Raw genomic sequence first — 288,358 nt, forward strand, 5'->3', positions numbered from 1 at the left:
GAGTGAAATAGGTGAAGGGGATTAAGAGGTACAAAATTCAAGTTACAAAATATGTTATAGGTCTGTATTATGCAGCATAAGGTCAACAATACTGTAATAACTCTGTACGGTGACAGATGGCTACTAGACTTATTGTGGTGATCATTTCATAATGTATTTAAATGTTGAACCACTATGTTATACACCTGAAAGTAATATAATATTGTACATCAACTATACTTCAATAATAAAAAAGAATTACTTGTAATTGTGATTGTAAATGAATAAACTGACTTTTCAATTAGAAAAGTAAAATTTACTAGATCAAAGATATACAGTAAATATAGTCTCATTACCTTTCTACTTGCTATATATATATATATAGATAGATAGATAGAGACAGAGAGAGAGAGAGAGAGAGAATTAGATGATAGATAGATCACTATAGCTATGTTGTCTAGTGAAATGCCCTTGTCGAATGAGCACAATTCCTCAAGGAGGAATTTCATTACTGTCTCCTACTGGCACTGGACAAACTCCAAGACTTAAGTCAGACCAAAGTCAGGATTTATATCGACCTTCCAATGTTAATTGGTCTAAAGTTCTCTCAGTCATGGTGCCTATGAAATTGAGTTTCTGAACATTTAATTTTAATCAAAATTTAATTTAAATTAAATTTAGTAAGCAAGCAATTTTTGAGTACATTCCATATGCAAAGCATGATGTCAGGCATTGCCAGAAATACAGATATAAAAATTCTCTAAGTTAGGTCTTAAAAAATACCAAAAATGTATGGTTAAAATATCAAAGCCATATTAATACAAAACACTAGTAATATTTTTTTCTATAATATTTATTATTCTTTTTCTATAATATTTATTAATTGCAATATAACAAAAGATTATTTATCTTAAAATCTAGTATAGCTATAGGAAATGTCATTAGTTACATAATCTTCATTCGAAATAAAATACTGTAATTTTTGTGGCCTCCTTTTTGATATTTCTTGACTCATTTTCCTTTCACAGTATTTGGGTGACACCAGAATGATCTATTTAAACTTTCAACAAATACTTATTCACTACTGAAGTCAGAAAGTTGTGAAAGATTCCATTTGTTCATTAATTGATCCATTCCTTCCACAATATTTTACTAAGGAAATATGAGAGGGCATTATGCTACACATCAGGATGCAAGGGTGAATAAGACAGAGTCTTGTCTTTATAGATCTTATTGGAGTATGGAAATATAAACAATCTGCCACATTAAAATATGATAAATACTATTCAAAATTTTATGGCATTTATGGAAATCTTTTAGCCCAGGATTCTGTGTTTTATGGAGGCTTGGCAATAAAAATTGCACCTACCTTGAGACCCAAGAAGAAATTAGCCAAGCAAAGAAGATGTATAAAAAATGGTCCAGGAATGGGCCATTACTAGAATGTTGGGTAGGGTGATTCTTCTTGGTATGCACCCATAGTCCCTGACTACTTAAATTCAAAACTTCCTTTAATTATGTTAATGATTAAAATATAAAAACAAACAAATCTTCCCCTCACATTTCCAAATGTTCTCTAGAGGGAATGAACTACACCATAGTAACCAGCAACAGCAAATGCTCAAAGATGTGTGAACACGACTTACTGGGGAAACAAAAAAGAATCTGTACACAATTTGTGTGCCCTCAGTAATCGTCAAAATCTTAAAAAATGCTACAATGTTATATTACTCTACTGTTATTGTAGCAGTCCTCTTGTCTTTAAAGTATTTTAAAAAATCTCAGCTTTCCTCCACTACAGAACACTTCATACACAATCACTTCATTTACATTCACTCCTGGCAGTTAATAAACACAAAAAGCATGCAATTATCCATTCAGGAGCTTTGAAATATTATGCATATATGAGGGAAAATGTTTTAGAGAACAGTTTGTCTACATAGTATTAGTTTTGATATACAATATTTATTAACAGCATTTATAAAGGCTAACGTAAGTTAAGTTGAAACAACCTGAGAAAAGGCTGTAACTCTACAATGAGATGTTTTTGTAAATCTGCAAGATGGAAGGTTCTCTAGGAACTTACCAATGTTTCAGCAAGAACCAGGGACACAGAGACAGCAGCACCTACCAGGCAAGAGTGTGAAGACCTCGACAAGTGTTTTGAGAATTCAGAAGAGGAAAACATTACTTTGTGCTTTCAGAAAAGAAAGCGCCATGCCTGAGGTGTAATGGGCTGGACATTTAATGATTTGTGGAGACAGACAGAAAGATCATTCCAGATAAGAGCAATTCCTTTCACAGTAGTAAGAATACCATGATTTCTTTGACCACAATGAGGCTAAATAGTTAGCTGGAACAGGTTCTTTATATAGGGGGAACATGTATCAACTAAGGAGTTCTGTGCTAGAATGAGGAGATGATGACTCCTTCTGTAAAAACATATGTATGAAAGTAGCAGTATGTACTGAAAATGATAGCATGTACTGTTTTTAATTGTAGGTAAGTAAAAGAAAGCTGAGTGTTATCACATCTGAAACTCGTTAACATACAGGTAACATCATACAAAAACCAAATGCTCAAGAAAATAAGAATTCAAAAGTAGAGAATCATATGTGGTATCCATGTTGGTGAGAGTTCAGAGAGGATTTTATATGTATAGCATGGAATGGTTGCAATGATGACAAGATAGCTTCCCATGATATACTCAAGAGTGGCAAACTTAATAAAAGCAACCCCAGTTTCAAATCAATATGGCTTTTATCTCAAACTTATAATGAAGTAAATATAGAGTGCTTGTTTGTATATGCAAGAATAAAAAGATTCTAATCAGTCGCTACTATAACTACAAAAATAAATGAAGTGACTCCAATATTTTAATTTCAAACATCAAGTTATTTTTGAGATGCCTGCAGAATGCCATTGTCACTGATTAAATGGAGTGAGGCTGGCACATGGCACCTAACTGGCATTCCATATGTATGTGTAAGTTTAATTAAAAACAAAGTGATAACTAATCTGACCAACAATATAAAAATATCATAGAAGGGAAACTCTATAAAGTATACTTTTTCTAAATCATTTACTATGATGATTCATGTTAAATTTTAGAGGAAATATCAACTTCAAGTACTTGGAAACTACTTTTCAGTTTTCCATCTCTAACTTGTTAGACATTTTTTTTTTTCAAATCATCACCACGTATATGCTGTGATGGTTATATAGATGTCATTTGGGGCAGACAAATGACTTCTTTTGGTATTGACTTTGGTGTCAATGTCATTTCTGAGTTTTCCATAAGAAGTAAGAACTAATGTTTTTGATTTTCCCGTGCCAAAAACATTGACTATGTGGCTGCTTTTTCAGTGAGTATGCTTGAAAGGTGCCAAATCTTATTAAGAATAAAAAATAGATGGAATGGAGGTAATATTTAAATAGACTTTAAAGTGATGTATTCTATGATCAAAGTTAGTCAAAATTAGTGACACCTGTTATATATAGGCATACATATATATATATATATATATATATATATATATATATATATATATATATATATACGGGATATTCTTACAATGAGTTGTGACTTAGCAATAGTTAGGTAACTCACCATTGAGCCTTTACTTTCAATCATTGTTTACAGCAGTTCTGGTTTACCTCAAGTTTACCTTAAAATTTACCTGAAATTTTAAATCCCATGATAAAATTTTTTGTCTGCATCGTTACAACTTAAACATGGGAAACTGCTGTCAAAACTTCTAACATCTTTCTTCTGTTGCAAAGTTTAAGTGCAAAGGGGAGAGTATCTTCTCTCTGTCTCCTTTCTGAGAATACAAATCAAAGCCATCATACTTCCTTCCCCAAACTGCCTGCATTTTATAGTTTAGAATACCTGCCTTCATTTTCCCTCCACAGCCAGAATAAAAAAGACAAACCTCTTTGTTAATCCCTCCAATCCCTTGTGATGCTAGCTTGCTTAATCAGCATGGTGAGTTTTTTCTTCCCACCTAATTAACACATTTGGCTATAGAATTCCCTCTTGGAAATCACAGAAAAATTAGTGGAATAGAAATTTAACAAACATCAATAAAATAGGATTAGAAACGATTTTTTTCTTTTACTACAGCCCTCTACACTGAGACTTAGAAAAATATGTAACTTTCAAAATTTATATGGAAATAAATATAATGGTTTTTAAAAGAGAAGCTTACAGTCATTTATCTGAAAGGGGCTATAAAAAGTCAGTATAATATTTCAGATCCATATGTATTCAAACTGAGATCATGGCTTTGCATGTACTTATATTCCTTCAATGGTTATCAAAACTGACAAATAACAACAGTATATATTAGATGATAGGTATTTCCCAGTACTTGAAATTTCATCTTTTTGCCCATTACCTGGATCTTTAGCTCAGGATTAAATCTGATATTGTGCAGAATTCTGAGGACAATCAAACTATCATGTAAAAAAATGACCTTTTATTCTCTATTTTTTAAGGTCAATCAAGCTTTTAATTAATTTAGAGTTATAGCTATGCTATCCAGAAGATTTGCATTACTTAAGCCATGATACAATGAGAAAATTAGACCTCAAAAGAATTCTTGCCCTTGGCTTCTCAGAATTCATCTTAAAGAGACACTGTTTATGGAAGATGATTTTTTTTTGCTTTTATTTAAGCTTATTCTCTTTGTCCTTGGTTTTTAAAGAAATGTTTTCTTTCTACAAGGGGCAGAAGTGTTATGTATGCTTTTTGACTTATAGTATCTGAATCATGTTCTGTTTTTGATTGCCAGAGAATCTCCCAATTTTAGCTTTGATTACTCAGAGAAGAAGGTGTGTAATATTTCTGCATGACCTTTTAGTAATTAATATTTTGATTTTATTTTATTTTGATGTTTTTTCAACTAAACTTTTCTACAGGCTCATGATTACAAATTAAGTCAAGACGTAAAGATTTTACTCTTGTTCTTAAGGAGGCGATAACTTCATTAATGAATTCTTCAAATAAGATTTGAAATAACACTGAAAAATATAGGTCCTGTTTAAAAATGGGTTAAATATTTCAAATATGTTAATCATCAAAAATAGAGGCTTCAGATTAGTAAGCAGGACAAAATGCAGTATTAATGTTTTGTTTGATAGAATATAAATAGGAGAAGCTTCAAAGCAATAAAGTATTTGGTTCTTGGCCTAAAATTATTTGCCTATTTATTAAAACAAAGCTAAGTATATAGTCATATTTTAAAAGAACAAAATTTCTCAATGGTAAGCAAGGTTTTAAGTGTTTAAATTTAAATGGTGAGGAGGCACCACTGGTAAGAACATTTGGTTCATATGTGAACAATTGTGTCAGAGCTTTAAAGCATTTCTTGTCTATTAACCTCATAGTAACTTTTCCTTCTTTTAAAAAAAAAATAGATTGGAAGTACTATCACCAATTGTACCCCAGGCTTGGGATGCTACATTACCAAAGCAAATTTTATTTGTTATAACAAAGAGAGGGAAGCTTTTACTGTTCTACAACCATCTTAACTTGCTGTACGTCATAAAGATGTTACTTTCTACATCGTATCGCCTCTATATAAGAATAGAGGAGAACTAATGATATCTTTCAAATTCTACCTTATTAAGATAAATTATTCATTAATCTGTCATCTAGAAAAGATAAGAGGTTCCCCTGATGTTTATCTTTAAAACAAGGATCATTTTGGTTTGCATAAAGTTTTCTAGGCAAAATAGCTTACTATTGCTATATGTTTCAAGTATTCCATGAAAACAATTGTAGAGAACTAGGCATTCCTTATGTTTACTTTAGATCTTTACATTGAGCTTTCCTTGGTCAGTAGAACTTGGTGTACCTTGTACTAACCATTTTTTAGTACTATTAACCAATATGATTTTCATTTTACATATACTCTGAGCTACTATTGTATAACCTACTATGCTACATACCTATTATTGTAGCTATGGGCAGAGGTTTCCAAGATGAAGTAAACATAAAACCTGTCTTTAAAACTAGTTTATAGGATGTACTTGGATTTGAAACACATAAGTAACCATCACAGAAGGGAGAAAGATTAGTCATAATACACAGATAAATTGCCCTGGGAATTCAAAAGACAAAGATCAGTGCTGGGAATTATGCATTTGAAACACAACTTCGTATAGCAAAAGCATTAAAGGAACATGCTTAACTTTCCATGGATTTATTTTTCACTATTTTTGATAAAGGCTCAAAGGCTGAAATACAAATATCAAAAAAGGAACTGATTTATAACAATGAGGTCTTGCACACATGTAACTTATACATATACTTTATGTAGCTAATAATTTTAAAATAAAAAGTCCTCCAAACCTAATCATGTCTTCACTAGTGAAATGTTTACATATTTTTTATTTGCTGTCTTTTAAGATTTTGTTAACAGACACTGATATTATGACAAAATTATTGACTTATGAAGTATATTTATACATTCTACTTTTTATGTTAAAGTTTTACTTAGGAAAAACCAATAATATTAATGATCAGGATAATTAAAAGCTAAACCAGAATATCTTAAAAATCAACAGAACAAAAATTACAACTATTTTCGAAAAGGATCCAAAGAAAATCTGTAACCATTTGTTTTTAGAACAAATAAACCTATGAATTAATCAACTGAACCATTCTGGACAACATTTTAAATGATTAAATGAACGTACCAATGAAAGAATAACATTCCATAAACTTGACCAAATGAGGCAGGACCACAAAGTAAATTTTCAACTGATGTTAATCTATCTTATCTCTATCTATTGCCCATCTATCATCTACTTATCTGTGCCTTTGGGCTGGGGTCCTAATTTCTTATGAAGAGAATCAAAAGCCTAGCACAGTATTTACAGTGGACTTTGTGATCCACCCTTCCAGGCTGTCTCCCTTGTACGACTTATAATGTTGCTGTTAAGCTTCTTGTTAAACACAATACTGTGCATTAGGAGACTTCCATAGTTGTATTAGGGATGACTTTTTTCCTAACTTCATCCTTCTTAGATGGATTGGTTTTGGTCTTTTCTACAGAACCCTTGATGTGACCCTTACTGTTTTCTGAAACCTGTTTCTTATATTCAGTTTCCTTTTCCTGTTACTTGATTTTTGTTTCTAGACGAAATATGCATTAAATACAATATATTGAATGTTATAAAAATGTGCCCTCTCACCTACATTTCTCTAGCTTTCTTAAGCCTTTCAGGATATTTATTCCAATAACAGATGAATAATCTTGTTCATAAAACTGCATCATTTTTGGTCTCTGCCTGGTAACATGAACTATGGAGGCTGTACTTGTCTCCCTAGTGAATTATTCACTGCTCAGAGCAGCTGGAAGTATTAAGCACAAGAGAATCATAAGTCCCCCCACCTTTGTCTATCTTTCTGTATTTTCCTCTCTTCCTTTGTCAGTCTTTCCCTGCCTCTCTCCTCAATCTGCTTGAAAATGCGCACAGAAAAAAATTAATTGCTTATCTGTCCTATATTGCACTCATAAAAAATTTTAACTTATTTTTCCATGGTCCTAACCAATTGTTTTCACATTCTGGAAAGAGAGTCACTTCGATCTGTTTTTTAAAAACAAAATTTTAATGAACATCAGTGTGCCAGGTACATGTATCGTATATGAGAAGAAGGGACAATATCAATGTGTTTTTCGTTTTTAAGTGTTTTTTTTTTACTGTGGTAAAAGTCACATAATATAAATCATACTATTTTAATCATATTTAACTGTACAGTTCAGTTTATCAGGAAAACAAATCTTCGTTTGCTGATTGGACTTTTTTTGCTCTCTTCAGATTAAGTACCTACCTTTTCTCTATAAATTCAACTGTGAAGAATCATTTGCTTGGTACCTTAATGTCTAAGACCTTTGGTAATTACAAATGCTTTCTTCAATGTGATTATTCTCCTGATGTCCCCTTATCAATGTACTAACAATCCAGAGGTCTAGAACCAAGTGTAAGAAAATAATTATTTTAAAAGTAAAAAAGAAAAGGTGAATAAAAAGGTGAATATGTGTGAAAAAGCATGAAGAAACTTACTGATTCAATTTGGTAAATAGGTAGGCATTTATTTCATATTTTGTAAACTCTTGTTAAATAATAACTTTTTTAGTACATAGACATTTGTGAAGTACAGTATACAATTCATTTAACCCTATCAAAAATACTACTTGAGGGCTTCCCCGGTGGCTCAGTGGTTGAGAGTCCACCTGCTGATGCAGGGGACACGGGTTCATGCCCCGGTCCGGGAGGATCCCACATGTCGCGGAGCGGCTGGGCTCGTGAGCCATGGCCGCTGAGTCTGCGCGTCCAGAGCCTGTGCTCCTCAACGGGAGAGGCCACAACAGTGAGAGGCCCGCATACCGAAAAAAAAAAAAAAAAACCCAAAAAACAAAAAACAAACAAAAAAATACTACTTGACATATGAGCAAACTGAGACAGAGAGAAGTAATTTACCCAAGGCTGTACAGCTAAGTGTTGGAGCTAATTTTCAAATTGAGGCAGACTGGCTCCAGAACCTACACCCTTCAATACTTTATCTACCTGTACATAGCTCTTTACTGTTTAAAATCAGGGTGTGTGGCTCTGATTTACTGAAAAGCCAGTCCACATGTGTAAAGGTCTTCAATGTACATTAGCGCTACTTTGAGTTTAGTATAGAAAAAAATGGGACCATGACAGTAGAAAACATAGCCCTAACTTTGTCTCCTTTGGCTGCTGAACATCAGATTTCCCAAATTGTTTCTACCAGAGAAGTCAGTCATTCTAGAAGTGCTAAGGGTATTAGACAACAAAGAGAAATAAAGCAATAATTATATAAGAATAAAGCACTCTAAATGTAGGCCAAGGAACCAACAAAAGCCAATAACTTACTGTCAAAAGAGAAAGATTTTTAAAAAGTGAGAGAGGCAAGTACAAACTTTTAGAGAAAAATGTCTATGATCAGAGCTTATCCTTACATGAGAAAAATAAATGCAAGTCCATTACCCTAAATTTATAAACTTCTCATGAAATGACAGGTATGGTATGGAAGCAGGAAGAATTATAGAGAAAGTAACTGGCAATACAGGTATCCAAAGAACATTCAGTGCCAATAATAGATAAAAATAACACTAAAAAGCCTTAAGGGGAAAATTAAGAAATATGTAAACAAATTAGTTTTAGGATACAGTTTGAAGACTTTAAGAATTATCTGAGGGCCTCCCTGGTGGCGCAAGTGGTTGAGAGTCCGCCTGCCGATGCAGGGGATACGGGTTCGTGCCCCGGTCTGGGAGGATCCCATATGCCGCGGAGCGGCTGGGCCCGTGAGCCATGGCCGCTGAGCCTGCGCGTCCGGAGCCTGCGCGTCCGGAGCCTGTGCTCCGCAACGGGAGAGGCCACAACAGTGAGAGGCCCGCATACCGCAAAAAAAAAAAAAAAAAAGAATTATCTGATACTATAAACCAGATGATGAATGATAAAGGAGGTACTTATGATAGAGTATTTTCTGTGGGTCTCTCCAGTTTCTATACATCTTGTGAGCAAAGGCAGTGACAGCTATCGTTCTGGACTTCTTTTCAAGAATGGTGGTATTGCAAACAGCTTTGGAGAGGAGATGGCACTGCTCTTGGGGTGAAAAGTCAAAAAAAAAAAGGGGGGGGGGAAATGAAGCTTCTCTTCTCCTTCAGCCACTTGCCAGAAACTAGCTCAGCACCATGATATGCCTTATTTTTTCTACTGTTCCAAACTCCCCTACTGTGGTAGGAAGAATAATGGTTCCCAAAGATGCCCACATCCTAATCCCTGGAACCTGCAAATGTGTTATGTTACATGAAGAAAGAGAATTAAGGGCTGCTAATCAGCTGACCTTAAAATAGGGAGATTGTTCTTATGGGCCCATTGTAATTTCAGGAGCCATAAAAAGTATAAGAAGAGGTCAGAGAAGAGGTCAGAGTTTTGCAATGTGAGAAGGACTTAACTCACCATTGCTGGCTTTGAAAATGAAGGAAGGAAAGACAAATTACGGAATGGGAAAAGACAGGGATATGGATTCTTGGCTAGTCTCTCCAGAAAGGTACACAGCCCAGCTGACATCTTGGTTTTAGCCCAGTGGGACTTACATTGGATTCTTTCTCATAAATCTGTTGTTTAAGTTGCTAAGTTTCTAGAAATTTGTAGAACACTAATGCACCTACCTAATTTCGGTCTTAGTGGCCATGAATCTCTTTAAAGGAGCTTCATCTTAGCACTGTTAATAACACTCATTATGGAATGACAGTTCCATGGCACAATGACTTAGGTTTGTTTCGGAGGAAAAGATGAGCTCCTTTGTAGCTGTTCATACTTTGTCTTTGGGCTCTGAAGTAGCTGATTAAATCTTCATTCTCTCAATGATGCTTACAGACACATTCGTTTTGACACCCATCTCTGGTTCACCTGAACTACTTCTTATCCTTTGTAAACACACTTGATTGGCTGAAGGGAACTAGAGCCCATGCTATTCCCTCTGAAGGTCTAGAAAATCTATCTCTTATATCTGGAGAAACCAGTTATTTGTGTTGATAGAGAACTATAGAGCGAATATGCCTAAATTATCATACAAAAGCATATACAAAAATATGTCATTAGGTTTTAACCACATGAAATAATAGCAAACGTAATACTTAGAATATACCTATTATGCAAAAAAGCATATTACAGTACAGAGGTCATTCGCATAACTTGCACAATTCAATAAATTGCATAGCTAAAATTATCTTAATAGTATCAAATAATAATTCAAATAATAATCCACTGACTTGTTCATATTCCCTGCAACTAAGTGCATCTGGAAGGGAATTCCATGCCAGTCTCAGACTATTTGTGTTATTTACCAAAAAGAAAATACCTGAGAATCCTTCCAGAATATTCTTTGTGAGTTGCAGGAAGATTTAGAGGAGATCTGAAACTTTTTTCAGCTAAATCCCACAAATTAAAACTTGGATACATAAGATCCCATACTACCAGTGTATAATTTGATAAATTAATGTTTGTGTTTCACTTTTCTTTAATTATTTTTATTTTTTAAATTAAATTTCAAAGGAAGTTTATGAAATATTCAACATGGGACTATCTCAAACAAAAACACTCCTAATTTGTGTTTGATAAGAAGAAATGAAATCTTAAATACCAACATTCTGATGGAGAAATGAAATGTCATAAACACTAATAAAATTGACTTGACTCATTTTTTTTTTTTTTTTTTTTTTTTTTTTTTTTTTTTTTTTTTTTTTGCGGTATGCGGGCCTCTCACTGTTGTGGCCTCCCCCGTTGCGGAGCACAGGCTCCGGACGCGCAGGCTCCGGACGCGCAGGCTCAGCGGCCATGGCTCACGGGCCCAGCCGCTCCGCGGCATATGGGATCCTCCCAGACCGGGGCACGAACCCGTATCCCCTGCATCGGCAGGCGGACTCTCAACCACTTGCGCCACCAGGGAGGCCCTGACTTGACTCATTTTTCTTTGGTAGTATGTAAAAAGAAAAATTCTTCCCCTCTTTTCTTTCCTTGATCCTTTCTTTTCTGTCTGTTTAACTGACCAAGCTGTTTAAGAAACTATTATTCCGATCTTTAAGAGTAAAAATATTTGTGATATTATGTTAAAAGATAAATGGAATTAAGATTTAGAACAGAGCAGAGCTAGCTGGAAATTCCCTATTCAGTTGGTAATTCAGTATACCAACTGTGGATCAAATACATTTGTAAAGGATACACATTCATAGATTTAATAAACAACTATCTTAAATCTTGAGTAAAAATAATCTTTATTGTAGGAAATTTGCAACACTTGCTATTATGATAAATTTCAAATGAGCCAAAGAATTTCATGATAGGAAAAATTCTATGCATTTAAGTAAAGCAAATATATGTGTTTAGTCAATTCAATGTCATATGTGTAAAACACAGATACTTGAAAGGTTGTATGTTATAATCTTGAGATAAGCATTTTTTATAGCGTTACACTTTCTTAAACCCAAAGGGCCTTATTTTTTAAAGATAATTATTTTCCACTCAATTATTTAAAGTTCCATATTTACAATTTTGTAATAATTTAAATTCAAAATGATTTCTTGAATTATGGTGTCTACCAGTCATTCCCCATTATGTCTATAACTTTAAGCCTTAAAAATCCTTCAGATTAATTTTATTGACAGCTCTTAACAAATATCTTATTTCTACTTTATTGTCAGAGAATTAAGGTGTTGATATCATAATTAGATTATAAATCCAGAATAACTGAAATGATATATTTAACCATTTAATAGAACAAAGAGAGTTAATGGAAAAGAAAATGTTCCTATCTTCTTGCCAAACAACTAGATCCTATACTTTAGAAGTAAAGAGTCTTCAATCTCTGTGCTAATTCAATCTACAGGCACACAAAATGGAACTATGGGTGCTCTATTTTATCTGTCTTTAACAGAGTTTGAACTAATTAACTGGAGCTGAGATGGACACTTATTCACAAATCCAGTCTATTTCTAATTCTTGCCCATATCAGTTCTCAGAAAGATGATTTTTTTTTAAATTATCTTAGCCCCCATATATATGACAAAGGTATTTTGGCTTGTGAAGAATGAATATAGCTTCCGTTCTGGTAAGACTTTTAAAAAGATGAAAATCAGCATCATCCTTACAGGAAATAATTCCTAATATTCTCTGTCCTATTTGAAGAACAGTCGCAAATCATTTTAAAGTCATTGTTCCCAGTGGTGAATTCTTGCACTGTCCTAGGCTTTTCACCTTACAGGATTTGAGAAATCAATCAGGTAATTCAATTCAGAATAAAAATGTGAGCACCTTGAACTTGGGAAGGAACAAAGGACACTATTGCACATTGATATTTAATATTTGGTAGCAGTTTGCATAGTGGTTAAAAAAAATGGGGGGAGAGAGACAGATGGAGATTGGGATTTATATATAGACAGTACATAAGCAACTCTAAACATGCTCAGTCCTTTAATCTTACTGCAATAATAGTTTTAGTAAACTGCTAGAAGTACTAGAAATGAGTGTCCACATAACATACTGAGAAAGGTTAAAAAGTAGGAAGGAAAGATAATTTATCATAGATGCAGACAAACTTGGCTTTAATTGTCCATTCTTAAAGCCTTTTAACTTTAATTTTACCACCTGAAAAATGAGGCTAATAACGTTTACTTTACAGAGTTTTTGTGAAGATTTTATGAAGTCACAAGTTATGAGTGTCAACCTATAGAGGTTGATGTTATGGGGAAAGAACGAATGGATTATAAGTCAGAACACCCAGATTCCAATTTTAGTTCAGCGACATACTAGCAGCATGACTTGTATATGTGATGTAAATTCTCTGAATATCATCAATTCTATCTGAAAAATGCAGGTAATTATATCTGTTTACCTTCCCACAGCTCTTTTCTTTTTTTTTTTTTTTAACATCTTTTTGGAGTATAATTGCTTTACAATGGTGTGTTAGTTTCTGCTGTATGACAAAGTGAATCAGCTATACATATACATATATCCCCATATCTCGTCCCTCCTGCATCTCCCTCCACCCCACCCTCCCTATCCCACCCCTCTAGGTGGTCACAAAGCACCAAGCTGATCTCCCTGTGTTATGTGGCTGCTTCCCACTAGCTATCTATTTTACATTCGGTAGTGTATATATGTCCATGCCACTCTCTCACTTCATCCCAGCTTACCCTTCCCCTCCCCATGTCCTCAAGTCCATTCTCTACATCTGCGTCTTTATTCCTGTCTTGCCCCTGGGTTCTTCATATCAAGTGAGATAAATATTTATAAATTGGAAAAAAAGAAAAGACTATCTTTACTACAATATTAATCATGGCAGAAAAGTAGTCTTCAGAAAAACCCTTTACTTTCCAAGGACCTACCAGATTCCCTAGGAAAAAAAGGGGCATAGAAAAAAAATCACCTCATATTTACATTCTGTTCTTTTAAAATGCTTAAATTTGTGTTTACTGAGATGAATTATCTTTTCTTGTATCATCTAGCTTTATAAAAGAGATTAGAAGGTGCTTCCATAGTATGTCTTGAAGTCATATTCTATGTTAAGTCATTTTATCCTATGTAAAGAGAAGGATTTTAGTAATAATAGTTTTTCCACTGAGAAGGAAATAATTGTTTTAAAATAATCATCTTATTGCCCAATAACTTATCATGTCATTGTGACACTTCACACATTTACACTTTGGATTTCAAGCAAAGTAATCCACTTTGTTTTCCATATTAACTGCAATACACAAATACAGCACTTTATTATGAGGTATCAGAATTCAGAGATGTTTTTCACCAATTTATTCTAAATCTGACTCTTTAAACTAATCTGTAAAGAGAAAATAGTCATTATTCCACAGCATTACAGGAAAACTTCAGAGGTTATATTAGGATTGGTGGGGTTCTTAAACATAATACAAGTTCCTTGACATTGGGCCAGGAGGTAAATATTGATACTATTTTTAAAAAAGTTATCTTAGGTTATGATGCATTTTGACTTATTTCAGGAATGTTTAAAATTTACAAAGAGGAATGATGTGTTGTCTGGTAGATATTCTTTTTTTGAGAGTGGGGAGGGGATGCTCTCTTTGAAATATATTTCAGCAAAAGAAAACCAAATATTCAAAAAGCTACTGAGGTTAAACCAGTTTTGCTAATTTAGCTTTACAAGAAAATCAATGTGATTAGTGTTCCACTGCTTGTGCTGCTCTTTGTTGATGTGGAATAGGGCTTTGAAACAGGTAGAATAATCATTCATTCATGCACCCCTTCATACTACATATATTGAACACCTATCATGTATCAGTTGGTTTCTAGTCCCTGGTGTCACAGGAGGAAAGAAAACAAAGTTACTACTCCCATAAAGATTATATTCTAGAAGTAAGGAAGAATAAATGAAATATATTTATGTTAAGTGGTGATATACACTATAGGGAAAAATAAAAAGGAGTAGAGGAGATGGTGGAAGCTAGGGGTGGGATTAGAGGAGGTGGTAATCCAAAATTAAATTGCTTTTAACTTTGAAGCAGAATTTGAAACAAAACAAACCAGAGCCACTGTCTGGAGAAAAAAAGAATATAAAACTGTGTATCATATAACTTGATTACAAACTCAGTTTGTCAATACTCATTGTTGAGAAGTCCTCAGAAGTAACAATTAGTGTGCCAAAGACTGTTAAAGTTTTTTGTTGGAAATTGAAAATCCAGGGACTAAATTAAATAATTTATGTATTTGTTTCTGTTACAAGACATCTTTCAGTTTATGTTTTCTATTTTAGAGATTGTGGTCGATTAAATACTGCTATATGTTATTTGCAGCTCCTGCCATCAAAAAGTGGAGCCTATTTAACCTCACCTCGCATCTGCTCCAGCCTTGTGAGTTGCTTCTATCAGTAGAAGGAGGCAGAAGTAATATCCTATGAGTTCCAGAGTTTGGACCTCAATGGAACTGCAGTTTCTGCCTTTGCAACTTTGGGGGCATTGCTATGAGATTGCCACATAGTAAGGAATTTTGCCATGAAAGACCACTTGAGGAAAGGTTTCAGACAATTCAGCTGCCCCAACTGAGCTTAGGCTCAGGCAAACAAGCATTTCCTGAGTAAATTCAAGATTGGCAGAAAAACATACCAGGCAACCTGCATAGTCCATAGATAGAATAAATCTCTGCTGGTTGGAGACTGTAAGTTTTGGGGCAGTTTGTTATGCTGCAATAGATAGACAACTATGACATAGATGGAGAAACTGAAAGAGACAGTGTTTAGAGGTTCCACAGTAGGAAAAGATATTTAAAGGACTGCCATTCAGGTCTATCTGATTACAGCTACTATCTATACTCTGTAGCATAAGTTTTCTGAAAATTCACTTCTCTATCACAAAAAAAATGATGTGAAGAAAGAATCCCTACAATATTTCCAAGTTCAAAATTTCTAAGATTTTGTGAATCTACGAGCATTTAGGTACATTCTCAGCTGAGTTCCCTACTCTAGATAATCACACCATCCTAGCAATGCCCAGGATAAAAAGTTCTTAGGTCACTAGATTCAAATTCAACTTGTATTACCAGTGTTTAGCAATCTAACCTAAAATAAATTACTCTGTGTCTATTTCCAAATATGTGAAAAAGAGACATAATAATATCCACCTGGTAGAGTTGTGAGGAAGAGATGAAGGAGAATAAAACACTTTAGTACAGTGAGTAGTACGTGTACAGGATTATATACACTAGAGGACAAAATGCATATGCCTGTATGATATGTATGTATAATATGCATATATATTCATAAGTAACTTATCCAAGTTATTTATGAATATATAAATAACTCTTATTACATGACACCTGAGATTAAAGATGGTCACAAATTCTTTGATGATTCCCCCATTGAGAATCAAGATCTACATTTCCTCTCCTTGAATCTCTTGGAGTTCTGAATCACCATGTAAGAAATCAAATTTTTCTGAGACTGTCAGGTTATGAGGGAGGCCAAGTTAACCACATGAAGAGGTTCACATAGAGAGAGGGAGAGATGACCACTTTCCCCCTTAGTTCAGCCATCTCAGTTTAATTGAAAGAGGACAAAAGAAGCTACCTGATGACTCCAGGCTCTACTGCCATCTAACTGAAACTCTATGAGGGACCCCAAATGACAAGAACCTAGTTCAGCCCATCAGTCCTGAATATCATAAAAGATAATGTATGTTTTAAGTCATTAAGCTTTGTGGAAGTTTATTATGTAGAAATAGAAAACCAGAATATACGTGGCTCCAATTGCAAAAAAGAGAATTTTGGAAATTTCTTGTCTAGGTTAATAAATTTATGGCCACGTGGAACAGATTGTCTCTTTTTACAAATACACATCCCTATATACATATCTAAATTAACACACACATATCTACACTTACACACGCATAAAAATATTGTTTGCAGATTGCCCAATAAAATATAGATGTAAAGTGAAAACCAGATTGCAAAATGGAGGATAAAGTATACTAAAAATGACAGCAAATACAAATTTGATTTACTATCAAACCTGACTGTGAACTTTCCAGTAAGCATGAATCAAAAAGGAAAAATAAAAGACTATATATTTCCCATAATTGAAATGGAGCACACTGACTACTCAATATATGTATCATTTTACAAGAAATGAAGGGAAATTCTGTTTTAATGTTGTATTTTATACACACCACTAAAGAATATCAAAAAGAAGATTCTCTGACCCTAATAACTACTCACAATTAGATTTTACATCAAATCCAGAAGCCGTAAAAGAAAATAACATTAAATGTAATTCATAGGTAAAATTTAAAAATAGAAAAATTTGACTTTTTTTCTGGAAACATATGAAAAGATGTAGTTTCCTTAATATTAGAAGGGTTCTTTTTTTTAACAACTTCATTGGTGTATAATTGATTTACAATGGTGTGTTAGTTTCTGCTTTATAACAAAGTGAATCAGCTATATGTATACATACACTCCCATATCTCCTCCCTCTTGCATCTCCCTCCCACCCTCCCTGTCCCAACCCTCTAGGTGGACTGAAAGCACTGAGCTGATCTCACTGTGCTATGCGGCTGCTTCCCACTAGCTATCTATTTTATATTTGGTAGTGCAACCTAAATGTCCATTGACAGATGAATGGATAAAGAAGATGTGGCACGTATATACAATGGAATATTACTCAGCCATAAAAATAGAAGGGTTCTTATAAATTAGAAAATGATATAAACAGTTTATAGAAAAATAAATGAAATGGCTTTGAACAATATGAAAACATGCCCAACCTACTAGCTAGTAAAGAAACAAATTAAAATTTAAAATGACAGTGTTTTCAAATCTCTAGCAAAGATAAAGTAGATTTCATGACATATCACGTGGTGGAGGAAGTAAACATATCTTTCATATCATTGCTGACATGAGTCTCCATGGCTCACTGGAGAGCTATTTTGCAGTGACTCTCTATCATTTTCACCTCTAAGGCTCCATCCTACATAAATGTTTGCATATATTTGCAAATATTTTTATATAAAAATGGTCATTAAATAACTAATTAATAAAACACTTTAGTCTAAAATTGGTAGTCTATTAATAATAATTGGTAAAATACTGGCTTAGACAAACACTGAAATTCTATGCAGCATTTAATAATATATAAGTATACAAATATGGAGAGAAGGCTAATATTTCTTAAGTGCATATATCAGAGCACAAAACAGTGACCTTTTTATTTTCCCGTGTGTATAAAAAAGGAACATGTTGAGGGCTGCATATGTACATACATGTGTAGGCACAGGCATGTGCATGGGCTAGTTTTGGAAGGATTCATAAGAAACTATTAACAAAAGTATTCCTGGAAAATACAATAGGGGAATAAGAATTGGAAGCTGATTTTTTAAAATTTCTTATTTATTTAAAAAAAAATATTTTTTGGCCACCTTTCACAGCACGTGGGATCTTACCCCAAGACCAGGGATCAAACCTGTGCCCCCTACTGTAGAAGTGTGGAGTCTTAACCACTGGACCACCAGGGAAGTCTCACTGATTCACTTTTATATAACTATTTTTTCATTATTTAAATTTATTTTTACCATGTGCCATTATTTTCTCACTAAAATTAGCAGGGTTGGGGGAAGCAAGATGATTTCTCAATGGCCTACCAATGATTTGCAAGAAGCTAACTAATGTGATCCAAGAGTATTACATTTTAGTCACTGAACTTCATGTGGTTGAGAGCTGTAGTTTTAAACTACATTCCAGGGAGCCCTAGAATTCCCTAGAGATACCTGGTGCCACTGTGAAGACTGATGGGGAGACAAAGTGGCCAAAATTATACTGGATACCCTTCACCCTCACCATACCCCTCACCCTCACCAGCTGTGTCCAAATCATTCTTTTCTTATACATTGAGGCTACACAAAATACTTTGTTTGAATGGAAAATCGTACTGTTAGAAAAGCTTGAAAATTCCTGATATATGGGGATCCATTAATAACACATCCACTAGCTGTCAACTGCGATACATGAGACAGCTGGAGAGTTCGATTTTAACATACAACATTCCATAATAGTTGAAAGACATTTTGTGTTATGTGGCAGTTGAATATGTAAGTAAAGCCTCCCAAACCTTTTTTTTTTTTTTGCGGTACACGGGCCTCTCACTGTTGTGGCCTCTCCCATTGCAGAGCACAGGCTCCGGACGCGCAGGCTCAGGGCCATGGCTCACGGGCCCAGCCGCTCCGCGGCATGTGGGGTCTTCCCGCACCAGGGCACGAACCCGCGTCCCCTGCATCGGCAGGCCAACTCTCAGCCACTGCGCCACCAGGGAAGCCCCCCAAACCTTTCTTATTGGAATGTATTCAGACTATGGGACAATATCTAGGAAAATCATTGGCAATTTATGAGCGAAATTTCCAAACTGAAAAAACAAAAACAACCTAATATTTTCTATTTAATGCTGTAAGTTTACTTGGATTTTATACAACAGGAGTAATTAAACATCAGCCTTCAGAACTTTGTCACATTTATTGAAGAACCAATTGTCAGCATGTATAACTTCATAGAACACAACTTGATATTTTCTTTAAAAAGGAGGGGTTTCAGATTTCAAGTTTTGCCTTCGTTTCTATTGGTTGTGCTTAGATTACTAAATTCCTTTTCTAACTGCAACTAAATATGTCTTCTACCTTACTTCAGTTCTGGCTATTATTTAAAATGCATTTGGCTCTGATATTTTATGGCAGAATGAACAATCTGCTTATATGTGTCAGAGACTATGTTTTCTTTCCATCATCAGAAAAAGAATGCAGTGTGCAGTAGAGAGCATTACTGACACTTGGACAGGAGTTTTTTCTCCTGATGCTCTTATTAGATACAACTTAAACATGTCTCTCCTGCCAGGCATAATTCCTATAAATTGTGACTGCTTCCCCATATGTTTAATCTCTATTTTTATCTAGGTCTCTCTACTGGATTGTCCACTGGATTCCACCCAGATCTCTAATAACTCATAGGAAATGACCCTTTTCAAATGACTCATCTTCATTTCTGGACTTAATTTTCATCAATGTTACTCTCTCCCTGATCCCTTCCACTTTACCGCCCCCCTTCATGCCATTTCCTTGGACATTCCTATCTCTAAGCTAACTGTTGACTTCCTTTGTTCTATGCTCCACTGAGATCCCAGATAGCACTCGACCCTTCATCTACATAGGATTTTCAAACAAAATTAAAGAGATTTTGAGGCTCTGTCAAGCTTAACAATAGGAAATGTTTTAAATCCAGAATGCTATTCTATATGGACAATCACAGAGACTCTATTAGAAAGTGAATAGATATGAATAAGGAACTTAACATTGGTTATCCAAAACCCATACCCAGAGAAACCAACTTTCACTGAAAAACAAAAATAAAGAAATGGGAAGAAGTTTTCTCCACCATCAACTATGGCACACCAGAGTTTTACTGTAATATTGACCTGTTCCTAAACTTAACCAATATATTGGGTAGAGCAATGACAAGTAGTTTGTAGGAATGTATTAAATTTTAATGTCTCCCCCCATCACTGGAAAATGAGCCACTGGAAATTTGTAAGCCATACTGGTTTACAGGATATTTTTGGAAAAGAAAAAAAGATCACCAGAAATAATCAGTTCCCTTTCTGAATGGTCATTGTGAGAGATCACTTAACTGGATTATGAAAGAAGGCAACTTAAGAATGATTTCATTCCTTTCCTATGATTGTTTTAATATAATTGTATATGTACATCCAAACAATATAGCGAAGAATGGAATGAAGGCAAAAAGAACTTCCGACGATGAATCAATCTTTTTCAGAGACAAAAGCTGACATTTCAGTTTTCCTGAGGGAGAGTTTAGAGAAAGTGAATGGGGTGAGGAGAGACTCAGGCATGTCAGCATGCTGTCTGAGAAGAGGGAAGGTGAAGCACAGAGCTGTCAACTGAGATGGGAAAAGAGAGGGGACACTGAAAATATTCTGGCAAACCAACTGTGTTCCTACTATTTTAGATAAGCCAGAAAACTGAGTATTTTTTCCTCTTAAGAGATAGCTCATCCTCAGAATCCAGTGGTTTTACTTAATTCTCCATCTTTGTTACAGTCAGTTTTACCATCTAATCTTTGCAGTTGTTAATTTGCAACAATGTCACTCCTCTGAGGCAAAAAAAAAAAAAAAAAAGGTTAATGAAATAAAATCCAGATGGAATGATAAGGAAGACAGTTATAAGTGAAGTTAACAATACAAGTCTGTGATGTCCTTACACAAAGTCTACAAAATCCATATGTATCTCTTATTAAACCAGATTTTCCCAATGTCTCTGCAACCCTAGAGGGACAACCCTGTCACTTATTTTTCTTATCTTCCTGAGAGGAAGATCAAGACACCTACAAAAGCCTCTTGAATACTGAACTCTAATTTTCAGCCACTCCTATTCATATCATCAAGCTAACATATGAAACATTAAGTTCTATTTTGAAGTCTAGGAAGAAAACTTAAAAACCAAAAATTATTGTCTTCTGGGAAAATTTAAAAAATAAACATCCAATAAATCTTTGATACTATCTTGCAAAATGCTAAATAAGTTATAAATTCTGATTTAGAAGCCAAATTTAAAATATTAAATTATTTTAATAAAACTTTACTTTTAGAATATTTTTAGATTCACAGAAAACCTGAGGACAGATTACAGGGAGTTTTCATATACCCTGTACCCAGTTTCCCCTATTATTAATATCCTACATTATTATGGTGCATTTTTCACAATTAATGAGCCAATATTGACATACTATTTTTGACATCACTTTGTTCAAATTGTCTTAGTTGATACTTAGTGTCCTTCTTCTCTTTTACCATTTCAGCATGCCATCCAGAGCACCTTATTGATGATGTTGACCTTGATCACTGGCTGAGATAGTGTTTTTCAGGTTTAGTGACTGTACCTTTATTACCCACTCCCCTTTCCACAGAGTGCTCTTTGGAAGCAAGTATACAACCCACACTTAAGGAGTGGGGAATTACTTTCCCTCTTGAGGATTGAGTATCTAAATATATTATTTGTAATTCTTCTAGTAATGTTTGTCTCTTCTCTGCCAATTAGTTACTCAATCATTTATTTATATCAGCATGGGTTCAAATGTATCTATTTTATACTCTGTGTTATAATCCAATATTACTTTATTTTGTTGCTCAAATTGTTCTATCTTTGGCCATCAGGGGTTCTTTCAGGTAGCTCTAGGGCCCCTTTAACCTAACTGCATGACTGTAGGTCTTGTTTGTTTTTAGAACTTCCTTACTTTCTGACCAAATAAGATGTTCCAGGCTCATCTTGTATGTTCCCTGCCCGAGTTCTAGAACTGACCAATTCTCCAAGGGAACTTATTGCTTTTATTGGAGAGTGGTATGAGAAACTAAGATCTGGTCACCAGATGTGTTCACTGCTACTAGAGTTTTGTTGTTTCTAGGCCCTTTTAGCTGACTGAACAAATTAATATATATGCATACCAATATATATATACATATATTTGTAAGTATTTCTCTATGTATCTGTCTCTATATCAAGCTAAACGTGTGTTCATACAAACATCATTCTAGACTTCTCTCTGTATCTGAAACCTCCTACTCCAGTGATGAGAAACTTGGTTCCCTTAAATTACCATCCACTGTCTAATTTTTATAAATATGATATTTTGTAACTTACTCTGAAAGTCTATTTCCTAGGTAGAGATACATATAGTTACACACAGACACACAGACCACAATCTCTCTCTCTCTCCACTCCCCCCACCACACACAGAGTCTAAAAAGATATCAGATCATGTAGACAATCTTTTTAAAAATTAATTAATTAATCAATCTTTTTAAAACATCTTTATTGGGGTATAATTGTTTTACATTGCTGTGTTAGTTTCTGCTGCATAACAAAGTGAATCAGCTATACATATACATATATCCCCATATCCCTTCCCTCTTGCATCTCCCTCCCACCCTCCCTATCCCAGCCCTCTAGGTGGTCACAAAGCACCAAGCTGATCTCCCTGTGCTAGGCAGCTGCTTCCCACTAGCTATCTATTTTACATTTGGTAGTGTATATATGTCCATGCCACTCTCTCACTTCATCCCGGCTTACCCTTCCCCCTCCCCATGTCCTCAAGTCCATTCTCTACATCTGCGTCTTTATTCCTGTCCTGCCCCTCATCCTCTCTTTTATATATGTGGGAATTGAGACATCAGATTAAATGACTTATCCAAGGGAATAAAACAAGTAATTGACATGTTTAGAACAAAAGCCTAGGTGTCTTCTCTATTATAATTGATTTTAGAATAACTCATCCAAACCCTCACATTACAGATAAAGAAACTTACATCCATAGAGTTTAACATTTTATAGCTGGTTAATGACAGAACTAGAAGACCACCTAAAATAAGACAATCTAAAATTAGAAATAACAACAAATCCCTATATTTTACCTGCAAAAATAATCAAAACTTTATAAAAATGTAGTCTTCGGCTAAACTATAAGTTCATATAACTTTATGTTAAAGACATGATTTAAATAAATTTGCAGATTATAGGTGAAATATTTTGGAATAGATAATGGTCCTTGCACTCAGTACTAAAGAAATTTGGGTCCATTTAGACCATTACAGAATTGTTCATTGAGACAATGAAGTTTGCTTATATTCTGCTCTTTTCTACCCGGCAGCAAACAATGTTCCAATGGTCTTGACACTCTTCCCAATCAATTATGTAGGAAATAAATGTTGATTTATGTTAGCCAAAATAATTTGATCAAAGAAATATTGCTATTTGATTTATGTAGGAGTTAATACTCATGACAAATACTAACATTTCACTACAGGTAAAAAATTTTTTTGGTTATTGATATAATATGAAAGAAAACATATTAGAGAATATGTAAAATAAAATTTTTAAAAAGTCATTTTTACAGTTTTTTCATGGGAAAATATGCACTACCAAACGTAAGGTAGATAGATAGTGGGAAGCAGCCGCAGAGCACAGGGAGATCAGCTCGGTGCTTTGTGACCGCCTGGAGGGGTGGGATGGGGAGGGTGGGAGGGAGGGAGATGCATGAGGGAAGGGATGTGGGAACAGATGTATATGTATGACTGATTCACTTTGTTATAAAGCAGAAACTAATAAAAAAAGAATATATAGGTCAGGAAAGAGGCACAAAGAGTTTAAATAACTTGCTAAAGGTCACAAAGTAAATGGAGTATCTGGAATCCCAACCAAGGCTGTCTGACTTCAGAGTTAAGGGTACTATTACAACACTAATATTAATATCAAAAGTCTGGGAGAAATTAAATGTTCATCAATAGGGGACTTAGATAAGTCAAAGTGTATCAGTATAAAGGATATTCTTGAGAAAGAGGCAGATCTATAGGATATGAAAAGATGCCTATAATTTATGCCGACAGAACAAACATATTGCATTGCATATGATCTCATTTTTGTTGAACAATAACCATATATGTGTGGTCACAGCTGTTTGTGAAGATACATATATGTGTATATATATATATATATATATATATGTTGTACAAAGTTGTACATACATACATATATACCATCCTTTTTGTAACATAGTTTTGTATTGTTTCAATCTGTTACAAGCATGCATCACTTCTATAATAAACAAGATTTTTTTAAAAAGTCATTTTTACAGTTTTTTCATGGGAAAATATGTAAAGACATTTTCAGAGTAATATATATGACCAACAGAAACTAAAACAACAAAAATTGAAATAATATTTAGCTCTTCTTATATGTCAGGTACTATTTTAATGTTTTATATGTTTTAGCTTATTTAAACTTCTCAACAATAAAGGGTATTATTTTAGTTTTTTAAGGAACCTTCATACCCTTCTCCATAATGGTTGTAGCAATTTACATTCTCATCAACAGTTTAAGAGGGTTCCCTTTGATCCAGCAATCCCACTCTTGGGCATATATACTCAGAGAAAACCATAATTCAAAAAGATACATGCACCCCAATGTTTATTGAAGCACTGTTTACAATAGCCAGGACATGGAAGCAACATATATATATATATGTATATATATATATATATATATATATATATATGTATATATACACACAAATATTACATGATATCACTTATATGTGGAATCTAAAAAATGGTACAAATGAACTTATTTACAAAACAGAAAGAGAGTCACAGATGTAGAAAACAAACTTATGGTTACCAAGGTAGAAAGCGGGGTGAGGGGTAAAATGGGAAACGGGGATTGACACATACACACTACTATATATAAAATGGATAACTAATAAGAACCTACTGTATAGCACAGGGAACTCTGTTCAGTACTCTGTAATGACCTATATGGGAAAAGAATCTAAAAAAGAGTGGATATATGTATAACTGTTTCACTTTGCTGTACAGCAAAAAGTAACACAACACTGTAAATCAACTGTATTCCAATAAAAATTAATTAAAAAAAAGATGAAGGGACAGAGTGATAAATTGCTTCACAATAACCTTCATTTTAGAACCAAAAAGAAACAACTGCACTGTTTAGTATCTTGTGACTTGTGAATTTTCAATCAATAAGTTACAACTCTGTTTAAATTGGAGGACTCAGTTTTCAAAATTAATGATGACTTTTTACACAGATGTGTAAAAAATTGTGTAAAAATAAAATCTTTGACTTTCATTTTATATTTTTAAAAAAAAGAGTATTACTTTACTTATTTTTATTTAAGGAATCTGTACCACATAGCAAAACAAATCCAGAAGGTAAAGTGTATGTGTGTTCTTGGTTTTTTTTTTTTTTTTTTTTTAATTTGAGCTTTTTTTAAAAAATAAAACTTTAGAGGATTTCATGAGCTCAGAGATCATTTTATCCAGTGGTTCTTAGTGTTACCTCATATTAGAATAACGTAGAGAACTAAATATAGCATAAATATACAACCTCGCTCAGGCATGCTTATTATTATTTTTTAATAAAAAATCACAGGGATTTCTTTTAAGAACACTGATTACTGACCTGTACCCTCAGAATTTCTGATTTAGTAGTTCACGGGTGGATCTCAATAATCTGTATTTTAAACAAATGCCCAGGTAATGACATTGTTCTGGGCACTGCACTCTGGGAACCACTGATTCACAGAATTAAATTAGAATCTTTAGAACTGGCAGAACTAGAACCTGAGCAAAAACTTTTGGTTGTTTTTTTTTTTTTTTTTTTTGGTTGTTGTTTGTTTTCATAAAATTTTGCAACCACACAGAAGTGAAGGGAGAATGAAGCCCTTTGCATCAACCAACCAACCTCAACAATTATAGACCATCTTGTTTCACCTATTACCCAGTTTCATTTTCTTTTTCTTTTTTCTTCCATTTTTCCTATATTCCCTTTCCTTTTCTTTCCCCTTCCACTTTCCTTCATTGTTGTTTGTTTCTTTCCGTTCTTTTTTCTTTCTGAAATCTATTTGAAAGCAAATTCCACATGTAATTTCCCTTATAAAGAATTAACATGCACTTCTAAGTGATAAAACTTTTAAACAATAACAACCATGCCATTATTACACAGGTAGCTTTTAAAGTGCCCTCTGCCCCAGATTTCAATACATAGCCAGGATTAGACTCCTCTAATTCCTTGCTTTTGAGGTCATTAGGAATATAGCTTGGAGGGTTGGAATTAGATGTCTTATCTCTTAACCCTCAATCTTTTCAATATATTTTTTTGGGTAATAAACACAAACACTTTAGGGTTTCCCTGGTGGCACAGTGGTTGAGGGTCCACCTGCCGATGCAGGGGACATGGGTCCGTGCCCCAGTCCGGGAAGATCCCACATGCCGCGCAGCGGCTAGGCCCGTGAGCCATGGCCGCTGAGCCTGAGCGTCTTGAGCCCGTGCTCTGCAATGGGAGAGGCCACAACAGAGAGAGGCCCGCGTACCGCAAAAAATAAATAAATAAATAAATAAAATTACCAGTTACTAGATAGTTAAATCTGATCTTCATACCTCCATGTAATTTTCTAACATTTGTTTCTTCCTCATTTATAAATCATTAAATATTGTATGAAAATCAGATAATCCCCTTCCTAGTTTGCTGAAAAGTATTGATTATAGTTATGAAATTCCATATTAAAAATGAAAAAGAGCTGTATTAATGGCCCCTCAAATGATGAATGGAATAAATTTAATGTGTTTGATCTTAATTTTCTTAAATTTGCCAGAGTTATGTTTTTAATGTATACTCCTTGAATATTCTCTAGCTTGTAAAAATTTATAGGAGAAGTTTCAAATAAATAAGCAAGCCTGAAAAAATTTCAGTTTAAACTTAACCTAAGAAATCCAAATTCCTTGTATTATTGAATATTGTTTAATAAAAGCAAGTATGAATCTGTACCAGCTCAAAATATGTAGAAATTATCCTTTCTCAGGTTTTTTTTACACTTCAAACTAAAGTTTAACATCCTGTTATAACACAAAAAAACTCCACAATGCATTGCAACAGATAATTGTAAAATTTGAGAAATGTTTAAATTTAATATAAATTCTATCAGAACAACACATGCCTGCCACAACTAATCTTACAAATACTCCATTAGCTAGCATGGTGAATTCATGAGATTTAAAAAATATTCTCTGAGGAAATCCATATCCATTTCTTTGGTACTTAGGATTATTGATTTACTTCTTTCTGGAAATCTGCTTTCTCAGGTGAAATATGTCACATCATCAGTAGAATTAAATGCATTATCAAAGTATCTCCCTAACCTCATTCAAACACTTTAAAGACACTTCCCCATTGCCTGATTAACCTTGTCCAGGAGAGATAAATGTTGGCTTAGGTTATTCTGGGGAAATAAATCATCGAATGGCATTTTGCTGTTGGAAGTCTATTATCTGCATAAACCAAATTTTATTCCAGTTTGTCAATACACCAGCCAAAATATATCTGGATGGATTTTCATCAATTGTCAAAGTTATGTTGTAATAAGTTCACTGTAATAAGTTCATTGACCTCAAATATAGCATAAGTGGTGTCTTCAAGATTTATATTAAGGTGGTATCCTTCAGAGGTGCTGAAATTGAAGTCTAATCTGAGACTTGTAGGATTACTGGAAGAAGAGACATGCCAGAAATAATAGAATGACACAGGCAGACAAATCAGACTTTGGTTTCAAATGTAAGCTGCTTTTCAAAATCACAAGGGCATACACTGATTTACAGGTTCAGATTTCTAATGAAGATGCATTTTAGTTGAGCAGCTCTGCACCCAGGATGAAAATCATCAGGGATTTATTTGTCTAATGATGGTAAATCAAAGAGGAATATTACAATAACCTTTTTTTAACATGTTTATTAGAGTATAATTGCTTTACAATGGTGTGCTAGTTTCTGTTATACGACAAAGTGAATCAGTTATATGTAGGCATATATCCCCATATCCCCTCCCTCTTGCACCTCCCTCCCACTCTTCCTATCCCACTCCTCTAGGTGGTCACAAAGCACCAAGCTGATCTCCCTGTGCTATGCGGCTGCTTCCCACTAGCTACCTATTTTACATTTGGTAGTGTTATGTATGTCAATGCTACTCTCTCACTTTGTCCCAGCTTACCCTTCCCCCTCCCCATGTCCTCAAGTCCATTCTCTACATCTGTGTCTTTATTCCTGTCTTGCCCCTAGGTTCATCAAAACAATATTATTTTTAGATTATATATACATATATATATATATATATATATATGTATGTGTGTGTGTGTGTGTGTGTGTGCTAGCATATGGTATTTGTTTTTCTCTTTCTGACTTACTTCACTCTGTATGACAGACTCCAGGTCCATCCACCTCACTACAAATAACTCAATTTCATTTCTTTTTATGACTGAGTAATATTCCATTGTATATATGTACCACATCTTCTATATCCATTCATCTGTCAATGGACAGTTAGGTTGCTTCCATGTCTTGGCTATTATAAATAGTGCTGCAGTGAACACTGTGGTACATAACTCTTTTTGAGTTATAGTTTTCTCAGGGTATATGCCCAGTAGTGAGATTGCTGAATCATGTGGAAGTTCTATTTTTAGTTTTTTTTTTAAGTAACCTCCATACTGTTCTCCATAGTGGCTGTATAAATTTACATTCCCACCAACAGTGCAAGAGAGTTCCCTTTTCTCCACACCCTCTCTAGCATTTATTGTTTGTAGTTTTTTGTTTGTTTGTTTGTTTGTTTGTTTTGTGTTACATGGGCCTCTCACCACTGCGGCCTCTCCTGCTGTGGAGCACAGGCTCCGCATGCGCAGGCCCAGCGGCCATGGCCCATGGGCCCAGCCACTCCGCAGCATGTGGGATCTTCCCGGACTGGGGCATGAACCCACATCCTCCGCATCGGCAGGCGGACTCTCAACCACTGCGCCACCAGGATAGCCCTGTAGATTTTTTGATGATGGTCATTCTGACCAGTGTGAGGTGATACCTCATTGTGGTTTTGATTTGTATTTCTCTAATGATTAGTGGTGTTGAGCATACTTTCATGTATTTGTTGGCAATCTGTATATCTTCTTTTGACAAACGTCTGTTTAGGTCTTCTACCCATTTTTGGATTGGGTGGTTTGTTTTTTCAATACTGAGTTGCATGAGCTGCTTGTATATTTTGGAGATTAATCCTTTGTCAGTTGCTTCATTTGCAAATATTTTCTCCCATTCTGAGGGTCATCTTTTTGTCTTGTTTATGGTTTCCTTTGCTGTGCAAAAGCTTTTAAGTTTCATTAGGTCCCATTTGTTTATTTTTGTTTTTACTTTCATTTTTCTAGGAGGTACCATGTCCTTAGATTGGAAGAATCAACATTGTGAAAATGACTATACTACCCAAAGCAATCTACAGATTCAATGCAATCTCTATCAAACTACCAATAGCATTTTTCACAGAACTATAACAAAAAATTTCACAATTTGTATGGAAACACAAAAGACCCCGAATAGCCAAAACAATCTTGAGAAAGAAAAATGGAGCTGGAGGAAGCAGGCACTCTGTCTTTAGACTATACTGCAAAGCTACAATAATCAAGACAGTATGGTACTGGCACAGAAACAGAAATATAGATCAATGGAACAAGACAGAAAGCCCAAAGATAAACCCATGCACATATGGTCACCTTATCTTTGGCAAAGGAGGCAAGAATATACAATGAAGAAAAGACACCCTCTTCAGTAAGTGGTGCTGGGAAAACTGGACAGCTACATGTAAAAGAATGAAATTAGAACGCTTCCTAACACCATACACAAACAAACTCAAAATGGATTCAAGACCTAAATGTAAGGCCAGACACTATAAAACTCTTAGAAGAAAGCATAGGCAGAACACTCTATGACATAAATCACAACAATAACGTTCTTGAAGGCTACAAAACCCTTTGTAAGACCACTTTTGACTAGTAAACAACGGAACTTTGCATAACGTTTTATTATAAAGAGATTCTGGTAGGTCAGTCTCCCAGAGGAAAACAAAATGAAAAGAATGAAATGAAAAGAAATGAAAAATTATTTTCTTGTAAATAACTGAATTCATACAGAAGCATTCTGGCTCTGACAATATAATGGGTATCCTTAGAACACGAACGTCCCAGTATTAGTGGGATTAAGTTCAGCCCACATGAGACTATTTCATACTTTGAACCAGTTATTTTCAAAATGAGACTGATATGTATACATAAATTGCTTAACAATGACTGTGGGAGAACTAGGCTTATTAGCAAAAACAATTTTGTACAAATGATCAAACATCAGTTTTTGACACATGTGCTTGGTTATCATTCATAGTGTTCATTCATTCATTCATAATATTCAAGCTTGAGGACAATTGAATTACTGTTAAAATTTAGTAAACAAAATAATTAACATGTATATTCCCACATTTATTCTACACTGAGAACTGTCTTCATTTTTATCATTTTAGTTAAGAATCTGAAATTCACTTGTGTTTAATTGGACATGCTGAAAAATAATTTCACCTCTTAACATGGAATTGCTCTCACTTTTCAAATATAATTATTTAGTCAATGGATGTTACTCTTCTGTGAAGCACTTTAGTAGTAAGTACAAGCCATTCCTTTATTGTTATGTATCATACTGTATGTGGTTTTCATTTTTTTTTTGCTTCTTCTGCAGCAATCTACCTCCTTTATCATAGAAAGTTATTTAAGAAATAAAGACAACTATTTATTCTCTTCATTTTATTATTTTGTGCCTCAGTGTTTCATTGTGACTGGCTCTCCTTTACACTGCCTTTCAAATTTGTATAGGCCCAGTGATGGCAGTGAGGGTAGATTCTAATGAGGTAACTAATCTCTCAAAAGGATTGAAAAGAAGGACTGATTTTTATTTCTATTTCTAATGTTCCCAATAGTAAATTTATTTTTATTTGTTGATATATAATGTAGTAAGTCTATATGATAGAAGAAACACACTATGAAATGGTCCTCTAATTCACACCCTAATCCAAGTGATCATTTTATTATTTTGGATGCCAAGAATTTCATCTGTTTTAAATCTATTCAGTTACAAATGAAAAAAATTCTCTACAAGTTTCACTTTTTTGTTGTAACACTTGAAAAATGAGTGATTGGAGCTCAGCACAGAAACCCTTTAGCCTGCTAGATGAACCCGAGAGAGACGAGAAAACAAATAGAAGTGAGAAAGATTTAAAGTATTCAATTTTATCACTTCTCTAGAGAAGTGGCCCACAGATGCTGGATTAGGTCAACAAAGAAGTGCTTTGGTGCTTTCTGGCCAGTTATATATGATAAATGCTCTACAAAAAAATGTTAAGTTCTACGTGGATGAGGCATTTGTTGTATCATGTTGTTAAGTGTAAGGTCTCTTTCTTGAAAATTCTCTCTTCTGTGCTTCCCTCTCAATCTGTTTTAAACAATAGAATTATTCTAAACAAGTTTACAATTTTGTAAGTATAATTTACCAATACAAATATACAGACTGAGTCATAAAATTGGGAATGGGAATGGTCCTGTTATTTCCCTTCATTACCCTCCTCACCATCTGGTATATTACATATATGCTTGCCTCATTTAATTGTTTACTGTCTGTCTCACCACACTAAAATGAACCCTCGCTGAGTTTAGGGTTTTTATATGTCTCATATATGGCAGTTACATAGCTGGTACTTAATAAACATTTGTTCAATGACTAAACAAAGAGATAAATTAATCAGATAAAAGAAACAATGTTACTGAATGAGAAGGAAGGAAAATACACTCATGTTCTATGTGGCACAATTATTCATTCTGTACATTATACATCTGGTTGATGCAATAAAACAATTTTACATTTTAATGTATATGGAATCGAGTATTTTTAGAAATATTTGATTTTCAAAATACCATTTATACATAATAGTAAAAAGGTAAATCCAATACCGTGTATATTTTATTGATTGATGGATTTTTGTCTTTACCTACTGTTAAATCCTTGGGATTTTAAACTGACCATCAACAAATACAAAAAAAAGATTTGAAATGATTTGAAACCAAATTTTAACTATTTATTTTTATTTCAATGTTAGGAAAAGTGTCCTCTAATTGAATATTAAAATTTACACTGAGAAATATAAATTCAGCACATTGAATTTTTCAAGTAAAAATTTATGAGCATTTTCCACACACTAAATTGAAATATTTTCTTTTAAAATGAACAGAAAATACAACTTTTTGGAAAAAGATCAGAAGTTAAATTATGTCACTAATAAGCATCTGTTTTGTATGATGAATTTTACTTCAAGCCCTAGAATGTATAAGAATCAGAGGAATAGGAGATTTTGAACCCACTGACTATAATAAATCTCAGGTTACTCACTTCTCAATGCATGCTTGATTTAGTGGAATAAGGGAAATGAATTGAGGGTGCCTGAAGAAGATCTGATATATGCAAGTGGGTTCCTTGTGTTATTCAAGGAAAAAAGCAAAATCACAAAATTAATCCTCCATAATATTGGCAGGAGTAGAAGACATCAAGTAAAATCATTCAGTTCAAGTATATTTTTTGTATGAGAAAAATCCATTGTTTCTATGAAATCTGTAAATATTATTTTATAATGAGGTGAAAATAGCCTATAAAAACACATTCAGAATCAAACTTCAATAATTGCTATTTATGCATTTGAGTTTCCAATCCTTGCTTAGTATCATTCTTCTAGCACTAATCTTACCTGAGATCTTCAAAATTGATAGTAGGAATTTGCAAGATGATTAATTAATACTGCTTGAATATAGCTTGTTAATCTATGTGTGGCCATCTTAAATTTTCAACAAATGTTTCTGTTTTTTTCCTACACATGCACCTCACCCTGCTTCCAGATACCTTGTAAAATTGTACCCCCACATCCTCTTGTGTTTGGGTGAACATATGTGATTATTCTGGCTAATGAGTTAAGATACAGGCCACTTCCATGCCTTAATTGTTGAAATGGTATCCTCCTGAGGTTCTTTTCTTATTTTGCATGATGAAAAAGTATCGTGATGTTGGCTGTGCTGTTGCCAAGGGTTTCTGGGTGACTACAGTGACCCCAAACTTAAACCCCAGCCACCAAAATGTGACGGATATGTAATATGAGTGAGAAATAAAACTGTTATTTTAAGCCATTAAAGTTTGGGTGGTTGTCTGTTATGTAACATATCTTAGATTTTCCTAAGTATAAAATTTTCCAGAATCAATACTTGGGTGCTCCCGTGGTCCTTCCCAGGCATTTGTAGAGTAGCTAACAATTTGAATCACCTGATGCACACTTCGAACTGAGGTCAAGCAAAGGGTTTCATATCATAACAAATGTCCTTTACACAGTCTATTTAGTACTGTGTTTTTTGTTTTGTTTTTTATTTCTCTGTTTTTTGTTGGCGATCCTGCACAAGTCTCTCTCTAAGCTTCCATATTTAGAGTTTCCTAACTCTGCATCCCCCCAACATCTCACCCCAGATGAAGCCCAGACTAACTAGTTCAGTGAGACAACAACCAGATGCGCTGAGATGGCCAATTTCTTCACTCTCAAAATCCAGGTATTGAGAAATTGGGACATGCCTCCATCTGTACATGGATGTTGGGGTGGGAGATAAGGAGGTAGAACTCCAACTTTGGTAAAAATATATTCCTGTTGAAACTAACAAATCAAATCCATTTTATACAGCTTGGTTAGGTTCTAGAATTAATGTTTATTGCCAATTAATTAGGCATGATAGAGGTTGTCCTAACCTATCATTTTTAATATTGTCTCTATGGGAAAATGTATTTCAAATTCCAAACCGTTGATTCACAACTTAACTTCTGGAGCACTGCTAGCTTTTAAAATGTGGCTCCCTGTATGGCAAAATGAGTAAGTCATAGAAACAAAGAGATAATACCCAGGTTTCCTATCTTCTGTGTACAAGGATTGTAGCTTAATAGTGATAAGACTATCTGCCTGAGCAGCCTATAAAATATGTATTTACTGAGCATTCACTATTGAGGTTAAAATTTCTGTCAATTTCTGCTACATAATTCACAACGATGTGGGAGGAATTTAGCCCTAGAAATGAAGAAAAAGTGACAGAATACATGGTGTCACGATCCTGTCCACAGTACATCAACGTATTTGTAATCCAAAGGTCTGTGCCCTGACAATTATTTCCAGTAGATTGGTACTGTAGCTGATGGGGAATCACTGATAGACTGAACTCACTACCTCTTTAGTGTACTTTTTTCTCACACTGACATTTGATTGTTATGTTATAGTGAATATCCATTATTTTGCATAAATCTGACTGATTATGCTACTGGGTCAACATGATAATCCTAAATTACAAAAAGGGAAGAATACTAAGGGTGAGGTTGGGATTTCTATTAAAAGACCAAGTGTACATTTGATATGCACTATATATTTAGGCAAAAGAGTTTAATATTTGGCTGTTCATCTTCCTCGGTATGAAATTTCTGCCACTGTGCAGGACTTCCAGAAATGAGAGGAATTAGAAGCTACAGTTCTCATTAAAATATACTTAGTTTAAGCCTGGAAATACTGGCATATTTACAGAATAGAAGTAACCCTGAAAGATAATTGTGTCTATTACAGGTTGTAAAGAAAAGCCAGGATTCCACTGTCCACTGAACATGCTAATTGAATCCAACTTTACAAAAAGATGAAGCAAATAATGTTTTCTCTAACTGCAAAGGTCTCTGGCTGGGTACATATTCCTATTTATCACTTCACACTTCGATAATTCATGGTGTTTCATACAGATCCTCCTTCTTAGGAAAAGATTCTTAATTTGCAAAATAAGCCCATTGCTTTTTTTTTTTTTTTTTTTTTATTGATGCCTCAGAGCGTTTTGGCATGAACCCTTAGGGAACAAAGTTTCAATTTATTTCAAGGGGATTCTTAAAACTTCTAGGTTATGGATAACCTCCTCAAATAAGTTTCAGAGCCAGTGATTACTACACAAGTACTTTCCCAGGTTAAACACCCGTTGGAAGAAGTATACCCCTTTTATGCTGACAGTCACTTTCTATGAGTTGTCTCTGGTAACAGAAGTTTAGATGAATAAATTCCTACTATTAAGAGTTAAAGTTGGAGGATGGGCATCCCACACTAGAAGTTATACAGGCTGTAAGCAAACAATTACTAAGTTATGAATACAGCCAAAATGTACTGTATTTTTTATTAGACCAATAAAAATATTCTCAATTTCCATTTTGGTGTATTGGAGTATCTAGGAAGAAATATAGGAGTTCTGAGTCACTGGGAGGGGCAGAGCTTAGAGAAAATACCAGTAAGCACACTGCAGAAGACTTATGAGCAAAACCAGTGAAGTAGTCCATGTTGATGAAGATCAATAACATCCTACATCAAGAGAGTGACCACAGTTATTGGGACTCATGAGGCAGACATGCTCGATTAATTCCATGACTGGCTCCCTGGGACAGCAAGTGATGTAGTACAGTGGTGCTTCTGGAGATTTTGAGAGTGTGAATATCATTCTGGAAATTTTACTTATCATTAGCTGATGATTAAAAGACATGTTATCAGTTACCTTTCTTTTTTCTCAATTAAACTTCCATCTAAAAAGCCATGATCAGAAAATGAGTGAAGAGGCATGGCTCTAATATAACATGAATTTCTTAGATATATGAATGAGAGTATGAGCCAAAAGAGTATAATACATCTCCAAAGAAGATAACTGGGTATCTTGTTTGTATCCTATTTCTAATAGTAAACATCTGGGAAATGTTATAATTAGGTCTTTATTAGGGATGTATAAGGATTAATACATTTAAAAATTGAGATTAAAAAGATAATGAGCCCTTCTGTTTTGCATATTTTAGCCCTGGAAGATAATTTTATACCAGTGGCATCTAAAACATAAAATAATATCAGACTTACATAGATTTAAAAGCCTGGAAGTAGTTTACATGCTTATATTCAGGAAGCATGTTGGTGTACCCAGGCATATAAGTGAAGTTAACTATATAGCATGTAACTTAAACTTATAACACAGATATAAGCAAGTAATATAAAATTTCTCTAGAGTCATATGAAGTCAGTTATAAGCTACAACATTTTTTCCAGCTAATCAACTTGCTGGTTGACCTTTAGAAAGTTGTGGTATGTTCAGACCTTGAGTTTAGCATACATGAAAAAACAACCAAATAAGCTTTATATTGTTACACTATTTTGTTATCCAGGACCTACAATATAAATCATAAGGGTAGGAAAATGATGTTTGGGAAGTACTGAGTAAATTCTGTGGATGAATCAATAGTTTCCTTTAGATTCGTATCTCAGTTATATGTAAACACATATCTATACAACAGAAACACATTCTGATATGTACATACAGGTACAAATATTTCATGCCTTGTACTATAATTCTAAATGGCATATAATTAAAGATGATGTGTCATGTTCTATCATAATATGGTAGAAGAATCATTATCCAGAAAAGACCCTGCTTTGGTTTAGATACCTCTCTTTTGTCAACATTGTTATACGCATCGCCTTCGGAGCCTTAGCTTTTTCTAACTTACAACACTTACCAGTTTTCCTCTAGTTTAAATAGGTTTCCTTTGTGTCATTTTCTGCAGTTACTCAAAGATCACTAAAATATAGTGACTTCAGGGATTAACATGCAACAAATTAAGGAAAAAATCATTTTTAAATGGAATTTATATTTTTATTCCAATACAGGCAAAGCGAGAGTGCCACTTCAGAATGTAGAAACTTCAATAAAATGCCTTAAGTCTTTAATAGATATTTATTGTGCACCTACTATAAGCCAAGCACTGTTCTACACTATTGGGATATATTGGTGGAAACAACAAACACAATACATGCCTTTACAGAGTTTATGATCCTAGCAACGGGACCTAGACAATACAAATACATATAATAAGTAAAATATTTAGTATGTTAGAAGCTTACAAATGTTATGAGAAAAACTTACCCAGGTAAGTGGAATAGGGAATATAAGTGGTAGAAGGAGGATGTGATTTTAAATAGGGAGATTAGTGTCAGCCTGAATAAGAAAGTAACATCTAAGCCTAAACATGAAGAAATTGATGGTGTTAGCTACATGGCCATCCACAAGAGGCACATTCCAGTGCAAAGCTCTACAGTATTAGAGTGTTAATGTGTTCAACTAATGGAAAGGAGGTCAGTGCACCTCTTAAGACCTGGGCCAGAGAAAAAGTTGGAGATGATGTCAGAAAAAGTAACAGGGGCCTAAATTACATAAAATCCTATAGGGATGAGAGGACTTTAGCCTGTGCTAATAGTGAAATGGAGACACAAACTGGATTTTGAACAGACAAGCAATAACATGAATACTCACTTCTATAAAGGATAACTCTGGTTATTGTGTTGAGGAGAGTAAAATGAGGGAAACCACTTGAAAGCCTATTGCAATAATCCAACTGAAAGGTGATTATTATTTGGACCTTGCTGATAACAACGAAAATAGTAAAAATTGATCAGAATCTAGATATATTTTCAGAAACATTATGATGGGTTAATCACGAAATGAGAGAGAATGACAGGAGTTAAATATGACCCCAAGGTTTGGAGACTGAGCATACAAAAGGATGGAACTGTCATCAAATGAAATAGAGACAACTGTACATGTAGCAGGTTTGGTGGGAATACTGAGACTGCAGGTTAGGCATGTTAAGTTTGAGGCACTTATTAGATATAAACATAGACATGCTGAGTACTCAGTTGTTCAAGAGTGGAGGTCAGGAAAGAGGTATGAGCTGGAGATAGAAATTTTGGAGTCACCTGAAGTAGATGATAACACCAGGAGCATGAGACGTTTTAAATAACTCAGGAGTACAAAGACTGACAATCCTGGGGCACTTTAACATTAAGAAGTGTTAGAAAACAAGAGGCATCAGAAAACCAGTGACAAGTGAAATAGTATATACACATAAATGCCAAGTAAAGAAAAATTTTTAAGTTGTGATTAATTCTGCCAAATGTTTCTTGTAGAGCTGAAACTTGACCACGGATGTTTGAAAAACAAGATGGACTTAGTTGAGTGATAGGGATGAAAGCCTGATTGTTCAGGGTGTAAAAGAGAACAAAAGGTGAAAACTATGAACAGTTGATTGGTTTTGCAGAAAATGTGAACAGAGACATGGGAAGGCAATTGATGGGCAAAGTTTGGTCAAGAGAAGATTTTACAGTTGACTTGTGAACAACACAGAGGTTAGTGGGCACTGACCCCCATGCAGTCGAAAATCCATGTATAACTTTACAGTCATCCCTCTGTATCCAATGTTCCACATTCCTGGATTCAAATAAATGTGGATCATGTGGTATTGTAGTATGTGTTAATTGAAAAACATCTGCAAGTAATTGGACCCACAGAGTTAAAACCCATGTTGTCCAAGTGTCAACTATACTTTCTATTTTTTTATTTAGGAAAAATAACTGTATATTTGTACACTGTTCAGATGATTTTATGGCAGGGAAATATTGACGACATACAAGAGACTTTGTAAAGAATGTCTGGAAAAATATTTTATTGGTGGTCAGAGGAAAAAATTCTAGAGTAAAAATGGAAAGATATTGCCTAATATCCTATAAATAAGGTGTTGGAGAAGTATTAAAGACTCTCCTCTTTTTACCCAAAGAAAAGTAATCTCCACAGAATTTTTGCTTGAAAAGCTCTCTTCCAACTTATTTCACCTATCAGGCATCTTGTCTATCATTCTTAAACCTAAGACTCTATCAACAAAGGTTAATGTGAATCTTGGGAGAATATTAAGCTATGATCCAGAAAGGCCAAAACTAAGGCAGCAAGAAGTGAGTAGGATTTACAGAGTAGCTGTGGTCAGTGAACCTCACTAATCAACTTCCATAATTGACTCCTATACCCACAAACACAGGCAGAAACACACACACGTGCACTGGCACTGGGGTTAACTGAAAGAGACATTTCTTAGAAGGGTGACAGCTGTAAACAAATTTCTAGAAAAATAAAAATCTTAAAGTTGATACTTGAATAAATAAGTCTCTGAGTAGACTTAAGTGTTATCTTAAGATAAGACGTAAAGAAGGTTTCCTGGCCAAAGGCAACCATTTTGCAGTCTCAGTTCCAAGCAGTTAGTAACAGTTAATACAGCAGTGAGTGGGATGGGTACAGAGGTTGGCAAAAGGGATCCAAGCAGATCTCAAAGTGGCACAAAAAGTATGTTCTATAAAAACTAACTATTGGGCCTCCCTGGTGGCGCAGTGGTTGAGAGTCCGCCTGCCGATGCAGGGAATACGGGTTCGTGCCCCGGTCTGGGAGGATCCCATATGCCGCGGAGCGGCTGGGCCCGTGAGCCATGGCCGCTGGGCCTGCGCATCCGGAGCCTGTGCTCCACAACGGGAGAGGCCACAACAGTGAGAGGCCCGCATACCGCAAAAAGAAAAAAAAAAAAAAAAAAAAAAACTAACTATTAAGGATTCCGAAATGGGTGTACATGTATGTGTGTACACAAAGTCATTGAAAATAATCTTATTGCCAATAAAACAAAGATTTGAAAATTCAAAAGAAAAGCCTAATATTAACTAACCTAATTCAATAAAATATTCAAATGGAATTCATTCTAGATATAAAGATGATATTCAGTATATCTGTTAAAATAATTCATATTAATGAAAACATTGAAATATTGGCATTAATTTATCAACAGAGGCAGAACAGAATTTGATGAAATTAACTTTCCAGTATAATACAAATTCTCAGTAAACTAGATATAGAAAAGGCCAATCTCAATTTCAGAATCAACAGTAAAATTAATTCTACATATGTTTTAGAGGAATTTCCTTTATGTTAGATATGCAAGACATTGATAAAGGCTCTTTATCAATGCTATCATGCAACATGGTTCTGGTGATCATATAAATGAAAGATAAACAGGTAAATATGTATAAAGGAAAGATAAGACTTTTTTTGTTGTTGCATGTGATATGGACTCTCACATAAAATGCAACAGAATCAAGTAACAAAATTAATAAAGTCTAGCATATTTGCCATGTAAAATATTAACTTTGAAAAAAATCAAAATTATTCCCCCTTATTGCTAACACAACTACTGAACTAGAATACATAATAAGGGGTTGGCAGGGGGAACGAGACAAAAAACCAATATTGTGTCTCAGAATCAGATTAACAAATAAGGCACAGGACCATTCATTACTTTTTGTTTTGTTTCTTAAATACTCATGCAGGTATATAAACATGATGTGCACAAAACAGATCCATGCATCTAGAAACTTGTCATATGATTAATATGCCAATAAAAATCTATTAATAAGGAAGTGATGAACTTATAAGTTTCATGCTTAGTCTCCTTGGTTTTGCCAGTCCACAGCATACCCCATGCTATCACCCTGCCAGCATTCACATCTCTGAGAGCTTTCTGTGAGAGCCAGACTTCACTCTGTCTGTCTGTAGGGTAATCCTGAAGTGGCCAAGAATCCAACTCTCCGTCAGTGGGAAATAACCACTAGGGTCGTGTTTCACACTAGCTCCCATGTTTCCACAACGGTATTAAGCTCCAGTTACACACCTTGGTAGCTTGCTGGAAAATCCATCTTTCATTGGCGTTCTTCCCTTCCTTTTCTTGCTTAACCAACGCCCTGATTTTTTCTGGGAGAGTATCTCAGATCACTTGTACTATCTGGAATCCTTGGCTCAGGATTCTTGTCTGCTTTGGGAGGAACCGAAAGCAAGGTAGTATCCTATTTCTTTCTTCAAAGATGAAATTCAGTTGGATTTATACCCAAATGTTAAAATTAAAATATAATGTGGAAGAAATTCATGGAGGAGAATATCCCTGCAGCCCTGGGACAAGCAAAAAATGGTTATATAAAACCTCAAAAAGTTCAACTTGACTACAACAAAATTAAAGATTACTATTTACAATGGACACAATAAGTTTGTGATGGTAACTGACCAAGAGAAAATATGTACAATGTCTAAAATTGAAAACTGATCGATATCTAAATGTAAAAAGAATTTCTAAAAAATAAGAACGTTTAGTAGAAAAATGGCCAAACAGGGTGACTAGGCAGTTCAGAGAAAAGTAAAACCAAATAGCTAAAAAAAAAAAAAAAAAAAAAAAAGAGATGCTCTTCCACACTGCTTATCAGATAAATAGAAATGAAAAACAGCGAGATTTTGTCTCTATAATCGTGATCATAGTTCAAAAATTATAGATATTTATAATACTCTTTGAGAGGTTTCAGGAAACTGTGGTCCTCAAACACTACTCACTTGAGAAAACACAATTATAATCATTTGGGTAACTAATTGACAGGACTTATGAAACTAATTTTGTGTGACCTATGGCCCTTCAAACAAAATTCTGCATATATAGTAGTTTCTTACAAAGCCAAACATACTCTTACCATATGATCCAGCAAGTACACTATTTGGTATTTACTCAAAGGATTTGAAAACTATTTCTACACAAAAACCTGCATGGAGATGTTGATATCAGGCTTTATTCCTAATTGACAAAACTTGGAAGCAACCAAGATGTCCTTTAGTAGGCGAATGGTTAAACTGTGATATATCTAGACAATGGATTAGTGCTATAAATAAATTAGCTATAAAGCCATGAAAAGACATGGAGGAAACAATGCATACTACTAAGTAAAAGAAGCCAGTCTGAAAGGTTAATTACTGTATGATTCCAAATATATAACGTTCTGAAAAAGGCAAAACCATAGAGAGAGTAAAAAGATCACTGGTTGATATGAGATGGGGGTAGACAGGGATGAATAGGCAGAACAAAAAGGGTTTGTTTTTGTTTTTGTTTTTTTAGGTCAGTGAAACTAATATGTAAGATACTATAATGGTAGATACAAGTCATCATAAATTTGCCCAAACCCACAGAATGTATAACATCAAGAGTGATCCCTAATGTAAATTATGGATTCTGGGTGATCATGATATATCTATGTAGATTTATCAATTGTAACAAACATACTACTCTGGTGAGTAATGTTGATAATGGGGGAGGTTATGCATGTATGGAGTGGGAGATACATGGGTTATCTCTGTATCTTCCCCTTAATTTTCCTTTTTTTTTTTTTTTTTTTTGGTACGTGGACCTCTCACTGTTGTGGGCTCTCCCGTTGCGGAGCACAGGCTCTGGACGCGCAGGCTCAGCGGACATGGCTCACGGGCCTAGCCGCTCCGCGGCATGTGGGATCTCCCCGGACCGGGGCACGAACCTGCGTCCCCTGCATCGGTAGGCAGACTCTCAACCACTGCAGCACTAGGGAAGCCCTCCCCTTAATTTTGATGTACACCTAAAACTGCTCTAAAAATAGTCTTTTAAGAAGTCTGCATAGGGACTTCCCTGGTGGCACAGTGGTTGAGAGTCTGCCTGCCGATGCAGGGGACACGGGTTCGTGCCCCAGTCCGGGAAGATCCCACATGCCGTGGAGCAGCTAGGCCCGTGAGCTATGGCCGCTGAGCCTGCGCATCCAGAGCCTGTGCTCCGCAACGGGAGAGCCCACAACCGTGAGAGGTCCGCACACTGCAAAAAAAAAAAAAAAAAAAAAAAAAAAAGAATCACCTGCCAATGCAGGGGACACAGGTTTGATCCTTGGTCTGGGAAGATCCCACATGCCGCGGAGCAACTAAGCCCATGCGCCACAGCTACTGAGCCTGTGCACCACAAGTACTGAATCCTGCGCACCTAAAGTCCGTGTTCCGCGACAAGAGAAGCCACCGCAATGAGAAGCACGTGCACCGCAATGAAGAGTAGCCTCCGCTCTCCTCAACTAAAGCCCGCGCACAGCAAGAAGCCCCAACGCAGCCATAAATAAATAAAATAAATTTATTTTTTAAAAGTCTGCATATATGATCTAGAGAATATCTTGCTCAGTTATAAAAAAATTATCCTAATTTAAATAACATCAAACTGCAAATATTTGACCTAAAAATGGTGATTGCCCAGAATGTTCACCACTCTGAAGATTTGATAATGGAGAGTATAATAACACACATATCACCAGGGGAATGGTTTGGTAAAAGGTTGTAGATAACAGTATTGTTTAGTGGTTAAAAACAACAAAGTAGATATACATTCAACACCAGAGGTAGAACTTTAAAACATAGTGCTGAACGAATATGTAAAAGAATGAGCTATAACACAATAACAGTTATATAAATTAAAAACATACACAGCTCTGTACTCATCAAAGATACATAAATACATCCTTATCCAGGGGCAATATTAACCTGGTAAAGTGTTAACTGGCCTGTGAGGGAGGAAGAGAATGGGCATGGAGACTAGTAATAAAGGAAGAAAGTATTAGAAAATTCATGCCTAGTAAAATGGGAAATTTGTGGACATAGGCCATCAGGATAGTGTGCCAGGAACTGAAGATTCTCAGTAAGGCAGATCTCTGAATCTAGGGTCAAAATAAAAATAGAAAAGATATTTCTTATCTATTATTCTGTGAAGATTAATTTAGAAAATGTTTAAAGATCTTAGTATGTAGTGAATATTAAATAAGTGATAACTATTATAAGTATTGTCATTATTAATATAGCTGGTGTGCTTTTTTACTCTTTAATGGGCATTTTCATCAATGCTGTTTTTCTCCACAAGTCCCTCTAAAATTAAGTACCACACAAAATAGTTAATATAAAGCTCTGATTTACTTTTAGGTACATGATATGCAACTTACCTTATTTTAAAATTATTCTGGCTTCCCTAGGACTGAGAGGGAGGGAGGTTGGAATAAATTCACTTTTTAGAATGAAATAGGAGTTAATCTTCATTACTGGTTTTTTTGTTTGCTTGTTTGTGTTAAATATCTTCAGACGCATTTGAAAGCTGGAAGGTAGACAATGTGGCACAATCATATTGGATTTCACTCTGGAGTTTGAGTCTAGGTAATAAGATGAGGAATGAACAGCTTTGTAAATTCAATCCATAATCAAAGCTGATTTGCTGCAGGTTGATTTCCAGAAAAGCAAAACCTACAGTCTTACCACAGACAGTCAAAAATAACATGATGAGGTAATTCTGTCTGATGGGATCCATGCTGGATGAAATCCCAGATAATACAATGCATTTGTATTATCCCAGATAACACAATATATTCCCCAAAGCAGAAAGCTTGCCTCATTGTGCAAAACAATTGCTGGATCGGTGGCTCTTGTTCAGAAGCAGCCCTGCCAGCTCTGATTTTCGGAGGCTGTCTGCTGAGGACAGAAAACAAACTCCTCCCAAACGTCAGAAAAGGCAGCAGCAACAGTGACCTCTTCTGCCACTCCCAGTCTCATTTCCCGTGTGCAAGCCTGTGTTTGCTTTTTCTAGGACAATTACTATCTATGTACACTTTATCCCTCCTCATCCCGTAGGTTCTTCCATAGGCATTTCCCAGTGTTCAGTGATTACTTTGGATGTACCTCACACCTTTACTGAATAGAACACCAAGCACTGAACAGGGTGCATACTTATATTTTATAAACGACTTCAATAAAATCAGTCATGAAGAAGGTGGAGTTGAAGAAAGGGTAATATTAAAGAAATGAAGAATAAAAATGATTTAGCATCTTTAGAGTGGCAATTCTATGTTGTAAAGCACACAGGATTTCATTTTAGAGACACAAATTGGAATCTTGCCTTTACTGCTTTCTTCCTAGTTGACCTTACATAATTAACTTAAAATCTCTACATCGCAGTTTAATCAGCTGTAAAAGTGTGCCCAAGGCTGCTAAAATAATAAAAGTAAATGACATTACCTATGCAAACTGAGTATCATAACACCTAGCACATAAGAGAATCAAATAATTATGAACTAAAATGAACAAATATCATTAATTATATGTAATATACTATTTTGTTTAGTAATAAATAGTAAAACAACAATGACAACATCATGACTACCTCTTAGTTACTGTAATTTAGCTACACTTTCTCCCAAGGCATAGTTAACAATTCTTCCCCCAATATATTATCTGGCTTTTTGGCCCAGTATTGGTCAAGGAGTATCTTTAAGTGGCTAGGAATTCATTAAGATGCCATTAATATGGAATTTATTCTCAATTCCATGACCCACTGTTGGTCTGTTTGCCCTCAGTTTTCAATAATTCTAGGCAAATTAACTAGGAAGAAAGAAATATTCTCTGGTTCTCCACTGAGTCAGTCCTGGTCATGGCTTAGTCAAAGAAATAGTAAACAGCCTTTGATTCCTTCTACAAATTATTAATGGATCTACTATATTAGGCACACCTTGCAGCCCTTCCTAAATAACCTCACACTCATGTGGGTCAAGAGTATGGCAAATTAATAATTACAGGATAACAAAATTAAAATATGTATAAAGAGCTATGGAATCCTAAAGGGAATGGCAGGCTATTTGGGGAACATAGAGAACGTTTCATAACCTATGACATTCAAGATTAGAGAAGGTGGAAATTTTTACAAAGATGACAAAAAATGAAAAGAATTATGGTCAGAGAGGGAAATATGAGATCATTAGAGCAGCATGAATAAAGAATAAAGAATAAAACAGACATGAACATTATGAAGTACTCTAGACTAAGTTCTCTTATTTTCCAAGTCTCATCCCCCATCAAGTAGCCATTAAATTGCATCCACTTCCCTCACTGAATTTATATATTACTGTAAGAGATTTGAGTTGCAGTTTATAAGTTGGCATAGTAATACATTTTGTGGACATTTATGTAAATAAGTATTGATTTTCATTTTCATATTTCTTATCTCCATAGTCAATAGTTAGACATCTCAGAATTTTTCTAGTTCTGGACAACTCAGTAGTCCTTTAATATTGTACTTAGATTGACTAGTAGACTAAAGTATCCCTGCACATCTGAAATAATGAGTAGTGCGGAGTGATTGTTAGGAGTTGTGGAAGGAAATGTAAACAGAAACCTTAAAAAGGAGGTTGGGTTAAAAAATGAATGGCATAATAAAGTATTAAAGAAATAAGGCAAATGGTAAATGTTTTTAGGGCCATGAAATACATAAAGAATGGCTTTGGATATAAGGTAGATGGATTGATAACATGGAAGAATGACTGGAGTATAAAAGAGCACTTGAGAGATAAATATAAGAATCTAAGAAATATTTCATGATTGCTCAACTACTTCAATATCTATAAGGATAAAAAAAATCATTATATCCAGAGTAATGTGAGACTTTAAATTTTCACTATCGCTTGAGCAAATTTCAACTCTATCTACTTTGGGAATAAATGTTGTTATACACATGTGTTTAAATTTTCTTTCCTCAGGTAAAACTGGATTCCCGCTGAAAGATTTAGTCAATAATAATAAAACACACACACACAACAGATTTAACTGGGCTAGTGAAGCCCATAATTAAAATGCAAAAACCTAGTTACCCTGAAGCTGCAGGAGATGGATCCATACATTATAAATGATGACCATCAGGTAGCATGTGTATCATTAATGGATAACTAAACCTTTATGAAAAAAAGAAGTTTAGGTTGTTAAACACATTCAGTATATGTTTTTTAACACCCTTATAGTTATAATTCTAACACCTCACAAGTTTTAAAATATTTACTAATTTGATCAATGCTATTGTCTGAATGCTTTTGTCCCCTCAGATTCTTATGTTGAAATCCTAACCCCAGGTGATGGTATTAGAAGGTAGGGCCTTGGGAAGGTGATTAGCTCATGAGGCTGGAGCCCTCATGAATGGGATTACTGCTCTTATAAAAAAGATCCCACAGAGCTCTATAGTTCCTTCCACCATGTATGGATTCAAGAAGTCTGCAACCTAGAGAAGGACCCTCGTTTAATCACACTGGCACCCTGGTCTCTGACTTCCAGACTCCAGAATTGTGAGAAATAAGTTTCCATTGTTTATAAGCCACCCCTCTGTGATATTTTGTTATAGCAGCCTGAACAGACTAAGACAAATGCTTTCTATATTTACCAATCTGCTAGGAATCAAAATTAATTTACATTCATTCATTTTTTCAACATATATTTGTTGGCTACTTACCATTTATCTTACATCATTGCTGGTTCCAGCAATACAGCAGTGAACACAAAAGATAAATGTCCCTATCTTCATGGACCTTATGTTTTAAATGGGAATTATGTATCTAGTATACATGAAAATGAAGTAACATTTAAGTGTATTTTAAAAGGATGCCTACATGTTAAGAGTTTAGATTTTTTTTTTAAGTACTATGATATTCAAACTTTACATTTCAAGTGAATAGATGAAGTCTGCTCCAAAGTGGAAAAGGAGGAGTTTTCAAGTGTTTCTAGGACCATTGAGCTTTTGAGATGGAGTCAAAGCCTTTTGTAAGCATATTATCTCCACACCATCCATAAATCCATGAGCTCTGAGCACCTCTTCTTCAGCCTTTATATTTAACATATTGGTTTAGCTATTATAACAGAAAGCTTACTGCATCGGTGTGACTTTGAGTACAAGTCTAGTCTTTAACAGGCCCCTAAAACTACATTATTATTGCACAATTTTCTAATTTCAGCTGAAATAGAGTTAATAATGAAATACAAGGTTTTAACTCTACCTTCAAATACATTGCCTACAGGTAATTGCAAAGAGACTGTATAAAAGACATTCCAATTACATAGGCTGTCTGGGATTTTTCACATAGGTGATACTGCCTAGTATCATTATTCAGGTACAAAATGAAGTTTAAGTAGGAGAGTGGGGAGTTAATTCAAAGTTGTCACTTTGGTCTTGTATCGATTCGTATTTACACAGATTTTTAAGAGTTTGCCTAAACTATTCTTTGACCTCCTAATTTTACACTTTTTACGAAGTGATTTGAAAGTAAACTTTAGCATATGTGACATCAAAAAGTATAATTTTTGTATATCTATATTTACGTATATCTATTTATATCTATTTTCGGGTAAAAATAACCACTTTCTTAAACAGTACATTTTTACAGTATGTCCTATTCCTCACAAGCAGTGGTCTAGTCCAATTTTGATACTAAATGATTTATGAAGCATTTTTTTAAGTTATAAGCTCTCTATAAGAAGTGTTGGAATTATATTGTAAACAGACTTAAATGAGACTAAGGTGTTAATTTCTTAATGAAAGTTAGGCCTGAAAAATTTTCCTATTAGATTAGAGCAAATGGAATGAATTAAGTTCAGAGAAAAGTAGTCAAATTTCTATCCAGCTTGAAGTTAACTCACATTATAAAAGAGAAGTTAATAAAAACCATGTTTATGTAGTCATTTGTTGAAGAAATGTAATAGTGAGATGTTGCATAAATTTCAGAGTAAGGAAATATAACAACTCTCAAGGGACAGATAGATACTACAGGACTGGCAGCATATGGGATTTCTCAGAAAGTATGGCACTCAGACAGTATGACCTAATGGAATAAAATAATTCTTTCGATCTCCTGAAAAACATAATTACGACAAAATACTGCAACTGACAAGTACTGGGGGTGTAGCCAATTTTTAAAACATGTTTATGCTTTTCTTAACAGAATTTTCTTGCTTCTTTAATAAGAATGTCTATGTATTTAAGCATGATTTGTCATTAAGAGGATAGAAATAGATTAAACTAAAAGACCCAGCTCATTGCTGGTAGGAATGCAAAATGGTATAGCTACTTTGGAAGACAGTTTGGTCATTTCTTTCTGGTGTTTTTTTTTTTTTTTTTTTTTTTTTTTGACCAAAACTAAACATACTTTCACTATATGATCCAACAATCATGTTCCTTGGTATTTACCCAAAGCAACTGAAAACACGTCCACACAATTCCTCTGTATGTTATGACAGTAGATACATGTCATTATAAATTTCTCTAAACCCATAGGATATAAAACACCAACAGTAAATGGTAATGTAAACTATGGACTTTGAAGGATAATGATGTGTCACTGTATGTTCATGAGTTGTGCTAGATGATGCTGGGGGATGTTGATAATGGGGGAGGTTATGCATTTGTCAGGAGGAGGGATATATGGGAAATCTCTGTAACTTCTACTCAATATTGCTGTGAACCTAAAACTGTTCTAAAAAATAAAGTCATTAAAAAAACTAACAGCAAGAAAATAGATCAGAATATAGCAATGAAAAGCACACCTATAATCCCTATTCTTTAGGCTCTCTTCTATATGAAACAAACAGCAAGTGAAGAAAGCTCATATCTTTTTTGATCCATCTGTAAAGGCAAATTTTTAAGAATGTAAGTAATTAGCAAATAAAGAGAGACATCTATAAAATCAGGGATACAATTATTTTCAGTATCCGTGTGAGTGATAAGAATTCTAAAGTTTAATAAAGGTAATGAAAATAATTGCTCAACCAGAAAAAAAAATTGTTTACAGAAATCTAGCTTGCACTCACTTCAGTGTTAAACTAAGCATATTAATAGAGAAAAATAGTGTTTGTGTACACTCGTATATCTCTGTTTGGATGTAAGAGTCTCTTTTCACATCCTACCAATCCTTAAGCAGTGGTGGACATGGCTGGTAGTGGGAAGGGAGGAGAGTATAGACTCTTATAAAAGAGCTTTAGTGTACTATAAACTCACTTAATTGTCTAGATTGAAAAGCTGAGTTCTAGGCCAGCTCTGCTGTATTCTGGTTGTGTGATTTGGGACAAGTCATTTCACAGTTGTGATCTGGAAAGAAATCTGAGCTTCAGGCCACAGCCATTGCTGCTTTGATCTATGGTAAACCAGGTTCAAGGTCAGGGAGACAGTCATTATCTCTACTTATTTCCCCACTCCAACACCCAGCAGAGATAATGGAGAAGTCCCTAAATGACACGAAAACAGAGTTCCTTCAGCGATCTCTAGCAGCAAATTGAATCAGCAATATTCTGACCAAAAACTGCTTGACTGAAGTGGATTTCCAGAGGAAACGTCAGGTCACAGACAGGTCACCCAAAAATGCCTAGCAATCACTTGACAACACATTAATAAGGGGACCAAGGCCTTGTAGTTATACAGGTGAGGGCTGTAATGCAGGGTTTCCTTTTCAATTATTTTTACCTCTAGGTTGGACAGGCCTAGTGATATTTTTTATAGATGAATTTTATTTCTAATCTTTATTTTAAACCCTGAAAAATTAATCACATTTCCAATTACACATGTATTCAGCACCTTTAAGCATTTTTTCAAGGTCACACAGGTTGGAAGGGGTAGCTTCATGATTTAATCCTGTTGGATTCAAAAATCAAGGATAGAACCCTTGAGGGTTGAAACTTATATATATATATGTGTGATTACCCTTTCTAGGTATCAAAGTAATAATTCCACAACATTTTAGAGGAAGAGGTACCTTGAATACACAATAAAATGGTTAGATATCCAGAGATCATTTAATTTTCCCTTTCATCAAGAATTAGGCCATCTGACATTGGAGCCGATGTATAACAATGATGCTCTAAACTAAGGAAGAGAGGGAAAGCAATTGTTTGCAGGATCCGCAGACTTCAGAAGAATTGTGGTGAGTGACATAGAGGGTACTTTATCTCCTGAGAGTTTCCCACTGCAAGAGTTAATTCTTAGATGTCTGTGTCTCCACAGAAGCAGCTTGAAAGGATTGAACAAAATAATTCCATAGAGTATCCCTTCTGCTGTGGTGCACAAGTTCTAAAAAGGAAGAAAAATCACTGTGGGGCACTGACAGTACTAAGCTATTCAGTGTATTTCTTTTAAGCAGGATTTTACTCTGTGCCTGTCAGTAGTACATAATACAATTAACTAACATTTATTGAGCATTCACAGCTAAATTTATTTTAGAGATAAAGTAGCACAGGATAAACAGGACCCAGCAACATGATTGGGTAACACAGTAAGCTGCAGAGCTCAGATTCAAACCAGTCTGATACAAATTCAGATCATTCTGATGCGTGATGATCAATATTGTCTCTCTTTATCTGTGTCTCTCTTTGTGCTGTCTTCACAAGTATTGTTATTCCCTCACAGGAATACTTACTTATAAAATGTATCCTTTCTTTCAGTAACCACTTACAGTTGGAAAACCGATTCTTTTCTGTTTGAAAGCAATTCCTGTTTCTGCATTAAAAGGACACTTTACGGCAAGTTACCTCACTACTCTGCAGTTTTACAAGTATAATTCAGAGAAACCTCCTCCTTACATTTTCTGAGTGAATCAAAGCATCAAGAAAGATTAAAATAATCACCACATGTGCATGCTTGCTGAACCTCCAAGAGCCTCACAGAATTAGCTTTCTGTCAACAAAATGTATCCTCAAGCATTATATTTCACTTTTTACAGACAGGGTAAGTAAAGAGTCCTAAGATGTCTGTGTCAGTGCCAGAGAAACCATCTTCTATCTTATCTTAGATTAAGAATTGTATCTGTCACTAAATCTATTTTTAAACATGAACATATGAACTATTAAACCAAATCACTGCTGACATTTAGCAGAAATGAATGAAAATTCTCTGTAGTATGTGAGCATAACTATACCCTTAATAAATATATAAAATAAACAACATAGCAATGATTTATCCATCTTTCTGGGATGGATCAGTGTTCAAAGAAATGGGAATTATTGACTAATTCCTTCTAGTCTTTTACAGGTAGCAAGTGACTTAGGTCTATGTTTGCTTGTTTGTATGTTTTTCTTAATTTCAAAGATTTCAGCTACAATAATATAATTCAGCTGTGATATTCTTTATATTCCAGAGAAGGAATCCCACAAACTACTGCCTTGTAATGTATCAAATTATGCTAATATACTCCTCTTTATTTCTCTCTTTGATCATATAAGACTAAACAACCTTCTCATTATTCCCTTCTATTTTGGGATTCATTTAAAATATACATATTTTATACTTCATATATCAGGATTTAAAACTAGAGAAGATAAAATCAAGTTCTGGGATTGACCATTATTCTCAATTCCAGATTATGACTTAAAAAATAGAAATTTAAGAAATGAGATTAAGTATAATAAACAAGAGCCATCAATTGTATCCGATAAGTAAAGGTAGTTAACTACTCATTGACATATATCAAGCCAGGGGATGGGAAGACTGGGTGAAATATAAGTAATATTTCTATCAAAGTGAGTTATATTAAAGGCCAAGTATAATTGGAACTGTAACTTCAAGATTTTTTAGTTATTATATATACTCTCAAAAATCACACTGAAGTAAATAGAAATGACTTACTGTTAGAACCTTGATTTAATATCTCAATGGGAAGATTGATTTTCGCATTCATGAATGCACTGCTAATTATAGAAACTGAATAATAAAGGGCATCAGGGCACTTTGAGGTGGTTCTACAAAGAGGTTGTTTTAGCGATATTTGTAAAAAGGCATCTATATTTCCTCGTACCAATAGAAGAACTCAAGTATCAAAAAAGGGTCCAACATTCCACAGTAGGTAGAATCCACAGTTAAATGTTTTAAAGATGACATGATGATCTTAGACCCTAAAGAGATATAAATAACATACAAATAAAAACACTAAAAAGTGGGCTTCCCTGGTGGCGCAGTGGTTGAGTCCGCCTGCCAATGCAGGCGATACGGGTTCGTGCCCCGGTCCGGGAGGATCCCACATGCCGCGGAGCGGCTAGGCCCGTGAGCCATGGCCACTGAGCCCGCACGTCCAGAGCCTGCACTCCGCAACAGGAGAGGCCACAACAGTGAGAGGCCCGCGTACCGAAAAAAAAAAAAAAAAAAAAAAAAACCAAACAAACAAAAAAACTAAAACGTAATTGTCAATAGTTTTCCATTATAATCAGTAAAATAAATCTCATGCAAAATTTTCTATCCTTGTTTTTCCCTCTGGTAACAACCTCCCCACCACCAACAAAACAAAGCAATAAAATACTCAGATGTGTTATTGGAACTTGAGCCACTATCATACTAGTTTCACTCAGATGAATAAACAATTATAACCACTTTAAGTAAGCTTGATATCACATTATCATGTAAGGATAAATCTAATTTAACTGTAAATTTGTTGATTTTTTTAAATTCAAGGTGACTATAGTTACATATGTGCCTTCTATCTATAACGCAGCTGAAGTAAAATTCTGAGAGCACAAAAAGGAACAAATCAACAGTGAAGAGAAAAAAATAGTGTTCTGTTATCAGCAGAATAGAAATTCAACAAATTGAGAAAGATAAAAAATGCATGGAGCAAGCTGGTGTATCAAGTCTAAGAAAAAACTAAACTCAGAGATTAATAAGAAGGTCCAGTGAATATGGGCCTCAGGCCCCTCCTGAGGGTTTTGCTGCTGAGTTAAAATGGACACTTGCTACAGAGAGTGAAAGTGAAATCTTCATTTTAATTCAAAGTCTGATACTTAGTTTTGAAGGTAAGATATCTGTGTCAGGGTCCCTCAATTGTCATGTCACCACAAAACAAACAAAGTGTTCTGCATTTTTACAGGTCTTAACCTGTGGGTTTAATAGTATCTTTTGGGATCAACAAGAGGCGGCAGTGGAGGGACATATTGACTCAATATTGTGAAATTTACTAAGGATGGCCATTAAAAAAAAGATATAAAAAGCTTCAAAATAAAGGTCTGTAAACTATTTCAGATGAGTCAAATCCATTTCCTATGCTGGAGTTTTATATGGCCTAACAGCTAAGAACTTTTAAAAAAATTATTAAAAATGAAAAAAATATCCAAGAAACTTAAATATTACATGAAATTCAAATTAATTCTCTATTAATAGTTTTATTGGAACACAGTCACACCAACTGTTTATTTAGTATCAGCAGCCATGTTAGCACTACAACAACAGAGAGAGAGAGAGACCCTATAGCCTGCAAAGCTTAAAATATTTACTTACAGAAAACATTTGCTCATGGCTGTCCTACAATAAACGAACAAAACAAGGCATAATGAGAAAAAAATGTTTTGTTTTAGCAGCAATATTGGATGCTAAAAGAAAATAGAGAATTGCCTTCAAACTTTTGAGAAATAAGATAATTCTTAAACTAGAATTCTATAGCTAGAGAAATAACACTCAAATACAGGGGACTCTTAAGTCCTGGAGTATTCCAAATAATTCATTTTTCCCCTCTCCCTGCGGAACACAGGAGATTTTTCACCAATATTTTCTGTGAGCTCCTGGAGGTAAGTCTCACAATATTGTTGGGGTCTGCATATGTTGGGATCTTCTTAGAGAGTTTTTAACTCTCAGATTTGTTCTGACTCAGCCTCCAGCAATTTGTCAATTACAGTTCAAGTTTTCCTACCCTGGCACTGGTTTCTTTATGGTTTCTGCTCTTGGGTCTGCTCTGGTAAGCCATCACACTCTCTGTAATCTTGGAGACAGTGGTTTGCCTTGTGTTCTCCCCTTTCTTAAGGATCCAAGAAGAGCTGTTGATTTTTCAATCTGTTTCTCTCATACACGTTTTTAGAGGGATAAGGGTCTTCCATGCTCCTTACATGTGGAATGGGAAAGGCTATTCCATTGATTGTCCAATCTTATGCCAGTACCATGATGGCTCTCACAACTACCATGGTTTTGAGGCTACGATTTTTCAAGGCTACCACAGAGTTAAATATATGGATGGGGATAGGGCAAGTTAAAATACTGCAAAGCCAACTATCCTTATCAGGATTCAGCTGGATTTTTGTTGTTGTTATTTGTTTTGGTTTGATTTATGTTTTTTGAATAAACTTTCCTCAGATTGTTTTTTTTTCTTTTTTTTTTTAAGGATGAAATATTTGTGTATTTCTTATTGCCTATTCTTTTTGTTTGTTTGTTTGTTTGTTTTGTGGTATGCAGGCCTCTCACTTTTGTGGCCTCTCCCGTTGCAGAGCATAGGCTCTGGACGCGCAGACTCAGCAGCCATGGCTCACGGGCCCAGCCGCTCTGCGGCATATGGGGTTCTCCCGGACCGGGGCACGAACCCATGTCCCCTGCACCGGCAGGCGGACTCCCAACCACTGCGCTACCAGGGAAGCCCCAGATTGTTTTAAGCCTTTGGTTAATTTCAGAATTCTGGAAAACCTGGTTCTGATGGTTTTGATTTTCTAAAACAATGCTTTCTTAGAAGATTTTTGGAGGTCCCTAGTGCACCATTTCAGAAGTGCTTCTTCATTGATAGATATTTAGTCTATAAGTACTCCTGTCTCTATCCCTTCTACTGAGAGTGAATCAATATTTATTTTTTAGTGGAAATGTCTTAAGATTGTTATTCAGACATGTTTACAGATCTCACCACTTTTTAATAGCATTTATTCCTAAAACATTTTTGTATTTCCCAGTAGTAAAAATTAACATTTTTTCTTTAACATAGAAAAACACTCTAATAAAAAAGTCATTCTAAAATTAAAATAACCAATTCTTCATCTCCAGCTGTCTCAATTTTTTTTTTACTTCTAACATAAGGTAGCAAATAATCTTCACATTGAATAACATGTATTTATTTGGCTCTTACTAAGTACAAACTACAAAATAAATTATAAGATATGGTACTAGTACTCAAGATCATGTTAATTCATTTAGAATTACATGATTTGTCTACCAAACATAGGCGCTAACTTTAAAATAATAAATGAAATTTAAACATTAAAATTTAAAATAACAGGTATTAGCAAAGACTGAAATAGAGTATATAACTGGGAGATGAGGTATAGTTCCCAAGGTCACTTCGAAATTTACCATTTATTGAAAAAAAAACTTTTCTTCTCCTAATACAAAGTGATGCCACCTTTTCATGAATATGGTAACCTGCCAAATGTAGAGCCATTTATTTACTATATTCTGTTCCATGGTCTTTTGCTAACAACATACTGTCTTAATTACTAGACTTCTAACAGTTATCAAAACATAAGGTATAAGAATTCTGTTTTGTTCCTCTTTTAAAAGATAAAAAATGCCAAAAATATCCAAGGTTATTTTCATATAAATTATCAATCCCTCCCATGCATTTGTGCTGACACATATGAACACATATACACAGATGCTGGGATTTTAATCAGATTGCTTGAATCTACTGTAGATCAACTGGATTTATCTGGATCAATTAGATGCCCATATGGGAAAAATGAATCATGACCCCCTACTTTCCACCATATACAATGATGCGCCCCAGATGATTATTGATTTAAATGAAGAAAAACTATAAAGTATTTAAAGATTTTTAAAAAGGGGGAATAACTATGACTTTGGTGTCAAAGATTTTGTTAAACGAGACACAAAAAGTTCAACTAATTAGCTCTAGAAACAGTGTGTACTTGCCTTGTGGTGCCTTGATGTGTATGTGTTTTTCAGATTTCCCTCCACCATGTATCTCATTCTAGTCTTGAAAAGCATATATGTATACTACATAGTTTACCCTGTTTCCTATCAGGCAAAATTACCAATTGGCATGTTATTTTATTCAAATGACAAGATTCATATGTTCCATAGGGAAAGCAGTTAACACCATTGGCTGTTAATCAGAGTTGTTCCTTTTGGCAAAAGTAACAACTCTGATTAACAGCCAATGGTGTTACCTGCTTTCCCTATGGAAGCTTTTTAATGGAGGGCCTATTCAAAGTTAGAAGCCTTACCACCTACTGGATTAGAGAGGCTAGAATTTTTCTGATCTTACAGGAACTTGAATAAATGTGCAACTTATACCTTGATGTGCATTGGGCAGACAAAGTTGGACAGATACTAAGGTTTTAATTAAGCAAGAGATCACATGTAAGGGATTTTCTAATCTAAAAACTAGTAGCTCTGTATTTTAAGGATAAAATTAGCTTTGTTTTAGACAGTTTGGGGAAGAGAATGTATTTTAAAATGTGGTTTTTAAATAGAAAAGGAAGGAGCTTTACCAGCTTATGAGCAACATCAGCTTGTACTTTAGTCCTCTTTTTCAAAAGCCTTTTATGACCCATGATAATTTCTGGTAGTCACACAACAGAGTTGTTAAGATATAACTACATGTGGAAAAACTAATCTTTTAAACTTTTTTGTCCAGATCTATTTTGCATGGGGTTATTTTCTTATGGGGCTTACTGAGAGATGTTATGTGTTCTAAAACAAACAAACAAACGTCCACAGCAAAGGTATGAGAAGACAATGGAATTCCCCAGAGGAACACTGAAAGTGAAAAACAGCTGCCCCTTTTTAAGACAGATAAGTTTATTATGTGATGTGGTTGTTATGGGCATGTTTGGGGTAAATTTGAACACGCTTTGATGTGAATTTGAGGCATTGTACTGTCTACTCTCATGATGTTAGTGGGTATCCTGAGACCCAACCTGGTTTGTCTTTTTCCCAACTTTATTGAAGTATCATTGACAAATAAAATGTTAAGATACTTAAAGTATACAGCACGATGATTTGATTTACATATACCCTGTGAAAGGATTCTCCCCATTGAGTTAACGCATCCATCACCTCACATATTTACTTTTTATGTATGTATTTGAGAACATTTGAGTTGTATTCTGAGTAATTTTCAGTGTTATCAATTATACAGTTATTAACTGTTGTCACCATGTTACATGTTAGATTCTCAGATCTTATTCATCTCATAACTGAAGGTGTGTACCCTTTTTAATACCTTTCCCTATTTCCCCTGCCCCAATCAAGATTAGAAGTTGGAAGTTGGCCAATGGCTGGTACAGCTCTTACACCTTGCAAAAGTGGCTTTTGTGCAATGAAAGATCTCTGGTATTACAAACCTACTAAAACACAAATTAAACAGCTCAGGGTGTCTCTGTCTGATTCTCACTGCTGACACAATGCAACCCCTAACTCCAAGCATCCACTCTGTTGACTAACTTTCAGGCTGCAAAGAAATGCTATCTGTCACTTGCCACATGTCCTCAAAACACAAGACAACTGCATCTCAATACTGTGAAGGCCTGTGAGTGGTGTTACTGCTACTGTTGGGCCCTGTTTTATTATAGAATAGAGGAAAGAGTTAAGTGGTGAAAATGCTTATGTAGGAGAAAATAAATTAGATTGCCAAATCTTACTCTTAGATAAAATGAATGCTATATATTCTTCTGTAATAATGTACCAATAATCAATTATTGTACTTTTCTTGTGTTTTAATTATGGTTTCATGGATATACATGAATAAACACAATAATTGCAGTAGTAAACAGGGAAATTCAAAAGATTGTGACATTAGAGAAAAAGAAATACATAACAGTTTTCAACTGGCGAAAAATGAGTACTAAAATTGCAAATAGTTTTAAAAGTACAGGTGAAACTGTAGAAAGTATTAAAGTGATCTGAGCAAATGTCTTAAAAACTCATATCTCAAGGTAGAAAAAAGCTTAGAAAGACAAGATTAAGAAATTGTGAAAAAGACTTAATATTGTTTTAAGAGAAAAATGTATGTGACATTGATTTATGTAATAAGAATGACCTTCTTCTGTAATATTTCTGTGGTAACTTATGTGACTCTATTATCACTTATACATGTATAAAATATGTATTTTTGAATCTAGGTATTATTTTTAAAACCTTATTGACAATTCCACTTCTGAATACAGAAGAGAAAAATTTCTTCAAATTGAAATTAAATTAAAACACTAAAACTGCAATGACACAAAAAATTTATCTAGCATTACTGGTACTACCAGAAAAAAAATGCAAAAATCTTGATTAGGTAAACATAATTAGTGATTTGCTGCAATGATGCGTATTAGTTACACTCATACCTTTTGTACATTGTTCTAGATTAATAAAAGGTATATTATAAATAGTAATTTATGTAAACATCCATTTCACATTGATTTATTAACTCCTCTAAGCAGCACCTCATAATAGTGTTTAGAATACAATAAAACTGAAAACTAAATCATTGGAAAAAAAGTAAAAATGGTCATGATTTATTTGAAAGATTAATGGACTTCTGGGGCAGGATTCGTGATTTACATAAGAAGACTGTCTAGTTTTGAATATAATTTTCTGCTCAGTGTTTTATATTTGGTCTATGAAAGAAAAATCCAATAACTATTGTGCATAACTTTATGTAACCACCCACCCATCCAAACTTATATTAAAAGTTGATCACATACTTGAACTTACCAAGGTAGTAACTCATTCTGTTTTATGCTCCTCTTATATAAGATGGATTTTTTTATCATCATTTAAGATAAAGATAGATATGCAGGTATGTATGAATAGACAAATATAGATATGTCTATACTATCTTGAATATATATTCAGTTTCATGCTTTGTTTTGGTTTTTGGTATTTGTCTACTTTTTAAAATATAGTAGTTGAAAGTTATGTCAAACTGCCTTTTAATCAAGTCAAACTAATTTAAAAAGATTACTTTAGAAAACTCAATCAACTTCACTGATTTTGTTAATCATACCACACTGAAAATGACCAAAATATTCAAATTATTTCTTATTTAACTTCTGTCAAGGGCTTCCTTAAGTAAGTAGGTATGAAGGATATTTAATGAGACATTTGTACAATCTCCAAATAAGGAAACAAAGTGAATGTAGCCTTTGGAAAATGTGGTTTGTGGGTTTTGTTTGTTTGTTTGTTCTTGGTTTTCATTTGTGTGTGTTTTTGTCAAGGAATCTTTCTCTTTTAGTGTAGGTGTTTAGTGTGATTGATTTCCCCCTAAATATTGTTTTAGTGGCTCCCTATTATATTTTTACGCTGTGTTTTAGTTTTTCCAGTTTAAAATATCTCTAAATTAACTTTTGATTTCTTCTTTGACCACAGAATTACTCAGAAATTTTGTCATTACATAGAGAACAGACTTGTGTTTGCCAAGGGGAAAGGATGGAGTGGGAGGCTGGGGTTAGCAGATGTAAGCTATTATATATACAGTCTATAAACAACAAGGTCCTACTGTATAGCACAGAGATGTACATTCAATATCCTATGATACATCATAATGGAAAAGATATAAAAAAGTATATAAATATATATATGCATAACTGAATCACTTTGCTGTGCAGCAGAAGTTAACACAACATTGTAAATCAACTATACTTTAATAAAAAGTAAATTTAAAACAGAAGGTTTGTCATTAGTTTCTAAATATTTGGGGATATTCTAGTGTTCTGTTATTAGTTTTTTATTTAATTCAGTTTTAGTCAAAAGATAAAAGACAAACCTTTAGCTAGATTTACCTGAGTGGACTCAAATTAATAAAATTGTAAATTCAAGAGGAGACATTATAACTGAAACCACATGAATACAAAGGATTTTAAGAGACTACTATGAACAATTATATGCCAAGAAATTGGATAACCTGAAAGAGATAAATTCCTAGAATCGTACAAACAGCCAAGACTGAATCAAAGAACTAGAAATCTGAACAAACCAACTTTCATTAAGAAGATTGAATCAGCAATCAAGAACTTCCTGACAAAGAAAAGTCCAGGAACAGATGACTTCATGGTTGAATTCTAACAACCATTAAAAATAAATTAATATCAAACCTTCTCAAACATGTCCAAGAAACAGAATAGGAGGGAACAGTTCCAAACTCATTTTACAAAGCCAATATCATCCTGATGCCAAAGACAGATAAGGACACTACAGGAAAAGAACAGGTCAACATCTCTGATAAACAGATGCAAAAATATTCAATAAAATATTAGGAAACCAAATTCAATAGTACATCCAAAAAAAGCATACACCATGACAAAGTGGGCTTTATTCCAGGGATGCAAGGATGGTTCAATATCTGCAGATCAATCAGTTGATATACCACATTAACAGAATGAAGAATAGAAGTCATTATCTTACTAAATGTGGGAAAAGATTTGACAAAATTCAATATGCTTTCATGATAAAAACTGTAAACCAACTGGATATAGAGGAAATATGTCTCAACATAAGACCATATATGACAATCCCACAGCTAACATCATTCTCAAAGGTAAAATGGTGAAAGCTTTTCCTCTAGGATCATGAACAAGACAAGGATGCCCACTCTCACCAGTCTAATTTAACATAGTACTGTAAGTCTTAGCCAGAGCAATTGGGCAAGAATAAGTAAAAGGCATCTAAATCAGAAAGAAATAAGTAAAGGTCTCTTTACTTGCAGATGACAATTATATATAGGAAACTTTAAAGACTTCACACACACAAAAAATGTTTGAACTAATAAATTAAGCAAAGAAGCATGATGCAAAAAAAAAAAATATCCAAAATGAGTTGTGGATTTACGTACGAAAATGAACTATCAGAAATACAAAGAAAACAATTCTGTTTACAACTGCATTAAAAAGAATAAAATACTTAGAAATAAGCTTAAACAAGGAGGTGCAAGATCTGTAAACTGATAATCATGAGACATTGATGAAAAAGTCGGAGACACAAATATATGCAAAGATATTCTGTGTTCATGGATTGGAAGAATATTGTGAAAATGTCCATACTACCCAGAGTGATCTACAGATTCAATGTTATCTCCTATCAGAATTCTAACAGCATTCCTATTTCATAGAAATAGAAAAAAATATCATAAAATTTGTATGGAACCACAAAAGACTGCAAAAGAGCCAGAGCAATCTTAAGAAAGAAGAACAAAGCTGAAGGCATCACACTCTGATTTAAAACTGTATTACAAAACATTAGTGATCAAAACAGTATGGTAGTGGCATAAATACATAGATCACACAGATCATAAAACCATGGACAAAAAGATTAATGGAATGGAATAGAAAGCCCAGAAATAAATCCATGCATAATGGTCAGTTAATTCATAACAAAGGAACCAAAAATATACAATGGGGGAAAATAGTTTCTTCAATAAACTGTGTTGAGGAAACTGGTAAACACATGAAAGAATAAAACTGGACCCTGGCTTATATGATACACAAAAATCAACCCCAAATGGACCAAACACTTGAGCATAAGACCTGAAATTGTAAAACTTGTAGAAAGAAACAGTAAGGGTAAGCCTCTTGACATCAGTCTTGGCACTGATTTTTTTGGATTCCACACTGAATGCAAAGGCAACAAAGGTAAAATAAATGGTACTATATCAGACTAAGAAGTTTCTGTGAAGCAAAGGAAACCAACAACAAAATGAAAAGGTAATGTACCAAATGGAAGAAAATATTTGCAAATCATATCTGATAAGGGGTTGATATCTTAAATACATAAAGAACTCATACAACTCAATAGCAAAAAATCCAACTAAAAAATGAGCAGGGGAGCTGAATAAACATTTTTCTGAAGAAGACACACAGATGGCCAACAGGTACATGAAAAGATGTTCAACATCACTAATTATCAGGGAAATGCAAATCAAAACCACAATGAAATATCAACCAACACCTATTAGAAGGGCTATTATCAAAAACATCAGAAAGATTAAAGAGATAATACGTGTTGGGGAGGATGTTTCTGGAGAAAAGGGAACCCTTGTGCATTATTACTGGGAATATAAATTGGTGTAGCCACTATGAAAAACAGTATGGAGGTTCTTAGAAATGGAACTATCATAGATCCCGCAATTCCACTTCTGGGTATTTATCTGAATGAAATCACTGTCTTGAAAATGTATCTACATCCCTGTATTCACTGCAGCACTATTCACAATAGCCAAGATACAGAAACAACCTAAATGTTTATTGACCAATGAATGGATAGAGAAAATGTGATATATATATATATATTTATAAATATTGTCCAACCATAGAAAAGGGACTCTTGCCATTTTCAACAACATGGCTGGACCTTGAGGGCATTATGCTAAGTGAAATAAGACAGAGGGAGACAAATACTTTTTGATTCCACTTATATGTAGAATCTAAAAATCCAAACATGTAGAAACAGAGACTAGAATGGTGGTTACTGGTGCTGAGGGTGGGGTAAAAGGGGAGGTGATGGTCAAAGAATACAAACATCCAGCTATAAGATAAATAAGTTTTGGGGATATATTGTACAGCATAAGTATTATATTTAATAATACTGTACTATATACTTGAAAGTTGTTAAGAGAATAGATCTTTGTTCTCAGAATGAAAAAAAAGTGGAAATTATGTGATGTGTTACAGGTGTTAAGTAATTCTATGGTGGTAATCATTTTGCAATATATGTGTATCAAATCATGTTAAAATACAAATGTTAAACATGTAAGCCATGTTTAAAATCTTAAAACTTCACAATGTTATACATTGATTAAATCTCAATAAAGATGGAAAAAGATAATTAAATGAAATTTAAAATAGTATGAAACAAAAACATTAATTTTTTTTAAATTTAAAAATTAAATAAGGGACCTCACTGGCAGTCCAGTGATTAAGACTCCACATTTCCACTGCAGGGAGCATGGTTCGATCCCTGGTTGGGGAACTAAATTAGACCCTGCATGCCACATGGCATGATCTATCAATCAATCAAGTAAATAAAACGGATATGAAACAAAGAAGATTAAAAAATTGGTAGAGTTACTGTTCTGCTCTATTTAAGTCAATATTTAAAAAATTTAAACTGTCATACTATTTTGAATTAATTAATCCAGCAATTGATAATTCAACTGCCTATTAAGCTGGTTTCAATTAATAATTATATTAGAAATTCACCACTACCTAGTTTATATATAGAAAAGTAAATATTAGTAACACATAGGAGTCAAAATTATTTCAAACTTTGAATATGCAAAACTCCACACCCAGCTGAATTCAAATGTGTTTCTGAAGATTAGGTATCACTGGCTAGAACTTATTTACTTGCCATTATTTATAAAGACTATTTAGTATGGAATAAATAATTGTCATCTCTTCTTTAAAAGAAAAAAATATAAATAATTTCAGGCCCAAACAATCCATTTTGTGAGAATTTTAGAATTTTAAGTAACGTTTAGATATCAATCCTAAACAGATTAGAAAAAAAGAATGTATATATGCAACAATTAAAGTAAAAATTACTTTTTGTTGAAACATTTGATGTCCAGAATATTAATTCTCTGAATAAAATTTCATTGTTCTTTTTCATTTGCTTTTGTATGGTGTATGGAAATGCAATTACAATGAAACAAAAATCAAATAGCTTATTTCCTACCTAATACAAAATCTCCTTGTCATGACTACAGCTTCATCCTTCAGCTTCCAGAAGATTTTGCCAATGGATACTAGGTATGACTGTTTCTTATAAATTGCATCTGTGTTAAAGCTAATTATTACAGTTCATAATAAGTTTAACTAATTGTATAATGATAATTACTTTAAAAATCCATAGAAAGAACTAAAATGTTAAAATATATTTTCAAAACTGCAATAAGTGTTTAATGCACAAAGCAAAATCTAACACTAAATTTTCGTTGTTAGTGTTGTTATTTTGTTCTTCTACTAAGTAAAAGATTTAATAAATGAGCCATTTATGTCTGTTTTCCAAAACTGTATTTTTCTTTTAATGGAATATCCCATGTAAATGAGGAGAATGATAAAATATTCGATACTCAAATACTATCCTCAGTTAAAAAAAAAGCCCATATAGATTATTAAAACCTCTTATATAACTCCAAAATTCCATTTCCTTCCTCCTCATCCCAGAGGTAACCACTATCCTAAGTCTGAAGATTCTTATGCATATTATTCCCAACAAACACTCCTCTAAACTCTAGGGAGATTATAGTGAACAATACTGTAAAAGTTTTATGCATATATGATTTGTCAGATTGTGATAGGTGGAAAAAAAGAAAAAGAAAACGAGTAATTGGGATAGGAAGAGCTATCGAATGAGTGACCTCATTGGTCAGTTACTATTTGAGCAGAGACTCTAAAACGTTAAAGCCATGTGGTTACTTGGGGAAGAGCATTACAGGCAAAAGCAAGGTCAAAGGTCTAAACCAGAACATTCTTCTTTTGTTTGAAAAATAAGGAGGCTAGTGTGACTGAGTGAAGTGAGTGACATATGAAGTTATAGAAACATTTGGGGTTTACAGATCAACATGTCTTCTAAATTTACCAATTTTATCCTGAATGGAAGGCATTGCATGGTTCTAAGTGGAGGACTGACATCATTCAATTTACACTTCATGTAACCACTCTGGCAGCTGTTGAAAACGGACTATAGAGAGGGAGAAATGGACATCTGGTGAGCTGTTTGGAGACTATTGCAAATATGCAAGCAAGAGATGACTGATGATGACTTGGATCAACTGGTAAAGTTGGAAGAACATGAAGGATATGAATCAGATAGATTCTGGGTATAATATGAGGGAATAGTTCACAGGCTTTGTGGTATATGAGACATCTTTAAAAGATACACTTTTCTGGGCTTGCATGGTGGCGCAGTGGTTGAGAGTCCGCCTGCCGATGCAGGGGACACGGGTTCGTGCCCCGATCCCAGAAGATCCCACATGCCGCGGAGCGGCTGGGCCCGCGAGCCATGGCCGCGGAGCCTGTGTGTCCGGAGCCTGTGCTCCGCAACGGGAGAGGCCACAGCAGTGAGAGGCCCGCGTACAGCAAAAAGATACACTTTTCTGTGTTTTATGGAGTCATTTGATGGACAAATGTTAATTTTTATTATATTAAAAATGCATCATTTTTTATGATTTGTAATTTTTGTATCTTCTTCTAAGAAAAAAATGACATTTCCCTAAACATTCATATAAAAATGTAAAGGTTTTATTAGTTAAGACTTTAATTCAATTTGGGTTGAGCTTTGTGCCTGGTTTAAGGCAGAGATCTGACTTCATTTTGCTCATATGTACAACCACTTATCCCTGAACCATTTACTGATCAATCCACATTTTTCTCATTAAGAAGCAATGCCTTCTCTGTCATATATGAAGCTTATATATATGTGAGTAATTTATTTCTGGGCTCTATAATTTCTTCCAATGGTCATTACCTATACTTTATCATATTACTCAATTATTTACTGTAGCTTGATAAGTATGAATATAGAGAGAAATCTTTTCTCCCTTCTTTTTCAAAGTGGTATTGTTTTTGTTCTTGGAAATTTATATTTCCACATTCAGGTTCAAACAGGATTCATAATTTGCCAAGTATCATTAATGTAATTTTTAATTAAAATTCCAGTGAGTTTATAGGTTAAAATACAGAGATTACTGACATAATGATGTAAGATTTACCATCCACTGGAATAGTATTGCTATTTGTTTATTAATGTCTTCCAAAAGCATGTTTTAATTTTTCAATTATCTTTATAAAGTCATGATATTTTTATAATATTTAAATCCAACACTTTTAAAAGTTAAGGTTCCTATTTAAGATATATCTCATAAAAACCAATAATCATATACTTTTAGAACAGCAACACATTAAGTTGGTGTATTATTATGTAGAGAGATGTGGTGAAGCCAAGTTTTGGTCAGAAAGGGCAGGTGAATATGTATCATGTTAAGAAATTTAAAAAAAAAATCAGTAAGTAAAAGGATCCAGTTAAAAAAAAGGAATAAACTCAGTGTGATGCTTTTGTGGGGAAAATAAATAATATACAAGTGTTCCTAATTACAAATACTATATAGGTATAAACTTTTTTGATATAAACTTAGATAAATATGTGAGAATACTGTTACAAATGATCAATAGTTGTTACTTGAGAGTGTGACATTACTAAGGTATTGGGAAAGAAGTGGAGATCATTATTTTTAATATAATAGTATTATAATCTGCATTTTTATCATATATTGTTATTTAGAAAATTAGCAAATAAATTAAGTAAATTAATCATGAGCACATCTGGTAGCAGCTGGCCATTAGCTAACAAGGCTGTTGCTTATAATTTTGGAATCATCACCATGATTTCATCTACTTCATCTAATTTATATATCCCCTAATACAAAAAAACACAGATTAAGGATGCTGAGGTTCACTGTTTTACCCCCTATATCCTCCTACTCTGGGAAAGAACACCTTGATTAAATTCAAAAGTAAAATATGAAGGATGGGAGGAAAATGGAAAACCATTTAACCAGGGTCTACTAAAATGATACAGAAGTAGAGAAAAAAGGGTGGGAAATAGAAAGCTTGTAAAGCTTAGAATTGAAAAACTAGAAAGAGTACATTAGCAGAGAATGTATATATTTATATTAATAAGGAGAAAAATTAATAAAGGAAAGAACTTTGCAAACATTTCCTGTAATTGAGAAACATGTTTCCTAACTTGGCATGAAATAGTTGAGTGTATGGCAAACATAGTTCTTATCAAATTTTTCAATCAAGTTATGTGTAATTAATGTATTAAAACATCCCATAACACAATTATTTGTTCTTGATCCAAAGGTGAAAATTCCTAATTATTAAAGTTAATGAATCAAATTAACTTACATTCAACCAAGTTAAGGAGTTCAGTGATGTTGCTGCAAGGAGAGGACTGAGCCTCTCACCTCAAGCACACATATTTTGTTTGCAAGAGTTTAGATTTTTAATACCTTATTTTAAAATTCCTTTAGACAAGTCTTTAAAGTATACATTGCAGAAGATAAACACAAGAATAAACTTTAAACATACATGAAAAATAAAATGGTAAGAGTCAGTGCTTTTAAAATAGACTTAAAATTGATTTAGTTTGGCCATATTTAAAAAATAGAAAATAGAAAAAAATTAAAAACCTATTTTAATTTTAATAAAACAGCAATCTCAATGCTGCATATAAACATTTTTGGCGTTACAGATATATAACTTATTTATTATCTTGTATAGAGTCTAGTAGGCTGTAGGTTTATTTTTGCTTTTGTTTTGCTTAGTTTTGTTTTCTCATAGTCTGCAGGTCATTTTCAGAGAATTCTCTATTATGTAGGAAGATGAAAGGAAGTTAGCCTAGGCAATCCTAACTACCATCAATGAGAAATCTTAAGTTCAGTTCACAAAGACCCCATGCTACTTAATAATAATGTAAGTGTGTAAAAGAAAGTAAATCTCCAGACACTTATTGTCTGAATTTGCATATAGAATATGTATTTATTATGCAATTATGGAAAGTTCAACATATTTGAAGAACTGGCAGTTCTGTTCAGATAAGTAAATTTTGGAATTGGTAACTCTGGGGATAGGTGATTATAAGTGGGGCTACCTGCTGTGCCAGGAAAATTCCATTGTATCCTTTAGAAAGAAAGGGAACTTTGTCTTTCTTGTAGTAAACACTATGAAGGATCTTCTAATGTTAAAAACAGTTGTTTAATTTCCATCAAATCTTAGTTTCTGAATTATATTACATTATGTTATATTATACATTTTATTTTAGACCAGAACGATTACTTTGCTAGAATAATTTGTTACTTGTTGATTTGTACATGTGATTTTGTCCAAGTTTGGGATTTACAGTAATATTAAAAAGTTAATGAGGATAATGGTGGCCATCTTGAATATTCCCACCTCCTTTTTAAAAATGATACATGTCAATAAGGAAATCAAATTCTATCACTCATATCTCAAGTTTACATAGTGAATAAGAGAAAATAGTACTGCAAGCTTCAATATACCTGTGCCTGAAGGAAAAGAAAAGACTAGCTGAGTCAGCTCCATAGCAGAGTATCAGGCAAAGCCTACACAGAAGAGAGTGGTGGATCTCTACTAGCAGTTAAACCCTGAAAATATACCTAGGGTTTAACACTAGAAGGTTATCCAGCACATCTAGGTGGGAAATACTAAGAGCACATTTGAGTTCTGGAGATTCAGAATTATCATCACTAGGAAGCTATAAGGAAGGGGCTTGGAAAGTGTGTAGGCTCGAAATGAGAATTTGTGTAGGACAGTTTTGGATGGTGATGTCCCTAGTTTGCATGATAAATGGTAACAAAGAAATAAAGAGCTCTACTGTTACAAGTATTAAATATTTCAAAGATGACATACAGAAAGCACCATTTATTAGAGAACCTGCACTTCTCCCTTGGAACATAAGCAGTAGAAAGTAGACCCAATATAATTTTCATCTCTAAGCAATTATATTAAGAAAAAAGTAAATTGCACACACACACACACAAATACTCAAGTAATTATTAAATACAATTTTGCTATGCCAGCTAAGCATGTTACAACTATTAACATTATATGTAGGATACAAAATATCTTTCTACTAGTTTAAAAAGCATTAGAAGCATATAAAAGCAAACTTTAATAAAAAATTAAAGTACAAACATCAATAATCAGTTTAGTATCTATATTGTTTTATATCTTTGTTATAAAAATATCTACTAATTAGTCTAAAGTGTAATTACTGTAATAATATGTTTCTGCCTTCATGCCATTGGTCACAATGTCCTGAGAAAACTGCTGCAATTGTATTTCCAACAAGTGGGCCAACAATAAGAAGAGATAAAATGTAGGTGATTCAACACAGGAAAAACATTGCAAGATGCCTAAGCAGAAATAGATAAAACTAAGAGTACAGTAAGGGACATTGAGTATAGAAATAGAAAGGACCAAGAAATAGAAACAATGGTACAGGTTTTAAGTTGTCACAAAAAGGATGATGAATATTGAAGACTGGTATTGAACAAAATTATTATTAAAACCATTAACTCAAGAACACCTTCATGGAGTGGGGTGAGGGCTTAAATTTACATAATGAAAGTTTCCACCTCAGGCCAGGGAAAATTTGCCTTGAGCAGTGAAAATATATGGACCTCCAAACAAAAAATACCAAGTCACATACAAAGTAAAGAAAAATAACATATGTATCAGTATTTTGGACAGTAACATACAGGGTATGACAGTAGTGGAGTAACAAGAAACCCAATGAAAGGAATATCAGACAAGCATATATTCACCCAAGTGGCTTTAAGATCAAAGCTACAGAAATACCATTTTAATATGTCACCATTCAATGAATGCTATGCCCAAGAGCCATCCCGAAGATTCTGCTAGAGAATCATTCCATAAAAGATGCTTAAGGAAGCACAGACAAAAATCAATTTGAATACATGTAGCTGAAGATTCAAGATTAAAACAAAGGTGAGGGCTAGAGTCAGTATGTATAATGATAAGCTAGAAAAATATAACTTAAACATGAATGAAGGAAAAATTTAAAATAGCTCACTGACTACTTGATAGGTAATAGGTAGAAGACTAGAATCTCATTTAAAGCTGAAAAGCAGGGTAGCAGAATGAAAAAAAGGGAAAGGAAATACGGCACTATATCAAGGTTTTAGTATAAATGTAATCAGAATAAAGCAGAACTTATTAAGAAGGAGTACAAAACTAAAATTTTAAATTGTAATGTAGACAACAGTTGATACAGAACATATAGAATGCAACATGCAGAGTAACAAAATAGTTATTGAAGAACAGACTAAAGTTTAGTTGTATAGATAAATGGTAACAGGCTCAGCTCACCTATTAAAAGAAAAATGTTTTCTATTGGCATAAAGAAAACTCAATCTACTCTCTATAAAAGAGATGTATTTTATTTACAATCAGAATGGTTAAAAGAAATGAAAAGCTAACATGTAAAACAAATGCAGACAAAAAGAAATTAGGGTGGTGATATGGATATCTGATGAATTAGAATTCACAGAAAATAAAGTAAAGCAAAGCAGGATACCAAATTAAACAGCAATGAGCAACACTTCATAAAGTGACACAATTATAATGGATAAAAGGAGATACCAAAAGAGATGCAGTAATTGTAGGCAACCTTCATACACCTCTGTGTAAAACAAAGCCTGTGGATAAAAAATACATAAAGATATAGAGGAGCCAAACAATAATTAATTAGGTAGCTCTAGTGGATATTTATTGACCACTTATCTCAAAATTTAGAGAGGCAACAATAAAGTAAACCAATAAAATGAGGAAGAAATTAAGATGTGAGCAGAAATAATGCATTTTAATAGAAAAAATAAAGCTACTAAGTAGATAAATATGCTGCTTCTTTGAAAGATCTATTTTTTAAAGAGGAGAAAGCAGAAAAACAAAAACGAGAGTAAATAAATATTGATACATTCAAAATTTAAAGAGACAAATTTAGAAATACCAAAAGGAAGAAAGGAAAGGAGGGGGGAAGAAAAACAAAGAAAAGGGAAGGGAAAGGAAGCAGTAGAGGAAGGGGAAGGACAGGAAGAAGGGAGGGGCTTAAATAAACTGACTACTTTTCTAAGAAAATATAATTCACCAAAACTGAATCCAGTAGAGGTATACAAGTTTAAATTCCAATTTTCTTAGAAGAAGTGGTAGAACTTATCTAAGAACAACTATACCCTACCCACACTCAAAAAAGACAGTGTCATATTTTCACAGGGGAATTCCACCATACCTTCAAAAACTAGATAATTCTAATGCTACTTTAAGAAACACAGCAATAGTGAAAACAATGGTGGTACCTGTAGTAGGCTGAATGGTGATTCAAAAAAGATATGTCCATGTCTTAATCCTAGAACCTATAAATGTGACCTTATTTGGAAAAGGGGCCTTTGCAGAAGTAATTAAATTAAAAAATTTGAGATGAGATTTTAATGAATTTCAAGGCAGATCCTAAATGCCATCACAAGTGTTCAGGTAAGAGACAGACAGAGGGAACTTAGACATATATGCAGGAGAAAGCAATGAAGATGGAGAGACATGAAGCCTCAAAGCAAAGAATGCTGACAGTCAGCAGGAAGGGCAAGAGGCAAGGACTAGCTTTTCTCCTCCTGTAACCTCTGGGGGAATGTGTCTGTGCAAACAGCTTGATCTTGGAATTCTGGCCTTCAGACCTGTGAGTAAGTGCGTGCCTGTTGTCACCAAGTTAGTGGTAGTTTGTTATATCAGGCACAGGATACTAACAGAGTACCCAACCGTAATAAAGATGGTAAGAAAAAGAGAGAGTTACAGAACAGTATCAATGTAAAAACTTGAGTACTTTAAAAAGAACAGTGTATCAACAGATTAAAAATAAGCATACCATGATTAAGTGAGATTTATTCTAGGATTGTATGAAAGGTTCACATTAGAAAATCCATTAATATGTTTATGAGATATAGAAAAAATATCCTATCTAGCCTTATGTTCCTTTCCTTGAGTTGCCAAAAATATATAAAAATTTCTGGATTAACAAACTCAATAGAATAGAAACAGATGTTTTCATACTTGAAAACATTTCAACCCCCAAATCAGTATGACATCTAAAGTCAGGTCAAAGGCAAGGATTAACTTGCAATCTCTACTATTTTTACTTATTTTGGGGTATTATTCAATTCAGTCTGAAAAGAGAAAACTGAGTGATGGATAAGAAGAGGTAAAGGTAATATTCTTTACAATGATTTGATAAATTTGGAAAAACAAATCAAGTGAAAAACTAATTTGAAAAATACTTCAGTATAGCAGCATGATGATTAGTTGATATATGAAAGTCAAAGTTAACACATATTAAAAAACCTCAAAGAGATAATATAAAGGAAGAAGTGATCAAATTTATAATTGCAAAAAATTCTAAGAAAAATACCCTTAGTATATGAGAATTTTAATCAATGGTTTTTAGAAACTTGATTATACTTCATAGGAAGACAAAATTTTATTTATTCTTTATATTATACACAGAATAAACCCCAAATGGATCCAAGATATAAACACAAAAGCACAGCTACTAGAAAGTCATAAGTGAATTTGTGATGAATTCATTTATATTATATTTATAATCTGTAAATGGGGAAAGTCTTTGTAACTATGACTCAAAATGAATTTTCTGTAACTTTTAATTAAATCAGAGGAAATATAAATCCATGTATTTATTCATCTAGATGATGATGCAAATGTGGCAAATGTTAATAGTTAAAACTAGATTGTGAATATACAGACACTCATTGTACTATTCTTTCCACTTTTACATATGTGTTAAAAAATACTAAATTAAAAAGTATAATTTGAGATTTTGGTATCATTAAAAGTATAATGATAATATTATAACAAAATTTAACCCAATATTAAGAAGCAGAAGTATGGAATTAACTTTCCACAGCAGGGAGAAAAAAAAAAGGCATTGCTATTGTAATATGAAATCCACCATAAGGAGAGAAAACCCAGGATAAATAGAGAAATCAACATTTTAGAATTTACTAGTTATTTTGGTGAAAATGATGGGACAGTGGTAGTATTTTTTTAATTTTTAAAGCTTTTTCTATTTTTTATAAGCATATACACATGGCTACTAATAAAAGTCACCTGTTTTCTAAAAACTGATTAATTTTGATGGCCTGTTAATTTAAAATCAGTTATATTTTATGTGGAATATAAATCTAGAATCAGCCATTCACATATAGTCAACATACTGAAAGATAAATAAAAAATCATTAATTGGTATTTAATTCAAGTAAAATTAAAAAAAAATAAAACATTTCCTTTGGGTTGGTTAAAGTAAAACACAGAAATTGCCAAAGTTTATTGAAATTAGATTCTCTTCCCAAAACAGAAAGAGGGAATCTAAAATCCAGCACTGCTATCATGAATAAAATGGAAATGTTCTGAACATTTTCCATGATTTGTCTCTCATTTGGCTGGAGATTTGAACATTAAATGGGGCAGTCCTCTTCTATCAATTTGTTTAAAATTGACAAACTGTTGAATAACATATCAGTTGGAAATTTAGTTGAAAATACTCAAGAACATTCATATCTATACCAAATGATGTTTAAACACATGTCCATCCTATGGCTGATGAAGAGGAAAAATAGTTAAGCTGGAGAGGTTTAAAATTTCAATATTCTATAGTTGTATCATAGGCAAGAATGCATAGCATTTAATGGAGACAGAAAAGTGAGTAAAAAAATGAAAGATTAATTTTTCCCTCTTCTTTTTTGACAGCTTCATTCATATTTAAAGTCCCAATCACACCTATTGGAATGTCTGAGTTGGAAAATATGTCGAAATTATGAACATAGAAATGTTGGTGTCAATGGCTTGTTTTTTCTTCAATGTTTGCTTAATGAGGCAGAGAAGTCTGTTTAAGCTTCTAGACTGGTGTCTGAACACCTTGATTTTCTTGCTTCTTTCCTGCCTCCCTGGAGAATTGCTTAAATTACAGTGAGTAAAAGGGATGGAGTTCCCAACCAGAGGAAAAAAACAAAAAAACAAAAAAACATTCAATCCCTTTCTATCACCAGAAAATGAAATGTGAATCAGGTCTCAGTTTCATCTTTGCTCGAGACACAGGGCAAGTTATGCAACCTTTCTGAATCTCTGTTCATTCATCTTTAAAATAGAGATATTAATAGTACCTACTTATATACCAAAGTCACAATCACATAAAATAGAAAAATAAATCTACAGAACAGCTGAAATAAGACTGTATTCTTGTGATAAGTACTAAAAATACATTAAAATGCCAAGGACTTCACAAATGAAAACGTGATATGCTCCAAATTACAGGATGTGGAGCTGGGCCTGAAAACAGGAAAGTCCAGTGCAACTTTGTATTTGGGACTTCATAATTATTTGATCTACTCTAAGCTGTTATAAAACTAACCCTCTTTCACCTTAAGAGAAGATCTGAGTAGTTATTTTTTGGAACAACAACTGAATCAGAGAATACTTGAACTTGAGACCTGCCAGACTCAACAGAGGGGACATATTAGAAGTAAGAAGTTTAACTGAAATTTTTATGTTGAAAAATGGGTTGCCAAACACTCCTTCCATTCCATACCACCTAGAATGCTGGTAGTCAACTTTTACCTGAAAACAGCAAATTAGAGGATTCATCTCTGCCAGACATGCACCAGTAGGCAACCATATCTATATGTAGGGTGTACATTAACATTTTTTCTTTCAATCTTAAATGCAAATGAATTAATGACCATCACAAGATACTTATGTCCTCTAACATGAAAGACAGGTAGCATCCACACCAACAGAAACAGAAACCCTGAAGAAATAGTCATGTTCAAGAGCAAGAGTAACACAAAAATATATATATATTACACACACATACCTCAAAATATATATGTATAGACACACAATTAACATTTTCAGGGACAAAAATATTTCATAAAAAAACAAGATTCCACAAAAATAAAATGTTCACAGAAGAAAGCATTCTTGAGAATTTTTTTTAAATGATAGGAAAACTCAATTGAAGGGTTAAAAGAGAAAAGCAAAAGGAATCTCCCAACATGTAGCATAATGGAAAAAAGGTGGAGCAGTAAACAATCAAGAAGGAGATACAAGATCCAATGTATATGATTTCCAAAGTATGGTGGGTGACATTATTGACCCTGATTCTTTAGTCCTCCACATGCACAGATTTGCTATGGTCTCATCATGAGCAAAGTACAATTCTCTTCCACTGTTATAAGATGGAAATTACAGTGTGCTGGTTCTACGCCTGCTTGTTTATCTGCCATTGCCATGTGAGGAACACACCTAGCTAGCCCACTACTCAGAGACACAGGAAACAGTCACAGTAGCTAACTCACAGACCTGTTAAGTATAAAGCAGAGCCATTCAGCTAAGCCATATCAAGTCAGTCAAGCCACAGTAGGAAAGCAGAGAGGTGAGAAAAGATAAATGAGCATTGCTTTAAGATGCTGTTTGGGGGTGGTCTGCTACATAGCAACTGCTAACTAAAATAGAAGATAAATGGAAGTCTTAAAATTAAAAAAATAATAAAGGAAACTTCCTAAACTGCAGATGTAATATTTCAGTTCAAAAGACAACAACTAAGTGTCAAATGCAATAAATAATATGAACCAATGACATAATTATGATATTAAACAAAATGGCTAAGAAATTATGCCATATCTTCTTAGAGCACTGTTAAGGGTAAAATTGGTAAGGATTTTCACACAAAGTATAAAAGCCAGAACTCATTAAGAATTAAATTTGTGAATCACAACAAGTGCTTATGAGACAACAAAATGACTTCAAAATTTGAGGGGAAAATTATTTTCACCTCAGAATTTTATTACAGGCAATCTACCCTCAAGGGTGAAAGTAGCATCAAGATATGTTAGATAAGTAATACCTCAGAATGCCTAATTCGTAAACCTGCTTCCTTGGTCAACTCCTTAAGGAGGACATCCAACAAAGGAGAGGAGTTATTTTTTTAAAAAGACAATGGTTTAACAGGAAATATAGCCAATATTTTATAATAACTGTAAATGGAGTATAACCTTTAAAAATTATATAATTTTTTTTTTTGAGGTATGCGGGCCTCTCACTGTTGTGGCCTCTCCCGTTGCGGAGCACAGGCTCCGGAGACGCAGACTCAGCGGCCATGGCTCACGGGCCCAGCCGCTCCGTGGCATGTGGGATCTTCCTGGACTGGGGCATGAACCCACATCCCCTGCATCAGCAGGTGGACTCTCAACCACTGTGCCACCAGGAAAGCCCCACCTTGTTCTTTATTAAATCAGCCTTAGAGCACGTTTGATTTTTTTTTTTTTAATCACAGTCCTGACACTGACAAGTCAAACAGAGCTGGCAACCAACCAAGTCTCCAAGTGTTTTCCCTATGTTCTGTTTTTAACTCACAAGGTCTCCAAATTGTAATGGCTTGGAATTTTACATGTATTTACATATTTAGATGGTGTTGTTCAACTGATTTTTTTTTTTTTTTTGACTGATGCTGACTTTCTCTCGTTATGACTGGGCTTGTTATTTTAACTCAAGTGCTGGTTTCAATATTTTTCATTACACTTTGCTAGATTTTATCCATCAGTTGTCAAGGTATTTATGGAAAATGAGTCACAACTTCTTAGCTGTGTCTCTCAGATCTTTCTCTTCAGAATTTGGTTGTCTTTATAACATGTACCAAGTTGATAACTTCATCATAGTTGAGACTTTGCCCAGTTTGCCAGTGTTTACCAAATATGTTAACACTTGTCAGTATTAATACAGTGAGAGAAGAAATATTTGGCTTTAGGAATCTTTCTTTCCCAGCCTAAAATGGATTCTATTCACACATGTGTAAAATTAAGAATTAAATCTAATAATTGCAAAAAACACAGCCATGGCAATATATATGGAGCTAACTTACATGGCACTAACTAATATTCATTCCTTTTGAATTTCAGTTTTCTACAGTTTCAGTAATGGGCATAATTTTAAATATCCAACCATAATTTTAAATATCCATAATTTTAAATATCCAGCATAACACTCCTACGCTCACTGTTAAAGCATCCCAGGGTCAAATATTTGAATCAAATGCTATGGTCCTTGTCTAGTTTATCTGCCCCGTGTAACCTAGCTGATGGTACAGTAAATTTGGGTTATAAACTTAACACTGAATATTCAATATTTCATAGGCAAAGAGGCCAGCCAGTAAGTTACATTATTTTATAAAGCCAAAACATTTTTCTTTCAAGGTAGTAAGGGGGCAGAAGCAAAATTCTGTATTTACCTTGTGATTATATTCTGCATTCAATTAACATAAGCTTGCTTGATTTGGAGCCACTGAAATCCCTGCACTAGACTGACACTGTCAAGTCATGGGAAAACTGAAAGTTGCAAAACAGAGGAACCAAAGGTTAAATAGCAATTTGTAATAGATTGGTCTTGCATTGCACTGTGTTTAACAGAAACCCAACTATACTGGCTTACCCAAATGAACATTTATTTATTCACTTAATAAAAAGCCTGGAGAGAAACAGTATAGGTGTAGTGGCTCACTGATGTTCCTTATCCCTATGTCTTTGCTTAGTATGAGATTTTCAATCTCATAGTTGTCTCCTTGTAAGAAAACAACTGTTTTATCTACTGCCTCCTACTGCTGGGCAAGAATAAGAAACAAGACAGAAGTTGATTTTTCATTTTGATTACCCAGGATCCACAGAAAACTTCCCTTGGGTTTTGAGCTCAACTTTTGTTACTTATCTATCTGTAATAGCAATGAGGGCAGAATGTAGATTTAACAAAAGTTATTTCATTCCCAAACAAAATCCATGTTCTGTTAGTAAGACGGGAGGAAGAGCTATTATGCAGCTAAATAGCAATCTTTGCCACACAATTCATATACACAATCAGGGGTAAATTCAGGTTTGGAGATGCTAAAGGATCCTCAGTTTTGGGGGAGTGTGTAAAAGACTATAAACTTGCGAAAACAAATTTGGGTATGAAAGTGATTATTTAAATGAGAAAAGACATAGTATTATGTTACAAATTTAAAATAAGAAATACGAGCATGTGCTTATGTGAAGGCATTGCTGGGGCATCTCTCAGGACTTGGAAGGGACCCATGGGTATACTACAGAAGTGTCTAACTACTTTAGAGTCCTTAAATATGAACAGTGTTCATTATTCTATTTGCCAGCTACTTTCATTAAGATAATCTCAGTTGTACCTATTCAGTTATAGAAAAAGAGAAAAACAAAGTAACTTTTGAGTGCTAGGCCATCCTAGTTATTAAGTTGCCACAAAGGTGGTCTTCGTGATTTGCTGCTATCATTATTTTGATACAATGATAATTTTGATACACTGAAGAACATCATTCAACTACTTTGAAGTTAATCTCTTAGTCATTGAAATTATTTCCCATAAATCATAATCAAAGGAAAATTACATTTGGAGTCTATGCATCAAATGTCACTATATATGTCTCTATATTAATCACCTAAAAACTACTTTCTTAGATAATTATTTAAGAGGCAGAAATCTCTTATGCTTTTTAGATACTAAAAAACAAGTTTACTAGATTACTAGTGATCTAATAACCAAATTGAGTTTTCCATCTGTATTTTCCAACATTAACTTGTTTTAAAGGAATTATATATAAGGTAAGCTTTTGTGTGGCTTGATCACAAATCCCAAGTGTATTATCATTAATCTCTGAATATCTTCAGTTTCAAATATAACATACCTAGAACTCAATAAAATCTTATTGAATCCATGCTCCTATGTTCTGCTCATGAATTAAATACAAGAACATATAATAATCGCACAATGAAAGGGTTTACCTAAGCTTGTTTATTCTGTGAACAAGTCACTGGATTTTGAAAAAGACAATTAACTTTCCTTATCTATAAAATGTTTATAAATAATCTTATGATCCCACTTGATAACATTTAAATTTGTTTTAGAGGAAAATATGAACTTATGGCATGGTCTTAAAAATAGGCTAAGTCCTCATTCAATATAATTAGTGTCCTATTGGGAGCAGATAATTCAGAAATCCTAGTGTCTGTAACATCTCAGGATTCAGATCCTAAACTATAAAGATGGTATTTCTAGGGAAGAATAAGGTAAATAATAAGACTAAGATCCCTAAAGAGTACAATCAATAAGCCAAGAATCAGAAATAATCAAAAGATAAGGAAAAAAATGAACAGGAAGAAAAAAGTTCCTTTGCAGGAAACATCATTCATTAATCAAATATTTAGTAAAATGCTAATTGCTAAATCACAGACAATGCTATCTACAATTGCTAGGTAGATAGTATGATAAAAGACTAGTAAGACTAGAAGATGAAAAAAGTAAAAGACTAAAAGTATAGTATGTAAAATAGCTGCCTTCAAAATGTTTATAACTATAAAAACATGCAATACAATACTGCGGGCAATGTGGACTGTAACTTTGGATGCAGACATGTTTTTGAAGAATAGCTACACAGTGATTCTGCTTTCTTTTGCAGGATAAGGATGCAGAATTGTTGGTGCCAAGTTTGGTTTAAGAACCAGATAAGTAGAAGTACAAGAGATCATTATTTTAAGCTCTTATGGAATGATGATGCAAACCTAAGTAAAACAGAGTGATGTTAAGGCAATAATTGTTTTTCATTCTTAATTCAAGTGGACCCCACATGAATAGAAAGGGCAGTTAGTAGCTGAGTACCCTATCAGAATTTGGAAACAAGGAAAAACCTTGTAAAATCTCCACTATATGTGGACCCCAATTTATGTAGCTATTCCATTTCTATAAAGGTCTCAATCCTTGGCTAAATATGAGTATGGTTTCCTCCTGCTTACGTGAAATCATTTACAATCATGATGTGATAGGAAAGAGATGGGACTGGAAAGTTAAGCACAGGCCAGCCACTGACTTCCTAAACTTTGTATGTAGTTTGAATTTTCTCTGGAGAAAAATGAGGACCATTTGAATAGTTTTAACTAGAAAAGTGTCATTATCTCATCTGTGATTTGTGAGCAAGGTTGAAATGAGGAGACTGGAGCAAAGCAAGACTGGAAATATGGGAGCAATTTAAAATAAACCATTTCAATATTTTCAGGACTTGACATTAAAATTACATAGATAGGTCCCATGCCATGCTTGTCTAGGTTTAATTATTTCCCACAGCTGAGGCAAGAGCCTTCCGTATAAGGTTGCTGCTCTAGTGGATATGAAAAGTCACCATCCTCAGCACGGTGTGAGCACCAGGCACTATTATCTCTAATCTTTTGGGTCGTTTGTTCTCAGCTTCAGATAGTTTCCTCAGATATACACATGGATCAATACTCAGGTGGATACTTGAGGTGGCTCTCTCAAGATCCCTGGAGTTCTCTGTGTAGCTGTCTTTTCTTCAGTACTCTGCCCTATGAAATCTCTCTACCTTAGCTTCCTCAGGCTCTCCTCCTCCCCTCAGCATCAACTTCCTCAACCCAGGGAGTCTGCTCAGCTTTGCCTGGGTTGCTCTTCCCCATACCACTATAGTAACTCTCAGAGCAATAACCTAACCGTTTCAGGCGGGAAGGTAAATCTAGTTCCCATTACTCTATTTTAGCCAAGAAAGCTTCCACATCAAAGTATTTTAATACTATAATCCTTTATGGTGAGATCCAGGGACTTGATTAAATTTAATTCTTTTAGAAAGACTATTTTATAGGTTGTACTGTATATTTCCTAATATATGTCATCAGGAAGCACATAATGTTGGTTTTATTCTTTCTTTTATTCTTCTGGGGCTTATTTTAAAGTCATATATAATTAACATTCATACAGAGGTATCTCTGATGAAATACCCCAATTATAAAATTTTCAGTTTCTTATTTACTTTACAGGACATTCGAGGTAACTATAACCAAGTTTTTAAGATTTCTAATATAACAGAGTACTCATAGTTTCAAAGACTCCTAGGACTTATTTTTCAGTATAATTTAATTCTCACTTCTGCACATAACAAAACAGACTTTGCCAAAAATACCATATTCTGAATACATCATCTCAGGTGAAATTGCTGTGTCTAATGAAGTAGTCATCCTCTTACCATGGAAACATCACTATGCCACTGCCAAGTTTAGAAAATTCAATCACACTCATTAATGGCCAAGATGACCATTGTTATGTCTGTAAAGAAGACATTGCTCTTTTTATTGAATCTCTGAGACAGAGATAAATATATATTGATCTCAACATAGATTCACTACCACGAGTAGAACCACTTTACTAATTAAAGACTTGATGAATATAATGAATTTTCATGAATGTAAAATATGTTGTATTACAGTTATACTTCCAAAAGTAACTGACATATAGAATTTTTGATATATGCATTCATATCCTTAGGATGTGCTCATTTTTTTGCCAGAACTAGGATATAACTCACACTCAGCTCTTACTTCAAGGAGGTCAATAGCTCACAAACCACAGGTCCTTTGGTATTTTTCCTATGACACATCACACACATGCAATGGGCAAGTAAAAATGGAAATGTCACTCATTCATTCCAGAAAGTAACAATTTAAATGTAGAGTAAAATAATTTTTACTGGCTAGGAACGTTAAGAAGTTCTTCCACATATGGCACGGAGTGTCAGTATTCCCATTGCTGCTTTAAAGCATTCATAACTGGTTTCAATCAGTCATATTTTCTTCTCAGGTTGGTAACCAGTATGCAACCAAAGGAAATGTACCTCACACCATGAGGTTAAAACTGCTTGCGAAAACCGGGCTGCTAAATGTATTACACCTGTTCAATCTTAACTCCAGCATTACTTTTTTTCATTAGGTGAGGCTCAATTACATTTGCAATCTTCTGTGATCACTACAAAGTCTAGTTTCATCAATATATTTGTTCTTTTCCTTAGGCTTCGACAAATTCAATAAGCCTTGAAGGTTGCCAAGTTTGCCAACTGTAGTAAATGCAAGGAATACAGAATATACTAAATCCATAATATTTCTAGAATCACAAGTGATACAACATCTGTATTTCTTTTCAAGATGAGTTGGTTTAAATTAAGAGAAATATACAGATGACTATTCTTTTCTGGTTGTGTATGGATGTTTTATGGAGTATGTGTTGATCTGAGGCAAAATCCTCACTGTGCACAGTTGCTACCTTCATCTGTCTGCATGTGAGCAAACATGAGCAAACGAGTGGGTAAATACAGTTGAAAATCAAATAGAAGGGTCAGGACCCAGCAGCAAAAAACCAAAAACCAGAAAACTGGCAATGACATCAACTACAATTCAATCATTTTAGACTGAATGAGATCAGCCCAATTTTCTAGAACAAACGTGAACAACGCAAGTTACTCAGACTTAACTTCATGTACTAGAGTGAGTAGAGTTACACTGATAGGAAATCCACCATAATGTTTATCATCCTGTAGATATTTTATTCCCCAATAATGTGTATTCTGGCCTATTTGGGGAGGGGAAGAGTAGGAGAACTGGGACATAAATAGAAGATTCTCTGTTGAAGACTGGATCGATCAATGTTGCATTGTTTAAACATCATTGTTCCCAGAAGAAATACATAGAAAAATGTGAGAGCTATTGCTTAAGTATACAAATATATTTTCAACTCATTCAAAAATCCATAATGAGTCAAAGACCAGAATATAAATATTGTAATCCTGATGTCACCCCTCACTTCATCAACTCATTTTTAATAGAGGCAGCAATTTTTTTTTTAAGTTTTAAAGATAGGAACTGGGAATGAGCTTGCAGTCAATAGCTTCAACCAGGAGACTCTCATAGCTTTATAATTAACTACAAAGCAAGTATGCATTTATAAACAAACACCAAAACAATGATGCTGAGGAACCTCATAAGGATGAATAAAGATTGTACAATACTGTTATGATTAAGCATTTTTTCCTCTGAGGGGCTGTTTAGGTTTTTATTGTTATTTTGCAGTTTAATAAAAATGTAAATGCCATTCTGAATGAGAACAATGGGGAAAATATTGAGGAAAAAAAAAAGAGAGATAAGTGCCCCAGAGCACCTGAGTAACAGATGGCAAAAAAGATAGCCTGGGTCCACCTGGAGGATTTTAGGGCTCACCCGCGCATAGTATAGGTATGTGAATGAGGTAATTAACACCTCTACTCCACAAGGCAGCTAAACACAAGGCTACTTCATGTTGGTTCAAAAGCTGTAAAAATGGCCTAACACAGCAAGTTGGGGCAAAAGTCATATAATCAAGCATATATTGAGAGAAACTGTGTTTGTGTAAACCCCATTAGTTCCGAGGTAGTCCTTTCTACTTAAGCGTTTTGTTTTATTTTAATCCTTATTATCCCAACCCTTGGGTTTTTCACAGTTTAAAAGACGGAAATAGTGGTAATGAATGTGTTGTCATTAAAATAAAGACATTGCAGTGTTTTCTATCAAGAAGAAGGATACATTGAAGGGTCAGTTCCTCTAAACAAGTCGCTGGGGTAAATTCAAACTGTGGTGGGAGTGAGCACTGGAGAGCACAACACCTTTAATCATCTCTTCAAAACACTACAAGTCTATTTCATTTTAATTTGTACCATATCACACAATGTTTCCCAAATGTTCTCACTGGCCATAAAGGGCTATGAACAAAACTCTGTCTCCAGACAGTTTAGACAACTCACAGTCTTTCATTAGTTGAGAGATCTGGACAAGGTATTTAATCTTTCCAGGCTTTAGTTTGCCCACCTGTAAATTGGGCACTAAGGTTTAAAGATAAAGCCTGTGTCAGACTAAAGCTTAGTCAGCTTCTCTAGAGAAACAGAACCAATATGATATATGAGAGAGAGAGAGAAATTTATTTTAAATAACTGACTCACGCTATCGTAGGGCTGATAAGTCTGAAATCTGCAAAGCAGGCCAGCAGTCTGGAGACCCAGTGAGGAATCGCAGTTGCAGCCTCGAATCGACGGGCAAAATGGAGGAAAACCGCCTTCTTCTTGGAATTTATTTCCTGTGGGGCCTATTTAAGCACTCCGTGGAGTTCCCAAGGCAACTATATTCTACACAGGTGTGTTGTATTGGGGGTTAAGAGGAGAGGATACAGGTGTGTAGTGCAGTGATGCTCAGACCTGACTGAAACTAGGATCACCTACAGAGCTTTTAAAACCTACTAATACCAACCCCTTCCCCCAGTCTTACTTAATTTGAAAGCTCCCCAGGTGATTCTAATGTGCACCCAGCTTTGGAAACCACTTTTTCAGGAAAAAGAGATTATTCTAGAAATAATTAGGGAAAGTATGTTATCCCTATATATCAGAGATATAAACTCAAGCACTGCTCTAGCTCACGAATTGACTATACAGCATCACATTACCTTCAGTGTTGGCCCAGGGCTACCAGAGCATTCCTAGGTATAGGTGGTAAATCACCCAAAGTAATTCCTTTCTGACATTGATATGTTACCTTATACACAAAACAGTTTGCTGAAACATTTTGCTAAATGCAAGAAAATTAAAACAATGTAAAATCCATGATATTCATTTCTTTACATTTCTTTAAATATTTATAGTAATGTAGTCCAAGGAAATCATAAACATGAATAAAATGCTGAAAAGCAACACGAAAAATGTCAGGTAGTGAAAATGAAACTAATAAGCTTAATTAACATAAATTAAAGCTACCAATCATTCATCAAATCTCTATTTTGGCCTAGTTTTTATATTAAAACCTGTGAATGATATAGATATAATCCATGCATTGAAAGAGGTTACTACCATATTAGAGATGAGTGAAATATCATATGATGATGCTTGATAAATAATAACAACAGCTATCATTTGTTTAACACCACATATTAAACTCTGTTTAAGCACTTACATCTATGAACTCAATTCTCATAACATGTATGAGTGGTAATTACCATTTTTCAGACAAGGAAACCAAGGTATATATTTTTAACTAAATTGTCTCTTATACAGCTAATTACTGTCAGAATTAGAATGAAAATAGGAAACAGGGAAAACTGGAACTGAGAACAAGAGGTCAAGAAGTGTCTGACATGGAAATGCTGATCATTCACATAAAGATGAACCTGGAAGGTATAGGGAGGAGTTGAAATTACCTAGAAAAGAATATATACGGGCCTCCCTGGTGGCGCAGTGGTTGAGAGTCCGCCTGCCGATGCAGGGGACACGGGTTCGTGCCCCGATCCCGGAGGATCCCACATGCCGCGGAGCGGCTGGGCCCGCGAGCCATGGCCGCGGGGCCTGTGTGTCCGGAGCCTGTGCTCCGCAACGGGAGAGGCCACAGCAGTGAGAGGCCCGTGTACAGCAAAAAAAAAAAAAAAAAAAAAAAAAGAATATATACAAAATGCTTCCCACTCTCCCAAGATTCTCCACTCTTATTTTCCTCTACTTTTCTCTAGTATCTTATACTGAAAGCAATCTTCATCAAGTGTATTATCCAAGCAAAGCACACCTTTCTTTTTTTTTTTTTTTTTTGGCTCTGTTGGGTCTTAGTTGTGGCATGTGGGATCTTTTGTTGCAGCACGCAGGCTCTCTAGTGGAGGAGCTCAGGCCCAGTAATTTTGGCGCACGGGCTTAGTTGCCCCACTACATGTGGGATCTTATTTCCCCGACCAGGGTTCAAACCCACGTCCCCTGCATTGGACGGCAGATTCTTAACCACTGGACCACCAGGGAAGTCCCAAGCACACCTATTTATAACTGCCTAGTGTTTCACCCATGATCCCTAGAGGGAAAATAGCCTGTTTTCCCAGCTGTACTCTTTCCCCTTTCTTTCCCGTGCTGAATGTGTCTTTATCTCTCCCCTGGGAGGCTTCTTCAGGCTCTCTGCCAGAGCCTATCTGCTGACTCTCATAACATTTTTCACGTGTCACTCCTGTGTCACTGGAGTTTAATTATTTATTAGCAAACCTGTCTCCTCTCAGGGACTTAGTGTACCCTCATAGTTCCAGTCTTACAGAGATTTATGTCCCAAGTTGCTCAATAAAAGAATGAATCTCCAATGAGGACAATGTCCAAAGTTTAAAAAACAAAAACACTAAACAAAATAAACAAAACAGAAAAAGAGGGGAAAAGACGGAGTGGGGCTAGTGAAGTAGGATTTCCAGAGTGGGCCGCAGGATTGGAACAGAGAGAAGGTAGACTGACCAGTAGCTATCATGGAAAGAGGCTGGAAGGAAAGGAGGAGGGAAAGAAACCCAGTTAAACCTGGGAAGTCAGGCATCCTGACTCTTCACAAAGTAGCAGAGGCTCCCAACACTGAGAATTCTAAGAGAAATATAAATCTTGCCTGAACTATAAAATCCTTCACAAATCTAGAGCATGATGAAATTTGAAATGTGAAAATATGACTGAATTCCAAAATTTGTTTTAAAGCTATGAGAAAACCCTCATCTATATTTTCCACCTTTTTCTAAGCAAATATTTTAGAAATGTACATATATATACATATTTACTGATATAAACTCACATTAAACAAAAAATAAATTCATAAATGTATTCTGTAAAGAAATATATTCACTTTCTAATCCTCCTTGTTCTAATCCTGCTGCCAGTCCCAGACGGGCTGTTTTATTAGTACCAGTCTGCCTTTTACCTTTTTTCCTTTGAAAACAAAAACAAACAAATATATATATATATATATATATATATATGGTTTAAATATATATTTTAGTGTTATGAATTCATTTTCAGTCATAGTCTATTGCTGTCAAATAAACAGTATTTAAATTCCTGTAAAAAATCTTAGAAATTAGCAGAAAATTTTAATCCTAATTCTGTTCAGGAGTAAACAAAATAATCAGAAAAAAAGCAACATGTTTCACCAAAAATTAAAAATAAATGAGTTTTTTAGACCCTTTCCATCCACCCAATGGTACTTTTTTAACTGAGAAATTTTGCCCTAAAAACTATAATTGAAGAATTTTGTTGATTGTCAGAAATCACTTATTAAAGAAGCAGTTTTTCAAGTGTTAAAAAAAAATCAGTGATAGAATATGTGTAAATTGTTTGATTCTTAAGGATGAGCTTCTCAAGCAAACACTGAGATCAACTGCTGAAGGTTCCAAACATAGAATCCAGATGGGTCTGCTGAATGAATGTTTTAAAAAAGAAATCAGGCCACAAGAAGGGAAGAGGGAAATGGAATTTAGGATATCTTGATTTTTTTTTCCAGCATAATCTAAACTTTGACTGGAATTTTATGCTAAAAGGTAATTCCTGAGCAGTGCTTAAGCTGCTTAAGCTTAAGCTTCCACCAGGAAAAGGTCACTATATGTTTAAATTTTGTCTTGTGTACCGGAAATTGAAAAGTGAAAATTGCTTCAAGGCACATTCCCTGCTATGGAACATAGGTTGTGGAATTTATCTTAATATTAAAATGAAAATACATGTTATTGACCTAATAAAATGTAGTTAAAGCAAATATTTATATAAAGAATGTAACTGAAGCACTTTTCATAATTTGTTAATTGCTGTCATCTGCTACACATTTTATCTAGGGTTTAGTCTTCAGTGACAAAATAATAAAATGCCTACTTTTAAAAATATTTGGATATCATTCAAGATTTTATAGATGGGAAATAAACCAATGAATGTACCTAACACATTTAAAGGGCCTTTTTACCTACCAAAATTTAAGCAAAAAAACACTAACCTACATTATCTCCAGCTTTGAAGCATGAGAAAGAGCATAACAATTATTCGTTTTTATTTTCACATACTGTCACCTAATTAATTTCTTCAAAAACTTGGGGAATTGTGCTTTGATTCTCTTCCTAAATCATCAAAATTAGCTTTCCATTCACCAACTACAAGCGGCTAAAATATCAACTGTCACTGTGAATCAAAGAAAACAGTTTTGGGGCCTCCCTGGTGGCGCAAGTGGTTGAGAGTCCGCCTGCCGATGCAGGGGATACGGGTTCGTGCCCCGGTCTGGGAGGATCCCATATGCCGCGGAGCGGCTGGGCCCGTGAGCCATGGCCGCTGAGCCTGCGCGTCCGGAGCCTGCGCGTCTGGAGCCTGTGCTCCGCGACGGGGGAGGCCACAACAGTGAGAGGCCCGCATACCGCAAAAAAAAAAAAAAAAAAAAAAAAAAAAAGAAAACAGTTTTGGATTAAAAAAACACTGATAATTGGAATCTGATTAATTTTTCACACTGTCATCTTAGGAACCAAAGAAAAAGAAACAATGAAAGAGATATATAGAATGAATACTGTTATATGTTTATAAAGATTAAAATGCAAAGGCAGAAGGAGCATGGATTGTGAATGATACCACTGGAGGAAAGGAAACACAATATGGAGGCCACAAATGGCTTAAAGGAAAAAATGTTCATGAAAACATGTATATGGAAAATTTTCATTTTCCTGGTTTTGCCACATTTAGGCATTACAATATATTTTTTTATCTTCTAGCTCATTAACTTGCAACAATTTGCTCCATGGTTATTTTTACACATTATGTCTAAGTAAATTGTTTAGGAATATACACGTATGTACATATATGCTTATATACTTACATGAGTACATAAACTCACAATTTTTTATGAAAATATTCTGCTTTATCCCTTGCCAGTATGTTAGAATCTTCTTCATTACAACCCACATATATATTTTTTATTATTTTATATTGATACTGAATATGTGTTAACATTGCTATGTTATATATAATTATTACCCATTGATGAATATTTAACTTGTGTCTTAATTTTTCCCCTAACAATTACTGCTGTGAATTTTATCATCTTTGTACAGATTTCTTTGTGAAGTTAAAAGTTTTCAAGGTTTCTGTTTTTACATGTAAGGTTATCTTTTTACTGTTTAATTTGCAGGAATAATATACTTATTATGAATATTAGGTCTTTGTCACAGTGAAACGACTATTTTCCTCCAAGTTGTTTTCATTTGCTCAAACTTTTAATAATTTTATTCATGCCTTTGGGCAATTATGCCACACTTTAAAAAGCCATGATATAAAATAAAATATTAAACTCGAGATATTATGATATTAAAGCAGTTTTATGCATCTTTTCCTCTAGGGTTTTACAGTTTTAATTTCTCCACCTTTTAAGAACATTAAATTGTTGAACTATCTAGAATATATTTTGGCTTAAGACAGCAGATGCCAATCCAATTTCTCCCCTTTTCTTCAAATAGTTAAATATTTGTACCCACCCCATTTCTTAAACAATTCATTGTTAGCTTGATAAATGAATAGGAACCTGTATATTCTTTTTTTTTTTTTTTTTTTTTTTTTTTGCGGTACGAGGGCCTCTCACTGTTGTGGCCTCTCCCGTTGCGGAGCACAGACTCCGGACGCGCAAGCTCAGAGGCCATGGCTCACGGGCCCAGCCACTCCACGGAATGTGGGAATCTTCCCGGATCAGGGCACGAACCCGTGTCCCCTGCATCGGCAAGCGGACTCTCAACCACTGCGCCACCAGGGAATCCCAGAAACCTGTATATTCTTAAATTCTTCAAGCTATTTATTTTGTTCAAGTAGCCTGTCTATCAATATGCTATTCTGATTACTATACTTTAACAATAGTTTCAATAGCTCATAATCATAGTCTTATTTCACTACTCTTTTTCCCCACAAAATTTTATATCTGAGTTTATATGTTCATATATTCAAACTACTTTTCATTCCATTTTAATTATTATAAAGGTATTGTTAATTTGTTAGGGTGTGATTGAACACAATTTATTAGGTACTAACATTTTCAAATGAAGAGACTATATCATGTAGAATTTGGTAGAATCATATAATTTATGAATAATTTATATATATCGTTATATTAGGCTGACCAAAAATCTCGTTCGGTTTTTTTTTTTTTTTCTTTTTTTTTTTTTTTTTTTTTTGCGGTACGCGGGCCTCTCCCTGTTGTGGCCTCTCCCGTTGCGGAGCACAGGCTCTGGACGTGCAGGCTCAGCGGCCATGACTCATGGGCCCAGCCGCTCTGCAGCATGTGGGATCTTCCCGGATCAAGGCACGAACCCGTGTCCCCTGCATCGGCAGGGGGACTCTCAACCACTGCGCCACCAGGGAAGCCCCTTGTTCGGTTTTAAGGAACAATAAAAAACACATTTTTCATTTTCACCAAGAACTTTACTGAACAACATATTCACTAACCGAACAAACTTCTTTGCCAACCCAATATATCGTAGCAAACATGGCTGATTACATTTACTCAGAGATAGTTTATGTTAGTATTAATATTTTTAAAGTTTTTATTATCGTATTTCTAATGGATTATACTTTGTAGATAAAAGTTATTCATTTATGTGTAAATGATGTTGGCAATGAAATTATTAATACTAAACTAAGTTTAAAGACATTTTAATTGTTTACTATATTTAAGTTAATCATGCTATATTCATATGAAAAGAATGTCTTCTCCTTTTAAAAATATGTATTCTTTTTAATGTGCTGTTTTATTTACTTTAACCAGAAGAAATGTGAAATAAAAGTTGAGATAAAGGCATCTTTCTTTTCCCTTGAAAAGCTTATGTTTCTCTGTGAAAAATTTTAGCAGTTTTCTGAAATATGTATTATTTGGCAGGAGGGCAACATATTAAATTTTTAGATGGGTTTTTCTCTTATTCAGAGATAGGAATCTATCCTTATCCCTGACTTTGTATGTCTCAGCACAGCTTTAATTATTACAACATTCTCAAAATAAAAGTTATAATTCACTTAATTTAAATAATAGCATGGCTTTATACAATTTAAAGGAATGTTAAGTAAAAAAACACAAACAGTAATCAAATGTCACCCTCTCAAATAGGCTGGGGAATGTTGACTCTAAAAATTTGTTGCCTCTAAACTTTGGTTGTTAGGTTCAAGTCAGGGCCAGAAGTCATAAGTTCAAAAAGGAATTTTGAAATATGGAATTTATTTTTTATTTGAAGTGTATTAATGACATAGTTTAATACTGGCAATCATACTATTGGCCATAATTAATTGATGCTTAAAACTATCCTTCTAACAGATTCTGAAATATAAAACAGTAGTTTAAGTTTAAAAAAGACCCTTAGTATTATTCTTAATTCTTTTCTTTTTTTCATAATGGACCTCATTTCCATTAGGAAATCCTGTTGATTCTACCTTCAAAATACTCTTTCCCCATGCTTGCTTCCTTGGGTTTTTAGCTGTCTGTTCAAATGTTACCTTTTTAAAGGGGTCATTCCTGGCCATCCTATTAAAATTAGTAACCCCTTAACAATAGTTTCTAACCTCTGGCCTGCTTTTCACTCAGCAATATTCTCTAACTCACATTAGTTAGTAAAACCTTGTAATAATAATAAATAACATCCAAAATTATTAAGGAATCACATTATTGTGAGGCTACTGAAAAACATTTTTAGATGTGGTTTGTATTGGCAGAAATTGTATACTGCAATAAGAAAGTCTGAGTCACAAAGCAATCCTAGCTTACATTCATCCATTTCCCACCCCTTAGAAGATCAGAATTTTTGCCAGCCCATATTGGAGAACAGAACTGGGCAGACTGACAATTAACTGTCAGTCACATTATATTTGATACAAGTTATCTCAGGTGCATTGTCTCAGGGTTTTACTTCATTTCACAATTACATATTCATTTGTTTGTTGACTTTATGACCACACTACAATGTAGGCTCTATAAGGACAAGAACTTCGCTTAGTTCACTACTTATTATCCAGAGCAATAATACCAGGACCTCAATATTTATATGCAAAAACAATTATTGAATGGATTTGATTGCCACAGAATATGCCAGGGTGTGAATTATGTTTCTAAGAAGGCTTCAAAGGGATCCATTTCCTGGTCATTTAAATCTTCCACTACTCAAATGATACTTGAAGGTTTCAGTGGCTGCCTGTGAGAATGGAACAAAAGAATTCATTTCAGTCATGAGCAGAATTTAAAAGAGAATCATCTGAAGCATAAGATAAAGCAGCAAATGAGTCATTTCCAGAAATTCAGTCTCTCATTTCATCATCACATAGCCAACTCCAAAACTAGTTGGTAGTTCAGGATCTTCTGAAAATTTGATATTTTAGTTAACAAAAGTTGGTAATGTTCCAAGAATATTGTCTTATGCCTTAGGAAGTTAAAATGAAATGAGAGAATGCTCCAAACTTTGCCCTTCATATAAAATACAATACAGCTATGGAAAGAATGATAGAATGACTTTCCATTAGTATATACTTGGAAAATCTAGTTTCAAAAGGAACAGTAAAGAAACATGCAGAAAAAAAATTGCAGGTTGCTTGCTGTATTATCTGGCTCTCAAAAAATTTAAACATAAAGAAAATTAATCCCATTTTATTTAATCTGATTAATGCTTACTTATTATGACAATTTAAAGCTCTACAATTTTTCTTCTAAGCTATCTTGTATTAAAAATATAAGAGAATGGCAATTGTACTTACTCATGGCAATAAATATTCTGTAGATTGCCCCCCAATTATCTTTTTTCCTTAATTACTGAACTGCCTAACAATCTTTCCCTTCATAAACTAAGAAAAACAAATTCATTCCTACATTCCTTTCATGAAATTTTAACCCTAGAATAAAATCCTTCCTTTGTAAAACAGCATGCAAACCATCAGCTTATATTTTAATGTAGTCGAATGTGAAACAATAAATTATCTCTGTATATTGTATATCCTTGACTGATAAAGAACCCAGATTCACTGAGAAGAGATACCCCTTCCTTTTTTTCCCCACAGATCCAAATATTAGAATATAGTTATCATTCTTTTTGTTGGGCTTGGGTATCTATTTTACTCCTAGACAGGAGAAAAGCATTTGGTTGCAGCAGAGGAATAGAGCACAGAAGTGAAGCCTTAAATGTATTGTGTAGCTTCTCTTTAGTATAGCTCCTTGGACTGGGTTTGAACATCTGTGTTTAAATGGAAGAGGGCCAGAACTCAAACACAATGTCTGTATAGGAGAAAGTATGAGATTAAGGACAAGGGTTTGAGAACCAAGTCAAAAAACTGTTCAAAAGAGAATTATTAGATTCTGTTCATAAGTACGGTTGCTTCAGTGCTTAGAGGATGTAGTCTGGCAGAGTGGAAAATGGTCATTTTCTCTATGCCAGTCCAGAACTCATCAATGTTCTGAAATGCTGTGGAGTATAGATTGGGGAGCATGGCAGAAACAAAGTGCTTGGTACTAACACATGGTATCACAAGAGATGACATTAGCATGCCATCATTTAGGGTTTCCAAGTGGCTTTTTTGGGCATAGATGTTGATTAGAATGCAATAATCTGTGAGGGCCAAGGCTGTGCTGAGTTCAATGCTCTAGTCAGATGCCTAGAAAAATACTTTGTACAAAGTAGGTACCCAATAAATACAGATTGAATGGATGAATGAAGTGCAAGCTTTAACAGAGGAGAAGGAATATGGAACATATTACATGAGGACCCTTCCTAGTCAGATGGGTGCTATTAACTATGGATATAACCAAGAAACTCTTTGTTGATTCCCATGTTGAAGCAAATCTTCCTTTAGCCAAATCAAGACTGAGTCCATGTAATTTGTGCATGAAAATAAATATTGTATCATTATTTATGCATAAACTAGTGAGATCAGGTGTCATTTGGATTTCACACACACAAAAGGTAAGGCACAAAGGTTAACTTGACCAAGAATATGATAAAATGTAAGTTAGGGAGACTTCCTATTTGTTTTTCATTTACATTTTCCCAAACACACAGTAAAGATAACTATAAAAGGATTTTTAAAACTCAGAAAATGTCTATATTTTAATAACATAGATCATGACTTCCATTCTTGGTAATGATAAGTAATACTCTACTCTTTTGACAACTACCCCCCAAAACACACATATAAAACCTGGGCACAACATTAACCCCACACTGATCTATAGATTCAATGCATTCCCAGTAAAATTCACAAGAGAATTTTAGAATAAAATGAAAAACTGATTCTAAAATTTAAATGGAAAAACAAATAAACTAGAATAGCCAAAACAGTTTCATAAAGAAAAAGTTTAGAGCACTTACACTACCTGATTTCAAGATTTACTCTAAAGCTGCAGTAATCAGTGGAGTCCCTTGTTTGCATAAGCAGAGAGGTACAGATCAATAGAATAGAGTCAAGATATAGATCTTGACTTATATAGTCAGTTGACTTTTGACAAAAGTGTCTGGGTAAATCAGTGGAATAAACATACTAGTTTTAATAAATGATGCTGGAGAAACTAGACACCTGTTTGCAAAAAAGAATGAACCTTGACTTTTACTTCATAATGCATTAAACCCACAGACACACATGATGGATTTAAGACCTAAGATAGGCACCAAAACTATTAAACTACTAAAATAAAATAGAAAAAAAAACCTTTGTGACGTTGGTTAAAGCAAAGATTTTTTTTAAAAAAATTGTACAATTCATAAAAGAAAAAACAATGATAAACTGTACTTTAAAATTAAAAACATTTGTTCTTTGGAAGATGTAATAGGAAAAAAAATTTTAAAGTTCAGCCACAGACTGGGAGAAAATATCCATAAACCTATATTTGACAATGGAGTTGTACATGTAAAAAAAATTTTTAAATTTCTTATAAATAAACAAATAATGTTAACATAATGGGAAAATACTCTTTATAAAGAAGATATATTAGTGGATAAAAAGTAATGGAAAAAATGAAAATTCAAACAACAATAAGAAACCACTAAACACACAATGCCAGAATGGCAAAAGTTAAAGAGATTAACATTATCAGTGTCAACAAGAATGTTGAAAAAATTTAACTCGTGTGTTGCCGGTAAGAATGCAAAGTGGCACAGCTGTTTTGACAAACAATTTGGCAGTTCCTCAAAATGTTAAACATAGGACCTTAGTCTTGGTTCATACATGGTCCCCAGGAGAAAAAAATGACAATTGATTCCTTTCCTGTCATCCCAGGATACCATTAAGATGAAACTCCCAGGCCTATATATGTTTTCATACATAGAATCTGACATTTGTATTAGTCTCTGCCTCCTCTCTGAGGCATCTCCCCACTGTTGATTTTCCTTTTAGGTAGTTTCACTGTATATTTTGAACTAATATTTTACTGGGTAAAAAACCTCTCCTACTACCTAAAACCTCAACATTTTCACAAAATAGCTGTCCTTCATGCTTGACTTCAATGAAACATGCATTTTCCCTTTCATCAGTAAATAAAAGCACTCTCCTTAATGCTTATTTTATAAGACCATATAAAGTATGAAGACTACAAGCAAATATAACCTTCTCTACCTTGCCTACAGTAATTTCAATCATTTATATTCTATTCATAATCCCAAATCCTGCCTACCATTAGGGTCATGTTGTCTGATCAATTATTCAGGTATATATGGGTGCTCTTCATGGCTTCAGTGAAATGCTGGTGTACTCACTGACAGTAGAACAGAGCACTGAAACTTAGATCTGAGCCCTTATCTATTCAGCTTTAATATCTTCCACCTTCACCCACGTTCAGAGACACAATTGACACAATTCCATAACCACACCAGAGCTTTGTCATTATCAGATGCTTTCCACCTTATTTGCATTCAACACTTGCTTTCTTGAACCTTCCCCTTGAATTTTATTTTATTTTATTTTTTATTAATTTTCATTGGAGTATAGTTGCTTTACAATATTGTGTTAGTTTCTGCTGTACAGGGAAGTGAATCAGTAATACATGTACATATATCCACTTTTTGTTAGATTCCCTTCCACAGAGCATTGAGTAGAGTTCCTTGTGCTATACAGTAGGTTCTCATTAGTTTTCTATTTTATATACAGTAGTGTATATATGTCAATCCCAGTCTCCCTGTTCATCTCACCCCTCCCTCCCCTCCTTGGTAACCATAAGTTTATTTCTACATCTGTGACTCTATTTCTGCTTTGCAAAGAAATTCATCTGTACCATTTTTCTAGATTCCACATGTAAGTGATATCATATATTTGTCTTTCTCTTTCTAACTTATTTCACTCTGTATGACAATCTCCAGGTCCATCCATGTCACTGAAAATGGCATTATTTTATTCGTTTTTATGGTTGAGTAATATTTCACTGTGTCTATGTACCACATCTTCTTTATCCATTCCTCTGTTGATGGACATTTAGGTTGTTTACATGTCTTGGCTATTGTAAATAATGTTGCAATGAATATTAGGGTGCACACAAACAAAGCAACTGACAAGGTATTAATCTTCAATATATATCAACAGCTCATGCAGTTCAATATCAATAAAACAGATAACCCAATCAAAAATGGGCAGAAGATCTGAATAGACATTTCTTCAAAGAAGACATACAGGGCCTCCCTGGTGGCGCAGTGGTTGAGAGTCCGCCTGCCGATGCAGGGGATACGGGTTCGTGCCCCGATCTGGGAGGATCCCATATGCCGCGGAGCGGCTGGGCCCGTGAGCCATGGCCGCTGGGCCTGCGCATCCGGAGCCTGTGCTCCGCAACGGGAGAGGCCACAACAGTGAGAGGCCCGCATACCGCAAAAAGAAAAAAAAAAAAAAAAAGAAGACATACAGATGGCCAAAAACGGATGAAAAGATGCTCAACATCACTAATTATTAGAGAAATGCAAATCAAAACTGCAATGAGATATCACCACACACTGGTCAGAATGTCCATCATCAAAAAATCTACAAACAAGAAATGCTAGAGAGGGTGTGGAGAAAAGGAAACCCTCCCACACTGTTGGTGGGAATGTAAATTGGTACAACCACTATGAAGAACAGTATGGAGGTTACTTTAAAAACTAAAAATAGAACTACCATATGATCCTGCAATCCTACTCCTGGGCATATATCTAGAGAAAACCCCTTGAATTTTAAAACGTGCACACCCATTAGTCAAGTATACAAAAAAAAATGAGATATCCCATCCAGTTACTTTTTATGTTACTTTTTCCCTTCATTTATTTATTTCCCTCCTCTCAGAGCATCTCCCTGAGGCATATCTAACCACTCTATAACCAGAGCTCATAACATTCTTGCTATTTTGTCCTTTTATTGAATGCTCTCTGATAAACTGGTTAAGTCCAGCTGTCATATTTACCATTTTTGAGGGCTGTTATGAAATTTGACACCACAATCATGTATAACATTTAATTTCAGGTGCCTATTTATTATTTGATTTTCCTACATATCATCAACAGCATGTATTTGAGCATTAAAAACTTACATGTTTTTAGGGTCCACTTCTAGAGTCTAAAAGTCTTTTAGAGTCTGTTCTGTAAGACTGACTTCAACCAACACATATAATTTTAATTTATGATACTTGTTTTCACAACTCTGTATAGTTAAACTTGTGTTCGAGTCAAAAAGAAGCAAACGTAATGTTTCAATAAATTCAAAGTCACAATCAAGGATTAGAAATTTAATTTTAGATAAAAAAAATAGTATCAATAATTATTTCAAATGTAAGTAGGTTCAGTCCAGCAGGATTGATCAAATCAAATGTGTCATTTATTTTATAAGTGCTTAATATGAAAGTAAAGGTAGAATTTCCAAATAGATCACTGACAATTCATGTTGAGATGAATAAATACATAATAATTTTCTCCAAGTCACAAGTATCCCACCCACCGTATTTTAACTGAAAGTATAATTTTTAAAAATTAAAAACATTTCAAAATTTGAAATGTGGCTTTATACTTTCTTAACATAATGTGATTATTTGGCTGAGATTAATTTAAGATATTATTATAGGTGAGGTTTATAGTTTCTCAATAAACAATTGATCCCTACATATGAGATTGTCTACATTGCAATGTAGTTATCTAAACAGAACAGCAGTTAAACACATCAGAAGAACGTATCCTACTATCAGTCTGTGTATGGCAACTTAGGCAGTCACATTGATTCTCTGGGGCAGAAGAACTGAACTGAACTTTTTCATTAAAAGCAGAAGAAAAGGTTATTTTTAATTTTAGACATTTCAAATAAAAATATTAGTCCATTTCTCTTGATGAAACTATTTTTGAGATCATTATTATGAGTTAAATATTGCATTTCATATGTAGGCCAATTTGTATAGTATTACCAGAACATTCAGACCCAATTAGGAAAAAAAAAACTGGAAAAGAAACTTAGTTTAATCTGCTATTGAAATAATTTTTAAATAAAGATCAGTTGAATCATCATCATCAAATTAAAATTTATCATGAGAAGTATAAAACGATTCAATTTTAGATATTCTAATTTACCAATAGAGAAAATTTGCATATGATATTGAACACTCAGAGCACACATAAAAAAAGTTTTTTGTAAGCTGAAATGTTTTTCATTTCAGAATGAGTTAAGAAATACACTAGAGTAAGATTCAGAAAGTAATGCATTAAAAGGTATAATTTTTTAAAGAGATATTTCAAATAGTTTAAGAATCACAGAAGCATCAATGGTGTTTAATAAGACATTGGCACTAATACATTCAAATCAAATTGAATTTTATTATTTAATTATAAAATAATTGATATATTCCATATACTTAAGAATATACTTATATTCTGTGATTTATACTAACAATAAATTAATTATGCAAAACTGAGAGGCAGAAATATATAAGAAAAATTTAAAAATAAGAAAAGGGTAATAATGGATAGCACTAGAAATACTTTAACCACCATAATTTTTATTTTCTTTTAAAAGAAGGATAATTACCTACTGAAACAATTATATGGGTTATAAAAAGTTAATGCATTTCTTATCATTCAACATCATCTAAAATTTGTCACCTAAATAGTGATTGCAGAATTTTATTTCTGCCAGTGATAAATGTGGCAGAAAGAGAACAGTTTAGCTTTACCATTCCAGCAGTTAGAAAACTATCGCTGTCTTGATATACCATAACATTTTATTTAAAAGCTATTGAGGCGCAGTGGTTGAGAGTCTGCCTGCCGATGCAGGGGACAAGGGTTCGTGCCCCGGTCCGGGAAGATCCCACATGCTGTGGAGCGGCTGGGCCTGTGAGCCATGGCTGCTGAGCCTGTGCATCAGGAGCCTGTGCTCCACAACGGAAGAGGCCACAAGGCACGCGTACCGCAAAAAAAAAAAAAAAAAAAAAAAAAAAAAAAAAAAAAAAAGCTATTGAGAAGAAATAAATATGGAATCCCATAATGTCATTTTTGTATTCACTTTTTCGGAGAATATCTTCCCTTTAAAATATTTGTTCTTACACTTTACAGGCAGTACTAGCTTCCTAATGCAGAATCCACTTCCCACTTTTACCCCATGAATAATTCTGGTGTGGGAAGTTATCTCAGTAAATCTCTCACACATGCCAAGTAAGAAACACTTCCGTTTATATCTTCTTATCAAAGAGAAATAAGTAATTAACATCAAATGTTCCTTTCAAAATTCTTAAAGTTCATATTTAACAACAGACTAAGCAAAAACATGGTCTTTTATTTTTTTTCTGCCATCTCTAGAGCACTGAAATATTATATTGGCTTGGGCAGCAAATATTATTCAATGTATAATTGATATCAATTTAAAGCTATAGAAATACAGACTCAAATAACTAAACTTCTTTTTAGATGTTACCTAAAATATGAGAAATTAATGACTTATAAGTGTAAAAGAAATGGAACTAGATGAACTTAGGAAGCAGTGTCTAAGATTAAAAATAAAATAAAATAAACTTTGCTAACAATTTCAAAAGTTGTTTTTCTGCTTAAAAACATGTTTTTATCGGGCTTCCCTGGTGGTGCAGTGGTTGAGAGTCTGCCTGCCGATGCAGGGGACACGGGTTCTTGCCCCGGTCCAAGAAGATCCCACATGCTGCGGAGTGGCTGGGCCCGTGAGCCATGGCCGCTGAGCCTGCGCGTCCGGAGCCTGTACTCCGCAACGGGAGAGGCCACAGCAGTGAGAGGCCCGCGTACCGAAAAAAAAAACAAAAAACAAAAAACAAAAAACATGTTTTTATCAATGAAACTATTGTAAAACCACTCTTCCCAAAATAAACAAAAAGAAACTTGGGGGAAAATATATGAAACAGCTCTTTTCATACATTAGGCCACAGACAGCAGAAGATCCATGTAAGACGGGAAATACACTAGGTAAATCGGCCAAGTTCCTATTATTCTGCCAGGAGGCAATTGAACAACTACAGGGGAGAAAGAGAACACACACAGAATCAGAGATTTTGCCACATTGAGGAGACACAGATCAGACTTCAGAGATATAAGGTTCCTAGAATTTGTAAGAGAACTGTAGAAGAAGGAGCTGTAAAGAGAAAGAGCTCCAGAAAGAGCTTCAGACCAGTGGCTAACCTTGAATCTGTGGTTGAATAACAATCTTCATATTAAATTCCATGAGACTATGCAAATAACAAGTGCTAAGGAAAGAAACATTACAGTGGACTTATAAGCTAAACAATTTCCAGATCTCACAAAGTGATAGAAATCTTTTGAGCACCCACTAGCCAGGGTGAAGTGACATCATTGAGTATAGGGGGATTTGCCTAGAGACCCAAGAAGGGCTACACATTGGGAGCAGAGCTAATTAGCCCTAGAGAAGGGAAACTCAGACTTTTCCTACAAAAGGTAAGAACTACACACACACAAATCAAGTTGACTTAGGTATAAGTCTACTGTATGCATAACGGTGTTAGCCAGAGGTGAATGGGTAAAAGGCAGAAAAAATATTTTAAGAACTCACATTCAATAAAAAAATATAAACTTGTGATCCAAGAAGCTCAATAAAGCCCAAGGAGGATAAACATAAAGAAAATTACATAAAGACATGTCAAAATGAAGTTTCTATAAACTAAGATTAAAAAACATTTGAAAAAACTTCTATAATAAGCATTCCATTCAGGGGAAGAAAGATAAAACCAATCATAGAAAGGCTGGAATTGCAGGTAAAAGCTCAGTGGACCCTCTCCCCAGTAAAATAACAACTGGTGAAGATTATTCTTAAGAATTATTTAAACCTTTGGAAAATTTCTGAAGGCCAAACAGAAAATGGAGAAACATTTCTTTAAAAGTCTACCATATTTCAGTAAGAATAGTGAGAATCTGTGGTATTTGAGCCACAGTCTGCTCCCCTACCACAACCTCCAGATCTGTGTTTTGGAAGATCTAACCTGGAGGCTCTACCTCTGGCAGGTGTGGCCAAGAAGACCAAGGCCTCCTCTACCCCCGCCCCTCAGTCTGTGTCTGATTTCCCCAGGGAGGAGCAGACTGCCAGTATTTTTCATTCTGCCTCTAGCCTCATTTGAAGAAGTTGAATTCTAGGCAGTTGTGGCTGAGAATACTGGGTCTCACTTCTCCCATCCAATTATTCTACACAGGCTCTACGCTAGGTGCAGCGTGCTAAGAATATTGGTCCTGGCTTTTGCCCCTGGCCCCACTTGCTCATAAGGTGAGGTGGGTGGGGAAAGAATACAGGGGCTGTCACCTTCGCCCAGTCTCCTGCAATGGTGCAGGGGTTCAGTCAAGGAGAGAGACAGGCCAGAAGAATGAAAGAATCTGCAGCTCAATCGGAAGGGGCTGCTTTTATTTGAAACAGAATATGGAAAGTTCTATTTTTAGGACCATTGTTAAAAACAGTGGAAATCTTGGTGGAGAGATTGAATCTTGAATTAGGAGGAGATGTTAGCTCCACAACACAAATAAAAATGGCAGAGTGGCCAGTTTAGTGAAGAGAATGAGGAAGAGAGCTAAGAATAGGTCTCCCGGAATCAAATTCAACTCTGGTAAAGAAGGCTGTGCATGTGTGCTGAGCTGCACCCACTTAGGGACAGTGACAGCAGGACATGTTAACTTACATAAAATCATTCTCCCAGCTGCACACAAAACCATCAGTACAGTGCAAAAGCCTCATTGGTTTAAGGAACTTAAACACTACCTCTGATCACACACTGACTGAACAATAACTCTGACCTAGGGATGACACCTAGGGAAACAAGCTTGAATATAAAATAAAAATAGTCATTCCTGGCCATCTGGAAGAATGTGTGAATGACCCAAACTGCAAATGCTCAGAAATGATCAGAGAGGGAATATACCGTCTTCTAGTCCCAGGGACTAGAAGGACATGGGACAAAAACATAAATCTTCAGATTGTGAAAGCAGCCCCTCTGCCCAAATCACCCACATATGTAATGGTAAATGTACACTTCTAACTGGCTATGGGGACTTAGGTGCAGTCTTTGACCAATAAATGGTTTACATCAATCCAGGGGCTATTTCTAGTTAACCGTTATAAAAGATAATGATAAGGGAAAACAATATGAACAAGGATATCAAGGCTGTACACTACAGGGGAAATAGACTTCACTGAATTAGTTCCACCACGTCACTAAACAAATAAGTAAATGGCTGAGTGAGCAACAATAGCAACCCTCCAGAAGTGTGGGTAGAGATGGTGTCTGTATCAAGAATTCCAATATGTAACCTATTTTTTTTTGGTTTTCAACAACAACAAAAACAAACAAAAACAAGAACGTTTGACCAATGCACAGGGGAAAATATGTGAGATATAACTCAACAGTTTCTATAATTATTTCTTCATTTAATCTTACATTTGTGCATATAAAATTTGAAAAAGAACAAAGTTGGAGAACTTCCTAATTTCAAGACTAATGCAATGCTACAGTAATTGATGAAGTAACGTACCATCATAAATATACACATATAAGAATGTAATAGAATAGAGAATTCACAAATAAATCTTTGCATTTATGGTCAATTGATTTTTTACATGAGTGCCAAGAATAGCTTTTCAACAAATGGTGCTAGTTATAACAGAATATCCACATGCAAAAAAAATGATATTAGACCCCTACTCAAATCATACACAAAAGTTAGCACAAAAGGGACCACACGAAATTATAGTTTAGCTAACAGCTAAAACTATAAAATTCTCACAGGAAAGCAGAGATGTATGTCTTTATGCCCTTGGGTTAGCCAGTGGTTTTTTAGATACAACACCAAAATTATGACCAACAAAAGATAAAATTCATAAATTGTATCTTGTAAAAATTAAACACTTTTCTGCCATAAATATTACCAATAAGTAGAAAGACAACCAGGGAACAGGAGAAAATCTTGAAAGTCCTATCTCTAATAAGAGACTTCTATCCAGAATTTATAAAGAATGCTTTCAACTTAATATAAAAGACATAACCCAATTAAAAATGGGGAGAACATTTGAATAGACATTTTTCCAAAGAAGATATACAAATGGCCAAAAGCACATGTAAGGATGCTCAATATCATTAGTCATTAGGGAAATGAAACTCAAGACCACAATGAAACATAGCTTCACATTCACTAGTATGACTGTATTTAAAAACACATAACAACTCATATTGGTGAATGTGGAGAAATTAGAATACTCATACAATTTGGTGGGAATTTAAAAGTTGCAAATGCTTTAGAAAAATGATTTTCATTTTCTCAAGTTGTTAAACATATGGACTAACAATTCCACCCCTTCTTATACACCCCCCAAAAATGAAAATGTACCTACACAAAAACTTGTACAAGAATGTTCATACCAGCATTATGAGTAACAGCCAAAAAGTGGAAATAATTCATTAGCTGATTTATGAAAAACTAAAATGTTGAATATCCATATAATGAAATCTTATTCATTAGTAAAAACAAATGAATTAGATACATGCTACAACATGGATGAGTGTTAAAAATGTGCTAAGTGGAAGAAGCTAATGACAAAAGACCATATTGTAGGATTTCATTTTTATGAAATATCTAGAATGAGCAAATCTACAGGACAGAAAGTAGATTACTAAATCCCTGCAGGTGGGGGTGGGTGGATGTGAGAAATGGGCAGTGGCTGCTAGAGTTGGGTGGTTTTTTGGGGAAGGAATGAAAATTTTGAAATGCGATTATGGTGACTGTGCAACAATTGTGTGAACTGTTCAATACTAAAACCTTCTAATTGGGCACTTTAAATGGGTGAAGTGTATTATGAGCAAATTAAATCTCAAAAAACTTATATAAAAAAGAAATCACAGACTGATCGTCAGAAACTCCATAAACCAAACATAATGGAACAATATCTTTAAAGGACTGCAGGCCAAAAAATAAAATAAAACCCCTATATTTTTATATTTACATACACACACACACACACACCCTAGGGTTATATAATTAAGTAAATAAGCTGTAGATAAAGAAAGCCAAGTTTTAACTGTCAGAGAAAACATAACAAATAAGCAAGAGGGGAGCATAAAATAAATCCTGTATTGTTGAATTTAAGTCTGAGATATTAGTTTGAACACATTTTAATGTTAATATATTCAGAAAACTATGGAAATATTTATAGATATGTGTATGCATATGGGTTAGTATATATAGATACACTAGTTATATATGTGTATATATATTATATATGTGTACACACTATACATTCATATTCATATATAAGTTAATCACACTATAGAAAATGAGAAGAAAAAGCCAAATGTACAAGATCAATAACACCTATATATTTTTTAAATTAATGTTTCAATTGTTGTTGACAGATGTAATATAGGAAATATATCTGATTTCATTGATTAATTTTTGAAAAGGTCAAGTTAATAAATTAACAATTTCTGCATGATTTCTCATTGACTTTAATAAGCTAATATGTTTTATATATCTCCAAATTTTCACAAAATATACAGTTTACTGGGATTCATTTGACCCCAGAATACTTTTCTGAGAGATTTTTCATGGGAAAAATTTGATAGGCTAAAATTAATTAATCCAGATAGATGAAATAAAAACCTAAAGGAGGTAACAAAATACCAACTCACATTTATCTACATAGAAAGATGTATTTTTTTTAAACCATTTTTTAAAATTTGGGTTGGCTGTATCTTTTTCAAGTAATAGTAACACAGCTTTGAAGAATTGATCACATCAATAATATGATTTCATAAAATTCCATCCAATTAAATGTTTCCTTGGACAAACATTTTTATATTAAACATGCTGTTAAAAATAACAACATTTAGGGATTTCCCTGGTGGCACAGTGGTTAAGAATCCACCTGCCAGTACAGGGGACTTGGGTTTGAGCCCTGGTCTGGGAAGATCCCACATGCCGCGGAGGAACTAGGCCCGTGAGCCACAGCTACTGTAGCCCGCATGCCTAGAGCCCACGCTCTGCAACAAGAGAAGCCACCACAACGAGAAGCCCACACACCCCAAAAAAGAGTAGCCCCTGCTTGCCACAACGAGACAAAGCCCGTGCCCAGCAATGAAGACCCAACACAGCCAAAAATAAAAAAAATATTTTTTAAAAAGTAACAACATTTAAATCAAAGAAAGCAAATCAAAATAAAATAAAACCAGTGTTTCTAAATGCCTTACTAAAATTATTTCTGGAAAAATAAAGACTTTAAGTTTTCTTAGACCATATATAAGAATCTTGCTCTCTGAATGCTGCTTCACCTCCCACTATTTGAATTCAGTTTTCACATAAGCTTACACCAAATATCTGGCAGGATGATTCTATCTACATGTAGATAAATGTAAGTGGAAAGATGTTAAATGAACAGAGTCAACTCTTGAAATTCTATCAAGTTCAAAATGTACAAGATTAACTGGAAATTGCTAGAGTTCTTTGATTTAAATTCTCTTTTATCTGTGGTTAAGTATAAATCTGTTGGGTTTAGCCTATACGCAGCTTCATTAATGTTTATACTTTTGAAGAAATGGGTTCCAAAGATTCCATGTTTCTTATTCAACTGTAAAATGACTAAGTGCAGAATGCAATTATCTCCACCTACATGTTTCTAAACAGATTCAAGCAGGTGGAGTGATTATATTTTACAGTCAAGATTACACTTGAGGTTCCTTCTGGGTCTCATTGACTCATTGGAGATTTGGAAATGATGAAAATTTCTAAAAAAGCACAGGCTATTTAATTTGCCATGGAGATATATAAGAATAGACAGCTTCTTATGAACTAAAGAGACTTCTGAAGAATTGGCAACTAGGGTGCTTTGAAAATGGCATGAAGTTCTGCAGTGTAGCTGTGCCCAGCAAAAGCAGATCAAAACACCAATTTTATAATGCCTGTCCATTTATCTCAAAGGCAAAAAATAAAACCAAAGAACCTCTTAGAAGTTCAACATTTACTTTTCATCAAGGCACTTCCAAACGAGAACTGAAGTATATAATCATGGTGCCAAGTGTCTAATATACCCTGAAATGACAAATGAATTTTGGCTATACATAGTGTCACTGATGAATACTGCATTCTGTATCCTAGCACAATGAAAACTGAGTTATATTACACTAAATCTGCAATACGAAGTGCCATATAAATAGTTGCTACTATAGATGGTTGCAATCCTTGGAATGAACTTACACTTGAACCTTTTTGGATCTTAGGGCAGAAGCTGACATGGACCTTTGTGGTAGACAAAATTCCAAGATGGCTCCCCAAATTCCTACTCCCTGGTGTGCATGTCCCATCTCCCCTTGAATATTAATCTGATAAGCCCTTTTAAAAAAGAATTTGTATGTCAGAAGTAGAATTGAGATATTCAAAGAAGTAATAGATGGCTCTCCTATTGGCCTTGAAGGAGCAAACTGCCATAATGTAGACAAAGCAACATGGCAGGGAATGGTGGGCATTCTCCAGGAGTTGAAAATGGTCTCCATTTGACAGCCAGCAAAAAAAAAAAAAGGCCTTGATCCTACAAGCACAAGAAACCCAACTCTGCCAACAATCAATGAGTTTGGAAGAGGCCTGGAGCCTTATATGAGATCACAGCCTTGGCTGATATCTTAATTTCCTTTTGGTAAGACCCTGAACACAAGATTCAGTACCCATACTCAGACACCTGACCCAGCGAAATGAAGAGATAATGAATGGATCTTGTTTTAAACTTCTAAATTTGTGGTAATCTGTTTTGCAGCAATATAAAACTAATGCAATTTTAATACGATTTTCAAATGACCTGGAGAAAAAAATACATTTGAATGCAAGAACAAAGTGCTATCAGTCTTCCTGAAATGATCACAAAAGAGAAATTTAAACTGTCTTCTTTGTTTAGTGTTGCTCCACATATATAAATAATATTGCATTTTTCATCACGTCTCATTATTCCATGTTTATCAATCTTCATTCTCAAAAAACATTCTTAATCATTTTGTTTATACTTTATACTACGTTCTCTTTCGGTTTAATTCTCCAAGTCAATTGTCCAAGTATAGATGAAAGATTATCCAATTAAAAATTAATTCCCGGGCTTCCCTGGTGGTGCAGTGGTTGAGAGTCTGCCTGCCGATGCAGGGGACACGAGTTCGTGCCCCGGTCCGGGAAGATCCCACATGCCGCAGAGCGGCTGCGCCCGTGAGCCATGGCCGCTGAGCCTGCGCGTCCGGAGCTTGTGCTCCACAAAGGGAGAGGCCACAACAGTGAGAGGCCCGTGTACTGCAAAAAAATAATAATAATAATAATAATAAGTCCCTAGGATTTCTAGGCAAGTAGCCAAGAATATTCTGTGTGGAAATATAGTTTGAAATTGAGCTTAATTTGTAATGTTTTAGAACAGCAAGTTAAAATATAAACCCTCCAAAATTTGCTTTTGAGCAATATCAAAATGAATAGTCCAAATTAATAAAATTACATTTGTTTAGTGATAGTTTCTTTTAGAATAAAAGATTTCAATTATCTTGTAGCTTAGACTAAGTAAATATGAAAGAGGTTTTAAAAATCCACATAATACATTGAAATAACTGTGTGATTTTACTACATGAGAATAAAAAGGCACACAGTTTTGCAAATTATGAGACATTTGTGCTCTATTAAATGAGAAAAGGTATTAGAAAATATAATATCTATTATAAATATGTTAACCACTGTGAGTCATAGTGTAATATGACTATTTTAATAGTCATAAAAGCAATTGTTAATGATAATTATGGGAACGGTTTCTTAAAATTGTATATAGGTTAATAAATCAAATAAGAAGAACAACAGAATAGTAGAATTTTGGAAAATGACTGGGGAGAAGAATATTTGTACTAGGATGTATGATGTTTTAAAATTTCCTATGGTTACAACAATTACTTTAGAATAAATTTGACCAAAGTATGTTCAACAGAAGATTGGAATATGTGGGGAAATTAAGCTATTGAAGCACTTACATAAAACTATAATTATCTTTTTTTTGTATTTACATTGATTAGCCTATTATTATATCTTTTATATTAAGTAGTGAGCAAAACAGATTATCAGGCAACAAGAATTTTTATAACATCATAATTAGTTAAAAGACAATACAATTCTCTAGAAAAGCACTTCCTTATATTTTATATGAGTATGAATTTCCTAGGACTCATTAAAATGAAGATACTAATTCAGTAGGACAGGAGCAGGAACCTAGTTTCTTCATTCCTAATAATCTTCCAGGTGATGTAAATGCTGCTGGTCTAGTGGCTCCACTTATGATAGGGAGCCTCAGATCATTCCTACGGAATCATGGTCAGAGATGCTGTGTCTGCACTACCTCAATCCTCTGAATCTTTGGGCAACCTGTGTGAATTATCAATCAGCTGTACAAGAGGTAAAATCTTTAAATGTATATAAATTCAGAATTCTGTATCTATTATTGCTTCTATGGCTATTTAAAAAAATATTTAACAAATATATATTGATTATTTGACTCTATATGAGAAATGTTTCAATGTATTTCAAAGTGAGGTTGATCTTACAATCAAAATGAATGAATTGGTCATTGTTATGGGTTGAATTGTATCCCCACCAAAAGATACATTGAAGTGCTAACCTTTCATACCTGTGAATATGACCTTATTTTAAAATAGGGTCTGCAGATGTCATTAATCTAAGATGAGGTCATTAGAGTGGGCCCTAATCAAATATGACTTGTTTCCTTCTAAGAAGAGAAGACAGAGATAGGGAAAAGACTGCCACGTGACACCAGAAGTAGGAATTGGAGCTATACATCTATACGCCAAAGAACACCTGGGGCTATGCAAAGTTAGAAGAAACAAGGAAGGATCCTTCCCTAGAGGCTTTGGAGGGAGCATGGCCCTGCCAACACCTTGATTTCAGACCTTCTGAACAGTGAGATAGTAATTATCTGTTGTTTTAAGAAACCCAGCTTGTGTTACTTTGTTATAGAACCCCTAGGAAACTAATGCAATTATTAATCATATGGGGAGAGGGGTACTTAAAGGCTTATTTGCATGAGAATACTGAATAGATCACCACATGCAATAGTAATATAGTGCATAAAAGACATGGAATATTTGTTAAATTAAATTAGTATGTGTATAATATCACTTATATGTAAAATCTAAAAAAAAAAAATTAAAAAAACTAGTGACTATAACAAAAAAGAAGCAGACTCACAGATACAGAGAACAAACTAGTGGTCACCAGTGGGGAGAGGGAAGGGGGGAAGGGCAACATAGGAATTGGGAATAAAAAGTACAAACTTATGTATAAAATAAGCTATAAGGATATATTGTACTACATAGGGAATATAGCCGATATCTTATAACAAATATAAATAGAATATAACCTTTACTTCTCACAAAAAATAATAGTTTTCATTGAAATCATAAAATATGTGACTACCTTTTTAATGTTATAATGCATAATATTTCTTGAGAGGTAAACAGCTATCATCCACGTCCATGTGCTAGTGTGTGCACACATGTACACATGAGCTAAGTCCAGATATTGGAAACAACTGACTTAGATATCCTTCCTCAAAATATTAAAATGTAAACTAGAAAACCAAAGTAACAAAAATTTTCAAAAGAATAAAGAAATGCAAGTATTAATAATTTGAACTTTCCATTTGTACATGAACACTGTTATATGTTACAGCTGGAAAAACTGATCCAGCTGGCCTTGGGTTTTTATTGATTCAAGTTATTTATAAAATGACTAGACATTTTAATAACTCAATGTCAACAAACACTTAAATACTAAAACCTAGTCATAGAAAAGGTAATGGTTACTCATATGGAATACTTCAGATTTAGACATGAGCAATAGCTAAGGTATATTTCTTAATCATGATGAAGGTAAAGTATCCAAATTAAAATTCTTCTATCTACTTAAAAATTAGTGTGGCCATTGAACCATTTAAAAAATTTAAAATATCCTAAATGACATACACAATGTATACAAACTGAGGTAGAATATCAGAGCTTTGTAATTTTAATGATTTTGATAATCAAACAGAACAAATACACCTCTACTCTTTTTAGCAGATAATCACGGAATCTTAATTTTTAAGGTTTTATTCTTATAAGTTTGTAAAAATTAGATGTTATTATGACTTAGTGGGGAAGAGCACAATTAAAGCGGGCTATATATTTACATGTTATGGCTGCACCATAGTAGACATGACTTAGAAAATAATATAAATGTATGGTTGTATTATGTAAGGACTGTGATATTGTTTGATTCAATGAAATTAGCATAGGCAGATAATTATTCTTTATTTAAACAATCTTTCACATATTCTACCATTAGTTATTGCTTCCCAACCAAGAAATTAACACAAGGCTTCTATGTGACAATCAATTGAAATTACAGCAGATTTCACTTCTGTAAATTTGGGAAGCACTGACACGTTTTTACATAGCAGTGAAATTCAAACCAAAAACTATTCAGATGAGGTATTTCTAAGTAAAGTCAGATCATGTCAGCTTGTTTAATTCAAAGTTTTATCCGGCCTTCAATTAGAACTAGAATGTATAAAACGGCAGAGGAGAGGAATCATGTTCATAGCTTTGAACCACTTTTCTATGACATTTCTCTGTACATAACCAGATTTTATGAGTCGACATGAACATTTCCAAAGCCACAGGCTTTCTAAAATGGTTGGGGAAATTGTATTATTTGGTCTTTCCTCAAAATTCTCTGTACTGAATTCCTTACTTTATTCCCAAAGGGTATTACAGCCTCATTATACTGTATGCAATGTAATAAAATAAACTTAATAATTATAATAAACAAGCCAGATAAACAAGAGGTCAAATTGTAAAGAAAGGCCAGGAACAAAACTATTAAGCAAAATGCATGTCAAATTATCCTACATAATTAAACACTGAAATTTCATATGTGAGGTCCAAATAACCAAACCAAAGTAAAGCAAAACAAAACAAAACATTATTTATACCCATAAAGTAAAAGCTTAAAATACATAAAGCACAAATACATTTAATATACTATTTGGGGAGTAATGTTGATACAAGTACTTGACAGAGAAAATCATATAAACTGATAATTTAAGAAACTGGAGTAAGCTACGGAGAGGCAAGTCAAAGCAATATGTCAAAGTATGCACATACTTAAAGGTCTCACTTAATCCAGAAATAAAATCAAGCATCAAGATCTGAAACTCAAATGCTTTCAGGATCCAGGCAATCGTCGACGTGTTAAACTTCCTGATGCAACACAGTATTGAAAGGTGAAGAGGGTGATCAACTGTAAGAGTACATGCTTCCACATTAAAAATAATAAGGGTGCCCAAAACCTAAACCTAAGCCAAATTTCAAAACAAATCCAAAAACAACAAGCAGATCTGGAAGCCAAATGAGGCACTCTGATTTACAATATCACCTACTTTAGAGGAATATCTCGAGCATAACACAAAAAAGACTTCAAAGTTATAGTAACTAATAAAATTCTAGTTTACATACATTCTGCCCTTCAGTTAGGAGAGAATCCACCATTTAGAAATGTAAATGTGATTTTTATGGCTGCCCCATTAAAATAATCACACCAATGAGAACAGTTTATATAGATGTTTGCTTTCTAGAATTATCATCAATATTAGTATGGTAGGGTGTATATTAATTTTTCTTTTTTTATCATGATTTCTCAATTTCTCCACATTTGATTTGATAAGGCAGCAAAGTTAATTTTAAGCTTGTAGAAAATTGGGCTTTAAGTAAGTAAGCCATAAGGTAGCAACAAAGCATGATTTATGGTTCATGAGAAACAACTGTGTATACCTCTGAGTCACAAATCATAGAACTACTGAAATTCCCAACTGGAAGATACCTTGGAGATACTATAATAACTTTACAGATGAGGAAATAGCTACCTAGAGACATGAGGAAATTGGCAGATGGCCTTGCAGTTTAACAGTGCTGGCAGGATTGGAACTTAAGTCTTGGGACTCCTCTTAGGAGTTGTTACTACCTTCTACTATGACTTATTGCTTCCCGTGATGTATAACGGTTTAACATCAGACAATTTATTGTATTATGATCTGTTAGATAGGCATCAAAAGATTCTACTGAACTAACTATCTTAACTTTAAGAAATGTAATTTTTAAGGGCAAATATATATTTGATTTTCTCTGATAATAAATTATAGCAATGTCATTTGTGTTTATAGATAGTGATTAAATAACTACAGTATATTTTTGAAAATATGGAAGAGAAAAAGTCAAATATTTTCTGCATATAGTAGAATCATATATTAATTTGAGATAATATACTCCTGAGGCCAAAACTAAATAATTGGTGGTTCCCCCCAACCCCAAACTCAGCTTCTTTGAGTCACAATGTTTACATGTTTATAATTCAGGTAGAAGTATCAAATGTGGAAGTATGGAATTGATAGAAAAAATGCCAGAAAAGCAACGGTTTAGAATCAGTAGTTAAATGTATTTTTCTCCCTTTAATCTTTAAAAAAGTTCCTAAACTATATACGTTTCAATACTCATCATTCCTATTCTTAAAAGTCTAACTTCTTATTAGAAGACTTGATGAGCTAATTTCTGATGAATCTAGATTTGGGGCATTTGCTTATTTGTTTTAATCATATAGTTTTTTAAAAGTGCTTATTCTTGTAAGAAAATTCTTCAAAATTCAAAAGCAAAACAAGGCAGAATATTAGAAAATAAGTTTTCCTTCAATTCAACCCCAAATTATTTAATTCTCCTTCTTGAGTCAAACAGTTTTAGTTTCTTGATTCTCTTTTTAAAAATAATTTAAGCATCTATAAGCATATATATTCATTTATTTTACACATTAATGACAACATAAATCGTTCTTTTTTCCCCTTAATATTTATTGTATCAAAATTTGTTTTGGAGAGAAAAATCATCTGATATTTTTAAAATAAATAAATATTTATTTTAAAATAAATATTTAAGTTAAACTCTATCTTTTGTGTATTTGGTATACATCAACACTTATGCAAATAAAGGATCAGAAAGAAACGGGATTAGCCATCTCCGTATTTCCCTTTGCACAGTACATACAGTGGTTGGCATTAGTATGCACTAGCTACAGTGTTATAGCACCTTATGAAGTAAGTAGCGTTTATTATAATAAAAAAAAGGTTAAGCTGCATCTCTGTAGAACATTTACTTTGCAGAGTGTAAAGCTGTCATATCTTTTTCCAGCGGGATTTAACTCCTTCACTCTTAATTTTTTTGAAAAAGAAAATCTTAAGTAATTTAACATTCCTTTATATCCTCTTAACAGTGGCAAATCTGGGGTAGAAGGGATTTTTTTCCCCCAAAGGGCTCCATCTTTGTTATGTTTTGGTCACTCTTTGAAATCCAGTTATGATTAATAGATTTTTAACAGTTTATAGCTTCCCATATCAGCACTGGAGTGGCTGGTTGTGAATATTAAAACCTACTACTATTTTCCCTCAATAACATGTAATTGCTATGTTTTTTATTAGGAGGTATGGTTAGAAAAAATGTGAACGATCACTTAAACCAAAGCCAGTTATAAGGAGTATTCTCTCCTGTTGGTTTACCTTCACCACAGAACTACAAGAATATTACAGTACATAGTGAACAGTTGTCTATAACATTTCTACCAGTTGTTTCAATAGCACATTTGGTCTTGGCATTTCTTGGCACTATGATTCTCTGTTCTTGGTGATGTCTTAATATTTTGTGATTTTTTTTAATAACTAAGTGGGACTAGAAATGTAGATGTGTATCAGTACCAAGAAGTTCTTTTCTTAAATCCCTATATTTCTGATTTCTATTCAAGTCTTTTAAACCTGTTTTTTCTTGCTGAGTAGCAAAGAATTTTTATTTTCCACTTTCCTATATACCTAAAAAGTATGGACACTGTGTTTCAATTAATTGTACTGCATATAGTTTTTTGCTGAAAACTTTATCTGTAAACACAACTGCCTTGTTCAGTTTTGTTGTAAACTGACTTACCATAAGATTCACTGTTGATACACTTTCTGATGTGTGTTTGTCTGATAAGGGTGATAAAGTAAAGCTTAAAAATAAAAAAAAAAAAACTCTTTTATGGAAACAGGTGCTAAGTTTCTTTCTCAGACTTTAACCAAGTCTGTATGTATGTGTGCATTGAATGTCTTGTATGTGCAAGATCAAATAGTATTTACAGACACAAATCAGACATGGTGTCCACCATACAGAAGAACACTAATATAATGTCATGTCTAACTTTTGTCCTCTTTAGTTCAAAAAAATTATCAAAACACTAGTTTGATACTTAGAGACCTTCTGTCCTCAGACATATTCTTTAGACATTAACGTAAAATCTGCCATTTGGAATGTATTCATTACATTTTTAGGGGTTTAGCTACATTTTCCAAAAAAATGTTTTTACAATAGGTGAAGATTTGGTGTGGACTTACAAGATAACTTTGATCATCTTTAAATAGCTAATAATCAGCTTTGGTATTTATATTTCTGTCCACTTCAGTGCAAAGTTATCCTTATAAAGCCATCTCTTTTACCAGGTCTAAATCCAAACTTTACATACTTCAGAGTTGTATATTTGCCACTTTTCTGTACATGAGGATAATATAGGACATTTAAAATACTGCTATTATTAGCATCTACAGGAGACTGACTATAAATATTAGTTCAGTTAATCAAGGTAAATAAATACCAGGCCAAATAAATACCACCCACACTGAAACAGTGGCCAGTCTTATAAAAATTTGGATAGAGCTTACAATACACTAATTCATGGATAGTATGCTTATTATAATCTCATCTCAGAATCCTGAGGGGAAAACATTTTGATGAGGGATGAAATATGTTACCATTAATGTACTGAAGAATCTTCAAGAAGATGCAATAAAAGGGGGTCCTGAAAATGAAGGGGATTGACTTTACTTAGGACAGGTCCATTTCCTTAGATCAAAAAGTAAAAGTTTTCCCAAGTGGTATTTATCAGAACACTGACGAGTGGAACTTTAAACGGTTCTTTAATTATAAAGTCAAAAGTTTGAGAACTACTAGTTAAACAATGATAAACTGTTTTTTTATTTAAATATGTCTAAGATAATTTAATAAATTATTGATCTTCTGTGATATGAACATAATACTTAGAATCTTCTAAATTCATTTATGTGAAGAATTCTTTTGTTATTCCAGGATATCTTGTGGGATTAATGCTCCTAGAATGCACTTCATAAAATGTGGCTGTAGACAGCGTTTGGAACTTGGATTGTAGCTATAGAATCCTTCCACAGGCAACTAATGCATCTTGACCTAAGTGCTTCCACTTTGATTTGCGTGGACCATCTATCTCTCTACCTAGGTCAATGACTAACAGGTATTTGAGAATTCTTCCAGTGAATTGATGGAGGGGAAAATCACTAGTTTATTCTTGTTCAGTTACTGCAGAGAATCTTTTAGTTCAAGTACCCTGACACCTTTTGTAAATACAATTGGCCGTTGGAAGAATGAAGAGTATTAAATTTAATTTTTTTTTCTAACCACAGGGGTCCAGGCCAAGCCACTGGAAGAATTAGTGTATCCTACTTCTTCAGACTTTTGGTTCAGTGTTTTGTCATCCTCAGTCACTTGCTTTCCCAAAGCAGAAAGAACAGAGGGAGAAGTAATTAAATAAAATGTTTTCCTCCTCTACAGGAAACCAAGATGACAATGGCTATTTGTTAACTTATGGAAATAAGGGAGCAATTAAGGGAGAAATAAATCTTAGAGGATATTCCTAAATCTTGAACTCCCTTTACAGCAGCCTATTACCAAGTGCCAGTGTGTATACTTGGCTTCATTTGGAACAATATCTTATACATATTTGTTACCTAATAAATTTGTGACTAATAGAGTGATTAGATAATCATTGGCAAAGAGTAATAAGGAGTAAAAATTAATAGTTGAGAAGATTTCAACACAACATGATTAATAGTGTTTTTTGTGGAAACTTAGAGAAGCCAACAGTCCACCTCCATTAAAATATTTGGGAAACAAATTGAATAAATAAATAGAGAAGAAAGGGCGTATGTTTGCTGTAGGTAGTCTCTGACTCAGTTACATAAATATATAGATTGTGCCTCTGTCTTACTGGTGAAATCAAAACTCCATCCTTGTACTCAGTTCTGGTAACAGAAGTTAAACATTCTCCTCTGTTTTAAATTCAATCTTGGTCATCTATCTAGTGTCCTCTAGTATTACTCATGTCTTATATTTGCTTATACAACTCTGATTTTAATTAAAACTCATGATTTGAACATTATATCATATTAAATATAATAAAAATAAAAGAAACAAACATTAGAAGTACTTGGGAATAAACACACTCAATTATATCTCAGTTTATAAAACAGAAGAATAAAGTTGAAAAAAGTAAATAGGTTGTTTAATATTGCATCTTTGCATTTGATGGAATTTAATGGGATAATTCTATATTACTAATTATATATGCTTTTATTAGAAGAGTATTTTAAAATTTATATACAGATGGATAAAGAACAGTAGCTTAGAAACGAATTATATGAGGACTTCCTTGATGACACAGTGGTTAAGAATCTGCCTGCCAATGCAGGGGACCATGGGTTCGATCACTGGTTTGGAAAGATCCCACATGCTGCAGAGCAACTAAGCCCGTGCACTACAACTACTGAGCTTGTGTTCTAGAGCTTGCAAGCCACAACTACTGAGCCCATGTGCCACAACTAGTGAAGCCCGTGTGCCTAGAGCCCGTGCTCCACAACAAAGGGAAGCCACCACAATGAGAAGCCCGTGCACCGCAACAAAAAGTAGCCCCCCTCACTGCAACTAGAGCAAGCCCACATGCAGCAACGAAGACCCAACACAACCCAAAATTAACTAATTAATTAATTAATTAATTTTTAAAAAGAAACTAATTATTATAAACTCTATCTTAGCCCAAGACACTATTATTTTTGAGAATATATTATGTGTAAGGACTCCCACTGAAAATCTGTCTTTTGCAGCCTGGACCCAATCTTCTATCCCCAACTCCACTTTAAAAAAAAGTGTGTCAAATCATTGAAATATTCACAGTTCCCACCTCAGATGCAAAATATTTCTTTATTTCTTTTTTTTCTTTTTTTTTTCTTATTTCTTTTAAATCAATTATTCTCGAAAGGTAGTCTGAATACCCCTTGGATTCCTTGTCACCTTTTTGAGGGGTCTTTAAGGGCAAAATAATTCCATAATATTAATAAATGATATTTACTTTTCCCACTCCCATTTGTCCAAGAGTGTATAGTGACAATTTCCTGAGGATCCATGGCATGATGATTTTGTATAATGACATATTTCAACATATGAAATAACACAGTGACTAATATTTTCCAAATGACCAATACACAGTTATAAGATGCCTTCAAATTACAAGACTGACAAGTGCATTTCAGCAAAACATAATGTAAAATGTTGTTTTATATGGTTTCAGATTCTCCATTACAACTACCTTTAAGAAATTACCACTTGACGAGTTTTGGTGAAGTGTCTAAAAATAATATTCTCTATTATCTAAAAATGCTACTAAACACCCCTTTCTTTTCCAGCTACAGATCTATGGGAAGCTAAATTTATTTCACGTATTTCAAGAAGAAGTACATATTGCAAAAGATTGAATTCAGAAGCAGATAGGAGAATCTGGCTGTCTTCCACTACTATTTTGAAAATAATCATATTTTTCATTGAAATATTTATATTAATAAATAATAGGTTTAGTATTATTTTATTTAAATTAAATATTTACTGTAAAATTTCACAATTAAAAACTTTAATCTGGTTAGAATTAATAGGAATAGCCCACATAAACAAAAGTTATATGAAGGTCCCCAATAACTTTTAGGAATTAAAAAGAGGTCCTGAGATTTAAAAGTTTGAGAACTGCTACTAAAAAAAAAAAAAAAAACCCAAAAACGGCTGTCATGCAAAGCAAGGAAACTCACATATGCATATCAGCACAATAATGTGGCTATTTCTGTTATATTTAACACACACAACTGATTATGCCCCAAAGTTTGTGAATTACTCTTCCTTATATGCATTTGTATAACTTTTAAAAAGATCTTCAAAAGTATACCTATAGCTCTTTTTTGCTTGTATTGAAGAAATTCAAGTTTGTAAAACACTGAGCAATCTTCAGTTTCAATCTCAAGCTCCACACATTTTTATCTCCCTGAAAAGTATGCATTTTGATTTCATTCATTGGTATAATTATATATTGTTCATACTAATTGGCTTCTGCAGGTCTTACTTTATGCATGTGTCTTTAACCACTCACCAATCAAGAACTAAAGGACACAATTTCAGGTGGAAAGATGAGGAACACAACTCAGGCCACTGCCTTTTTACACAGCTAAATCTCCCTATGTTCCCTAATTTACTGCAAAGGAAAGTGAAAAGCTTTTTTAAATTTTTCTGCTAGATTCACAGCATCGGCAAATCATACAGTTGTTAACTGTTTTACCACTCAACTCTTCTCTATAAATTTTAGAATCTGTTGGAGAGAAGAAGTATCAGAGGTAATAAGTTATTTGATAGGAATATTTGACTAGATGTCTAGGGGTTTATAATATTTGATATTTAGTGCTTTGCACTGCAAGTTAAGCCAAAATTTAATATAATCAGCTAGATCATCCATTCTGGGAAATAATGACTTTAGAATTTTTGTGTGTGTGAATTTGATCACATAGACTGTGTATTTCAGTAACTGCTCACCTGCAATATTATATCAGCTAATGAAGACTTTATGTAAACTACCAACTATAAATACTCAAGTTTAAAATGACACTAAAAACTTGATGATTGTCACTCAATGAATACAGAAGTACAAATCTTGTGAAGGCAAATTAAACTTCTACAGGAAATATTAGAAAAATAAAGCAAAAATTAACTAGTTCAAGAAATAAGATTATTTGAAGTATACTGAGTATTCAAAGTATTCATAAATAAAGAGGTTGAATAAAATGAGTTTAACATGATTTTAGAGGTAAGAAAGAGGTGTAAAATTCATGAAAATTGGAAAGTCAAATTTAATAGTCAACTACCAGCAAGCTCCTTCAAATAACATTTTACTTGCAAATTGACCAACATCAATCCTGTTGTTATCCTTTGTTTTACCTCTGGAAGAAAGTGGGATATGAATTAATTAAATATTACACAGTTTGAGCATTTGAGTCCTGGTATTTCTCATTACCTTAGGATTCAAAACAATTTTAGTATATTTCACTGGAAAGCTCTATAACTCTCTTTTAGATAGCTGAAGCACATGAGACCAGTGTACTCCAAAGTCAAGATTTGGGCACCTGGTTTTCACTTTCAGGCATGGTTCATTCTTCTAGGTCTTATTAAAATTATATCCACCCAGATAAAGTTTTAATAATTGGATAATAGAATGGTAGAAATGAATAGACCAAAAAAATGGCCAAATAAACAAAACAGAAACAATCATTATTCAACAGTATATTGATATTTTACCAGTTTTCATGGTTATGGCAATCTGTATCAAATTGATGAAGATTTATTTGTGGAATTTATTTACTCACAAAAACCCCGTTCTCACTATTTTAGCATTAAAGTAAACAGTAAACTTAATAAATCTTAGAAGATTTCTTATGATAACCTTTTGTATAAATCTATTATATCCAGAATATATAAAGAACTCTCAAAACTCAACAGTAAAAACCAAACAATGTAATTTTAAAATGAGCCCAAACGTGAGTAGGCATTTCATCATAGAGGATATACAGATGGCAGATAAGCACATGGAAAGATGTCAATGTTGTTAGCTGTTAGGGAAATGAGAATTAAATCTATAATGAGATATCACTATACATTTACCAGAATGGTTAAATTAAAAAAAAAAAAAGAAAACCAATGACAAAATCAAATGCTGGTAAGAATGCAGAGAAACTCTATCACTTATACATTATTGGGGGTAATGTTAAATAATACAGCTACTCTGGAATACAATTTGACAATTTTTTTTACAAGACTAGACATGCAACTATGTGACCCAGTAATAATATTCCTGGAATTTATTCCATAGATTGAAAACTTAGATTCACAGAAAACCCTACACACAGGTATTCAGTGTAGCTTTATTACTAATATCCAGAACTGGTGATAGCCTAGATGCCCTTCAACAGGCAAATGGTTACACAAGCTGTGCTAATCCACATCAGGGAATATTCAATAATAAAAAGAAATAAACTACTGATACTGAAAAAGATTCTCTCTTTGAGCAAATTCTAGCAAGGCTCCTCTGAGTCCTCTTCTGGACTAAGCCTTAGCTTAGTCTATAAAGACTTGAACAAACACTAATATAGTTTCCAACAGCTTAAGACCACATCCCTTGGATGACCCTAGGCCCCGTTAAAGTGCCTGAGAAAACTAAAGGCCACCAAATGAGTTTAATGAGTTAAGCCTGTTCTTACCTGAAGATAGGGCCCTGTCTCCCAGTCTCTGTGGTAGGGTCAGAGCTTAACTTATAGATAAGTGTCAGTGAGCAAAACCAAATGGTTTTCCCATGGACTAACACCCCCTTTCAGCTTTTTGTAATTTTTCACTTCTCTGACTCTATTGATGTCCACTCACCCCACTCCCTATTCCTTCATTCTCCCTTAAAACTACCAGTCACTTCTGTACAAAGAGAAGTTCAGTTCTCACTGGACTCTATTTCTATTGCTATAGTATATTACTGATTAAAATTTGTCCTTAACACTTTAACTAATGTCTAGGTTTATCTATTTTTGACAGTACACATAAAAGCCTGGATCAATCTCCAGAGAATTATGCTGAGTGAAAAAAAAAAAAAGCCAATCCCAATTTTACTGTAAAATTTCATTTGTATAACATTCTTGAAATAGCGACATTAGAAATGGAGAACAGATTAGGGGTTCCAGGGATTGAGTAGAGGATGAGCAGGGTTTGTGTGAGAGGGAAGTGGGTGTGGTTATAAAAGAGTAACATAAGAGACCCTTGTGGTGATTGGACTGTCATGTGTATTGCCTATGTCAGTGTCAATATCCTGGCTCTGATACTGTATTACAGTTTTGTAAGATGTTACCATTGCTAAAAACTGGGCAAAGTGTACGTCAGATATTTGTAATATTTCTTATAACTTTAAATCAATTTGCAATTAACTCAAATCTTAAAAACATTAATTAAAAGACACTTATGGTAATTAAAAATCTTATAGGGCTATATGTTTAAAAATTGCAATAGGTCTTCTCCGAAAGTTAAAATATCCTTGACATTTAAGGGTATTTATATAAAACCCAAAGAGATGATTTCATTACATATATATTTGTTTTACAGTTTCCCAATTTTCAGGTGTGAAATTATTTTAAAAGAGCTGTTGTTATACTCAAAACCTTTTACTGTAAATGTCAAGGAGCCTGTTTTTTTGTCATATAAGACCTAATAATATGATGTATATCAGGTGTGTGGTATTGAGTATGTTACTTGCATTCTCTGAGCATCCTTAACTAAATCAGTATATGTGAGATATATGAACTTAGATTATAAGGTAGTTCTTTGAGGATAAAATGACAAGTTTGTAAGGCCACACACTGCCACATGGTAAAATAAAAATTAGGGGTTATAAGTATTATTTATAAATGAGTTTTATTCATTTTAAAATGGAAATCAGACTAGGATACAATTAATTAACCATATTATGTCAAAATCCATTAGCTATTAAAAATAAATACTTCTTATTCTTGAAAGAGATCATAACATTACCAATCTACTGAAAGAATTCTCTATAGCATGTTGTAAACTACTTTATCAGGGAGCAATTCAAATGATTGCAAATGATATTTTGCTCTAAAAGCTATTACAGTCAGTTTCAACCTAGAAGTGGTCTACTGTGAATTGGCTCTATAACTGAGTAAGAAATATACCTAACTTTTCTCTTATTCTTAAATCTACTCAGTGAAGAAACTTGGAGTGTTGTAGTGGTACAACACTTAAGACTATTATTTCTCAATTACAACTTTTAATTATTCTTAAATAAATTAAAATCTTATTACCAACATTACTGGATTCAAATGCAAACTGTCCAATTAGGAACCTTACACACGGAAACTTGAATGGGCAAAAATTCAGAGTTGTGAGGACAGGTTCTAAAATTATATTTTTCCAATTAAGTTGGATTTGGACCTTCTTAGAAATGCATTAAGACTCTTGATGACATAAATCATCTGATAAAATGATGTTATCAATATAACATAACAATTTTAATTAGAGACACAAATATACCAAATATATGTTTTATCTTTAAATCTCACATTAATAGTTTATTAAAAAACAGTCAAATCTCCATTTTCTTTAGACTTTGACTGTCTTGTTTGGCCTCAGAATGTTTTACCAATCTGCTTTTCACCCCACATTTATTTATCCTAAACATAATTTCTGAGCTTATGATGTTTTATATATATTTTATTTACTCTTTGATAGAAATAATTAAGAATTGATCTCAGACCTGGAGAATCTATAAAGCTATATCCTGTTCTCAATAATGTTCTTCCACTAAGAAAGATAATTTATCAAAAAAAATACTCCTTTAAAATGTAACAGATTTGAATTTACTGTAAAATGCTTGAACTTATGGGCATAAATCTTCAAATCCAAGAGTTCAAGTCAATCTTAAAATGTTGACTATATTCTTTATTTCATGACCTTCATTTGACTGAAAATTAATTCTGACAATTTAATTTAAAAGTTTTAATTTTTGAAGAAACTATCCTTTCCCCATTGTGTATTTGGGCACCCTTGTCAAAGGCCAGTTGACTATATATGCATGAAATTTTTTCTGTGATCTTTATTTTCTTCCTTTGCTCTATATGTCTGTCCTTATGCCAGTACCATAATGTTTTGATTACTGAATATTTGTAATATATTCTGAAATCAGGAATTGTGATGTCTCCAGCTTTGTTCTTCTTTCTCAAGATTGCTTTGGCTATTCTTGGGATTTTGTGATCCATATGAACACAACATCACTAATCATCAGGGAAATTCAAATCAAAACCACAATGAAATATCACCTCACACCTGTCAGGATGGTTATCATCATCAAAAGATAAGAAATAACAAGTGTTGGCGAGAATGTGGAGAAAAGGGAATGCTAGTACACTGATGGTGGGACTGTAAATTGGTACAGCCACTATGGAAAACAATATGGCAGTTCCTAAAAAATGAAAAACAGAACTACCATAGGATCCAGCATTTCCACTCCTGGGCATGTATCTGAAGGAAACTAAAACACTAAATCAAAAAGATATATGCACCCCAATGTTCATAGCATTATTATTTTCAATAACCAAGATATGGAACTAAACTAAGTGTCCATCCACAGATGAATGGATAAAGAAGATGTGAAATATATCTATATCTATACCTATATCTATAATGGAATATTGCTCAGCCATAAAAAAGAATAAAATTTTGCCATTTACAACAACATGGATGGACATGGATGGTATTATGCTTAATGAAATAAGTCAGACAGAGAAAGACAGATATTATGTTTTCACTTATAAGTGGAATCTAAAATATAAAACAAAGGAATAAAACAAAACAGAAACAGACACAGGAACAGAGAACAAACTAGTGGTAATCAATGGGAAGAGAGCTGGGGGAAGGGACAAAATACGTGAAGGGGATTAAGAGGTTAAAACTACTTACAAAAGTATGTAAGGTACAACACAGGGAATATAGCTAATATTTTATAAAACTTTATATGGAGTATAAGCTATAAAAATACCTAATCATTATATCGTACACTTGAAAAAATATAATATTGTAAATCAACTATACTTCAATTTAAAAATATGAGACTTTTTGTCTATTCCTGCAAAATATGCTATTGGGATTTTGATGGGGATAGCATTGAATCTATAGATGCTTTGAGCAGTTTGGACACTTTAACAATATTTAGTCTTCCAATTAAAAACGTGGTATAGGGGCTTCCCTGGTGGCGCAGTGGTTGAGAGTCCGCCTGCTGATGCAGGGGACACGGGTTCATGCCCCGGTCTGGGAGGATCCCACATGCCACAGAGCGGCTGGGCCCGTGAGCCATGGCCGCTGAGCCTGCGCGTCCGGAGCCTGTGCTCCGCAATGGGAGAGGCCACAACAGTGAGAGGCCCGGGTACCGCAAAAAAAAAAAAAAAAAAACTTGGTATATCTCTTTATTCGTGTATGCTTTAATTTCTTTCATTAGTGTTTTCTAGTTTTTATTGTACAAATTTTCACCTCCTTGGTTAACTATACGACATATTTTATTCTTCTTGATGCTATCATAAATGAGATTATTTTCATAAATTTCTTTTCACATGGTTCATCATTAGTATATACAGATGGAACTGATTTTTGTATGTTGATTTTGTATTCTGAAAGTTTACTGAATTTATTAGCTCTAATACATTTTGGTTGGAGTCTTTATGATTTTCTATGTATAGGATCATGTCATCTGCAATAAGAGGTAATTTTACCACTTCCTTTCCAATTTGGCTTCATTTTATTTCTTTTTCCTGCCTAACTGTACTGGACTTTCAGTACTATATTGAATAGAAGTAATCAGAATGGGCATCCTTGTCTTGTTCCTAATCCTAGAGAAAAAGATTTAAAATTTTCAGCACTAAGTACAATGCTAACTGTGAACTTGTCATATATAACCTTTATTATTTTGAGGTACATTCCTTCTATACCTAGTATGTAGTGTTTTTCTATCATAAGAGGATATTGCATTTTGTCCAATGAATTTTCTGCCTGTGGAGATGATCACGTGGTTTTTATCCATCATCCTGTTAATGTGGTGTATCACATTGTTTGATTTGTGGATGTTGAACCATTCTTTCTTCCCAAGGATAAATCCCACTTGTTCATGTTGAATGATCCCTTTAATGTACTGTTGGATTTGGTTTGCTAGTATTTTGTTGAGGTTTTTACATGTATGCTTATCAAGGATGTTGGCCTGTAATTTTCTTTTCTTATAGTGTCTTTGTCTAGTTTTGGTATCAGGGTGATGCTGGCTTCATACAATGATTTTGGCAAGGCTCCCTTCTCTTCAATTTTTGAAAGTGTTTGTGAGAAAACTGAATATCCATATGCAAAAGAAATAAAATTGCATCCCTACCTTACACTAAACACAAAAATCAACTCGAAATGGATTAAAGACTTAAATGTAAGACATAAAACTATAAAACTCCTAAAAGAAAACACAGGGGAAAAGCCTCTTGATATTGATCTTGGCAATGATTTCTTGGATATGACACCAGAAGCATAGGCAACAAAAGCAAAAATAGACAAGTGGGACTATATCCAAAAAAGCTTCTTCATAGCAAAGGAAACAAGCAACACAATGAAAAGTCAACTTATGAAATGAAAGAAAATATTTTCAAACCATATATCTAATAAGGGGTTAATTTCCAAAATATATAAGGAACTCCTATAACTCAATAATAAAAACAACAACACCAAAAAAAAGAAAACCAACCCAAAACCCACAAATAACTTGATTTAAATTGGGCAAAGGACTTAAATAGACATTACTCTAAGTAAAACATGCAGTGCTCAACAAGTATATTAAAAGATACTCAACATCATTAATTATCAGAAAAATACAAATCAAAACTGCAATGAAACATAACCTCACACCTGTTAAGATAGCTATTATAAAAAAAAGTAAGAAGTGTTACTGAGGATGGAGAGTTACTGGAACAATATGGTGCAGTGGCTATTGGAAACAGTATGGAAGTTCCTCAAATAATTAAAAACAGGGGCTTCCCTGGTGGCGCAGTGGTTGAGGGTCCGCCTGCCGATGCAGGGGACATGGGTTCGTGCCCCGGTCTGGGAAGATCCCACATGCCGCGGAGCGGCTAGGCCTGTGAGCCATGGCTGTTGGGCCTGCGCGTCCAGAGCCTGTGCTCCACAATGGGAGAGGCCACAGCAGTGAGAAGCCCACGTAATGCAAAAAAAAAAAAAAAAAAAAAAAAATTAAAAACAGAACTTCTATATGATCAAGCAATTCCACTTCTGGGTATATATCCAAAAGAATTGAAATTAGGATGTCAAAGAAATATTTGCATTCCCATGTTCATTGCAGCATTATTTACAATACCCAAGCTATGGAGACAAACCAAGTGTCCATTGACAGATACATGGGTAAAGAAAATGTTTAATTTAAATACAATTAAATGTTATTCAGCCTTAAAAAGAAGGAAATTCTGTGATTTGTGACAACATAGATGAACCTGGAGGACATTATGTTAAGTGAAATAAGGCAGTCACAGAAGGCCGATTCTGCATGACTCTACTTATATGAGGTATAGAGAGCATATACTAGTGGTTGGCAGGATCTGGGGAGTGGGGCCTTTATTGTTAAATGAGTAAAATTTCAGTTATGAATTCAGCTAGATGAATAAGTTCTATAGATCTGCTATACAATATGGTGCTATAGGTAACAATATGGTAATTAGTACTTCAAAATTTGTGAAAAGGTACATCTCATGTTAGCTATTCTTCCCACAAAAAACAAACACCAAAAACAAAGGGATACATTGAAACTTTGGGAAGTGTTGTCTATTATCTTAACTGCAGTGATGGTATTACTGGTGTTTTCATAAACCCAAACTCATCAAACTGTACTCATTAAATATGAGCAATTATTTGCATATTGATTATATGCCAATAAAACTGCTTAAAAACTTAATTTAAAGCTAAAACCAGAAAAATTATTTGAAAGGTATTGTCACATACAAACAACCATTATCATCTCATTTTTAATCATTACAAATCCCAGAATTTACAGTGTAGGAACACTGCATTCCTTTATCAACTACATCCTAATTAATATTCAACATATAAAATATTTATTATCCTTCCCATGGTAACTTTTTTATCCCTCTTGGTATGTTTATTTCAAATAATATATGAATAATAATGTGATGGCAATAAATGTATGAATTTGGAAAATTTGAGTTTAAATTAATATTCTTTTCTTGAAAAAAAGTTACAATTAATTTTGTCTTAGTTGTATATAATAAGTTGACCCAAGGCATTACTGACTCCCCAAGATTAATTTTGTTGCCAAATAAGATGGTGCATTTAAATAATTAAGGCTACAAGTTAGTCAGTTACAGCATCACCTTAAGAACTTTTTCAAATCTTAAATCTTAATAGAAATTTATGCAAATGGCAATTTAAGTTAAAAGCATTTTTGTTCTCAAAATTACCCCTTTGCTACTTTTTTATCTGCTCTTCTAGGAATAAGTCTACAGTTAAAAAAATCTTGTTTGTGTATGTGTTACCTTTACAGTTGTCACATTAAATAAAAATAGAAAATAGGTCTTGTTGACATGACTTGATGGCCCCAAATCTGAAAATAATTTAACAAAATAATTGGAAACATCTGTTTGATGTTTCAGCTTTTGCACCCTTCAACTCACTTTCCATAGTAAGCGCAGTTGACTTGGTTTTATTTTGAAGTTCAGCCTTCTAATTTTTTTTTCTATTGTCAAAATAATTTGCTAATAGTATTCCTAGACTTTAAGAAATACTGATAACAATGTTAATAAAGTAAGAGAACAAGAAAGATCATTAACATTTATTAAAGCCAGTATCAGGAGACCAGTCTGTATTCTAGTGACACATGATCAATCTCATTTCATTCTTACAATAATATTTCAAGGATAGTAGTATCTCTCATTACAAAATAGAAATTACACCTGGATCTAGAATCAAAGCCCATGCTCGTTTCACTAACCTATAAAATCATCCCAATTCTACAATCTCAGGCCAAAATGCTCCTGCCATGAGGACATTTACCAAAAACACTGCTGAAAGCCAGCATATTTGTCAAAAAATGTTCCTTGGAAAAAAACTACCTTGGAACTAAAGGTTACTTTCCTATATTTTTAGTACCAAGGGGTTTGGTCTGCTTCAAGGACATCCCAACTAAATATTCACTGTTGAAATCACCCTGTATAGAGCTTTAAGTTGGAAGTACTGGTTTTCTTGTGGGTACTGTTCTCCTGGCCCACGGTTTTTGAGTGTAGTAGGGAATTGTTACATTTCTGTACAATATATTTAACTAATTTCAAAATAATATTACTCTCTGCATGTGTTGCACCAAGTTCTGATTTGCTTTCAGTATTTGTTTAAATTTGGCCTATTTTTAAAAGAGATGGACAACAAAGTTTGGTAATATGAATGGAAAACAAAAGGACAGGCAAGACACAGTTATGTCTAAGTAAACTGCTCCTTCCTCTACAATTCCATAATGCTGACCTCTCCTTTACAGTAGCCACCAGTCACATATGGCTACTGAGCACTTGAAATGTGGCTGTAAGTGTATTACACACACCAGAAACTGAAGTCTTAGTATGAAAAAGAAGGTAAAATATATTTCTTAAATGTTTATAATAACTATGTTAGATATTTGAATTACATAAATCAATTCCTAGAATTTATCTTAAATATGTATTTTACATTTTTAATGAAACCATTAGAAAATTTTAAATTATATGCATGTCTTGCAAACCATTTCTATTGAGGAGTGTTGCCATAGTGTTTTATCCATATCCCTTGTAAATATTCATCCTACTGTAGGATGGTGAATTGTATGTGTGTCTTCTAATACCTCATCAAGCAATGAACTCTTTGGAGTCACTGATCATAGCTGATTTATTATTCTCAAAGGATAGCCATATGCCTGGCACTCAGTGGACACTCGATAAGGGCTGTGTAAGTAGTTTCTGATTATCTTCACTTTTAAAATGACAAAATTAGTCCAAACACCCAGTAAAGCAATGAGTTAAGTTCTGTAAAACAACTTTTAACATGTCTTTAAACAATATCTTTTAACAAATTAAACTCAGATTATTAAATTTAATTACAGACTTCAATTAAGAAGTTATTTCTTGTCAAATGATTCTACTTTTGTGGGACTGTGCATATTAACTTCCACCACCACCCTAAAACACCTCATGGCCTTAACATTTAAAAAAAATTTGGCCTAGATTGGAGTAACTGTCACCCAGAAAGAGAAGAGAAACACAATGTAGGACTCTGAAATGTACAGTAAATTGATTTTAGAGAAATATTTAGAATGAAACAGAGAGATACAAGCAACAGTAAAACACATTCAGATTTTGGCATTGTGAGTTTATGCAAGGGAAATTAAATTTTAATTCATATGGAATATTGTAAATATCTCAGAATTCTGATAGACAAGTGTCTTATGCAAAATGTTTTTATTAGAAACCTTGTAACTGACTACCTTATCTATGAACAATATGTGGAGATATATTTCACTTCTTAGATAAGTTATTCTCATCATAATTTTTATATCAGGAAAAAAGTAACTAGGTAGATAAATGATTTGAGTACAAGCACTTATTCAAAATGAGGCTTACATATATTAAAACACTAAATTGTTCACTTCTCATAATAAACTCATTTATTACCAAGATATACATTGTAATATTTCTCAATTTAAAATATATTTTGCCTCATAAGGAAGTCTACCTTTAGTTTACATATATTTCTTTTTGTAAATTGAAATACTTTCTTATTTAAGGGATATTAAACAATGTCAAAACTTATCTAAACTGCCCAAACCCCCAAAAACACAATTTTGTAATTTGATAGACAATATAATTTTTCTTGAAGTGAAATGCATTTAAAAATATAGCAGGCTCTTTTGAAGTACTTTCATATTATGGAATCAAAGTAACTCCTAAATCTGTCTTCATAAATTCACTACTTCACTACTCATCATTGTAGAAATAAGGTGAAATCAATAATGTGGTGGTAGAAAACAGCACAGGAAATCAGAGAGAAGCAAACAGAAGCTGAGACCTTCAGGATTTATGTAATTGACAGCATCTTGCAAAATAGTTAATCATCCTGACAAGACACTATTTCATGAAAATGAGTTGCTAGATTGAGAGCTGTCAGGATCGATAAATGTGCATTTTAAATTTATAATCAATGTGCAATTTGTTTAAAATTATTTCCTCCTTATATATTCAGTGTCCTTCATTTAACAGCATTACTGGGTTATAATAAATGGTCCTGGGTTGGAATATGTTTGTGCTACTAATAGACAAGATTATGGTTGTACTCAACTAATAAATTAGCTATTTAATCTTCTAAGCATTGACTTCTAAGAGATAATCAATATGCTTCTAATTTATTCATTTAGTGTTATCAAAATCAGCATTATCTTTATGAAAATTAAGACACATTTATCCGTGTATGTCCAATGACTAGAAAACAGGATATGCTCAATAAATCTTTGTGAATTTAAATGATAACAAACCTCAAAATAGTTATTAGCATCTTTAATGAAATACTTACACAGTAATTTATTTTTCACCTGTTGTTTAAGGTGTAACTGGCCCTGGAATATGATAGCTAATATTTACCTCTGCTTTCTTCATATCTGTCAAACTCCCATATTAATATGTTTCCTTACCACAGCATCTTATTGTGGGACACTCCTTAAAATACAAAATCACTGTTATACATGAGCACTTTCCATTCAGCAATGTTTTTTCATCTTCTACTGAAGTGTATCTTTCCACAACTCTGTTATTATTGATTTGGAGTCTTTGACAGCCTTACACACTCAAACAGCATAATCAGGTTTATAAACTATACTCATGATTGTGTGATTAAGACCTGTCACTAAATTTTCTCAAACTTACAATTTCCTAATTAAAGAGAGGAAAACTTGCAGAATTCAAAGGAAAGGACTTCAAGACACTCTTTTGAGCGCGTAACACTCAGGAATTAACAGCATTTTTTAAAGATGGAGGAGAGAGAAAACTACATTGATATTGGTCTCAACTAGCTGCTAACTGGAGTGCTTTAGCTATTTTTAAATCCATTATATTACAATTTACTAACAAATCCATGGAAGAAATATGACACATTTTATTTCAATAGTTGCACTCGGTTTTTATCATTTTATTTTTAGGATCACATATATTAAGATTTACCTTTTAAATTTTCCTGATGTTCTTTACTAATATTGACACATGTTCTCCCCCATGTGACTACTGGGTCCTCAGCAGCAAGGTATGTATTATCTACCTGAAATATCTTTACATTTTTTTTGATAATCACAGATCCTAAAACTCTGCTGGAAATAGTAAAATTAAGAGATTTGAAATTTCATTTGCTTATCCAGAGTATCCCAAAGTATATCTTCCTTTTGAAGCAGGTTCCTCAACATAATTTCCTCAAGATTAAAAAAAAACTTAACTGGACACCTCCCTCTGACTTCAATAGGAGTATGAGCAGGTGAAGTCATCTTTCTTAAAATGAGCATGCCTCATGACTTTTCATCTCTTTCAGTCTAATTCATCTTATTCCATTTACCAGGTTTGGAGTCCTCTTATTCTCTCCCAAGAATAATAAATATTTTCATACCCTCTTTGTGTGTATGTGTGTGGCATCATTAGTACAAACACCTAAACCAAATCTTGAGTGGGGACCCGTCCTTATTCTGCAGCTACAATGACTTTTTTTATTTGTATGGCTACAATAAACATCCACAGGAGAGCAACTATGCATTTTTGCCTTTAAAATATTTGTTAATATCTTTATTATATCATGGTGTGCTAGCTAATAAAAATAATCTACATAGGGCCTTGAGTTAATAGAGCAAAATATGGGGAATGAGAGACTTCCGTATGATAAGTATACATGTCATATGTTTTCTTTGGTTTATTTTTAGACTTTACCTCCAAAGTCTGAATACCATCCAAATTTCCTTTTATAGCTATTCTCTGGAAAAGTAATTATTTTAAGCTAGCCGAATACACTTAATTCAATTCTAAGCAAGGAAGAAGTAAACATCATGTTTCTTTGAGCAAACAACTTTGTAAGTGATGTGCCAGAGCTGCTGGCCCTTAAGTTTCCAACAGTTTGTGTAGTTATTCCCAACTATATGTTCAGTAATGTCATATTGGTAGTAATAGCTTGTTTTCAGCTGCAGTGGGAGTATTTACTCCATGAAAATGGGAAAATTCTACAAATCAGGACTCTTTTTTTTGAGAACATGGTCAGATTTTTAAAAGGGAAACAGACAAATGATTAGATACTGGTCTCAATAGCAATGAGCATCTACTAGTTGCTAACTGCAGTGCTTCAGCTATTTTTGAATCAATTAAATTAAAACTTGCTAACAAATCAAAGTAAGATAAGAGATATACTGACTTTTTTTTTCAATGGACGCATTTGATTTTTATCCTTGTAATGAAACATTAAACTCCATTGCTAGTAGATGGAAGGAATAGACTGAATATACATTAGAATCAAATGTTATCTTCCTTACATCAGCTTGAGTTTACTGGCTAGAGAATGGTTTTCTTCAAACATGTTTTTTCAATATAAAAATATGGATAAACTTTTAAGTAAATAGCTCTTACTTAAGACTATATATTAAAATAGCCTAAAGAGCTATTTACCATTGTGCAAGTCCCCCGTTAGAAAAAAAAATCATAATGTCTAGGAGTTGAACTCCAAGAGATTCTACTTCTATTCTAACAATAGAAACTAATTCTGACAACTATAGATTTTTCTACTAGCAATATGAGTACCCTTCCATTCTTACATCTCAACTTGACCTTCTGAATATCTCTCTTTAAGAAGATCTTCATCTGATAAGAAAGAACATCCATACCTGGGGCACTGACTAAAGACACTGCAATCTGCAGAATTATTTCTGGCTAGCAATTGAGCAACAGATGTTAAACCCAGATTGCCAGCTCATTCTCTCACATTCATGTAAATAAGAAACTACTAAACACAAAGCACTATTTTGTAAACTATGACATCATTTGGTTAATCTTATGTATGTTAATTAATAGAGCAAGTGATAGCAGTTTAAGTGTTTATATAGAGATCTGTAGAAGAGATCCCTTAAAACAACTAGCATTTTGAGAGCAAATAATTATATATAGAAAGGAAAACTAGCAGAAAATTTATTGAAGACCCTTGGTGAATATGAAGATGTAAATAAACACATACTTTTTTGATAAAATTAAAGATCTGTGCTATTGCAGTTTTGTTTTGGACCTTTACCAAAATGAATATACAATAAAATTTAATGATGACTAAAATATCTAGAAGATTATGAACAACAGTTATGTGTGGCTATTTTTAATTTTTTAATTTATTGTTTATCATAAAGCAGTTTAATGAAAGGGAATTAATAGAGGAACTGCTATATGTCTCAAAGACTATCTAATGCACACAACATATCTTAATGGTATACAATAAATCTTTAACTGCCTCATATTAGGAAATGATCTCAGCGGAGTTAATACAGCTGCTCATGTTGACCCAGCTAGTAAGAGGCATAACTAGATTTGAACTTAAATTGTTAATTGTAAAATGTATGGTTTTTCCTCTAAAGCTTAGTATTTGATGAAACTAGCATCACAGTCCTTTCTGCTTTTTTTTTTACATAACAAGGAATAGCTATACTCAATGGCCTCATTAATTTCAACTTCATGCAGAGTTTTTGCACATTTATTTATTCACCAAATAGTTTCTGAGTGACTTCTATGTACTGTAATAGATGCTGCAGATTCAAAAGTAAATAAAACAAATTTTTTTAAAGTTGCTGTCCTAATTCAAGTGGGAGACTAGTTATTTATTGAAGCTATTTTTCTAGTAATTTAAGGCTCCCTAAATTCAAATGTAATTAAGAAGAGTTTAAACCTATACAGGTTTAATGAAGCAGCTTTATTCTTGTTTGTTCCTCCTTCCCATCAGCCAGTGGGCAATTCTGGTAGGTGAGGAGGGAATGGCTGGATGGTGTAGTTGGTTTTTTTTTTTTTTTTTTTTTTTTTTTGCGGTATGCGGGCCTCTCACTGCTGTGTCCTCTCCCGTTGCGGAGCACAGGCTCCGGACGCGCAGGCTCAGCGGCCATGGCTCACGGGCCCAGCCACTCCGCGGCATGTGGGATCCTCCCAGACCAGGGCATGAACCTGCGTCCCCTGCATCGGCAGGCAGACTCTCAACCACTGCGCCACCAGGGAAGTCCCTTGGATGGTGTAGCTTTTGATGATTGATGTCAGAATGTGAAGAGTTATTTGACTGGAGAATTCCTATGCAGGCATACCTCAAAGATATCGTGGGTTCAGTTTCAGACCACTACAATAAGTGAATATCACAATAAAGCAAGTCACACGAATTTGTTGGTTTCCCAGTGCATATGAAAGTTGTGCTTACAGTATACTACAGTCTATTAAGTGTGCATTATGTCTAAAAACAATGTACATACCTTAATTTAAAAAAGCTTTAATCTCATTGTACATCTCCATCAGAGCTCTTGGGTGAATAGGTACATTGTCAATGAGCAGTATTCTTTTGAAAGGAATCTTTTCTTCTCAGCAGTAGGTTTCAACAGTGGGCTTCAAATATTCAGTAAACCATGTTGTTAAAAAAAAATACACTGTCATCCAGGCTTTGTTGTTCCATTTATGGAGCACAGAGTAGATTTAGTACAACTCTTAAGGGGTCCTAGAATTTTCAGAATGGTAAACGAGCACTGGCTTCAATTTAAACTCACCAGCTGCACTAACAAGAGAGTCAGCCTGAGCTTTGAAGCTTTGAAGCCAGGTGTTGACTTCTCTCTAGCTGTGAAAGTCCTAGATGGCATCTTCTTCCAACTCAAGGCTGTTTTGTCTACATTGAAAATCGGTTGTTTAGTGTAGCCACCTTCATTAATTATCTTAGCAAGACCTTCTGGATAACTTGCTGCAGCTTCCACATCAGTACTTTCTGCTTTACCTTGCACATTTATCTTATGGAGATGGCTTATTTCCTTAAACCTCGTGAAACAACCTCAGCTGGCTTCAAATTTTCTTCTGCGTCTTCCTCACCTCTCTCAGTCCTCACAGAACTGAAGAGAGTTAGGGCCTTGCTCTGGATTAGGCTTTGGCTTAAGAGAATGTTGTGGCTGGTTTGATCTATGTAGACCACTAACACTTTCTCCATATCAGCAATAAGACTGTCTTGATTTCTTATCATTCATGTGTTCACTGGAGTGGTACTTTTAATTTCCTTCAAGAACTTTTCCTTTGCGTTGACAACTTGGCTAACTGTTTGACACAAGAGGCCTAGCTTTTGGTCTATCTGGGCTTTTGACATGCCTTCCAAGCTTAATCATTTCTAGCTTTAATTTAAAGTGAGAGAGGTGCAACTCTTTCTTTTACTTGAACATTTAGAAGCCATGGTAGGGCTATCAACTGGCCTAATTTCAATACTGTTGTGTCTCAAGGAATAGGGAGGCCTGCAGACAGAGGGAGAGGTGGATGGAGCAGTCAAAACACAAAAAAATATTTATCAATTAAGTTCATCCTCTTATATGACACCCCAAAACAATTATAATAGCAACATCAAAGATCCCAGATCACAGACCACCATAACAAATATAATAATACTGAAAAAGTTTAAAATACTTTGAGAATTACTAGAATGTGACACAGACATAAAGTGAGCAAATGCTGTTGGAAAAAATGGCACCAATAGACTTGCTGGACACAGGGTTGCCACACACCTTCAACTTCTAAAAAGCACAATATCTGTGAAGTGCAATAAAGCAATGTCAATAAAATGAGGTATGCCTATACATATGGCTTTCTACAGCTCTGCCAACAGGGTAAAACATCCTTACTTAAAAATCTCCTCCATAACAGCAATCATCACAGATGTTGCCTTCATCAGAATTCCAGTTCATAGTCTTCCTGCCATTACTCGATTTGATTAACCATGATTAATCATGATGCTTCAAGAAGACTGAACTAACCACCATTTTGGAATCTTAACATTTCTTTATGGTTTCTTAGGACATTTATCAATTTCTAAAAATCTTCTTTCTCTGTTACAAACCCAATAAATTATATCAAAGTGGATTTTCAAAAAGTAAAAACATGATTCACATATACATATAGAAAACACATGAAATATTTATAATATAATTAATGATATTAATGAGAAAACAAACAGTAAGGTGGTAAAGATGTCACCTTTTCCTTTAGATAAATTGGAACCTGCACAATATTTTAAGTTAGGCTAACAGAGACTAGAAATCATTGTTAAAACAAATACCTTTGTTTATCTGCACTGAAGCCACACTGAAAGATAAAACTAGGAAGGAGAAGGATAGCAATATACCCCCAAGGAATAATAGATGGAGAGAGAAACCCCTAATATGTTTTCACATTAAGTACAGGTTTTTTAAAAATAATAATTTTATCATTAACTTCACTCTGTGCTACCATATTTTCTCTTGCTTAAATTATGTGCATAGTTGTCTCTTTATTGCATTTAATCCTACACTGGCACAGCCACTAGTGAACACCTGTCACTTATAACCATTATGTGTTTTCATTATTATTAGAGCTCTTCTGACCCTGTAATAAATTGATGTTTATTAAAACACATCTTTCAGAGTTCCTATACTTGTGACATAGAGCCCTGCAGCAGACCTGAAGACAGGACATATTTGTGTTTTATTTTTCTATTTGTTCTACCTTTAAAAGATATGGCTCTAGTTTTAAATATACACTGAAGCTCTGGGGTTTTTGAGAAAACCAAGGTCTGAAGGCCTCATAATGATAAAATTATATTTGAATCAACTATCACAATTGAATTCAAAATTAGAAAACATTACATAAAATGATAACATGAGAAAAAGTTGATATCCAGGATCAGATCGTCTTTCTCTATCAAGAACTGCACAGCTCAAGCCCTAAGATAACAGTCCACAGGATCACAGGTGACTTTCACCTCACCTTCTACCTCAGGATTAAACTCCATGATCAAAACCTCCTAGGTTAAGTCCCAATACAGTTCTCAGATTTATTTGAATATTTAATGATGGAACAATTATCCCCTAATAGTATTCACTATAAATAAATATTCACCATATAGTAGACATTTAACTAAATCCAACCCCCCTTCCAGGCTACATAAAGACTTTTTTTGGGGTAAGAATTCTCACATGATTAGAAAGGTTTTCCCTCTTCCCCTACTTCTTTCTTTCCTTCCTGCCTTCTTGCCTTCCATCCTCCCTTACTTCATTTAATTTGCATACTATTGTTTCCCTTTATATTTATTTTGATACATTTCCTTCAAATACTAAACCTAATGAGCATTAACCAAGTGTTTCCGAAGTAATAGATAGTTTTTATCACTGCCACTCAGTCACTTAACTAGAAACCTGGCATCAGTTTCTTCTTCTCAATAAAAATGGGAGTAATCATGGTATTTACATAGATACCATTATCATTTCTTGAACATCTATTATGTAATTATTTGAAGAGTATCGTAATGTCTTAAAATTTTAGTCCAAAATATATTTTAAGTTGATTAAGTTTTTCAAAAGCATATACAAACACCTTAGGCAGTACCTTAAAAAGAAATAAAATGGTTTAATAAGATTCCCCCAAATAAATTGGAATTTATATTGCAATTACATATAACTTCAAGCACTATATGAAAATTGATATTCAATAATGTTTCTGGATAGTGGTCACTGAATAATATTCTTTTTTCCAAAGTGCATTTTCACCTGCCTCTCTCACTTTTCAGAATTAATTTGACCTTTAAAGAACTGAAATAAGGATATTTAGAGCTTCCATACTGTATCTCTTAACTTTTAAATATTTAATGACATATATATATATATATATATATATATATATTTTTTTTTTTTTTTTTTTTTTTTTTTGCTGTACGCGGGCCTCTCACTGCTGTGGCCTCTCCCGTTGCGGAGCACAGGCTCCGGACACACAGGCTCCGCAGCCATGGCTCGCGGGCCCAGCCGCTCCGCGGCATGTGGGATCTTCCGGGATCGGGGCACGAACCCGTGTCCCCTGCATCGGCAGGCGGACTCTCAACCACTGCGCCACCAGGGAAGCCCATGACATATATTTTAATGTTTAATTTTTCAAACCATATCTCCAGTTACTTGGGATGCTTTTTCTTCATATGCTTCACAATAACAGCAAACATGAATTGAGTGCCATTTATGGCCCAGGTACTATAGTATATGCTTTACAGATACTAACATTCAATTCTCACAATTCTATGTGTTAGGTACTACCATTAGACTCATTATGCAGAACAGGAAACTGAGGCATGAAGAGGTTAAATAGTTACCCAACATTACATAAGGGTAGGTCTCAGATTTAATTCCAGGCAGTCAAATTGCAGACCTTATGTTCTTAACTAAGTTTCTAAACATGCATGAATTAAAGTAAAAAGTGATCACGGACTGATACAGATTAGAGCATGACTTAGCTTAACTCTTCAAATGTATGGCCAATTTGTGAGTTGGAGTAGATTATCTTCTGTGAGTTTACTTTTTAAAAATTGTATTATTATTTATTTTATTATTTATTCTTGGCTGTATCGGGTCTTACTTGTGGCACGAGACATATTTGTTGAGGTATGCAGGATCTTCGTTGTGGCGAGAGGGTTTCTCTCTAGTTGTGTTGTGCGGGTTTTCTCTTCTCTAGTTGTGGCACGCAGACTCCTGGGCACATGGGCTCTCTAGTTGTGGTGCGTGAGTTCCAGAGTGCACGTCGGCTCTATAGTTTGCAGCACGCAGGCTCTCTTGTTGAGGCGCGCAAGCGGAGTAGTTGTGGTGCGCAGGCTTAGTTGCCCCAAGGCATGTAGGATCTTAGTTTCCTAACCAGGGATCGAACCTACGTCCCCTGCATTGTAAGGCGGATTCTTAACCACTGTGCCACCAGGGAAGTCCTGAGTTTACTTTTTAAAAATAAATGCATATTCATTTTTAATTTTAGGCAAATTTTTGATGGACTGACTTTTGATGACTAAAAATATAATGAAGTGAGGCCATCAAAAGTTTTAAGAAGAAAGCTGCAGAGTGAATGGATTGTATTCCCTACTTCAAAAAATACGATGCCTTTGTCTTATCCAACAAATTAAAATGAGATAAGAATGAAGCATACTGAGGAATAGAATGAAACAAGTGATAAATGGAGAGATCCCAGGGTTGAGCTTGCAGTAGAGAATGACAGAGAGAAGGAAAAGTTTGCATCTTTGTATTTCATAAAATCCAAATGACCGTGTTACATGAGAAAATGTCCTTTAGGTTGCAATTCACTGTGGGCTCTCAGGATACATGGGCCCAGGCTGAGAATAAAGGAATATGCAAGAGAAATAATTCTAGATTTATTCAAAAAAATTTTAAATGCAGCTATCAAAGTTTCCTAAGGAAATATGATAGAGTTTTGTTCAAAAGGCAGGCATTCCTGGATCAACTTGTCACCATTTTATTTAACATACCAGAATTCTAATGTTTCCCCAAATATTTCTGAATGAGATAGCATGATATTTGAACCAAATTATTTGCTTACTACAGCTCATGAATTAACATATCATGCTTAAACTGATGGAGAAGGCAAAGAAATAAACTACAAGGTTTTACGCATGCAATTTTTTTTTCCTTCCAGTTGTACTGAGATATAATGACAGACAGCACTGTATAAGTTTAAGGGGTACATCATAATGATTTGACTTACAGCATGACATGATTATCACTATAAGTTTAGTGAAGATACATCATCTCATGCAGATACAGAATAAAAGGAAAAGAATTATTTTTTTCCTTGGGATGAACCCTCTGGATTTACTCTCTTAACTTTCATAAATAACATACACAGAGTCAATTATATTAACACCAACAGTAGTTTGTATTGTATTTAAAGTACTAAATATGATGTCTGTGGAATTGCTGCTCTTGTTAGATAAAGCTTGAGTTATTAAACTTTTCTTGTGATCACATGTTAATATCTGTCTGTATTAGACCAAAAAAATTCATTAAAGGGAATTTACCTTATTTATTCATTTCTTTTGTATGTCTACCTAGGATTTGGCATAGGGACTTACAGAGAATGGATGCCTGATAAATATTTGTTAATTGAGAAGCAGTGAAAGGTTTAAAAATAGGTAACTTAGTAACTAAAGACTAAGAAGAATATATTCATTACTTCATTTTTTATAGTCATCTAAATGTAGAATATCATTTACACTAATAAATTTTCAAACATTCTTCATGGGAACCCCTGCTGTTTTAATCAAGAAAGCCAACATTAAGAAAGAAAAAAAGATCAAAGATCTAGGTATACTGACTCTGGTGTAAATTTTATCCCTAGGGATTTCTCCTGTCATTTAACCTAAACATACCCAGTAGTCTTATGATCATATTAAAAGTTCCCCTAATGAAGAGAGGAAAGTAATCTACATCTTCTTACTATTTTTTCAAAAAAAAATAGGAATGAGAAATAGGTTAAGCCAAGCTAAGCCATCACTACGATATCTGATCAAGGTGTTACATGGTTCTCATTTGACAACCGTCCAATCATTGCATACATTTTGATATGTTATATATTTTAAATTTTCACTTCATTTACATTTTTCTACATAAAAAAGAATATGTGATATATTAATAAAATTACTTACCATAGCTTTACTTTGACTCAATGTTCTTTACATTTTCTGAAACTATCAACAGGTTTTCCAATAAAGCAAGACTGAAATCAAACGTTCTTTAAAGCAGCAAAGTGACAGGATTCTTTTTCATTCATGCATTCATTCATTCACTTTAATTAAATTTTTCTTTTTGCCAAAAGGCGCTCAGAAGGGATTTAAAGTCATAATACCAAGATCTAAGATATGACTACAATGACCTCCCTCAAAAGCTAAAGAAGTGATTTGTCCAAACCACAGGCAGAGGAAAGTTTCCACTGTAGGATCTCAAGTATCTTAAATGCATTAATTTACCTTTACTAGGCTACAATAAATGAGTCACAAAAATACAATAATTTGAGATGGAACAATGAGACAAACTTTGTGAAGAGTTACTAAAATTTTCCCATGTTAATCTAGTAGCATGGAGAGATATCAAAAAACTGTTATGCCATTTAAGACTGAACAAAATATTGGATTTCTTCACAAATCAGATTTATATTAAAATGGTGATAGTGAAGGATATACAACAGTAAAATGGTTGATATGTTTTTATCTGAAAAACTGAACTATTCACATTTTTAACTGTCTTTCCTCCAAAATCTTCTCTAACATTAAATCAAAATGAAGGCATAAAGATAATTAATTGTTTTATCTTCTGGATTTAGAAAAATTACATTCTATTAGTCTGTTTTTTCCTTATTACTAGGAAGGTTTTCTTCATAATAATAAATTTGTTCCTCTTCTTTTTACAACTTATACTCAATCTTCACCGTAAAGAAAAGAAGAGGAAAATTTTCCAACACACCCTGTTAAAGAGTATTGCAGAGTATTACAGGTGTTTTAATTTTAATCTAGTGTATCTTTTCTCATCAAAATACACACACACACACACACACACACAGACTAAACTGTTGGAGCAGGGGAGGAAATGGAAACTTCATATGTAAATCAGAGTAGAGGTCCCTTTCTTGCAGGGAACGATCAAGTCTTAAACATCTTTAAGTATAAGATGTATCTCATAGCCCATGACTCAACCAATCTTGAAACCACAAAACTCACAGGGAAAAAAAAGTTTTCTATAAAACACTGTAAACATACTACAATTAGAAAAAAAAAAGTATTGTCTTCAAAGAAATGGCAGTTAGATTTCTCTAAATATGAGCTTTTTTTTACATTTTTACAAGAGTTGGTCAACAGAGGTATATTGTCATTTTTCCTTTGTTGATCAAATTTAATTGGCGGTTTTCTCTTAAGAATTCTAGATGCTAATCAATAGCTGATGGCACAACTAACTTTGGCTATTTTGAAAACTACAAGGACTAATGGCAAACCTAAATGAAAAATAACATCATAGAAAAAAATAAGGGAGAAAAAAACTAAAAATAAAGAATGTTGTGGTCAAATTAGGAATACAAATTTAATATTTTAAACCACTGACCATTGACCCTGTTGACAACTCAGTGTATCCAATTATCTTCTTTTTCTCAAAATAAATTTTAATTCACATTAATTTAAAGCAAAGATCCATGAGTGGGAAGATGTGGTAGAGAAAATGGAGAATTGGAATGAGGGACACAATGGTCCATGGAATCAAATGAACCATTAAAGAAGACTACAATGACATAAGTAGCATAGAATCAACATAAAATTAATCAGTTCAGTCACTTTAAATTTGGGTCACTCTAAGTCACTACAGTTGGTTCATGCAGAAAGAGAACTGGGAGGAAGATAAGAATTCCCACTAATGCGGAAAAATAAGCAGGATGCTCATTTCTTAAGATCTAAGTTTAACTATCAGGAAAATCAGAATAAATATAAAGGGGATTAAAAACTACTGTGAATATTATGTAAGATTTTTATCAATATCCCTCATCCCTTATTTTCCCCTATCACTTTCTCTCAACATTTAATATTTTATACCAGAAGGGGATGGAAGTGATGCAATGAACCTATTAAAGTTTGAAAAATTTTTAAATTTAAGTAATAAAATAAGTGTCTGCAAAGAGAAAACTCCATGAACATTATCTCTTCAGGCAAAGTATGTTCATAAGGTACTGAGTGACCATTTGTAACTTTCAGTGTAAACCTATATAGATGTAAATATCACTGACCTCACAAGCAAAATGATGAACCTGTGAGTTTTCTTATTAGATCATATTTAGGACAAAATTGGTTTTGACATGGGACAGAAATGTACATAGAGGGACGAAAAGTGTACAACTGACCTTAAAAAATAATAAACATTATTTTTTCACAACCTGATATTTCTGTCTGCCAGTGGTAGTAATTTTTCCTGATACAAGTTAGTAAAAGAATATATTGTTACTTATACAGATACCATTTCTTATTGTCACTATTTGATGAATAATTACACATCTATATAAATAAAATGGAAGATGCACTTAGCTTTTTTTAAGATAATATGTGATGCCTACCTAGAAATAGACATAAATTATTATAAATTATAAACTATCAGTAAGAACATCACTTATCATTTTATTAGCTTAATTACAGAGAAAGGTTTGCAGGAGGGAAATGTAAATTCAAAATAATTTTAAATATACATTGTATAATTCACTAGAGGCTTTGTTTACAAATACAACATATGGATAAAAAGGTAATCTGAGGTTGTTATCAGTGCCAACTTCACTGGTTTAGAATAGCAGAATATTTTCTCTGACTAGACTTTATGCAGATGATAGAGGGGAGACATAGTTTTACCCATTTATATATTCATTCCTTTAATTATTTTTACTGATATCATGAATTGAACCCTCATATTGTCCTACAAATAGTGCAAGGCACTGGGATGCAGTGATATATCAGTTCTGGTCCTCTAAATATCAGATAGAAAGAGGAATTATAAGGGCAAGAAATTTATTGGGAAAAAAGCACCAGGGAAAGATGAATGAGAAAGGATACAGAAGGCAGGGGAATTTTTCCATGTGTGATGCAGGTCTGATATCTGTGAAAGAAGAAAGAAAAAGGAGGAAAACTGAAGGAAAAAAAGGATCAGAATACAGTGCAGTTCAGGTTAAAAAAATAATCTTAAGAAGACGATAACCACAGAACAAAGACTACCCAGAGGAACCCTGCTCAGGCAGAAATGGCCTGGCTGTGGTACATACTGCCATCAGTCATGGACAAGGAGCAGCTCAGGGAGAAAATGGCTTTAACATGGATGCTATAGTGGATCCCAGAGTTACAGCAGCTGGAAGCTGTATATTCACTACACAGCAGGTTCTCCTTTGAAGGCATATAAGAGAGAGGAGCCCCTCCATGGTTATCACAAATGTCAACAATACAATCTCTACTCACAAGTTCACAGTATGGTAAGGGTAGCAGATAAATAATTAGATCATAAACATATGTATAATAAGCATCAGAGTAGGATACTATCGGGACACATGGAAAGGATGCCTAAACCAGGTGAAAGAGGAGGGGAACATTTTGAAAAGTCTTCTTCTAAAAGAAAGGAAAAGTCTTTGACAAGCAACACCAATGGTATATACAAAAGTTGAAGCACCATAAAAAAGAATGAAATAATGCCATTTGCAGTTACAAGGATGGACTTGGAGATTATCATACTAAGCGAAATAAGTCCGAAGGAGAAAGACAAATACCATATGATCTAACTTATAAGTAACATCTAAAATATGACACAAATAAACTTACCTACAAAACAGAAACAGATTCATAGACATAGACAACAGACTTGTGGTTGCACAAGGAGGATGAGTTGGGGGAGGGTTGGATTGGGAGTCTGGGATTAAGAGATGCAAACTATTATATATAGAATGAATAAACAACAAGGTCTTACTGTATACCACAGGGAACTATATTCAATACTCTGTACTAAACCATAATGGAAAAGAATATGAAGCTAACACAACCTTGTAAATCAATTATACTTCAATTAAAAAGAAAACGTAAAAAAAAAAGGCTGAAGCATAAAAGAGTGAGGTGAAATCTAATGACACATAATTTTTCAATTCTGGATGACTGAAATTTAAAAACATTAAAGATCAAAGATGGACATAGGTATATTTTTATTATTTCCACTGAGAGGTGGAACCTAATTTCCTCCCTTTGAAGGTGGACTGGCCTTACTGTTTTTTTTTGACCAATAGAATGCAAATTTTGTGACATTCCAGAATTTTTGAGGCTAGGGCTTAAAAATCATTGCAGGTTCATCCAGTCCTCTTGAAATATTCACTGTCAGGACAGCCAGACACCTTGTGAATGATCCTGCTACCAAGATATCATCATGAAGTGAGGAAGCACAAGGTAACACGTAAGGATAACTGGGGTGCGAGTGGAGAGAGAGAGAGAGACCTGACGAACCCTAGCTGTTCAGCCATCCTAGTTGAGGTCACATGTGAGATGGGAAGGGATTCCAGCTCCAGGATCATAACATGAAGAAAAATAAGAAATCCAGATGAAAGCCAGACTGAGACTATGGCCTCAGTTGAATCATTTCATCTATCTCTAGCTCTTTGAGGTACCTTAGCTGAGACTCCAGTTAACATGGAGCAGAAACAAACTGTCCCTGCTAAGCCCTCCCCAAATTCCTGACACAAAAAAATTGTGAACATAATGAAACAGTGGTTGTTTTATGCCACAAAGCTTTGGGGTGATTTGTTACACAACAATAGATAGCTGAGACAGACATGATGACAAGAAGAAAATGTCTGAAACATCAACTAGGGCTACATTGTTTAGGCCTTGTTTCAATCCCAAGGTGCTTGAATTCTATTCTGAAAGCAATGAAGAATGATTAAAGGACGAACTTAAGTATGACTGAGTCTGATAAAAAAATTTGAAAGGTCACTCTAGGTAATTTATAGATAGTGAATTAGAAGGCGGTGAATCTTGAAAGGGAGACTACTCAGGAGGTTGCCTTGTCATTCATGTCTGTTGTATGAAAGGCATTAAGCTGGGTGCCAGGGTGGGAAACATAATGATAAAAGTCTCTGCATTCAAAAAGTTTATACTTTAGTAAGAGTTCACAGCAAGTCTTCTCCATGAGTACTTCCTGCACAGTATGGAAAGTTTTAAGGGTCAGGAGAAGTAGATAAATAGAACTTTGGGAATTGAAAGGAAGTAGAGAAAGTAGGAGACACCTTTGGAGAAGGTGGAATCCGTGTGTAGGGCTTGAAGAATGGGTAGGATAATGACAGCTGGAATTAGAGAAGCAGTAAAAAGAGAAGGAAGATTTCAGTAAAAGAAGAGATAAAGTGTTAAAATCAAAGAGGCCTTGGAAGAAGAATGTTTAGAATACAAAAAAAGATTACTTAATCATATTTAATCTATTTAATACATTGATTACATGGATTGGAACCAGAAAAGCTAAAATATGAAAAAAACATTTCATATTAAATTAACATTGGATGACACACATTTCAATCATCTCATTTTAACTTTAAGCCTAAATGAATACAACTACAATTCATTTTGCTGAAGAAGAACTACCATATCAAATTAAGGTAGAATAAGTTTTTTTTTTCCAGAACACATTCAAATTATTCATATTACTGATTTTCAGTGCTTGAATTACCAAAACATATCCTCTAATAAGATTGGCAAAAATATAAGTCCAATGCATTCTCAGATATCAGGTGGTTTAAGGCAACTTTACTTGTTTATAACCCTTTAAATATACTTGAAAAAAACAAAAAAAAATAACATAATTTTGGCTAAAAGAAAATAAATACAAAAATGTAAAAAATCATGTATTTTTAAGATGAGGATACATCAAGTAAACATCACAGTATATCTTCTTTCTAATTCCTGTAGTTCAGACCCTGTGTAAGAGCTGTGCACTCAAAAGAGAGTTGTAGGTTTGAAGTAGAGTTTGGAAACTACAAACTATAGCAGAGGGGAGAGGGAGACAGAGAAAAAGACAGGGAGGGAGGGAGAGAGAGAGAGATGAGTCTGATTGAATGAATAAAGGTACATCTTTTTATCTAATGTATTCTCCCAATCACAGTGCCATATTTCTATCTTCTATCCATCTGATTTTAGTGTCGTGAAAATGATGTGTGGTACAACTGATTGTCATTTCTCATTAAAGGATAGGCTAGTGAAACATTAAAAAAAAGCTAGAGGGAATCTTTTCTATTCATAAAGTCACCCACAATTACGATTTGACCCTGGGGAAATAAGAAATTTGTGGTTTCATTGAAAAGGCTCCACCATCTAGGGGTGCAAGTCAGAATATGTCCTCAGTACTGTAAGCATTTCCTTGAGCACAAAGGTCTCAACTTGGAACACTGGACACAAGTATTGATTATATTGCCAAATATCTAAATTTAAACACATTAATGTTATACAGACTTACTATTATTTAACATTTTTAAAGACAAAATCTTTGGCTCTTCTATCATTTAAATAGCATAAAGAATTTTAACCATCACACTAATTCTGTTCTCAATAAAAGAAGAAATATACATCTACTGTATACTCACTTCAAGAAAAAAACAAAACAACTAAAAAATAACACTTTTCATAATTCCATGGAAATATTTACCATCTTTATGACCTTATCTTCTTTTGTTTTATAAGTTTCAGTAATGATTGCCTCTCCTAAGACATACACCTTGATGTTCAAATTTATAAACATAATAAACCTGACAGTTGATCTTCTTTGCAATACTAGAGACAAAGATTTTATAATAAATACTGGGTTCCCTAGAAGACTGGGTTATATTATAAAGTCCTGACTCATTTTTAGGCAAGGAAAATCCTGGCAAATTTCTCATTTCTGAAAGAGAGAGGTACAAAATAACAGACACCTTATTAATATTTGAAACACAACAGTTCACAACCCACCACTGATTGCTAACATGCAATAGCATAACACTAACTTTAGTGTCATTATAAATGCAAAATATCGAAATTTCTCCTTTTGTCTTTCATAGCCATTATGAAAATAGAAACTATAGCAAGTTTTTATGACAACAGATTTAACCACAGGATCTTTAATTTGTAAGAAGGAATCACATTAACAAATTCAATGCAGCTGGTCATTCTTTATCTTTCAATGACTGTTGATAATAGCACCTTTATTGTTACCTAATGTAGTTTACAATTATATGCATTCTATGTGAAGACATGCTTTTAGGAAAGGCTTTATAGAATCCATTGTAATGTTTTATAACAGCTAAATGTATAAATAATATTTAAGTCTGATAATAAGAGATTTACTTTTTCTATAAATATTAATTTTACCATTTGAGGGAAAACTATATCACCTTTAAAGTCAGCTTGTAAAAGAATATTTAGTGATATGTTCCCAGAACAAGTTGACAATACTGAAAGTGAGAAAAGCAGATTACAAAACAGTGTAATCTCAATCTGTGGAGAAAACAAAAAGGTACATAAATAAATAACAGACAGAAAAACTAAACATTACAATGTAACTGTAGTAATTTCTGAGAGGTATTATAGTGGTTAATTTTAATGATTATTTTTAATTTTCAAGTTTTCTAATTTTCTATAATGGTATGTATTTATTGTTAAATTAAAGAGGAATAATGTTATTTTTAAAAGGTATGATGAATTTGAGTTAAACCTGTCCTTTAAATGTAAAAATACTGTGAAGTAATAAGATCACTTTTCCTTTACTTATCTAAATGTATAATTTAGCACTCCTTTGTCCTTATTTCTTCTTCTAATATCTACATGGTTATCCACATTTTAATAACTTTATATCTAAAAGCCTCACTAGAGAGTCAAGAAAAATAATAAAAATAAAAAGTAGTTACCCAAATGTGTAAAACACAGGATTTCACAGCAAATTTCTTTCTTTTTTTTATATACTTAGTCCACATACTTTGTAATCAGATTTATTCAAAAAAGCCTAAAACACTTAAAGTAACCAACAATTATTTCTTAATTTATTGGAGATTTGCTAGATTTCAGTTTTAAGATTTATGTGAATAAGAAAAATGTTTACATATCCTTTATTATTAGGAACCTATTTCCAGATTTTTAAAAATAGAAACTCATTTAAAGATCCAAAAGGTACTGCAAAGATATGTGCAATAATAAAATATTTAATGCTCTTGTGGGTAAAAATAAAGCCATGTTATTAAGTACAAGCTGTGCTATGCAGGGTAAAATAAAAGCTGTATTATAAATATTAATATTTACTGTAATTGTGAGCTTAATTTCTATCTTTGTGTTTCTAATCATAGGCTAAGTAATCTTTCAAATATAAGCAGGAACCGGTACTTCATAATTTTAAAAAGGTATTTAATATGATTGTTGCAATCAACAGTCTATTGGTGGGAAAAATATGTTCTTGTTTTTGAATGCATTCTTTGAAAACTAGTCGGTGAATCCCAATTCCACATATGCTTTGAAAATATTAATGAATGCATGACATACATAAGCTATAAAATGTAATGATTTTTATTTTAAACTATTAGAAATACATGAACTAAAAGAGGAAAAACAGGGCCTCCCTGGTGGCACAAGTGGTTGAGAGTCCGCCTGCCGATGCAGGGGATACGGGTTCGTGCCCCGGTCTGGGAGGATCCCATATGCCGCGGAGCAGCTGGGCCCGTGAGCCATGGCTGCTGAGCCTGCGCGTCCGGAGCCTGCGCGTCCGGAGCCTGCGCGTCCGGAGCCTGTGCTCCGCAACGGGGGAGGCCACAACAGTGAGAGGCCCGCATACCGCAAAAAAAAAAGAAAAAAAAAGAGGAAAAACAACCAAATTATATTTTTTAGCCATAAAAGTTTTTTTCCTTAATGTCTATGTAATACTGAACAATATTTATATCTTTATGAATGATTTTTTTTTAATACTTTTTTTTAAAATTTTATTTATTTATTTATGGCTGTGTTGTGTCTTCGTTTCTGTGCGAGGGCTTTCTCTAGTTGCGGCAAGTGGGGGCCACTCCTTATCGCGGTGCGCGGGCCTCTCACAATCGCGGCCTCTCTTGTTGCGGAGCACAGGCTCCAGACATGCAGGCTCAGTAATTGTGGCTCATGGTGCTAGCTGCTCCGCGGCATGTGGGATCTTCCCAGACCAGGGCTCGAACCCGTGTCCCCTGCATTGGCAGGCAGACTCTCAACCACTGCACCACCCGGGAAGTCCTTTATGAATGATTTAAACTTAAATTTGTTCATCAAAGTAATCTTGTGCAGAATTATCAAATAACTTGTTATTTAATTAAAAGTCAAGTAAGCAGAGAAATGAAAAAGATAAAAAAGATAAATAGCATAGGTACATTTTTTATTTATACATAATGCACATGAAAGTTATAAAGATTTGAATTATACAAATATGTCCCAAATATTCCCTTAAACTGTCCATAAAGTAGAGATAACCTTTGATCACAATATAAGTTATGGATTAGATTCTTAGCCTAGCTTTATTTACTCTTTTCTTATTTACCACTAGGGTAATAATAAAACATTAAATCCAAATTCATATTAATTTGTGTGGCTCACCCTATGTATCTGATCTCAGAATTATACCCAACACAAATGAGGCATTTCATACATGGTTGCTGAATTATTGAATAAATGTAAAAAGTAAAAACTTTACATATAGTCCAGTAATTTAAATAAATCATTATGACTCACTGAAAGCTTAGAAATAGTTTGCTATTACTGTATAAAATATTTTCAACCATTCTTTTAACAATGATTTATTTTATCATAAATATATTAAAATTCTATGTTTTAATGAATATTAACTGTCATTTTAGCATGTTTCTTTCCAGATTTCTCTCCTGGGTGATATATAACACTAGGCTCTAGTCTATTTCAAACCAATCTCTGAACTTGTTTGCTTCCTGGGCTTGGGTTTGGGGCCTGTCAATTATTAGTTATGAGAACAAGGATAAGTGACATAACTCTTTGTATCTCAAACTTTTTCATCTCTAAAATGAAGATGAAACTTTTATCTACATCACAGAACTATTATAAGATTAAATTAGTTAACACATATAATGAGTATGCAGTTGAGTGTCTATTAAAAACTAAGTTATCAATAAATGTCAGGTATAGTTATGCTGATTATGGTGATGATGATGATTTTGATACCCATATCGCCTTAAAGATACTGACCACACAAGACATTGGAAAAGAGAGTTACTTAGGAAAAGTTCAATGCATGTTTTTAGATTTGCCTTTGAAGAGTCAGAACCAAGTTTAATAGCTAGTCCATAAAAATAACTATCTAAAATCTTTGGGGGATCAGAAGGAAGAATATGGACTCTGTGTGCAGGAAAATGCATGTTTATATACATACAAAATGATATGCAAAACTTGTGCTGGTTCCCACTCCCTCAAACAACCCCAAGAACTCTAAACTCTGGGTTCAAAATGAGTGATTTAATAAATATGAAGCAATTTTCAAGAACACTGGGATATATTCTCCAGTGTCAACTCTGCATTGATGAGTTGTTAATTTATTTCTATGTCAGTTTCTCAGACTTTAAAATAGGCATAACTATATTTTTCTTCCTTTTTACAATACAACTATGAAATAATACATGATAGGACATGTAAGAATACTCTAGAAAGTTGTAGAAGTTTTTTTTTTTCTATCTGTTAACTTTATTTTTGGAACCTTTTTAGGTTTACAGAAAAATTGAGAAGATAGTATGGAGTTCACACATACCCTCTTGCACAGTTTCCCCTACTATTAACATATTACCCTGTTATGGTACATTTGTTATGATTAGTGAGCCAATAATGATACATTATTATTAACTAAAGTCCATATGTAATTCAAGTTCCCTTAGTTTTTACCTAATACCCATTTTCTGTTCCAGGATCCCATCCAGGATACCACACAACATTTAGTTATTTTGCTTCTTTAAACTCCTCTTGGCTGTGACAGTTTCTTAGACTTTCCTTGTTTATGATGAACTTGGTAGTTTTAAGCAGTACTGGTCGGGTATATTGTATGATGTTACTTAAGTAAACTGTGTCTGATTTTTCTTCATGATAAGTCTTGAGTTATGGGTTTGGGGGTCTAGAAAAGTTTTTAATTAACTCTTTCCTCAATACACGATATCAATTACTCCTCCCCTGCCATTTTTAATAATCAGTATTTCCATGATTGATACTTGTTTTCTACTTTTAAGATATTTTTAAATTACTTACAGTTATCTATCTAAATTTATTATGTATCTAAATTCTATAAAATTATTTAATAATATTTAAAAATTACTTATTAATTAACTACCTTTGGGGCATATTAGATATTTATAAACTGAATTGAAGTTAATACTAATAGCTACTAATTTTAAGAACTATGTGCTAAATTTTTCTAATACATTTAATCCTCACAATGACCAAAAAAACAGATCAGTTTACCCCTGTTTTCAGAATGATGTGTAAATGGGCCCTTCAGTTAAGTAATTTGCTCTTGGTCGCATAGTTTATATTCAACAGAACTGAGACATAAATTTACTTACTTCTATTTTCAATCACTACACTACATAGCACTTGAAATATAAGCAAATTTTTCTTTTTTATTTCATATTTCTTCTTTTCTTCAATATTTAAAACTGATTCAATTCTAAATTTAATAATGGGCAGTGGTCATGTGGTATAGTTTTTCCCCCTAACTAGGTGTTTTATTACCCCTAGAGAATACCTGCTCTCAATTTTTGACTTAAAGGAAGCAGAGCAAGTGATTGAAGATCATTTATTTGACATGGGCTGTATTTGAAATTAAATATTAAGGAGATATGGAAATACTGTAGTAGAAAATATCCTACCCTCTAGTTTCTGAAAACTTTGAATGACAGGTTGGAAGTAGTGAGAGTGTTTGATGGATTTTTTTTTCCATTTGGATGATTTCAAAGAATGTAGTCTAAAATTTGCAGATGCATATAGAAGGTATAAAATTTATATAATTTAAAGAATACCAGAATATCCACCATGTAGTTGAAGAAAAAATTATTAATTAAAAAAACTATTATGTAGTTCTATAACTCTCCATAGTTGTATTACTCTCCTTCCCTACACTTTGCCTTACTCTCACCTAATCACTTCCTTTATTCTTAGTTATCATTCAGATATCTTTCTTAATAATTTTTCCTTATGTTTATATGTCTTAAAACATTTACTTTTGCATGTGTTAGCCTTTATATACCTTTGAACTTCTTTTAATACTCTAATACATCTTGTCCTCCCCCAGCCCCCAGCCCGCATGTGTGTGTATGTAGCTCTGGTTCATAAATGTTCATTCTTTTTTATGATTATACCACAAAATATTCATTGTCTCACTGGTGAACATTTAGGCTTTCCAAAATTTTTCATATTAAAGCATCTTATAATGAAAAGTATTACACATATCACCTTGTTTCCATAGAAGAAAGTTCTTGTTGGCCCAAGGAGTTACAGTGAAGAATGGAATTACTGAGATAAAATATTGCAGCACATATCTGCATATCTTTGACTCTATTAAATATTGTACCCCTGCCTTCAAAAATGCTTATGCCAATTCACATTGCATGTGTTTTTATTTTCTAAATCTGATAAGCCTAGAATAGTATCTGGTTCATAGATAAACAAGCCAAAAATATACTTATTAAATTGTCTCTAGTCATTTGAAGATGAGGACTTGAAGAGTTAATATATTAAGAAAATCTATAGGCAACAGTTATGCCAGATGGTGATTTCAATAATGAAATATGAGGAGAAAAAGTCATTGATGTATATTTCACAAATTATCTAAAATCACATTTTAAATTGAATGCAGATATCAGATTTTAGTTGTTTAAATATAATTGGCATTAATAAATCCATGAAATATTATTAGGCATTTAAAATTCTCTCTAGTAAGTTATTATGAAGTAACTGACATAAATTGTCAGATCACAAATACATTCTCCATAAATTTTGCTACTCTTATCATAATATCAAAATATATTTACATTTTTCCTATAACCATTGTTTACTTCATTATGAAAAGAGGTACACTTCTAATGAAAAATTATGAATCTCCATGAATGATTAAAATGAAATTATAAAAATTTAACATTCACTCATTATTTTGCACATTAATCACAGTGAAAACATAACGAGTATAACGCATAAAAACCAATCACACATTTACAGTAAAATTGAAATATTAAGTCCAGTGATTAAAGTTTTCACAGGATAAATTATGCAAATATAAAGACTTTGCATCTTTAGCATTTCATTAACTTAAATGGCTTCAGTAGAATCCATTCTGACCCATAATGCTTCTAATAAGCTCTCATTTTTGAAATTTGTGAAGTGAATGATCTGTTTGATCATTACCCTATTGACAAATTTCATATCAATTTCATAAACCCAATCTTCTTAACCTTTTCAGAAAAAATTACCATAATATAACAAATTTCTGAAACCATTTTATAAGCATCTTTTGAAAAACAATGTTATATATGCTTATATATGTTTTCTAAAAATAAATGCCATTTTCATTATTTTTATGGAGTGAGTTTGTCTGATTTTGCAACTGCTAGCTATCTTGAAAATCAGACCTAGTCAAAGGAGTGTGAGAAAGTCAGATTAAAGTAAACGGTATGCTTCCCTAGTGGTGCAGTGGTTAAGAATCCTCCTACCAATGCAGAGGACATGGGTTCGAGCCCGGTCCGGGAAGATCCCACATGCTGTGGAGCAGCTAAGCCCGTAAGCCACTACTACTGAGTCTGCGCTCTAGAGCTCGCGAGCCACAACTACTGAGGCCCGCGCACCTAGACCCCGAGCTCTGCAACAAGAGAAGCCACTGCAATGAGAAGCCCGCACACGGTGACGAAGAGTAGCCCCCGCTCGCTGCAACTACAGAAAGCTGCATGCGGCAACAAAGACCCAATGCAGCCAAAAATAAATAATAAATAAATTAATTAATTTTAAAAATAAAATAAATAAATAAAGTAGACGATAAATGATGTAAAAAGTGGCAGAGTTGGAATTTTAATTCTGGCAACTTCCTAAGAAAAATCAACTAATATCCCAGTACTTTAGTTTTCTCATTTGTAAATATATATAGATATAAATGTCATATACTTATAATAAGGATTTTGTTGAAGACCAGAATTGGATCTATTCGAAATTTTATAAAACGTTAGGCTACAAATATATAGGTGATTATATTTGCACATATATTATATGTAAGTAAATTTTTAGGTACTTGATAGTAATCGTTTGATTCATAAGTAGTTCTGTGACTATCCCTGGAAAGTTCTGACATCAATTTGTTAAACCCTTATTGCTAAGCAAGATAAATTTTATCACAGTACATTCAGATGATGGATAATTGCAAATTAGTCTATACTATTAAGACTAACTATAAACTAACTTCTGTGTTCTATTTCTATGGAACGTTGACAGTTATTTTTCCTCCTTCTTATGACCAGTCAATTAGTAATATGAGTAACTCTTCAGGAACAACTGAAAAGTGGTAATCCCACAGCCTCAAAGAATTACTGGAATGGTTTTGTACACTTTTCCTAGGGTAGTTATTTAGAGCACAGAAACCAAATGTCCTTAATAAAAATTCATGTTTTCTCAGATTCTCAGGAACCAGATTCTCAGCTTTGTCTTACTTTACAGGCACAGAATACTATAAAACCACCTTTTCACCAGATACCAGAATCTCTATCCAGGTCTCTCTTATGTGCCTGATGACAGCCTCATCTGTCTGGTCATCATCATCATCAAAATAATATTATTCAACTTTATCAAATGCTTGCTATGTTCCAAGTCTTGTGCAAAAAGCGTCATTTGATTCAATCAGTACCAAAATCCCATGACATAGGTACTATGATTACCCTTATTAATAGATGTGAAAACCTAGACTCAAAAAGTAACTCACACAATATTATATAACTACAAAGTGGCAAAGCTGGTGCTTGAACTCTTATCTAAATGACTGAAAACCCCAGAGTTCAAACATTACTCTGTACTGCATTTTAAATGATTTGATTAGAGCTCACACACCTTGCCTTTTCTTTCTATGATGAATGTAAGCCACCAGTTCCTGGCACTACCCTGGGCCAGTCTTCTAACTGAAACCCTGTGGATTCAAAATCTCTTCCAAGTACTTGAATCTTTTCTGCAAATTCTCTCATTATAAAATTGAGGATGATAATAATTGCAGAGATGCCAGGGAAGTTTATAATCTGTAATAAGCTAAGCCTTTGAAAATATAAGGTAGCATTAAATGTTACTAATCTTCTTAATTAAAGAAAGTGGCTAATGTGTCCAAAAAGTCTGTAACTAACTTCATTACTCTTTCATTTACATAGCAAAGTTTAAGTCCTTCAAAATGTGTTTTAAGTTGATTAAACATATGGTTGGCTGCATTTATAAATGTCCATTACTAATAATCTACACTATGGGGAATATTTTTTTGCCATTATGACTAGAGATTGTGCACAAAATTTTCAAAAAATTTACAGCTCAAGAATTATATGCTCTCCTTCTATGTTTATTTTCTTTGCAATAAACATGCATTTATTCATGTATTTATATTCATAATGTATAAAGGGTTTGAAAGAATTTAGTGTGGACAATACAGGTATCAGAGGAAATCAGAATCTAAACTACAGAAACAGGTTAAAGTGGGACAGAAGTACCATGATAACAAAGGCCAATGTTTTGCCAGCGTTAAAACTAAAATTTGTTTTTAAGCTTCCTGGCTGTTAAATTAAAGACAAGACTTAATTAGGTACATACCTCTTTGTTGTATTGTTAATAGGGAACGTACTAATATGAAAGGCATTCCATACATTATACATTTTATATATCAGAAAAAGATTATATATTGGAAATAGACATTGTTATAATCACAATTCTTCAATATAAATATGGTCATATAGTAAAGATGTAGGTTATATAATTTATCCAGAAACTCTCAATTACTTACATTGTATTCTATTTAAAATCAATGTAAATGATAACAATATTTATATTAAAGGCCCTTTAATTGTTATTTAAATGGGTTTGAATTCACCATATTCAGTATTGACAATGAAGAGTCTATATTTTATATTAAATATAAATTGGCTTTTATCACTTGATCTTGATTACACAGTGAGAAGGCATCCAAAAATGTCTGTCATGCAAGGTACTTTCACACATAGTTCCTCACCTAATGGTTACAGAGATATGGGGTACATAGTTTATTTGTTGTTTTAATACAATCAGAGGAAACAGTGTGATGAGATCTACAACCTTTCTTCGACAAAATTGAGATATTATTTAGTATACTCCCTGAGCTTGTTCTTGCAACACCATAAAAGATTTGGATTTTGTATTAGAGACCTGCACTTTATATTTAAGAACACTGATTCTTTTATTTTAAAATTAAATTTGCAGTCACACAGAGCTGAATAACCAGTTATGTTATTTATCAACTATTTGAGAGAATTACTTGTGAAGTCATTGGGTAGCAAATTACATTTATTTCAATGATGGTTAAAGTTGTGGAATCTACAGCCTGACTGTATAGGTACAAAGTCTGGCTCTGCTACCTGTGTAATCGGGATCAAGTTATCTAAACTTTGTTTTATCAATTTCCTTGTCTCTAAACAGGAATAGTCATGGCACTTACTTCAAAAAGTTGTTGTGTGAATTAAATGAGTTACTACCCATGGATGCATTGCACAGTGACTGACATATATTAAATGCTAAGTAAATGATTGTTATTAGCATTAGTAGTAGTTGGTCCTAGTACTGCGAAGATGTCAGTTAGCTCCCTTCTTTCAGCGGTTCCACTAAATGCCATGGACTCAGGGTTATACATGCCTCTCCCGAATCCACTGTCCTTGGTGTCCATAATATTTCATTAGTTTATCCTTCAGAAATAATTGTAGTCATCAAAATCTTACAGAATTAATAGAAGAAGAAATATTTGTAAAGATTAAAAGTAAAAAGAGACCTCTCAGTTTTAACAACTTTAAAGAGTGCATTTCACACCAGTGGTTTTGATAAAAAGACAATTTAGATATATTTACTTTGAAAAAAGGCTTATTGAGATTTGAAGATTTTTATTCTATTGTGTCTTCCTCAAGATTTTCTTGTTAAGGGGTAAGCTAGTAGCTTTCTAGTTCCTTGAGGCCTGCAGCTGGCAGAGCACCTGAAAAGTAGATGCTCAGTACATGTTTGTTAAATTGAACTGAAGTAATGTGTCACATCAAAAAAAAAAGGATAACGAAGAGAAATAAAGCAAACCAAAAGAACAGCTCCAATTCTGACACTCTCACAAGTTCTGAATCTACAGTATATGCCTAAGGTATAAGCAATTACATAAGTGGGAAAGAGATTAATCTAGGCTGACCTTTTCTAATGGACAGAACAATTTCAATCCCTGATTTTAAAGCACGTAACACTTTATATGTGGAGGTGTTATGTTACTTGGTCTTGCCTTGTCATTGGTCTCTGACACCTAATTAACAAATACAAAACTGGGCTATTTATTTTTCATTCTTTTTTTTTTTTTTTGACCAACTGGTAAATATTTAAGTAAGAACTCCAGAATATGAGTTGCTAACATCTATTTCACTTACCTGAATGGTACAAAACCTACAAACACTCAGATTTGTAAATTAATTGCTACCAGATATTTCTATTGTAGAAAGCCCATATTAATTCAAAATCACTCAGTATTATAGCTGGCCTACCTAAATACTCAAGGAGTGTTGTTTTCTATATTTAAAAAATATTTTTTTTAAAGAAGAAAGCCTGCACAAATGCCAGAAGCCCATGAGACTATGTTTTTTAGTTCTGGTAATAAAACAAGTTAGTTAAATTTCAATTTATAACTTCATTAGGATGAGAGTCATAATGATCATGTGCTGCCAGGTAAGAACATTTGAGGATGCTCAAAGAAAAGAGACAAGAAAAGAACCCTAATATTACCAAACTTTGCCATGTTATAATTTCTGGGAAAAAAAAAAAGATTTCTTTAGATCTAGGGGAAATAGGGACATTAAAACAAAACAGGAAAAGTGGAATATCATAAATTTTGCTCTAATAATACTATGAAATACTATTAGTAATAAAGGAATAAAATAACAAAAATTGAGGAAGTAATGGAATCTTTGTAAAGTTACCTGGTAGCTAAATAGTAACACTTAATTTCCCACTAAAACACAGGAGACAGTTTTCTTTTTAGAGATTTCCTTGGCACTCTCCATGCATGACATCATAAAATCTTTAAAGTTATGATAGGCATTGCCATCACTCACATTCTTCAGTAAAGAAAAAAGTAATAATTATGGTAAATAAATTTTTAAACAACAATTAAAATTTAACCACTTGTAATGATTAAAATAAACCAAGATCTAAAGAAATACCCTATTTTACAAACTTTTTTTTTTTTTTTCCGGTATGCGGGCCTCTCACCGCTGTGGCCTCTCCCGTTGTGGAGCACAGGCTCCGGACGCGCATGGGCCCAGCCGCTCCGTGGCAGGCGGGATCCTCCCAGACCGGGGCACGAGCCCGTGTCCCCTGCATCGGCAGGCCGACTCCCAACCACTGCGCCACCAGGGAAGCCCTACAAACTTTTGCTTTCCTTTTCTGAAAAATTTCACCTGAAAACATGTTTGAGTTTTCAGGGAGGAGTAAGTAAGTGATGAATAGGTCTGTAAAGTTGGCTAGAGGAGTTGATGTTAAAATCTAATTTCATTTATTTTATAAATAATAAACTTATAATAATCTATTAGAGTAAGGTGTTTAGGCTTTATCATCTAAAATATTGCCAAACTGAGCTGCACGTATTTTTCCATTGCAAATAGTAATACAATTTTTAAAAAAAAGGAATATGTGTATATTCTAAGTTTATATGTTGATTGAGGTTGCATATTATTATTAATATTTAGATTATATAATGTATTAAATATAATACAAATATATTATATTTATACATATATATACATACATATGGTAAATTGTGTTTTATAGACATTGAATTCTAACCATGTAAATTAAAATGATTAGGATTTTCCAGATCTCACTGAAAATTACCATGAGAGTGAAAATAATATACATATATAGATAAAATCATATACAAATATAGATGAAATATTTCAAGTAGGAAAATTCTTTTGTCAGTCTAGAAGTAGTCATGAGAAAAAAAAGGAGGAATATGTCTACTGTAGGAAGACTTCCTATTGCGCTAGATATCTTTCATCTCTTCCTCCAAACTCAATCACTATTCCTCTCAAACCTACTTTGTGCACCCAGGAGGCTGTACATATAATAAACTATTTCTCAGCCTCCCATGTGGTCTGACTTCAATTGGGTTCAGCCAATGGGAAACACTAGCAGGAAGCTGGGTGGAGAAAAGAGAGTAAGGTTGGGTAATTATGCTCCTGGATCCCTCCTCCTTCAGGGACTGCTAACACTAAAGAGCTTAATCAAAAGTCACAGATCCTGTCACGCAGCCTTTTTCTCACAATCTTCTGTCTATGAGTTCTGGTAACTTCTTTATCTCTACCTTATAGGACTAGAGATGCTACTAGTTACTAATCCAGGGCTATTAGACTATCCCTATGTGGTTCCCCTATAGAATGCCACATCTTTATTATATGCTTCTCAAATTACCACATTTGATTATACCAACAGTTTTTCACTGGAAACCTGAGTGTGCATCCACAGTATTTGGAAATTTGAATACTTTGTTTGTTATTTTTTTTAAGAACTTCTTCAGAAACTGACTTGACGGGGATTTACCATAGTATTTTGGGAAAAATACCCTTAAAACTATGTCAATATGTTATATAATAATTAGGTATTATATCTGTTGCTTTATCTAATTACATTTGCATTTCTAGTGTATTACATGCATATCAAACCATATTTGATGCAATTTATGATACAAGACATACAAAAAATTGTCCAATTAAAAGAACAGACAAGGGGCTTCTCTGGTGGCGCAGTGGTTAAGAGTCCGCCTGCCAATGCAGGGGACACGGGTTCGTGCCCCGGTCCCAGAAGATCCCACATGCCGCGGAGCAGCTAGGCCCGTGAGCCATGGCTTCTAAGCCTGCGCGTCCGGAGCCTGTGCTCCCCAACGGGAGAGGCCACAACAGTGAGAGGCCCGCATACCATACAAAAAAAAAAAAAAAAAAAAAGAACAGACATTTTCTACAGGGGATTCTAAAAGCATAAGTCTAATGACTTAACATTTTTTATACCCTTTCAGTCAAGAAATAATACCACTTCTGAAAATGTATTCTAAAGAAATAATCTTGGATGAGTCGTTATGTTACATATCCTTATAGCTAAATCTAACCGTTCTTTAGAAGTGAAATGAAATAAATCTATATGTCTAAATTTAATTGCCAGTTATACAACACTAAGGAAGAAACCTATGCTTTTAAAATAACACTAAGTGCCCCAAATATTTGCTCAAAATAAATGAAAAGGAAACAGAGGTATGTTCTGAAAGGAGACAGAATAGGATTTTTTTGGAAAGTGTATACTAATAGGAGATTTATGACATTTAGGAAACAGATACTTTTAGGTAATAATTTTATTAAAATAGAATTTCACTTTCCTAAAATTGTGAGTTTTTTCCTTTTTCCTATTATTTATATTATATGCACTGAAAATATAAAATGTATGTATCAAGATAAAAATCAATAAGTTGAACTTTTAAAATGAAAATGGAGTCACATAACAGAGGAGAGAAGATAAGAATGAGTTTCACTTTTCTCCTTATCTGATGAGAGAGACTCCATGGTTTATGGAGAGAAATAATTTTTCCTCTGGTCCCAGCTATAAAAGAAATTTATTGTGTAGATCTGGAAATAAAAGGCACTGAATACCTAACACATATTAAGATAAATCACTGTTTTAGCTTTTTTGACAAAATAATTGTATCAATGATTGGGAAAGAAAATTTCAAAAGATTACTTAAAATTGAAGAGTTCTGTGAAGATTTTTCACCAGAGTATTGAAAACTATTATCTAAGATTAGGCAAATAGCTTCCTAGGGATCTTTATAAGATGCCCAGATCCACCTTATTTAATGGAAATTGAACAGTCTAAATATCTGGATGGTTGGATTGTCCTTTGGAGACTAGCATCATCATTCAGCTCAGTTTATGGCAATTTTTGTGCATGTATTTAGTACTCACTGGAAGAAATACATACACATTAGATGCCAGATCTGAGAATGGCATAAATAGCTTTAGAGTGCTTGTGTCCTAGCCTGAAAAATATGTGTTAGAAGTCTTGAATTTCAAAGTGTCTCTTCTCTATTCTTTTCAGGTCTATGCTATCCTAGTCATTGCCTTAACTTGTACAATATAAATACAAATAATAATGAGCCAATATGAAAATATTCTTCCAGTTTATAAATAATACTAAACACTCTTAAAAACGGAGTATGTGTGTACATGTGCATGTAAATATCCTAACTGTTGAAGTGATTACGGGTTAATTCAGATTTGTTAACATGTTGATTCAAATGGAGAGCATGCTAATAATGTACGTTGTTTAGAGTTGCTTGATAGCAAATAAGACCCAATTCAAAACTCTTTTTGATTCCAAAAAGAGTGAAAGAAAAAAATGAAGTAAAATAAAGATTAAAATACTTCAACTGAGAAGAAAACGTTAGCTATCTCAGAAAGTGTTGGAGGGTGGAGCTGGTTAATTGCAATAGAAAAGCTGCTAATTATTATAAATAGTAATTTGGAGACAAATATTATACAGGCGTGACTGCAAGAAGTTGGGATTAATCAAAGCATAGGGCATTTTCAATGTTGCAAAAATGACTATTGTAAACACTTTCTTTTCAATCAAATGTTATGTGAAGAGTAAATAAGTCTGAATAATTTATGCTGTATCAAAACATCATTTTTACCCTGGATTATGACTATTAAAGAGAACAGTTAATATTTCCCTTGTGTTGCACTCTACCTCACTGGGCTGATGATGTGATGAGAAAGGTCTTCAGGTAACTGAACTGCTGTAGTAGGAAGATTATAAAAACATTATATATGCACATACCAAGATTCGCTCTAGGAGCCTTCTTCAGATTGCAACACTGACTTCCAGATCTATTGAGAATTGGCTCTTTCACTTAATAAAACAGTCCTGGCAATGGAATTATGGTATATATCATCCACGGATTATTGATTTTTAGTCATTATAAGTCACTGAAATATGTTGAACATGAAAATTATACAAATATAATTTTGTATGCTAAGGTATCTTTCAGATTCTTCAGAATTTCATTCTATCCATCAACCAAGATCATATAATATTGAAAAGGTGAAACATATCATTATAGATTCAATATTCTCAATTTTTTTCTCTTTTTAATTATCTTAAAGTCATCTTGCTTCTTATAAAGTGTTTGTGTATCAGATAAATGAGAGCCTATTTCCTTTAAAGCTGTATTAACCAGCTTTATGTGACCAAAACGTCTCCCAAATTTAAAGCATTGTATCTTAAGACCTTATATTTAACCTGGCCTCATTACAAAACAATACAACAGTTGTTCTCAAATTTAGCTTCACATTAATAAACTGGAAAACTTTGAAGCCCCTGATGAACAGGCCACATCCCAGCCTAATTCACACTGAATCTTTGGTTCTAGGCTCTAGACATCAGTATTTTTTAAAACTCTAGGTATAGTCAAGATTGAGAAACATTGCAAAGAGTGATAAATGCAACTTCTATGTAAGTGAGATTAAAAAAAATTGTGAGTTAGAAACATACTCACAGACATAGAGAACAGACTTGTGATTGCCAAGGGGAGGAGTGTGGAAGAGGGAAGTATTGGGAGCTTGGGAGTTTGGGATTAGCAGATGAAAACTGTTATATACAGGATGGATAAACAACAAGGTCTAACTGTATAGCCCAGAGATCTATACTCAATATCCTATGAGAAACCATAATGGATAAGAATATGAAAAAGATCCCACTACTGGGCATATACTCTGAGCAAGCCATAATTCAAAAAGAGTCATGTACCAATATGTTCATTGCAGCTCTATTTACAATAGCCCGGAGATGGAAACAACCTAAGTGTCCATCATCGGATGAATAGATAAAGAAGATGTGGCACATATATACAATGGAATATTACTCTGCCATAAAGAGAAACGAAATTGTGTTATTTGTAGTGAGGTGGATAGACCTAGAGTCTGTCATACAGAGTGAAGTAAGTCAGAAAGAGAAAAACAAATACCGTATGCTAACACATATATATGGAATCTAAGAAAAAAAAAAAGGTCATGAAGAACTTAGGGGTAAGACGGGAATAAAGACACAGACCTACTAGAGAATGGACTTGAGGACTCAGGGAGGGGGAAGGGTAAGCTGGGATGAAGTGAGTGAGTGGCATGGACATATATACACTACCAAACATAAAATAGAGAGCTAGTGGGAAGCAGCCACATAGCATAGGGAGATCAGCTCAGTGCTTTGTGTCCACCTAGAGGGGTGGGATAGGGAAGGTGGGAGGGAGGGAGACGCAAGAGGGAAGAGATATGGGAACATATGTATATGTATAACTGATTCACTTTGTTATAAAGCAGAAACTAATGCACCATTGTAAAGCAATTATACTCCAATAAAGATGTTAAAAAAAAAAGAATATGAAATAGAATACATATATGTATAACTGAGTCACTTTGCTGTACAGCAGAAATTAACAAAACATTGTAAATCAACTACACTTTAATAAAATTAATTTTTTTTCCTTGAATCGAGTTGATACCGATGTTTTTACATTTTAGCAAAGCAAGTTTATGAAAATTAATCCACATGTTGAGAATTCATTCTAGAGTTGAAATTGCAAAAGGTCTGGAAATTGAGGTGTTTGTATCTACATTTTCCTGTAAATATAGAGTATATTAATGTTCATCCTTATTTTGACTCTTTGGAAAATAAAAAATATATATCTCATTTCAAAAATTATAAAATTATTTTAAACATACAATTCTATCTTTTGTTAGCTCTCATCCATGGAGAGTTTTCCATTTTGAAATAAGTAACCTCAATCAGGATTTATATTTTAGTGCCCAGTAAGAAATTCTAATAATAATTTTTACACTGCTAAGCACTACATCGAAAATGGTTTATTCTTAATCTTAGTTTCATACTCAGCCATCTAGAGATGGAGTCATAAGTACAGACAGGAGTTTAAAGTTTTAAGAACTGTTAAATTTAACTCCTGTTCAAATCTTACTCTAAAATTATGTTAAATGACTGTGATTAGAATATGTGTGATTAGAACTATCTGAGGTTTGTTGATTATACCATCCTCCAGAGATACCAAAATTAATAAATTTTAAAACTCGTAAAACAATGTAACACTTTTTGGCTTCAGGTAATTTGTTTGAGATCCTAAAACTACCAAAACATTTTGGCTTGGCTAATTTGATCCTGCTTTGTTTCTTTTTAACAATAGGATAAACCAATATCTTGAGAAATGCCCCCAGGAAAGTTGAGTATTACATTCAAACCCTCATCCTCACAACAATTTAGAAAAATTGTGATGGACTGCAAATAATTAATCAAGTTTCAGTTCTATACTGCTGAAGCTTGTTAATGCTGGAAAAATCAATTAATGTATTTCCTTCATTTTCAGGCCATGTAAGACAAGAAAAATAATATTTACTTCATCTATGCCATAAGATCATTATAAGATATAATGAGAGAAAATCACTTTATAAATTTCAAAGTGTTATTTTAAAATGTACGATTACATTTGACATTAATATTAGTTTGTTATTCATCAATTAATATACTTTATGCTACTATAAGCCATAGGAGCTTAGGTTAATTCACCAATTCATGCCAGGAAAAAAGACACCATTAAATTTACAAACTTCAAAAAATGACTTTTGTAATATCTAAGATAAACTTGAAGCAAGTTTCTATGTAAGATGACAAACTTTTTAAACAATTTACCTTTTTCTTCCTATATAAATTGGAAAATTTGAGTGCCATGATGGAAATATTTACCATCCATTTCTTTCATTTGTAGATAGAGAATAGAAAAAGAAAATGGTTAAGTCACTTGGCTATTAAGTGGCATTGCAGGACCAGAGCTCATGAATTCCAGGCCATTATGCTTTCTACCAAGCCACACTGCCCTTTTTCATTACTCTCAGACTCTAAATACAGATTCAGCCCGAGAGTTGCAATAAAAATGGAAACTAGGATACTTTTCATATTTATGGCAATTTCCCACTTCACCTGAGGTCTGTGAGTAATAAAAGTGAAGAGTTAGCTTCTTTTGCCTTCTCCATAACCTCTTATTGCTTCAGTAAACTATTTAGGAGCATTTACAATCCCTTACATTGTACTATGTGCAAGGACTTCATAGAGGTATTATACACAGTTCCTCCCTCCCACCCACTGAGAGCTCTCAAAATATTAGGGGGACAAAGTGGGCAAAGAAAATGTCAATAAAATGCAGAAATACTGTGAGAAAGTTGTTAATAGAATGGTGTGACAACACATATACAGATATATTGAATTATATCTAGAGAGATTAGGAAAGATTTCCTATGAGATGGCATTTGAACTGGATCTTTTAGGAAGAGAAATTTAACAAGAGAATTAGAAGAGGATTCTATGGAAATTGCATGACCAAAGTCACCTTTACAAGTGTGATTTTGGTGACAAGTCACTGGTTGAAGGGGAGGCACAGATGGGAATAATAAGAGAAATGAGCTGGGAGAAGTAGGTTTAGACTAGATTATGCAGATTTATATACAAGACTAGAATTTTTATACAGTATACTACAATCAATGAGAAGTCAGTGATGCTAATCAAGTGGTTGGAATAGCAATGCCTAGAAAGATGATTAGATAGATGATAGTTATTCTCCACATCGCTGACATAACCTGAGTAGAAAAGAGGAATTAAGGACAACAACAAGATGGTAGGGTAGGAGATAACAGCTGTCATCCCCCACACACACACACAAATTAGGTAGCTACATATGACTGAAAAGAGCCCCAGGAGGGCTCAAGAGTCTAATTAAAAACCTACAACTACACAGTGGAACAACATATGGAGAATAACATCCTGGAAAGGATTGCCTGGGGAGATTGGTTTACCTGAGATGTCTGGAGATGGCTAAGAGTAAAAAAGATGGGCAGGGACTATCAGTAGCAGCCCTGCAGCAGATGCCGCTGCAGTCCCCAGTGGCCTGCTCTGCAGAGGACCCTGGCAGCCTTTCCTTCTGAGGACTTCAACAGCGCCTATGACAGCAATGGACTACCACAGCTTTCAAAATGGAGTATCCCATAGCGTTCACTGGCGCAGACCCCAGCAGCCCGTTCTGCAGAGTACACTGGCAGCTTTAGCAATAAAGGTAACCAACAGCCGTCACTGCCACTCACTCCCCGGATAAAGAGAAATGCTGCTACACATCCCCCAAGGAGAAGCTGCCGTTGCTCCACCCCAGGACCAGGGCTGCCACACCCCAACCCCACATCTGCCTTGGACCACACAGCCCACTTCTGCAGCCACTCTGCACATACCTGTGCTTCAGAACCTGGCTTCACAGGCGTTCCACATTTACTCATGTCTCAGGCACTAGATTCACCACCTCTGTAGTCTAGCCAGAGCCCCAGATCTCAGAGTTGCTGTCACTCCACAAGGGCCCACCTCCAAAACCCAGACCCATGGATGTCCCATGGGCACACACTCAGATACCAGTGTTATCACCACTTGAGGGTGCCTTAGACAAACTGGTGCCAAGAGGGATCCCCTTGGCCATGACATTCACCCCTGAAAAAAAAAAGATCAGGAGGTCCCCAGCAGCCTTCACCACAAAGACCCCAACAGCCCTTGACATGACTGCAGACACACACACCTTGGCCTCTGAGGATCCCTACCATCTTTACTGACTCTGACCTCAGCTGACAGAGCTCCATGGGGACTATGTTGTTGGTCCTTCCTGGAGCAGAACCACCAGACTCTACCCAGCTAGTGCCCTCACCCCCCACCCAGGTGAGAGTCTTTCCCCACTAAAACTAGTCCATAAAGTCAGAAAGAGGTAACTCCTCCATGAAGCATCTAGATCAACACAAGGCCATAAGAAACATGAAAAAAATCTTCAAGAAAACATCACACCAAAGGAACACAATACTTTTCCAGTAACCAACTGCAATGAAATGGAAAATCTAAAAATTAACAAAGGATTCAATATAATTGTTTTTAAGGAAGCTCAGGAACCCACAGGAGATCACAGACAACTCAACAAAACCAGGAAAACAAAACATTGTAAAAAGAAGTTTAACAGAAATATAGAAATCATAAAAACAAATCAGCAGAAATTCTGGAGCTGAAGAACATAATGAATGAAATGAAGAATGCAATGAAGTGTATCCATAAAAGGCTGGATCAATCAGAAGACAGCATCTGTGAAATTAAAGACGAGTCATTTGAAATTATCCAGTCAAAGGAGAAAAATTATAAAAGAAAAAAGAAAAAAAACGAGTAAAGAAAGCTATGAGAATTATGAAATACCAGCAAGCAAAACAATATTCACATTATGGGGGCCCCAGAAGGAGTAGACAGGGAGAGAAAGGGGTAGAAAGCATATTTTAAAAAATAATGGTTGAAAACTACCCAAATCTGAGGAGGGATATGGACATCCAGTTACCTCAAGGTCATAGGTCTCCATCCAGATTTAACTAAAAGATGACTTCACCTAGATACATTGTAATAAAATTAGCAAAAATCGAAGACAATTTTGAAAGCAGAAACAAAAATAATATCAGGTCACACCAGGACAACCCCATAAGGCTATCAGTAGATTTCTTAACAGAAACCTTGCAATCAGGAGAGAATGGGATGATATATTCACGTGCTGAAAGACAAAACTGCTAACTAAGAATACTTTACCTGGCAAAGCTGTCCTTCAGAAATGAAGGAGAGATAAAGACTTTCTCAGAGAAGCAAAAGCTGAGGGAAATCATCACCACTAGAACTACCTTAAAGGAAATGCTAAAAGGAATTCTTTAAAAGGAAATGAAAGGGTGCAAATTAGTAACATGAGAACATTTGAAAGTATAAAACTCATTGATAAAGGTGGGTATATACACAAATTCAGAATCCTCTAATACTGTAATGATGGTGTCTAAATTATATAACTTTAGTTTAAAGGTTAAAAGACTAAATACAGCTACAACAATTTGTTAATGGATATACAATATAAAAAATGTAAATTGTGACATCCAAAACATAAAACATTAAGGAGTGAATCAAAGGGTGGTTTTTGTATACAACTGAAGTCAAGTTGTTAGATTGTTTTAAATATAAAATGTCTTATGTAAGTCTTGTGGTAACCAAAGAGCAAAAACCTATAGTGGATACATACAAAAAAAGAAAGAAATCAAAGCATACCACTATGAAAAATCATCAGATTACCAAAGAAGACAGTAAGAGAGGAAGAAAAGAATAAAGAAACTACAAAAAGCCAGAAATCAATAAGGTGTCAAAGTCCTCAACTATCAGTAATTACTTTAAATGAAAGTGGATTAAGTTCTTTAAATAAAAACCTAGAGTGGATGAATGGATTAAAAAAAAAGCCAACTATGCACTGCCTACAGAGAATAACTTCAGCTTTAAAGACTCACATAGGCTGAAAGTGAAGGGATGGAAAAAGATATTCCATGCAAATGGAAACCAAAAGAGAACAGGGAACAGCTATATTTGTATCAGATAAAATACACCTCAAAGCCAAAAGCTGAAACAAAAGATAATAAGTTAATTATATAATGATAAAGGAGTCAATTTATCAAAATAATATAACAATTCTAAATATATATACACCCAACATCAGAGGCCCTAAATATATTAAGCATATAGTATATAGTAAGCATATAGTAACAGATTCGAAGGCAGAAAGAGACAGTAATGAAATAACAATAGGGGCCTTCAATACCCACTTTAAACAATGGATAGATGATTCAGACCAAAAATCAATAAGGAAATACGGGACTTAAACCACATTTTAGACTAAATGGACCAAATGGACATATACAGAACACTCTCCAAAAGCAGCAGAATATACATTTTTCTCACGTGTATGTGGAACATTCTCCAGTATAGATCATATGTTAGGTCACCAAAAAGTCTTAACAAATTTAGGAAAAATGAAATAATATCAAGTATCTTTTCCAACCACAATAGTATGAAACTGGAACTCAGTAACAGGAGAAAAGCTGGAAAATTAACAAATATGTGGAACTTAAACATACACTCCTGAAAAATCAAAGGGGAAATCAAAAAATATCTGAGGCAAATGAAAACTAAAACATATCATACTGAAACTTATGGGATACAGCAAAAGCAGTTCTAAGAGGGAAGTTTATAGTAATAAATGCCCATATTAAGAAAAAAAAGAAATATATTAAATAAACAGCTTAATTTTATACCTCAAGGAACTAGAAAAAGAACAACCAAGGCCAAAGTTAACAGAAGGAAGGAAATAAAGATCAGAGCAGAAAGAAATGAAATAGACTATAAAAATAGAAAAGATTAATGAAACTGAGAACTTCTTTTTGAAAATATAAGTAAAATTGACAAATCTTTATCTATACTACAAAAAAAGAAAGAAGACTAAAATAAAGTCGGAAACAAAAGCGTTACCGAACCAGTTTCATTTTGCCTGACCTGAAGCAAGCTGAAACACTGAGTCTCTGAGGTTTGAGGCAAAGAGTTTATTCACAAGGCAGCCAAGGGAGGAAACTGGAGAATAAATCTCATATCTGCCTCCCCAAAGGCAAGGGGCTGAGGTATTTATAGGATAAAGAACAAAGAAGCAGGCATGGGAAGCAAGCATGGGGAGCATGGGAAAAGGTGATTGGAAAAAGGTGTGGTAATCATCCTTCTGCATAGGTGTAACTAAGCTACAGGCCTCTGCACATTAAAAAATGGAGGCCCTTAGCAGGATCTGAAGGTGGAGTTTTCTGCCCTCTGATGGCAACAGGTCACCAAGCAGACACTGAAGCATGTCCAGATAGAGGGTCAGTGGTTCTATACAGTCTTAACCAGCTCAGCTCAAAGTAGGCACAGCTGACTCCAAGTTCCTGGAAAATGACTTGGACAAACATCTTATTGTTTAGGCTGCCTGCAGCTTGGAGGACATGCAAGACTTTTGTAGCAGTCAGTAAAATGACCTTGATTGGTATAGGCAGGTGAAATGGATTTGACTAATGATCACCCATGGTTTCAGGAGGAGACATAAAACTGATGTCACAGAAATGTAAAGGATTTTATGAGACTACTATGAACAATCATACACCAACAAATTGGGTAGCCTAAAAGAAATGGATAAATTCCTAGAACTATACAACCTAGTTTGAATCATGAAAATAGAGTAAATCTGAGTATACCTTTAACTAGTAAGGACGTTGAATCAGTAATCAAAAGTCTTCCAACAGAAAAAGCCCAGGGCCAGATGTCTTCACTGGTGAACTCAAGCAGACATTTAAACAAGAATTAATGTCGGGGCTTCCCTGGTGGCACAGTGGTTGAGAGTCTGCCTGCCGTTGCAGGGGACACAGGTTCGTGCCCTGGTCTGGGAAGATCCCACATGCCGCGGAGCGGCTGGGCCCATGAGCCATGGCCGCTGAGCCTGAGCATCCGGAGCCTGTGCTTCGCAACGGGAGAGGCCACAACAGTGAGAGGCCCACATACCGCACAAAAAAAAAATAAATAAATAAAGTGTTTGATTGTCAGAAATGGGCATATATACTTAATAAACATATTAAAATAGCAACCAAAATTAACTAAATTGAGTATAGAGTTAAACCAAGAAATATATCAAAGAAATGTTTTAAATTTCAGGTTAGCTTAGTTAAGAGCACAGTGTTTGAGACCATGCTACTTACTTATCCCTGTATACCTCACCATTGGAATTATCTGTCTAAATGAAAAACATTTTCTTTTATGTATAAGAATACTGTATATTATCATCACATATTTAAGTCAGATGTATACTGTCCATAACATGGCATATGCAAAATTAATACTTATGAAAAATTAAAAAAAAATAATCCATGCTCTAATAGTATACTTATGCCCAAACATATGTATGAAATAATAAATAAATCATGACATAACCTAACACTTTACACTGTAAATAATATTGCTATTCTACACAAAGGTTTCATGTGTAGAACTGCTCTGAGAAAGCACTGCTCTATAAAAGTAAGATGTGGAAAATAAACACCGAACAGACATTGTTACTGCAATACAGAAGCCAGTAGAAATAGCTCTGTAAACAATATTTAAACTGTCATAATAAGGAGCCAAAAATTCAAACCATCCTTAAAAATTAGACAGAATAGAATAAGGTCTTCAAACCTTAGGTACTTTATACCAAAACTTCTAGAGATATTGCTCAGGTACTTATAAGACCACAAACTAACAAAATCCTAGTTTGAACTTATCACTTGGAGATTTCATGGCTAACTCTACATCAAGGGGTAGTTGCAAGCCCTAAAATAATTGAAGCTGGAAGGCTGAACAGTCAATATCTGGGGCTCCCCAGAAGTGAAGGAAAAGCAGTTCAAATTTGTTTAACAAAACCATGTTTTCAAACAAACTTTAATTTATTCATAAGAGGGCCATTACACTTGCTCTTTTTAAAAGGAAACTTCTTAATTGGAACTAAATCATTCATTACTCACTGTGATACAGGTTTTATACACTTAGGTTCCATGTGATTATTCATGTCTTCAGCTGACAGAAAGGAGAAAAAAGCTATCCTAATGACTTAGCTTGGCTTTGATTCACTGGTTTTTATCTAACTTTAATTTCCAATCTCAGTTACAGACTGTGTTAAAGCTGGGGGAAATAACATTTTGGTAGATGGTAAAGGATAAGTACAAGACATTTCAAGTTGCTGAAGCTTTCATTAAATTCCTCACGCTAGGGCTTCCCTGGTGGCGCAGTGGTTGAGAGTCGGCCTGCTGATGCAGGGGACACGGGTTCGTGCCTCGGTCCGGGAAGATCCCACATGTCGCGGAGCGGCTGGGCCCGTGAGCCATGTCCACTGAGCCTGCGCGTCGGGAGCCCGTGCTCCGCAACGGGAGAGGCCACAACAGTGAGAGGGCCGCGTACCGCAAAAAAAAAAAAAAAAAAAAAAAAAAAAAAATCCTCATGTTATTTCAAATCTTACAGCTATTTAAATGAAGGGCTAAGACTTTTCTGTTGTATTTTCTTAAGAGCTTAAAAGGTATTGTTTAGAATGCGGCAGTCAACGTAATGAATGGTGTGATTAGACGTTTATTTTGACAGTGCTCAATGACGACTCAATTATGCCCCCACAGTCAAACTAGCACGACATCAAAATGTCTAAGGATCTGAGTGTTTATGAGGTGACAACAACCCACATACTAAACAGTTTGCTAGAAATCTGTCACTGCAACATCTGAATAGAACATTTGGGTGTTAGTCTAATGCACCTAAAGTCCATTTGGAACTTTGGCCAAAAGAAGTAAAATTATACTTAAGCACTTCATGCAAGTTACATAAGAGAAGATATTCTTGAATAATAAAATGCATATTTGTAGAATCAAAGAATGTCAGTGTTAGAAAGAATACTGAGGTCATTTAAATCAGGTTTTGCTTTTTTTTTTTTTAATTTGGAACTGAGATTCAGACATTTTAAAAGGCTTATCCAAGATTAAAAAGTTAAAAGAGAGGGCTGAGTCAGTAATCCAAAGCTCTTAATTCAGATGTTTGTTTTTCTTTCTATCATGACAAAGTGCTTCCTGGAAATTAAAATTAAATATAACATGTCAAAAAAATACATCATAAAAATAGGGATTTGGGGTAATGCTGCATATAAACTTATACTTTTTTAATCAATTGTGTAAGATCTTATTAGAAGAAAAAAATAGATATTCTAAAAAGGTCCTTATCACTCTCAGAATACTGAATTTCTATGACTAACCTAAAACCTTCAAAATGTGGAGTTGATATAAGTGAATAAGATATATACAAAGGTCTATGTTGAATTTCTGAAAAAAAATTTCTCAAATTAGCAAAACATAATATGTGTTTTAGATTCTAGTATACAAAATGGTAGAATTGTGCAAAGGCAAAAATATTAAAAAGTATTAATAAATATTAAAATATTTAAAAGTCAGAAATCTTGGTGTCTCTGCAAATTCACAACTTTGTAATCTAGTGTAATTCACTTAAACCCTTTGAGCATTGCTTTTAATAACTACATAGTTGGTTCCCATATGATTTCATTGAATTCAAATATGCACACTTTATACTTTGAAACAATCACCTAAATTTCATTACATATGCTATGGAATAATGCTCTCAAGCTATCATATCATGGCAGTTCCTCCCTGTTGGGAAAGCTGAGACTCTCCAACACATATTTACACCCAAAGCAGAGTTCTCTTGGAATTCCCAGATGGATTTTGTTGGCAATTCATAGCTAGTTTTGCTTCAGATGGCCTAACCTCCTTCCTCTTAACCTTCTATCTTGAACTCCAAGTTAACGATGGGTCAATTATCTAAATATTCTGAAGGGAGTTAGTGACACTGTAGCCTATCTTTGGCTGCCAACTTGAGATCCAGTGTTCCTAGTCATCTTTGAATTTTCTCACCAGACTATTTGGGCACATAGAAGCAGCACCAACAAAAAGCATAACTGAGATATATATGACTTTAATACTTTGGAATATATGTCTCATTTTATAATATTTGAATCAATAATTCACTTCCAGACATTCAACTTTCAAATAGATATGCTTCTATATCAAACAATAATAACAATACTCCTCTTCCCTTCTATCCAACGGATCTGGGAGAAAGCAAAATATAATACACACTATATATAATCTGTGATAAATGCAACCATGAACCTTATTTCTCCTTCTGCTTTTTAGAACTTGCTGATGCTCTGCAAACTAAGTAACTTGAATGACTCTGTAAAAGTTTCTATTCTAAATTCTTAGCATTATTCTTCCCTATCCTCTAGAAAGTCTTACCCAAGTAGCTCAAGCAGAATAGAAAAGACACACATTATTCAAAGGACAAATTTTAATGAAAGTTTCAATTATTAAATATATTTCCAGCCCATTACTGATGTAAATGGCATGTATTCAAGGCATGCTTTATATTTCTATTCCAGTAGGAAAAGTAAAGAAAAAAGAAAATTAACTTTAAAACTTTTTTATTATTGAAATTTTACTTTAATTTTGAAATATCAAATGTACATTATTTAACAGCTGGGAAGTATATAGTAAATTCAATCTCTGTGTAGACATTACTCAAAATAGGGATGCTTATTCTCCTAAACTCACATCTAAAATAGAGACCAGCAGACAGAGGGAGCCATTCTTTTTAGGGACTGTAATGAATTCAAGCATACTCATTAACTTTATAGCCGCTCTTTTAGTTTCACAGTGAAACATAAAAGCGTCTATCTTATTGGAGAGAATACCAAGTAGTTATCTTGATACTTGATGAGAAGAAATTTGTTCTACTGTTTTAAACACATGGGTGCTAAAGCAAGACATAGAAATATTTTTGTTAGACAGTTTCATTCTAATAGGATCTTCTATAACAGAAATGACCTACAGTAAAATAATTCAAAATACTCTGTCTTCTGAAGGTGATTTCCACATAAAATTTGAACACAACTTTAAATATCACATTACTATGGTATGAATTTGAATGACCTTTGAAGGAATAATATTTTCTAGTGATGTTAGAGGTTTGCTGATATATATTTTGTTAAAGTAGTTTAGTCACTCTTCCTGTATGATCAACCTCAAGCCATCACTGTTTAAATGACCCAAAGTGCTTAATTTATTTCTAGTATGCATCCTAGGGGAATTCTATACCTTTTTGTCAAATATGACTTCATAAGCAATACTATGCTAATCATACTAAGCTAGTATGACAACCAAGGTTATCTTGGTAGAAGGGTGATATAATGCTGTTAATAACATCTGGTTACAATACACAAGACGTCTTATACAAATGCAAAGTGTGCCTTTTAAAGAAACATGAAATAATTTTCCTCTTATAGAAAGCTCTCAACATCAATTTGGAGCTATCTTCTAATATAATTTAAACTGTTCAATAAATGGTCATTATACATTGTTTAATTATTTGAAAATTATTTTTAAAAATTAGATGTTTATTAGTATGTTATAATTAACTCAGCTGTAACTAAATGTAAAAAAACCTTAAAAATAGGGCTTCCCTGGTGGTGCAGTGGTTGAGAGTCCGCCTGCTGATGCAGGGGACACGGGTTCGTGCCCCGGTCTGGGAAGATCCCACATGCCGCAGAGCGGCTGGGCCCGTGAGCCATGGCCGCTGAGCCTGCACGTCCGGAGCCTGTGCTCCACAATGGGAGAGGCCACAACAGTGAGAGGCCCGCGTACTGAAAAAAAAAAAAAAAAAAAAAAACCTTAAAAATAGAAGACAAATGTGAATATTCAAATGACTATACAGTGAAAAATATTTTTACACAAATCATGAAAGGCAGAAGTAATGGGAAATATCAATAGACTTGACATAATAATTTAAACAATAAATACATACATTCAAATATACCACCAAAAGTTGAAGATGCCAACTTATAAAAAATAATAACAAGCAATAAAAATGAGTCACTCATTAAAAAAATCTTCAAAATGACATGAAATTGTTTCAGAAATGGGGGTACATCAATGAAAATATATCATATATTTAAAATCAATCTCACCATTTAAAAAACAATATAAAACAGCAAAAAAAAAAAGGAAAAATGTATTACTGGGAAAAAGTGCAAATTGCTTCCTCTCTCCAGGATACTATAACCAAATAATTTTCTACCCCTAGACATACATAATAAGAAAATAATTGAGTATATGCACAAAGGTATATAAAGGTATGTCTCTATTTCTAAAAACAATATGTATAGTACTCAAAATCAATGTCACATTAAGGCAGGAGTACCAAGATTAAGGTGGGCTGGTGACAATTGTAATTGGAGTTAGCATGACCTATGTAGGTGAAATAACAGCTTCTCTTGCAGCCCATCACTACCATGCAGCAAAGTTACTTAACTATTTCTGAATCTTCCATGTTTTCAACAGAAGCAGAAATTTCTAAAAATTTTCAAAATACAAGTATTAATATAAAATTCAACTTTTAAAAATTGTGATCAGTAACAACAAAATACATCATTGGATCAAATTCAACCTGCTACCAAGTTGCAACATTAGATATAATGGAACCGTATATACTGGTAAAATCATGGTGTGATAGAAAAATATTGGCATAAAAATGTTCATAGTAATTTATAAATGAAAAAAGTAGTCTACCTTATTTAAAATAAAAATGATGGATGGACCTAGAGATTGTCATACTGAGCAAAGTAAGTCAGAGAAAAACAAATATCATATGATATCACTTATACGTGGAATCTAAAGAAATGGTACAAATGAACATATCTACAAAACGGGAGGCACAGATGTAGAAAACAAACTTGTGGTTACCAGGGGGTAAAGGGTGGAGGGGGGATAAATTAGGAGATTGGGATTGACATATAAACACTACTATATGTAGAACAGATAACTAATAATAGCCTACTGAATAGCACAGGGAACTCTATTCAATACTCTGTAATAATCTCTGTGGGAATAGAATCTAAAAAAAGAGTGGATATATATGTATGTATAACTGACTCACTTTGCTGTATAGCAGAAACACAACACTGTAAATCAACTATACTGCAATTAGAATTTTTTTTTTAAATCCATAAAATAGAGGCTTCCCTGGTGGTGCAGTGGTTGAGAGTCCGCCTGCCGATGCAGGGGACACGGGTTCGTGCCCCGGTCCGGGGAGGGTCCCACATGCCATGGAGTGGCTGGGCCTGTGAGCCATGGCCGCTGGGCCTGTGTGTCCGGAGCCTGTGCTCTGCAACGGGAGAGGCCGCAGCAGTGAGAGGCCCCTGTACCGCAAAAAAAAAAAAAAAAAAAAAAAAAAAAATCCATAAAATAAAATCAAAATGAGCTGACAGAATTACAGGCAACTAGAAATTAACAGGGCTATCTCTCAATAGTAGGACTGATGACATCTATTTTTTCTTTCTGTATTTTCAAGTTTTCATTATTAGGAAGTATTATTCTGAAATTAGAAAAAAAAAAGTAACATTCTGAGTAACATAGAAATGTGTATCAAGAAGTACGGTGTGTTGTAGCAAAATCTTATCTAGAGGTCAGCTAGTAGGCAGCAAGGAAATTATGAGTCTGGGAAGATGGTGACCCCTGATGCATGCATGGCATTGAAAGATTGATAACACTGTGGACTGAGGTAACTTGGGAAGTAGAGCTGTACCTAATGAACTTCTAGTGTTAGTAAGCATAAGGAAGAATACAGAATATTAGTATTGGATGATAGTTGATGCCTGCATTAGGGAGGTATTACAAGAAACAGATGAGCTTGTAAATAAATGGCCAGTTTATAAGCAGGAATAGGATGGAATATAGTCTACAAAGATCACTGTCTGAGATATATCTCCCATCTCTTTTCCCTCCAAATAGGGGCATTTATAATAGTTACTCTGTCCCTGTTTCATATTATACATTGAGTGTGAGGTAGAGCAGATAGATTTTATTTGTAAGTTCTAGATCAAGAGGAGACCCCCATGGAGAGATGTGACACTATGGAACACTCATATTAGTAACACTTTTCTTATAAAAATGTATAATCACTACAATTACTGCAAGCAATGAAAGACTCTAAAGTAATACACAGTGTGTTCATAAAAGCCCAATTATGTGCCCATATTTTTGCCGAAGAGAAACTACAGAACAGCGAAAGACTAGTCCAATAGATCAATGAGTGTCAGCAGAATTTCATCAAATATTTCACTGACAGAATCAGATAGTTCCATGACAGGGCAATACCTGCATTTAAATTACATTCTCTTTCTAATAATTAGTGCACACATATTCAGAGAAATGGCAGTATTGATTCCATATTGTTTTAGAGTGAAATCGTCTAATAATTTCTCTGGTGCTCTCTTTTAATTCTTATCCTCCTAATTATCTGTCTGATAATGACCATTTAAATTGAGAAAGCTCTGATTACGTTACATCCTTCAGTTCAGAGTGGCAGCGGGTAAGACTCTGGCTGCATATCTTAGGCTGGAGACTCAACCTGAGAGACAGCTCTCCCTTTCACAGTAGTCAGCTTTTAGAATTGAACACAATTCTATGACTGTATTTTCCATCTAAACTTTTAGGTTAATCTTACTCTTTTAATTGATGCTACTGAGTAGTATAGGAGACTGAAGGCCACTGTTTTGTTCTGAAAAACAAATGAAGAAAAGAATTACGTGTCCGGGCCTCCCTGGTGGCGCAGTGGTTGAGAGTCCGCCTGCCGATGCAGGGGACGCGGGTTCGTGCCCCGGTCCGGGAGGATCCCACATGCCGCGGAGCGGCTGGGCCCGTGAGCCATGGCTGCTGGGCCTGCGCGTCCGGAGCCTGTGCCCCGCAGCGGGAGAGGCCACAGCAGTGAGAGGCCCGCGTACCGCCAAAAAAAAAAAAAAAAAAAAAGAAATACTTTAGGGCCTCCCTGGTGGCGCAGTGGTTGAGAGTCCGCCTGCCGATGCAGGGGACACGGGTTCGTGCCCCGATCCCGGAGGATCCCACATGCCGCGGAGCGGCTGGGCCCGCGAGCCATGGCCGCGGGGCCTGTGTGTCCGGAGCCTGTGCTCCGCAACGGGAGAGGCCACAGCAGTGAGAGGCCCGCGTACAGCAAAAAAAAAAAAAAAAAAAAAAAAAAAAAAAAGAATTACGTGTCCTTTCTGTGACGCAGCATAAACACAATCCCAGAAGAAAGTCATGGGGTTTTTTTTAACCTGTATTGCTTTTTTTTTTTAATTGTAGCTACTCAAAGCCAAAAACGCTGAACACCAGAAAATCTACCATCTCTCTGTTAATCTGTTTTGTTTTGTTGTTTCATTTTTTTAACTGAACTAGTCATTCAGTAGGAAAATTCACTTAGGTAAGACTTTTCAGGTATCCTCTCACAGGATTAAAGCAGTTGTTAATTTGTTGTAGTTTTTTGTCTGTGAATCTATTTTCCTAATTCTGGAAAGCTTAATATTACTAAGAGTGTCCTAAGCAAAAACAAATGAAAAATTTCAACTTCATTTTTATTTAAATATATAAAAATACACATGTTCCCTTTTAGGATCATGACAAACACTTTAATTCTATAAGAAGATATTTTTATACACCTGAAACTATCAAGAGGTCATATGTGATATTGTCCTTTCTACTGTTCTCCTTCCAAATACTTGTTCAAAACCCTTGTCTTTAAAGAGCCTGAACTGTGTGTCAAGCACTACCATAAACATGCTACTTGAATTATCTAATCAAAACCTGTCAATACTCAGGAGGTACTAGCAGTGAGGAAAGCAAAGCAAAGAAACTTTAAGGAAAAATGTCCAGCTTCAGAGCAGCTAAACATTAGAGTTCAACTACTGACCTTGTACCATTAACCACTTTTTGTACTGACTTAGAAGGGCCTAGAGGGAGATCAATCCATTAGAAGCATGATCTAAAGAACGTGGTTTGGCCTCCAATATCCTAATCTGATGAATACACATGAAGAGAACATGCCTAACAAGATGACAAAAAAATCAGGAAGAAGAACTTGTAATGCACTTTATAAGACAGAAAGGAACTCAGAAGAGTTTGGAATTAAATTAAAAGGTAAATATGTGTAAATAATAAAAGCACAATAATACATTTATACTTTTAACACTGTGCAGGTAAAATTTTCTTTTCAAGAAAAGCTATCCATATCTTATAAAAAAGGCACCCACTTATGTTGATGCATCAAACCCAATAATCCCTGTTACTTAAATGTTAAAAATAAGATTTTTTTCTTTTAGTGAAGAAAGAAAAACATCAAATAGTCATAAAATTAACTTCTAAGAATATAAAATATAGACTTGAAGGTTAGGGAAATATATATATATATAAATGTAACAAATGTGAAACTACATCAGAATAAAAAATCCTCAAAGTAAAATTGGTGCTGGCAACAAGCAATCATATACCGCTAAATGTGAAATTAATAAGATTAATCAAAAGTCTTAAAATTATGGCTGACAGCAATTTTTTTAAATGCCATCAAAAGCCCTTAAAGTGTAAGAATCAAGAACATAGTATCTGGAGCTTAATTTGAACCCAGATTACATCTCTTACATACTGAATAACTGAACAGACATTTTCTTATAACTGGGAAAATAATAATATGTATTTTATGAGGTTATAAGGATTAAATGAGTTAATAAATATAAAGTAAAGTAATAACTTGCATAAAATAATTACTAGAGTATAATTTATTATTTTGCTAATCTATTTTATTAGGCTAAGCATATTTTAATGAAGATAAAAATATTACATATATTTTTTAAATTTCTAAAATGCTTTTCATTACCTATCATGTAGAAAAATATAGCTTTCCAAAAGAATCATATTTAATATAGAAGGCATATATAATATTTATTTTACAAATACTGGACTGCCATAATTATTAATCAGTTTAAAGCTCATTAGGGTAAGTCTTCATTGGCCAACTTTTTATTTATTAGTTAAATTTTTGCCTAGAGCAATAAGTCTTCTTTCTTAAGATTTTACTCCTAAGACCACAATCTTTCTTTTCCCATTAAAAAGATGAGTAAGGGTACCACTGAGTTCCCCCACCCTATTTTTGTTTATAAATATGCTCCTACCTAATAATATGTGCACAATTAATAATACAGACTTACTGTGCTTTTTCACCAAGTTTAACCTGTTATTTCGGGAAACAGAATATTTACAAGTGGGTCTGCAATTCCTTGATACATTCCAAATGTTATCAATATGTCATGGCCCAGATGAATTCAAAATACCAATAGAAAATCATTCCCAGAGTTAAGTACACACCATGTATTTTAAAGAGTGAATAACTGTAGGGAGTTTGGGAACTGTGGGCATTCTTTAAAAATCAGTGTTCTTGTTTTCCTGTGTATGTGTTGTATGCATCTGCATAGTGTTATAATTTTTATAGTTCTGGTTACTAAAATATAAAATCAAATTACACTCCCTCACATCCCCACAAAGTGGTCAGCAAGAATATATATATATATATATATATATATATATATATATATGTATGTATATATATATATGTATATCTCCTAAAAACTTACCACAATATTTTTAATGTCAGTAAAATATTTCTTAGAGAAAACAATAAAACAACTGAAAACTTGGATTATTAGGTTTCAGGTTTATTACAAAGTCAAAGGAAATATGTAATTTAGCAATGGTAGAGTAATTAATATATTATTTTTCAAATGTATTATTTTCAGGACTCAACACCTATAGCACTTTAAAATTAAACTGTATAAAATATGATGTAAACAATGATATCTGCTCCACTTTACACATACATCTTCACAGCTAAAGACCCTTTTAATAATTATAAATTATGTTTAACATTTATGAACCCATTTAAGAGAGCATAAAATGTTATGCAGATGCTAACTTAATACATCATGCATTACCTAAAAATTGTTCTGAATAATATATATTGTGTTAATTATGCAAAATTATTTTAGACAGTAATTAGATTCCACTGACTCATCAAATGATTAAATCATAACATAAGTGAACACAATTTTTACTCTTCTAAGTATATGGAAATCTATAAGAATGTACAGTATAAATAATTATTTGAATAACATTTGGCTTATGTGTTTTAGCAAATAAAATAAGAACTGGGACAATATGGATTTTTAACTTATACCTATTTGATTCTTAGTTATCCTTTTAAAAATGTTCTTACAAAGGGATTTTGAATCAAAACATTAGATTAATTAAAAATTAATTGATTATTTAATTGCTCTGAAAAATCTGTCCATAATAGCAATGGGGAAAGGACTTCAGAGTGAAAAGGGATAGACATGGTAATTAGAATAAAAAGTTCAATAAATCTAAGAGAAAATTCTTATATATATATATATATATATATATATATATATACACACACACATGCACAAACATATATATAGTTTGCTTATTATTTGAAGTATGTAAGAAAAAAAGCAATATGAGAAAATAACCTTGAGAGCCTTTTTTTTACATCATTCATAGTTAAATATCTCAAGTCTAAACTGACAGCTGTACTTCCTTTTGCTTCCTTGCTTCACACCTGAAAGGAATACAACACTAAAAACCAGGTGAGAATTTAAGTGAGTAATTCACAAATAAAAATTGTAGGAAAGTTACAAAATACCTAAAGTCACATAAATCATTTCTAATGTTTTATTCATCTTTAAATCAGAAGCCAATTATTATATTTCACCTTATTTTATGCAGCTGTAGCATACAGTCCGGAAACAATTCAGTGTAAGAGTATTTTTACATAAATTGTAAGTCATTTTATTTAAATTATGTGGTCGACCAACCATGGCTATTTTGCTGGATTAGTACCCAAGGAGATATAATTCTTAGAAGACAATTATGGTATAGTTTTAAGAATTAAAAAAAAGTAACAAAGAATCACTTTCCACCAGGAATCAAACTTTTAGTTGACATCCCATAAAACAATTTCTCAAATTGTCTGGTGAAAGAAGAACTGCAAGAAACAGGCAGGTAAATATCTTCCCTCCACTCCCAGAGACAACAATATTGACTGGACCCAGGCACTATGATTTCTCCTGCCTCTTGAATTTATTCTCTGTTCCACAATTCTGTCTTCTAGTCTGATCCCACTGGTAACCCCTGCCAATGGCAAACCAGGAAAGAGAATCTTACTTGTGGTCCGCTTACCTGATATGTCTCTAGTTCCTGGATCCCATCTTCTGTTCCCTAGGTTTATTAACAATAATGTCATTTTCTCCTCATCCAAATGTCATTTATGTACTCAAGCTGTTGTATCTTGCTTGCACCTGAAGTCTTTGGATAGACTTTGGCACTCCAGATATGAGATATTAAATAGCAGAGACCAGCAGATCTCAAACAGGTTGTAGTGATGGCCTTATCTACATGTGACTGTGGTTTGTGAGACTTTTACTTGTAGGAGTTTTTTGTTTTTGTTTTTTTTTTTTTTTTTTTTTTTTCGGTATGCGGGCCTCTCACTGTTGTGGCCTCTCCCGTTGCGGAGCACAGGCTCCGGACGCGCAGGCCCAGCGGCCATGGCTCACGGGCCCAGCCGCTCCGCGGCATATGGGATCCTCCCAGACCGGGGCACGAACCCGTATCCCCTGCATCGGCAGGCGGACTCTTAACCACTGCGCCACCAGGGAGGCCCTACTTGTAGGAGTTTTTGTCTGAGGACTTTAAAACCCTCACTGGAAACATGTGTTAGGATTTGTCTTTCTCTAATGGTCCTCTATTAAAATGCAAAACAACCTTTTAAGGAATCCATTAAATAACTGACTTAGTGTGAATGGATTTTCTCAGGTAGCATGGAAGAATTTAATATAAACACAAACGGTGTATGTGAGAGAGGATCCATTCTGATTTTAAGACTATAGAACAGAGATGAGAATGCATATAACACTGTAATTGATGAAAAAATATATTTATCTGGTATTTGTGAAATCACTTTAAGAGATAATATCTTCTAAAGATATGATGTGTTTTATATCAGAGCACAGAGGAGGAGGAGAGTGGAGAAAAGATGAGTCATGGCTTTTAGGTTTTCTTGGACAGAGCCTGCGTATTCTTTTTTTAAAACTGGCAATAATGGACACTCAGATTTTCTAAGAGATAGTATATTACTTTGAAAAAATACTGTCAGAAAATATATCATTAGGGGAATGTTCAATGTTTCCTTTGGTATAGATGGCAGCTAAAGATGGTTCAAGGGTAGAATTATGCAAAATATTATTCATCACAATGGCTCCACAAATATTCTCTCTCTCACCCCATGGGAACAGGGGTTACATAATAGAAAAAGAAGTATCTAGAACTTCCAAGCAAAATGCTATATATTTTTATACAAAGAAGTGGATTGTTTTTGCTATCAGTGATGTCATTACTTTACAAAAAGTCTAAAATGTGGCAGGAATCCTGTACAATGTGGCATCATGTTTCAATCTCAATATATCAATCATAACACCTGTTATTTGGGGTTAATATAAAGCAAAAACATTCCTTTTTTAAGGTTAAGACTAGGATTAAACTAGTTTTGGGATTTCCTTCTCAGGTTTCTCACTTCTTAGGGTGTTATCAACCAAATAGCTAAAGAGGTTGTTGGAGTTTCAAAGAAAACAAAACTCCACCTAAAAATTAGCATATAATTCACATCAATATGTGTCTGTATTACTTGAGAGGTCATAATTTCTTAAAGCATGCAAGCTGCATTTCTTAATTTCAACATGCACCTAGTTTAAAATAGTAGTTAACCAATGTATATGCAGTTGAAGTCTCTTTTTTTTAAACAAAATAAGAAATACAGTATACTCTTCCTCTATCTATATTTGATGCTGTGCTGTTTTGTGCAAACCTTTTAAGTAGTGAAAAGGCTGTAAATGTTTACTATTGTGAAAACATGTTCTGTACAAGCAGCACTGTATAAGAAAATACTATAAAATAAAGAAATCAGAACACTGATTCCAGAATGTCAATGAATACCACACATATTGATGACCCCAACAATGAATGACTAACTTCCTTTACCTGGAAAGAATGAGAGAAATTAAGAATTTCATGAAAATGTTAGTTGCAAAAAAAAAAAGACCCAAAAGAAATGACCAATTTTACCACTGGGTTCAGGATTTCATCAATCATTTCCTTCACTTTTATGGCACATTTATGAAGTTTGATTAATGAAAACAAAGAGAATTAATAGAAAAAAACTGTAGGGATTTTACTTTCTCTTTTTATAATTTCATGTAAGCTACTTGAATTACTTTGCGCTGTAAGGAAAACATGTAAATATATGAAATAAAAAGATCAGCATGTTAAACTCTTTTAAAGATTTTAAATCTTTTAAAAATTGTCCTCCATTCAGTGAGGAAGAGGTAATCATGTTTACTTAAAAATATCCTTTAACCAAACCCATCAACAAACTGATTTTTTTAAATGTATTAATGCTCAGTAATTGTGAAGCATTTCCATCACCTTAGTTTTAGTGCCTCCTAGTTTTAATCTCAAATAGCCACCATCCAGCACTTCAAATACACAAATGATAGAAGGTTGGTATTTGAGAATAGCCATTATCTCACAGGACAGACGTGACAATAATAATGACATTGATTATGGAAAACAAGGAAAATTCAAAAGATAAGTACCAAGAAAAAATTTTAGACTAATATGAGTGTACAACACCCTCCCTAACAAAAGAAAGTTCATTAGCACCAAGCTTATATTTTTCACAGGATAATTTTTGAACTAGGAGAATTGGAATCACCCATAGTGTTAAACATGCAGTTAATTGGATCCTCTTGAACCAACTTCTCCTGTGTTAAGGGTCATAAATAATTGTTATGCATTCTTAGGCACTAAAATTTCAGAAAAACTGTTTTAGACCCTAGAACTGAAGAATTTATTTGAAAGTCAATAGCTACAAATGAGAGCTATTTATTTTCTCGGGATTCTCAATCCTCTTTAAAGCTTTTATCAAGCAAGGAGTCTGACCTTTGAGATAAAACTTGGCCATGCAGATCTAAGATAAAGCTGATTTCTGCTGAAGATAATCCATCCCTCTACACACACACACACACACACATGCCCTCCGATTTTAGCATTATTCCTTCTTTTTCACACTGTTCCAATTTTCCTTAAGTACAATCCATCTTCTTAGCTACGGTCTCACCACTTCAGTTGTACTCTAGCCTCCCCCTATACCCTCTCCCCCTACCTGGCTTAACAGGAGGCCTGGGTACATTCAGTATCTATCCAACAACTGCATACAATTTATTATTGGGGTGTTAACTTATTTCAGTTCAGAGCAACCCCAACTCAGAGCTGCCCTGTGAGGAAGAATACATGAGTGATAGGGCGTACTGCAGTGAGACTTAGGTCCAAATTGGAAGCTACAAGTGTACAGAGCAAAAGAAGAAGGAAAGGAAGGAGCTCCAGATTCCACTAGTTGCGGCTTATGTGAAGAATACCTTGTAGTGGAGAGACAGAAAGGAGTAATGAGGCCAGATCTTGGACCTTGTCTCTCTCTGCTTTACAGGACATCCTGGGATCTACAGCACACATGTGTGAGGAAGTTAATAAACCCATCCAACATTATTCTATTCCCACAAACGAGATTGGAAATGAAATGTAACAGCAGTTTTTCTACAGAGCCAAACATTGCAAGCGTGGAACACTAACTGGTTCATTTATTTCACTGATTACCATATGAGGATGTGAAATCTCAGACACTGATTTTCAGTAAACCACCCTTTTAAAGTTACCTTGCCTTTCTGTTTTCATCAATGTATCCATATTCTTGTCACATAAATTTTAATACAGATTTAAAAAAATTTCCCCACAGTCCAAAAATATTGTTTGCCAAAAAATTCAAGGGCTGTTTTTATCATCGCATGCAATTTCTGCCATTAGCTAACGTGCAACTATAGGGATCAATTACATACACTACATGCAAAATCTTGCCATGCTGAATTGCACTCACAATATTACTCCAGTCTTATCCCAAATTATTTCTCTCAACTAAAAAAAGATCAGGTATTTAAATAAAAACTTCAAGCAAGGCTGGGAACAGCAAAGTCCTTCATCATTCCTGCAGATTTTAAAAAGTGTTCCATTCTCTCTACAGTTACAGTGCTTTGTTACATGGGCAGCATAGGGAAAAACAGAAATGAAAGAAAACGACAATGTCCTTGATATCGTGCACTTTAAAAATAGAAGGGGAACCCCCTCCACAGTTTACATTTAATAAAACAAGCCAAGTCTCCATGCACTGCTTCTGGGCATTAAGAAAACTTGCATGGGGAAAACTTTTGCGGGGGAAATGCAGGTGATTTCCAAGCTGCTATTGCATTTATATATGACACTGATATTTATTTCCCATAATTCTTGCCCACAGGAAACACATCCTTTAAGAAACTGAATAAAATCAAGTTGGACCTTTTCAAAAAATCTGCAAGCTATCAACTTCCTGGAAAAGCTTAAATGCCCCCAACACAATCGAATAAATGTTAAGTGCGAGGCAGTCCGGCGACGAGCGGCGGAAGGCAGTCCACCTTGAGAGTGCTGTGAATCTGCTTGTTCTTAAGCCTGAATACGAAAAGGGGAGGGTGCAATGGGAAATGAAGGGGAGAAGAATGCCTCTGCTCGGTGAAACCAGACACCCTTTTGGAATCTGGACTGAGTGCTAGAATCAGGATCCCACCCCCTTGCCTACCTCCAGGCTCCAGTAAGCAGCCGCCGGCTTCCTCGCCTCCGCTCCTTCCGCAGCAGCGGACACAAGGATCCTGAACAGCTAGGAGCTTGCGTCCCGCAGAGCGCTCGTGCCAAGCGCTTCTCTCGACTTACCAAATGAGAAAAGGGACAGAGACGCGCAACCAGGATGTTGGTTAAAATCCAGTTTTTAGGCACCAGCGTCCCAGAAGGTTCCGACTCTTCTGTACTCTTACCCAGCTCTTTCGCCTGGCAAAGGGTTACCCAGGGACCAGGGAGCCCCTGGCAGCCGCTCCTTCTCTTCTTCTCTGCCTGATCGCTCCAATCTCCGCCGCCGCTGCCACACTGCGCGCCCCGCTATCCACTCACCACACAGCGAGGAGGCCTGGCAGAGATAGCGCAGGGGGAGGAGAATGGATTAAACGGATAGATTTTTCGGGTAAGGGAGGAAAAACTTTGATGTTGGAACCGCACACACAGGACTGAGAAGAAACCAAAACAAGTTGCAGGTGCCAGGGGCGGGGAGGACGCTTTCACCAGCTGAGATAAATCACCCCCGACCGAAACCAGGGAGAGGAAGCTCCCTGTTCCCTGAGCGATCCCCGAGCGCACCTCGTAATCTCTGGTCTTCGAGTCCACCGGAAAAGCACCGGGCATGTGCAGCCCTGTTGTTTCTCTCCTGGAGTGCGAATACCTAATGCGCCTCCCGCTGGAGAGGCTGGCGGGGACTAGGTGCCAAGAGGACGGAGACAAACGCAGACCCAGGAAGAGCGAGAAGAACCGGAGCTGCCGCCTGCAAGAGCAGAGGCGCGACTCCCTTCAGGCAAAGTGACTGCTACAAAGTCTGTTCCCTCCTGCGCAGGGACGGACACATTTAAGGACCTGAACAGACGTCAGCACCAGCTGAGCTCGAGGGGTGAACGCCAAGGCTCCCCGCCCCGCAGGTTGTAGCGCGCAGAGGGCGACCTGCTTGCGCCGTTGAGTGACTGACTTAGGGTAGAACACAGCGCTGGTGGCGCTGCGGAGGGTCAACCCCCCAGCCCAGCATCGTAAATGGTATACCGATGGTATTACTGCCGTAGGTGTGCTTACTGAATTGAACAGAGCCAGAGCTGCGTGGAGGGGGATCCGGCCACTCTGCGCTCACCCAGTATTGGGTCACCAAGGCACTCAACACCTCGTTTTAAGGGAAATCACCTCCCTCTTTCGTTATGGTTTGAGTCATCATTCTGATTCATTTCTCAAAGTTAGTTTAAGTACACCGAGACGCCTTTTACATAAAGGGAATTAAATTTTTCGATCTTGAAATTCCAATCAAGACAATAATCTTCCCTTTACCCCCACATGCCTACCTACTTTCTAATTCAGAGTTACAATGGATGTAACTATTTGACGTGTAGAAAATGACCCTTACTCCTTTTCTTAGATGATTTTCACGCTTAGATACTCATTAGGAACTTAAAGAGCCTTTGCACAAGGAGGTAGTATTTCTACGTTACTGTAAGTGTCATTTTCTAATGTTTTTGTGACTATTTCCAGGTTGGCGGTGAGGAATTAAATTAAAAGTCAGAAATGTGATGAAAAGGGAATTCTTTTTCTTTATCCTTTGTAAAATAACCAATTATGTTTACAACTGAGTTTTACATTTTTACGTGAACAATGACGTAATGTATATTAGCTATATTTTTGAAGTTACAGAGTAAGATTAAACGGAGGTGGAAAAATAATTCAGAAAACAAGATTCACATTTCCACAGCCCTCTCCTAAATTTCCCTTCAGGAAAAATAAATTACCAACTGAGAGCACTTATTAGGGGAGTAGTTGTCCTGGCTCTGTTTTGGGCACCTTGAGACTTGGCAGTATCCAGAGTAGTGAAGAAGGTATAATAGAATGGAAAGTCCCAAGACCAAAAGAACCTGTGGTTGTGAAGAGAAGATAACACTTAACATTTTTCCCCTTTGTGCATTTCCAACCTAACCAAGGTAGATTCCCCTTGATCACTGTCACTCCAAGTCTTTCAAAAGTGACAAATAGGGCTTCCCTGGTGGTGTAGTGGTTGAGAGTCCGCCTGCCGATGCAGGGGACGCGGGTTCGTGCCCCGGTCCGGGAAGATCCCACATGCCGCGGAGCGGCTGGGCCCGTGAGCCATGGCCGCTGAGCCTGCGTGTCCGAAGCCTGTGCTCCGCAACGGGAGAGGCCACAACAGTGAGAGGTCCGCGTACTGCAAAAAAAAAAAAAAAAAAAAAAATGACATATACAAACTCCTCCAGAGCAGGCTCCATATTTGCGCCCTCGCGCACGAGCGGCCCGGTGGTCCTCCCTCTAGCGGCCGTCTAGGGGAAACACTCGTGTGTGTGTGTGTGTGTGTGTGTGTGTGTGTGTGTGTGTGTGAGTGACACAAGAGCGTGCGTGCGTGCCGGTGTGTGTGAGTGTGTGTGTGTGTATACACGCAAGCGTGCGTGCGTGCCGGTTTGTGTGGGAGGGTTGATTCCTGAGAGAACCCACAGATATCTGTTTGCTCTCCATAATCCCCTCTTCGGCCTAGCTAGGACCATTCGCCTGGACGCTGCAGCTCTAGCGTTACTTCTAGAGCTTGGTTTCTTCCTCAGACGTTGACCCTGAGTTGGGAGGGTCTGACTAAACTTCACCTAGAGGCATTGCTGTAAATGCGTTGGAAACTTTGGAAACTAGCGACAGCATTTACGCTCTTCGTAGTGAATATACCCAGAAAGATAGAAGTTGGAACTGGGGAGGGGAGATGAACATCGAAGGGGTTTAGAAAAGCATCAACAACATAAACCAACTAGTTTTTCTTCGAATAATCAGATTTCTAGTGAAACTTCCTAATAAGTCAGGGGACAGAGTTAATTTGTTTTGTTAACGCCTACACCCCGCACTCTCGCTTGGTACAGCGTCTTCCAAGTTTAGCCCTCCCTCTAAAAGCTTTTGGGTGAGGGGGAGGGCTTCATCACAGTAAAAACAGTGAAGGCTTGTGTCCGCCTGCCGTTGTTCCCTGGAACCAAGACGGTCCCCTACGCAACCCCCATCTCCAAGATTTTCGTGGCTTTCTGGGCGGCCAGTGAATTCAGGGATCGTCACTTGTGGCCAGCGCAGGCAAGCGTCTCTGGAGAATCCCCCGGTTTTACTTCTGACTCCAGAGTCAGGGTACGAGGCGAGGGGCAACAGGGACTGAGGTGGAGACACGGACGCGTCCAAGCCTCCAGTGGGGAGGGAGGAAACCCGGAAGGCACTAGGTGGGAACCCCCTTCCCGGCAGGAGCCTCAGGGTGCCCTGGCCTCAGTTGGTGGGTCGGTGTTGGTTCACTGGAAGGAAAGAGACACCTCAACCCCTTAGGGATCGTCACAAGCTTAAAGGCCGGTCCCCAGCGGCGCCCTTTGCCAAGTGGGAGGAGAAGGGTCGCGTTGGCCAAGAGGAAAACCCCTTGCCCCTCAGAGTCAGCCCTATGCCCACCCGCAAGTCGGCCTGTGTGTACAAAACCCGAGTCCTCACTTAGAGGTTGAGTCGCTGTCCCAGAAGTTGAGTCGCTTTCCCAAAGGCAGCAACGCTCAGGAAGATTTTCTAGCGCGCAACATTGCTCCCTCTCTCACCCCACTCCCACCCCCACCCAACCACACACACACGATGCCCGTGACTCGAAAGGACACAGAAGGGGCCTCGCTCTCTGCTGTTCCCTCCAACGGGCCCCGGCCCGGGCGAACACCCGCAGCTGCCCGGGAGCGGAGCCCCGGCGCCAAGCCTCTGCGCGCGATATCACGATCTGCCGGGCAGACAGGAGCGCGCGACCGGAGCCAGCCGCCGGGAAGATCGCGGCTGTAGTCTAGGCGTCCGGAAACAAATGCCGGGTAGCTTCTCCCGCGAACTGGGGGAAGCCGGCGCTGGACTACCTTGCCTTCCCCAGGGGAGCCAGCCCAGCTAGCATAGAGGGAGGGGCCACCAAACGCGGGACGAGGGCGCCTCCCGCGCTGCCGGGCGCGTCAGGAACTGCAGCCCGGGCGCCCTCTCCCGCCCGCCCGCCCTGGGCGCTGTTCTCCTGGCCTGAGCAGCAGGCTCTGCAGAAGAGCCTAAGTGAAGGGAGGAGCCCCGCGCGCCTTTGTATGAGGTCCCTCCTCCCCTATTTCCCTCTGGGACACAGACTCCGCATCCCAACCAAATCCTCGGGTCCTGCTTGTTCCTTTGAATCTGACCCGGATTCACCTGCACTCCCGCCCCGAGTTAACAGGCGACCTTAGAGAGGGTGGAACAACAGGATGGGCACTAACTAGCGTAAGAACCATTTCTGTAGATACAGGGATCATAGGATCAGGTTTCCAAAAGCTCTAGGAAACAAATTCCTCTTGAATATGTCCTAAAGGATCAGCCTTCTCTGTTGGGGCTTGTGATCAGTCAGAGCAAAGCTTCCTTCACTAATTAATGTAAGCATGCCTTCCCTGTTTGTTTTTTTTTTTTTCCTCCCTCGTGCTTTAAGTCAAAGAGTCAAAATTTGTAGTATTGGATAGACTAACAATTGTTTTTGCTTCTACAAGCTAAATGATAAATTTTATTTATTTTCTGTCCTAAATTAGTGAAAACATCTTGGTGCAATACCTACAGTAAAAGAGTTACACATTATTAACAGGAATTAATTAGATTAAATTTGCATGATAGTAAATAGTATTGAATTTCCTTTTATTATAATCTCCTTTAGTTCTTAAAAAATCTTAAGACAAAACATTTCCTTAGATCTAGAAAAAATTCATCTATAACATTAAAACAGGAATACTACCTTTAAAGTATCATTCATTTAAAAATACATTTTATGTGTATTAATGTTCTTATAGATTAAATCATAATACTTGGAGATCCTGACTGAGAATACTAAAAATAAATATCAAAAAGATATTGGGGAAATGATGGGCATTTGGAGGGAAATATTTAGGGAAATAGTCTGCAACTGAATATTTGCTTTGTTATATATATATATATAATATTTTTAAAGAGTTGATATTTAATATTAACATTATTTTATTTTAAATTTATTTTAAAGGTTATACTCCATTTATAGTTATTATAAAATATTTGCTATATTCCACAGGTTATACAATATATCAAAGTAGCTTATTTTATACCTAATAGTTTGTACTTCTTAATCCCTTACCCCAATGTTGCCCCTCCCCTCTTCCCTCTCCACTAGTAACTACTAGTTTGTTCTCTATATATGTGAGTCTGCTTCTTCTTTGTTATATTTACCAGTTTGTTTTATTTTTTAGATTTCACATATAAGTGATAGCATACAGTATTTGTCTTTTTATCTCTAACTGATTTCACTTAGCATAATGCCCTCCAAGTCCATCCATGTTGCTGCAAATGGCAAAATTTCATTCTTTTTTATGGCTTAGTTGTATTCCATTGTATGTATACCTACCACATCTACTTTATCTATTCATCTGTTGGTGGACCCTTCGGTTGCTTTCATATCTTGGCAGTTACAAATAATGCTGCTATGTGGGATTTTCCTGGCAGTCCAGCAGTTAAGACTCTGTGCTTCCACTGCAGGGAGCACCGGTTCAATCCCTGGTCAGGTAACTGGGATTCCCCCATGCCCCGAGGTGCACCAGCCCCCAAAATAATGCTGCTATGAACATGGACATGCATGTATCTTTTAGTATTAGTGTTTTGGAGGGTTTTTTTTTTTTTTTTTGTATATATACTGAGAAGTAGAATTGCTGGTTCATACAGTAGTTCTATTTTTTAGTTTTTTGGGAAGCTTCCATATGGTTTTCCAGGGTGGCTACACCAATTTTCATTCCCTTCAACAATGTCTGAAGATTTCCTGTTCTCCACATCCTCACCAACATTGTTATTAGTGTTCTTTTTGTTTATAGCCATTATGACAGGTGTGAGGTGATATCTCATTGTGGTTTTGACTTGCATTTTTCTAATAATTAGTGATACTGAGTATCTTTTCATGGGCCTGTTGGCCATCTGCATTTCCTCTTTGAAGACATGTCTATTCAGTTCTTCCGCCCATTTTTAAATTGGGTGTTTTTTTTTTGATATTGAGTTGTATGAGCTATTTATATATGTTGGATTTTAACTGTTTATGGGTCATATCATTTGCAAATATTTTCTCCCATTTCATAGGTTGTCTTTTCGTTTTGTCGATGGTTTCCTTTGCCATGCAAAGGAGAAGAAAAAGAAATAAAAGGAATCCAAATTGGAAAGAAAGAAGTAAAACTGTCAGTTTTCAGGTGACACGATACTATACATAGAAAAATCCTAAAGATGCCACCAGAAAACTACTAGAGCTCATCAGTGAATTTGGTAAAGTTTCAGGACACAAAATTAATATACAGAATTCAGTTGCATTTCTATATACTAACAATAAACTGTCAGAAAGAGAAATTAAGGAAACAATCCCAGTTACAATGGTATCAAGAACAATAAAAACCTAGGAATAAACCTACCAAAGGAGGTTAAAGACTTGTGCACAGAAAACTATTATAAGACACTAATGAAAGAAACTGAAGACCATAAAAAGAAAGGTATACTGTGTTCATGGATTGGAAGAACTAATATTGTTAAAATGACCATACTACCCAAGGCAATCTACAGATTCAGAGTGAAATCCCTATCAAAATACCAAGGGCATTTTTCATGGAACTAGAACAAATAATTTTAAAATTTGTATGGAAACACAAAAGACCCTGAATAGCCAAAACAATCTTGAGAAAGAAGAATAGACCTGGAGGTATTCAGAGTATACTATTGTATGGTCAGGTCACTCAAGCCATCACTCAAGATGGCTGTTCTCTTGCTCTCTGTACATCCCCTGCTTGACTAGTGCCTGCTTCACCTACATCCTACTCACATGACTGACCTTCCTACATACTTGCTCCCGCCCCAGCTAGTGACTGTTCTAACCTTTAGGTCAGAACATCTCCACCATGATAGCTTATCAAAGAGGTAGTGAGGGGCATGCCCCTCTGCTAGTTTCCCTGGTAACTCATGAGCCAACCTAACTCAATTCCCCCTATAACTGGTAACCTCCTCCTTCCCCCAAGAGAGAAGACTGCCATCGTGTCCTGCCCACCATCTGCCACAAATGGTGCAGTGTCACTCCAGGACCTTGCTTCAGATATATAAGATCCCCCTATCCATTAAACCATTGATGCCTCTGTCGCTGACCCTGGGCTCTTTCTTTGGTCTTGAAGCTAGGCAAGTATAGGCCTTGCAGGCCTGTGGGGTACAGCCCAACAACTGCAAAGCTACAGAAATCAGAACAGCATGGTACTGTCACAAAAACAGACACTTAGATCAGTGGAACAGAATAGAGAGCCCAGAAATAAACCCAGGTACTTCCGGTCAATTAATCTACAATAAAGGAGGCAAAAATATACAATGGAGAAAAGACAGTTTCTTCAGCAAGTGGTGCTGGGAAAATTAGACAACTACTTATAAAAGAATGAAATCAGAACACTCACTAACACCATATACAAAAATAAACTCAAAATGGATTAAAGACCTAAATTTAAGACTGGATACCCTAAAACTCCTAAAGGAAAACATGGGCAGAACACACTTTGACATAAATCGTAGCAATATTTTTTGGATCTGTCTCCTAAAACACAGGAAATAAAAGCAAAAATAAACAAATAGAACCCAATTAAACTTATTTTTATTTTTAATTATGGTAAAAAAGCACATTACATAAAATTTACCATTTAGCCATTTTAAAGTGTACATTACTGAGCAGTGCTAAGTTTATGTACATTATTGTTGACAGATCTCCAAAACTTTTTCATCTTGCAACACTGAAACTCTATACCCATTAAACAACTTCCCCTCTTCTCAGCCCCTCTCTTTATCTCTCTCTTTTTTTCTGAATGTAAGTAACCATCTGAAAGCCAGGGAAGCTTTTCGTTCCTACCAGGAACCAAATCAGCTGGTACATTGATCTTTAATTTCTTAATCTCCAGATTTGTAAGAAATAGATTTTTGTTGTTTAAGACCACCCAGTCTGTGATATTTTGTTATGACAGCCTGAGCAGACTAATACATATGTTAATTCTACTTTTAATTATTTGACGAATCACCTCACTGCTTTCCAGCAGCTGCACCATTTTACATTCCCATCAATAGTACACAAGGGTTCCAATTTCTCCACATCCTTGCCCACACTTGTTACTTTCTGTTTTATTGATAATATACTTTCCAGCAAGGGTGAGGTGATATCTCGTAGTTTTGAGTTGCATTTCTCTAATGATTAATGATATTGAGCATCTTTTCATATGCCTGTTGGCCATCTGTATATCATCTTTGAAAAATTCAAGTATTTTTCCCATTTTTAAATCTGGTTATTTGTTGTTGAGTTGTAGAAGTTTTCTATACTTTCTGGATTAATCCCTTATCAGATATTTGATTTGAAACTATTGTCTCCCAGTCTGTAGGTTTCCTTTTCACTCTGTTTATTGTGTCCTTTTCTGCACAGTAGTTTTTAAGTTTGGTGTGTGTGTGTGTGTGTGTGTGTGTGTGTGTGTGTATCTTTATATTAACTATTATCTTGTCTCAGTGATAGCTTTCATAGTTTGGAAATTCACATGTAACAATTGAAATTCTCAATATCAATATATGAATTTTGCTGGTAAGTCATGATTTTTTCCTACTCTATATTAATTATGAAAACTATCCTCCTGATTAACTTGCTCTATATTTCAAAATATTATTTGGTTGTGGCTTATTTTACTTATTGCTGAACTGTTGACAGTAATGATCTCATATATTTTTAGTTTTTGAAATTTTAATATATTTCACATATTAGGGAAAAGTAATATATTTATATAATGAGCATCTGAGTCTTCTTTTTTAAAGTTACTATAAAATATTCTACATATAAACAGAAAAACTTATTTATTTTAACTACAATGAAAACTTCAACCAATCCAACTTTAGAAAAAAACCGAGCAATTCATTTGATAAACGAAAACAATTAAAATATATGTGCGTTGAATTATAGGCCCAATTATACTTCTAGTAGGGCATTTTTTTTCATTGTTATTTGTGCTGCATTCATATATAAGGTTCATATCTTGACACACTTTCAAATCCAAGCAGAATTAAGACATTCTTTACTGGACTTCTTTGTTCTCTCTCTAAAGCAATTATTTTAATCTCAGATTTTACATTCTGTTTCCACACTAGGAGATAATCTGATTAAATGAATGATAAAATAAGACTTTAGGGCCCTATATAATTAGGCATCTTTTATAATAAAGTTCATTTGTGTCAAATATATGTATACAATTCCAGGAGGGAAAGAGAGGAAGAATATATTTATAAAATATATCAATCCACATTAAATATGGGACAATTTATCTAGTTTACTATTTTCTAATTAAGAGATTCAGATAAGTTTTGATTGTGGTATTTATGGGTTATATGTTTCAAATAATCGAGTTTGGATTATATTTTGTTTGAGAAAACTTTGCATCCCCAATTTTAAAAATACAGAGAGCTTTGCTTATATAATATATGTTTAGTTTCCTGATTAATGTCAGTTTTCTCAGGGACATCCTTACACTGTGCACAGTGTAATCTGACTCTTTGGGTGAGAAGTTAAACAGGAAGATCTGTGACCAACCACAGGTTGTTGTAGATGGCACTTATAAAAATTTTCTGTAGGAACTTGCATGTTATCTTTCTTTTTGCCCTCCCTAGAGATGTAACTATTTTCTATTTGGACAGCAATTATGGATTTATTATGTCCACAAAAGCCCAAAATATCCTTAGACTAAAATTTTCTGTGTCCATGCAAACTGGTATACATCTAGATGCCATTTCTAGAGCTAAATATAATCAAGAGGAATCACTATTGCAAATCATATTGACAGCAATAACCATCTTAGACAGTGATGATTAAAAGGATATTGAACAAAATACCAGATGCAGAGACTGTTTCCTGTAAGCATAATATGCAAATAGAATGTTACAAGAAAGTTACATTCTGACACAACTTGCAAACTTAGGATATCTGGTCCAATAGGAATGAGCTCTATCAAATTAAAGGGGAAATAATTTCTTATTTACCAACAAATGTCACACAATAAAGTCTATTATAACCTCTTTATAGCTATGGTATAAAATTATGTTTAAATCAACTTTAAAATCTTGCTCTGCATGTACAGTTATTCTCCTACTTTTAATTGTCATAATGTCCCAACATTAAAGGTTCCCTCTAGTTATTTTTACATATAGAATATCTGGACTGGGTGAGAATTTAAAAAATTACTATGGCAATCTTCCTTCTGCTATCCAGGACTGATAAAGTCACTTTCCAGGAACCCTGGGAAAATTAGACTGATTGAGAAGCAATCATATCTTTGAGCTTGCTTAAAAATTCCTATGGGATTGGAGCTAAGTTAACAAGGTTGTTAGAAGGAAAATACGCTTTAAAAATAGAGGGAACTATATTAATTTATATATCTTACATAAACCCTAAGTTTCAGGTACATAGTATATGGTAGATTTGGTTAATAACACTAATGTAAGTTTTAAAATGAAAGAATAATTATTTCCTTTCCTTATTCCTTTTGCTTAAAAATATTGTCCTTCAGAATTTAGTGACAGCAATTGATTAAAAATCATACACAATATATTTATTCACAGGTAAATTCAGAAAAAAATATATTTCTTGGTTGCTTAAAATTTGTATTTCCTATAAATCTCATCTCTTACAATAATTTTTTAAAAGTACCTTGACAAGCCAAATATGTTCTTGAATATTTGAGCAGCTTATGTTAAAAATGTATTTTTTTTCTGCCACCTTCAGTGACTGTCATAGGAAACAGATGTAAATAGCATCTGCTTCCATGTCTGATGCCAGGGTGGTACTGGACCCTTGAAATGTCCACAGGGTCTGTCTGGACAGTGATGAGCATTCTGTGGGCCTATTTAGGCTGTTAAGCTCTGCAGTAATAGAAATGTTGTTAAACAATCTAATGTTTTTATGGTATCAGTTTTGTCTGTAGTACTAAACTGTAAAAATGGTGTTAATGACAGACTTTTCCAAAAATATGTAAGCATTACCCAAGTACCTTTACACTAACTATTTATAGCTAATCAGCAAATTACAAAATTACAGGAGGAATAGATAAAAATATGTATACTTTTCAGGATAGTTTTCCTGTGTCCTTATCCTTTAGTTGTACTTATTATCAATAATAGTATAACTAACATTTATTTACTATTTCTTGTTTGTTAGGTTCTACCCTAAACACTTTACATATATCACCGCATTATTTCCCAACAACGAATAAGCACAGCTAGGATGATTATTCCCACTTTGCAAATACGGAAATTGAAGCTTTTAAAGGCATAATACTATGGACAAATTCTAAGAGCTGGAGCCAGGATGTGATTGTGGTCGAGGTCTGGAATCAGGATGTGACTGTGGTAGGTAAAATGACTGTCCCCCAAAGAACATCCTAATCCTAATCCCAGAAACCTATGAACATGTGAAGTTTCATGGCAAAGGAAATTAAGATTGACAATAGAATTAAGATTGCCAAAAAGCTGACCTAAAAATAAAAAAGATTATCATAGATTATTGTGGTGGTCCTGAGAAGTGGAAGAGAGAAGCAAAAGAGGAGGTTAGAGTGATGTTATGTGAGAAGGACTCAACCTACATTTGCTGACTTTGAAGATGGAGGCTGAGGGCATGGGCCAAGGAATGGTATGGCCTCTAGAAGCTGGAAAAGGCAAAGAAACAGATTCTCCCTAAGAACCTCTAGATACGAATGCACCCTGCCAAACTTAATTTCAGCCCAATGAGATCCATGTCAGACTTCTGTAAATATTATATTTACAGAATGCAATATTATATTCTGTAGTTAAGCCACTAAATTGTTGGTAATTTTTCACAGCAGCAATAGGAAAACAATACACTGATTCAGGTCTTTCTGAATCAGAACCCTCACTCTTAATGCCTGCACTTTTTTGGGTGAGAAGAGGGTTATCTACAAGGACCAAATAAGAACTCTTTGGAGACCAAAGAAAAGAATCAAGGGGAGGTTTGACACTGATTCTATTTCTCCTACACTAATGAATGCACATACATCTTGCAGATACAGGTCAGAAGTACACTTATATATGACCTTTGCAATCAATTTTCAAAAAACAAAAAATCATTTTATATAAAATCACATGGGCTATTAAATTATTTATTTATCTAGCTAATTAGTTATCAGATTGCCTTGCTCTGAAAATTACATATTTAAGCACACAACCTAGGACACAAAATAAACTTTCAAAATAAGGGAGAGATCAAAGGATAGAATAAGAATTCAAAATTAAGGAGTCTGGAGTAAAGTTAGTGTATAAAGTGCATAAATCATTAAAAATGAAAATCATCACAGATTTAAAAAGGGAGTACTCCTTGTGTTTCTTACAAAAATTGCACCTAATAATTAAGGGCAATCAAATGTTGAAAACAAATAAATGAATTATACTCTGGTCAGGAAGTAGAAATTCTATAGGCTATAGGGAGCCTCCCAGAAATCTGATGATGCAATAAATATTGAAAAACTAAATTCCAAAAAGGGATGAGCACTTCTTGAGAGAAATAAGTTCCACATCTGGTGGTATGAGATTAGGAAAAGTAAATACACCATACAGGGAGATGAGAAGAAATGCCTTAAATTTTAGCAAATTTTCAATGTGACACATGTGTGAGCCTGTTGGATTAGAATCCAGAGGAGCCTCACAGATCTGATTTGGATGCAACTGCTAATTCTTTCTCACATACCATTTACTGAGGGCACAAAAGCACTGTGACGAAGGTTGGGGAGAGGGCAAAAGGCCTGAGAAAGATATACAAACAGGATATCAGATTATCTTAGTCCTTTTGGGCTGCTATAATAAAATACCACTTACTGGGTGGCTTACAAATGACAAAGTTATTTCTCACAGTTCTGGAGGCCGGAAGTCCAAGATCAAGGTTCCAGCATGGTCAAGAGAGGGTCTTCTTCCAGGTCATAGAATTTTCATTGTATCTTCACATGGCAAAGGGCAAGAAATCTCTCTGGGATCCTTTTCATAATGGCACTAATTCCATCAATGAGGGCTCAGCCCTCATGACATGACCTAATCATATCCAAAGGCACCCATGTACTAATTTAATCATTGTGGGCATTAGGTTTTCAACATATGGATTTTGGAGGGACACAAGCATTCAGACCACTGCAAGAGTCTTAAAGAGCTTAAGAGTGGTGTCCTGAAGGTTGGGTTTAAGGCAGGACAGCGGTAGAAAACCAGATAATAGCTCAAGGCCTTCACTGAGTCACTGGTGGCATACTAATAGCTAGGGAACTTCAGCAGGTTATAGCAGCAGCATACAAAAGTCTGGGAGCTAGTCATCAAATTGGAAATTTGTTCCTAGGTACAGAGAGAAGGGAGCTACACTAGAGAAAAAAAGTACCCCTCCTAGCTGCCTAAAATCTGAGCTGAAAAGTAGAACTCTGACATCTCACTGATGATCAGATCCCAGACACTGCTGAAGGAAGAGTTATATCTACTCTTGAAACATTTGAAAGTGGTAGTGAATAAAGCTGCGACAAAGCCTAGATCCAGCTAAACAATGCATTAGATGGACTCACCTAATCCTAGTGCCTGATAAGAGTAAATGCATATTCCATGTAGTGTGTGAATATTACTTTCTATACTTTCTATTAACTTTTTATGCATATCCAGGGTATAGTTACAGAATATAACATATTAGAAAAAGTAAGAAAATATTACATATAATTAAGGGACCAAAAGTCAGTAGAAGCAGATCCACAAAGTATCCAAATATTGGAATTACCACATAAGGGCTTTACAATAACTATCATAAATCTGTAGAAGGGATTGATAGAAAGGGGGACAAAATTCGTGAACATTTGAGGAATTTCCTAGAATGTGGGAAACTCTTAAAAATAAAACACTGACTCAACATTCTAGAGCTAAAAGATAATATATTGAAAATGCATATACCACTCAATGAGTTTAACTATGGACTGGACTTAGCTGCAGAAATTATCAATTACCTTGAATACTGGTTCATAAAAATTAACAAAAAACAGAAGTACAGAGAGAAAACAAATGAAAATTATGTCTGAAAAATATGGGACAACATCAAAAGGAAGAACATAATTTTATTTATATTTTAGAATGAGTGTAGATATTGAATAGTCAGAAAACATATATGAGATAATGAATGAGAATTCCCCAGAGATTGATGAAGCTCAGCAATCTCCAAGTAGCCTAAATACAAAGAAATCCACACTGAGATATATCACAGTAAAATTGCCGACAGACACAAATAGAGGAAAACAACAATAACAAAATTAAGACTAACAACAGTAGCAACAACTTAAAATACCCTAGAGAAAATTGCAAAAGATACATTGCACTCATAGGAATAACAATAAAAAGCGCTGACTTCTCATCAGAAAAAAAAAATGGAATTATATATTTAAAGTGCTTATATTTAAAAGTCCATTAGAATTCTATATTTTTTTTAAAATACCCTTAAAGTTAATATAAATAAAGATGTTTCAGACAGAGACAACTTGCAGGAAGTTGTATCCAGAAGACTGGCATGAGAAGAAATTCTAAAGTACTGACAGTAAATGAAACCAATAGATACCCAACAATGCAAGGAAAAATGAAGAATTTATACTGGAAAGTATTGATATAAATATGTGAGTACAAACTAGCATTTTATTACAAATTTGCTTCTAATTTTCTTAAAATACATGGAGTAGTTCATGAAAAATTAACAAAAATGTGTTGCGAACTTAAAAAATACACAGATGTGAAATAGTAGATAAGAAATACAGGCAGGAGTAAATGGAATTATATTGCTGTAAGGTTTTTAAATTATTATCATTATGGCCTTATTATTTTTTGGAGCAGTGTAAGGTTTACAGCAAAATTTAGGAAAAGGTACAGAGATATCTCCTATACCCACTATGCTCACACTTGCATAGCTTCCCCCATTATGGACATTCCCCATCAGAGTGGTACATTTGTTACAATTGATGAACCTACATTGAAACATCATAATCACACACAGCCCATAGTTTACATTACAGCTCACTCTGGGTGTTGTCCATTCTATTGGTTTGGACAAATGTGTAATGGCATGTATCTATCATTATGGTATCACAAAAAGTATTTTCACTATCTTGAAAATATTCTGTGCTCCCTGAGCTGATCAGATTAACTCTGATACTGAAGTTGTGCTGAGTTGGAGCCAGTTATGAGGCTGTCACTGTGTCTACAATGGGGTCTGCAGTTACTGCTTGTCACCAGGGTCTCGGGCAGGCGTGGGTCCTCTCTAGTTCCAGGGTGGATGAAACTGGGTGCAGTATCTTGTTCAGGAGGCTCTAGGACTAGGATCTGCTTCAGGGTCCACAGTTGGGTCTTCAGACAGTGAATCTATTGTTGGGTGTGTGGACAGGTGTGGCTTCCGCAAGGTCACTTGGAGGGCTCTGGTCTGTTCACTGGATAGATCTTTGGGTGGGCAGGTCTGGTTGGCCCTGGACTATGGCTATGAGGGGCAGTAACAGAGCCTCCTGGTTGTTTCAAGTTCCTCAGCCAAGAAATGAGGTGTTCAGACCTGGCTGTGAAGGCAAGGATGAGCATGTCTCTTAACAGGTCCCTGGGCAGGCTGGACTAGTTCATGACTGTGGTTGGAGGGGCTGGAGCTGAGTATAGGGCCCTTCAGGATCTTCTGGGGCACAGCTAAGAGAGTCTCTTACTGGTCTCTTTGCCAACAATATGTTCACAGACTGTGGCTGGGAGGGGCCTGGAGTCAAGTATAGGCCTCTTTCAGGACAGCTGGGCACAAGGATGGGAGGGTCTCCTCCTGGGACCCTGGACCCTGGACCCTCAGGATTATTGGCAGACTGTGGCTTGAGGAAGCTGGAGCTGCCTATGGGGTTCTTTCAGGTTTTCTGAAGGTGCAGATGGGAGTGCCTGCTGCAGGGTCCCTGTACCAATAAGACTGTCAGTGGACTGCAGCTGGGATGTGCTGGAGCCCAGTTACAGGCTCCTTTCAGAATCTAGTCTGACCTGACCAGGTTTGGTGGGCCAACCTCCAGGGTCTTCCAGACTGTGCTGAGATGGGCTGGAGCAGGTTCATGGTCCACTTCAGAATGCAGAGCTGGGGCTGAGGTCTATATGCCTATCACCTGATTCACAGATGGGCCTGACTCCTCCCAGGCCCCTTGGCATATGGTGCCAGCGACAGAACCAAAGCCAATGGGGCTGTAGCTGAGTTCTCAGGGTATGGAGCTATTTCCAGGTCTGTAGTTGGGACCACGGTCAGTGAGTCAACGACCTGGGTGCGAGCTTGACTTCTAAAAATGACTCTCCTTGGTCTTGGACTGCACTGAGGTTTCACACTCTTCTGGTTTCTAAAGCTCCCATGCAGACACTTTTGTTCATGGATGGATGCCAAATTATTGTGGTTGAGAGGTGGACAGGAGTAAGGGACATCTTATTCAGCCATCTTGCTAATTTCACTCTTTTCTGAGTTCTTTTCTGAGTTAAAGCATGTATTAGCCACGCAGGATTTGACAAAAACTCACATCCATGTCTTCCAAGTAGAAGGTCAATTCCTGATATGTGGTAAAGTTATTAAAATGATATCTCACCTAGAGGCATGTGGTCTTATTTTGGTGGTTCTTATTTATATAATTCTGAATGTCAGTGTTCAAAATAATTGATAGCTATACTCTTCAAACAATACTAATTTATTTACTCAATCATTGATTTACTCTTTTAAAATATTTATTGATATCTTCTGTATCCCTGCACTCATTCATCTACCAGTCTTGTTGCAACGAAGGAAGGATGCTTCTTAACAACTCGTGGCACAAAAGCTTTGAAAAGGAAGAGATAAGGAATGTAATTTTCTTAGTGTAGTGACCTATCCTACAATATTATAACATATTCGATATTCAAAGGCCTGCAACTCGAAATAAAGAAGATAAATTGAAGTGCTGTGATTTAAGTGCAAATTAAGCTCTCAGGAGTGTTAAAATAAAGGTTTTGCATGTAATTAATGAAGCAAAGAGAGTGTATATTTTATATAGTATTAGACTGGTCAATGGTAACACTGAGGTAACTGGTGATTTATTTATCTATGTCAGGAACAAATTTTAAAACAAACATAATAAACAGCAATTATTGTTTTATGATTATAAAATCATATATTTAAGACTTGAAGCCTCAACATTCTTAAAAAGCTATTTCATACCTTGAATCTCTCAGGAGTACTTTAGTCTAAATTATTGGAACTTTTCAGTTTAAGAGCATTGTCCATTTATTCAGGGTTTAAGTTATATAGTATATTTTCAGGAGCAACTGCTTTTACTTTTTATGTAAAGTTTAAATGTATTTACTAACTGACAAGTGTATAAAATAGAATTTGATAAAACAAGGCATATATGATCATGTGTCAAGAACAAGATTATATAGATTAAGATTATTAAGATTATAATAAATTAATCAAATATCATAGCACCAAAATGTATAAAAAGTACTGTGTGCTTTTTCAATTCATTGACCTATTTCTAATTAAAAGAAATAAGAGGAGTCTTGTTTTCAATCAGAAGCTAGGAATTTTCAGCTTTTCTTATTCTATTAGGAACCTAATGCAAATAAATTTGAACTAAAAAACATGGCAGACCCTTCCTAATGTTTTCTCTGTCTGTCAATTCCATGTCATTTTAATTCCTCCCTCCATTCATGCTGTGCCCAAATCACACTAAGTCTTTGAGTTCTGAGTTTTTAACTTATTCTCTATTATCTTTGCACTTGCCATTTTCTCTGCTAAAACAACCCACCTTCCTTCTTCCATTTTACGGTTTACCTTTTCATCTTCCAGGGTCATCTAAGGTTTTGCTTTCTTGTGGAAGTCTACATTAGCTGCCCTTACCAGGTGTGCCCATTGTGCCTTGAATTCCTCTTACAGCACTTCTTACAATCTACTATATTAATATACAATAATTGGGATAATAACATGTCTAACCCATTGCAGACTAAGATCTGTAAAGAAAGAATTGAGATAAAAAGAGTAAGCACAAGAAGTAGAATTAGGGTTTGGTTTAGAATACCAAGTATCTCAATTATCTAGCACACTAGGCACCATACATATATTTTTTGAATATGTGAATAACTAAATCTATAATAACATTCAAAATATTGGCCTTTAGTTTATATCTTATAAATAAGCTCCCCTATATTGTGTCATAGTTCTCTCAATTTTATGATATATTCCTTGCTCTGATTCCTTAGTTTTCTTAGGTTTTCTTAGGTCCTTAATATTTGAGAGAACCTGAAGGGATCCATGAATCCTGGTCTTAGAAAATGTATATACCCAATATTTGCATACATTTTTGCAAAATGTATGGAAACCATGAAGTTCTGACTTTTATCATTATTTGTGGGTAACAGCAGAAGTCCTTGTATTACCATTCATTCTTCTTGAAAGAATCACCTGATTACACTGAAATAAATATAATTAAGAACTTGAAATGAGGGAATCATGGCAGAAAAGGATTGACAGTAAACACTGAAAGACATTATAAGCATTTAGTGATGTAATTAAATAATTACCTGAATTGTGTTTACAAAATTGTAATATTCAAAAGATAACCTATTAGAGTTACAAAAAAGGTCCTGATCATATTAGTAACATTGGAGCCATCTGATTATCCATCCCCAAATTTTCTGTTAAATATTTGAAATACAAAGTGAAATGTTAAGTTTCAAAAGCAGTTGTATTAGTTATCTGTTGCTATATAACAAATTACCCCCAAAGTTTAGTGGCTTAAAAACAGCCACCATTATTAGGTTACAGTTTCTGTGGATCAGGAATCTGGGTGTGGCTTAGCTGGGTCTTCTACTCAGTGTCTCACAAAAGCTGCAATCAAAGTGTTGGCTGATTTTTTAGATTCCACACATATGCACTAGCATACGGTATTTGTTTTTCTCTTTCTGACTTACTTCACTCTGTATGACAGACTCTAGGTCCATCCACCTCTTAGTAGCAGGGCAAGAATAAAGACGCAGATGTAAAGAACGGACTTGAGGACACAGGAGCGGAAGGGGAAGCTGGGACGAAGTGAGAGAGTGGCATGGACTTATATATTCTACCAAATATAAAATGGATGGCTAGTGGGAAGCCGCTGCATAGCACAGGGAGATCAACTAGGTGCTTTGTTACGACCTAGAGGGGTTGGGATAGGGAGGATAGGAGGAAGACGTAAGAGGGAGGGGATATGGGGATATATGTATACATATAGCTGATTCACTTTGTTGTACAGCAGAAACTAACACAACATTGTAAAACAATTATATTCCAACAAAGATATTTTAAAAAGTGAATTGATTTAAAGAACAAATATTAAGTAATCTTACAGGTGGTTAAAAAAAAAATTGGCTGAGTCTCTAGTCATCTCAGAGCTTGACTGGGGAAAGATGTGCTTCCAAGCTCACTCAAATTTCGTTAGTGGATTCAGTTTCTTGTGGGCTGTGGGCTAGAGGTTTTTCTGAATTCTTGTCATGTGGGCCTCTCCAACATAGCAGCTTGCTTCATTAAAATGTGCAAGCCGAGAAAGCAATAGAAAGAGTCCAGCAAGACGAAAGTCATGTTCCTTTGTAACTTAATCACAGAAGTGATAGTTCATCACAGAAGTGATATCTCATCTATTTAATTCTAACCTATTTAATAGAACACATCACTAGGCACAGCCCACACTCAGGGGGATTACACAAGGGATAGAATCCCAGGAGAGGAAAATCATTGGGAACTAGGTTGATCTATCACAGTACCAGTATAAATTAAGACTATTTGTCAGAAAACCCTAAGGTAATCAAAGTTCTCATGTGGCACTGAGGCAGAGCAATACAGAAACACAAAGAGAATATTATATACTGTCTTCTATAAATCATTACTACTGTGTCCCTCTACCATAGAAATACGGGCTTTTGCAGACCAGAGAGAGACCTCACATAGCCACTGAGTGTGAATAGCTTTTTAAATCAATCAAGGTTATTAATAACCTTTTTACTCCCATAAATACCTGTCTTTTACCTCTATTCTAATACTAACAGCCCTATCAAATTAAAATAGCCATGAATATGAGAGACTATGACTTGACCTTTACTGACTTTTATTTACTTGACCTTTATTCAGTCATGGTTGGTTCTAAGAAGAGGACTCTGGACCAAGTGTGTGGGAAAGATTCTCTGACTTGAAGAGAAGCATATTAACCACATAGACAATGAAATTAAATCTGTAGAACTCTAGGAGCCCAGAACTGCATGTGTGTGTTCCTGGAGGGTGGGGGAGTGGAGATATATAAAAAAGAAGATTTTTATTTGTTTTCTTCTTAAAAGGACTACTCAAAATTTTAAAAGCTCCTGCTCCAAAAATAGCTTGTTTATAGACTTTGATTAATTATTTTAAGAAAGTAAATTCAGCCCACTTAACATAAAGACAAGTGACAACAGAAGAAGATGAGGGAGAGACTTGAAGTGTGTAAGGAGCTTGATTGGCTTTGAAGATAGAAGAGTGAGCCATGGTCAAGAAACCTGAGCAACTCCTGATAGTAAAACAAACAAACAAACAAATAAATAAATAAATAAATAACCCCTAGAGTCTCTAGAAAGGAAGGCAGCCCTCCCCTCCCTACTGGCTCTTGGATTTAGCACAGTGAGGTACCCGTCAGACTTCTGACCTTCAGAATTGTAATATAATACATCCATATTGTTTTAATCCACTAAGCTTGTGGTAATTTGTTACATCAGCAATTGAAACTAATACTAAATGTTAAATATTAAAGCATGTTACTATAGAAAACAGTATAGAGGTTTCTCAAAAAACTAAAAATAGAGTTGCCATATGATCCAGCAATTCCACTCCTGGGCATATACTTAGAGAAAACTATAATTTGAAAAGATACATGCACCTGTACATTCACAGCAGCACTATTTACAATAGCCAAGACATGGAAACCACCTAAATGTCCATCGACAGATGAATGGATAAAGAAGATGTGGTATATATATCCAATGGAATACTACTCAGCCATTAAAAAGATAGAAATAATTCCATTTTCAGCAACATGGATGGACCTAGAGATTATCATATTAAGCAAAGTAAGACAGAAAGAGATATACAAATACCATATGGTATGACTTATATGTAGAATCTAAAATACAACAAAAATGAACATATCTACAAAACAGAGACAGACTAACAGACATAGAAAACAGACTTGTGGTTGCCAAGAGAGAGGGTTGGAGGAGGGAACTATTGGGAGTTTGGGATTAGCAGATGCAAATTATTATATATAGGATGGATAAACAACAAGGTCCTACTGTATAACACAGGGAACTATATTCAATGTAACTATTCAATAAACCATAATGGAAAAGAATATGAAAAAGAATGTGTATATATATATATATATATATATATATATATATATATATATATATGTGTGTGTGTGTGTGTGTGTGAGTGTGTGTGTGTGTGTATATGTATAACTGAGTCACTGCTGTACAGTAGAAATTAACACAACATTGTAAATCAACTATACTTCAATAAAATCTTAAAAATCATATTACAGCTCTAGTAACTATTATTAAAAGATATTTACATAGTAATACACATGACATGAAATATAAATCTTAAAAATATAAATGACCAAAATACTTTTGACCTAATTTAACTTTGGTTTTTCACTAAAAGAAAATAATAAGTTTGTGAAAGCTTTCTTTATGTTCCAAAAGAGTTTATCACTTTAAAGTTGTATACTGGGATAAAATTGTTTATTTATTGTTATGGTATTTGCTGATGAGGTTAACAAATAAACAGGTAAATAAATGTTTTGTGAAGATTTACAAGGCTCTTGTTAGATGAATAAACCCATATCAAATAATTTAAAAATTGTATCAGAGGTAATTAAATACTATATTGTTATCAGAGTTTGGAAGCAGAAAATTAATGACAAATGCTTTTTCCTTATATACCATAAATCTTAAGCCTGAAATAGAAAAAAAAATTTACATATTATAACCATATAACTATAACCATATATATCTGTGGTGATCCACATTTTTTACTCTGAGCAAGTTAAAACTACTCTTGTTTTTTCATGGTACCTATAGTAGTCAGCTACAATTGCAATTCATGCTGTTACTTACTGCTATTCTTAGTTTAATATGTTTTCAAGTCTAAAGCCTTTATTGGGCCCAAATCTAATGTTGTAAGTTAGAATGTTCTGCCCCAAGACCTCCATGAAAATATAAAATTCTACTTATAAAAATAAATGCCTAAAATCTCTAAAACTTCCACATAAATTTAGGCATTGCCATGGCAGAAAATATTGTATGATTACTTTATTAAGATATTTTATACTTCAGATTTATATAATGTTTAACATATGTTAATTAAAAACAAATAGGGAAAAAGTAATAATTACAATATAGTTTTTGTAAAGTCACATACAGAATTTGTGATTAAAATGGAAATAATCAATGTTGCAGACTTCAGGATCCATCTCAGTATTTTTTGCCAAAATTTAGACTATTCTTTTTCTTTTGCCTCTCTGAAACATCAATATGGCAAGGGATCGAAGAAAGGAAATTTCAATGGAAATAAGAGTTGGCTCATGAATTTTAAAGTTCAAGCGTACCTTGTAAGATTAGATAACTGGTTCTGATGAAGACTCAAGAAAGACTGTTTTCAAACACAGAAAGACTCACAATCTGGTAGCTATTGCCTATGTGCCACAGATAGTCAAAACAAATGAACATACAAACAAAATTTGAGATGAGCAAAACTGACATCCCTTGATCAAAGGTCATTTACGTAGTTCAATGAGTCCTTAACTGCCTTCTCAAAGATTGCTGTGAATCAGTTCAAAAGAACTTTCTGAAAACCATTAATTTCAAGATCTTTCTCTGTCTTATATAATGAAGTATAAGAAGGTGAGAAGAAGCACAAGATTTTTAATGGTATGTAGAGTCATTATATGACATTAAATATAATTTTACAATTTTTTGTTACTTTTTGTAAATGTATAGAGATATATAAATGTATACACACAAATACAAAATTTTCAAAGTATATTATTGAATGATTACTAAATGTGGATTTTGTGTAATTTTTATTTACAAAGAAAACATGGGAATTAGAGAAAGGCAAAAAAAAAGTGATATATTTATATACCTTCAAGTATGCCAAAAATGAAAAAAAGAAGGAAAATACTAGTGTTACATGATGATGACCACATGGAGCAACCAGAACTCTCATACATCAATGATGAGACTGTTAACTGATTTGGCTACTTTTGAAAACTGTTGAGCCCTATCAACTTTAGCTGAATGTATATATTCTACAAACCAGACATTTCTTCCATCCCTAAGTATATACTCAACAGATATGCATACATATGTTCAACAACAACAGTAAAAAGGACTGTAATATTTTTTAAAAACTTATTTGCAATATCTTATAATGGGATATTATCTAAATACTCATTAAGAGCATAAGTAAGTTGTATTATATTCATACCACAGAAAAATATCCATGAATAGAATTTACTAGTCATAATTAGACACAAAATATGAAAAAATGCCAAAAACATAATGTTGAACAAAGTAATTCAGATGATTACATATGTATAAACCTCAAAAAGAGATACATTTATTCAATGTTAACAGAAGTCATCTCTTTCACGGATGCAGCTAGAGAATGAAACGGAAACATGAGGGCAGCACCTTAATTATAGAGCATTATCTGTCATTTATTCTGGATTCACGTTTAATTTTTGAAAAATTTATTGGGCTATACATTTATAATTTGTACACATATCTGTTTTAATGTAGTTTTTCTGCAAAAAGCTGAACATTAAGAGTGAGATTTTCTTCCATTACATGTGTTAGGGGAATATCAGATTTAAAATGTGCCTTTTTAATCATTAAATGTGAACAATTATCTAAATCTGTAGATTACATTAATTGTAGATGCCATATCCAGCTTCCATTTCTGGATTTGATAAACCAAGCCTATAGATTGCCTTGAAAACGTGGTAAGTCTGTAAAACTTCTATGGAATGCTTTTCATCACTCTTCTCCAAAACACAAGTCTGGAAGAGAAACCCAATTAGAGTGAGATTGTGCTCTAGTATTAACCTTCACCTCTGGGCTCTGTTACCAACATACCAATCAAGAACAGATCTACAAAAGAAAAAATGCACAAGCAGAAACCTCACACCACATGCTGACTTCTATATACCAGTTTTACATGAACAATGTTTCAGCATTATACTAGTACTTTTGGTTTCTGTGTAAAAGAAATTGTTTTTATTAATAAAGATATATTTCCATATATTTTTAAAGTGACTATTTCTTGCCTTCCATTCTTTTGCTATATCTATTTGAAGAGAAAAACAAATGTAATAAAAAGTTATTTTTCAAAATACTAAAAAGATAGATAGCTTTATGTTTCTTTCATAAGTTAAATCTATTAATTTGTCAAGAATACCTCAATCCTATGTTTATTATTACATTTATTAAATTATACATTATATAATTTATTATATAAGTGTTTATACTATACTGGAATAGAACCATCAGATTTCAAAATAGAAATCAAACAACATTCTTTAGTACTAAATGCAAAACAGCTACAAAATTATGAATTCTCTGAGGTATTTGCTTTTGTTGACTAATACATTTTTTTATTACTAGGAAATACTTCTACTAGGATTTGTATGTGGGAGGTTACTTTGATAGCTTGCCTCCTTAAGCCAACTCCCAGGGTCTTGCTATGTTGTCAGGGCACTGCATGGGACAATGGAAGTATCCTTGCTCTCAAAGTTCCTAAGAATTTACCCCCTCCATTCCAGTAGAATTTAGCCCCATCAATTTCCTTGCTTTCATAAATACTTTGACACCTCATTTCTACTTTCAAGACACCTAGAATTAAAGATGCCACCAAAAAACTACTAGAGCTCATCGTACTAAGGGAACCAAGTCAGACAAAGACAAATATCACATGATATCACTTATTTGTGGAATCTAAAAAAACGGATACAAATGAACTTATTTACAAAACAGAAATAGAGTCACAGATGTAGAAAACAAACTTATGGTTACCGGGGGGAAAGACGAGGAGGGATAAATTGGGAGATTGGGATTGACATATACACACTACTATATATAAAACAGATAACTAATAAGGACCTACTGTATAGCACAGGGAACTCTACTCAATATTCTGTAATGACCTATATGGGAAAAGAATCGAAAAAAGAGTGGTTATATGTATATTTATAACTGATTCACTTTGCTATACAACAGAAACTAACACAATATTGTAAATTAACTATACTCCAATAAAATTTTTTTAAAAAATCTAGGGGTCATCAATGAATGTGGTAAAGTTGTAGGATATAAAATTAATAAACAGAAATCTATTGCATTTCCATATACTAACAACAAATTATAAGAAAGAGAAATTAAGGAAGCAATCCCATTTACAACTTCATCAAAAAGAATAAAATACCTTGGTATAAACCTATCTAAGGAGGTAAAAGATCTGTATTCAGAAAACTATAAAACACTGATGAAATAAATTGAGGATGACAAAAAGAGATGAAAAGAAATACTCTGTTCATGGATTGGAAGATTAATATCATAAAAGTAACCACACTACTGAAGGCAATCTACAGATTCAATGAAATCCCTATCAAAATACTAAGGGAACTTTTCACAGGACTGAAGAAATAATTTTAAAATTTGTACAGAAACATAAAAGATCCCAAATAGCTAAAATAATCTTGAGAAAGAAGAGAGATCAAGGTATCACACTCTGACTTCAGACTATACTACAAAGTACAGAAATCAAAACAGTATGGTACTGGCACAGAAAAAGACATAGATCAATGGAACAGAATAGAAAGCACAGAAATAAACTCACATACTTATAGTCAATTAATCTATTACAAAGTAGGCAAGAATATACAGTGGACAAAAGACAGTCTCTTCAGTAAGTGGTGCTGGGGAAACTGGACAGGTACTTATAAAAGAATGAAATTAGAACATTCTCTAACACCATATACAAAAATAAACTCAAAATGGATTAAAGACCTAAATGTAAGATGTGGTACCATAAAACTCCTAGAAAAAAACTTAGCATCATCCTTGACATAAATCATGGCAATATTTTGGGGTATCTGTCTCCTAAGGCAAAATAAATAAAAGGAAAAATAAACAAATAGTGTCTAATTAAACATAAAAGCTTTTGCACAGAAAAGGAAAGCATCAACAAAACCAAAAAGACAATCTACTGAATGGGAGAAAATATTTGAAAATGATATGACCCCAAAGGGGTTAATATCCAACATATGTGTATATAGCTCATACAACTCAACATCATAAATAAATAAGTACATAAATAACCCAATTAAAAAATGGGCAGAAGAACTGAATAGACATTTTCCCAAATAAAACAGAAAGATGGCCACCAGTCACATGAAAAGATGCTCAATATCACGAATTATTAGGGAAACACAAATCAAAACCCCAATGAGATACTACCTCACACCTGTCAGAATGGCTTACATGGAAAAGAACACAAATAACAAATGTTGGCAAGGATGTGGAGAAAAGGGAACACTTGTACACTCTTAGTGGGAATGTGAGTTGGTGGAACCACTGTGGAAAACAGTATGGAGTGTTCTCAAAAATTAAAAATAGAACTAGCATATGACCTAGCAATTCTACTCTTGGGTATATAGTCAAAAAACAAACAAACACACTAATTTGAAAGGATAAATGCACCCTAGTGTTCATATATTTACAATTGCCAAAATATGGAAGCAACCAAAGTGTCCATCAACAGATAAAGATGTCATACACACACACACACACACACACACACACACACACACACAACAAAATACTATTCAGCCAGAAAAAAAAATGAAACTTTGCCATTTGCAACACCAAGGATGGACTTGCAGGATATTACACTAAGTGGAGTAAGTCAACCAGAGAAAGACAAATACTGTATGATATCACTTATATGTGGAATCTAAAAAATAAAATGAATTAGTGAATATAACAAAAAAGAAGCAGACTAACAGAGATACAGACTAGTGATTACCAGTGGGGAGAGAGAAGGAGGAAGGGCCATGAAAAGGGTAGGGGATTAAAATTTTGTATAAAAAATTTTATACAAACTACTATGTATAAAATAAATAAGCTACATGGATATATTGTACAATACAGGGAACATAACCAATATTTTATGATAACTATAAATGAAATATAACCTTTAAAAATTTTGAATCACTATGTTGTACACCTGGAACTTATATAATATTGTACATCAACTAAACCTCATTTAAAAAAAAAGACACCTAGGATTATCTTTTCAGTAGGTGTTTTTGTTTTAGTTTTTTTTAAAAGAAAAGAAGAAACTGATTCTTCAATTTGTTTATGTTTTCAGTCTAGAAAAATAAGCTCTTAATCAGGGAACAACAAATGGATATGCTTCAATATTTGTAATGGTAGAGACTGGAAAATATAAAAAAAAATCCTGTCAATTATATTTTAATAAGTTATCTGGTAAAAGATGGCTTTTGTACACTTTGGGCATTTGCAATTGTTAATGATCGAGTTTGTTATTCATGATTAATTGTTCAATGATAGGATATTGGGAAAAAATAATATATGCTTTGGTAAGTAAAAAGAATTCAGTAAAAGTATATTCTCAATATTTGTATGTCTAGTCAACTCTGAGGTCAAGTACCCAAATGGTTTATTTTTGCACCCCTCTCAGCTCTTGGCAAAATATTCTTGAAATTTTCTTTTTAAAAATATATTTATAGGGCTTCCCTGGTGGTGCAGTGGTTAAGAGTCTGCCTGTCGATGCAGGGGACTCAGGTTCGTACCCTGGGCCAGGAGGATCCCACATGCTGCAGAGCGGCTAGGCCTGTGAGCCATGGCCACTGAGCCTGTGTGTCCAGAGCCTGTGCTCCGCAATGGGAGAGGCTACAACAGTGGGAGGCCCGCGTACCGCAAAAAAAAAAAAAAAAAAAATATATATATATATATTATATATATATATAATTATATATATATATTTACAGAAAAAAGGATATACAGTATCTTTCAAAATAATTGAATGATTACTCTAAGTACTGCTCAGAGTGATACAGTCTAGAGCAAGTTGATTGGTTGTGTATATTAAAATTTTATTTATTATGTAACTATACAAATACCTTCTAACACTAGAATTCAACAAAATAAATATTCACATGACTTGGAGAGTAATTTTGTTTTTTCTTCCTCTTCTGAGTCTTATTTTAGATAAAATGTAATTTTTTCAATTTTAGATTTATTGAATTTGTTTTGCTTTGTTTGATTTTATTCATTTTATATATATTTATTGTATATATTATATTTATTGTACATATTCTATTTTCTATTTTCTATTTATTGTATACAATAATTAGAATTTCAGACTGACTAAAATTAGCAATTTGATTCATATTAATTATTAATTAAACTTTTTATTTTGAGATAATTGTAGACTGACATGCAGTTGTAAGGAACAATGCTATTGAAGACCATCTGGGTTGTTTCCAGTTTTTGGTTATTAGGAACAAAGTTGTTATGAACATTTATGTACAAGTCTTTATGTGAACATTAATTTTCATGTCTCTGGGATAAAAGATTAAGAGTGCAATTGCTGGATTGTTTGGCAGTTCCATGTTTAGTTCCTTTCAAAAACTTCTCAAATGTTTTTCAGAGTGGTTGTAACATGTTATATTCCCAACATCAGTGCATGTGTAATCCAACCTCTTTGTGTCCTCACCAACATTTGGTGTGGTCATAACTTTTTATTTTAGACATTCTGATAGATGTGTAATAATATCTCACTGTGTTTTTAATTTGCATGGCTAAATGGCTAATACTTTTGAACATCTTTTCATCTCTTGGGCACCATCTGTATGTCCTCTTTGGTGAAATGTCTGTTAATGTATTTTGACCATTTTTTTTACAAGATAATTAGTTTCTTTTTATTGTTTTTTTACAAGATAATTAGTTTCTTTTTACTGTTTACTAGTTTCTTTTTACTGTTTTTACTGTTATATATATATATATATATATATATATATATATATAATTTTCCTTCTGCTTCATTTATATATTTTTTTATTTCTTGCCTTTCTTCATTATCTACAACTTCCAGTACTGTGTTAAATAAGAGTAGTGACAGTGGACATCCTTGCCTTATTACAAATCTTAGAACAAGTATTATGTCTTTAACCATTAAGTATAGTGCTGGCTGTAGGGTTTTTAAATGGTCTTTACTAAGTAGAGAATGTTCTTCTGTATTATTTTTCTGAGAGTCTGACTCACAAATGACAAAGAATTTTCACAATGTTTTTTTGTGCTCAATTGGTATGATATGATCTTTCTTCTTAATTCTGATGATATGATAGGTTACATAGATCAGTTTTAGAGTATTGAATTAACCCTGCATCACTGGAAGGAGCCCTACATGGCCATGGTGTATAATTATTTTTATTTGTTGTGAAACTATATTTACTAATATTTCGTTAATGTTGTTGTGTCTGTAGTTACAAGGATTATTTGTCTGTAATTTGTCATTTGTTTTGTCTTTGTCTGGTTTTAACATCAGAGTAATACCAGCTTCAGAAAAATAAATTGGGAAATGGTCCCTCCTCTCCTATTTCCTGGAAGAAATTGCATAGAATTGGTTTTAATTCTTATTTCAGTATGTGGTAGAGTTCACTAGTAAAACCATTAGGCACTGGAAGTTTTTTTACACAGATTTTTAGTTAGGAATTAAATTTTCTTTAGAGTTATAAGGCTATTCAAATTAATTGCTGCATATTGAGAAAGTTTAGTAACTGCTACTTTTTGAGGAATTGGTCTGTTTTATCTAAATTGTCAAATTTATGTATTTAGAGTTGTTTATAGTATTTTCTTATTGTCCTTTTGATATCTGCAGAGTCTGTACATTCCTGATATTTGTAATTTGTGTCTTCTTTTTCTTTTTCTTTGTCAGTCTTGCTAAAGGTTACCAATTTTATTGAGCTTTCCAAACAGTGTTGTCTTTTATTCACTTTAATTCATTTCTATTGATATTTCTGCTTTAAATATCCATGGTTTCTATTCTTAGATTATTGACTTGAAGTTCTTTCTCTTCCCCAAAGTGAGTAGATGTGTTTCACAAATATTGATATGTTGTATATTCATTTTCATTTACTGTATTTTAAAATTTCCCTTGATACTTCCTCTTTGCTCCATGGATTATGCAGAACTATGGGATTAGTTTAGAAACCTTTGGGAAAATTTCAATTTCTTTCTATTTTGATTTCTAGTTTGATTCTATCATGGCCTCACAGTACACCTTGTATGACAGCAACTATTTTAAATTTATCAAGGTTTGTTTTATGAGCCAGGATATGGGATATGGTCTATCTTGGTATATGTTTCATGGACAGTTGAAAAGAATGTGTATTCTACTATTGTTGTTTAAGTGCTTTATATGTATCCTTTTGATTGATGGTGATGTTAATTCTTTTATATTTCTATCTAGTTGTCCTATCAATTTTTGAGAGCAGGATATGGAAGACTTCAACTATAGTTGTGGATTTATCTATTTCTTCTTTCAATTCTATTAGCTTTTCTTAATATACTTTGTCACTATTATATATTGCATAAACATTTGGATTGCTGTCTACTTCTTGGATGATTTCTTCATGTGTTGTCCCTCTCTGACCCTGGTAACTTTCTTTGATTCTAAATCTACTTTATCTGATGTTAACATAGCCAATCCTGCTTTGTTTTGAGTAAAGTGTGTATGATGATGTGACTTTTGCATCCTTCTAATGTCAACTTTCCTATTTCATTATGTTTGAAGTGAACTTACTGTAGAAAGCATATAGTTGACTGCTCCTTTTAATCCACTCTGCCAATCTCTGTCTTTAAGTCAAAATTTTAGGCCAATTTCATTTAACATGATTATTGACATGTAAAAAATTGTCTGTCATTTTATTTTATTTATTTTTTTATTGAAGTATAGTTGGTTTACAGTATCATATTAGTTTCAGGAGTCCAGCATAGTGAATTACTATTTTTGCAAATTATACTTCATTAGAAATTATTACAGGATAATGGCTATAATTTCCTTTACTATGAAATATATCTTTGTTTCTTATCTATTTTATACATAATAGTTTGGATCTGATAATCCCATATCCCTAATTTGCCCTTACCCCCTTCTCTCTCCCCTTTGGTAACCATACGTTTGTTACCTGTTTGTGAGTCTGTTTCTGTTTTGGAAATACATTCACTTGTATCATATTTTAGATTCCACATATAAGTGATATCATATGGTATTTGTCTTTCTGACTTAACTTCACTTTGTATGATATCTCTAGGTCCATCCAGGTTGCTGCAAAATGCATTATTTCATTCTTTTATGGTTGACTAGTATTCCATGATATGTACAAATCTCACATCTTCTTAATCCAATTGTCTGTTGATGGGCTCTTGGGTTGCTTCCATGTCCTGGCCATAGTAAATAGTGCTGCTACAAACATTGGAGTCCATCTATCTTTCTGAATTAGTGTTTTTGTGTTTTCCAGATTTATACCCAGGAGTGGAATTGCTGGGTCATATGGTAGTTCTATTCTTAGTTTTTTTGAATCTCCATACTGTTTTCCACAGTGACTGTACCAATTTACATTCCCACCAACAGGGTACAAGGACCCTCTTTTCTCCACATCCTCGCCAACATTTATTATTTGTAGACTTTCTGATGTTAGCCATTCTGACAGGTGTGAGGTGATATCTTATTGTTGTTTTGATTTGCATTTCTCTATTAATTAAGGATGTTGAGCATCTTTTCATGTGACTGTTAGCCATCTGTATGTGATATTTAGAAAATGTCTGTTTAGATCTTCTGCCTATTTTTGATTGGTTGTTTGCTTTTTGCTATTGAGTTATATGAGCTGTTTATATATTTTGGAAATTAACCCCTTTATGGTTCATATCATTTGCAAATATTTTCTCCAATTCAGCAGGTTGTCTTTTTGATTTTGTCAGTGGTTTAGTTTTCTGTGCAAAATCTTTTATGTTTAATTGGAAACTATTTGTTTATTTTTTCTTTTATTTCTTTTTCCTTAGGAGACAGATACCCCAAAATATTGCCATGATTTATGTTCAAGAGTGTTCTGTGTTTTTCTCTAGGAGTTTTATGGATTCACGTCTTACATTTAGGTCTTTAATCCATTTTGAGTTCACTTTTTATATGGTGTAAGGGAACATTCTAAATCTCATTGTTTTATAAGTAGCTGCCTAGTTTTCCCAGCATAACTTGTTGAAAAGACTGTATTTTCTCCACTCCATATTCTTGCCTAATTTGTCATAGATTAATTGACCATAGATGCATGGTTTATTTCTTGGCTCTCTATTCTGTTCCTTTGATCTATATGTCTGTCTTTGTGCCAATACCACAATGTTTTGATTACTGTAGCTTAGTAGTATAGTCTAAGGTCTGGGAAGGTAATACCTTCAGTATTGTTATTTTTTCTTAAGATTACTTGGACAATTCATGGTCTTTGTGATGTCATATGTATTCTAGGATTATTTCTTCTAGTTCTGTAAAAAATACCATGGGTGTTTTTAAAGTGATTGAATTAAATCCGTAGATTGCTTTGGGTAGTATGGCCATTTTAAAATATTAATTCTTCCAATCCAAGAGCATGGAATATCTTTCAATTTATTTGTATCATCAATTTCCTTCATTAATATTTTATAGTTTTCAGAGTATATGTCTTTCACCTACTTGGTTAAATGTATCTCTAGGTATTTTATTCTTTCTGATGCAATTGTAAATGAGATTGTTTTTTGTTTGTTTGTTTTTTACTTTCTCTTCCTGATATTTCATTACTAGTATATAGAAATGCAACAGATTTCTGTATATTAATCTTGTATCCTGCAACGTTGCTGAATTCATTTATTAGTTCTAATAGTTTTTGGGTGGAGAATTTAGGGTTTTCTATATAAAGTATCATGTCATTTTCAAATAGTGAGAAGTTACCTCTTCCATTCCAACCTGGATACTTTTTATTTCTTTTCCTTGTCTGATTTCTGTAGTGAGGACTTCTAATAGCATGTTAAATAGAAGTGGCAAGAGTGGGAATCCTTGTCTTGTTCCTGAATTTAGCAGGGAGGCTTTCAGCTTTTCACCATTCAGTATGATGTTGGTTGTGGGTTTGCCATAAATGGCCTTTATTATGTTGAGATATGTTTCCTATCATCACTTAAATGAAAGTTTTTATCATGAATGAATATTGAAGTCATTTTATTTTTTGTTTTCAGTTTGCTCATATTTCTGTTTTCTTTTTCATACCTGTTTTCTTTTCCCTGCCTTCCATAGATTACTTGGATATATTAAGATTTACATTTTTTTAACCTATAATGCTTTCATGTGTATCTTTTTGCATAGTTTTACATGTTTTAACAATTTTATTGAGATATCTTTTTATCTGTGTTCACTTTAATTTCCTCCATCAGTGTTTTATAGTTTTCTGTATACAAGTCTTTCACATCTGTGGTTAAGGTTATTGCTAAGAGTTTTATTCTTTTTGCTGCTATTGTAAATGGAATTTTCTTAATTTCCTCTTTGGATAATTCATTGTTAGTATATAGAAATGCCATCAATTTTTGTATGTTGATTTTATATCCTGTAACTTTACTGAATTTGTTAAAATAAAATTAACTATTGAAGTGTGAAAATAGTATTATTGATGTTAGATGGGTTTCAGAGTAGAACTAGTTAAAATAAACTGAAAAACAAAAATTAGCACTGGAAAAGTAAATTACATAAATAGGAAAGACTCATGCCCAAAAAACAGTTGTCAAAAATAAATATAGAGCTTCCCTGGTGGCGCAGTGGTTGAGAGTCTGCCTGCCAATGCAGGGGACACGGGTTCGTGCCCCGGTCTGGGAAGATCCCATATGCTGCAGAGCAGCTAGGCCCATGAGCCATGGCTGCTGAGGCTGTGCATCCAGAGACTGTGCTCTGCAATGGGAGAGGCCACAAGAGTGTGAGGCCTGCATACCCACCCCCCAAAAATATATATATATACATAGATGAATACATTTTTTAAATGTTTAAATGTAGTGAAATGATACAATATTTTCAAATGTAAAGATCGAGAGTTAATGGTTATCATCGGCATAATAGTGTAAACAAATATTTTCTAAAAATGGGGAATGATCACAAGCAAACTCTTATACAAATGGCCTTGACACAGCCTCTGTGCATTATGTTTGTGTTATAATTTTTTTAATTATTAAAGAGTACAGCTCAACTTGTATACATTGACTGAATGTGTTTCTTACATAAATGGAAATTTTATTAGAGGTGTAAATTATTACTGGAATATTAATCTCAATGCTACAGGAATACAGAAATCCTCTATTATAAATTTTAGCTGTAAATCATCATTTCTCTAATTACAAGAATAACCTGATGATTAGAAAATCATTCATGTGGCAACTATTAAAACTTAAACTTAATATAGGGTTATATTACAGCTTTCTTTAAAAATGGTTTATGATGCAGTATTTCACATCTGTTAAAAAGTATAGAGAATTTTGAGCACTCACACCTATAATTCACTTCTATTAACTTCTTATATTTTTCTATATTGATTTTATTTACGTATCATTTATCTAATACTATGGAACAAACCACCTCAGTAACTGTCTATTAAATATGAATTGACTAGGGTCAGTGGGTGTTTCTTCTGCTCTACAAAGTGTAGCTGAAGTCACTCATGTAGCCACATTCACTTGAGAGCACACAGAGAGGTGATTTACAAAAGATTATGTGTCTACCTTGGGTTGAAAGTCAGAGTGCTCTAAAACAATTCACTTACACTTTGTAGATGCTCTAAGAGGGTTTATGAGCATCATTTAAAATCATCCTGAAGTCTTAACAAAAGGCCCTTTAGCCTCACCCATAATTTGATCTAAACCCTAAGACCATATTTTACTAAGAGCATCCTGGATTTAATCTTTTCCCTGAGGTTATTTCTTGCTTTGAGAATGTGTTACCAGCTGGAGAGATTGAGAATGAAAAATAGTTTTGTTTTTCAACTCAAAGTTCTAGGGTAGACATATTTCTACAATATCTGCTTTAAAAATGAATAGTTCTTTAATAAATCACCTCTTTCCTAAAACAACATACCAAAAGTAGCAAAAAGAAGCCAACTGACACTATTAACATTCTGCATGAAAATTTCTTTAACCATAGCCACAATTTTATTTGGCTTATGTTATATTTTTCAAGCTACCTCCAGAAATAGTCTTACTAATAAGTCCACCCATATTTAGCATAAATTCCTCTTTCTCCAGATTTCTTCACTGATATTCAAACGTCCCTTATTATACAGAAAAACTCACTGTGTTTTCCTTTACTTTCTCTCACACTTAAAATACTTTTCATACTGGATGTGTGACTTTTTCCCCACAATAACCAATTCTCTAACACCAGCTGGGTGTCCTCCAACCATTCCCTTCTGACACTACTGGAATTAATGCAGACCCCAGAGGTTAAAGACTCAATCCAACAAGACTGAACCCCACTTCAGGTGCCAGCCAAAGGTCCAGGTTTCTAGAAAGTCCAGGCTGTTACTCTCTCTGACTGATCAGCTATAAATCAGGGTTCACATGACCTCACACTTAGAGTTAATAATTTGCTAGAGTGGCTCACAGAACTTAGGAAAACAGTCTACTTACTACTGCTGATTACAAAAGTTATTGATATTTTAAAGGATGCAAATGAACATACAGAAAAAAAGATACATAGGGTGAGGTCCTGAAGGGTATTGAGCACAGGAGCTTCTGTCCCCTTGGAGATGGGGTACCCCACACTCTTAGCAACTGGATGTGTACACCAACTTAGAAGCTACCCAAATCCCATACTTTAGGGATATTTATGTAAGCATGATTGATTATTAACTCATTTCCAGCCCCTCTCCTCTCTTGGTGGGGGCAGAGGGCTGAAAGTTCCAAGCTTCTAATCATGGCTTGTTCTTTCTAGTGACCAGCCTCCATCCAGAAGCCCATTAAGCTTCACTTCATTAGAAGAAAAGATGCTCATATCATCCAGGAAATTCCAAGGGATTTAGGAGCTCAGGGTCAGATGTTTCTATCATTCAGGAAATTACAAGGGTTTTAGGTACTCTGTGAGAGGAAGTGGGGTCAAAGACCAAATATTAACAGGAACTGGGGACACAGATAATTATTTTTTTATTATTATTTCACAGTCCATCCCTTACAGCAAATTGATCCAATCTGTTCATTGTGTTCACTAATCTTGGGAAATAAAATCTCCATCATAAGAGCCAAATATCCAATTAGGCTTGGGATATGAGTCAAGGAATTCCCTGAAGATCCCTGGTGGTGGTGGGGGAAGGGAGTCAGTGAGTTGCTGCCTGCCTTGTGAATCTGGGCAGGAAGACTGGAAAAAGACCCTCAGGGTATATTTGCTATTTAGTTTTCAAGAATAACTATTTTTAATAACTATTATTAGGCCTATCCTATTCTTTGAGAATAACAGTAAATCATGATCAGTATTCCATTGCTAAAGTTACAGTGGAATGATCAGCTGCTGACACTAGGAACAGAATCATGACTCTCAAACAAGAAGATAACCAAAACACGATAGAAACTGAACTAAGAATGCAGCAGGTACACTACAAAAGAGAAAAATTAGATCTGCCTCTGATGGGGCTTTGGGCACACAGAATGGATGTATGGAAAATGAAGGTGTTCTCCAGTAATTTTTAAAGGTCTCAGGAATGGAAAATCTGGTTTAAGTTCTGACTCTAGGCAGTTATACATTAATGGAAATTTTTATTACAAGTATTTTTTAAAAAGGAAAATCATATTCTAAATATTCAGACTGATAAAACGTGACATGCAGCTTATATTTGGTTATTTTCAATGATCAGAATTCCAATTTTTATCTATATATGTTAGTGAGGTTGAGTCATTCATTCCGTTTCTTGATCTCAAAATGCATTAGCATTTAAATCTTTCATGAATGTAAGGCATATCATTTTTCTTTGTCTGAAGCTACAACTGATAAGGGCAGAGATGAAAATTGTCCTTACTCAATAAGAAGAAATACTTTAGGCAAAATAGCTTTTTACTGACTAACTTCATCTTTCCTTTTCTCTAAATTAGCTGATATCACCACTTTTTTTTCAAGCTTGATTTTTGAAATAGAGGAAATATGACACCTGTCCTTGTTTTCAATTGTCAGTTTCATTCAATTGTTCCTTTCTGTTTCCAACACATTTTAAAAGAAAGAAACCGAGATAATTAGATATACTAGTCTTATATAATTTTAAAACAAATAAAAAGTATGTATTAAAAAGCATGTATTATTTTGGAGGGATAGAGCTTTTAGATCTAAAAAATGTTTACAAGGGAAAATATTAGAACAACTATAATTATATTTCCTTTTATTTATTCTTAACATCTTTACTGGAGTATAATTACTTTACAATGGTGTGTTGGTTTCTGCTTTATAACAAAGAGAAATCAACTATACACATACGTATATCCCCATATCTCCTCCCTCTTGCATCTCCCTCCCACCCTCCTTATCTCACCCCTCTAGGTGGTCACAAAGCACTGAGCTGATCTCCCTGTGCTATGATTTCATTGAAATGGGTTTAATTTATAGGGAAAGGGTCTTCTCTCAGATTTCTATTGTAATTAGACAGCTAAACAAACACCCATACAATATGTAATAAACTTGTTAATTTTTTTTTAGATTCATTTATCTGGAAATCTAAAAGAAAGTCTTCTGCATGACATGCATAATTTATTGTGACCTTAAAAAAAAAACGATTGCTTCAATACTGCACAATGTCTCTGATTTCCAAAATTCATTCTTCATTATATCCTGATGGGCCAAATTATCAGAATGAATCAGTCAGGACACAATTTCTCAAAATGAATTTTATCATGAAATTCCACAGAACATGGTTGATGCAGTGTGAAGAAAGAGACAATCGTTTTTAGAGTTATTATTACTTTGACAAGTAGAGAAATAACAGGGAAGCATATGAAGGGAATGGATTAAAAAATAATAAATTTTGAGGGGGGCATAGCAGGTAAGAATGAATCAAACTTATTTCACTACTTAAAGGAAATTTAAAATTCTAATTTTTCAAATAAAAAAGGAATTGTTCTATACTATGCATATAAATGCACTAAAATATTTTTGATAGTCAAGAAAGTACAAGCTAGGGTGTTTTTAAAATTATTTAAGTCTTAATAAGACATTGTCACAGATGCTGAATAATCTTGTGTGCTCCATCTACATACACATTATATTTAAGAATCCTATAACATACTCATTTAGTCAAATCATGTAAATATTTTAACATTTATTGTAATACAAACTATATTAATAATGGAGCTGTTGGTAAAAGCCTAGGATATCCTTCCATTTACTACAAAAGACATAAAGACCCTCCAAGAATGAATGAAGAATTCATTAAATAAATCAGAACAAAACTTTTAAGCATATAACATGCTTGAGCAAATGAGAACACAGTAGTCAGTAAAATGATAAATACAAAAGTGTTCCTTCTATTTAGTGAAAGTGCAGACAAGAAAATAATTGCAACAACATGCTAAATACTATGATAGATCCACGAGAGGGCAGACAGCAAAAGCAAGAAGAACTACAATCCTGCAGCCTGTGGAACAAAAACCATATTCACTGAAAGGCAGACAAAATGAAAAGGCAGAGGACTATGTACCAGATGAAGGAACAAAAAAAAAAAAAGAACAGAAAAACAACTAAATGAACTGGAGAAAGGCAACCTTCCAGAAAAATAATTTAGAATACTAATAGTGAAGATGATGACAGACCTCAGAAAAAGAATGGAGGCAAAGAACAAGAAGATAAAAGAAATGTTTAACAAAGACCTAGAAGAATTAAAGACCAAACACCTAGAAGAATTAAAGAATAAACAAACAGAGATGAACAATACAATAACTGAAATGAAAAAAATGCACTAGAAAGAATCCATAGCAGAATAACTGAGGCAGAAAACGGATAATTGACCTGGAAGACAGAATATTGGAATTCACTGCTATGGAAGAGAATAAAGAAGAAAGAATGAAAAGAAATGAAAACAGCCTAAGAGACCTCTGGGAAAACATTAAATGCAACAACATTAGCATTATAGGGGTCCCAGAAGGAGAAGAGAGAGAGAAAGGACCCAAGAAAATAATTGAAGAGATTATAGATGAAAACTTCCCTAAAATGGGAAAGAAAATAGCCATCCAAGTCCAGGAAGCACAGAGAGTCCCAGGCAGGATAAACCCAAGGAGAAACATGCTGAGACAAATAGTAATCAAACTGACAAGAACTAAAGACAAATTATTAAAAGCAACAAGGTAAAAACGGCAAATAGCATACAAGGGAACTCCCATACCCTTAGCAGCTGATTTCTCAGCAGAAACTCTACAAGCCAGAAGGGAGTGGCATTATATACATTTAAAGTGATGAAAGAGAAGAATGTACAACCAAGATTACTCTACCCAGAAAGGATCTCATTCAGATTCTACAGGGAAATCAAAAGCTTTACAGACAAGCAAAACCTAAGAGAATTCAAAACCACCAAACCAGCGCTACAACAAATGCCAAAGGAAATTCTCTAAGTGGGAAATAGAAGAGAAGAAAAGGACCTAACAAAAACAAACCAAAAACATTAAGAAAATGGTAATAGGAACATACATATTGATAATTACCTTAAATGTGAATGGATTATGTGGTATAACCAAAAGACATGATTCACTGAATGGACACAAAAACAAGACCCATCTAACTGTTGTCTACAAGAGACCCACTTCAGACTTAGGGACACATACAGACTGAAAGTGAGGGGATGAAAAAAGATATTCCATGCAAATGGAAATCAAAAGAAAGCTGGAATAGCAATACTCATATCAGATAAAATAGACTTTAAACAAAGAATGTTACAAGAGACAAGGAAGGACACTACATAATGATCAAGGGATCAATCCAAGACGAAGATATGACAATTATAAATATATATGCACCCAACAAGGAGCACCTCAATACATAAGGCAAATGTTAACAGCTATAAAAGAAAAAAAAATGACAGTAACACAATAAGAGTGGGGGACTTTAACACCTCACTTAAACCAATGGACAGATCATCCACATGGAAAATTAATAAGGAAACACAAGCTTTAAATGACACAATAGACCAGATAGATTTAAATGATATTTATAGGACATTCCATCCAAAAACAGCAGATTACAATTTCTTCTCAAGTGGACATGGAACATTCTCTAGGACAGATCACATCTTGGGTCACAAATCAAGCTTCAGTAAATTTAAGAAAAGTGAAATCCTATCAAGCATCTTTTCCAACCACAACACTATGAGATTAGAAATCAATTAGGAAAAAAACCCATAAAGAACACAAATACATGGAGGTGAAAAAATACGTTACTAAACAACCAAGAGCTCACTGAAGAAATCAAAGAGGAAATCAAAAAATACCTAAAGACAAATAACAATGAAAACACGAGGATCCAAATCTATGGGATGCAGCAAAATCAGTTCTAAGAGGGAAGATTATAGCAATACAATCCTACCTCAAGAAGCAAGAAAAACCACACATAAACAACCTAACCTTACACCTAAAGGAACTAGAGAAAGGAGAACAAACAAAACCCAAAATTAGTAGAAGAAAAGAAATCAAAAAGATCAGAGGTGAAAGAAATTAACTAGAAACAAAGAAAACAATAGCAAAGATCAATAAAACTAAAAGCTGGTTCTTTGAGAAGATAAACAAAATTGATAAACCATTAGCCAGACTCATCAAGAAAAAGAGGGAGAGGACTCAAATCAATAAAATTAGAAATGAAAAAGGAGAAGTTACAACAGACACTACAGAAATACAAAGCATCTGAAGAGACCACTACAAGCAACTCTATGCCAAAAAATGGACAACCTGGAAGAAATGGACAAATTCTTAAAAAGGTATAACCTTCCAACACTGAAACAGGAAGAAACAGAAAATATGAACGGACAAATCACAAGTCATGAAATTGAAATTGTGATTAAAAATCTTCCAACAAACAAAAGCCCAGGACCAGATAGCTTCTCAGGCGAATTCTATCAAACATTTAGAGAAGAGCTAACACCCATCCTTCTCAAACTCTTCCAAAATATTTCAGAGGAAGGAACACTCCCAAACTCATTCTACGAGGCCACAATCACCCTGATACCAAAACCAGACAAAGATACTACAAAAAAAGAGACAATTACAGACTAATATCACTGATGAATATAGATGGAAAATCCTCAAAAAAATAGTAGCAAACAGAATACAACAACACATTAAAAGGATCACCCACCATGATCAAGTGGGATTTATGCCAGGGATGCAAGGATTCTTCAATATACACAAATCAATCAATGTGATACACCATATCAACAAATTGAAGGAGAAAAACCATATGATCATCTCAATAGATGCAGAAAAAGCTTTTGACAAGATTCAACACCCATTTATGATAAGAACTCTCCAGAAAGTTGGCATAGAGGGAACCTACCTCAAGATAATAGAGGCCATATACAACAAACCCAGAACAAACATTATTCTCAATGGTGAAAATCTGAAAGCATTTTCTCTAATATCAGGAATAAGACAAGGATGTCCACTCTCATCACAATTATTCAACATAGTTTTGGAAGTGCTAGCCATGGCAATCAGAGAAGAAAAAGAAATAAAATACATATTGGAAAAGAAGAAGTTAAACTGTCACTGTTTGCCAATGACATGATAGTATACATAGAGTTTCCTAAAAACTACTAGAAAACTACTAGAAACCACCAGAAAACCACCAGAAAACTACCAGAGCTAATCAATGAATTTGGTAAAGTTGCAGGATACAAAGTTAATGCACAGAAATCTCTTGCATTCCTATACACTAACAATGAAAGATCAGAGAGAAATTAAGGAAACAATCCCATTCACCACTGTAACAAAAAGAATAAAATACCTAGGAATAAACCTACCTAAGGAGGTAAAAGACCTGTGTTCAGAAAACTATAAGACACTGATGGAAGAAATCAAAGATGTCACAAACAGATGGAGAGATATACCATGTTCTTGGATTGGAAGAATAAATAATGTGAAAATGACTATACTACCCAAAGCAATCTACAGATTCAATGCAATCCCTATCAAATTTTCAATGGTAGATTTTACAAAACTAAAACAAAAATTCTTAAAATTTGTATGGAGACAAAAAAGACCCCAAATAGCTGAAACAATATTGAGGGAAAAAAACGGAGCTGGAGGAATCAGACTCCCTGACTTCAGACTGTACTACAAAGCTACAATAATCAAGACAATATGGTACTGGCACAAAAACCTAAATATAAATCAATGGAACAGGATAGAAAGCCCAGAGATAAACCCACACACCTATGGTCAATTAATCTATGACAAAGGAGGCAAGGCTATACAATGCAGAAAAGAGAGTCTCTTCAATAAGTGGTGCTGGGAAAACTGGACAGCTACATGAATGAAATTAGAACACACCCTAACACCACACACAAAAATAAACTCAAAATGGATTAAAGACCTAAATGTAAGACCAGACACTATAAAATTCTTAGAGGAAAGCATAGGCAGAACACTCTTTGACATAAATCACAGCAAGGTCTTTTTTGATCCACCTCCTAGGGTAATGGAAATAAAAACAAAAATAAAGAATTGGGACCTAATGAAACTTAAAAGCTTTTGCACAACAAAGGAAACTATAAACAAGATGAAAAGACAGCCCTCAGAATGGGAGAAAATATTTGCAAATGAATCAACGGACAAAAGATTAATCTCCAAAATACATAAAGAGCTCATGCAGCTCAATATTAAAAAATCAAACCCAAGCAAAAAATGGGCATAAGACCTAAATAGACATTTCTCCAAAGAAGACATACGGATGGCCAAGAGACACATGAAAAGCTGCTCAACATCACTAATTATTATAGAAATGCAAATCAAAACTACAATGAGGTATCACCTCACACCAGTTAGAATGGGCATCATCAGAAAATCTACAAACAACAAATGCTGGAGAGGGTGTGGAGAAAAGGGAACCCTCTTGTACTGTTGGTGGGAATGTAAATTGATACAGCCACTATTGAGATCAGTATGGAGGTTCCTTAAAAAACTAAAAATAGAATTACCATATGACCCAGCAATCCCACTACTGGGCATATACCCAGAGAAAACCATATTTCAAATAGACACATGCACTCCAATGTTTACTGCAGCACATTTACACTAGCCAGGTCATGGAAGCAACCTAAATGCCCATCAGCAGACAAATGGATAAAGAAGATGTGGTACATATATACAATTGAATATTACTCAGCCATAAAAAGGAACGAAATTGGGTCATTTGTAGAGACGTGGATGGACATAGAGACTGTCATACAGAGTGAAGTAATTCAGAAAGAGAAAAACAAATATTGTATATTAATGCATGTATGTGGAATCTAGAAAAATGGTACAGAAGAACCAGCTTGCAAGGCAGAAATAGACACATAGATGTAGAGAACAAATGTATGGACACCAAGGAGGAAAGTGTGGGTTGGGGGGGGGCGTGTTGGTGAGATGAATTGGGAGACTGGGATTTACATATATATGGTAATATGTATAAAACATAAATAATAAGAAAAATACTATGATAAATCTGTAGTCTACATACAGTTTGAAGGGAAGAGAATAATTTTTTGGTTAATGAGGAAAGACTTTAAAGAAACAGTGATATTCAAACTTGCTCTTATGATGAAGGAACAAAAGTAGATTGAGAATAAATTGTGAAGGTCCTTTTTGGCATACTTTAAAATATTGGGGATCAACTAAATTTATTAAACAAGTGGGTGATTTAAGCAGATTTGCATTCCATGATAATTGCTCTGGTCACAGTTACAGATTTACACAGGGAGAAACTGGAAACGAGGACAATATTTATAATGTTTTTGCATAAGTTCAGACAACAGAAGATTGAGGGGTGAGCAAAAGTGGTGGAGGTTGAAATGCACAGGAAGAAAGATTCAACATAGTAAGTAATGTCAGAGGTAGTATCTAGAAAATTCAGTGAAGAATTAAACATGGGTGCTTCAGATAACAGAGATATAAAGATAACAAATATAGATAAGTGAAAAAAGTCAATCTTAGATGTTACATTAGTTTTTTTAGGTCTGCTATAACAAAATACCACAGACTGGATGGCTAAAAAATATTAATTAATTTTCTCACAGTTCTGGAGGTTAGAAGTAGAAGAGCAAGCTTTCAGCTGGTTTGGTTTCTCCTGAATGACATGTGAGCAGGCCCCAGTTGTGCTAAAGCCTAGTATATGTCTTCACAGTGCTTTAGATTGTGTGTATATGTGTATAAATGTATGACATATATTTATATATGTTGCTTTGCAGATGGTTGCCTTCTTGCTTTATCGTCACATGGCTTTTGCTCTGTGCCTATGTATACATGGTGTCTCTTCTGTTACTTGTAAAGACACCAGTCATATTGGATTAAGGTTCCACGTTTATGAAAACATTTAACCTAAATTACTCCTTTAAAGACTCTATCTTCAAATACAGTCACATTGGGGATTAGGGCTTCGATATATGAATTTGGGTGGGGTGCACAATTCAGTCTATAATAAATGTACTATATTTTGAGACTTTCATCTACAAATATTTGGGGGTATATTTTTTGGAAATATACTGGATGGTGAAATAAAGCCACTGATGTTATGGGTTAATTTGTTATAGCGTGCAATTTAGTAACATATGAAGTAGGAAGAGAATGTTCTCATTAACCTATTTCAAAGGTATATTAATCAGTCTCTTAGCATAATAAATATTTATTTCTCACCCAAACTTTGATGTAAGTTAGTGTAGCCCTCATCTATCTTGTAACTTCTCGATTTGTAATATAGGGCCTCAAAGGTTATTACTGGAGGTTTGCATCTGAAGTTTTTAAGGGGCCAGTGCTGGAAGTGTTTTAAATCATTCTCATACTATGACCCCTTTTTAGAAACAAACCAAGCCACCTAGCCTCCTTATGACTCAAAGTGAGACTGAGAAATGTGGTCTTCCTGTGACTCCACAAAGACAAAGTGATAAATTAAGCACATACCATCACCTCTGTCTCATCAGAAATAATTACTACTAATAATCTGCTGTATTCAACTCTAGATATTTATTTTATTATGCTCTCTATAAAATTACATATAAACATGATTATGTTTTTTGTTTGTTTCCTGCTTATACTCTTATCAGGGTAATTTTTGTATACAATCTTATAGATCTACTTCATTATTTTAATGGGAGCATAGTTTTCTTTTTTATTGCAATTACTTTAGTTTAGTATTAGGATTAAGGAAAAGGGAGGAATCAAGGAAGATTGTAAGATTTTCATTTTGAGTAATCAAGTAGAGTTTTGTCATTTGTTGAAATGGAAAGAGCTAGCTTGAGGGGAAACAAGATCTCTACTTTGGACCTGTGAGGTTGAGATGTCTATTAGAGTGGAAATGTAAAATGGATGATCAAGGTTGCCAAACTGGAATTCAGCCAACACTTTCTATCCAGATTGACTGATTAACTGTCCACAATTTGAAATGCCACCTTTTCAAAGACTAGGCATGTACATATATGTTGGTTCTGCTATTTTGTTCCATTAAGTGGTTTTTATTTCCAGTACTATCCCATTTTCTGATAGTTTTATTATAATTGTTTTAAGGTATTCTTTATTATCTATAGCACCTTTTCATATTGTTCTCTTCTTTAGAGTCATATATTTAATTATAAAATGATGTCCAGAACCAATTCTTTAGCCTGTTTCCCTTCCAAATAATACGTGCTTTGACCCAAAGTCTGTGAGATTGAGGATTGCCTAATAAAAATCTTTTACAAAAATCTCATAAAAATCTTATACCAATCTCTTTTTTACTTAAGCTAACTTGAGTGGGCTTCTGCTATTTGAGAAGAAGTGTGCCCTAAGTTAGTGATTTTTTTTACACTGTTCATGTAAAAATTATAAGTTTTTCTGATAAAAAGTTTTATGTGAATAAACAAGGAAAACTCTCAATAAAACAAAATCACTAATAAATAAGTACAGCTGATTTTAAAAAATTATACATTTCAAAAGATATGCAGATATATGTATATGTATAGATGATTCGCTTTGTTATAAAGCAGAAACTAACACACCATTGTAAAGCAATTATACTCCCATAAAGATGTTTTTTTAAAAAAAGATATTATGCCCTTATTCCCCTTAAGCTGCTTAAACAAATTAAACGTTGTAAATACTCATTCATGGATTCCATATTTGTGAATTCACCAACTTGCTAAAATTTATTTGTAACCCCTAAATCAATACCCAAGGGGATTTTTCCATCATTCGTGAAACATGCACACAGTAGCAAAAATTTGAGTTGCCCAATGCACACCAGATGAGGCTGAAAAATGTGATGCCCTATCTTCTTGTTTCATCTCTCAAGTCTATACAGGTATCCTTTTTGTGGTCTATTTAATGCCATGTTTTCTGCATTTTTTGCTTATTGTTGGTAACTTTGCTATTTTAAGTGTCACCCCACCCCCCAGAATAGTACTGAAGTGCTCTCTAGTGTTCCTAAGTGCAAGAAGGTTGTGATGTGCCTTATGGAGAAAATATGCTTGTTAGATAAGGTTTGTTCAGGCATGAGTTATAGTGTTGTTGGCTGTGAGTTCAATGGCAATAAGTCAACAATATACATTAAACAAGTTGTCTAAATGGAAACACACAAAACAAGGTTATGTAAATGGGACCTAATTACACTTAAAAGCTTTTGCACGCAAAGGAAATGAAACTGACAAAACAAAAAGACAACCTACTAAATGTGAGAAACTACTTGAAAATTATATGACCAATAAGGGGTTACTATCCAAAATATATAAACAGCTTATACAACCTGATATAAAAAAATACCCAAACAGTTCATTCAAAAAATGGGCAAAAGACCTGAATAGACATTTTTCCAAAGAAGACATACAGATGGCCAACAGCTACATGAAAAGATGCTCAACACTGTTAATCATCAGAGAAATGCAAATCAAAACCACAATTAGATATCACCTCACACCTGTCAGAATGGCTAACATCAAAAAGTCTACAAATAACAAATGGTAGAGAGGATGTGGAGAAAAGTGAACCCTTGTACACCATTAGTGAGAGTATAAATTGGTACAGTCACTATAGAAAACAGTATAGAGCTTCCTCAAAAACTAAGAATAGAGCTACCATATGATCCAACAATTCCACTCCTAGGTATATACACAGAAAAAATGAAAACACTAATTTGAAAAGATACATGCACCTTAATATTCATAGCAGCACTATTTACAATAGCCAAGATATAGGAGCAACCCAATTGTCCATAAACAAATCAATGGATAAAGAAGATGTGAGATACACACACAAACACATACATACACTATGGAATATTACTCAGCTATAATAAAGAATGAAATTCTGCCATTTACAACAGGGTGGGTGAGCCTAGGGAGTATTTTCCTTAGTGAAGTAAGCCAGACAGAGAAAAACAAATACTGCATGTTATCACTTATATGTGAAAACTAAAAATACTAAAACAAATGAACGAATATAACAAAACAGAAATGGACTCAGAGATATAGAGAACAAACTCATGTTTACTAGTTTAGGGAGAGGGAATGGGGGGGCAAGATAGGGGTATAGAATTAAGAGATACAAACTACTATGTTAAAATAGATAAACAACAAGGATGTACTGTACAACCTAGGGAATTATAGCCATTATTATGTAACAACTATAAATGGAGTATTATCTGTAAAAATACTGAATCACTATTTTGTATACCTGAAACTAATATAATATTGTAAATCAACTATACTTCAATTAAAAACAAGGTTATGTGTTGATTTATTGGTGGAAGTGTGTGACCAGAGTCTCACAGGATGTGAATTCTATGTTTTCCCTAGGAATAGTGGCTCAGTGTTCCCTAATTCAGTGTATAAACAGATACATATAAACACACACACACACATTCCAGGATGGACCTCCTCCTGCCTCTAGGCTACAAGAAGCCAAGTTTGTCTACCCACTACCTCAGGGACCTGGAGAAGGGGTTCAGTGCCCCTGCCCTTTCCTTACCTAGGGAACCCAGGCAGCTGTGACTCCTGCATCAGTCTGTGGCATTAGTTTGGCCTTCTAGATGGAATTTGGGTGCCTGCTTCTCAGCTTTGCCCATGATGACAACTTGACCCCTCCTTCTAATGAACTCAGACTTATCTGTTTCTATTTTTTCTTCTAGAAATTAGAGTTTCTGGTGCTCCCGGCACCTATGCAGGGTTACGTGGGGCTGGGATTGACTATCAAGAGGGATCCGAAGGATCACTCACCCCCAAATCCCTACCAAGCCAGAAATATTTGAAGTGATATAGATATAGTTTTACATTTTTCATAAAATGAGTTATATTTTAGAAGTTGATGTCATTTTAATGCAAAGTGTTTCTATATTATGAATGTGGCTTCTATTTTTCTTTTCTTTTGTTGTTAAACCAGTTAGTTTATTTTTTTCATGTTACAAGAAGTCCAGAAGTAAGCAACCCATAGTTGCTTATACATAGCTAAATAATATGTCCTTATTATATAATCAGTAGTGTATGACTGTCATCCTATTGGTCTATTCTCTAGGAAAAAAGAAGAGATAATACAAAGGGCAAATGGTAAAGTGAAAACGCCAGATGCGATGCTTCCATTCCCATGGAATTCTTTAGAACCCATAAGCAGTGACCTCTGCCTCCTTTCTCAATGGCCAGGACTGTGGGCTCATAGGCAGTCACAGCTGCAAGGAAAGCTGGGAGATGAATCCTTAAGAACTATCCACACTGCTAATTTGAATACAGTTGTAGTTTTGTTACTTGAAAGAAGGAGGGGAGGAATGGATATTGGGACAGCAACTTCTTGTGTCTCACACATTAGGCCATGTAGCAAGTCTCTAATAATTTTCTGTTTGAATCTATGTCTTATAGAATCTGTATCATGAAGACCATGCATTCTGTGCATAATGCAATTAATTTAGAAATCTATAACTAAAAGATAACTAAAATATGCACAGAGTCTGCACCTTAAAATATATATATTTCTAAATAACCTATAGTTTGGTCCAAGACATCTTGATGAAAAATGGACAATATTTAGTACTTAATTACAATAAAAACATTATATGTCAAAACTTTTGTGATGTAGATAAAGGGGAATTTAGAGTGCTGTGTAATTTTTAATACTCATCAATTAATGAGTTGTCACACTTTAAAGATTAAACACTCACTGATAGATACAATCACAGAACCATAACATTTATAAGGTTGGTCCCAGTGTAACGTGACTTAAGAGTTGTGCCTGAAGGCTTTCTAAATTGGTCACAATAGGGTTTCTCTCCAGAGTGAGTTCTAAAATGAGTGAGATGTGAAGGACCCCTTAAGGCTAGCCTGTAATCATTTCATTCATATAGTTTCTGCCCAGTATGTATTTGTTTGTGCATTATAAGGTTAGTGCTGGTGCTGAATGCTTTTCCACACTGAATACATTTATAGGGCTTCTCTCCTGTGTGAGTTCTCATATGGACCCTTAGGCAAGAGGAATTCCTAAAGGCCTTCCCACATTCTTTACACTCATAGGTTTTCTCTCCAGTGTGAGTTCTCCTGTGTACAATAAGATAAGAGCCTGTGCTGAAGGATTTTCCACATTGATTACACTCATAAGGTTTCTCTCCAGTGTGAGATCGTGTATGTTTCTTAAGGGATGACTGATCAATAAAGGATTTCCCACAGTCACTGCATTCATAGGGTTTCTCTCCAGTGTGGGTTCTCATGTGTTTCTGAAGGGATGAAGGAACAGTGAAAGCCTTGCCACATTCCTTACAGTCGTAGGGTTTCTCTCCAGTGTGAGTTCTTTTGTGCACATTAAGATGAGAGCTCTGGCTGAAGGATTTTCTGCAATGATTACACTCGTAAGGTTTCTCTCCCATGTGTGATCTCACATGTTTCTTAAGGGAAGACAGAAAAACAAAGGCTTTCCCACAATTGCTATATTCATAACGTTTCTCTCCAGTGTGAGGTCTCACACATATCTGAAGGGACAAGGGGCCAGTGAAAACTTTCCCATGTTCATTACATTTTGAGCTTTCCTCCACAGTACACATTTTTTTGTGGAAACTAAGGGAAGATCTTTTTCCATAGTCACTGCATTCACAGAGTTTCTCTCCAGTAGGTATTTGTTCATGTACTGAAAAGGAAGAGTGTAAGTTGAAGGACATAAGATGTTGATTACACTCAGAAGATTTCTCTCCTGTGAGAGTTAAGTGTTTCCTAAGGGATGATTCTTGATTGAAAATTTTTCCACAACCATTAAATTCAGTAATTTTCTCTCCAGTGTGAGTACTCACATGACTCCTAAGAGTTGAGGGATGGCCAGAGTCTTGCCAATATTCTTTATATTTGTAACATTTCTCTCTCTTGCAATATCTTGGACAAATAAGGTGACAGTTCTTTCTGAAGAATTTTCCACAATGATTAAATTCCATTGGTTTCTCACCAGGGTGAGTTGCTGCCGTTTTTATGCCATTGGAAGTTTTTTCCCCAGGAACATTGTGTGTAAGAATTGCGTCTTTTGATTTAAGTTGAGTATCCCGGTCTCTATAAGCACCCTGGAGAATTCCTCTCTGCTCTGGCTTCAGCTCTTCCTGCTCCACCTCAGTGCTCAGACTGTGTTTGCAGAGATGATACCCCACTGAGGCCAGGTTCCTAAAGTTCTCCAGCATCACGTCTCTGTACAGGATTTTCTGAGCAGGGTCCAGCAGTGCCCACTCCTCCTGTGAAAAGTCTACTGCCACTTCCTCGAAGGTCACCGAGTCCTGTGACCAGGTTGTCAGCAAACCTGCAGCCATTCTTCCTCTTGTGTCTCCCTCCTGGCCAGGCTCCTGTCCTGGAGCATGCAGACCATTTCCACCACACTGGATTTTTTCCCATCCAAAATATTCCACTGAGGTGCTGACCATCTGGCATTAAGACAAATCTCCCAATCAAACTTCAATAGCCAACACCCACGGCTGGAACAAAGCCACCGAGGGCTCACCGGGACCCGGGGACAGGGGGCCATTGGGGCCGGAGTCACCATGACGAGAACGACGGAGATGCTATTCCTTTTCCTTGTGGAGAAAGGACCTAAAGATTGCTCTGGAGCCTTTTGAAATCGGGAGCATCGCGGATGGAGACAAGGCCTGGCTAACCCGCCTCCTCCCAGAGCTGCCACCTGGACCTCTGCTGGCCGAGCGGGCCCGCACTCTCGCGGGAAGGGCCGCCGCTCGGGAGCGCCGGCCGGAGGCCGGGGCGGCCAGGCCAGGGCGCAAGGCCAGCATCCTCTGACCTCAAGCCTCTTCTTTCGTGCTTCCCCTCCTGCTTGAACGCACAGAGGCGGGACACACACCAAGAAGCGAAAATCTTACCTCAGACCCACGCCGGACCACGCAGCCCTATTTATTTTTCATTTGGAGTTTTAATTAAACTTTTATAATTTTATGATTTTTCTATTCTAAATTACTACTGTAATGGCTTACATTTAAAGATTTCCTGAAATTGTAGCATTCTCGCATTCTTAGAGTTGGAAATACACAACATAACTTTTTACCAAAATACTTACCAAAACATAAATAACAAGCAAAAAGAATATAGATCATTATTGTGAAACTGGATTAATTTACCACAAATTTTAAAAAGCCCACATAATCAATGTTCAGATGAAACAAAAGAATACTAGTGGGACAAAGGAAAAGCCCTCTCTCTTATGCCCCTTCCCAGATATTATTTCACATCCAAGGTATCTATGATCCTGTTATCGAGGACTATGGTTTAATATTGCTTGTATTTAAATTTATGTAAATAAAATCACAGTGTATAAAGATTTTAATGTCTTTCTTCTTTCTTCAGAATTACTGTACATTTCTGCAATTCATCCATGTAGGTGCACATAGTATAGTTTGTATTTTTTTTAATGTAGCTCATTAGAAAATTCTTGAATCTTGCCTTGCACATAAATAAGGGCAAGTTGCCCAATTTTCTATTTCATTCTTTCACGCCACCTTAAAAATTAATTCAATGATAATGAATCTTAGTCCATAGATTCAGTTGTGAAAGAACAATGACATTAAAAAAATAACGGATTTTCTGTATCTCAACACTAGCTCTGAATTCAAGTCCCTTTCTTCCTTGACCAGTTTTTGTTTCATTATACTAGGATAATTCAGAAAACTTACTCAGGAGAGGCTACATCTGAGCCTTAGTAACAGGTTAATAAATGTTGTGGCTCAAATGTCTATTATTACTGCTCTCACGGTTCCTTTTGGTCTAGAAATAACCTGCTACTTCTGTGCCATGACTGGGTTACAAGAGACTTATTTGAGATTACCTGTGATTCCCCCATGTCTAGCTGTGCTATTCAGGAATTTCTATCTGACACCTCCATCAATCCTTCATAGTGATCCTAAGCACCAGGGCTTATTGTTACTTCTGTGTTAAGGACCTTTACAACTCTCCTTATTTTCCTCCTATTACCCAACCAGGTTTAATATCCCTTTTAGTTTCATGACTATTTTTTCCCCTTCAAGATATTATGCTCTTACATAGAATCTAAAAAAAAAAAAAATAAGTCTGAATAACCTAGGAGCAGGACAGGAATAAAGACGTAGACATAGAGAATGGACTTGAGTACACGGGAAGGGGGAAGGGTAAGCTGGGACGAAGTAAGAGAGTGGAATGGACATATATACACTACCAAATGTAAAATAGATAGCTAGTGGGAAGCAGCCACATAGCACAGGGAGATCAGCTCAGTGTTTTGTGTCCACCTAGAGGGGTGGGATAGGGAGGGTGGGAGGGAGGGAGATGCAAGAAGGAAGGGATATGGGGATATATGTAAATGTATAGCTGATTCACTTTGTTATAAAGCAGAAACTAACACACCATTGTAAAGCAATTATACTCCAATAAAGATGTTAAAAAAAGATATTATGCTCTTATTCCCCCTTCATTTATCTTCACCACTTTCAAGTTTTTTTTGAGCTTAGACATTTGCTGGGAAAAGCACACCAGACACACACACACACACAGAAAGGCAACTTCTAATTTTTGCTTTCCCATTTGCCTCCTCTCAAGTAATGAATTAGAGATCAGTTTATGAATTTAAATGGGGGAAGAGACAGGGGATTAAATATTGTTAATAAATATACATATTTTTATATCTTGTTTTTTATATATCACCAGTTCCTCAAAATTTACATATGGTACAGACATAGAATGAGGATAAAAATTATTTGGTGAGGAAAAAAAAACAAAACAACTTTCCTATTCTTTATATCCAGCTGTTCAGATGCTTTCTAATTCTAAATTTTTATTACTCTAAATATTGAAATTCTTTGCATCTTCTGAGTTATTAAAGCGCTCCAAATCTAAAACATCCTGGTAGACTCAATTATTTTACTCCTTCTGAGAGTATACATATTGGTTTTATAAAATGTCAACAGCAAAAGGAGAATTAGAGATTATTTAAACTAATCTTCTCATTTTATGGAAGAAATCCTTGAGATCCAGAGGGAAGAAATGACATAAGTGAGCCTAAAGTATTTGCCTCAATGGTATACCTTTTCACACATCGATGCCTGTTTTGAATCAAGGTGAAGTCTGTGGGAATTACATTAATTACATGTAACTTACCTTTATAAGAATTAGTGCTGTATCCTGAATACATTTTTAAAATCATATTTTATGATCAGAGTTGAAAAAAATATTATTTTCAAATACTTTAACCTTACTTCTCACAGGGTGGAAATCTTTCTCTTTTCATTAGATTTAGTAATACAAACATAAGAAAAGTAGACTATTGAATACTATAAATTATCTCAGTTTAATATTATATCCCTGAATATTATATTCCCTAAAATTTTAACAAGATTTTGGAGAAACAAAAGAGTATCATATATTCATATTTTTATGTCTAAGTTCCCAAACATCTTAGTCAACCACATATAAATATGCAATTTTATAACTAGCTTCCCTTAAGATACATATGTAAATGATATGGCTGATAATCAAATCAGACTCCTTCCTTAATTTTTTGTTGCATCACAACTTAAACTAAAGCATAATTTTATTTTATATGCCAAGAAAATTGTCATTCTGCAAAATAGCCTTCATAATATATATTAAGGCCATATAAAATGAATTATTATTGTAACTAAGTGTACACTGTGAAATGGTTTAGTAAAACACTGGCTTGCATGACATGTTCTTGTCTTGCTTAACAACTGTAATAAAATAGGAATGATAGGGCTTTAAAGAACAGTGTAGAATTAGAAATAGAAATTACTGTGCATTACATTGCCATTTGATATGATGCACTGTAGCTTGCTGACAGTAATCTTAATGAGGATTATACCACAGATATCAAAAATATATGTTGTCATCTATTAACAATCAAATACTCAAAGGTATTTATCTTGTGTCTACATTTGCATGCTACTTTTAAAGGCTCTTATTTTAATTAACAGAACGTTGAAATCCCATTTGAAAAGAAATTTGAATGCTAAATTAAACCATCAATAAAATTCAACAGAGACAACATACTGAGAAAATGCAGAAAATCTGAATGGCTTTGAAATTTGGATTGTGAAAGACAAATTAAATTCAACTGGGGAGATGTATTATCTGGTACTGACATTCAGAAAATTTTTCAAGATTTGGCCATTGACTCACCAAGTGGATAACATAATATGTATCTATTCCCAGGAGATGAGTAGGATATGTAGTTCTGTTTAAATCCTCAAGCAATCATAGAATTAGTGGTCTATATTTTCTGCATTGCCATTGAAGAATCCAAATGTATCTTTAATTATTTAGGACTTTCAGTTAAACACATCAGGGATCCTAATCTAAGTAATATAGGGCTAAGGTTGGGGTGAAGTTTATTGGCTAAATAAATCCAATTCATTGAACAAATCAACAGAAAGGCAGGGAGGAACCTGGACCAAAAATACATTTGGATCTGAAACACTGACTAGATCATCTAATATGTTCTTCTCCACTTGTGTTGGGTGTATTAGTTTTTTACATATTTCTTGTTACATGATGGAAAGTTGGCAAACATCAGGTTCAAAGTTTCTATTTTACATCTTAAGCCTTTTCTGATTTCAAATTTTATAATCTTAGATAAAGTTTCTAGTTATCCCATCTTGGGTTTTGTTCTTACACATGGCCAAGGTTTAGCTGGATAATGGAAGGATGAAAAAATTATACTGTGGGCAAAACTGTCTGGAGTAGGGCAAGTTTTATAGAAGGAGCCGTTCTTCTCAGAAGACAAAATAAACAGAAATAATTATTGTCTTGTGCTCAAGTTGTAATTGCATATGAGATATATGCATATACAGAAACTATCCATGGTCTCAGTTTAGGTTAATTAATTCATCTGAAATTAGTTATTGAGTACCTACTATGTGCTAAGCACATAGATGTGTTAAGCACCTCAGATACCACAGTGAAGAAGACTGATAGCTTCTTTGCCCTCACATAATGCACATTTTAGTGTGGAGGTAGCCAAAGGTTATAAACAAATACAAAAACTTTGTATCATGTGAAATAAACAAGGGATTGAGATGAAGAAAGATGTAAGGTGGCTATTTAAATAATATGGTCATTGAAGAAATTTTTGAGGAATCATACTGGTCAGTGAAAAAAAAAAAGAAAAAAGCATGTGCAGTCTCTGAATTGTAAAAGACTGTGGTCTATAACTAGTGAAATGCAGGGTAGTCTTAGTTAAGGTTGGAGAAATGATTAGATTATACAGAAACTCAAAGGCCTGGAGTGTGAATTTTATTCTAAATGCAATGTGAAGCTTTTGAAGCATTTCAAGCTATGGAACAATATGATCTCATTTATATTTTTAAAAGTTTCACTCTTGCTAATACATAGAGAATGATTTGGGGTGATGGATGAAAAAACTTATTAGGTGATATGTTGGATATGGGGGTTGTGAGAAATTAAGAATCTAGGATAAATCCTTGTTTTTGAAATTTAGTAAGTAGATAGGTGGTGCTACCAAGTAGTAAGATGGAGAAGACTTATGTATGCACAAATAACTGTGGTAGAAAGAAATTGAGAGCTCACTGCAGTGCATGATAATGTTGAAATAAGAGACATACACATAAAAATATCAGGTAACTAGATGCATGAGTCGAGAGTTCAAGTGAGGACAGAAACTGCTTTTAGTATGGTGTGTTGTCCCTCAGGCATATTCCATGATCTCAATTCAGAACTTTAGGGGTTTACATTATGACGTCCTCTTCCATTATGGCTAGCCATAAGTTCTATACAAATTGTTTTCCTACTAATGATATCTTTATAATATTAGAGACTAGAGGGTCCATTGGGTCCTATGATACAAATGGCATAAATACCTGGAGCTCTTGCAGATTCTTTTTTCTATTCTACACCTAACTTAAAACAATTAAATTACTTAAGTAAATTATTGTAGGTCTTTTGTGGGAGGATATATATCTACTAATGTTAGTAGCCGTGATTTTCCATTGTCCTTTCAAATAGGAATGTGGGCTCTCTTTCAGTGGTTTCATAGTCTAAGAAATGGCTCAGGTTTGGTAACTGACCATGAACCATGACTATTTGTGGGCTGCTTTTCTTGATTTCCTCATAATTCTTTGATAATTTGAGTTATTATAAAGGTTAAGCAATACTTCTTTGACTCTTCATGTTTCTTTCCAGAAACAACTGTAATACATCAGTCATCTCCACGACCCTCTGAAGATGAGCCCCTTCAACTGCCACTCTGATGTTGCTGTTCATTGCAAATATTGTGCCCACCTGGCTTTTGACATTTAAATGCCACCACCTGACCTCTTAGGGGACCAATTATTTTACAGCATCACCTGTGGTTAGCCCTGACCTACAAGAAGGAGTCACCACTCAAAGATGGTGATGCACCTTTCATCAGCACATTTTGTTGTTGTTGTTATAACTTTCGTAAATGGAGTATCCTCTAGGCTCATCAGTGGAATATTGTTGGCCAGTGGAATTTCTAACCTTATGCTGTACATTTACTTTACAATTCCCAATTCTCTAATACTATGATCTTTTCCTTCACTATCACAGAATTTTGGCATTTCTATTTCATTTAACATGAGTCATCACTTTATCCAAGCTTAAAAGAGAAATCCAAATAGCATGGTGGCACCACGTACCAGAATTCTTGTCAGGGTGTTAAATTTTGTATCATGGGAAGATATTCCCATATCAGCAAACTTTCCCTTTTATCAACTTTATGTTCTCCCTTTTCTATCAAACACTCTCAAGATCCAGTCACAGCTCCTGAATATACTTATTAACCAGATCCTGAAACTTTTTTTTTCATTACCTCTCCTCCCTTTGAAATCCCAGTTTCAATTCAGCCAGGCTATGCTAGATTTGAGTTCTGTTATTGATCTAGCTGCCTAGAATGGACAAAAAGGTGAATCCTAAGGCAGGAAAGCTTTCTTTTGTAAGGTATGCTCATGATCTTCAAACAACGAAAAAGGGAAACATCTTCTGAAGGGGTAACATGCCACTTCTGTGGGCTCAGTTAAGAGGAATCTGCAAGTAGAAAGCCTCGATTGTCCCTAAGCTATTATTCATATACCATAATTCCCTCTAGATCCCTTTTATTTTTATTTAAGTCATAACATGAAATCTTTACTGAAAGAGAAAGGCTTGTATAAACATGTATAATAAACTCATGTGACAATATAAAGACCAATTAGCTAAATGTGGTGCAAAAGAAAAGAAAATTAGCCTTCTAAAGAGTATTTTTTTCAAAATGACAATATTTTTACCATGAGCAGATTCTTATAATTCAGAAAACAACGACTTGAACATAATATGTTTAAAAACTCAAATGAAATGACATACAAAAATGATCTTACATGGCTATATATAATGGAACTAGATACAAGGGAAATTATTTTCTAATCTGTGGTTACTTTGTACCATTGTGGTGATATTTTGAAAAATTATTTCAGTTATCTAATAACTGTTACTCATCTGAAAGTCACAATAAAAAAGAATACACTTCATAGTGGTTTGCTGTAAGTATTGAAAATAATAAATATAAGGCTCGTAGTACATGGTACATAGTAGGTACTTAATAGATGTTTGTTGAATAAATGAATTTTAATCATTCAATGCAAATTAACAATTAATTTTACATTAATTACAAATAACATATGTCTATGTGGGAAGAAATTCTCTGAAAAATATCATAGGAAACAATAAAACTAACCAAAAAGAGAAGGCTTTTATATGAATATTTAAATTTCTATTCCTAACAGGTCTAAAGTTGCCAAGATTCATAATATATTCTGAGTAAAAAAAGTTTCATATCTTTTTTGTGTGTGTGGTTGGTTTTTTTTTTGTTATTGAGTTGTATGAGCTATCTGTATATATATATATTTTTGAATTTTATTTATTTTATACAGAAGGTTCTTATTAGTTGTCCACTTTATACATATCAGTGTATATATGTCAATCCCAATCTCCCAATTCATCACACCAACACCCCCTCCCACTGCTTTCCCCACTTGGTGTCCATAAGTTTGTTCTCTACATCTGTGTCTTTATTTCTGCCCTGCAAACCAGTTTATCTGTACCATTTTTCTAGTTTCCACATATATGTGTTAATATGCGATATTTGTTTTTCTCTTTCTGAATTACTTCACTCTGTATGACAGTCTCTAGATTCATACACGTCTCTACAAATGACCCAATTTCATTCCTTTTTATGGCTGAGTAATATTCCATTGTATGTATGTACCATATCTTCTTTATCCATTCATCTGTCGATGGGCATTTAGGTTGCTTACATGACCTGGCTATTGTAAATAGTGCTGCAATGAACATTTGGGTGCATGAGTCTTTCTGAATTATGGTTTTCTCTGGATATATGCACAGTAGTGGGATTGCTGGGTCATATGGTAATTCTATTTTTAGTTTTTTAAGGAACCTCAATACTGATCTCCATAGTGGCTGTATCAATTTACATTTCCACCAACAGTACAAGAGGGTTCCCTTTTCTCAACACCCTCTCCAGCATTTGTAGTTTGTAGATTTTCTGATGATGCCCATTCTAACTGGTGTAAGGTGATACCTCATTGTACTTTTGATTTGTATTTCTCTAATAATTAGTGATGCTGAACAGCTTTTCATATGCTTCTTGGCCATCTGTATGTCTTCTTGGAGAAATGTCTATTTAGGTCTTCTGCCCATTTTTGCATTGGGTTGTTTTTTCCTTTTTTAATATTGAGCTGCATGAGCTGTTTATGTATTTTGGAGATTAATCCTTTGTCCGTTGATTTGTTTGTAAATATTTTCACCCATCCTGAGGGCTGTCTTTTCATCTTGTTTATAGTTTCCTTTGCTGTGCAAAAGCTTTTAAGTTTCATTAGGTCCCATTTGTTTACTTTTGTTTTTATTTCCATTACTCTGGGAGGTGGGTCAAAAAAGATCTTGCTGTGGTTTATGTCAAAAAGTGTTCTGCCTATGTTTTCCTCTAAGAGTTTTATAGTGTCCTGTGTTACATTTAGGTCTCTAATCAATTTTGAGTCTATTTTTGTGTATCGTGTTAGGGAGTGTTATAATTTCATTCTTTTATATGTAGCTGTCCAGTTTTCCCAGCACCACTTATTGAAGAGACTGTCTTTTCTCCATCGTGTATCCTTACCTCCTTTGTCATAGATTAGTTGACCATAGGTGTGTAGGTTTATCTCTGGGCTTTCTATCCTGTTCCACTGATCTATATTTCTGTTTTTGTGCCAGTACCATATTGTCTTGATTACTGTAGCTTTGTAGTATAGTCTGAAGTCAGGGAGTCTGATTCCTCCAGCTCCGTTTTTTTCCCTCAAGGCTGCTTTGGCTATTAGGGGTATTTTTTGTCTCCATACAAATTTTAAGAATTTTTGTTTTAGTCCTGTAAAAACTGCCATTGGTAATTTGATAGGGATTGAACTGAATCTGTAGATTACTTTTGGTAGTATAGTCATTTTCACAATATTGATTCTTCCAATCCAAGAACATGGTATATCTCTCCATCTGTTTGTGACATCTTTGATTTCTTTCATCAGTGTCTTATAGTTTTCTGAGCACAGGTCTTTTACCTCCTGGGGTAGGTTTATTCTTGGGTATTTTATTCTTTTTATTGCAATGGTAAATGGGAGTGTTTCCTTAATTTCTCTTTCAGATTTTTTCATCATTAGTGTATAGGAATGCAAGAGATTTCTGTGCATTAATTTTGTATCCTGTAACTTTACCAAATTCATTGATTAGCTCTAGTGGTTTTCTGGTGGCATCTTTAGGATTCTCTATGTATAGTATCATGTCATCGGCAAACAGTGACAGTTTAACTTCTTCTTTTCCAATTTGTATTCCTTTTATTTCTTTTTCTTCTCTGATTCCCATGGCTAGGACTTCCAAAATTATGTTGAATAATAGTGGTGAGAGTGGACATCCTTGTCTTGTTCCTGATATTAGAGAAAATGCTTTCAGATTTTCACCATTGAGAATGATGTTTGCTGTGGGTTGGTAGTATATGGCCTTTATTATGTTGAGGTATGTTCCCTCTATGCCACCTTCTGGAGTGTTCTTATCATAAATGAGTGCTGAATTTTGTCAAAAGCATTTTCTGCATCTATTGAGACAATCGTATGGTTTTTATTCTTCAATTTGTTAATATGGTGTATCACATTGACTGATTTGTGTATACTGAAGAATCCTTGCATCCCTGGCATCCCACTTGATCATGGTGTGTGATCCTTTAAGTGTGTTGTTGGATTCTGTTTGCTAGTATTTTGTTGAGGATTTTTACATCTATATTCATCAGTGATATTGTCTGTAATTGTCTTTTTCTGTAGTATCTTTGTCTGGTTTTGGTATCAGGGTGATGCTGGTCTCATAGAATGAGTTTGGGAGTGTTCCTCCCTCTGCAATTTTTTGGAAGAGTTTGAGAAGGATGGGTGTTAGCTCATCTCTAAATGTTTGACAGAATTCACCTGTGGAGCCATCTGGTCCTGGACTTGTGTTTGTTGGAAGATGTTTAATCACAGTTTCAATTTCATGACTTGTGATTGGTCTGTTCATATTTTCTATTTCTTCTTGGTTCAGTCTTGGAAGGCTATACTTTTCTAAGAATTTGTCCATTTCTTCCAGGTCGTTCATTTTATTGGCATAGAATTGCTTGTAGTATTCTCTTAGGATGCTTTGTATTTCTGTGGTGTCTGTTGTAACTTCTCCTTTTTCATTTCTAATTTTATTGATTTGAGTCCTCTTCTTCTTTTTCTTGATGAGTCTGGCTAATGGTTTATCAATTTTGTTTATCTTCTCAAAGAACCAGCTTTTAGTTTTATTGATCTTTGCTATTGTTTTCTTTGTTTCTAGTACATTTCTTTCTCCTCTGATCATTATGATTTCTTTCCTTCTGCTAATTTTGGGTTTTGTTTGCTCTCCTTTCTCTACTTTCTTTAGGTGCAAGGTTAGATAGTTTACTTGAGATTTTTCTTGTTTCTTGAGGTAGGGTTTTATTGCTATCAACTTCCCTCTTAGAACTGCTTTTCCTGTATCCCATAGGTTTTGGATCATCATGTTTTCATTGTCATTTGTCTCTAGGTATTTTTTGATTCCCTCTTTGATTTCTTCAGTGATCTCTTGGTTATTTAGTAACATACGGTCTAGCCTCCATGTGTTTGTGTTTTTTATGTTTCTTTCCCTGTAATTGAGTTCTAATCTCATAGTGTTGTGGTCAGAAAAGATGCTTGATATGATTTCAATTTTCTTAAATTTACTGAGACTTGATTTGTGACCCAAGATGTGGTCTATCCTGGGGAATGTTCCATGTGCACTTGAGAAGACAGTGTAATCTGTTGTTTTTAGATGGAATGTCCCATAAATATCAATTAAAACTATCTGGTCTGTTGTTTCCTTTAAAGCTTCTGTTTCCCCCTTAATTTTCTGTTTGGATGATCTGTCCATTGGTATAAGTGAGGTGTTAAAGTCCCCCAATATTATTGTGTTACTGTTGATTTCCTCTTTTATAGCTGTTAGCTGTTTCCTTACGTATTGAGTGGCTCCTCTGTTGGGTACACATATATTTATAATTGTTACATCTTCTTGGATTGATCCCTTGATCATTATGTAGTGTCCTTCCTTGTCTCTTGTAACATTCTTTATTTTAAAGTCTATTTTATCTGATATGAATATTGCTACTCCAGCTTTCTTTTGATTTCCATTTGAATGGAATATCTTTTTTCATCCCCTCACTTTTAGTCTGTATGTGTCTCTAGGTCTGAAGTGGGTCTCTTGTAGACAGCATATATATGGATCTTGTTTTTGTATCCATTCAGCAAGCCTGTGTCTTTTGGTTGGAGCATTTAGTCCATTCATATTTATGGTAATTATCAATATGTATGCTCTTGTTACTATTTTCTTAATTGCTTTGTGTTTGTTTCTGTAAGTCCTTTTTTTCTCTTGTGTTTCCCACTTAGAGAAGTTCCTTTAGCATTTGTTGTAGAGCTGGTTTGGTGGTGCTGAATTCTCTTAGCTTTTGCTTGTCTGTAAAGCTTTGATTTCTCCATTGAATCTGAATGAGATCCTTGCCGGGTAGAGTAATCTTGGTTGTAGGTTCTTCCCTTTCATCACTTTAAATACATCATGCCACTCACTTCTGGCTTGTAGAGTTTCTGCTGAGAAATCAGCTGCTAACTGTATGGGAGTTCCCTTGTATGTTATTTGTCATTTTTACCTTGCTGCTTTCAATAATTTTTCTTTGTCTTTAGTTTTTGCTAATTTGATTATTATGTATCTCGGTGTTTTTCTCCTTGCATTTATCCTGTATGGGATTGTCTGCATTTCCTGGACTTGGGTGGCTATTTCCTTTCCCGTGTTAGGGAAGTTTTCTACTATAATTTCTTCAAATATTTTCTCGCATCCTTCCTCTCTCTCTTCTCCTTCTGGGACCCCTATAGTGTGAATGTTGGTACATTTAATGTTGTTCCAGAGGTCTCTTATGCTGCCTTTATTTCTTTCATTCTTTTTTATTTATTCTGTTCCACAGCTGTGGATTCCACCATTCTGTCTTCCAGGTCACTTATCCATTCTTCTGCCTCAGTTATTCTGCTATTGATTCCTTCTACTGTATTTTTCATTTCAGTTATTGTATTGTTCATCTCTGTCTGTTCTTTAATTCTTCTAGGTCTTTGTTAAATGTTTCTTGCATCTTCTCGATCTTTACCTCCATTCTTTTTCTGATGTCCTGCATCATCTTCAGTATGATTATTCTGAATTCTTTTTCTGGAAGTTTGCCTATCTCCACTTCATTTAGTTGTGTTTATGGGGTTTTATCTTTTTCCTTCATCTGGTACATAGCCCTCTGCCTTTTCATCTTGTCTATCTTTCTGTGAATGTGGTTTTTATTTCACAGGCTGCACAATTGTAGTTCTTCTTGCTTCTGCTCTCTGCCCTCTAGTGGAGGAGGCTATCTCAAGAGTTTTATATCTTAAGGCACTGAATATTCAATTGATATATTTTATTGAATTCCATGATAAAAATAGCTCTGTGAAGAAATATACATGTTTAAATGTAGGTTTAAAATATTTTATTTAACACATTTCTCAAATCCTATGCATATAAATGACTATTTTGCAATAACCTAGGTGTTGCATGTTGTTTTGATGATGACTTTATTGTTCCCAAACATTTTAGAATCCCTCTTTGGATATAACTTTAGAACTAATACATGAGAGTACACAACACATAAATACACACACATTATATCATTTTATAATCAACATTTATATCTTAATAAAAACTTTATTATCTCGTTTATTCATCCCAGCCACACTATTCACAAACACCAGAAACATATTTGATAAAATTAAGTATACTCAGACAAATGTGTTATAAAATATGAAGGTAAATCCACAAAATATAGCTGCCAAACATAGTTCGGCAAAGGTGGAGCTTTGAATACATGTATGACCAATGAAGGCAACACCTTAAAAAACCTTAATGATTACTTTCAAACATAAAATCAATATATTTTAGTTTGGTTTAATTAAATATGCTATATCCTCTTTGGATATCTACCCTTTCATTAATTTCCACCTAGAACAAGGAGCCTTTATGCTGTATATTATTTTAATATGGTAATTTGGTGATCATTGATTTCTTAATGGATGTTAATATTTCTGAATACAACATGGGTTTTTAATAACAAATTAATATGATAGATATTTCATTGCTCAATAGTACACATGTTTATGCTAAAATAAAAAGTCATATGTAATGATTTCAATGTAGAAAAGAGAAATTCTCAGTTATTAAAAACAAGCAAAACCCCAGAAAACCTCAAAACATAGAGTTGCATTATACACACTAAAATTCTCTTGATTTAGTATTTTTGAGGAAACAAAAATATATATACCAAGTAAAAATACTTCCATCTATCATTTTAGAAAAAGAGCTAGGGTTTTCTAAAGGATAAGATTGGAGAAGATAAATTGAAGGGATACTGGTAAACAATTGAAGAAGATTACAAAAACAATTAACTTTATCATTATTTCAAGTTATTCTTCTTAATTTTTATACACATAATGATTTTTGTAGATATGAAATACTTAGAAATAAATGCCCAGCTATGCACAGTCTACCTAAAAAATAGTACATAATAATGGTTTGAAGGCCTAAATATGTCTCTCCTAATTATATTCTTATCTCTTCACCTCAAGAATAATACAAATTTTATCACTGCCATGGATTTTAACATTAATAGACTTCATTTTTAACACAGTTTTAGGTTTATAGAACAATTGAGCAGGAAGTGCAGAGAGTTCCCATATATCCCTTCCCCCAAATTTTCCCCTATTATTAACATCTTGCATGACTGTGACACATTTGTTATACTTGATGAACCAATACTGATATACTGTTCTCAGCTAAATTCCATAATACATGAGGGTTCACTCTTTGTTTTTTACAGTTCTGTAGGCTTTGACAAATTTCTGTGCCATACACCCAACATTATAGTATAATATAGAATAGTTTCATTGCTCTAAATATCACATCTTCTCGAGCCATTCATCCAGTACCCAACTCATGCCCCCCACCTCCCAAATGATACTCCCTGGCAACCACTGATTTTTTTTACTGTCTCTATAGTTTGGCCTTTCCCATAATATCATATAGTTGGACCAATACAGTATGTAAGCTCTTCAGACTAGCTCCTTAGACTCAAAATATTCATTTAAGATTCCTCCAAATCCTTTAGTGGCATGATAGCTCATTTCTTTTTATCATTGAATAATATTCTATTATATAAGTGTACCACAGTTTATCTATTACCCCAATGAAGGACATCTTGGTTTAGTCTAATTTTTTACAATTATGAGTAAAAATTCTGTAAACATTTGTCTGCAGGTTTTTATATGTACATACGATTTTCACATATTTGCATAACACAATTGGTGGATGATAATCTGTATGTTTACTTATGTAAGAAAATGTAGTTGTCTTCCAGAGAGGCTGTACCATTTTGCATTGTAACCAGCAATTAGTGAGGTCCCTTGTTCTACATACTCTTGAGCATTTGGTGTCGTCAGTGTTTTGAAATTTACTAAATGTAAAGATGTTGCGTATCATCTCATATGTTTATTTGCCATCTTGTATATCTTCTTTGGAGAGGTATCTGTACAGGTATTTTGCACACTTTTTAATTAGGTTGTATTCTTATTGTTGAATGTAAGTATTATGTGTATATTTTTGATAAAAGTCCTTTATTAGATAGTGTTTTTCAAATCCACAGTCCCAGTATATGGCTTGTCTTTTCATTCTCTTATCAGAGAAATTATTGCCAAATGAAGGTCACCTATATTTTATCCTATGTTATTTTCTAGGAATTTTATAGTTTTTATTTTACACTTAGTTCTACAATCCATTATGAATTAATCTTCATAAAAAGTGTAATATCTGTGTCTGTATTCACTTTTTTGCATGTGGATGTACTGGTGATCCAGCACCATTTTTTGAAAAGACTACCCTTTTCCACCAAATCACCTTTCCTTTTTTGTCAAAGACAAGTTCACTATATTTTAGTGTGGTCTCTCTGGGCTCTCTGTTCTGTTACAGGAATCTAGTTATCTATTCTTTCACCAATGCCACACTGTCTTGATTAGTGTAGTTATAGAGTAAGTCTTTAAGTTAGTAGTGTCAGTCCCCCAGGTTTGTTCTTGTTCAGTATTGTGTTGGCTATTCTGGGCGTTTTGCTTTCCACATAAAAGTTAGAACATGTAACTATCCACAAAGTAACTTGCTGGAATATTTATTGCGATTGCATTCAACTTGTAGATAAAGTTGAGAACTGATATCTTTATAATAATATTGAGTCTTTCTATCCATGAACATGGAGTATCTCTCCATTTATTTAATTCTTCTTTGATTTTGTTTTTCAAAGTATTGTAGTTTTCCTTATATAAATTTTGTAACATTTACACTGAAGCATTTAATTTTGGGGGTACTAATGTAAATGGTATTGCACTTTTAAGTTCAAATTCCATTTGTTCATTGATGTTATATAGGAGGCAATTAACTTTTGTATATTAAACATACGCTGTAACCTTGTAATAACCAATCATTTATTAGTTCCAGGAGTATTTTTCTTAATTTTCTGGAATTTTCTACATAGATGATCCTCTCATATGCAAAGACATTTCTATGTCTTCACTCCCAAGCTATATATTTTTTCTTTTTCTTGTCTTATTGTATTAGCAAGGACTTCCAGTACCATGTTGTATAGGAGTGGAGACAGAGAATATCCTTGAATTGTTCCTGATCATAGGATAAAGCATCTAGTTTCTCAAAATTAAGAACAACGTTTGCTGGAATTTTTTTTTTTTCTTTTTTTTTTGCGGTACGCAGGCCTCTCACTGTTGTGGCCTCTCCCATTGTGGAGCACAGGCTCCAGATGCGCAGGCTCAGAGGCCATGGCTCACGGGCCCAGCCGCTCCATGGCATGTGGGATCTTCCTGGATCAGGGCACAAACCCATGTCCCCTGCATCAGCAGGTGGACTCTCAATGACTACACCACCAGGGAAGCCCTGCTGTAATTTTTTTTTTTTTTTTTTTTTTTTTTTTTTTTTTTTGCGGTATGCGGGCCTCTCACTGTTGTGGCCTCCCCCGTTGCGGAGCACAGGCTCCGGACGCGCAGGCTCCAGACGCGCAGGCTCAGCGGCCATGGCTCACGGGCCCAGCCGCTCCGCGGCATATGGGATCCTCCCAGACCGGGGCACGAACCCGTATCCCCTGCATCGGCAGGCGGACTCTTAACCACTTGCGCCACCAGGGAGGCCCCCTTGCTGTAATTTTTTGATAAACGTTCCTATCATGCAGAGGAAGTTCCATTTTTTTCCTAGCTTGTTGAGAGTTTTTATGATGAATGGGTGTTGTGCTTTGTTAAGTGCTTATTCTCCATCTATTGATACGATCATATGATTTTTCTCTTTTAGCCTGATGATGTGAACAGCCTTAATTGATGGTTGAATGTTGAACCAGCCTTGCATACCTGTCCTTATAAATAAATTTGGAAGTGTTCCCTTTGCTTCTGTTTTCTAAACTATATTCTAGAGAAATTGGTATCACATCTTATTTAACTTCTACCTGTCAAATCTGTTCATTTTTGGTGTTAAAGTTTCCATCTATAATGTATTTGTTTATTACTCTTTGCAGTCTTATCAGTTTTTACTTCACATACTCTGATGCTCTGTTGTTAGGCACATGCATTAAGGATTGTTATTTCTTCTTGGAGTATTGACCATTTATCATGTAATGCCTGTCTTTATCCCTGATAACTTTCCTTGTTCTGAAATCTGCTATGTTGGATATTAATACAGCTATCCCTGTGTTCTTTTGATTAGCATTAGTGTGGTATCTTTCTTCATTCCTTTACTTTTAGTCTACATGTATCTTTACACTGAAAGTGGGTTTCTTGTAGACAACATATAATTAGGTGTTGTTTTTTGATCCACTCTGACAATCTCTGTCTTTGGTGTATTTATTCTATTCATATTTCATTTGATTATTTATACAGTTAGAATAATAGTGACCATATTTTAACTGTTTCCTAGTTGTTACCCTTATTATTTGCTTCTTTTTTCTTTTCAATCTTTTTCTGCTATTTATTATAATAATTTAATGTGATCTCATTTTCTTTCTTCTATTAGCACTTAATTATGCTTATTTTTATTTTTTAGTGGTTGCTTCTGAGTTTATGATATATACTTACTACTAATTTTTTTTCCACTTTCAAACAACAGTATATTGTTACATGGGTAGTGCAAATACCTTATAACAATTTATTCTCAATTTCTTTCTCCCATATCTTATTATATTTCTGTCATTCATTTCACTTATCTATGTTATATTTATCCAATACATGATAAAATTATTAATTTGAACATAGATCATTTAAGAATAAGAAAAATAAAGGATTTACCTTGTCAAATGCTCTTCCTTTATTTATGTAGATCCACATTTCTGATCCATATTATTTTGCTTCTCTCTAAAGAAATTCAGAGAGAATTTAAAAATTCTCTCAGAGAGAAATTCAAAAACATTTTTTGCAAGGTAGTTCTACTGGCAACAAATTCCCTCAGTTTTTGTTTCTCTGAGAAAGTCTTTATCTCTGCATCATTTGTGTAGGATAATTTCACTGGATACAGAATTCCAGGTTTTTGGAATTTTTTTCCTTTCAATACTTTATATATTTCACTCTGTTAGTCATTTTGCTTGAGTTTCTGATTTCTCACTCTTGTGGTAGGTAGTAGCCTTGGGTTGAAAGGAGGAAAATTAAAAGCAGCAGGAGAAGATACTCTTTTACTTCTTAAGTGACAAATCCCTGCTACTCCCAAATCCCATTCCTGAATCTATGGCTGCCATCATTCATCTTTCTCCAGGGTGGGTTTCAGACCACAGCATTTGTGCATTTTCCTGTAGTTCAGGACACCACATCTAATTCAATACTTTTATGTAAAGCAGCAGTTATTATTTTTTAATTAGATTCATCTTATTGAGTAGAATTTGTTACTAGCTATAGTCAGTTTGCACACAGTCCTACAAACATACATGGAAACACCCATATGATCAGAGTTGGCCATTTCCACTATCCTTGGCCTCAACTGTGAAGCACTGAAATATAAAGCATTATTATCAAATATTTTCCTGTTTGAGTTAATCCATTATTGCATGAGAAAATATAATTAGCTTAGGAAAGCTTCTGATAATGTTTGTGCCCATGACATATGAACTCTCATTCTGCTGTTTATATAGGCAGGAATTTGAGGAGATAAATATATTCTTCTTTCTCTTCCTGAGTTATGATTTGATATTTAAAGTTTTATTTCTAGTAAATATAATTAGAGAATATGTCTTAGGTCTATGGCTAGGGAGACTTCCTAAGTATTATCTAGTCATTATTAAGGTGAACAACTGACCACTTGTAGAATAAGGGCAAGTCATCTAACAGAGGTAACAGAGAGAACTGTGGATTCTGAGGACAGAGTAAGTCAAAACACAAGAAAAAGAGGCTAATTCACACATTCTCATATTTTCTCCCCAAATCTCTAATTAGATATATCAGTGAGTGGAAAGGTGGAGAGTTCACGTCACATTCTTTTTTCTCTCTAGAAATTAGAGAGAAGTTTTGATCTGTTATGGAAATTTGAAGTAAATTTTATCATTTAACAATATAGTGTCTGATAGCTACTAGGATCAGCTCTATGATTACTCTTCCAATTTCCATCTTCATGCTTAAGGACAGTTTATTAAGTATGTGAGCTCTCTGTGATATGCAATATTAATGAATCTATGGTCTCTAGTTAAATTTGGAGAGCAACTCATATATTGTGAATGTTCCTAACATATTAGGGAGGACATTTACAATTCTGCATAGTTCACTTTTTTTGTGTTTACAATTTTTAGGTACAAATGAAAACATGTCCTCTTCTTGAACATTTGAGAAAAAATTTAAATACCAGAAAAACAATTTATATAATCTACTGGATATAGAACCAAATAGTGATTAACAAAAAGTATCTTGTTATTTTAATATAACTGATGTTTTCTTACATGAAACTTGTTACTCTCAAAGATACTCTTAATAAAATAGCCAGATTACCTTGAGTTCAGGAAAACTGTTGACAATTAATATATAATGGAATGGGGGAAATTGCCATGATATGATGTTAAATTCTAAAAAATGTCTATTTTTTCAACATTAAGCCAACACACTCATGAAAGTGCACACATGTGAGCTCACTAAATTTTTTAAGCGATAAGAAGCATACTTATATTTCTAATATTATTCTCCTGCCTGGTGAAATATGGGTGGATTTTAGTTTTGTGGCATGTCTCCCTAGAGTCTCCAATTTTACCCTATGTGTCTATGAGCTTAACCCAGGGATTCTGAGGGGATACTCTGTATAATTAGTAGTGTGTCTCCTAATTACAACACTTTAATTTTTTTTTTAATTTTGCTGCATCAGGTCTTAGTTGCAGCACACGGGCTCTTTATTGTGGTTCACGGGCTTCTCTCTAGTTGTGGCGCATGAGCTTAGTTGCCCTGCTGGCATGTGGGATCTTAGTTCCCCGACCAGGAATTGAACCCATGTCCCTTGCATTGGAAGGCAGATTCTTAACCACTGGACCACCAGTGAAGTCCCTAACTTTTTTTAAGTGTTAAAATTACCTTGCAGGTAAGTAACCATAAAAGAAAACTTTAGTTATTTGTGGCTAGTTTTAATTTTGCTCCAAGTCCTTGACTCAAGTTAAAAGAAACTATGCCCTTCAGTACAGCTGAAGATTAACTGCAATGTTTTCAGCTTAATTGTTCATTCATTTGCCACAACAAATGTTGCATGAGGAGAGATTAAGAGTGCTGGTCTGGAGTCAAAAAGATCCAGGTCAGAATCCTAGTATTGCAGATCCCAGTTATACGATTTGTGGCAAATTGCTGATCCCACACTGTGTTAGTGAACATTAACTGAGTCAATGTATTCATACCAAGTTCTTAGTCTTATTATTGTTATTCTAATCACGTTAAAGAAAATTAAGGTTAACTGAGAAATACTGAAGAATTTCTTAAAAATATTGGTGTTCATTATGTAACATTTTCTCATTTAAATTAAAAAAAAATGCTTCCCCAAATGTATATACATTTTACGAAATTATTTTCCAGGTTCCTTTTTTATTATGATATATTAAAATACTTATATCCCAATTTTAAAGACTGTGCAGTATATAATTAAAGAGAAAGTTGTTTGCAGTATAAATTTTCATTTCTTTATTACCTCATTGTGAAGATGTTATAATTAGGTGACTATCAACTATTTAGGTTAAATACATCAAAAATTATTTTAATATAAGTACTGTTGCAAAATTTTGGATGGGTACTGTATGAAAATATTGTACTCTAACATTTTAGGAATGTCTACAAAATAGCATCTAGAAAAAAGATTATGCTGCTGCAAATGTTTAATTTTTTTCAAACATTTATATATTTTGATAAATGCAAAAAATAATTGACTTAAACATATAAAAGTATATATTTGAATACCAGAAAACTGAATATATTTTAGGTAAATTATTTAGAAATATAAATAAGCAATATTTTGAGGAATCAGGGATATGAAAAAAGGCCATGGTTTAAAAATTATAAATACTAGCAAAAAGTTCTATTTTGATATATTAAGAAATTATTCAGGCTAAATTTACCATCCAGTTGACATGACAATGTGCATTTTGCCCAATGCGAATATTTGGCGAGGGAAAAAAAAATTCTAACTTCCGGACAAGGTGTTGCTCTGATATGTAGAAAACACTTCACTCCCTTTTAATCAATTTTGTTATGCATTATTGAAGTTATTTGCATCATAGCTGTCTAACTCAAAGATAAGTAGGATTCATTTCAAACTATCTGTAGCATTAAAATGATTTTCTTTGTTGTATATATCATTTGAAAATCTATATTTTTACATACAATAAAATCACTAAGTATTTCCAGAAATAAGTTTCTCTAAATTAAATACTTCAATTAGGTAAAACTATTCCAAAAATATGTAGAGAAAAAATAAATTTTGACATTTATATATTTTTAGCTTAGAAACAAAATTGAGTGTAGACGAAACCCTTTTAAAAAGAGACATTTATTTCACAACATCTTACTTTTACTAGAAAGAAAGACATAATTTGGGCTAAAGTATTTTTGCTAGTGTAACAAGTCTATAGTTATTAAACATTCAAAATATTCAAGTGTTAATTTTCTTTTCTGTTTGAGTCACTGTGCAACATAATTGATTTTTACTTTTGCTTAATTTTAAAATTTTTCCCATGAAAATGAGTGAAACTTATATTTGTCTGAATTTTTTTCTTATTTTTCCTTTTGAATTGACTACATTGATTGCTAGATTTATTGTCACAGTTAACTGATGCTGCCTTATGGAAGAAAGGCATAGGCTTATTATCATCAATTAAATGATTTACAGGTCATACCTTGTTACCACCAGGAATGAGTGGTGGCTACTACATCATGAAGCCTGCATTCCTTAACCACTTTCATTATTTTTCTGACCCCAGAGGCCTCTTGGCTTGCAACCAACCCATGAGGTAATACAGTACAAATGACTGAGGAAGATGAGTAAGAAGGAAAAAAAAACCAAAACAGTGTTGGGAACTCAAATCTATAAATAGTTCAGCTGGGGTTCCATTCTGGGAATAGATTCACTCTCATTAACTCATAGTAGAATGGGTTAATATATTAAAAAATAACTTACACTTTGTGATGGCATTATGCAACTTTGAAACATTAGGATTGAACCATCTAAGACAAGATTCAGTAAAAATTGGAGTCTGACTTCAGCATCTAAAATTTGCTTGACCAGCAGAAAGAATTCAATGGAGCTAATGCGTTGGAAAATGAGATTTTAACCAAGGTTTTTCTGATGGTCAAAACATAGGATAGTCCATTATGCCACAGTTTCTCTCTTTAAAAAGAGAGTAAGCAATGTTTGTTACAGAACCTGCATCCCTAGGGAATAACAGTAAAGTTTGCCAGATTTCTTTCAGGCCACGAAACAACAACTGACCCACTGAAAAGAATACTCTCAAAGGGAAGTGAATAATCACATATGTTACAGAGAATTTGTCTCAGAATGCCTGTTAAACAATGTTACAGACCTAGACCTATTTTCAATATATCAGAACTGTTTTTCAATATCTCTCAAAACACCTTAAAAATGGCACTTTACTGTTTACACCTTATTGACATTATATTTTCTAAAATTACATTAGAGATATCTGACCTTTTTGGGGGGAGGAGGGGATGGGGGAGGCACACTCATCTCTCAATTGCAACACTTTCGTAAACAACTCTTCTAGTTCTCAGATGGTTAATTCCACCCCTGAAACATATTCCAGATGCTTCTAGTTTCAGTATTTCTGGCAATGCAGTCCAGGTAGGGCCTGTGGCACATAGGAACACAGCCTAATCTATTATCTCCTTACTCAAAATCTGAATAATCATTCTCTTGCTTTCATGCCTGGAGTTCAGAGGTACATTACAAAGTGCCTTATGGAGAGTTTTACTCAGAGATATTACCAGAAACTCAAATTTAAATTTTCTAGACCTAATTTCTTTTCTTCTACCCTAACCTGCTATTCTGAACCTATTTCTTTTAATATCTTAAACTTATTACATGTTGTAAGAAATATCCAAATTAATTCCAGCTCTTTCTATCATCTCTTATATTTGACTGGTATTTGATTTTTCATAATTCTATCTCTCTTTTCACTCTCCTTTTGAATCAAACTGCAATCACCCTATTTTAGAATCTCATTCACATTCTAGGATACCATAGTACTATTTTGCTGTAGACTTCCCTAGACTAGAATTGTTCTTCAAACCAAGCAGTGAGGTCCACAGTAACCATACTAGATAATAGCAGCTCACATACTAGTTAATTCTGAATTTCAATATTCTCTGCAACAATTAAATGACATCCCAAGTCTTAATTCTGTTAATTTATTCCCTCCATACTATGGAACAGGGGTTTTTCCTAAACTTATTTGGTGTTATTCATCTTCAGACAGCAAAATACATAAATCTAGATTACTTTCAGTTTATTTATTCCATAGTTACTAGCTTCTGTGACTTTATTCACATGTCACCTCCCTTTGTTTAGTTCCCATTTTATCATGTTATGAAGAAATTCTGTAAATCCTTAAAGGTCCAGCTCAAGTGATACATTTTCTCCTGAAAACTTTTTGTTTAAACCAATCTCCCCTTCCTCTAAAATCCCCATGTTTTCTGAATATCTCTCATACGTTTACTACATTATATTGCATTCATTAACATCATCTTCACTAATTCTACCCTTTTCATAATCATTCATGACCTGTAACTTCCCATATTTTTTCCTATATAGTGCCATATGCCTTATATAAGGACCTGAATATTCAAGGCAAAATTGTTGAATCAATGAAATCATTAAGCAAATAAAACACTGACTATAAAATGGTAATATTCTTTACATATTCTAACTTTAAAGCACTTTTCTTAATGTTATTATTTATCTACATCTATAGTTTTTCTTATCTCTCATTCCTTTGCTTTCTTCAACCCTCCTATAGTCAAACTGAGTGCTTTCTGGCTACATATATCAATGTGCAACATTTGTTTACATCTCAAAGGCTGCCAGCAACTTCTGACAACATATTACAATGCTGGAATACACTCATGTTGGTCTGCAATCTAAAATATACTTAACAGGATGTTTTTATTGTAGAAATCAAAGAGAAAACATGTTCAGAAAATGTGACATAAAAGAAATACAGGCAAATGATAAATATTTGACAAGTACTTGAAAGGAAACTTCACTATGATGCAAAGGAAACTTATACTATCTTGGAGGTAATTACCTTATTAGAATGTTCCCTTTTTTGATGTCTGCTCATTATCTATGTTATATCACAACTGTTACTTGCCCAACACATATGTATTGCTAATCCAAAAAATGTACAATTAACGTTGACAGCTTAAAATAGTCTTCCTTCTATTTTGCAAAGTACATTTAGTAAAATATGCATTACGCTTTCCACATCAATGGCCTCTGTAAACTCAAGATAGCAATCTCCCATTTTAATGACAGCTGTGATAAAAAAAATGAACATTTAATGTAAATTTTGAAGCCACTGATGGAACCCTGAGATGGGATTACTATGACAGAATAATTATTTTTAAAACTCATTTTTTAAAATGCACACCAAACAAACAAACAGTTTGCAATTCTTTCATTGGAAAAGGGTTAAGGTAGTTAAACCCTGTGGAAAAAAATATATATTTTCAAATTTTATATCCAAGATTGCTAGTGATAAAGAAGGCTTAAAATAATTTAGTATTAAAAATTAGGCTTTAGATGTTAAAAGATGGGAAAAAGAGGAGAGTAATATATCATTTATGACATAATTTCATATCACAGAGAAACTGTGTATAGAAGACAAAATTGTAGTATAAAAGAACTAGTTTAAAATTTATGTGGCCACTTTAAATGGAAACCTCAAATAAGTAACTACTAATTTACCTTTGTTTTTTTCCAATGTAAAAGGGGTTAAAACACCCATATTATGCTTTTCATAGGAAGATTGTCACTTGCAAATCAAAAAATATGGAGAATGCCTTCAGGCTTTATATTAAGTTTGGGTTCTCAAATAACTAATAAATTTATATGAACTTAATGCTCTAAGAGCACTGCAGCAATATCAAGAATTAAATATCGAGTTATAAAATCTATAAAGATTTTTTTTGCTTGTGTTCTTTCAAGTAAATAGATAATGAGATAATTTTATGTATAGTATTTTATTTTCCTAATAATTTGCATTCATTGAAAGAATTTTGAAAATTTTGTGGTATTGTTATTTCTATTTTTGTTCAAAATTATCATTCCTGGTGATAAGAAAGCTAATCACAGAATATTAAATCAATTAAATCTACAAGTTCTGTATTTTTGTGAGTAAATACACTTACATTTCATTTAAAGTGTAGACATTGAATGAGTACTACCTTCATTTAAAAAAAATCAGAGGGCCTCCCTGGTGGCGCAAGTGGTTGAGAGTCCGCCTGCCGATGCAGGGGATACGGGTTCGTGCCCCGGTCTGGGAGGATCCCATATGCCGCGGAGCGGCTGGGCCCGTGAGCCATGGCCGCTGGGCCTGCGCGTCCGGAGCCTGCGCGTCCGGAGCCTGTGCTCCGCAACGGGGGAGGCCGCAACAGTGAGAGGCCCGCATACCGCAAAAAAAAAAAAAAAAAAAAAAAAAAATCAGAGTTTTCTGCTTCTATTTATAGGGCTACTCAATTGCTAGGTTCATGACCACTCTAGAAGGACTAAGGAAGCTTAAAAAACAAGTCTTAAAAAAAAAATCAAGCAGATTCAAATGTAAATGAACTGCATGTCAGAACAATATATAAACCTCTTTAAAGAAAGAAAACACACTCAGATATGCATAATGATATTACTCATAGTTTCCTACATACAAAACAAAAAACTTCATATGTGTAGACAAAGGAAAATATGACCAACAAACAACCGTGAGAAAATTTATCATAGTGTCAATAGAATGACAGACATGTTGGAATTAGCAAAAGCATAATTTAAAACAGCCATTATATATTTTCTATGAACAAAGATTTAAGATAAAAATAAATATAATGAGAAACAAGATAGGGAATCACAGTACTAAGAACTAGAAACAAACAAACAACAATAAACAACTGAGCCCCAATTTTCATATATGAATGGAAAAGTTCAAGGGATGGCTTTAAGAACAGATTGAACATATAAACACTACTGGATTTAAACTATCAAACTGAACCACAGTGAAAATAATCTGAACAAAAATGAACAGAGACTCAGTTTCTTGTGGGACAATTTCAAATAACTTAATATACACGTAACTGAAATCTGAGAAGATGGGTGGATGGCATAAAGTATCAGAAGAAATAAAGTGGGAGGAACTTCTGCTTCTAGTCATGACAATATAGTTGGTTCCAGACTAGGCTTGATGCTACAAGCAACCACAAAATTGAAGCACAATATATGAGGTATGAGGCAAGCATTACATGAGAAACAGGACAATACTGTTACCCAAAGGAAAGGGAAACATGATATCACCCCATAATCACCTTGGCTTTCTGCCTGGGGACAATTCCCTAACTTAGTGCAACAAAATGAGTGCAAGAAGAACATGATAACACTATAGAGATGAAGAAGCAGAGATCACAGATTTCCCTGGTGGTCCAATGGTAAAGAATCTGCCTTACAATGCAGGGGACAGGGGTTCGATCCCTGGTCAGGGAACTAAGATCCCACATGCTGCAGGGCAACTAAGCCCACTTGCCACAACTACTGGGCTCATGCACCTTAACTAGAGAGCTTGCATGCTGCAAACTACAGAGCCCACATGCTCTGGAACCCGTGTGCCACAACTACAGAGCCCACGTGCCACACCTAGAGAAGAGAAAACCTGCATGCCACAACTAGAGAGAAGCCCACGTGCTGCAACGAAAGATTCCTGCATGCCTCAACAAAGATCCTGCGTGCCGCAACAAAGACCCGACTCCGCCAAAAATAAATAAAATAAATAAATGAATAATAAATAAATCTTAAAAACAAAGAAGTAGAGATAGGGTTCCATACATAGAAGTTCATGTGGTGGTCTCTCATGAATTTTTTTGCTGAGGAATGAGATGAACATGATCAGGGAGAGATCACATGAAAGGTTAAAAGCAGGATAGAGGGCTTCCCTGGTGGCGCAGTGGTTGAGAGCCTGCCTGCCGATGCAGGGGACGCGGGTTCATGCCCCGGTCTGGGAAGATCCCACATGCCGCGGAGTGGCTAGGCCCGTGAGCCATGGCCGCTGAGCTGCGCGTCCGGAGCCTGTGCACGGCAACGGGAGAGGCCACAACAGTGAGAGGCCTGCGTACCGCAAAAAAAAAAAAAAAAAGCAGCATAGAGAAACGAGAGGTTAAGCACTTATGGAAAATGGTAGAAATCTCTCCAAATAATAGGGGTAATGCAAAAAGTAAAGAGTACTAGTAAGTGATTTAGTATGGCTTCAGGAACAGTAGCTATATAATGTGAGTGTGTGTATAACTATGTACACACATGTATACATATATATACACACACGCAATGAAGAATTTAAATGAATTTTCATAAAATTCATTTCTAATGGTTAAAAAAATCAAAATTGTTATTAACAGAAAGATGTGTAAAGCTTACACAGACAAAACTACAAAACATTATGGGAAAAAATTAAAAGAGTTTTTAAATGGAGACATATGCTATAATCAAGAATTAAAATTTGCCCTTCCAAAGTGTCCAACATTGAGGCTGGATTTCATAACCCTGCATCAACCAGTCCATGGACACTTGCTGGTCCTAAAGAAGATGTGCAATCTATTGTCAAGAGCAGATCCTTTCAATAAGAACAGCTGCTTAGAAAGGACTTTGTTGAGGGTATCAGCAGCCAACACTCATGGCAGAGATATAGGAACTTCAGACTTGGAGGGGAATCTGAGCGGCACACTGCAGCATTCACTACTGCTATTGTATCCTAGTGGTGCACTACAACCTTGTTTTTAGGTGGCCCTGTAAAAGAGTGGAAGGAAAAATTACCGAATAGCAGAGGTTCAGACAATGCCCCTGAGTATCCACTTTGTGTGGAAAGAGAAGTGGTCAGAGTTAAGAACAATATGTGGACACATGGGTAATGGTGATGGACTTGGCTGGTTAATTAAGATTCTGAAATAGGAAAGATTGAAAACTTAAAGAGAATTGGGAAAATGGCACATGGATATACCTATTGAATGGGGCAGAAAGCATAAAGATCTTTTATTGCATATTGATGCCCTCCAAAAAGTATTCACCATGAAAACACACTAAGCAATCAGAATGATTTGGCCAGCCAATTTAAACTAGCCTCTGACCTAACTCACCTCAGTACTGAACCCACGAGTAGTCATGGTGGCAGTAGGCATGGAGGCTATTATAGGCCCAATATCATGGGCTTCCCTCAACCAAGAATTAGAAAGAACAGCTGCTGATATCCAATCACTCCAGTGACAGAGACCAATTCAAAGCTTTGGATATCAACAACATTCTTTGAGGAAATCAATCAGTAACTTAGAGACAAGCTGATTACATTAGAACTCTGCCACACTGAAAAGGCAGCTATTCATGTTGGCTAGAAATTGTATATATGCTGGGTATGGTTTTGTCTTTCCTTCATGCAGAACTTCAGTTAGTACGCATATCTGCAGATATACAGAATGTTCATTCAGGTTAAAAGACCAAAGGTATGTCCTTCTGAAAATGCAGTTGAGATGACAGCTTGAAGGTAATACACTGCAGGGATACGAAGTTATACAATCTGTATCAATGACTATGGTACTGTTGTGACTCCAAATGGTAGACTATACAGATGAGAAAATAAAGAAGTAGGAGTGGATCTACTTACCATCCCTTTCAATGATCTACTAGTGCAAGTTGCATTTCCTGTCCCCACAGATGCCCACTGTTCTTATGGAAGTTTGGTGATTTTCTTTTAAATAAACAACTACGTATCTGGTAAATTTCCAGAACCTTAACTGATTGTTCTTGTCAAGTCTGTCAAATTTCATCATTGCTTTTTGGAGAGAGGATTTACCAAGTTCCTCACAGAATTCCTGCTCTGATTTCATATTTCACTAAAGGAAAACTCATTTGAATCTATATTTTTTAAAGACAGCCAAACTATCAATCCAGTGGCAAAACAAAATAAAGATATTTTTCATATTAATGGATGAAATATTGTATTTACAAACCCTTTCTAAGCTACTTATTTGGTGACGGACTCAGCAAAGCAACGTATTAAATTTAGAAAGTAGAAGATATAAGGCACGGTTGATCCAACTCAAGAGAGGTATGGAGGAAAACCCCAGGGTGATGCTTTACAAAGACTCAGAGGGTAACAGATCTAGACCAGGGATGGATGTGAGAGGCAGTAGTGTCTGTGATATGTGGAGTGCTCTGAGAAAGAGAATAATCTGTGTAGAGAAGATAATATGATGCATACTTGGAAAAATTAAGGCTATACCAAAGGAAAATGGAACAAAGAAAAAGAGGCATGCATTTACAAAGCTAAGGACAAAACACTGAATAAGAAAAGAAACAGTATCGCACATCACTTTGCATTACAATAAAAAATCTTGTTTACAATAATATTTTTTAAATTGCTGATTTTCGATCTTGATAGGTAAGCTATACACCAAACTAGAAAAGATAGCTATCTATGACAGATTTGGGGAAGTAGAAATATTGCTTTTGAGTTAGGATCATTACTGTCTTGAACGTACAAATACATAATGAAGACATTTAGTTTATACATTTAGAAAAGTAAATCCTTTATGTATATTACTTATCAATGGGAGAAACTAAAGTAGTAATATTTTCCTTGGAGCGGTAAGGGAAGTAATAGGGAAAATATGTAAATTAATTAAATATGTAAATGAATTAAATTAAATTATTGTAGTTTGTCCATGGATAGCATTTAAACTTCATAGAACAAATCATAATGGCAGAAGCATATACCAGAATACACATTCAAAGAATTAAATGGAGTATTCTAAGATGTGGAATTGGGGATCAGGTAAACTGGGGCAAAGGATTGTTACTTTTATAAACTTTTTGGTATTTAAAGTGTTTGATTTTCGGGCTTCCCTTGTGGCGCAGTGGTTGAGAATCTGCCTGCCGATGCAGGGGACACGGGTTCGTGCCCCAGTCCGGGAAGATCCCACATGTCACGAAGCAGCTGGGCCCGTGAGCCATCGCCGCTGAGCCTGCGCATCCGGAGCCTGTGCTCCGCAACGGGGGAGGCCAGAGCAGTGAGAGGCCTGCGTACCGCACCAAAAAATATAAAGTGTTTGATTGTCAAAAATGGGCATATATACTTTAATAAACATATTAAAATAGCAAAAAAATTAACTAAATTAAGACTATAGGGCTTCCCTGGTGGCACAGTGGTTGAGAGTCCGCCTGCTGATGCACGGGACACGGGTTCGTGCCCCGGTCCAGGAAGATCCCACATGCCGCGGAGCGGCTAGGCCCGTGAGCCATGACCACTCAGACTGTGCGTCCGGAGCCTGTGCTCCACAACGGGAGAGGCCACAACAGTGAGAGGCCTGCGTACTGAAAAAAAAAAAAAAAAAAAAAAAAAAAGACTATAGAGTCAAACCAAGACATATATCAAAGAAATGTTTTAAATTTCAGGTTAGCTTAGTTAAGAGCACAGTGCTTGAAACCATGCTACTTATGATGAATCCAGTTTCTGTTACTTAGCTGTGTGATTCTATCCATGTTATGTTAAACAAATTATTGGAGTAAAAGAAAAGAAACAAATATATAAGTTTTAGAGAGATAGAGTGAATCACTTAAAGGTAGGAGCTATTCAAACAAAATATTACCTCTAAAGAATTATATTCTCTGCATTTGGTGGTTTGGTGATGTGTTTATCATTACCTACTCTATGCTTACTACTAAGAGATTTGTTTCTATTCTTATTGCAGAACGTCTCCCAGTGACTTGGATTTCTTTAAGAGCTAGATCATAATAAGCCTAGTCCTCCTGCCATAACTTTTAATAATTTGCAATTGCTAATACCATAATTCAACAGGGAGGTTAGGAGTTTCTGAAATAAAATGATCACACTAATGATGATTAGCTTTCTGTTAGGCCCATTAACAGAATGGATGTACAGAGAGGTAGACGCTATTATTAAATGCACTCTTCTTGTTAACAGTGGTGCTGTGTTGGCTCCTAAATTACAGGAATGCAGCAAAGAGCCCAATGAGGTTAAGGCATGGTGGATTAAAATGAGGAGAAACAATTAAAATGGAGTTTCTGTTAAGTCTGTTAATACGTGTACAATTTGGAACAATCCTAGAATATATTTAGACAATGAAATAAGTAGAGAGGATTAACTTTCTCATTAATAATTTCAATTCAGATATCTTACCTTAATATACCAAAATTGAGACAGTAATTGAGAAATAAATGGGAATGCAAAGTTATTAAATTCTGTCATTTGTCATATCATTCTAGTTTTATGACATATTGAAATGGAATATAGTAAACATACATTCTAAAGAAAATGATTAATTTCCATGACTAACCCAGTATTTTTTAAATTCCATGAAATATGCTATTATTAATAAGATCCAATGTCCCAAGAGTTAGCCAATCATTACTAACTTATTTATATAGCATTTTCCAATGTATTCAAGGATTACTTAATGAGACTCAGACAGGTTCCCTTACTTGCACTGAATCTGCACTGGGACACATTCTAAAACATACCAAATGTCCTCAAACATATGTGTAATGGGAATATTGGGAAAAAAAGAAAGAGAGAAAGGAAAAGATGAAATATTTGAAGCAACAATGACTGAGAATTTCCCAAGATTAATATAAGACAACAAACCACAGGTCCAGGAAGCTCAAAGAACAAGTCAAGGAGAAACAAAGATGTTGTCAGACAAACAAAATTTGAGGGAATTTTTCACCAGTAGACCTGATTTGTAGAAATGTTAGAAAGAGTTCTTCAGAAAGAAGGAAAATGAATAGGTCAGAAATTTGGATTTACATAAAGAAAGAAAAAACATTAAAGAAGAAATATGCAAATATAGACTTTTATATTTTTATTCTTAATTGATCTAACAAAAGTGATTTTTAATTGATCAAATAAACATATTTCTTTATATGTTTGAGTGTACATGGTGACTTAGTTGTCAAGAGCCTATATATTTTGGTGAAAGTATCATGAGGATGTTGAGCTATGACCAAAATACTGTTATGCTTAGTTTAGTGTACTTTTATACTCATCTATTCTTAAACTAGGTATAAATTATTTTATGCTAATGTGACATTTTTAAAGCAAATCTAATTTTAATTTTACACACACACACACACACACACACACACACACACACACAGAGCAGCTACAAAAATTAGGTATCTTCTTTCGTTAAGTTCCAAACGGAAGCGACAATGAGCTAAGGTGAACTTCAGTAGAATCAGAATCCTTCCCAGTATAACCACGTCTCTATCTCTGGCTTGTCAGGGTCTTAAGAAATTTGGTGTCAAAATTTCTTTCAAATGACTTACTTCTCTTCCTGTTCCACATAAGGTATCTATTTGCAGTTTATTCATAGAGAATGGAAGACAATCTCTTAAAGCAAATTTAATTTTCAATCAAATTTTACCAACTCTTAACCCTCCTATAGTGCCTTAAAAACTCATATGAACTACAATTTGCTATGATGTCTTATTTGATATGATCTCACTTTCACCAGGGAAGAATATCAGTCAGGATTTCTAATACAAGCAGATCTTAATGACCAAGGTTTTGCTTTCCAAAAGTAATAAAACTGTTTGTGAAATAAAGTTATAGATGTAACACTTATTTTAGACATAAACTTGACTTATGACATAAATCAAAATATTTAAAAAATAAATATATTACTTGTCTTAAATTGTAATTATGACCTAATAACACTGTCTACAAGCCTGATAAAAATTCAATAATTCGGCACACAATCCCCCAATTTAAATCTACTAGAAAGTTTTCAATGGTATAGATTCCACTACTGTATTTTTCTCTCAGTAATTAAGAGAAAGGAAATTACCAAATGTCAAACATATAAATAAATAAAGAGGTACTCTATGCACATGGTCAAATGGTCTCTATCTGTTCTATTTTTAAAAATTATGAGAAAAGTAAATATTTTACCAGATTAATATTTGACTAAAAGAGAGTTAGTATCTTTTTAAGATTAAAAAAAAAAAAAAAACCAAGGAGGATACTTTTAAAATTGTTATTTTTGCTTGTCATTTAGAGGAAAGGAGGCCAAGGATCGCAGCGCTCTGTAACCACGTTGTTTTACTACCCAGTTATCAGAATTCAGTCTTTCATGATTATCACCCAAACTGACTTTCTATAAACATTGCTCCTAAGGCATTAGGATTCTTCTGTGAGATAGAATTACAAAATCTAGATCAACAATGTGCTGGTATCTGTTATCAAAGTATAAAATGCAGAGAGGTTTTTATCTATATTATCCGTATATGGTATCAGAAGGGCCAAGTTATTTTTGTGGTTTAAGATATGCAGGGAAATTTTAGGTCATGTACCTTTATCTAATTTTGAATCTCATTCTTGGCCTCCATGGGACAAACTTCTATTGTGCTTTAATAGTCCTCCCTTAGTACCTATCAGTATACAATGCATATAGGCATTGTCTAATTGTTCAAAAAGTCACTAAGGTATTATCCCATCATTTTTGACACTGCCTTGATGAAATGTATCATTAATTTGAAAAATTTGTTTCATATGTATTAGGTTTTTAATGAAATTTTGCCTTGCTTATTTTAAATATTATCTATCTTCATGCTTTGGAGTCCACATTTGCTAGTGATGATAGATAGATAGATAGATAGATAGATAGATAGATAGATAGATAGATGATAGAGATATAGATGTATTTTTAAGTTTGAAGCACTATTTTGAATTGTAATGGAAGGGAAGCCAAGTATGCTTACTTACATTATACTCTGGTTACTTTGTTCAGAAAATTACATTCATTAGTATGATATTTCATACTGGAAAAATAAAGGAGAGAAATATATTTTTTCTTCTGGGAAGGCCCAATGGCTCTGTTAACATATTGTTTAAAAAAAAAAAAGTTGTTCTGAACAGACACAATTGTTTTTGAAGAAAAATAGACTGGCAGTAACCAAAGTCCACTTTATATATTTACTATTATTTATTTTTCAGGAGAGAATAACTTCAGAAAAAGACAAAGTGAAACCTATGGATATTTTAAAGTTATGATTAATATATTAGAATCCCTATCTCCTCTCCTGACCAGAACATATGGATATTTTCCCACCTTATTTGAAAATTACAATGATTTTATGATTTTTATATTTGTAGTTTACCTAATCAATCATCATTTTTCATTTGCAAACATGTGATCGAGAAAGGTAGTCCCTGATAGCTATTAGGTAGGAGTGGGTTTGGCTTTAAGAGGTATGCCATGGTTTTCTCCTGTTGAACATAAACAATTTCAGAGATCATGAGACACAAAAGCAAAACCACTCTTTAATCATGTTTGAGCACAGACAAAAATAAGAACTCTGTCCAAACCACAAAAATGACTAAGCATTCCTTTTTTCATGATAACATGAGTTAATGATGCTTCTTTATCAATTATAGCTTTAGATCTCCTCCAATTCTGCCACCATGTAAATAAAACATGTTAACCTACCCAATCCTAGAATTACCCTTGCTTTCCAACAGCGCTCAATGCAAAGCAAAACACTGCCTTCCTGAACCGTCTCCAAAATCATCTAACAGAAGCTAAAATCTTATAACAACCTCCTACTAATACCCTCTTGCTGAGATGCTTCCTCTTTCCCCATGGTAGGCTATCTTCCTTGTTGCAATGAGCCTATAAACTAACCTCCTTTGCCCATATAGGTACTCCTAATGATCTTTGACTAAAGGGAAGTTGCATGACTTTGCAAAGTAGTGATTTTGCACATATATGAAACTGCACATATATGACACTCTGTAAACATACAAGGCTCCTTCATATTCTGCTGACTTATTTGTGACTTTTCCTTTCTTTTTGAGATTTGTGTTTATGTGAGACTATCAGAATAGAAACCTAAACTTTCATTTCTCCTTAATTAACTTGTTTTAATTTAGTACATTAAACATGTAAATATATTCAACAAATATATTTTCTGAGTGCCTATTATATGCTGGACACTTATCTGTGCACTTGGCAACACTTGAGAAAGCAATACAAACAATGTTCTTGCACTTTAGTTAAGGAGCTATTACATGCCAGATCCTGATATCTATTATTTGATTAAAAAATATCTGCATGTAACTAATATTGCCAGGGAAAAGGGCATTGTATAAACAGAAGTATTTAAGTAACTGTGGAGTAAAGGGAAAGTGTTAGTATGAGTAGGTGAATGTTAAAACAATTTTCTGTTTGTTAAAGGTTCTTGCTCTCTAGTGTGTCTATATTGCCTTTAATATTATTTTGAGATCCAGCTCCCTTCTGCCTGAGCTCTTTGTTGTTGTACTTTGTGGAAGGCAAAGAATGTCAAAAACACACAAACATGCCTACTCTTTGCTACCACTTTCCTCGACCACCTGCTTCATAGTCACCTGTTCTGCCTTCCATGTTATCATAGATAAGATTTCATTAAATATTTTGCATTTTACAATATGGATTTCTAGCTTTCCAGTATGCTATCTCATTGCTAAAAGCCCAATTGCAAAACCAATTTCAAACATTTTATAGGTTTTTATTGTAGCATCCCACTCGAAAGAACTAATTTCTCTATTAGCTTAGTTATCACTCACTGCTGTAAATGCATCTTGATTTATCCATGGCTTAAGAAAATAAGAGCTTATTATTCTTTCATGTCACAGTGCAATGTAGGTGTTCTTGCCTTCCATCTGACTACTCTGGGACTCAGACTCCTTTCCTGTGATGCCACTATTCTTTAGGTCCTCAATGTTTTCATCATTCTCCCAGAAGATAGGGAGAAAGACTGTTGGGAGACAACACGCCTATGTTAACTACTTGTCCTGAAATAGACATAGATAACAATTCTTACATTTTATTGGCCAGAACTCAGGAAATTACCTCATTTAAGTGCAAGGAAAATGATAAAATATAGCCTAACAGAGTATATGGTAGGAAAATGAAATAGGTTCTGATGAACACATCATAGTCTCTGCCACAGTAACTTCAAGCATTTACAAATTTTTCACACTGATATTGTTGTCACTTACAGCTTTCCAAATCCAGTGTAGCAAGTGAAAAGAACTAGACTTAAGAGAATCAAATTCTATGGCATTTCTTTTCTGAACTGTCTTTTTCTTCTTGCTAAGTTCACTTAAAGAACTGTCATTTGTTATGTGACTCATAAAAATTAGAGAGAACAAATGTTGTGCCTCAACTTTCATGCAAGTTCTCACTTAAAATGTTCTTTTTAATACCAACTGGCTAGTTCAGAGCATTTATTCACAGGCATTAACACTTTTCACTGCTTTTGAGAAGACAGTAAAAAGGCTAATTTTGCCAGTCTTTCTACTATGTACAGTTATTTCTTCTACGTGCTATGAAGCACATGACTTAAATTCACCTAATTTCCACTTTCAGGGTTTAAGGTAGATCCCCTGGTTTCCATTTTAAGAGCTCTATGACAGGGCCTCCCTGGTGGCGCAGTGGTTAAGAGTCCGCCTGCTGATGCAGGGGATACGGGTTCGTGCCCCGGTCTGGGAGGATCCCATATGCCGCGGAGCGGCTGGGCCCGTGAGCCATGGCCGCTGGGCCTGCGCATCCGGAGCCTGTGCTCCGCAACAGGAGAGGCCACGGCAGTGAGAGGCCCACATACCGCAAAAAGAAAAAAAAAAAAAAAAGAGCTCTATGACAATCTGGATGACAAAAATTTAAGCACAAAATATGCAAGCTCTTCTCATTTCTATAATAACTTTAGATTCATTAGTGAGAAGAGGAAACAAAAATGTTACTTGATAGTAGCTCTTGCTCTTTTGAATATCTGGATTTTTGTTTCTCAATTAGCATGTTAAATTCATGTTTCAGGAAGTTTTCTAGACTATTTCCTCATAACACAATAAACGGGAAACTCTTGAACTACTTTTTTTCTAAATTATGTTAAAGGATGCCTAAAATAATACATATTTAAAAGTTAGAGAGTTCTCAATGAGAAGTTTACTTCATATTTTTTCTTCATGTTCTTACTTATGCACTCATACTTTAATCTTATCTTTCAACATTGTTTCCTTTGTTTAGACAAGATGGTCTAAAATAGTCTAATCCTGGGATTTTAAGAAGACATTTGAGGAAGTTGGTTTCGTGGATGGAGAAACTGAATAAAAAAATAAATTGATTCATTGAGACATATTTTTGACGGCAGTTGATTTACATGAATGAGCAGAGAGCAGTATTCTTCCTCTACCATTGACACTATGACACTAGTTCTGGTCTCAAAATGTCCACAGTGGGCAATTCTCAGCCAGGGGCTCCAGTTCAGGGTTTCCCTATGTTCTAACAACCTCAACGTTTGTGAATTACTGGCTGAGAATTATCTTTTCCCGTTCTTATAGAGTAAGAAATAAAACTTCTCAAACACTAGGAAGACAATTCAGGTCTAAGCACGCAAACACTAAAATGTAAGGAGATAAACCAGGACACTCTAAATGACACTCAACATGAGCTATATGAGTAGGAGAAAGGGGAAAATACTCCTGATAATTTGACATTCAGGTCCTTATTGATCACTGCTCTTGACTTCAGAAAATTGTGTTTCAGGAGAAAAGCGAAAATACAAACTGGGGAAATCACAAAGTAGAATACAAATTGAAGGACAGAATATAATAGATAAAAATATAGAAACTGGGTAAATGCTTGAAAATAATTGAAGTTACAGTACATTTTCACATATCTAATCTGATTTGAGAAAAATATTTTGAAAGGTTGAATGGAAAATAGGTTACACCTCTGAAAATTTTAGGGCATTGACAAAGTAACACTTCTCAAGTATTCAGACTCTACCAAGCTCAACCTATAAAAATATAAAAGTAAGTCACACAAAATTTCTGAATATTGGACTAAGTCCTATGCATTTTATTGCATTGGAAGGAGAGAGGCTACTCTGACCATCTGCCCATACCCTCTTGATTTCATGCCAGATGATGTTACACTTAATTATTAAATTATCCTTTCTTCTCCTATTACTCTGATATTTTGTTTAGCTCTAACTCATATTAGAAGGTAGTTTAGAGGCAGGAAGCGAGTGGTTGTCTTCAAATAAGCCACATGACAGAAACAAGAAATAAAAAATAATATTAAAGGAAAAGTTATTCAGCAATTTCTGAAAGATGAAAATGAGTCCACTTAGTGTAATTCAAAAACTCCAAATTGCCCATGAATAAAAGGGATCCTTGTATCCCTGGCCTGAAAAATTATATATGGTTTAATGGTGATCCAGAGACAACAAGAAGCAATAACTTCAGACCAATATAAAGTTTATTAAAGAAGGCCTATTTCGGGCCTCCCTGGTGGCGCAAGTGGTTGAGAGTCCGCCTGCCGATGCAGGGGATACGGGTTCGTGCCCCGGTCTAGGAGGATCCCATGTGCCGCGGAGCGGCTGGGCCCGTGAGCCATGGCCGCTGGGCCTGCGCGTCCGGAGCCTGTGCTCCGCAACGGGGGAGACCACGGCAGTGAGAGGCCCGCATACCGCAAAAAAAAAAAAAAAAAAAAAAGAAGGCCTATTTCCATCCAAATGAATTTCAAGTTTTAAAGACCTCAGCAGATATGGAAAGATCACTATTCAAAAAAGATCACTGCTCAGTGATGTTTGCTCCCAAAGAGGTTTTATTTCATTATTTCAATTGCATTTTTTAAATGTACTAATCTTGTAGCATTACAAAACAGTAACTGCTCGTGCAATCTGCATTGTTTTTCTGTTTAAGTGATAATTGGCTAGTATTGAATTTAGCAGTCTGTACAGAAGGCTTAAAAATTACTCATGAGTTAGAATACATTCAAAATTAAATTCCTTAGAATTCATAAAATGTCTATAATCTTGGTTATTTTATTATTGCTTTCAAAGTTTATCTCGTTCAATACCATAATATGTATGAGAAAGGGAAGTCATGTTTTACAATAGGGAATTAAGTTTGTCAGTTGCATTTGTTAATGTGTTTAATTTTTAGTTGTTATTGGAGAGAAATAGTATCACTGATTTATCACATAGACAAGACTTCATTGTTCTGATCAATTTTCTTATTTTCACTGGTTTCAATATGTACTCAGGTATCTGTTTTTCTACTCTGGTGGATCACACTTTCTTAATATATTTTTCATCACAGGACTTTTGAAAGTGTCGTAAATCAGTTTATACAACAATAAACTCTGGCTACTCTTTTAGTTTGTGCACCATTTGATATATTGTTGATTTTTCTAAGTTTCCTTTCCTCTCCATTTGCTACAAAATGCTTCTATTTTTTTTCAGTTAACTCATTGAATTTTGTCTTTCTCTCTTTGCTTTAGCTCCTTCTTTTGTATTTAGCTTGCTGTTTTATGTCATTATGTATACTCACCAAAAAAAGGTTTTTGGGTTTTTGTTTTGTTTTGTTTTGTTTTGTTTTGTGGTACCCGGGCCTCGCACTGTTGTGGCCTCTCCCATTGTGGAGCACAGGCTCTGGACACGCAGGCTCAGCGGCCATGGCTCATGGGCCCAGCCGCTCCACGGCATCTGGGATCTTCCCAGACCAGGGCACGAACCCGTGTCCCCTGCATTGGCAGGCAGACTCACAACCACTGCGCCACCAGGGAAGCCCCCCAAAAACGTTTTATAAATTGTTTCATGAGGTGAATCACATTCAGAAATATGTTTCTGCAAATACTCAGACAATTCTAAGAACTCTTTCTTTCAAAACTAGTGGCATTGGACGTCTGCAAAGTCTTGTTCAAAAACTGAAATAGTTTGATGCTATAGAATGGCACATTTTCTTTTCTCTAAGGATAGTTTACACACCATAAAATTCACTCATTTTATTTTTGAAATCCAATATATATATATTTTAAAAATATAGAGTTGTAGAAGCATCATCACAATCAAATTTTAAAACATTTTATGACCCCAAGAAGAATATTCTTTCCTATTGTAGACACTCCTTTTTCTTCTCTCAACTTGCAGACAACCATGAATCTATTTTTTGTATGCATAGGTTTGCTTTTTAAGAATATGTCATATAAATGGAAGCAAACCACATGTGATCTTTTGTTTCTGGGTCCTTTCACTTAGTATATTTTAGAATTCATTAATCTTGTAGCATACATCAGTACTCCATTCTTTTTTTCTTCCAAATAATATTCCATTGCATGGATATATAGCATTTCATTTATCTATTCACCAGTTGATGGGCATTGGGGTTGTTTCTGCTTTTTGCTATTATGAATAATGCTGCTATGAACATTCATATACAACTCTTTGTGTGGATATATGTTTTCATTTTTATGTATACTTTGGAGTAATATTGCTGACTCATGTAATAAATTTAACAAATTATGTTTAAAATTTTAAGAAAATTCTAGGCTTTTTCCCCAAGTGGCTGCACCCATGTACAATCCAACCAGCAATGTATGAGGTTAGAATGTAGTTGAAACTATTTGAAAGAATAAAATCCACAGTGATGTATTTTAAATATATTCTGAAAAACAAACATGTTTCTAAATGGTACTCTATATTAAAACCCTCTGAAAATATTTTAGCATATTCATAAAAGGATTAATATTGAGTGTACTATATGAATGTCTTATTATAAACATTTTAAATGTTTGTGAAACTATTATCCACTAGTATCATTCTTTTAACATTAATATATTAAGTGCACCATCCTACGTACTGGGTATACAGCAGTGAACAAATAGGCACAGCCTCTCTGCATATACACATACTGCAGCATAGAGGAGAAGATATCAAACACATAGTCACATATACACTTATTGTTTTGGTTATTATTGCTGCATAATACTTTATCTCCAAAATTAGCATAACCATTTTATTTTGTGGGTCATGGTCTTAGGAGGGATTTGAATGAGCAGATCTTGCTTGGGGTCTCTTATGCAGTTACAGGCAGATGTTGGCTGGACTCCAGTCATCTCATGATTCTTCTGGGCTGAACCTCCAAGATGACTCTTCCACATGGCAGGAAGCTGGAAACTTAGCTCAACTACTGACTGAAATTCCTACCAGTGGTTTCTGTCATGTGATTTTCTCCGGCTAGTCAGACTTCTTACATGGTGCTTGACTTTCCCCAGAGCAACAGCTAAAGAGTCAGAATCTGCATTACATTTTAAGGGCTTTTCTGAGCTCAAAATTATCTTTCAACACTTCAGATGCATTCTACTGGTTACAAGTGAATCACTAAGATTGACCTTATTCAAGGAGAAGTGAACAGAGAACTCCTCAATAGAAGGAATGTCAAAGATTTTTGGAAACACATTTAAAAACCCCCTCATACATATTAATTTAAAATGTGATCAGTACTCTGGAGTAAAGGTAAAAGGTGTGATGAACTAGAATAACAAAGAGAACTAGTTTAGATTCAAGGTAAGGGCAGTCTTTTCAGAGAAGGTGACCTAAAACACTACTGAATTATGAACAGGAACTACAAAAGCAAAGAGTTGGAAAAAGAGTTTTCCAGTAACGTGTGTAAAATCTGAAACAGGAAAGAGCTCCACATATTGGAGGAAGGTCAGTGTGGCAGAAATTAATGGGAGCTGGCAAAACTCCCACTAATGAGTAAAATGATGCTGGAGCCAGATCATGCAGGACTTTTTAAGATACTCAATGAGTTGACGTTATATTATAAATTCAGTGTTAAATCATTAAATGGTTTTAAATGTGGATTTTTCTTATTTTTCTGTGAGAAGAATAGTTGGGAGTGGATACAGAATACAAGCAGTAACAAAACCCCAGAAAATTAGAATCTCTCTTTTGTTAATCTCTCCACTTTCCTTTCTCTTTTACTTTTAAAACATCACTACTATTATTTGTTGATCCATAAAATACATGGAGCACTATAAGTGGTAGAAAAACAGGTGGTAAATATAGACCTACCCTCTCAAATTCAAAGGTGGAAATACTAGGCCCAAAAAGATTAAAACTGCTCACTAATTTTCCTACTCTCATCTGTGGAAGAGATTGAACTACTCTCATCTGTGGAAGAGACTGAATCAGAGCTTAAGCCTCTTGACTCCTTGGGTTCCAAGTCTCATTTTCTTTATACGTTGCTGCTACCTTTCAGTTTATTGAGTGAAGTCAATCATGAATTTCTCAGTTCAAGAGTACAACACTGTGAGATTTACATTTGTAGGCAAAAAAAAAAAACATGGAATTCAGGATTGGTCAGGATAATTATTGGCATTTCTCCTTATTTTCTAAGGTATTAATTACTTTTGTCATGGCCTCTTGTGTCCAGAATGCTGAACCACTGTGGCTATTAAAATGATAGAAATAAATTTACAAACCTTGAAAGTAAAACATTCCAAGATTTCCTAGAGAGACCTTCAAGATGGCGGAGGAGTAAGACGTGGAGATCACCTTCCTCCCCACAAATACATCAGAAATCCATCTACATGTGGAACAACTCCTACAGAACACCTACTGAATGATGGCAGAAGACCTCAGACTTCGCAAAAGGAAGGAAACTCCCCATTTACATGGTAGGACAAAAGAAAAAACAGAGACAAAAGAATAGAAAGGGGACCTGCACCTCTGGGAGGGAGCTGTGAAGGAAGAAAAGTTTCCACACATTAGGAATCCCCTTCACTGGCGGAGACAGGGGATGTGCAGGGGGGAAGACTTGGAGATACAGAGGAGAGCACAGCAACAGGTGCAGAGGGCAAAGTGGAGAGATTCTTGCACAGAGGATCAGTGCTGACCAGCACTCACCAGCCCGAGAAGCTTGTTTGCTCACCCGCCAGGGTGGGCGCGGGCTGGGAGCTGAGGCTCGGGCTTCAGAGGTCGGATCCCAGGGAGAGGAATGGGGTTGGCTGCTTGAACATAGCCTGACGGGGGCTAGTGCTCCACAGCTACCCGGGAGGGAGTCTGGGAACCAGTCTAGACCTGCCTAAGAGGCAAGAGACCATTGTTTCGCGGTGCATGAGGAGAGGGGATTCAGAGCACCGCCTAAACAATCTCCAGAGACAAGCACGAGCAGCGGCTATCAGCGTGGATCTCAGAGACGGGCATGAATCGCTGAGGCTGCTGCTGCCGCCACCAAGAAGCCTGTGTGCAAGCACAGGTCACTATCCACAGCTCCCCAGGAGCCTGTGCAGCCACCACTGCCAGGGTCCTGTGATTCAGGGACAACTTTCCTGGGAGGATGCACGGTGCGCCTCGGGATGTTGCAACGTCACACTGGCCTCTGCCGCCGCAGGCTCGCCCTGCGTTCTGTACCCCTCCCTCCCCCCCGCCTGAGTGAGCCAGAGCCCCCTAATCAGCTGCTACTTTAACCACATCCTGTATGAGTGAAGAACAGATGCCCCCAGGTGACCTACACACAGAGGCAGGGACAAATCCAAAGCTGAACCCCAGGAGCTGTGTGAACAAAGAAGAGAAAGGGAAATTTCTCCCAGGGGCCTCAGGAGCAGCGGATTAAATCTCCACAATCAACTTGTACCCTGAAGCTGTGCAATACCTGAATAGAAAATGAATCATTCCAAAATTGAGGCAGTGGATTTTGGGAGCAACTGTAGACTTGGGGTTTGCTTTCTGCATCTAATTTGTTTCTGGTTTTATGTTTATCTTAGTTTAGTTTTTAGAATTTATTATGATTGGTAGATTTGTTTATTGATTTGGATGCTCTCTTCCTTTTTTTAATATATAGATATATATATTTTTTCCTTTTCCCCTTTTTGTGAGTATATATGTGGATGCTTCTTTGTGTGATTTTGTCTGTATAGCTTCACTTTTACAATTTGTCCCAGGCTTCTGTCTGTCCTTTTTCTTTTTTCTTACATTTTAATTTTTTTTAATTTTTAATATTTTTTTATTTTAATAACTTTATTTTATTTTTTCTTTCTTTCTTTTTTTCTCCCTTTTCTTCTGAGCCGTGTTGTGAACAAGGTTTTGGTGTCCCGGCCGGGTGTCAGGCCTGTGCTTCTGAGGTGGGAGAGCCGAGTTCAGGACGTTGGTCCACCAGAGACCTCCCAGCTCCATGTAATATCAAACAGCAAAAGTTCTCCCAGAGATCTCCATATCAATGCTAAGACCTAGCTCCACTCAACGACCAGCAAGCTACAATTCTGGCCACCCTATACCAACAACTAACAATACAGGAAAACAACTGCACCTGTTAGCAGAGAGGCTGCCTAAAATCATAATAAGGTCACAGACACCCCAAAACACATCAAAGGACACAGTCCTGCCTACCAGAAAGACAAGATCCAGCCTCATCCACCAGAACACAGGCATCAGTACCCACCACCAGGAAGCCTACACAACACACACTGGGGGGGGGGGGGAGACACCAAAAACAATGTGAACTATGAACCTGCAGACTGTAAAAAGGAAACACCAAACACAGCAAGTTAAGCAGAATGAGAAAACAGAGAAACACACAGCAGATGAAGGAGCAAGGTAAAAACCCATCAGACCAAAAAATTGAAGAGGAAATAGGAAGTCTACTTGAAAAATAATTCAGAGCAATGATAGTAAAGATGATCCAAAATCTTGGAAATAGAATGGAGAAAACACAAGAAATCTTTAACAAGGGCCTAGAAGAACTAAACAAACAATGATGAACAACACAATAAATGAAATTATAAATTCTCTAGAAGGAATCAATAGCAGAATAACTGAGGCAGAAAAATGGATAAGTGATTTGGAAGATAAAATAGTGGAAATAACTACTGTAGAGAAGAATAAAGAAAAAAGAATGAAAACAATTGAGGACCATGTCAGAGGTCTCTGGGACAACATTAAATGCACCAACATTCGAATTACAGGGGTCCCAGAAGAAGAGGATAAAAAGAAAGGGACTGAGAAAATATTTGAAGAGATTACAGTTGAAAACTTCCCTAATATGAGAAAGGAAATACTCAATGAAGTCCAGGATGTGCAGAGAGTCCCATACAGGATAAATCCAAGGAGAAACATGCCAAGACACATATCATTCAAATTATCAAAAATTAAATCTAAAGAAAAGAATATTAAAAGCAGCAAGTGAAAAACAACAAATAAGATACAAGGGAATCCCCATAATGTTAACAGCTGATCTTTCAGCAGAAAATCTGCAAGCCAGAAGGGAGTGGCAGGACATATTTAAAGTGATGAAAGGGAAATACCTACAACCAAGATTACTCTAACCAGCAAGGATCTCATTCAGATTTGATGGAGAAATTAAAATTTTTACAGACAAGCAAAAGCTAAGAGAATTCAGCACCACAAAACCAGCTTTATAACAAATGCTAAAGGAACTTCTCTAGGCAGGAAACACAAGATAAGGAAAAGACCTAAAATAACAGAACACCAAACAATTATGAAAATGATAATAGAAACATACATATTGATAACTACCTTAAATGCAAATGGATTAAATGCTGCAACCAAAAGACCTACACTGGCTGAACGGATACAAAAACAAGACCCACAGTATAAATTCTGTCTACAAGAGACCCACTTCAGACTTAGGGACACGTACAGACTGAAAGTGAGGGGATGGGAAAAGATAGTCAATGCAAATGGAAATCAAAAGAAAGCTGGAAAACAATTCTAATATCAGGCAAAATAGACTTTAAAATAAAGACTATTACAAGGGAAAAAGAAGGACACTACATAATGATCAAGAGATCAATCCAAGAAGAAGATATAACTATTGTAAATATTTATGCACCCAACATAGGAGCAGTTCAATACATAAGGCAAATGTTAACAGCCATAAAAAGGGAAATTGACAGTAACACAATCATAATAGGGGATTTAACACCCCACTTTCACCAATGGGCAGATCATCCAGGATGAAAATAAATAAGGAAATATAAGCTTTAAATGACACATTAAACAAGAGGGACTTAATTGATATTTATAGGATATTCCATCCAAAAACAATAGAATACACTTTCTTCTCAAGTGCTCATGGAACATTCTCCAGGATAGATCATATCTTGGGTCACAAATCAAGCCTCGGCAAATTAAAGAAAACTGAAATCATACCAAGTATCCTTTCCGACCATAATGCTATGAGACTAGATAACAATTACAGGAAAAAATATGTAAAAAATACAAACACATGGAGGTGAAACAATACACTACTAAATAACCAAGAGATCACTGAAGAAATCAAAGAGGAAATAAAAAAATACCTAGAAACAAATGACAAGGAAAACAAAATGACCCAAAACCTATGGGATACAGCAAAAACAGTTCTAAGAGGGAAGTTTATAGCAATACAATCCTACCTCAAGAAACAAGAAACATCTCAAATAAACAACCTAATGTCACACCTAAAGCAATTAGAGAAAGAATAACAGAAGGAAACCCAAAGTTAGCAGAAGGAAACAAATCATAAAAATCAGATCAGAAATAAATGAAAAGAAAATGAAGGAAACTATAACAAAGATCAATAAAACTAAAAGCTGGCTCTTTGAGAAGATAAACAAAATTGATAAACCATTAGCCAGACTCATCAAGAAACAAAGGGAGAAGATTCAAATAAATAGAATTAGAAATGAAAAAGAAGTAACAATGGACACTGCAGAAATACAAGGGATCATAAGAGATTAATACCAGCAACTATATGCTAATAAAATAGACAACCTGGAAGAAATAGACAAATTCTTAGAAAAGCACAACCTTCTGAGACTGAACCAGGAAGAAATAGAAAATATGACCAGACCAATCACAAGCCCTGAAATTGATACTGTGATTAAAAATCTTCCAACCAACAAAAACCCAGGACCAGATGGCTTCACAGGTGACTTCTATCAAACATTTAGAGTAGAGCTAACATCTATCCTTCTCAAATTCTATCAAAATATAACAGAGGGAGGAACACTCCCAAACTCATTCTACGAGGCCACAATCACCCTGATAACCAAACCAGACAAAGAGGTCACAAAAAAAGAAAACTGCAGGCCAATATCACTGATGAACATAGATTCAAAAATCCTCAACAAAATACTAGCAAACAGAATCCAACAGCACATTAAAAGGATCATACAACATGATCAAGTGGGATTTACCCCAGGAATGCAAGGATTCTTCAATATATGCAAATTAATCAATGTGATAAACCATGTTAACAAATTGAAGGAGAAAAAAGATATGATCATCTGAATAGATGCAGAAAAAGCTTTGGACAAAATTCAACACCCATTTATGATAAAAACCCTCCAGAAGTAGGCATAGAGGGAACTTACCTCAACATAATAAAGGCCATATATGAGAAATCCACAGCCAACCTTGTTCTCAATGGTGAAAAACTGAAAGCATTTTCTCTAAGATCAGGAACAAGATAAGGTTTTGCATTCTCACCACTATTATTCAACATAGTTTTGGCCACAGCAATTGGAGAAGAAAAAGAAATAAAAGGAATCCAAATCAGAAAAGAAGAAGTAAAGCTGTCACTGTTGGCAGATGACATGATACATAGAGCATACTAAAGATGCTAACAGAAAACTACTAGAGCTAATCAATGAATTTGGTAAAGTTGCAGGATACAAAATTAATGCACAGAAATCTCTTGCATTCTTATACACTAATGATGAAAAATCTGAAAGAGAAATTAAGGAAGTGGTCCCATTTACCACTGCAACAAAAAGAGTGAAGTACCTAGGAATAAACCTACCTAAGGAGACAAAAGACCTGTATGCAGAAAAGTATAAGACACTGATGAAAGAAATTAAAGATGATACAAACAGATGGAGAGATATACCATGTTCTTGGATTCAAAGAATCAACACTGCGAAAATGACTCTACTACCCAAAGCAATCTACAGATTCAATGTAATCCCAATCAAACTGCCAATGGCATTTTTCTCAGAACTAGAAGAAAAAATTTCAAAATTTGTATGGAAACACAAAAGACCCCAAATAGCCAAAGCAATCTTGAGAATGAAAAACGGAGGTGGATGAATCAGGCTCCCAGACTTCAGACTATACTATGAAGCTACAGTAATCAAGACAGTGTGGTACTGGCACAAAAACAGAAATACAGATCAGTGGAACAGGATAGAAAGCCCAGAGATAAACCCACGCACATATGGTCACCTTATCTCTGATAAAGGAGCACGCACATATGGTCACTTTATCTCTGATAAAGGAGGGAAGAATATACAATGGAGAAAAGACAGCCTCTTTAATAAGTGGTGTTGGAAAAACTAGACAGTTACATGTAAAAGAATGAAATAGGAACATTCCCTAACACCATACACAAAAATAAACTCAAAATGGATTAAAGACCTAAATGTAAGGCCAGACACTATCAAACTCTTAGACGAAAACATAGACAGAACAATCTATGGCATAAATCGCAGCAAGATCCTTTCTGACCCACCTCCTCTAGAAATGGAAATAAAAACAAAAATAAACAAATGGGACACAATAAAACTTAAAAGCTTTTGCACAGCAAAGGAAACCATAAACAAGACAAAAAGACAACCCTCAGAATGGGAGAAAATATTTTCAAATGAAGCAACTTACAAAGGAT

The 288,358-nt window shown here is 34.5% G+C and overlaps 1 protein-coding gene across 1 annotated transcript; it reads right to left on the minus strand.

The window, feature by feature from the left end:
- Nucleotides 1–238,316: 238,316 nt before the first annotated feature.
- On the minus strand, nucleotides 238,317–239,885 carry LOC132502713 (zinc finger protein 177-like). Its single transcript, XM_060118824.1, has one exon. The coding sequence runs from the start codon at nucleotides 239,871–239,873 to the stop codon at nucleotides 238,317–238,319; it is 1,557 nt and encodes a 518-aa protein (XP_059974807.1). The 5' UTR covers nucleotides 239,874–239,885.
- Between the last annotated feature and the right edge of the window lie 48,473 nt (nucleotides 239,886–288,358).

The sequence above is a fragment of the Mesoplodon densirostris genome, chromosome 1, assembly GCF_025265405.1.
Source record: "Mesoplodon densirostris isolate mMesDen1 chromosome 1, mMesDen1 primary haplotype, whole genome shotgun sequence".
NCBI lineage: Eukaryota > Metazoa > Chordata > Mammalia > Artiodactyla > Ziphiidae > Mesoplodon > Mesoplodon densirostris.

Excerpts from the sequence above, each read along its gene's own strand:
- LOC132502713 (XM_060118824.1), bottom strand. The coding sequence starts at position 239,873 with ATGGTCAGCACCTCAGTGGAATATTTTGGATGGGAAAAAATCCAGTGT.